This window comes from Manacus candei, unplaced genomic scaffold (assembly GCF_025592945.1).
Source record: "Manacus candei isolate 608988 ecotype Guabito, Panama unplaced genomic scaffold, ASM2559294v1 h1tg000018l, whole genome shotgun sequence".
In the NCBI taxonomy this organism is placed as follows: domain Eukaryota; kingdom Metazoa; phylum Chordata; class Aves; order Passeriformes; family Pipridae; genus Manacus; species Manacus candei.
The window spans coordinates 5,503,097-5,764,255 of NW_026138066.1; the positions used below are offsets into that span (position 1 = coordinate 5,503,097).

A 261,159-nucleotide genomic window follows, 5' to 3' on the forward strand; every position below is an offset into this window, starting at 1 on the left:
GCTCAGCGAGAAGTTTCCCAGGGGTGTAAGGAGAGGGGACAGCCCAAAACCACCTGAAGGGCTGTGGTGAGCAGGCAGCAGCTCTCCTGGCAGAAAGGGCTGGCCTAGGGACAGCCCCACACTCTCCCTGTCACTGTGGAGCAAAGCCACTACACTGGCTGTTCCAGGGAGTACCCAAAACTGGACCTTGGGGACTAAAGTGGTTGGACAGGGACTGCAATGTGCTCAGCTTCACCTTGTTGGAGAAACCCCACCTGCAGAAAAACCCCTCCAAACCCTTTTCCAAAACCCCTTCTCCATACCCTGGGGTGATGCCACTTGCCTCCAGAGCTACCTGCTAGGCTGCGAATGCACCCTGGGCTTGGGGAGGACATGGGGGGGTGAGGGAAGCCCCTTTCCTGCCCCAGCAGCTGCCCCAAATGCTCTCAGGGTGCCCAGACCATTGTTACCCATCGCACTGTGGGGAAGCAGGGACAGGGACGTGCTGGGTGAGGAGGATGCTCAGCCGCATGTAGGAGGATGCTCAGCCCTGTGTTATGGCATCAGCCTGGCCCTGCTCCAAGGTAGGCATAGGGTAAACCCTAGACTTTGGGGAATAATTTCCCCCTCTCCCATAACAAGTTGGGTCATTTTAAGCCCACTCTTCTTCCTGGTTACAGGAGGCAAGGCGAGTAGAGCCTTGCCAAGTGACACAAACCTCATCTGACACCTGAAATGATCAGTGGCGACAGGCAGATTGTGCAGGGAGAGCCTCTGCGCTCCTTTTGAAGCTCCACAGTGACAGGGACTGACCCCCCGCTACTCCTGGGGACACCTCCAAGAGATGCAGGGCTCTCCTCCTCTGGAAAGTTGGCATTCCCAAAGGGCTGTGGAAGTGGACATGGGATGTGGAAGACCCTAAAAGTAAGGGTCCACTTTTGGACCCCCCCAAAAGGGATCAGCGAGGTGGGTGGTACCAAAGCTAGAGCACATGGCACAGCCCCCCCTGCTCCAAGCCCGCATTGTGTCCTCCCCTCTCTCTTCTCTCCTTCTTTATGTTATTTCCTCTATTCTCCCCCTTTTTCTGAGCGTGGGGCTGTGCTGAGAGCCCAGGGTGCAGCCAGAGAGGTGCAGGGGGAGGGGGTCACCAGCAGTGGGTTGTTATCAGGATGAAATCCCACCTCCTTCATCTACTGTCTCCAGTGTCGGCTGGCCACAGTGCACTGGTGCTGCCAGTGCTATTCTGAGCCTGGACAAACGGGCAAGCGTGGGGGTTTGGGTGACAGCCACAGGAGGCATGTTGGGAGGAGGGCTGCAGGCAGGGGACAGCAGGTGGGATTTTTCAGGAGATTCCCCCATCTCCCCCCCACACTCTGCTGTCCTGTAAGGTTTCAGTGATGCAGATGTCTTTCTCATTTCCTTCCCTATGGGGGTTGCAGTCTGACTGGGTCCCGCTACTCAGATGTTGCTTCCTGATTTGAGAAGTGCCGGCATTTTGTGGAGTGGCAAAACTCCAGGATGAAGGCACCTGCAGCCAAAAAACTGTGGCCAAGACTGAACTCAGGATGTCAGTTTAAATAGAGGGTTATGGTGGGGATGACACACAAAAGATCATCTTCCTCCTCTGCCAAAAGTAATTGCCATCCTTAGTCTGTGGCAATAACAATATTTTTGGTAAGGCTGTTAATTCTTTGTGAAGTTAGGATAATTTCAAAGATAGTGCTTTAAATGCAGCACTGTCCTTCCCTGAAGGAGATCAGGGGTAAAGGATGGATGCAAGAGGGACGGCTGCAGCTAGTCACCCTTGTTGGCCCCTTGTGGCCACCATCGCCCTCCCTTGACAGCGATCCTGGCTTATTTGCAGTGTGAGATGATAAAAGCACGTCCTGCTCCAAATAAGAGAGACCATCATTTTGACACTGGACAATCGCACTGTGGAGGGTCAGAAAGGGCTGGAGCAGTGGGTTGGGATGAGGGGGAAGGAGAGACTCATTAATCCCCTCCCAAGCATCCCTCAGAGCCACAACCCCAGCCCGCTGCTTCCCCAGGCCTACCCTTCTTAATACCCTCCTGAAAAATTCCCTCTTGTCTCTGTTCTGCCCCCTCCATCACTAATATTAAAATTAAATCTATAAATGCTGCTGGGGTGACACATTTCTCAGTGTATTCCCAGTTGTGGTCTCTCTGGGTTTCTGGTTTGCTATTCAGCTCCTCAATTATTTATCCCTGCAAGGGAACAGGCGAACAAACTCAGCGAAGCAAACTTCATGCCCTGTAGTGACACCGTGAGTTATTAAAAAATATAATAAAAATTCCCCAGTGAGTCATTTAAGATGCATTTAAGCATCTCTAACCACAGAGACAATAGTCATGACTAACTGCTTACAGCCAGCATTGGCCAGGGAGGACCAGTGGCAGGAAAGAATCCGGATCCCCTCACAGCATTTCCCAACAGGGGTGTTTGAGGGGAATCGAGCCGGTGGACGGTTAACTCTAAATGTCCTCATTAACAGTTTAGGGTGGCTGGGGGGTAATTGTAAGCTCACTGTAAGCTGCATATGTTCTGGGGTGGCGGAATGAGGTGATGCAGGGGATGTGGGAGTTACAGAAACTGTGGTGGGATGCACGGGATAAAAGGATGCAGGAGGATCTGGGGGATGCATAGGGATGCAGAGGCATGTGGGGGATATAGTAGGAAGTGCAGGATATAGTAGGAGGTGTGGGATGCAGAGCATGCAGGGGAATGCAGTAGATGCAGGGATGAAGGAGATGGAGGGGACTGGGAAGATGCAGGGGGTGTAGAGGGATGTCCAAGTGCATGGGTGCATTGTGCCAGAGGGCTGCTGAGAGCCCTTCACAGGGATTTGGAGGGTAGCAGGGTGTGTGCCAGGCCAGTTCCTCAGGAGCCCTGCTGAACCATCCCCAGCACTCCCCTGCCCACCTGAGCCCCATTCCAACTCTGATATCAAATGGCCATGGGAGCAGCACTGAAAGGGCCCCCTAAACACCACCTGCTTGTGATACTGCAACCAACTGAGCACTGACCCCATGCTCAGAAGAGACCTCCTTGGCCCCAGGGGTCATTTTATGTGGGAAACCCCCTCCACCTGCTGCCTCTCACATCATGGCCAGTCCCCTCTGCTCCTTCAGCCACAGGGACCTCATGGGGCATGTCCAGTTTTCCTGCCACTCTCCTGGCCCAGAGTGGCAGTGGCAATTCAGGAGATGGTTAAAGGCTGTGCAGGGAGTGTGCACAGCCCAGCGTGGATGGGCTCCAGTAGAGAGAAACCGGGGGAGGGGGGGGGGGGGGGGGGAGGCGGAACTGCTGGCCTGGGAAGTGTTAAGAAGAGCTTCTCTTTAGCTCATCCCTTGCTTTCAGCCCAAACCCAGAGCCATCCGCAGCTAAAATGCTTGTGCCCAAATTGTGACGTACTTTGAACTCAGGTTTATGCTCACTGTCACAGAGGAAGTGTTGAAGCCTATCTTGCTTGAAGGGATCCTCTGATCCATCCTCCTCTCCCCACTTAGGGCACCTACCAAGCCCAAGCAACAGGAGGAGTCCACGGGGACCCCTGCTGTCCCCCCTCTGCCCTGGAGCCGCCATCCAGCAAATGCTCACTTGGGCAGCACTTAACCCCTCGCTCCCCTGCCCCCGAAGACAGGCACAGCCGACAAGCTGCTCTCCTTGCATGCCGCTGGCACACCGGGCTCTGCTTCAGCTTGAACGCCGGGAAAAGCAAAGGGCATAATTTTAGGAGAAGCGTGTGAAATGTGTTCTGGCAGATCAGCCGAAGAGCTCTCCAGCGCAAGGAAAGCATTAACATTTGCAAAAGGTCCTTGCAACAAAGCAAAAAATTCCCAGCAGGCAAATCCAGATGTGGGGATGTACAAGCCCTGGGATGCACACAGGAATGGGACAGGCCCACTAGTTTGGGAATGGTTCAGGAGTGTCCTGGGAAAGAAACATCCTGGGCAGGAGTGTTACATTGCTGGGATGAAATGGTGAAGGTAATCAGAGTGGAACGGACTGCTTGCTCCTGGCTGGGATTGACAGCATGCAGAGGCCCAAGGGGGTGGGTTTAGACTTGGTTGGGACAGGATCTCCCCTGGGTCTGAGCTCCTTTTCTCCATATGCCCCTCTCCCCCACATGATGGATTTGCAGAGAAAGGAGGGAAAAAAACCCTGAAGCCTTGCAGCCTGTGATTCATCCTTACTATATTTGCACATATTATTAGAAAGATGAAAATATAGCCAGAGCTGGAATTACAGATTTAGTAAGCAGGACTGCCTATTTCAGCATATACTGCTTCTTCCAATAACTCTAATTCTCCAGGAGACCAATTTACACCCTCACTAGCACTAAGGCATTGCCCTGGACAATCTGCTTATATATCTGGGTGGATATATCAAGGAAGCAAGTCCTTCAGGGACAGTAATGTTTGGGTTCTTGGTGCTGCCCACTCAGCATGCTGTGCAACCAGCTGGTGCCTGTAAACCTCTGCCTGAGTCTCCTGCTAATGCTCACCCAGATTTTAGAGATACATCATGAAAGCCATAGGCAAGAGAGTCTTGCTTGCCCTCTGCTTTGTAAGCCTTCTCCATTCCTGGTAGGGAGCTTGGGACGATGGAAGAGGGGGAGACCTGGAGCTTGCCAGATCCTTGCTGTAACTCACCCCCAGGCCCAGGCTTTTTATGGACAAATTATTAACAAACTCCACAAGGTCTGAGTGCCTTCTCCTTGAACCCACAGGTCTCGGTAACCATGCCTGGCCTCGCACCAGCCCTTTCCCTATGCCCAGTCAGCGGGCTTTGCACCCACCAGGGAGGGAAAGTGGTTGATGTCTCCCCATGACACCTCTCTGTGCTACCCTCTGTGAGGAGAACTGCTGCCCTCAGTGAGCCTGGGAACAGCACCCTCCTACACGGGTTCTTCTTCCCTCCTGAACTGCTAGATGCAGTCAAGCAGATGGGGTATCTGCTGCAGCCTGGTTGCTTGGTTTAAGACCTTTTGGTTTGCTAAGAAACCAGGTTCATTCAATATTTTTCTGCCTGCAAAAGATGTTTTCCAAGGTTTAATAAAGCAGCACCCAGCTGCGTGATCTGAAGAAGAGCAAATAAACTGCCAGGTACCAGGTGTGGTTGCTGGTCTCTAGTATCTTGCTTGCAAAGCAACAATGTGCTGAGCCTACTCCAAGTGCAAAAGCTCTCAGGTATGCCAATGTGAAGGGGCCAGGAAGACAGAACCAGACTCGTGCTACCAACTCAGAAAATCCTGTGTGTTTTCCCATGAGATAGCAATGCGGTGCCTGGAGCAGCTCAGGCCAGGGAAGTGAGGAGGACCCCAGGATCTGTCCTCTCCAGCAGTAGTGGGACATATCCCCACAGGGATTGACCCCAAGGGGGTGAGCAGTGCAGAGACACAGACATTTCAGCAGCAGTGTGGTGACGTGTGTGGCTGAGGTCTGCAGGGAAAACATCCTTGTGTGATGGTTTCCTCCTTTTGCTGGAAGTAAGGGAGAGCCACTGCTTTGCGTTTTTTTTTTTCTGATTGCTCTGGCCCCAAAGAAGGAAAGGGAGGTTACAAGGGAGCTGACTTTTGGGAGGGTGCATGTCAGGAGGCTCTTAGCAGAGGAGACCCCGTTGTAATTGTGTTTGCTGTGAGAGACACTGGGGGACTCTACTTTTAGAATTGCAAAACACTGAGTGACCCCAACCACTCACCAGAGAGGTGATGGCACCCCTATTTCTGTCCTTGGCTTCATAGTGAACATGTGGGAGGTATTTTTATCCTCCTGACAGCTCCCTTAGTCACCGGTGCTTGCTTTAAATGGGTCAAGAGGGAATAAAGATGCAGCAGCCCTTGCTCCCTCACTGCCTGTCTTGGAGCACATGTACTAGCAGCACTGACTCTCTCTCCTCTTGCACTCCATCCTGGACAAATGCTGTTGGAGACCCAGGAGGGAACTTCTTGGCTCAGGCAGTGTCATCTGCAATTAATTCCTCATTAAAGCCTGGTGGGGAGGCAGCCCCACTGCAGAGTTGCTGCATGTCAGGACCACAAGGGCTCTCTCCTGGGACAGTGGGGAGGAAGGTGACTTCCCTGATGGTGGCAGAGGCAGTGTGTTGTAGTGGATGGATGCTCAGCGGAAAGAGGCAGAAGGAAAACTGCATTCATCTCACATGCCCTGGACACATGGGTACAGGGTGGCAGGGTTGGCTCTGGGACATTGGGGGTCCCTATGAGCCACTTTGGAAACGAGATGAGATACACTAGGAGAGCCCATGAGATTTGCATCTGCTGCCAGCGAGGTCATGCAGCAGATGTAACACACTACATCATTTGACATCAGTGACCCCAAAATGGCAGTGATCTTCCTGGGACACAGTGCCACTCACTGCTGTTACTCCCACTGTCAGTGCCACACACACCTGTGCACCTTGTGATCATGGTGCCAGCACCATGTTTCATAGACTCACATTTGGTAACCACCCTGAGAACTGCAGGAAACCTTGGAGGGTTTGGAGACAGGGCTCTGCCTGAGCATCTCCCCCTGCCCTGGCTCCAGCCCCACTGCCCTGGTGCAGCCTGGCTGACTCTGTGAGCAGCAATCCTTCTTCCAGCAGCAATGCTAGCTGGTCACCAGGCCAGGACATTTTACAGGGTTTGTTTATGAAGGGTGACAACACAGCTCCGCATCTGCTTGTGCCTAGCATTTCAAGGGTGCGATTTCCACTGCGGGCGCCTCTGTGGCCGACACCCAGTTTGGAGGGGACAACACTCGCCTCCAAGGTGACCTCAAGAGACAAGCAGGGGGCGAGCGCAGCACCCAGGGGAGATCTGGGCTTAATCCTTGTGACATCTTATACCCAGAGAGAGAGAAAAACAGCAGGAGACAAGTTGGGTGTGGAGGGAGGGGGCAGAGGGGGCAATGGCTGACAGAACCAGGCAGTTGCCTCTATCACATTTAAGGGAGTTCGTTTGCCTCCTGTCTCCTCAGATCTGTCCTCCTGCTGCTCTTGCATGGAGCCACGCGGCTTGGCTGCCCTGGGGAAGAGGCGAAGGGAGGGGGACCAGCTCATCGGGAGATGTCCCAGAGAGGACCTGCGGCTTCAGGCACACTGTGCAGATGGGAATGCACACGCTGGTGTGAACCAGATGGAGAGTGGGGGGCTGGAAGCCTGGCCAGGACCCCCACCATATGCAGGGGGAGAGGGATGGGTGTCACAGCCCAGCTCTTCCACTCCTGTGGGAAAGCATCTTTGCTGCAGGAGGAGACTGCAAATCCTCCTAGGACACCAGCAGCTCTCCCAGGGGGTCCTGGCACAGTGCTACCCTCAGCACCTCGGGGCAGGATCCAGGCCTGTGGAAAGCCAAAAACTGGCACAAAGATGATGAGAGTAAAACAAAAAGAAGGAAAAAAGTAAAGTTTTGGGACTTTTCTTATTTCATCTTCAGCTCCTGAGCCTCCAGGCTACACCTGTTTTACCTTTTCAAGTATTTTCTCTGTGAGCAGGATGACTAGAAATCCATGTCTTGCTGATGAAGGCAGAGCCCCATGGGCACTTGTGTGGCTGGGGAACCAGCCAGGGCTTTCAGAGTTCCAGTCCCTTCGATTTCTAAAGCTACCAAGCCTGCCTTGCACGGTCAGAGGGGGAAGTGGCATGAGAGTGGCAGTGAGGGCAGCATGGCTTACCATCCCCTGAGGTAAAGCTGGTGCAACAGGGAAATGTCTCTGGCGATGATGTGGAAGACAGCAGAAGGGCCACTCAGGTGTTGCTAATTTTTAAGACCGAGCTTTTTTGTCTTTGCAATTCAGCTGCTCAGCAAGGCATGACATTTCCCTGCCGCCGCTGTCCCAGCCACCCCTTCGCCCGCTGCTCCTGCTGCCTGATGAGGGCAGGCTGGTGGTGGCCACTGTCATCATGCAGCCAGCAAGCTCCTGTTCAGTGCTGAAGGACAATCTGGAAATGCGACCTAAACATCTAAATGTGAGATCAATACTAAAACATCCCATGCCCCTTCAAAGAGCCCTTTGGTATCTCTGATGCAGCTACCACCTTCCTGCTGCACAATAGTGCAAGTGTCTGGGCGTCTCTCCTTCTTTCCTTTAGCTAGAGCAGCCTTGAGTTGTCAGCCATCCCCATGATATAAGGACCCCAGCCTTCACTCAAGAGGGGCAAACCAGTGCAAAAGAGCTCCTACATTTGCAAACCTTTAGCACTCTGTATCCTGCACACCTCCCAGAATCAGAGGCCCAAGGTCTGGTGTCAGTCTCCTAAATACCAAGGGAGCAGAAATGAGGAGATGCTTCTGGCTTTACTGATGATCTGGATGAGGAGACTGAGTGTACCATTAGCAAATTTGCAGATGAAACCAAGCTGGGAGGGGAGTGTTGATCTGCTGGAAGGCAGGAGGGCTCTTTGGAGGGACTCGGACAAGCTGGAGAGATGGTCTGATTCCAGCAGGATGAGGTTCAACGAGGCCAAGAGCTGGGTCCTGCAGTTTGGCCACAACAACCTCCTGCAGCGCTACAGGCTAGGGACAAAGTGGCTGGAGAGCAGCCAGGCAGAAAGGGACCTGGGAGTTTGGATTGATAGGAAGCTGAACACGAGCCAGCAGTGTGCCCAGGTGGCCAAGAAGGCCAGTGGCATCCTGGCCTGTATCAGGAACAGTGTGGCCAACAGGACCAGGGAAGTGATTCTTCCCCTGTACTCAGCACTGGTGAGGCCACACCTGGAGTACTGTGTCCAGTTCTGGGCCCCTCAGTTCAGGAAGGACATTGAGGTCCTGGAGCAGGTCCAGAGAAAAGCAACAAGGTTGGCGAAGAGACTCAAGTACAAGTCCTATGAGGAGAGGCAGAGGGAGCTGGGGTTGTTTAGTCTGGAGAAGAGGAGGCTCAGGGGAGACCTCATCACTCTCTACAACTCCCTGAAAGGAGGTTGTAGCCAGGTGGGTGTCGATCTCTTCTTCCAGGCAATCAGCAGTAGGACAAGAGGGTCTGGTCTTAAGCTCTGCTAGGAGAGGTTTAGGTTAGATATTTAGGTTAGATATTAGGAAGAAATTCTTTACAGAGAGGGTAATCAGACATTGGAATGGGTTGCTCAGTGAGGTGGTGGATTCGCCGTCCCTGGAGGATTTTAAGATGAGACTGGATGTGGCACTTAGCGCCATGGTCTAGTAACCACAGTGATGTTGGATCAAGGGTTGGACTTGATGATCTTGGAGGTCTTTTCCAACCCAGTTGATTCTATGATTCTATGCTGTGCTCAGTGACACATCTGTGATAACGTGGCAGCTCTGGGGCAGGCTGAGAAGCAGCTTCCTGAGCCAGCTTGGTTCTGCCCAGGGTGTGGTTCCCTCTTCCCATGCCCCAAACAGGACTCTGGTGAAAGGACCCTCTGACAAGCTCTTCTAAGCATCCAGCTCAATGTGCAGCTTCCCCTTCTCCAGCGCCACCCCAGGGCCAGCTGCCCCATCCCTGCCAGCTGCTCCATCCTTAAAAAGGATGGCAGCTGGGAGTTTTTACACCTAATTCAGACCTGGCCCAAGCCTGCTGGGCATCCCATGCTGCTGTTGGTGGAGGGAAAACCCATTGCTGGGGGATGACAAGAGTTATTTTTCTCCTCATATTTGCAACTACCTCCATTGGCTGTGACAAATATTGGCAAGCTTTAAAAACTAGTAGGGCAGCCACATCCCTGCATTTACACCCCTTTCTCCAGCCCATTGCCAGTCAGGGCATGGCCATCATCATTCTCTGTCGGCAAAAGGCTGATGGTGCATCCTGAAACAGAGCATGAGGGGCAGAAAGCAAAGGACGAGACCAAGGGCAGCACCAGAGGGCAACCACACAGCGTGTCCAGGGGCTTTTGTGACAAGATGAATGTCCAGCAGTGAGAGCCCCATTTGGAGAACATCAGGGACATCTCTCTCTGCAACAACCATAAGACTGAACCAGTCCTCCAAGAGGAGTGATGAGTGATGAGTGAGGATTAATACCTGGGATGCCTGAACACAGCTCTCCTCGCTGGGTCACACACCTTCCCTGCCCATGGTATCAGCCAACACACAGGAGTTTTCACAGTCCCTTCCACCTGCATGCTGCTGCCATGATCAGGGAGTTGCAGAAGTCAGAGCAGATCTGTCACATCCCACACTCTGATCCCACTCTGCTGGTTTTGGTACTTTTTAGTGCTGCTTCTTTTGCTCCAGCCTGAGACGTTTCTATAGCCACATACATCTCACTGTCTGGATTTTCAGGTTTTCTCCTGTTCTTCTTAATTTAGTCCTATTCCTCCCATTGCATATCAACCCTCTTACCCTGTCCTTCGTGGGTCTGCAGGTAGTTACTGAACCCCTCATCTGGCTTGGGCACTCTGTGAACTTCACATAGATCTTCAGAAATTATTTGCTGGGAGTCAGTATCTCTCCTTTTTTCTTTTCCCTTCTTTCCCCCAACATTTTCCACTCTTCTTCCTACATCTTTGGTCACAGGAATTTTCACTGTCCCCTGGTCCCTTGTTTCCCTGGGGTGGGTGCACCCACCAGATGTCGTCCTGCTAGTCTCAAAGCTGCTCACTAATTTGCTTTTCCTAGGTGACAAACACAGGACATGTTTCACCTAAAGCTCTGCTGCTGGTGGCATCTGTCCTGTCCTTGGGTTGGGATTTGGGAGGCAGAAGGAAAATGACATACCTGGTAGGAGCACCAAGGTGACTCCTGGTTGCCACAGCGAGGCTGCTGCTTGCATGGCACAGGGACAATTCCTACAGGGGAAAGCAGCGTGCTGGATTTTTAGTCTCCCAAAAGACAGAGGCTTATTGCAGAGTGAAATATCATCAGGGTAATGGTAGGAGACCTGAAGCAAATCCCTGCCATTAATAGGATTGGGCCATCTTCAGCAGGTCTTACTTGCAAAGGCGGATCGTGCCAAAACGAAGCTGGCTCGAGAGCCCACAGGCTCCCAGCGGGCAAGCCCACAGTCAGCCCTCTGATAGCAAAGCCCTCTCCTTCCTCTGTAATCCAAGGAAAAGAGACATCAAAGGGAAAGCACATACATCCTGGGACCACTCGGGAAGCCAAGGGCAAACAGAGCCTGCAGTCCACTGCTAGAAAGGGGAAGAGGCAGCCTGGCATGTACCAGTGCCTGTGGAAGGGCACCTGGAGGAAAGTGATGGTCCCAAAGGCAACACACTGCTCTTTGCGGAGGTGATGCATGGAGGTTGCATAGCCATACCTCTGTGTTCTCTTTACCTTCTTGTTCACTCTTGTTCTCTGCCATGTGAAAAGCAAGCCTCATACTCTGGGCCTCCCCTCCCTTTCCCTGGTTTTAATTAAGGACCTTTCCTGCCCCATTCTGGTCACAAGCTTTCTCTGATGTCTGCCCAAAGGCCCTCCTTCTCAGGACACTTCCCTGATGGCTTTTTCACCCCTTTGCATCTCAAGAAATTGAAGGAGTAGGAAGTCTGGAGTCAGCCTGTGCTGGAAAAGGGGTTATCGTGAGAGGAGGAGGATGCTGAGCGCCTCCACATCTCTGATGGAGTAGCCTGTCTCCCAGCACAGGGCAGAGCAGGTAGAAGAGGAGGTGGATATGCTCCTGCTGCCAGTGTCCCACTAGAAACATCCTGTTTCCATGTTGAAATGTCCTTGTAGAAGAAAAGATTTCATCAACACTTACACCCTGCTACAACCACACACAGAGTTACATCCACCTGGCCCAGACCTGTGCTGGGTAGGGGTCACAAACCCCTACACGTCTCCTGGTTCCAGGGGATGAGGAGGGACAGCTGGTTTGCACGGAAGCATCCCGTCATGCCATGCCGCCCTGCAGGCTCCAAGCCACCCGCAGCACCTGAGTGTACCTGGCAGCCAGCCGGCACCTGTGCCAGAGCCTGTGCTTGGCACGGCTGCCCTTCCCTAGGAAAGGCTCTGCCCGCTGCTGCTGGTCTGACGCCGGGACAGCACGCAGCACGCTGCTCCTGGCCATATGGCCTCCTCCTGCAGACCCTGCCTCAGCCGCCGGAACAGGCGCCCTAAATCCCCCATCCCAGCAAACACCAACAGTTCACTGCCACCATCACCATCTCAGGTAATCAAGCAGGGGGGGTTGGGTTCCTTTTGCTGCCACAGTCTGGCTTTTAATGCTCCACAGCAGGCAAAAGCAGCCCAGGGCTGGCCCCGCTGCCTCCCATTAGCTCTGGCAGACCTCCCCTTCACACACAGCTGTTTGCCCCAGTCCTGGAGACTCCCCCCATGGGGATGGCTGTTCTCATCCCTTCTCCGTTTCAGTGTGTTTCGCCCTAAATGATTGCAGTTTGAATCAGCGCCTTGCATGAGGGGTGGTCAGGGTTGAGAGCAGAGGGGGTGGGGAGGGGGAACGTAACCAGGGAAGCCACCACAGTGCTGGGTAAGCTGGGCTGTGCATCACTGCCTCCAAGTGCTTATAGGGCCTTTTAATTCTTGAAAAACTGGTGGAAACTTGCTTTAAACAAGAAAGCAGAGGATGCTCAGGCTCTACCCAGGATAGTGGCAAGGACGAGCTGCACAAGCCCATTGTGGAAGGGAGATCTGAGGCTGGGCTGCTCCCACTCTGCCTGCAGGCACTGGTGAGGGGATAGTTTTGGATCCAACATCCTCCCGGATGCCCTGAAACTCAGATTTTTGTAAAGAGGGCTGCAAAGACCCCACACCCATCCACAAAACAGTCTCCAGACTGTGCTGGCAAAACTCCTGGGACAGTGATATGATGGGTAGTGAGTGTGTCTGCACAGGTGGAGCATTTACCAGTACTGTCTCCAGTTTTAATCCTAGATGCAAAGTCCGTATGCAGCCAGCCTCGGGGTCACAGCTGATGCTTGTGGGCCCCTACGGCTGTATCTGGGGGCATGGCTGCCCTCTAAGAATGGCAGCTGAGGGAGTTCAGGCTGCCAGCCCAGATCCTGCTTGCCCATACTGCGGCATAAATTAAAAATAAGCCCTTGCTTTGAGCTGATTTCCTCACGATTCCTCTGGATGTCATTTGGATTCGAATCCATCCGCCTTTGGGAAGCTGGAAGCTTGCAAATCTCAACTTTTGAATGTTTGCAATTATGATGGTAATGGTAAAGGGACATATGCTTCTGTGTTCTCTATAAGCTGTTATGAGGCACAGTTGTTCTTTTACAGCCGTTTTACAGCCAGACCATCAAGCACAGGCAGGGGAATAAAACCCTTGTGCACATTGGGCTGGAAATAGGTTGGATGGGAACTGCTCTGGGCTCAGCCACCACATCCCTGTGCCTCCCCCAGTGCATTCAACTTCCCCCTGCTTTAGTTTTCTGACACCAGTAGCCCAAGATCTCCTTTGGGTTCTCCAATCTGTTGAGCCCATGAATATACGTGGAGGGGAACAGCATGTTAGCCCATGTTAGCCCAGCACTTGACCCCAGAGATTCCTTATCCCAGTCCTAGACAATGGGTCCGAGAAAACTCAGAACTTCCCAGCGGGATGCTGATGGCCAAAGAAATTTCCCTGACAAATGCAAGGAGAGACTCTTCCGAAGCTCTAGCCGTGGCTGGAACATAACCAGCTTCAGTAGCTGAAGTTTTGGAGGGGAACAGGTTTCTCTGGTGTATCCTGGAGGATGGTGAGAGGTGCAGGGGATACCAGCACCCCATATACCCCCGGGGACAGTGGAAGAAGGTCTGCCTCTCCTTTGCCGTCAGGCAGGGGACAGCATCACAGTGCGTGCTGAAAGCTTTTCCTGACAGCCTTCTTTCGCTTTCAGCTCTTCCCAGCTGATGTCGGGTGTTAGCTGCTGATTTACAAGCAGCAAAACCCACTGTGGCAGCACTCCTCAGCATACGAGCAGGAGGTGCCAGGGCCCTTCTATCCCAGCACAGCCCTTCTGTGTGGAGCATCCACCCCACAGCAGCATCCTTTCCTCTGTTCACCCCTCAGCCCAGGGACCAGCTCACGACAATATGTCATGGTAAAAATCACTTTTTGGGGAAAATGTCTGTGGTTCCCTAGGAAGGACTCCCTGGGTAGCTTTGGGATTCCAAACACCCTCTGCTGGCTTTCCTCAGAAGCTGACTGCACCCCAAAATCTCTCACATTCAGGGAGGTTCCCATGGCTTTGCTTCACATTGCTGATGGCTCCCTCCTCCTCCTCAGGCAAGAGCCTGGCAGCTCTGCCAGGCTTGCACCCCCATGATCAGCAGGGATCTGGGTCTGTCGGGCTCTCTGGCTGTGACAGAGAAGATCTTCTCCAGATCACCGTGCCCTGCCAGAAACAATCTGTTTACAGTGTCAGCGCTCGGTGTATCCCTCCCCACTCGGTGTTGAACCGCCCGTATCCTATTTCTGCAAGCACAGAGACACCCTTCTGTAGTCCGGGTGGCATTGTCACTACAGGGAATATTTCCGTGACATCGTCCAGGGCTGGTGGGCAAAGCCTAACGAAGCTCTTCTCCCAAATTGCCGCTCCTAGAAGTGCCCGCGGATGTTGCAAGCACGTCCTTCGCTTTTTCTCCGGAGGTCCCTGCTGACCTGAATTTTCCTGCGGGTCCTGCCGCTGTTCCCCAGGGACGCGAGAGTGTAGGTGCCGGGCTATAGGATTTCCCTCGCACAGCCCCCTCCCTTTGGGGATGCAGCTAGTGGCTGGGTCACTTATTTGACAAAGATGAGCTGACGGCTCAGCAGAGCTGCAGGCTGCAGCCCCTGGTGCCAGCACTGCACGGAGCCAGCCCCTGCCGGCCCTGCGCGCCGGGGACGTGCCGGGAGGGTGCTCCTCCGCACCATGCCCTTGGGTTTGGTTTCCTTCTGGGTTGGTGCACGCAGCTAACGCCTGCGAGCGCTCTTCCTCTCTCCTTCTCGCTCACAGAGACCCTTTAAATCGGCTGCTTCACACTCAGTAAGCATCCCCCCCCCCCCCCCCTTAAAACCGTACCGTTTCTCCCAGGTCACGCCAGGCAATCACTTCCCAGCAAACTCACCGATTTTGGCCAGTTTTTCGCTCTGCTTGTTAACAGCCTGTTAAACCCTCGGAGCCCCCGGGGCGGCTCTGCTCGCACACACGTCGGGAGCAATCACCCGGTGCCTGGGAAACGATTGCTGGCATTACCTGGGCAGCAGCAAACTTTGCTTGCGCAGCTTCTCTCAAGGCCGATGCTGATGTTGGCTATTAGTGCTAACGACCCCCATGTCTGCAACTTCCAGGCGATGGGGCCTTTCATCAGGGAGCCCCTCCGAGATCCAGGGAAAGTTTGGCTTTTGGAGGAGCGCAGTTTTCTTCCGCCTCACTGGCTTTTTATCTCTTTCAGGAAGCTCTGGAGGCTACGAGCTACCTTACCTAATGGATCTCTATTAGATTGCGGCACTGGGGGCTGATCGGACATGCCCCGGGCTCCAGCTGCTCTCCCCATCCATGTTTTCAATGTCTTTGACTTTTGCCAGCCTCCAGATGGGAAGCGGCCGGGGGTCTGTAGGACTCAGTCTTGATGACTGGGGAAGGAATTTTTTATCCCCTAAATCCGTCTCCGAGCAAAGCACAGCAGTGTTTCAACAGTGCTGTGGGGGGAAGCTGTTTGTGCAAAACTCCCGCCCGAAACATTGCACTGCCATGATGCACAGGCAGGATGATATCGGAGTGTTTCATCCCGTGAGAGACTCTCAGCCTGCCACTTGTGGTGTGGCAGGTAAGGCATGGGTCCTGGGGACAGGCTGGTCTGTGGGGCTTCAGTGTTGTCCTGGAGGTACCCGTCAGACGGAGCTGAGCCTCCCTGACCTGTTTAATCCCACCTCCATCATTACAATGTCTTTTTGTATCACTCCTTGCCTGGGGTCTGGGATCTCCTGTGCTGGCACTGTGCAGCACAAAGGCAGCCCCATTCTTCAGGTTAGAGCTCCAACAGGGCAAGAAAGAACAAGGCAGTATTCAGCTTCTCTCTCATTAAGCATGGAGGGAATTATATGCCCGAGAAGGCAGTGGTGATGCTGGATTTGCTGCCCTTCCCTGGTGCAGGATTCAGGACTGTCCAGAGACAATGAGGCTGCAGCCACAGCTCCCACGTGTCACATTGCCCCTTGCCCCAGCCACCCTTGTTCAGGCTGTACAACATGTTAGTGCTGGGCAAGGGGCCCGAAGGCACCTCAGTTTCCCCCACTGTGCTCCTGCTGGAATGGTCCCAGAGCAGGAAAAACAAATCCTGCCCTTCCGGGGAGGGGAGCTCGGGCAGTGAGGATGAATACCACCTTTATGTAGTGGTGGCTGCACATCACCCAGAGAGGTCTGGACTTTGAAGCCCAAACACGGGGCCAGCTAGTGACTGGCTAAAAATCGTCGCAGCTCTGGGGAGGATGAGTTCCTAAGAGTGCCCCAGTAGCCCCCCACATCGCTCATCCGGCAGCCCCCAGTGCACAACTCCCCTTGGGAGATGCTCTGATGTTCACGAGGGACTGGGACCGTTGCTTTCCCCCCTTCCCTGCGTGTCCCCTAGCTGTGGGGCTGCAGGAGAGCACCCCACCACCCCGGGGGCTCTGTCACCCCAGCATACACCCCTCCTGCACCCTGAAGTGCCAGCCTGCGGCCTCGCAGCCCCCGCCCAGGCGAGTGGGGATCCCGCGGCAGAGGTGGGGCGTGCTCGGGGGCAGATGGGCAGCGTGGGACGGGTGCCACGCGTGCCCGGCCACCCGCGGTGGCTGCCCGACGGGGAGGGCGGGTGTCCTGCCGCCCCGTGGCGGCGGGGAGCCTGGCAGAGGACTCAGTGAAGGACCTTCTCCGGTTTCCTCGGGAGGCTGTCAGGCGGCGGGGGAGCCGAGCCCCCCGCGCCTCGCTGGCCGCGCCGGCTCCCTCCCTCTCTCCCCCGCACTCCTCCTCCTCCTTCTCCTCCTCCTCCCGCTCCTCCCGCCCTGGTGCGAAGGGCTTTCGCTGCTTCTCTCTTCCCTCTCCTTCCTGTCTCCTCGGCGGACCGCGGTGCCGGGAAGCGCGGGCAGAGGCGCGGGGATGGAGCGGTCGCCGGCTCCCGGCCCGCCCGCCCGCTCCCGCCGCCCGCCGCCGCGTCCCCTCCCCGGCCGGCGGGAGGCGGCGGCTCTCCCATGCCGCCCGCCTCGCCCCTTGCTCTGAATTTCTGCCCGTCGGCCGATCTGGGGAGAGACGGGGAGGGGGTACGTCCCCTCGCACTTTCCTCCCCCTCCACTTCTTTTTTTCCACCCTTTTTTGCCTTCCCTCCATTACGCTCCCCCTCTTCCCCAGCCCGCTTCTCCTCCACCGGGACTGTTCGGCGGCCATGCGGCCGGTCCTGGGCGAGCGGCTCTAACTCGCCACCTCGCCCGGATGGCCCCCCGGAGCCGCGGGCGGATGGAGCCGAGCTACGTCGTGGGTATCTGCTGCCTGGTGCTGCTGGAGCCGGGCCGGGTGTGGAGCGGCGAGCCCAGCACCGGGGGGCCCGGGGAGAGCGGGAACAGCAGCCAGGCACCGCCGCCGGAGACCACGGCCCCCGCGCCCACCGGAGCGGCACCACCGGGGGGGGACCGCTGCCGTGGGTACTACGACGTGATGGGGCAGTGGGACCCGCCGTTCAACTGCAACGCCGGCATCTACCAGTACTGCTGCGGGACCTGCGGGTACCGCTTCTGCTGTCAGTTCAAGCCCAGGCGGCTGGACCAGAGTGGCTGCTCCAACTACGACACCCCCAACTGGGTCAACACGGGCCAGCCACCTGCCCGGGTGGACGAGACCCCCGAGGACCCCACTCGTGACAAGACCAACATGATCGTCTACATCATCTGTGGCGTGGTGGCCATCATGGTGCTGGTGGGCATCTTCACCAAGCTGGGCCTGGAGAAGGCACAGGGTCCCCAGACAGAGATGACCGTCTCCAGGTAAAGGGGTCCGATACCCCCACCCGCCCCACTCGGTTTCCCCATGAGTGCCAGCTCATGTTCCCAGCCCACTGCGTAGGATGAGCCCTGGCTTCACCTTAGGACTGCCAAGACAGTGAGGTGATCCCCAAACCCCCTGTCCTGGCATGCTGAGACACCAGGGGGTGGGTTGACTGCAGCTCCCCAACCTGTCCTGGCAGGGGGGGCTGCCAGCCAGGACAGCCTCCACAAGTAGGGGTGGTCGTACACCCATCCCCTCCCAAAATGATCTGCTCCATCTCTTGTGGAGGCATGTCCCTGACTCAGGAGTGCCAACCCACCAGCCAGTGGGGTGGGTGACATGAGAACTACAGGATGCGGCTTTCCCCCCCAAAGCAAATCTGTGGTTTCCAATGTCCGTGGAAGGTGAGACTGTGGTCTGACTATGTTTGGGATGACTCTGGACTGCAGTCCCCTTGGTCTCAGCCTCGCTGGCAGTGCAGGGGGAGAGGAGGTGGCAAAGATAGCTCCTCTGTGGCTGCTGCGCCAGCTTGTGTGTGTATGCATGGGTGTGCCCTGCTGTCTGCTTCTGTGCACCAGAGTGGGACATCACCCTTGTGGGGGGGAGTCCACACTCCTTGGAGCTCACTCTCCAGCAGAAAGTTGGGCAGTCTCTTCCTGGACCCCATATCCTGTGGCTCCAGCCCCTGGTTTTTCAGCCCACTCCTGGGGCTGAGCACAGGACTGGCAGGGGGAAGGTCAAGGTGTCAGGCACATTTTGGCATTGGGGACCCCCTGTGTCTCTCCCAACTCCTGTCCTGCTGCTGTGGCTGTCGGTACATCTTCCTCTCTTCCTACTTGATACACGCTTCTCTCCCCGTTTTGGGGCTCTACTTTGCACCTTCCCAGTGAGGACATAGAGTCTGGAGAGAAACCCATTTTCATGCCATTTTGTTTAGGGATTTTAGCTTTTAAAAAAAGAAAAAGCAGGGCTGGAGGAAATGATGATCACTGGGATCATTAGGGAGCCACCCTGATCGCAACCCCCAGCATGGACACTCTCTCTCCTTCCCCTGGAGCACCCTTTTTTCCCTGCCTGTTTAGGACTTGGGCAGCCACCAGGTGCTGCGCCCCACATCCGAACCCACTGCACTCTATCCCCAGATCCACCCTAATTCTTCTGCCCACCCAGGGAGGCAGAGGCTGGCCACCCTTGCTTGGAGGAGGGTCACATTGAGGAATGGAGGAGGGTCACAGGACCCTCCTGAGACATGCGAGGCAGTTTTGGGGGGATCCGTGCTGTGCCCCCTCCTTGGCAGGGAGCCTGGCTGTGTGCTGCTGCGTGCCCGCGCCTCCCCCCGCGTTGCCTGAGGAAGCGCTGGCACCTTGACAGGATCAATACGGCCTCCGCCAGCCTCCTGACTCCCCTTCCACTCGCCTGCCTCCGCATCTTTTTTTGGTCGTTCCCCCCCCACCTCCCGGGAATGAGATACTGTGCTTAGGGAGGGGTCAGACCCTGGGACACCCAGACCTGGGTCCTCATGCCCTGCCATGGGGTCTTGCCTTCTCCCATCACCAGACACACTGGTGCAACTGCTGCCACTCACTGTGGGCTGTTTTTCTGTGTGTAGCCTCAATTCTGTGCTGTCAGAGCACAGAATCTCCTTCTTGCTCATACAAGCCTGAATTTTCCCGATAGGTGCCTGTTTTCCCTGAAGCTGCAGATCTTTTGGGCACTAGCATATAGATTGGGAGAAGGCGAGTTTTCCTCACGCACCTTTGTGGGACAAAATCAGAAGGGCACATTCATCACCAGAGTCAGGAGAGGTCTTGCCATCTTCCATGAAGGCGAGTTTTTCTCGTGCACCTTTGTGGGACAAAATCAGAAGGGCACCTTCATCACCGGAGTCAGGAGAGGTCTTGCCATCTTCCATGACCTGTGTCCTTCTGTGTAAGCCATAAGCGCCTTCGGTTCCACAGGGTTGGTGACTGGCAAGCCCTGGCAGGGCAGGAGTGGTGCATCAGGTGCAGAGCCCCAGGAACCAGGCAAGGCACCAGGCTGACATGACCTCCCTGGTGCTGGGCTGATGGAGACAGTGCCAGAGGCTGGGTACATGGCATAGGCATCCAAAAAAGGGGACACTGTCACCTCCATTCCATTGTGAGCCTGGGGATCTGGCACAATACATTTTGTCTTGGTGTCTCTGAGAGAGCAGGGCTATTTCTACCTGCCTTGTCCCTGTACCCACGCATGGCCCAAGGGGTGGGCAGTACCACCACGCCTCTCTCCCGGCGCCTCAGGTAGGAGCTTCTCATTTGCTCCTTGGGCACCGCATCATGGCCTTGGGCCAGCTCCCTGTTGCACGGTCGTCTTGGTTTCCATTCCTATCCCTCCCTCCCTCCCACCAGGGTTTTTTCCGTTCCTGGGGAGCACTGTGTGCTGCCCTGGGTGGCTCCCACCGCTGCTGGCTCCCACCCCAAGGTTTCTCTCTTGGGGGGAAAGGTCAACTACTTCTGCACCTCCAGATGTTGTTTGTCATGGTTCTGGTCCTGGTCCAAATCCAGGAAGAGTGACCAGGTGCAGGAAGTCCACTAGCTCCTCCCTCATGGAGACACCTGAGTCTGTATCCAGCTTGTCCTGAGACCCTCACGCCTTGGCCACCTCCAACATCTCCTCACAGACTTGGGTACTGGTCTACCCAGGGAAGTGGGTGCTCTAGTGACTGCAGCTACCTGATTTGTCCTCCCCTCCTCATCCGCCTTCCTCCTGCAGGGCCTTATGGCAGCTCCTGCACTCCCCTCTCCTTCCTGCTCAGCTCACGTTTGGCATCCATCCCCAGCACTCGCTTAGCCTGGCCAAACCCTGTGTTGAGTCAAGAACACCTGCCTGTGTTTTTCTTCAGTCCCCGGATCTCCGGGGACGTTGGGTCCTTGGGGGCTACAAGGATTTGTTTGTGCCCATTGCACGAGAGCAGGCACGTGCCCCAGACCTCTCCCAAAAACCTCCTGGGAGGGGATTGCAAGATTATAGCTGGGGCGGACATCCCTACGGCAAGAGTTGGGCAAAGAGTAGGCCCCTGGGGAGTAGTGAGGATTCTGGAGAGGGGCAAAACAGCCATCAGGAGCAGGTGCCCTGACAGCTGCAGTAGGTGAGTGTGCAGTGCTGGCTTTTCACTCTTTAGGTCTCCCCATGCTATTTGGGGTTCCCCAAACTTGGCCCCAGTGTACATCCAACTGCACTGGGTATTTCTCTGACAATGCTTAAGTCCATGGCCATGCCTGCAGTCAATCAGTCAATGCCAATGGTAGCATGTGGTGGCGAAGACCTACAAAAAGTGTTTGCAGGCGGCATGGTGTGCTGCCCTGGCTCTTTGGGGGATGAGAGGGGATCCAGCTCAGCAGGGAGGGAGACCTGGAGCCCTGTTCCTAGACTGAACTCTAGGGAGGCTCACTTCCACCACTCAATTCTTTGCCCAAGCTCCATTACTCCACGCTGCAACTCCAGTTTTGCAAAGACACCTTGCTACACCCTACGCCTTCCTGAGCATCCCTAAGAGTCCCAGCCCCACTGCGCAGGTGTCCCACGGTGTCCATTCTGCTCAGTTGCATAGATGGGCACCTCTTGCCCTGAGCAGACACACCATAAGCCGTGGGAAATGTCCCCACCTCAGGAGGTGAGGATTACTCTCTCACTGGGCATGGAGGTGGTGTGGCCGGCTGGGATGCCAGCCCGCCTGCAGCTGTGATGTGCTGTGTGTCTCCTGCAATGCTGCACCTCTGCTCCAAACCTTATCACCCTGCTCGTCCAGTGGCTGCCACCTTCTGCGTCCCTTCCAGGGGTTCACTCCAGCTCAGGGCAACATCACTTCATCCATCACTCCATCATCTGTCCTCTCTTCTGCAGGCTGCGCTCGTCTCCTCACTTCGCTCCCTGTCCCCTTGCAGGGACTTGCAGCCTCTCTCCTGTTGGGCTTGCCAGGTGTGGGGCTTGGGCCTCCCAAAAGTGGGTCAGCCCCTGGACTGGGGTGTTCTGCCAGATCCTGGGTCCTGCTCCCACACGGGAACCTCCCCTGGGGATGGCTCAGGAGCACTGAGTGCTGCATGCATGGCTCCTGCCATGGAGCTCTCTTGGCCTCCGTCTTCACTGCTCCTGGCTCTGCCTCTGTGGTTGGTCTCAGGGCTCGCAACAAGATGGTTTGGGGCATCTTTGTTGTACCCATTGGCAGAACTAGGCTTGCCATGGAGGTGGCTGCATGCCCACCAAGTTGACGCTGTGCTCAGGCAAGCTGGGTGGCCGGCGACCCTCACACATGGCCTCACGTACTCCACATCTGTGGCTATGGTGGTGGATGGAGGCCTCAGTGGTGCTGTTCGTTTGTGCTTTTTGCAGACAAGCAGTGTAGTTCTAAAGCCACATCTGCTCTCCGCTCCCTTCCTCCACCTGCACCCCAGAGCCATTTTGGTGCCACAGACCACCAGGTGACCTAGGGAGATGTGGCCTGAGCTTCCCCAAGCTCTCCAGCCACAGGACCAGACTGAGGCTCATAAAACCCCCAAAACCCTGTTGGGTAAGACAGCAGCTCCTCAGGATGGTGTCACCCTCTGTGTCCACCTCCCCTGCACTGCACCACCTGGGGATGAGCCAGGGAGGGCGTGCAGCCCCAGAGAGACCTGCTGGCACCCATAGCCTATGGCACCGCTTCTGGTGCAAGGGCAGGGTGAATCTGGGTGTTGCTGGTGCTGAGGGCTCATGAACGTTTGTCACCATGGCAGAGTAGCTCATTAAGAGCTGCTCGTGCTGTTGTTAATTGTTATTATCTGCATGCCCTGGGTGGTCAGCACAGAGGGCAGGTTTATGAGAAAGAGCATTGACGGATTTATCTGGAGAGGAAGTCAGAGATAAAGGATTGCTCAAGCTTCATAAATAGACCCGAGGAAAAGAAAAAATAATTTAAAAAATAGGTCAAATCGCATTGAACTTCCCATTGAAACAATCCTGTTTGAGCGCTGGCCCTGGGGACAGGCAAGAGCAGGCAGCATCCAGTGGGGAGGGGGCCAGCGTGCAGTGCACCCCGGGGAAGGTGGGAGCTGACAGGGCAGCAGCTCCCTGTGTTGACAGCCTACACCCATGGCCTTGGGGGACCTGCCTCCCCCCTGCCCTGCCTGGGCATAGCCCACTGCCCACCCATGCATGTGCCCAGAGTTTCTTTGGGCCTGGCCTGGACCCTAGTTGAGTCAGTCCACTGCAGGAGGGGACCTGGGGAGGTGCAGGATTTGAATAGCTGCAGGATGGAGGTGGCACAGCCTCCTCAGGCAGCCTGGTCAAGCGCTTAACTACTCTTGCAGGAAAAAAGGTTGTTTCCTCTGTTTAAACAGCATTTCCTGTGTTTCTTTTGCCCCTGTCATCTCTTGTCAGCCTGGCACTGTCCTTGTTGCACCCTCCCTTCAGATACTCACCTACATTGATAAGATCCCCCAGAGCCTTCTCTTCTCTGGGTTGAACAGTCCCAGCTCTCCCATCCTCTCCTCATATAAAAAATGCTCCAATCCCATGGCCCTTCCCTGGACTCTCTCCCTTATGTCCATGTCTAGCTTGCACTTAGGAGCCCAGAGCTGGAGCCAGTACTTCAGGTGTGGCCTCACCAGTGCGGGGTAGAGGGGAAGGATCACCCTCCTCAGACCTACTGGCAACACTTTGCCTAATGCAGCGCCTTTGTCCCAAGGGCACGCTGCTGGCTCATAGTCAACTTGGTGTCCACCAGGATCCCCTAATCCTTTTCCACCAAGCTGCCTTCCAGCTGTCAGCTGCCAGGGTTTGTTCCTCCCTCATTTCAATTTGTTCTGCTCCATGACTGTCCTCTTGGCCCATTTGGAGATGAAGTGATCCCAGAGGGGTTGCTACCCCAAGCTTCCCAAGAATGATGTGAAATTAACCCAAAGGGCAAGTGACCTTCCCTTGTAGCTTTGCTCTTGCCATCGCCCTGTGATACTGACTGGAGCCAAACTGGGAGGGAAAATGAGGGGCCCCACAAGCATACACACCCCTGGGCACAACACGTTGATTTCCCCCTTGTTCTCACTGCCTTTCCTGGAAATTCCCTGTACCACATTCTCTAGGTTTTTGAGCACTCTGGTGCCATGAGCTGACACATCTACCAAGTCAGGATTATTCCCCGCTTCCTCTCCCATTTGCATTTATGCATGTTGAGTTTAATCTGCTGTTTTATCATCCAACCACTTGCTAACCGTCAGCTCCTGCCACAGCTCCCAGTGTGCGTCTATGAGCCAGCCAGAGCCTTCGAGGCGCGAGGCACACTGACAGTGAGCTGGGGATTAGGGAGCCAAAAAAAGCCCCAAGTGGACACCCCTGCACTCTTGCAGTCACCCAGGGATGGTCAAGGCAGGGGCAATGACATGTCTTCTCATTACAAAGTCCCACACCAGCAGGAACATCCCAACCTGTCCTGGGACTTGCTGCCAAAGGCTGCAGTGGCAGGTGGGTATGCCCTGCTCTGGCACTGCTGCTGTGCTCCCTCTATCACTGCTGGTGTATTTTTCTCTGGTATCACTGGTGTGCCCCACTCTGGCACCACTGCTGTACCCCACTCTGGCATGGCCAGCATGCCTCGCTCTCACATTGCCGGCACACTGTGGTGGGACTGCAGCATCTCCGTCCATGAATGTTAAACGAAATAGGGCTCTATCTTATGTAATGGTGTTTAATGTTTAATGCTGTTACTTACAAGGAGGGTGTTATGCACAGACAGTGCCTGCGCCAGAGGCTGCCGCTAGTTCATCCCCTTCCCCGAAGGGGTGCAAGTGGCCTCTCTAATCCCTTCCTCAGGGTCTTCTATGTTTCAAAGGGACTTGAGTGGAGGTGTTGCTTCCTCTCCCCATGTATACCAGGCTCTCACTCCAGAGGAGCATCCCCAAAGTGTTGCTCCAGCTGCCATCAGATCAGGTTCCTCTGTCTCAGTGCATCAGACCCTTGAACCCCACTCCAAGCCGTGCATCTCCCTCACCACCCTCACCCACTGACAACCCTGGCTCTGGGAGGGCTCAGCCCCAGTCTGATCCCAATTAACTGTTCAGGGGGGGCTCACTAGCCCACCTGAAAAAGCTGGGTTAGGACCCTGGGTGCATCCTGGCTCCCGGCAGCCATTTCCTAGCCCCAGGCTGCCCGGCTCTGCCCTCCAAAGAGCACGATTCAGGGCCGGGATGCATTAGGGGACCCAGGGAACAGCGTATTGCTCTAACAGCCCTTTCATCCCTTTCCCAGGACACTGACAGATCTGCTGAAGCAGCCAGGCCAGAGCCCCTCTGAGAACATGGACAGCCTCATGGGGGGTGTGCAGGTCCCACTGGGCGAGGGGCTGGCCCGGGGGCCCCCCAGAAACAGCACAGGTAAGGTGCTAGTGTGGTGGGGAAAAATAAGTTCCCTTGGGTGGATAAAGGCAGCAGGAGGGTACAGCCTGTGGCTGAGCCCCCACCTGCCTCTGCCCCTCCAGACAAGCCACCCTTGAACAATGCGGTGGCCATTGCTCCCTCACTGGGGCGGCCTCACAGCCACGGCAAGCGCCTGCCGCTGGCCAGCAGCCTGGCCCTATCAGCCTCAGACTACACTTCCTACACCACCCTCAAGGTTGGAGGTGAGTGCTGCTGCCGTGTGGGGTGGGATGGTGGCAGGGGGACCCAGCAAGACGAGGGGGGAGGGGTATGGGGCTCACAGGGGAGCATGGACAGGACAAGCCTCCCAGTTTCCCAGGGCTCCCGGGGTGGCTGCTCATAGCAGAAACTCTGTGGCTCCTCCACTGTAACACCAGCCTGCTGTGCTGCCCAGTCAGTCAGTGTCTAGGGTCTCCCATGGATCCAGTGCACTTCCCAGCCAGTCACCCAGGATCCCACGTAGACCTGAAGCACTGCCCACCCCATCAGACCTCAGGATTCACATGGACACACCGCACTCCCCAGCCAGTTAATTGCTGAGATGCCCCCCCAGTCCCCAGCCATTCAGTACCCAGGATACCTCCCACAGCCCCATCCCAGCCTTCCCAACCAGTGCACCCTCCCTGGTCCCCCCAAACCAGCAGAAGTGGGTGTCCCTGCAGGGGTGACACCCCACCCCTGTCCCCACAGAGAGCGCCTCCGAGGACTTCTACAGGCGATTCGGGGGGCTGGAGACACCCCCTGCCAGCACACTGCCCTTCCCACCCACCGAGACACCAGTGCTGCCCAAGGGCTGCCCCCTGCCCAAGGCCAAGGGCCCCAAGCTGCCAGGGAGCCTGGTCTTCCCAGGGGGCTGGGAGGGGGCCCCCCATCGCGGCCCCCACCGGCCGGGCCTGGCCACCCTGCGCCCCGAGGGGCCACCTGAGGCCTTCGGCCCCTCCACCCCACTGTACAGCCAGCACCCCCGGCACCTCGCCACCAACAGCAAGACTGAGGTCACCGTCTGACGACCAGCACTGCCAGGGGCTGGGGCTGCCCCCTCACCTGGGTGTTGCTGCCCCCGAGGGCAGCCCACTAGAGCAAAGCATCGTGCGTAAACTGCGACGCTGGCCAGAGGGGGAGACGCGCCGTCCTTCCTCCCCTCCAGGGATGGCGACTGCTGGCTGCACTTCACCATCGAGGAGGCATTGGGGTCTCATCCAGGCAACGAGTTTCAGCCATTCTCAGCCCGCCCCATGAAGAGGCTGAGCTGGGAGCACACTGACAGAGCAGTACCCTGCTCAAGGGACAGGGGCCAATGCTGGACAGACTGGGAACACATCCTGCTTGGGCCAGGCACCCCGAACCTAGCTGCAGTGAGCAGGTGGGGGGAAGAGCAATGGACTCAAAGCACCATCCCGGTGCTGCCAGTAAAGCCCAGCAGCCCCTTTCCCTCCCCAGCCTCCCCTTTCCCACTGCCCCAGCCTCCACCTTGTCAATAAATAATACATTAAACCATATGGCCTTGGTATGGTTTGGCTGGGGAATTCCACACTGCTCCCAAAACCCCACCACCTTCCCCAGGGGCAGCAGAGTGCAAAGCCCACTCCCACAGGGCCTGGGGAACCCCCCCAGTGGGGGACACGGTGGGAACACAGCTTCCAGGCCCAACCACAAAACCCTTTGAGCTGCTACACAAAAATGAGATCTCCTCTGTCTGAAGTTTAATGGTTCTGACAGAGTTTTACCAGGGGGAGCAGAGAAACAAAGAGAAGGAATGAAAGGACATTATTCTAAACCAAGGTCAGCTAACAGCTTTCATCCCATAGAGATGCTCCTAAAATTGCAGGTTTCTGGCATAGCTTTACCTTGCTTGGCTTCGCTCAAGCCATCAGCCTCTTGAGTTGTTTCCAAAGGAGCATGTAGACACCACACTTGCTCCACCAAGGGATCATCTTTTGTTGCAAACTGTACAGCTCTGTTCTTCAGGTTATCCAGACAAAGGACCGACAGCTTCCCAAGGTGCCTGCAAGGTTTTATGTCTCTGAAGGACATTTCAAGCTCACCTCTGCTTAAGAGCAGCTGTTGGGTGGGATGAAAAGGGCTAAGAGAAAGAGGGCAGGTGGGAGGTGGTGGTAACGTTCATCTTTATTAGGTAACAGATGCTCAGGAGCCCTGGAACAGGATTTTCAGACAGGAGATATGTTCCCTGGGGAACCTCCCCACCACCAGTTGCATCTTGTATCACAAAGCATCCCTACTCTGAACCCCATGAGGATAAATAGACTTTCTTCACATAATCCATAAAACAATTTTCTCCCACCCACAAACAAAAAAGTTACAGTATATACACACACATGTAAAAAAAGTCGTAGGGACAGATGGGCAGCAAATTTATAAACAGTGTAGAAAAAACAGGGCAAAGATCCGTCACCCTGGAGGGGGCAGAAAAGAATGAGCCATGCTAGGACCCTCCGTGGATCATGCCATTTGCTACTGGGGTTTCAGCCCAGCAGTCTGCCAGTTCCCCAGCCAGTACTTCCTGCAGCCCAGCCCCCAGGGCTCAGACCACCGTTAGTGACCAAGTGGCACCTCAGCATCACTGCTTTCCCAAGGCCTTGCTTCCCATTTTACTAAAGCACAAAACTTCCCATGTGTTGCACGCAGACCCAGAGAAATGCAAAGTAACTCAGAGGTTGCCACAGGCAAGGAGTTTCTGTATTTCAGGGAAAAAAACATGACCAGGAAGACAGCGTGAGAGCCACTGAAGAGGACGAAAATCAGGAGGAGGCAATCCACCTCCCAGAATAGGATCACTGATAAGCCGGGGAACTTGGGAATGGGCAATCAAAATGTGTACAAACCCAAGAGCTCTTATGCATACCTAGGATACCTGCTCGAAGAGGAAGTTGCTGCCACCAGAGCATCCTCTACACTCAAAGACACTCTGGAGAGCAACCTCTTCCCCTCAAACAATGAGCTCCCCTCCAACCACCAACCCTGGGAAGCAAGGAACCCCCCTGCCTGCCAGCAGGACAAGAAGCTCAGGTTGCCAGCCATTGCAGCTGGGTGTCTACCAGCTATTCCCCACATAAAGTGGGGGAGGGAGGGAAACATCTTCTGGTCCCTGCACTTTTGTCTGCAGCTACAGATCACGATCACTGGGAACAGGCTTTGCTGGGAGACAGGTTTCTCCTGGCCCCAGTTTCCATCTTCGTGAAGCCAGGCAACTCCAGGACTAGCATTACCTCTGCTCAATTCCTGTAGCACATGAAATGCTCCTCACAGATGCCAAAAGACCCTGTGCAAAGTGAGACCACAAGCCCCTATCTTTTTCCTCTCATTTTGAAGGAGCTCAAGCTCTCACCCCTCTATGCAAAAGCTGGATACATGTAAAAAGCTTCTTACAAAACAGTACAAGTTCTGATTTTGCAGGAGTTAGGCAGTACAGGCCTGATTGGGACAGGATGGGTTTGGACTGGTGCATCTAAATGTTTCTAGCTGCTAACATGGAGAACAGGCTGACCATAACACAGGGAGAAACAGCAATGCCCGCTTGTCAAAGGCTGGGTTTCACATTTGTACATGTCAGAGGGCAACCGCTTTGCTCTTCTTTGGAGAGATGCAACAGGAAAGGCAGAGAGAAAGAGGGCAAACCGTTCTCTCCCTGTCCCAAATCCACCTCCCCCTCTTGGAAAGTCACAGGCAATTCAACACCTGCAAGTCAAACTGCTCAGAATAGCAATGGTAACAAAGCTGGGAGACTTGCACCCTGAACCAGTGCTTCCCAGATTCTGCAGGAGCTGTTGAGCAGTTGGAAAAGGTAAGGAGAAACACCTGAAGACAAATTCTGGGACTGGGAGTTGAGTAAAATAAAAAACTGTTTCTAAAAATTGTTTCTGCATCAACAAAAAGGCACCAGAGAAGCATTCACCCTTCATGCCAATGCAGGGCACGGCCCATCCACCTCTGCTGCCACCCAGCATCAGATGACCAGGGATGCCAAGGCTTTCTGCCAGGCTTTGCTTGTTGTAGGCTGCTACAAACCCACCCCCTGCCAAAAACTGGAGGCAGCTATCACAGGAGAAGATGCATGAAGCAGAGAGGAAGGGAAATCTGCTGCATTGTTCCCTATGTTTTTGTAAAGCCATGAACACTCCTATAAAAAAACCTGTATAAAAACTGTAGAGAAATTTGCTGGGCAGTACTGGCCCCAAGCGATACTCCCAGAGCACCTAGGTAAGTTGGGTATAGGGGGCTTCAGTTTCCTGACACACAACTCTAGGAAAGTTGGTGCCTTCCCCTCTCTTTTGGGAACATCCTCAAGCCCCAGCAGCCCTGTGGGACAAGGCTTGAGCAGATCCTCTGCCCTCCCCAAAGACTTCTTTCTGCAGAGGTGTTTGGGAAGAGAATAAAATACCCCTGAGGACAGACACAGGATGTGCCACTTCTCTATGCCTTGGGCTTGTGAGCTTCTCCCCAAAGCAGGAATGGGAAATCAGTGTCAGGACAGAGCTTCCCAACAGCCCCAGGCAAGGTGACAAAAACCACAACTAGACAGATTCCTGCTGCAGTGCCTGAGAACAAGCAAGGAAGCTAATAAAGCTAAACCTGGGGCAAGTTTAGAAAAAAAATAAAACAAAACCAAAACCCTCCCTCCCCCTCCCACCCCATCACAATCCCACCAGCACAGCCCTAACCTAGCACTTTTTTTAAGCTCCAGAAGGGAAGTCCAGGCTGATGGTCAACCAAGCTGTCTTTGTACAAGGCGGCCCCAAGACAGCATTAGGAGGCAGCAATGGCCGTGCCCCCGCTCAGCTTGACAATCATCTGCTGGCAGTCATTGCAGGAGCGCTTGTCCCCCACTTTCTCCAGGGTGCGGGCGGCCTCAGCCAGCAGGACGGCTCGCTGGCCCGGGGAGGAGAGGAAGGAGAGGGGAAGATGGCGGCAGGCCAACAGGATGGCTGTGGCTCTCTCCCTTTGGCCCGGCAATGTGTCCAGTTCACCTGTGTGCAAACAGGAGAGAGAAAGTTCACAACAGAGCTACCACCCGCATGACAAAACCCCACCATGCAGGCCCTCAACTGGTACCAGTGAGCACAGGCATCTCTAGCTGGCAACCCATGGCTGAGCCAAGAGTGAGGGCCACTCTGAGGACCCTCAGGGAGCTCCTTTAGGCTAGCAGAATAGAATAGTCTGAGCTGGAGTCAGGTAGGGGCTGTCAGTCATGTCTTCTACAGATAGTTCCTTTCACTTCACTTCCTAGGGCTCACCCCAGCGTTGGTACACACATTTGCCCATTCCCCTTACACCCTCACAAGGGATTTAATAACCAGCACCATATCTTTTGGCTCTTCCCTTTAGGATTCCCAGCTTCTGCCTTTGCACTGCCTGCCCCAAACCCCAGACTGCCAAGTTTTGTGTATGCATAGCTGCATGAAGGCAAATGTTTTCCAGTCTGTTCACTGACACCTCCAGCCCAGGGCCGGCAGCTCACGTTAGTCGGCTTGTAGAGAGCATGGCAGAAGCATCGCCCTGAGCCACAGGCTGATGGGAGCTCGTTATCCTGACACAGAAGACACTGCAGCTTGCACCTATGCCCCCACACCTTGCCCAAGTGCTGCCCCCTCCCCACCCCACAGGCAGTGGGTCGGTGCCCAGGTCCCAGGGCTGACCTTGCTTGCTGCTCTGGGGCGTGCGTCGCCTCAGGCTGTGCTCCAGCAGCTGGTGGGTGCGGGTAGGGCTGGCACCTGCCATCAGGCGCACGGTGGCCTCGTGGAGAAAGACCTGGAAGGGAAGGTAGGATGGAGGATGAGAGGTGGGGACAATGCTGTGGTTGAACACGTGTCATTCCTCAGCCACTGCATTTTGAGAGCAGAGCACTGACACCTTGACAACAACAGAGACCCACTTCCACACTCCTCCCTCATGTTTCCACCTGTCTCTGGGGAATTTGCAGGTCAAGGAAACCATGAGGAGGGGAGGAACAAAAAAAAAAAAAAGATCTGACACCTAACTGTGAGCAGCCTGGAAAGGGGGAGGATCAAGAATAGGGAACAGGATGGAAAAATGGAAGAGCAAACCCTGGCACTATGGTCCCAGGGAGGGGTCTCACCCCAGGTTGCTAGTGCAGCACTTTGATAACAGCAGCAAACTTTGAAATCCAGAGTTTGGACAAAACCAGGACAATTCATGTGTTAAAGTATTAGACTATACATCCTCTACTGAGGCTTAATACTAGATAAACTGAACAGAAGAGGAAAAACCCCCAGAGAAGCAGCTGGGACTCTGCAGATGCAGAAGGCATCTGACCCTCCAGCTACTCAGCAGAGCCAACACAGTCAAGGAAGTCTCCTTCCACACTCCCCCAAGGGACAGAGCCAGTCTGAAGCTGCCTTAAGGGACAGGATGCCATGGTATTTGTTTGGCAATACACATGTGCTGATGGTTTTCTATGTAGAACCTAAAGCAGACACTTCCCCACACGCACTGAACACCCATGGGAACCTCCCTCATCACCTCATCAAGAGAAAGTATGGAGGCTGCTGGTGGCAGAGTATCCCACCCCAAGTGTCCAAACCCCTCAAGCCCACATATACCTATATGTTTCCATGGTTTCCCTTCAACCCTTGGGACAGGCTATAGCTAAGCCAGAGTGGGCAAGAGAGGCGTCACCTTGCGGTAGGCGGGTCTGAAGCTGTGGGCCAGCTTGCGCAGGCTGCCGAGGTCGCGCTGGAAGCCCGTCAGCTCGGGGGCTGAGGCGTGGTAGGTCTCACCCAGCGCCTGGCTGGCATTCGCCTGCTTCTGCCACAGGCTGGTACGGAGAGAGAGCAGCAAGTCACAGGCCAGCAGCTGGATCATCTGCAAGAGCCAGGGTGCCCAGGCACATACACTTAGTAACACATACCATTAGGCGAGGAACAAACTACATGGCTGCTGATACAGTCCATGGGAAGGCAGCCACAGCATCTCCTGCCCACCTGGGGGGCTCCCCAGCCCTCCCCACCACATCACCCCACCACAATGCACCACAGGGAGCAGGACTCAGCCGTTTGTTCAAGCAGCATGTCTCGATCGAGAGGTCAAGACAGTATGTGCCAAGGGGATATTGTGCCAATGTTATACGCCCTTGCCAGCACCTTCTGCTGGGATCAATGCTAACGAGTCCAAACTGATCCCATGGGAACACAGACTTCTGCAAAGGCTTTCCCGCCCAAATGGCAATGCTAACTGTGGGAAACAGCAAAGACAGCCTTGCTGCCTGCAGAGAAAAGAGCTAGTCTTGGCACATGGCAGCTGCCCAAACCCCTTTTCCCCGTCTGCTGCTGCCCCCTAGCACCGCTCACAGCTCTGGGAGGGCTCTGCCCATGCTGCCGAACAGAGAGTGCCTCTGTACTGCACTGCAGAAACATTGCACAGTCACTGCCACAACATGCAATGCAACTACAATGCACTACAGCTGCCACCCAGGAGCAACGGAGGGGACCAGAAACACGTCCCATACACCATGGAGGGAAGTTCCAGCTTTAGGTAAACCTGGAAAGAAGAGAAACAAGCCCCACACAAACTCAAGTAGCAGAGCACAGTTGCACTTTTGTGACAGAGGGTTCAAACACTTGTAAGTGCTGCCTGAAACAGAGCAGACCCAGCTTACTGAGGTCCTGCTTTACAGATGTCAGGAACTTGACCTGGAGGACAGAGATGGATACTTTCTATCTATCCTGAGCCAAATTTAAACTGGTCAAAGCACCAGAAAGGGGTGACAGCTACTGGCATGAGAGGAGCAAGAGCTGAGACCATGCCCAGGGAGATGATGTTGTACTTGCAGCTCTGCTCCCCCATACAGCAGAAACAGAACAATTTCAATACCCTTTGTGAGGAAAGAGAAGAAATCTCCCCTCTACTCCCATGATACACAGGATGGATGGATGGATGGAGAACACAGATACAAAGGGGAAGTGGCACACCTGCAGCAAGACCAATCTTACAACCACAACAGTCCTTGTGTTATCCCAGGGCTTATAGATCTTACACTGTTGAGGACTGTGCTAGAGATGCTGCCGCTCATGTTGAGGCTGTTCCATAAGTGACTGCTGGCCCTCTCACAGTGACCCAGGGAGTTCTGCTGTCCATCTGCCTTCCCAGACAGTGAGGCCTGCATGGCTTTACATACATAGAAGGTGGCTTTCACTAGGGCATTCCTGAAAGAGAAAGAGCATGTTGCTTTCAAGCAGTACCATGTCATGCTGTCACAGCATCAGCTTTCACTCTCCCATCTTCAAGAGCAGAGATATCTCATTCCTTAGACAGAAAAGATGGCGATGGTTCCTCACCTACAAAGACTGTGCAGAGAAATGCAATAAAAGAGAGGAAGTTGGCAAAGATGCTGTAGTACAAAAGAACAGAGATGGTGACACCAGCCTTTCCATCAGCATGTCAGTTTTGTGGTTTGGTTTTGGAAGGTGGGAGGCTGTGCAATTAGAACAAATCCACAAGACATGCCTAAAGAAGCACTTCTGACACTTCCAGTCCACAGCTCTAATATCAGTCTGCAAGCCTTGACCTACACACGAACTGCTGAGCACATTGGCACTTGCAGAGCACAAGAGACGTGCAGCTCCAGAGTACAGGTAAGTGTAATCCTACAGAACAGCATGAGGAGAAGGAGTCATCCCTGTTTAGAAGGAGCAGTGGTTTGGAAAGCACACAAGGCCTACGCACTCTGACATCTCCAGGGATTTCGGCATGCGTTCCACTTCCGTAAAATGTGACCTCACAGCTGCATCATCCCCTCGGAGCCAACCGATTGCCATCGCCACCGCTGCTGACCACCATCGGCACACCACGTCGGGACCTGCAAAACAGAGTCACGAGCTGCAGCCTAGGAGAGGACACCTGGCTCCCTCCCTCTTGGAGAAGCAGGCAGGTGTCACGTGCCCTTGCCAGTGCCTTCCACTGGGATTGATGCTAAAGAGCCCAAACTAATCCCACAGGAATGCAGCCATCCATGTGAATGCTGAAATGTGCTGCAGGAACAAAAAGGAACTTGGCAGCAGGCAAACACCCTACATCTGACCACAAGCAGAGTTTGGGATGGCCTGTTTGTATCTTGTCAACAAGAACTTCGCTCGTCAGCTTGTCTAGAAACCAGTTGACTTCCTTCCTGACAATGATCTCCACTCACCACCCCAAATTAACAACAGCTCCACTCATATATACCAAGCTTTGGCACTAATCACCATCAAGACAGTAAATCAAGTTCCCTATATACTTTCCTACATTATTTAACATGCCTTCAAAAAGTTCCCAAAGCCTAACCAGGGCAAAAGGGTATATGCTCTGCTACTCTGACCTGCTGTTCAATTCCATGACAGTATTGATCCAAATATAGACTTCCCTTTATACTAAAAAATAATCCCTAAAAAAAAGAATTATCTAGTTTTCCTTCTATTTTTGCTCTACACATTTCAGGTACAGCATAATTAGTCTGTGTCTAAAGCTGCACCAGTATCCCGGTGAGCTGCCAGGTGTTGTCTGTACCAACACCAAGCATGACAAATGCTCCAGCAGCCTGCTACCAGCTCAGTCCAGATGAGCACACGTCTCAGAGGAATTCTACAGCCCTTGTTGTCCCATTAAATATAATGGGACCAAGGGACCAAACCAAGCACCTCCCAGTATATGCCCAGAGCTTGCCTACAGCAGAGGCTGCAGGTCTCTGGAGATTGAGGAATACACCTGACAGCCACTGTGAAAGTAAGGGCAACCTGGTTCAATAGGTAATTAAGTAGAAAAAAACCCTTCCTGTACCTCAACTGCAATGTTGCTATGTTTGTTTATATGCTCCACCCTTCCTCTCGCTTTGCATTGCCAGGAGTGAGCTCTCAGGTGAGGGCACAAGGTTCAGCTTGGAAATAAAATATTGCCCAACAATACAAATAACAGCAGTCCCACCTGGGCACTCAGCATTACAACACACAGCCAAATTTACAAGCCTTCTTAATCATACTCTTCTAGTCTGAGTGTACCACGCTGGTATGCAATCAAGCCTCACTCCACGGACTGCATTTCTCCTTGCCTGGGGTTTTTGAGGGATGGTAGGGAGAGGGAATTGATATCAGCAGTAGATTCTGCAGTGGGGAGAACTTCAGTTCTGCCAGACTTACCCAGGGCAGACTTGAGTACAGAATTGCTGGCAAAGGGTGGGGCTCCACTTCCCATGGAGTCCAAGAAAGAGTTGAGCAATTTCAGGTACTCCATGGCACCCGAGAACTCACTGAAACAAGAAGCAAGGCAGACCTTAGCTATGCTGTCAAACAAGAGATGCCAAGGCATTACTCATTGGTCACAAGGCATATTTAAACAATGCAGCCCCATTAAGCCCACAGAAAGTTCAAGCTCTACAAGTAACATAACACTGCTGGACTGAAGAGACCACCCCGTAAAGTGGAAGTGCATAGCACAGTGCTCTGCAAAGGGCAGCCTCACACCTCCTCTTGCAAGGAGACCAGCACAGAACTAGATTCAACCCCAAGAGTCTCACCTCAAATACAGAGTTATGCTACGAGTTGATTACAAGTTGATTTCAACCACTGCCTCCAAAAGAGGCCAAACTACACTTCTGTGATTGCATATTTGCATATAGGTATGACTGCAAATGACAACATGTTCATAGCAATGGTCAGAGAAAGTACCATATGCAGCAACAACCTAATTTCCTGGGACAGGCTAGAGATGAAGATCTTGAGCTCCCACCCCTAGAGGGGGACAAAAAGGCTTGCTGTATTACTAAAGCTAGTCATTCCCATGAGGAGACAGGACTCCCACAAGTATAGTGACAATCCACACCCCTTATACAAATCTGCTACCTTCTCTCATCAACAGCAGCACTGGATCACAAGCATTTGCACTGTGCAAGCAATTACACCGAACTGCGTTCTCTACTAGGAAACAGACATGAGATTGAAAAAAAACCCAAAGCTAAATGTACAACGTTTTCCCTACACAGGTGGGGAAACTGGGTTATCTTCCCATCTGATGTTTTTACCCACACTTTCCGGGGACAACAGGATCCTTACACAGCTTCCTATGTATTTCTGTAGCATTTGCCTGGCACCAGCATATCTGGAGAGCAGCTAGAAATAGTGCTGAATTACTAGCAAAGGGTGGGCTTCCACCTCCCATGGAGTCCAAGAAAAAGTTGGACATGGTTCAGTACAAAAAGCTGCTCTGTTTCCCACCTATTGTCCCCTTTCATTTGGTCACAGAGCTTAGAGGCAATGACAATTTCAGCCATCATCATCTTTCCTCCTCTTGCCATGCGTCTGTTTGATTCTTCACTGCTGGTAAATACAGCACTTCAGTCAGGAGAACACTCTCGGATAAGGTAGCAAGCTGGTGGGTTCACTCTCTGACATGACAGACTTTCATGTTCTAAAAGCCCTGGATGTACGTCCTGGTCTAAGAAGAGGTAGGTGCACACTAATTTTAGTGCTCCTGAACGTTAAACTTTGTCACAGCAGAGAAAAAGCCACTCATCGAGCTGAAGAATCAACCAGCACTATGCCAGCTAAGACCGAAAATCCCCACCACACCTTGGTTCCCCCTGCTTTCAGAGGTTTTGATAAAAAGAGGCAGAGTTGACTCTTGTAATAAGCTGCGGTGGCCAGACTTATGTTGTCATTCCAAGCCTTTAACAAGGACTAACCACCAGCGCTCAGTCATTGGTCACGAGCTCTGCCCCAGAGCCTGCTGCTGCAGCCAGCAGTCCCCAGTGTGCCACATATACTCACCACGACTCCTCCTCCTCTTGTCCCGCTGTTTCTTTCCTAGTCTGAGGCTTCACGAGGGAATCCACCGCTCGCTCTAGCAGGTTCTCACAGAACGCCTGATGGACTTGTGCAATAGGATCCGCTACAGAAGGATCAAACCAAACCATTTCACTAGCATACAGCCATAGACACCTCTCAATACAACCAAAAAGAAGAATCAAATGCAGGAGCAAGAGAAAAAGCAGTAGAGGGAAATTCTTGAGTAATTAATGCAGTGATTTCTAAAGACTAAGTGGATTAAAGGGATAAAAAGGCTCTGAAAACTTATAAAGTTGCAGCCTTTGGTCAAACATCACTCTGACACTTCAGCCACTCAGCAAAACAGTGAGGACACTGCTCTGTGGAGGATAAACCTTGGTCACTCCAAAGTCACCCCCCGGACATCTGGGGTCACATCCAGGTTGTGTTCCAGCATATAAAGAGGACAATGCAGTGCAGCATACATAGGGAAGCAAGTCAGCTCCTGTAGGCTGAGGAGAGATCTCTCAGCTCCACACCCTCTCTGGCCCATCAAAACTATAAGCAGGGCAGACATATAAAGGTGCTCTCTCAAATACAACACCCACTTTTGTCCCAGATAAAGAGTGGAGAGATTGCCAGGCTCAAAGCGCTGGGAAGGCCACACACTCAGGACAAGCAGCTCTCACCAGGGTTCCTTTGGGTGCAGTACAGGCTCTCCTTCGCAGCTGACTTCACCGTCCAGCTTCGCTCCACAAAAAATTTCTGTCCCAGGGGGTGGCACAGCCAACGCAACGAGTCAGGAATGGCACTACGCTCTGAGCTGCACAGGCTTTGAGCCTGGCTTAGAAAGTAGCTCTGGGGAAAGGAGAGGCTGATTGAGAACAGCATCCAGGGAAGAGTTGCACCACCAAGGACAAAGATCATATTATAATTACAGCTCATATCATAACTGCAAGTCATATTATAATTGTACTGATAGCAGATGTCCCGAGCTACAGCAATGCCAGTTTCCTGGCTTTCCTAGAGCTCTTCTTGGAGGTGTGATAGGAGAGGAGAAGACAACTCACCGCTAGGAAGCCAAGCTTGCCTCCACAGCGCGTTTTCAAGCCAACTGCAGCAGTCAGGTGGATTTCTGCCATTGTGCTGGGTGGGATCTTTTCTTCTGCACACTCAGCCAGATTCACAGCACACAAGGCCATGTGCAAGCCTGAGTAAGCTGAGCTGGAGGGAAGTTTACCTGCACCAGAAAGAGGAGGAAAAAGTGTTAACTTTTAATCAGTAGTACCAGCTACTAAATACTACCATAATTTGTAGGGCTACTATCCTAAAGAAAAAACAAGAACCTGTTGATATGAGAAGCTTGCAACATCGTATGTCAGCTTTGTATTCAGACAACAGAACAACCCTAACCAAGTCTTCCCTCCAAAGATATTAAAGACTGGCATCCACAGCCTCACTTCCACAAGAAAGCTCTGTATAGCTAAGCCAGTTAGGATAAAATGATCAGCAAACTTTATCTCACTGTATTCATCACTATCTTAAAACCCTTTGCAGTCCACACCTGTACCTACACAGATAATATTTAAGGACAAGTACACCATGCCCTGGTGTCATGGTGACAATTCACTAAGAATGATTATGCAGAAGGAAGTTTAGCTTGGATTTCTGATCTGCTAGAAGCTTACTGACATTACAAACTGCTTTGCCAAGGAAATGGCAAAAACAACCATTTGCAAGGAACATTCAAGCACTTCCTCAGTCCATGTGCACACACCCAGGATTTCAAAGCACATCAACACCAAATGGCAACCTAAACTGTACACAGCTTCAGAAATTTCAGTTCTTCCAGCAATTAACCCCAGCCCCTGCTTCCACCTCATGTTCCCAAGTGACAGTGATAAAACAAGCCTTTAACAGCAGCAAAAAGTGACTGGACTCAATCAACTGCTGCTTGGGAAAGACTCTCAGCCACCTCTGCAAACTCAGGAAAACATAATTTGAGACACTGCTGTTGCTTCAGCTGTTCTTACAGAGTTTTTTGATTGCATGAATCTGTCCTGTTTCAGCAAGTGGCTCCTGAAATTTGTCAGGCTAATTTCCAACAGCAGCCATCCCAGAAGAGAGGCTGTAGCGCTCTCCCTGTATCCCCCAGGATCAGCTCAGTCTCGTCATTCAGCAAAACAGCATATCTGCCACCTCTGCTCCTACCTGTTATGTGGAGCTGATGGAGCTTGTGATATGCTAGAGCCGCATCCCGAGCGCTGGTCTTGGCCTCGTCCTCGAAGCCTGCAGTGGCCTCCCTTGCCCGCCACTGATGAGAAGTCCTCTTCAGCAGCCACCGCACCAGCGCCAGCTTCTGCAGGCTGTAGCGGATCACGTTCCAGGACAGGCTACAGGCCAAGTCCAGGCGGGAAGCTGGCAGTGCTCGACCAAGTACTGACAGGCAAGTCTGCAGGTTTGATGCAGCTGCAGCAAAATCGCCCTGCAAATAACACAGCAAAAAGTTCAACAACAAAAATCACCATTACAGAGACACTTTGGGACCTCCTCAGCATTGGGAGCAAGACAAACTGACGTGCAAGCTAGGATAAGATCTTTAGCAGAGGGACGTCATCATAGAGCCAGAAAACATAATGGCAGTTTACACCATCTTGAAATCTGGCCCTGAACATATCCTTCCACACATGGTTCTGGTCCTGCACTGCCTGTGAGACACACTAGTACTAAGTGAAAGAAGGTTCTTGCCTTCTCAAACAACATGGAAGTTTTGGGGTCCCCATATCAAAAGCCAAATGTTGCCCCAACAATGGTGAGGACTTCCAAGAGGTTGGAGGACAGCACACAGACCAGCACAGCAGAGGCCAGACTCTGGACAAAACCCAAGATATTGCTGCCAAAAACCGATACAAGATGCAGTAGCTAGGAACAAGGACAGAAGTTCAGAGCCTCTTCCAATGCTGGCATCTATGCCTCACTAACTTAGGTTGAGTGAGGACAGCAATCTGCTCAGGACAACCTAGCAACAGCTTCTCTGAAATCAGACAGGATAGTCCACTCAAGGAATACCATGCTCTTGCAAGTGCCAAGCCACTGCCTCACTAGGCAACATTTACCCAAAATCCCATCTAAAAGATGCATTTGATGCAAAACAATGAGTCAACTTTACCCGTGCCAGATCCAGGTCCGCTTGCTTGCGATGCCTCCAGAAGGTGACCGACGACCTTGAGTGCAGCCGGGTCACTGGCTCTCCATGCACGAGTAGCTTTATGAACACACTCAGTACAATCACTCCATTCACAAGCCACAGGATTAGCGTGGGCATCATCCAGCCAAACCAACCAGCTGCATCTACAATGGACATCCAAAAGGAAAGTTAAAAGCTAATCTGGACACCAAAAGCTTGGCAACGTAATGAGCACAGACCAAGGAGGATGTCTTGCTATGCTTGCCACATGTTTAATCAGCTTTTGCAAAGACTGCATTTCAAATCAGGAAGCACCTGTATCAACAGCTCTTCATCCGAACTCCAAGCCACAACATTTCCAACTAAATGGTTATTTTTAGAAGACTGATGTATAAAAAACCAAATCAGCACTTAGTTTCCCCAGAGTATGTCTTCTGATTTTTCTGTAAGATACACCCACAGGTACTCAATACTTTAGTGTCATTTTTTGATCTTAATAAAATTTACAAAGCGACACTGAGGAAGCATATTTACCAGTCAGGAAAATGACCCCACACCTACAGCATCCCCTGCCCTCCCCTATGAATTTTATGGAATAAGTGTATCAAACAAACCAGTTGCAAGAGCCCATAGCAACAGCGTAATAACACTTCATTATTAAGTTACAAAATCAGTTACCTTAAAAACAAATACAAAGGGAACATGCCTCAAAGACTGGTGAGGACAGGAGGATGCTCCTTACCCTGAACTACTTTAAAGGGTCTATCCTGAAAGCCCAGACTGCTGGGCTACAAATGGGTGCTACCTCAACCTCACCACACTGAGCCATGGCTGGTTTTATGCAAGAAGAACGCTGGATACGGATGGGAACTGGAACCAGATCCAAGTTGGCTCTCCTCCCACACCCAGCCCAGCAGTTACTACTTTCCCCACCCACTAAGCAAAGGTCATACAACTCCCTGAACACACAAACCCATCCACTGAACCACAGCAACCATCCACCTTGTGACCTGCAGCGGTCACAGCTGGAGGTGACCTTTAGGGAGACCACATAAGGCTGGACACTTTCTGTGGTCCAAACTATTCTAGTTCGTTACCTGACTCAATAGTCAGCACATTTCTGCCAGAGCTGTGGCGCACCAAACTGTCAGACTCCGGGGTTCCTCGGATGTCCAGGAGGGATGTCAGCGGATTGAAGGAAAGGCAAAGGAATGTGAGAGCACAGAGGAGTATTCGAGAGCGATCCACCATACCAAGCGCCACAGGAGGAGAGTCGGGCTCATCTTTAACCTTCAAATGAATAGGAATGGAGAAAAAAGAGGAGAAAACAAACTGCTTACCATTCTGTACCACAAGAAGCATTTATGTCAAGGGCGAGGTAGGGAAGAAGGAGAAGCAGAACACGTTTTAAAATTTGCTTTTGAGCTCAAGATCAGCAAGAACTCCAGTAAAGCTTTTCATAGCTTAGTAATATAAGGCTAAAATATTTGAATGCCTTCAACTTCCTCCTGCTACCAGTCATTTCAGTTATTAACTGGATCCTTGGTTTAGGCTAAGATTAACCTTTGCTGCCCTTACTTTTTTGTGGATCCCCCAGAAGACCCACTTCCTCTGTGATATCCACAAAACAAACTTGTAAGCCAAAGACAGCTAACAGCTTTCTGTTACTGTGATTACTTATGGTCTCATTAACCACAGCTGATGTCATCATCTATTTCCAAGTTCTCCTGCTTTACGCACTGGACATTCATATCCTGGAAAGTCATGGGCAACTTGAGTCATGAAAAAGCACTGTAAGTCCACAAAGACTGTACAGGGGCTGAAGGATAAGTACAGTTCTTCTTGTAGCTAAGGTAAGGTTCAGGTAATACAGCTCAGGAAGCAGTTGCAATCATTTAAGAAAAGATAAAACACACATGCACCTTCCTCATCCTTACAAAGGATCTCTGAGCCCTACAGATCTGCTTGCCAGATGTCTGCTGGTTCCACTCTTGAGAATAAGGAGATTTTAAATTCTGGCCCTTATGTATCCCTGAAGCAGATGCCTTAAATTTGACAACTGAAGTCATAAATACCTTTGCATAATCAAGAAGAGGGCTTCCTGGCTCTGAATCAATGGAATAGGGAGAGAAGCCAGCCTGGGATCCCGAATCAGAGGCTGGAGGAGACATCAGCAGCAAATTCTGGTTGAAGTCATCTGTCTTCAGATCTACATCGGTGTCAACCAGACTGCTTAGGTCAATGCCCTTCAAGAGCTCTGCAAAAATCAGAGTGCATTATGTATGTGCTTTTCCATCCTGAATTCTGTCAGTATCTCTCAGATTTGCTCTGTCACCTGGAGTAACACTGGCCACTATCAATGCAACCTCTGTCAAGGATAAGAGACTGCAAGATACATTCTACATTCATGCTGACTGCCTCCCCCCTCCTGCACAGCCTCCACAACTTACTGTTCTTTTGGTTAGCCAGCTTCAGAACCATGTTCTCCTGTCGCAGCTTATGGTTGGCCTGCTGTAGGTATTTAATGTAGTCAATGGCTTTTCTCAGGACTCCAGACTTGTGCATCTGCAAGGAATTAAGACATATAAAAAGCAGTTTATATAAAGAGAATCAAAGGGTCACTCCTGCTTGTAAGGATACCACAACCCTTTGTATCGTGTGGTGATAGAAAAGGGAGTAAAGGACCTCTCAGCAGCTGCAAAGGAACTAATAGCAGGGCATGCTCTGTGGGCAAGGTATCAAACATACACAAGGACTGAGGTTTCTCAAAGATCTTATAAAATAGTACAATGGAAACAGATTAACATCCAAATTATAAGAGTTCACATCTATGTTTCAGCCAGAAATAGTCCTTTGAAAGTACCATAGTTTGTAAATGACGTGGCTGTCTTCTGGGATAGAACAAGCTGCTGTCTGTTGACCATTGTTCACTGCCTAATTCTGAGAATATTTCCCTCCTTGCCTCACTGCCTTGGCCATCCCCATGAAAACACTTGCTTCCAGAAGCAGTGGACAAGTTTATCTTGTAAACACAAGCTGAAAGTACTATGAAGTCACTGCACATGACCCATGTTTTTAAAAATATTAAGCTTCCAATTCCACCCAGCAATAGGAGGTGACTTCACTAGTGCACTTATTTGTAGAGAGATCACAGAAGTATCAGGAATACCACTGCCCGCTATGCCAGCATGAGGTAAAGCAAATAGGACAACCCTGAGCACGTGGCATAAGAAAGCTTCCAGTAATTGAGCAAGTAGGAGTTTTTACTGCTTAATATCTAAAGGAAATAAATCGGAAAGCTCTGTAAACCCTCATCCCTACTGGGATGAGGAAACTTACATTAAGCAAGATCTGGTCTGGCAGAGTTACCAAAACATCCATTTGGATATTCTACCTATTTTAAGTTAGACCTAACATAAGAACAAATGCATAAGGTATAGCTTATTTTCAAGAAACAGTACCACTAGCACAGTACAATTAGTATTTTACAGGTGACCTTTCCTGAATACAATTATCAAGCTTTCCATCACACAAGTGTTTCTCATCAGTGTTATCCCAATACAAGTGTGCACACTACTTACAGCTGCATGTACCCAAATACTTCATTTGGTAGAGCAATGAGCACCTTCGAAGATAAAGTATTTATTATACCAGATTTGCTCTTATCCCCCATCTTTACCTTGGCATCTGTGCCCATGACAAGGTCCTTCAGCTCAATGATTTTGTCATTTATGGATGACCGGTAACGCTTTTCAATGATGTTGTGAGTTGTTCTCCTCTCTCCTTCTTTAGGTGGTTCAGGTTGCTTGACACCCCCGGGAACTTGTTTGATAGGCACCTTTTCTTGTCCCACCATCACCGGCATTGTGGTCAAAATGGTCCCATTGCTCCCAACGAGGGTCTACAAAGACCACGTGTAACAAGTGTCAAGAGCAATCAGCCAATTTAGATAAGGTTTATGATGGCAAAAGAAAAAGGAGTAAACAAAAGACAAATCAGGAAACGTTTCTACAGCTCAGAAAAGATGTGAGATGCCAATTTCCTTCTGTCTTTCTTAGGCGGCACGAGCACTGGCACAGCATCACAGGAAAAATCTGTCACTCTGGCTCCCACACTAGTCACTGTGGAATAAGAATATCTTTTATTCTCCAGGAATATCAGTACTTCTGCCAATACTGTGCTCTGTTCATCCACTTAAATAGAGAAATGGACCGAAACTCCTCTTTGTTTCTACAATCCTTACAATCCAAGTGTCCAAATCCACCTTTTCTGTGGACAAATTAAGTCAGTAAAACAGCAACAGGCTACACTACTTCCAAACTAGTAATGACAATGTTAGAAAGGATTCTATTATGGAAAAACAACCTTGGCTTGACCAATGCAGTTGGATTTGAATTTGATTAAATGAAGAAAAAAAAATCCATAAGCTATAAAAATGCCTTAAGATGAGGAACTAAGACAATGAGTGATATATAGCAGCACGAAAAGCTCAGACTTGGACACCCATCTACAGACTATCTACACCAAACTAAAGCAGTGTGTACTCAGAGATGAAGTATGATGAATCCCACCAGAACAGTTGCACAGACAGGATTCTAGGACAGTTGGAGTAAAAGAAAGTTTAGACTACTTAATCCAGCAAAGTAAGATTGAGAAAGATACATGTATTCTCTGAAGTACACCAAGGATCAAGGAAGTGGCTATGGAGAAGAAGAGTTTTTTCTGTCAAAAGACAAACATAATAATAACTAGCCATGAGCAACTTCAGGAACAATTTCGACTCTGAAATAGTCTTCTAATTGGGATATCAGAAAAATAATTTCGTTTCAAGTAGGAACTTGACAAATAAGTGAATTAAAGTCTTAAACCTCTCCTTGGCTTATTTCCACCAAATTTCAATGTGTTCAAACATGTCTCAGGTAGACAGAACCACGTAAGCCTCACCTTTGTGTGAAAACATCATCTAAAAGCAAGCAGGTTAATTGAAGGTTTTAGCCTGGCTGCTAACAAGTATGTAAGAAGCCTACCATGCTATTGCAAAAGAAATCAAAATCTAAGCCCAAGTTTATCTCTTCCAGTAAATATTTGTAGAGAGAGATCTGTTCAAAATGTACAAGATTGTAACAAATGTTTCTTTGGGGGCATAAGTTTCTCAAAGTGGAGGCCATGAGGCACAGAGGCCATGAAGCACAGTTGCCATCTCCAATGATTATAACGAATCCTCACCACAAACGCCCTCTGAAAAGTAGCTTAATTAGTTGTCACATTCAATATACTACTAGTAGACACTACTGAGAGGCAAAAGAAAGTTCCACAGGTATCTCTGAGCAAGTTAGCTTTCAGTTTCAAGTTAAAAACCAGACAGAGCTTTTAGGTCATATTTTTCTCCTTGTAATACCAGAAAAAGGTAAACAGAAATGTGCCCTTGGTCTTTGCTTACTGGCCATGGGAGGCTGCCAAGCAGTATAATCTGTGTGTTTAGCCTTGGCAGAAACAGGGTATTACTTGCTCTGGATGTGTCTAGAACAGCCCTCAAAACCCCTTCTGTCTGCACTACTGCAGAATGCTAAAGCTCAAATCTCTTACTTAACAAGAAAGGACATCGGTGAGGAGAAGGAGGGAAGAACATCCATATAGTACCTGCAGAGCTGTGGTCTGAATGGGAGCAGTGAGTGCTGTCAGTGCTGGGTTCTGTACTGCAGCCATAACAGGATTACCATCTGCTTTCAGGGTCGTCAGGACAAGGGAATCCGTTTTTATGATCTGAGGTTGGACCAGAACCTAGGTTGAAAAGGGTTACAGGTGAAGGGGTGAGCATGCATTTCCCTGCTGATCTCAGCAGCCAGAGGTAAAGCACTAGCAGAGTTGCAGTCACTTTACAACTCAGTGAATGGCAAAAGAGCAGGGTGAGTATTTCTTTCCTTGCAGCCTGCACCACCTAAATGCTTTTGGTCACCCCTAATGCAAACTCTGACCATGAGACAGTCTGGACAGCACTGGAGGGAGAGGAGCAGAGGAACCACCAGGACATCGGTTTGCAAATCAGTCACCAGAAGTAAACAAGTATGTAAAAACACAAAAGAGCTGACGGAAAAGTTGCCTTCCCCTCTCCAATTACACCTATAATTAGCTCCCTATATTAACTGGCTGAGTACTCAGAGTCTAACACAGCTAGGGCAGTCTGCTTTGGGAAATACTCATAGTAGCTTCCCCCCTAGAGTTTCACCAAAAGGATCTGTACCATAAACATCAAGCAGATCAAAATCAACTGTAAGTTATTTTGCCATAACACAGCTTGCTCTTATTTCTTCCAAATACCTTGCTAACTCTCAGAAAACAGGACAGATGGCAGAGTACAACTGAATCAGAGCAACTTTGTCATACCAAGTCCCCTAGACAAACATTTTTAATACAAAGATGCACTAAGTCAAAAAAATCTTGTGTATGTTTTAATACAAAATCACATGACTGTAGCAGTAAAAAGATAAAAAAAGTGACAGAAGAATTGGAAGAACACATTCCAGTATTGAGCAGTCCTTATAAGTGTGGTAGAGGTGATGGACTTGCAAAGAAGTAGGCAAAAGTCAAAGAAAGCTTGTTCAAGTAAGGTTTCCAATCCGGTTTGGCAGTACCAAGTTCCAAAAATTACTTTAGACCACATGTAGTTAAGCCAGTGTTTTAGTGAAAACAGTTTCTGAACACTGCTCACTACCCGAAGTCACATCACAGCTTGCAGCAGGGACTCTCACGCATGACCTGCATGAAGTAAAATGCTTCTGGGACACAGGCTGGCTAGAAATACCTCTCACATTTAAAAAATATTGCACAAAGGCAAACCTAGACAGGATTGCCAGCACTACAAGTTTCACCTCCTCTCCCCCTGGCAAGCTAGGAAACCAGACCTGCAAAAGCACTTTCTTCTTCTGCTGTATCCCTGTACCATTCCACACTTATACTCACCGGAACTTGCTGGACCTGTGGAGCAGCAACCGTCTGGACCGTGGCCGGTGCTAATGTCTGGATGGTGCCGTTGGCAGCCTGTGTCAGCACTCGCTGGGCCTGCACGGTCTGCACTTGCTGCTGGATGGTAACTGGCTGAACCTGGGAGGATGTCACCAGGCTCTGGACTTGAGGCTGGAGAACTGAAAAACAGAAGAGGTGTCAGAAACAGCCCAGAGATAGGTCTCCCTTTCGGAGCCTGCAAATGCTTCTAGCATCACTCCTTCCCAGAGCTTCTTAGTAGGCAGCATTCATCAAACTCATTCCACATGTTGAGAAGCTCCTTTGTTGCCTCCTGCAAGAGGACACTGCACCTAGAAGAGCAGCTTTCCAGGAGGTACAGAGGATCAGCTAAGAGAAAATAAAGCCAAAGCTCTTTGGTCTGACAGCACAGTGGCATTATGCTGTACATCCAACCTACGCTTTCCCACTCCCTGATCTTGGTGGACCAAAGGATCCTATTTGTCACGTAAAGAATCAACACTTACTAAAGAGGATCAAGTCAACTGGCATTCACAAATGAAGATCCAGTCATCAGTAAATATCCCTACAGGTGTCTCTGCTCAATGCAAGTACTGCACTCAAGAGTTTGCTAGATAAAATGTGCCTTCAATCCAGATTGCCATGTGGGACAGACTGGATCTGCCCAGTGCACCCATCAGTGGGAGGACAGGGTTGCCAACAACTATGTTTTAAGACATAATTTTCTCAAGCCTCCCAAGAGAGACAGGGGAGAGGCCATAACAGAGGAGAACAGCAAGATAACTATGGCAAGAGGCCACACAAAAACACTTCAGATCTCATTTATGACAATTTTCCATGCTCCCCAACTCCAAAGCCACACAGGCAGAAGGGACACCTCACAGGCAGCATCACAAGAAAAAGATCGTCAGGCTTGTCGTGGCTGAGGACCTGTTTGGAGTTTGAACACTAATGCATTTATTGCAAGTGCACCAGGCACACCCATAGCCTGAGCATCCCAAAATCCTGAGTGCACCAGGCACACCTGTAGCCTGAGCACCACAAGCGCTACCTTGGAAACTTGTGGCCGCGTTCTGGTAGATGACTGGCTGTTGGATAATCCTGGTCTGGGGAGCAGAGCTGAACGTTGGTGTAATCATGACGGCCTGCTGCTGGAGCTGAGGCTGGAGCGAGGGCCGGGGCTGAAGGAGAGGGGCTGAGCGTGAAGGCGCTGGAGGTGTCGTCTGTGCTGCTTTGACTGGCAGGCTCTGGAGTTGGGGGGACGCAGGAGGCTGAGGAAAGGTTTGGAGCTGCGCCTGGCTGTATGACCGCTGCAACTGCGGCTCCAGGGTCCCACTGCTACTGCCACTGCTGCTGCTGCCGCCCTGGAAGGTGCTGCACAAGGGATCCGAAAACAGATCTGGAAAGTCTCCTGCTTGGTTACTGACAAACTGCAGCATCTCTGTGAAACAGAAGAAAATTTGTTCAAGATTATTTTATTGCCCACATACTTTGACACTTGCCATTGTATCAGGACTGGAATGATGGGCTGTGTGCATAGAAAGGAGCTCTGGGTCCTTCAAAACTTTCAGAGAACACATCGCACTAACCTAACACATCCAGAGAGAGACCAGGAGGTGGCCAGTAGCATACCACTGCTGCTGCTGTTCAGGGGGGAGAAGTAGGACTCTCCTACACCACTTTCCCAGACAACAAGATGCAAGCACAGACTAGAACTTAAAACCATCTTCAACATATAAATAAAATACTGCTCTTACTCCTTCAGTCTAAATCTTACAGAAGGAAGAAACTAAGCACCTGAACAATTCCACCACTAACCACTCTCCCACACAACTTTTAAGGAGCTTTCATCCCTCCTGCCCCACTAAGAATCTGCAAAATGAAGAAACAGGATAAGAATTCATTGCAAGGATACAAGAAACAGGGGAAAAAACACTAAAGGAAACAACACTTTATAAAACTGTAGCAGAAATGCATGTATGTGTTTAAAATACCAGAATAACTTTTTCCTCTTGGTTTTCTGCCTGCACTCACTGCACAGCAGCTTCTCTCCATCCCACCTTCTCCGGGATTTTATCAGCCCACATCAAAAGGCTCCTACTTCAATGCTATAGCTCTTACCCACAGAGGAGAAAATTTCACAACCAAGAGCTCATTGTTCATAAGCAGAGCTTCCTCTTCCACACTAATCCAATTATGCACCTTAAGCTACCTGAATGCTTTCCCTGATCTGTGTGCAGGCAGCGGCAGGAGGAGCCAGACATCCTACTCCACCCCAGCATCTGCCCCTGCTGCATTGGTTTTTCCACAGTTTTCTAAAAGTCCTATTTATTTTTTTCTGGAAGTAGGAAAAAAAGGAGGGAACCCACAAACCTAAGAGAGAGTTTATAAGAAAATAATAAATAAGAGTTTAGGAAGCAGAAAACAGATCTCTGATTTATAGGAAAAAATGTGGTAAAGTGCTCCTTACACCAGGACCTTTCTCATCCACAAACCCAAAGGACATTGCTGCTGTGGTTTATGAAGCGGATTTGAAGCAGTAAACTTTTCACAAGAAGTTCCTATGGAGGCTGTCCCAGCAATAAGATGGTTATTAATTTGCCTCTCCAAAATGCCACCCACACATTATCCAATTAATTTGTCTGACACTCCTTCAGCTGAAACAGAGCAAAGGGATGGATCCTCCTCCAAGCTTCTTGCTCCCTCAACACAGGTTTCAACATATTTCTATGACACTATTACTCTTTCCTTCCAATCGCAAGCCCTCCACACCCTGACAAACATTTAAGCACTCACCATGACACTTCTCGTAAGAACTCAGGTCTGTGGGATGGAGGAGCCCGAGAGGCAAAGCATCCTCCTGACCTATTCATAACCTGACACTGAAGTGGGGACGCACAGTTCCCCCAGCATGAGGCAGCAGCCACCCTCAGGGACCAGCTGGACCAAGCCCTTGTCTCTACTTTTCACTATATCAACAAAAGATTTATTTTTTTTTATGCATTCCCTCAGCTGGCTTTAATAAAACATTACCAGAGCAAGGAGGGCTGTTTCAAGATTAACACTTGTGCATAACATTTAGATGGATATGAAATAGCTCTTCACCCTCCAACCGACTGCAGCTAAGACTATCCCAAATAAACCTCAACATGATAAAAAACTACTTCTCAAACTCTTGATTTGATGGTACTGCTATTTCACTATCAGACAGCACTACTGCAAGTGGGGGATAAACATAAATCGGATGAGATTTTAGTAAATTCCAGCATAAGAACCAAATTTCAACCATTGAGTTTTAAAGAATGTTGTGTTCAGTGCAGTAGATTTAATATCTTATTAAAAAAACTACTCCTGCTCTCACAAGCTAAACTACATCTTTATTACAGAGTTAACTTGGGCTAAATGCAAAAAGTCCAAAGATTAATTTTAAAGAATTAAGACTATGAGGGAATCAAAGCCACCTCTTTTAAAGGGCCCAAGAACTTTCCTAGTAACAACACACAAAAAATATAATGCAGAAGAAACAGCCAACATCCAAAATCTAAACCTTTGCCTTTTAAAACGCCTTTAGTGTCTACACTCACTGTGAGAAACCTCGGCTGCTTCTGAAGGACCAGCCATCAGTGATAAACACAGTGTCACCAGAGCACCGGCACCCTTTGTGCTGGAGAGGTCTTGGCCCCTAAAGCAGAGTGACATGTTACTGCAGAAACTATCCTGGCCCAGCCCAAGGCTAAAAAATGTCAACAAGGTATTACAAAACCAAGCCCACCAAGGGCTTCTGTTGCTTTCATTAATCCAGGGACTGAATACCTGGCAGAAAGGCAAGGGCTGGGCTTCAGCTGCCTCTTCCGGGCAGTGGCTCAGCTCTTCAGCACACAGGCTGCTCTTCCTCACACTCCTGGAGACGCTGTGCTTTGAGAAATGAAAAGTGGCGGAGATTCCAACCTCAACAGAAATAACCCCTCTGCCCTGAACCCTGACATGCTTCACACCCAAGACCAACTCAAACCTCGTGCTCCGGTGTTACCCAGCAGTGTCCTGCCAACAAGAAGGCACCCATGGGTGGTGGAGGAGTTTGTGCTGGGGTAGGAGGCAGAGCCTTCAGGCTCAGCACTGGGACCCTCTGACCACCCTTGCTATGACCCCCGTGTGTGGGACAGATCCCACAGCAGTCGGCGCATCTACCACAGAAAATCAAAATCCACACAAGACGCAGTGAGGGGGTCCCTCAGCCTGAATGGGAGAGGTACACCAACAAGACAACTTAAAAACCAAATGAAAATCTTTGCAAAATTTCAAACCCTGAGACAAATCCATGTTGGAGTACAAAAAAAAAAGCAGGATTGTCATATACCTTCCCCCCACCTTCCCCCAGGAAAATCCACCCCTGGAGCTGGGGAGGAAAGTGAAGCTCGTTTTCCTAAGTTACTCATCGCTCTGAATCACACCTCCCCGGGCACACCTCAGTTCAGAGCCATCTCTGGGTTCATCAATTCGCCTCTGTTTCTGTATGCAACCTGAGAACTCATTACATGGTGCTTAAACAACGGCAAACACTACCTTGGATGAGCACCATCAAACTTTATGACCAATAACTAAGCCCCTTGCACTTTCATAAGGTATATTCTTCTTTTATATATGACAAAGAAAAATGGAGTATAAATTTTGCCCCAAGCTACACTGCAAATCGATGTCAATTAGAAATCTAGAAGCACTGGTATTATTTTATCTCCCAGTGGCTAAACAAGGATGCTTTGGACACTCCAGCCCCCAAAGCTGAGCTCAGTTTGGGATTACAGCCCAGCAGAGCAGTGAACTGAGCCAGGACCCTGTCTCTAGCCTATAGCAGAGACCGCACAGAGAAATGACATTTTAAATAGCTTTTCAGGAGCTGCTTGGTGTCACCAAAAATACATATAAAATAGCGTCACACGCAGGCGCTTTGTTTTGCTGCACTTCGGCAGAAAACAGCGATTTTCTCACGGGTCTGAGCTGTGCCAGCGACGCGGTGAAGTTTTAAGATGACAGTGAAAAAAGGGAAATTTAAGCAGTTAGAGCTGTTTCGGTGCCGGAGGGCTTGGAGGCTCGGCCTCCCACAGCCACTAGTCGCGACACAGCTCCGGCCATCGTTTAGCACCTACTTTGAGAGAGCGAGGAAACACGAGTGGAACGTGGACTGCGCCGTTTGCCCCGCGGGTCTGCGGCAGGAGCAGAGGGACATGCCAAGTACTTTCTGCCGACCCCTTCCCGGGCCGGCCACGGGTGGGAAGACCCCCACGTCCACACTGGCTCCTTGCGGCTACCACATCTTTCTCGCCTGCCTCAGGCGTGGCTCAGCTCCACGGGAGTTTCCCAGAAGCGCTCCCCAGGCAAGGCCGGCCGTGGGCTGCCCGCGCCACGCGGGGACACACGCAGGGACACACGCGTGGCCGCTCGATAGGCGAGCGCTGCCCGGCGGGACGCGCCCCGCACCCCCGCCTGCCCCACCCAGGACGGGGGATTCCCGCTCGCATGGGAAGCCCGTCCCGCGTGGGAAGCGCACCCCACGCCAAGCCAGGGCGGCCACCCTGTGCTCCCACTCCGTGCTCGGGAGGGGGGGGACACCCCCCGCAGCATGATCCAAGAACCACCCCACCCACGCGTCCTGCCCCCTCGGGCGGCACCAGCAGCCCCGGGCCCGCGGGGAGACACAAGCGCTCCCCCCACCACGCATGGGGAGCCCACGGGCGCAGCCCCCACCACCCCCGCCCGTTCCCACGGCGCCCACCGTCGATGTCGCCCAGGGTGAGCTCGTCGCCCAGCTCGGTCAGGGTCTCCATGCTCTCGGCGGCCAGCTCGCCGCCCTCCATGGCGCAGGGCCCGCCGCCGCCGCCCCGGGCGCTCAGGCGGACGCTGCTGCTGCTGCTGTCGCTACCGGCGGGCGCCGCCGACCCCGCGCCATCTTGGGCAGCCCCGGCGGCCCCGCCCCCGCGGCCCCGGCGCGCGCGCCCCCCGCGGTTTGTTGTCAATGAGACCAGGTCGCCCCCGGCCAATCGGCGGCCGCGGCGGCGCGTGGTGTGATGGCGCGTCAGCGATCAGCAGCTGCGATTAGCATGGGCGGGCCCGCCCCCTCATTAGAATATTCATGAGGTGGGCGGTGTCGGGCCACGCACGGCGGACACGCGTGGGAGCGACGCCATCACCCGCTCCTCCTCCTCTGCCCACGGGGAACACCGCTGGGGCAGGGCCCGCACCCCGGGCTGCCCGCCAGGCTCAAGGCGCGAAGGCCAGGTGGGAGGCGCCGCTGGGGAAAGGATGGGGTTTGTCCTTCCCTGCGCAGCTCCCGCGGACCCTCACCTCCTGGGGGGCCCAGCCTCGACGCCCTCTGGCGCGCACCCGCTCCCCCCAGGAATGGGAGCAAAAGCCACGCTTCTTTTACTTAAAAAAAAAAATAAAATAAAATAAAATAAAGTCAATTTTATTTAAAAAAAAATCAAACTCGCGCCCACTGCCACCCCCCCACTGGAGAGACTTGGCTCTGCTGTTAAAAATTCAGGACGTTTCCCCTTTCCCAAAGGCTGCGATGCTTCCAGCCCGGCACAGAGCACCCGCTTCTTGGGGATGGTCCCTCTGCAAGAGCCTCCTCTGGTGCGAGGTCATCAACGATGGTGGGAAACAGCAGGGGGGTTGTGCCGGGGCCCGGGGCCAGCCCCTCACCTCTGCTCCCCAGCTGGCTCGCTCCCTGCTTCGGCCCTGCCATGCCCACATGCCCTTATCTGGCAGTCCCTCTGCCAAAGAGGCTTTGGAGTCTAACTTAGAGAGGATGAGCGCTGCAGAGGAGGGATGGGGGCAGGATGGCAGGGGCAGGGCATGAGGTGCAGCACAGGCTCACAGCGGCTGGGGGCTGGTTCCCTAGTACCTTCAGCATCAGCAGGGCTTGCACTACAGCCACCCATTGGCTGCAAAGAGGCCAAGTACTGAAATTCCTTCAAAAAATTCACCGTGTGTTTGCCTCCCTGTGGGAACGCCCAGTGGTGGCTGCATAGGAGAACAAGATGCCATCAGGCCAGGAACAGATGCCGTTGGCCTTTTAAACTACATCTGAACAATGAAATGCATGTTCCCCGGTAAGAGAGCCACTGGGAAGAGGGGAGAGCTGATCTGGCAGAGGTAGCAGCTGTGCAGAGACCAGGTAGAGCCGGGTGGGGGGTGCCAATGAGATCACCAGTTTAACAAAACGAAAACCAAAACTGAGAGAAGCAGCATTGCTCATGAGGCTGTTTGGTGTGATGCACTCCCCAGCCCACCCATGTTGGAGAAGGCAGGTTCAGTGTAGAGTGTGCTGCGGAGTGGAGGGATTCCTGGGCTCCTCAGGCACAGCATGTCCCCCACACCCTACATCCCCACAGGCAGCAGCACCCCAACCAGCCCAGGGGATGGCCCCACTGCTTTTCCTTTAGTCTGTGCTTTAGCTGTGGGGAAGGCATACCCCACTCCAGCTGCACTGGGGCAACCCACCAGCACTGCCACCCAATCTCCACTGAACAAAAGGGAAAGGCAACAAAACAAAACCCACGGCACAAACGGAAAGGGGACCGCCAGGCACTGGCCAAAGGCTGCCGAGAGAGAGTGAGCCACTCTGTGTCCCAGTGGTGTCGCCCCCACTGCAAGGCGCAAGCCCCCGCACGCTACAGCTCCGACTGCGAGCGGGAGATGCGCGGGCCCTTGCGGATCTCCTTCCGCTTCTCCTCCTTCTTCCTCCTCTTCTCCTCGTCCCTCAGCGCCTTCTGAAAGGTGTCAGCGCTGGGGAAAAACTGTGGATTGACAGCAAGGGGTCAGGATGGGGGAGCCCCAAAGCCTCCCAGAGGCACAACCCCCTGCCAAAGCCAACGCACAAGCCTCATGGTGCCAGGGGGCTTGAGGACGGATGTGGCATGAGGCAAATAGGATCTCGACCATGGGGCAGGTGGCCACAAGAGAGAGGAGATGGTACCAGGTGCCTAAAGTCAACTGCACCCCAGCCAGTGAATTCAGTGTGTTTCAGCCATGCTTCCTCAGTGGGGTTTTGGCTATTCCCAACGAGATGCCTGTTCCATTCCCCAGCCAGCTGCCTGGAGCTGCGATGGGGAAAGCCCACAAGGTGAGCTGGCAGCATTGCTGTCTTACCTCTGAGTGGTCCGTTTTAAAGGGATTGCGGTAATCGGGCGATTTCTCGCTGATTCCCAGCTCCTGAGCCATCTGCAGAGCAAAGCGGAGACCACATCGGGCACTGGTGCCTCCCACTCACACTCTCCCCTTACTGTGACCAGGATCCCCTCCTCCCCACCAGCCCCATCTATGTTCTATGCTCTTCTCCCATCACTCAGCCCAAGGACAGCCCTCAGACATGGAGTACACTCCTCCTGCCCTCCTTTTACCCCAAAAACCTCACCCCCCCAGCCTAAGCAGCAGAGTAGGGACACGGCAGGGGGGACCAGGAGCCATACCAGCCGCAGGACCTGGGAGTGGGGTCCCTGCTCGAACACACCCGTCAGGTTGCAGAAGCCGATGCCCCAGCGGATGAGGCTGTTCCAGTTGGAGTTGTGGTCGAAATAGTGGTGCACAATCTTGGGGAAGCGCAGGACAACATCCCCGAAGAAAGCAGTATTCTCCACTACGTGGGAGTATGCTGTGGGGACAGCCACCAACCCCATCGTCACACATGCCCCATCCCACTGGCATTTATGTCCCCACCAGGAGGTGGGGAGGCTGAGTTAAAATGGGTAGGTTCCCCAGTACGAGCTAGTCAGAGGCAACAATAAGGTCCCTGACAGACAGGGTCAAGCCCAGGTCTGGTCTGGATACACAGGGGTTTTGTACCTACCCTGATGCCAGTCCCAGAAGGAATGTCTGTGATGCACCAGAGCACTCAAAAAAGGACGGGGGGGTAAAGACTGGAGAGGACCTACCATCTTTTATCTTCTCATCCTGAGGGAAAGGCCCGTCGGGAGGCACATCAGCAGCAATGAGCACAGCACGAGAGTCTTCCAGCACCTGCCAGAACCCTCAGTTACTGCCCTGTTTCGCCAGCTCTTCCCTGTACCCTCGAGGTGCTGCCCCAGCTGCCCCACTTTGAAGCCCCATAGCATCCTCCCTTCAGGTCCTAAAGCTCACCTGCCACACAATTCTTCTCTTTGACCCCATGGAGGCCCCCCAGCCCTCCCCACTTTGGCCCACCCTTCCCAGCCCCACCAAGCGCGGCCTGTGCTGTGGCTCACTTTGAAGAGTCCCTTGAGCATGATGTCAATGATTTTGTACTGCTGGTTGACGTCATTGAGCTCAATCAGATTCTTCAGCGCGTTCATCTGGTCCTTGCGCTTAACCTCAAACAGCTTCTTATCTGCAACAGTGTCAAGGGCACTGCTGGCACTCTGCCACCTCTGGCTCCCTTGCCCCTCTGCACCATCCCAGTCCCCTCAGTTCTCCACGGCGTGCCTGAGGGCTGGGGGGCAGCATCTGAGCCAGGATGAAACAAAGATTTCCAGTGAGCCCCCTTGCCCAGACACCCCAGCAGGACCCTTAACAATGCTGAGAGCAAGTGGGGTGCTTTCTGCTTGCCAGTCCATGCTCTGGCTGAGGGGCTGGAGGAGGAACATGAACTCCCACTTTCCCCATATGTATCTCCACATAATATCTTTTCTTACTTTGCCTGTTCACCAGGGGATGCTGCTGCATGCTAAGAAGGGCTTGCATTAGCCCACCTTCTCATGGGCAATAAATGCCTGTGGCACAGAGAAGTCCAAGTGCCACAAGCCCAAAAGTCATCTCCCACCACTCCAGTTGGTGACCCCAAAGCACTGAGACCCCAGGCGTGCTCTGCCACCCAGCTGGCCATGCCACTTCCAAGTGCAGACTGGGAAACATGCTCAGTGCCCGGCATGATGGAGCAGAAAGAAAAAGCAGAACACCAGGCACCACCACCATTTCTGCTCCTGCACCAAGCCAGGCACTTGGCTAGCAAACCCAGGAGCTTGGCTAAAACCCTTCTACAGAAGAGCAAAGCAGCAATTTCCCAGTGCTTCTGGATTCTCTCTTTTCCACTTCCCCGTGCCTTTTCTGTGGTCTCTGACCCTTTCCCTGCACATGAGCTCCCTCCAGCCTCAGTAGGCATGAGCGTGTATTTGAGTCACAAGGAGCAGGCTGCAGAGGATACAGATTTCCAAGCCAGAGTCCACCCTCTGTTTTTCCAGGTCTGCGAAGCTGCCTCGAGATAGCAGCAGCGCCAGCAGAAAAGGGTAGATGAAGAAAAAATCCATGTTGGCCACTGCAACCTGGAAAAAAACAGACCAACAAAACCAACAACCAGTGAGGAGACTTACGAAAAGGAAAAGTCACACAAACCACTTGAGACCAACAGCACATTGCACTTGGCATCAGGGTCCTTGCCTGCCTCTCCCTTGTCCTCATGAGGGTTTGAGGGAGACAGTCGCCAGAGCAGAGCCACGGGGTGATGCTGCAGCCAGCCTGCTCTCCTCTGTGAGGTCTCTCTCCTCCTCCTCTCTACCTGCCTCCATTGTTGGCTGGGCCCCCAGGGATCTGACTCAGCATTGACCCAGAAGAAAAATTAAGTCCTACCTATTATCCCAAAAATAACAGCTAGCTTTTTGCTGGGTTTGTGAGTTAGAGCCACCCAGCAACTGAAAAAGCAGGGCTGGATGGTGAGGATTGCCAAGGGGCTGAGCGACACGCTCAGCCATCTCCCTTCACCCCTTGGAGTGCTGTTACCTGGACCCTTTCCCTCACTATCAGCCAGGTGCCAGTTGCAGGCCCCACGCCGAAAAGCAACAGTTAGGTGACCTGGTGGTACCTTCCCCCTTGCCCCAAACAAGTCTCTCCCCAGGCGGTGGTGTCTGAGGCTCTGCAGAGATGCTGTTGGGCAGAGCTGCTCCTGACTACAAGGGTCCCTCATCCACAGCCAACATGCAGAGGAGAGGCTGGGGGAGATGGTCCTTGAGAATGAGGCTCAGCCTCCAGGCAGCAGAACTCGAGGTGGCGGCCCATCCGCAGGGACAAGGTTTCCACTGAGTCAAGCAGCGGCCACTGGCAATCACAGAGGCAGCAGCTCCTTCAGAGGCATTGCCCATGCCGCCCCCTGTTCCTGACGTAAAGGCAGATGTGTAAAGCCACCAGAGCTGCCCTCATCCTCTGACACACTGACCTCCTGAGCCCACGCTCGCCTGCCTGGGCAAACTTCTCTCTGCAATGCCCTAATAGTGGAACAGAAACAAATCGCTTCTTGTTTTTTTCTTATTGTTTTTCTTTATCAAAACGAATACAATTTGTTCAACCCTGGGTCCATGAGAGAGGCAAAGCAGGCAGCACCAGCAGCTCTCCCAGCCTTGCAAAGATCAGCAGCAGCTACCACCATACACCTCCTGCTGAGGCTGAGCCAAGCACCTTCACAACCCCAATGGGGGAAGGAGAACAGCGTAGGGCAAACATGAGAAACCCTCTGAATTATTTTGCTGTTGTGCTTTGTAAAAGGCAGCCCTGGAAGGGAACAGATCAGAGTAAATACAACCAACTTTACCGAGGAAGACACAGCTGGCCATGGTGTGGGCTCAACAACACAGCCCATGTTTCAGACACAGTGCAGAGCCAGAACGGCAGCACAAGTCCCCCACACCAGGTCTGAGTCTGTCCCCTCTGCCTACTGTGGTGCTAGGATTAAGCCATATTCCAGCAATCCTGAATCCACAAAGCACACTGACAAGCCAAGGCTGTAAGGAAAAATTCTTCAGCCCAGGCAAACAGATACTCTGCTGAACCCACCAGCCTGGTTGGCTCCCAGAAGACTGCTTCACCCTGCCAAAAAACATGACCCAAGGACCCAAGGCCTGGCTCAGCAAGGTAGTGTGGGTCTCTCCTCTGTAGAGCCCCCCACAGCAGCTTACTCCCTCCCAGGCTCTCAGGGAGGAGGAAGTGCAGCAACTCAAAAGCACTAAGTGCGACTGCCCTGGGACATGGGCTACTGTTTGCCCCTTGGATCGGACATGCGACCGTAAGGACCAGGCTAGTTATTTGCCATGGTCATGGAGAATTGGAAAGAGATGTTGGAGGCAGCCAGTGGCCTCCAGACCAGGCTGGAAGGCAAACAGCAGAAATGCTGCCCACAACAGCTCTGCCACGCTGCCGGTGGCAGTCCCAGCATGCCTGGTAAGGGCAGGGGCTACCACATCCTCTGCTTCCAACATGGGAGCTGGGTGGCCGCAGGATATTAAATGGTCGCTCCAAGGGGGAAGAAGTTCAGCTGCAAGAAACTCTGTTCAAGGCAGCAGCAGAGCAAAGTGAAGCTCTCGGCCAAAGCAGTTGCCAAACAGCTGGTTGCTGCAGTAGAAGGTCCACCAGCCTGCCTGGGTGCTTCCAAGTCTCAGAACAGTGATGGGCTTTTCCAGAGATATGATCTACAGATGCTGCAGTATATATGGTCAGTGTTTTCGATGAAAATGTTTTCAATTACTTTACAAATCCTCCTGCACCAGCCCTAACGACTGTGCCACGGGACAAGGTTGGAAGCAGAGGACTGGAGAACCATGCCATACCAGAAGCCCATCACCTTTTGGTCTGACCCCTTTCCTGCTGGCACTCATTCTCACATCGAAGCTAATTACTGCCATTGTCCATCAGGGCTGAAACACCCCAGCAAAAATGAAGCAGGACCCAGGTTGTTTCCCTCTCCCACAGGGAATGTGAGGCTGCTGATGCCATGTGGGACCATCTCAAATTTATTTCCCTTCACTGCCCTGCCCATTTCATCACATTTTAACAGCAGAGGACATTCCCTCCTCTCCAGGCCAGACTGTGTAAGTGCAGAGATGCCAAAGCTCCTTGCAGATGTTCCTCCACACTTTCCCCACGAACTCTCTGTCTTCACACCTGCTGAGGGATGAGATGGAAACACCACAGAGCTGCTCCTCCCTACTCCTTGCTGAACTGATTCCTGCCAAAGACAGCTCTGCCTCATGCTCCCAGAGCAGTCCAGGGAGCCAAGGCCTGGCCTGATGCTACAGATGGGAAGGAGTTTCCACCAATATTCCCTCACAGCCCTGGCCAGCTGTCTGTTTCAGCAGAAAGCCCACCAGTCTGTCTTGCTGTCTCCCATCCTCTTAATTTAGATGTGTTTTTCCAAAGACATGACAACAGATGCCGTGTTATAGATGGTTAGTACTTTCCATTAAAATGTTTTTAATTACTTTATAAATTTTCCTGCAAGAGCCCTGTCTGAACCAAGCATCCCTGAGATTTATTCACTTAATGAGCTTGCAAGGCAGAGCCACGCTGCCATGCTTTGGTTCTCAAGAGGGACTTTTGCAGTACCTCCCATCTCTCCTCTGCAGGGCACTGAATTGCAGGGGGGAAAGCATCATCAGCCTGCCCGTGCCAGGAGCACACTGTGGCAAAACAAGAAATGAAAACTCCCCGCCCCATGAATCCATTCCCGAGCCGCTTCTCCAACAACCATATGAGGATTAATCTCTTGTCACAACTGAACGAAAAGCTTTGGAAGTGAAACACTGCTGCTCAGACTTCTGCTCGGACAGTTCCCCACGGGGCTTACAGGACCAGCTGCTTCAGTTGAAACACCGGCCATTTACACCTGCTTGTCTCCAAAGTCCCCCAGCCGCCAAGCCCAGAGCTCACTCACCACACAGTTTGTCATCCCCGGCAGAAGCCAGCGAGGTGCTGTGATTTCCATCAGGAACGGGTCCATCCCAGCCCACCCCTTGCCTCCCGTCCTGCCGGAGGGGGTCAACAGCACCCCGAGGGTCTCGGGCGGCCGCGGGCACAGGGAGATGGAGATTCTCCCGCAAGCATCGCTGAAACTAACTGCAGTCACACAGGGACAGTGGAGTGGAAACGGGATTAGCCGACAGTACCCCGGCCGCGCTGCGGGTAACCCAGCCGGAGCCGTGTCAAGTGGACGCAGCAGGCGGCACATGAGGGATGCGAACCCTCGGGGCAGGACGGCAGCTCCCCGGGCTGCGGAGGTCCGCTCCCCCCGCCGCTCCAGCGCGGGGCCAGGGCGGCGATGGCAGGCAGAGCCCGTCGGGCACAGCCCTTTAACCCAGGGTCCAGCGAAGTGCCTCGGGGCCGCACTGCCCGCGCCGCTCCACGGCCACCCCGGCCGCCCAGGAGGGCCCTTCCCTGGGACCGCTCCCGGCCACCCCCGCCCCGCCGTGTCCCCGGAGCGGTGCCTGGGCTGCTCTCGCCCTTCCCTCCTGCCCTGCCGCGGCCGGGCAGTGCCCTCCGGCCCCGCTGTGACTCCCGGGACGGGGAAGGCTCCCCGCCGCCCCCGCAGGCTGTCCCTCACCTGCGGGCCGGGAGCCGGGTGCCGGGTGCCGAGGCCGGCGCTCACGCCCGCCGCGCTGCCATGCCGCTGCCGCCGCCGCCGCCGCTTCCCCGCTCCGCCCCGCCGTGTCACTTCCTGAGTCCCCGCCCCGCCCCGGCACCGGCCCCACACCGGCGGGGCTGCCCGGGTTTGGACCTCCGGCGCTGCGAGGTTTCCCCCCGTCGGGGCCGCTCTCGTTGTGGGAGGGTTTCTCCCGGCTCCGCGAGGGAAGGAACTCCGTTAATTAGAGCCTCGACGGGAACGGGACACTTAAAGGGTGTGGAGGCAACAGGACAGTGGGGGCTGGAGCTGTAGTCGAAGGAGTCACTCGTGAGCTGGAAGAAGTCTACTCAGCACCATGGCACACGAGGCATATCCTGCTTCCCCGGGGTCCTCGCTGAGCCCCCGCCGCCCCTGCCAGCCCAGAGCTAAGGGGCCATCTCGGAGAGCCATGAGCCAAGGCGGGTGAGCAGAGCACCTCTTCCATGGCATCCCTCTACGCCATCGTTTCCCCCGGCAGGTCTGTAGTTTGATAGCTGAAGGGCATCAACCAAGCCTCACCCTGCACAGAAAAGGAAACTGAGCCGTTTCAGCAACAGAACTTTATAAATGAGTTTCAGCAAACCTTTTTCTCAAAATGAGCAACGAATTATTTCCTTTGTCCATCTTCTCTCTCTACTACTCACTGGGAATAAATGGCAGGATGGGGTCTTTGCTCCATTCTTGCCTTTTTCCTCTGCTCTGCACACTGCATCTTCTCATTTCAGTTGCCAATGTGTGAGAGGGACACTGCCACACTTCCCAGACATCTGTCATTGGCATCATGAGTGGAAACCAAAGGAAAGGCATGGCTGAACTCCAGCATGCTATGGGAATTCCCACATTTGACATACCACTGACAGGAGGTTTTCATTACTAAACCAAGCCTCCCCAAGCCATGGAGCCCCACTCCCAACATATGCGAAAAACATCAGTGTAGGTAAACCTGAAGAAAAATTCTTTCTCAACAAAACTGATGTCAAAGCTTGAGTTTGACCAGAGGATTTTGTCTTCCCTGTTCATGACTATCTGGATGGTTTCCACCAGGACAACTTGCCCTCTCGGTGTCCCACAACAGAGAAGTAGTATCACATTGGGGGTAAGCACAAAGACAAGCTACTCCTCACGGAACAAATACCTCACCCACTGCACATCCTGCATATGGCTGATGATGGTGTTCCACAGTGAAGGAAGACCCCCTACCAACAGGAAATCAGTGCCCTGGCCACTTCCATCATGCTATATGTCTGAGGCAAGGCAATGCAGCACGATGAAAACAGGAAGGCAAAGAAAAGTTTGGGAAATAACCAAATATTGCACCAGGCCCCTTCTTTCTCCACAAGGAATCTGGGAGTGGCCCCGACTCCATCCCCAGAGAAAAGGAGGATTCAGTTCTCAGCAGGCAACTCTAAGGCCAAGTAGAATAAAATTTGCTAACTCCCCTCACTGGTTCCCAAATGCTCCCTGCACTTTGAAAGTGCCTGAGTCATCTTTGGGTTTTCACTACTTCATGGGCATACCAGCAGTAGCCAGCATGCAGACAGAGGTTAACTCATTGCTCATACTCCAGGAAAATCAATACAGAGATCATTACTGCTTTGAAGTCAGACTCCCCAACCTGCTCCCCTTTCATCAGACCACCTCTGCCTTACAGATGAATGCAAGCCCCGCACAGAGACCCATCATTCATCCCAAATGTCTCTGTATTTCCCAAACATCTTCTCAGATTAGGAGATGATGAAGTCTTTCATCCCAAAGTTAGTCAAGTGTAGCAACCACTCAGTTTTTCAATTTTGTTTGCCTTCAGCTGGAACAAGAGAAGGAACAGCAGCTTAAGTATCCCTTCCAACCTTTGTTACACCTACCACTCACATCACCTATCAAAGGCATTTGCCCAGCAAAGGATACACAATGTCCTGATGTTTTATACACGTGGTCCTCTGTCCCAGGAGACGATCCAGCAAGGTCTGAATGGTCCCTGACTGCACTGGCTCCACCTGGTAATGACTGCTCTGAATCTGAGCAGTCAGAAGAAAGAATGACCAACTGTTCCAGAAAACTGTTGGGTTTGTTCCTTCATACTCCCTCCCTCATCTCCACACAGAGCAATGAAATCTTCAGACTTTGATCTGGGGGGTAATCAAGGGGCCGCCCAATCTGATGACATAGTTTAGGCAGTGGCTGGCATCACTCCCTTTCTGATTCCACTGTACACCCCTCGGGGCAGGATTCCTCTTCATCTTACTATAGCCTCCTCAAAAGGAAGTTTATGGCTCCCCATCAAAGGCTAAAGCAAACACCCAGGGATTCTCTTCCAATTTTCCTTGGCAGTCACTGCTTTCTTACCTGACAAAGGAAGTGGTGAAGAGCACAAGATGTGGCCTCAGGCAGTTCTGCTAAGTTGGCTTCTGCTGCCTCCTGAAGAATCTGGCTAATTTCTTTTTGAGAAATAATATTGCTGCTCTGATATCTCACAAACTTGAACAAAGGAAAAAATAGAGGCATTAAATAGTGAAAGACCCGCAGACTGCAACAGTGACTCATCGCCTGCAAAGACCTCTTCTATGTGATGGGATGCTGCAACACCCTAACCACAGGCCTGATTTTTATACCACCTCTAATAGAACCAGTGCAAGTATCTGTGTTTACAGTGCTCTGATTTATAGCCATATTTATTTTGGTTTGGGTCGGGAAGTAACTAAAATAAATCAGGTAACCTTTTAAAACTGAAATAAAGCAGCAAATACTCACAGACCCATCTTGTATTTGGAGGGGGAAGGTTCGCATTAATAGCCCCCTCCTCTCATCCACTGCCAAGAGGGCTTTATCTGCAGTATTTCTGCTGGGTAGGACCACATTCCCCCTCTAGCCCACAGGCCCCACATACAGCAAGGTAGTATATTGTGCTAACTCCCTGCCCTGAAAAGTCATGTCTGTAAGGCTGAAGATGGGGAGACAAGCTGTGATGCCAAGCAGTCAGCTTGCTCCCTGACTGGTAACAGCAGTTGTATGTTCTCTGCAGGTTTCCTCTCTCCCCCCAGGGGTCCTAGATGTTATAAATAAATGCTACAAACACCAGAAGAACAGGAAGTACTCACTAACAGCAGTCAGTTTCTGCAGGGTGTGGAAGGGAAGTTCACTCGAAAGTATCATTATTAATATAGGTCACTAATATAGTGCCAGACAAAGCCACAGCAGTATGTGAGATTGGGTGTGTGTAGCAGGTTAAGTTCCAATAACTGATCCACATGCATTGTACCAACATACTGGGAAAAATGGAGAACAGCTTGCCCTTCTCCTGCTCACCAAAGTCATCAGCCTCAGAACTTCTGGCTGCAGAAAGGACTTCTGGCCCCCATTGAGTAGTGTGAAGAGCAGGAATCGGTGCCATGGCTGTGAAGCAACATGTAGAGCTGGGACAGAAGGAGAAGCCAATGAAAGACAGCTGTAAAACTGCCCAAGTGACAGGCTGAACCCAGCTAAGGACAATCTTCAATACTGACCCCAAGTTTTCTCTTCTAGACCCCATGCTGTGAAACACTAAGGGGATAGTTTGCTGTGTTCTTACTTGCCTTTTAATCTGTCACTCTTAGGGCAAGTTTAGTCAAAAGGACAAAAGCTTAATAGCTTTTCAAAGCAGAAAATATATTTTGTCCATCTTTGTGCTGGTACAAGAAGAGAAACCTTCTCCTGGAGTGCATGTCATAAAATAGCAAGGGAATATCTTTATTTTGGGGTTTCAAAAATAATAACCTCTGGTTTTAATATGAGAACAACTCTCCTGACCTCAGTTTTTATTTAGCTGCAGAATACCCTTTGGGGAATGAAGAAAGCCCTACAACAGAAGCTGCACAAACTGAGCTTGGATCTGCATCAGACAGCATACTGTGGGGACCAGCCAGGCTGATGGCAGCAATGCAGTCAGTTTACTAAGGAACATACATGATAAACATGTATGAGGTAAGGCTCATAAGTCTGTGGTGGCATGAAGCCTCTCATTAAATGCTAAAATTAAAATTTTATTACCTTGTATTTACTGCAGGTTAGAAGTATGGGATAAACAACTACAACAGGTCAGCTGATATAACTTGTTATACCATGGCAACTCACGAGAGTGTTAGAAAGGCCTCTTTTCCACTGGCAGTCACATAACCTCCCTATTGCCACTACAAGAATCTTTTCTATAGGAAAACAACACTAAAAATAATGTAAAATATTTTTGGAGGTATTTTTTAGAAATAAGAAAGTACCAGCACTGAGCCTGCTCTGCACTTCTGGAAAAATCTCTGGACTGAGAGAGGGTTTTAAAAAGCCTCAGATGAATCAACTCCTAGAGGCAGAGTCCAGGAAACACTCTTTCCAGTGTTCTTGCATTTTTCAGCCAAACCCAGCTATGACCCTCATTCGGCTTGGAATAAGGAGACTCCTCTTATTGCTGTTGTGAACTTCAGCACCACAGCAGCCAAAGTGACAGGTTCAGCTGTTGCTGAAGCAGCACTCCATTAGCTTAATCCCAAATCAGCAGAACCTCCCCATAACATGCCACTTTTTTTTTTTTTTAACCCAGCCTTTTGATAGCCTCCTGTCAGCTACTGGCTGTCATTCATCTGCAGTATTACATCTTCATCCAACCGCTTCATCTCTCCCACCAGTGTCCCTTTTGTCTGGTGTCCATTCACTCCATCCCCTTCTCTCTTAATGTTTAAATGACTGAAGTGAGCAGAGAACTTTCTAGTTTAAGAACAGAGCCAGCACCTGGACTTTGTGGCTTGAGGCTGACAACAAGAAGGGTCTATCCTTCCCCCTCAACTGTACAGTGGTGTCATATTATGTTATATTGCAAGCATGGTATTTATCAGGTCTGACATGGACTCTGGAAACCAAGGTTAGCACTCACCCCTGGAAATCTAGAATTTCTGTCTTCCATTCCCTAAGGCTGCCTAGTACCCTGTTCTCCCTTCCCTCGGGGCCAAACTGTGACCAACATTATCCTTGTAAGACACATCACGTTCAGATCCTCCCCCACTATATTTATGGTCTAAAGGTTTGATACAATTGGCCTGGAAGTAAAAGCCTATTCCTATACTCCTTCCATTCCCAAACCTTTTACTCTTATGGGGGTGGAGAATGCCTTTTTACCTTCTGGAAAGCATCTCAGTGTCCAAAGCCAAAGTGAGGGCCCATGCTTCCAGGGGAGGCAGGCACTGTGATTTCACCCCACAAAGCACATGATTAACTTTAGGCATACAAATAATTTTTCATATTTGGCATAAACTCATTAAGCATCTGTTCCAGAGTGCTACTGGATAGAGATCAAAGAGCTCAAAATCACTGCAGGAGGGAAACCAGAAGAAAAAAGAGCAGGAAGACTTTACCAACATCTTGGTTCTTCACATACAGGTATTCCACTAAGGTTTCCAGGCAGGCAACCACAGCCTGAGAGAGAAGCAAGTCTTTCTGGAATACCAAAAAAAGAAAAAAAGAAGGAAAGAAAAAAAAAACCAAACCCAGTCAACAGCAATTGCAAGAGGAAAATTCATAAAGGGCAGGATCTGAAGATTATTCAGCACAGGAAACTAACACCTTTCATCTCCTTCACGGGATGCAACGTGCTCCAAATTATCTGTCACATCAAGGAGCCAGACAAAGGCATGACTACTTATTCTGAGACTAAAAAAATATTAAGTAACAGCCTCCAAAAAGTAAAGATAGGAGCCCAACATCGCTTAAGAGAGCTAAATGTAAACTGATGTATTACCCCAGGAGCACAGCATCACTTGAGCAAGTTAAATGTACGCTGATGCATTTACTACCCACAAAAGCACCTTGCTTTTGGTGGGTAGTGGAGAGACTGGGATTTGTTACACTTTTCCCATGTCTGTCCCTATGGACCTCTGCATCCCTGCAGAGCTGGAGATGGGAAAACAGAGACCATCATTAGTACACAGAATTTCAGCTACCCAGTTCAGCAGCAGGGAGCACCGCATAGCTTGATTTACCTTCTTTCTCACTGCACTACACTGCAGCAAGAGCATTTTCCCTCCTCCTCATCACATGTCTGTAAGGGGTGGAAAATGCAGGCAGAAGGAAAAAAAAACAGGCAGCCCCTTTGATTCTGCAATAGGGTGGTTTCTGCTCCGGTTAATGTTCCTGCTTGAAGCCCAACACTTGTGTTGTTCCAAAAGTCATATTTTATATACCTGCAACTGGACTTGCACCAAAAGGTTCTGCAGACTGACAACAAGTGAGAAGACCTGCTGTGTGGCAAGGGGGTGCAAGGCAGCATCCTGCAATGATGATGGCTGTGGTTGAGTAGCACCTTGGGCCGTGTTTTGGCCAGCGATCACCAGCAGAGAGGAGGAGAAGTTCTGGCGCAGAGCAGCTCTCAGGAACTGCATGATGCTCACTAGACAGGGAGACGCTTATTAGTGTGTGTCAGTGTTTTCCTCTGCCCTGCCCTGTGTGTTGGTGCCTGTGCAATAGCATGGAAGAGGCTGAGGAGAGAAAATTTGAGCTTAAGAGCCCACCAGAGTTGTTTGGCAGCTGCTAACAGCTGCAAACAGGAATGGCAACATGAGTTCCCATGTTCATCTCCTCCCTTGAGACACTATCACAGTTCCAGATGTCACTACCAACCTCCAAGGAAGATTTGTCCAAACACAGCAGAACTCCAGGCAGTTCCCTTTTGCTCTTTCTTACCACCAGTTACACACTTATGGATCAGTTATGCCAAATGGACCAAAGATTCCAGATTCCCTCCAGCATCTCCACCACCATCCCATTCCATAGTCACCAGTTCTCCCTTGTTGCTTGTAGCATGGTACTAGTGGCTGCTTCCAGCCAAATCCCTGTAACAGATGCAAAATACCTAAGAGCAGGACTGGCTTCTTATTCCTGAAGATGACTGCATTGAGGACTTCTGTTAGGTCTAGAGAGAGTGTTTGGTGAACCTAGAGGAGAATTAAATAGAAGAGAAAAAAGGGTGCTGGTTTGGACCAGATAAAAATCTCCCTTACATATTTCCAGTCATTAGATGCTACCCCATGATGACCATTGAAAAACAAGGGAACAGCAACAGGATTTCAGGAGACTGACCCAGAAGGGAGAGTTACATCATCAGGCCCTCAAGTTTCACTCACCACCAGTTGCCAGTCCTGCACAGCTTCCAAACTGCAGTGTAACTTACTTGTCTGTCTCACTCTCATTACTCCCTGCAGGCCTTCTGGCATGTGGCTGTCAGACTGCTGAGCACATGAAGTATCAGCCAGTCAGCAAGACTGACAAGCCAGGCAGACAAAAGTCATCAGTGGCAAGAAGCTGTCCCTGCCTGCTGGAGCTGGGAAGCCTGCAGAGAGCCCAGGGATAGGAACTATGGCATGGGTGAAGGGAGGAGAGCAGGTTAGGGACATGGGAACTAGGGGAAACAGGAAAGGTCAGCTTGAGAGGACAGTCTGCAACATGCTGTTTCCCTCACAGAGCAGCCATTGAGCAGCAGTGCCATGAAGCCTCAGAGAGAGCCCCAGAAGGGTTCAAACTCTTCAGTAAGGCTGAGAGTTGGTATGGGAAGGCAGGCATAAGGGCTGCTGGGTTCACTCCTTCAATAGGAGAGCTAGGAGTAGCTGCTGCAATGTAGGGGCAGTGGTTACTCATCTGAGAACTGACAGGCCAAAGCCTTTGACAGCCTGCCATCCATGAGCCATGTTTATCCTCAGGCTTCTGCTAAAGCCAGTAGCAAGAGAGGCTTGGGTAGTTACTTCAAAAGGAAATATTTTCCCTTGTGTTGGCATTCGAAAGTGCTTCCCTCAAAGTTGTAATTCTATTATTAGCTGACAGCTCCAGCTTAGCTCTCTTGTCGGACTGCAAAGCATCAGATACAATGACAGCTGCCCACATTCATAAGAGCTTGCTAATATTGAACACTTACTTACCAATAGTAGGTTTGGATTGTGACTGTTTCACTATTGATCATTTTAGTATCAAAAAAGCAGTTTACAACATGGGACATGTGTCTTCCACCCCCAGTCTTTCCTTGAGAAAGGCCTTAAAGTACATTTTGCTCTGTCCCAAAGAAGAAAGTGATTTGGATCAGGAGGGCTGGGTATGCACTTTCACCCCCAGGATTTGTGCCCTTCTCTAACTCTTACATGATTCCTGTCTCAGCCTTCGGCAACATGCTAGCTTCCAGTCCTGCTGGAGAATAACTTGCAGCAGGAAATAACTTGTGGACAATAACAAAAGAGGAATCAAGGCAATCAGATTCCAGGCCAAAGCAAATGACTTTCCTGTGCTAATGAAGATATAATATATATATATATATATTATATACGCACACACACACATATTTATTTTTAAGGTTTAGCCATGTGCTGACTCTGAACACTAGAGTGGTACTAACCTCAGTATTGTAGCGATGCTGATAAAGCAAAAGGGATGCAACCAACAGCCATCCAGAGCACAGCAAGGCATCTTCAGATGACAGGTAAGCAGATCCAGAGGGCGGGGACCGCAACCAGGTGCATTCCAAAACCTTCTTCAGGAGTTCTAGCAAGGACACATTGGAGAGCAGCACAGCCACTGCTGCATAGGAGAAACATAATAAGAGAAGGTGATGGCATAGGTTAAACCAGCTTGACAAGCAGAAGAGAAGTGCAGAGCACACCCATGCTGCAGTGAGGCAGCCCCAGCTGCCACAGCTCATCAGAGTAAGGCTGTCCAGCTATGCTGGTATTCATCTCCCACAGCACCAGCAACTGCTTGGCCAGCTAATAAAATGATCAGCCTTCAGCTAACACAGCAGGAAGGCCAGTTAGAGCTGTTCTCTATTTTTGTCTAATTTTTTGAACTATGACAATACCAGAATATTTCAAACTAGGCACCAATGCCCCACTGCTGTGTTCTTTGAACAAGAAAAATACAGTGCTTCTGTCTTTCAGCAGCCAATTCTTGAATCATCAGAAGGCAGCAAAACCAAACTAAAACCCTCAACCTAAAAAAATGCATCCCAAATACAAAATGGTCTTTGTTAATTATAATGTTGCATCTGGATGGAGAAACATCCACCTTACCTGCTGAGACAGTTAGAATACAGTCTCTGATGGCCAAGTTACAACCTCACTGAGATTAATTTAGCAGTCAATACAATCTTGCCTCACCTCTCTGTTGACTACAAGGTGTTGTCTGATGAAGGTTCCAGTACAGAAAATTCAAGGATGGCTGCAGGAGGCCAGTGTCCCTTGGCCTGCATTTCCCACAGAGATTACTGACTGGAAACAAAAGAACAGGAATAACAAGGACACCAGCTTAACAGAGCACCTTCGAGCAAGAAGAAGTCAGATACTGGGGGGAGAATTCAGATGAGAAGTGAAAATAAAACAGAGCATGGTACAGACAAAGCAACGGACGACTGCCCTACAGTGTTTGCTTTAGATTGGACCATGCAGTGGAAGATGATAACAGAGAGTGGGGGAATAGAAAAAGGTATATTAAAGGGCATAAATCACATTAGGCAGGAATGAATCCAAGAGCAATGGACTTCAAGTTATCTGTTTCCAGTGTGAGCTTGATCCTAGTACTAGAACAAGCATAAACAGCCATGTGACTGTCTCTCATGGTGACCAGACTGGGGAATGGCATGGAGAACTGTGCTCCTCCACTCTCTCTAACTCTGCTTACGCTAGGAGTAAAGTGTCATGTTTGTTGTAAACACCAAACACTTAGGAACTTAGGAACAATGTTTAGTAAAAGTTAGGGAGAGAAATCCAGGACTACAGGTCTCAGCAAAACTGTCATAGGAGATCTTTTGAAGGGCATACAGTCTGAGTAAGCAATTCTCAAAAAACACACATCAACACACCTCTTCCATCTATGAGCTGGCTTCATATAGGCCTCATTAGAGGATAGCATCTTGCACACTCACCCCTGAAGTCAACATATCCTGGGGAGCCAAGGAGGGAATAAATGGGGTGGTTGGGGTAGGGAGAGAGTTGTGCTGCAAAATACAGAGCAGAAAGCAAGAGCAAAAGGAGCTTGTGACTACTGGCAGCATCTGAGCTCTGCTCTGAAATCACAGCAGCTAAAAATGGTTCTTCCACACCCCTCAGTTCCCCTGGCTAATGAACGTCTGAGAAACACTGCTTCCTTACAAGGCCAATGCAGGCAGCCTCAAGATATGAAACATTTAAAATCGAAGGGGATAGTCCTTCAAAGTCTGCTGGAGAGATCAGTTTGTCAGAGCAGGGAAGAGATAAAAGGATGGATCAGCTGAATTTCCTTCTAGTATCTTTTTTTCATAGGCTGCATGAACCTCCAATAGCCAAGTAAGAAATCACCAAGTAAGGATCACCAGACAAGGCAGCAGGTCACACTATGGTTAACAAATACAGCCTTCTGTGTCTTTGGGGTGGACTGGGCAAGCTCTGCAGTTGGTAGGGAACTATATACTCTGCATTCACACTTCAAGGAAAGCCTAGTTTCACTAAGCTGCTGTTTCCTGATAGCCGATTAACAGGACATGACTGTGACCTGAACCCCACAAGACTGTTATAGCAAGTGTGGACAGGGAAGGATGATTCAGGAAGCACATCAGCTATACTGTCATGAGCCAAATCAACAACAGTCACTGCCCCTGAAATCATGTCATGGTCAGGGGAATACTTTGGCCACCTTGTGAGATTTCAGACAACAAATGTATTGTAAAAGTAAGAAGTGAACCTGGGTTTTGTTGACTGAACTAGTAACCAGGGGTCTTTACAATGCCCTGGCTATGAAAGTAACTCAAAGCAGCCATAACCATAATGCAAGGTACATCTCACAAAGGACAAAGAGCCAGCTCCTAATCATCTTAAGGCAAGGAGAAGATGGGTGCATATACTCACCCTGGTGAAGTAGCTTGAAGTCTGTGCTGTCCAGCTCCCTCATGCCCTTGCTCCGCAGTTGCACCAGGAAAAGGAGGCTCAGCAAAACAGGCAGGTTACTGTTAGCTAAGAAGGGCACAGACAGCTTAGGTTTTCAGTTAACTCTGAACTATTGTGCCTTAAAATGGGCCAGGAATCGTTAATTTTCTGGCTCAGGACTGAGGATGGGTTAGGGGAGGAAGTATTGCCCTTTTACACACACACACACACACACACAGAGCCCCAACTTCATTCTCATCTCTATGGTCCCCTCTGGATCAGGCCCCCTTTCTACCACTGTGGGTTGGCCTGAGTTACACCTGGATCCTGCCAACGTCATTCTAGGAACAACTAGAAAAGAAGGGGTAAAAGGACGCTAGGATCATATACACCCGTTGTGAACCATGTAGGGAACATGGTCATCACACTTTCAAACTGATACCACTAATATGCTAGAAGTCATTAGCCCCTGTCTATCTGACCACCACTGGCAGCCCATGCTTTGACAGCAGCCCAGCTGTGCAGCATTTGTTCTCCTTCATCTTATGAGACCAGAAAAATGCTGTCCATCCCATCCCACAGGGCAGAGCAGAGACAATAATAAGTGAGAGCTCCACAGGTCTGTATGTGAGAACGGGGCTGCTTAGACCACCAACTCCCCAGGGCAACTCCCTCCCTATTATTCACTCTTTCTCAGTGCTGTAAAGAGATAAAGATTTTATACTGTATGCAGCCATACCTACAGCAAACAACTATCATCTCCAGAAAACACTTTTACAAAAGCTTGGGAGTTTTCAGTTTTGAGGAGGAAACATTTATGGGTGTCTTTAATGTTCACATATTCTTGATGGAGTCCCACTGTTGGACCACTTTCTTGTCTAAGGGCAGGCTACTGTTTGAATAGGGATGCAGATCCCCTGGACTTAACTACCTCAGACCTCACAGAGAGCTGCCTGTGTGCTGCGAGACAAGGAAGTCTGTCTCCAGAGTACATCTGGTGTTTGACTTCCTGGATGGACCTGCCAGGAACTCAGTTAACAAGCTTAAAATGCAGTATGAAGAGAAGCTGGGGATATTAGTGGCAGCAAAAGGGCTCAAAGCCTGCAAAAGCTTCTCTAGCCCAGTGTCCTATCTCCATCGCCAGTAGTTTGGAGAATTAGGTCTGACTCCCACAATAGTAAATGGACAATCTCCCTCCCCGCAGCCCCTGGCATCCCTAGATCAGCAACAGAGGGACACCACAAGTCCAAATGTGCACAATTTCAAACACAATCAGATCTAGCAGATGCCAACATTGCTTTCTTTATCCGTAATCTTGTAGCCTTAAGCTTTCAACCCCTCCCTCTTCTCCAGTTTACTGACTTGGCCTGAGGTAAAGCAAAAACACTTCCCCTCTTATTGTCTCCATCCCAAATGCTGCACAGCAAAACACCTGAAACAGAGCAGGGCAGTTAAAAGTGTCGGCAGCCCCCTCAGGAACAAAAGAAAAGCTGTGCTGGGTCCCTAACTTAAGGGGTCAAGGACATCCTAGCACTGCTCCCTCCCTCAGTTCAAGCTCACAGGCTGCTTTGCACAGCACCTTTCATAGTGGGATAACAATTCCAACGCCACAGCCAGGGCTAGTAAGAAAACAGGGATTTCCCCCAGTCGCAGCCTTGCTCTCGTTGAGAGGTTTAACAGAATTATGAGATTTGGTGATACCACAGTCCCCGTTTGGGGATCAACATCATGAATGAGTCAAACAACCCCTGCTCCTGGTCTTTCTGTCCTGAGAACTGTGTACACTCAGGCACAACAAGCTGTTTTGCACAGTGAAGAGGCAAAAAAGAGAATGTCTTTCAGTCACCAGCTGAGCCCCTATTCAAGCCGGAAGATTTACCAGCACAGCTCTCCATTTGAACACTGATGGCAGTATATAAGAACCCTGCCTTGGTTTAACAATCACAGTTTGAAGCCAGAACAACATAAATTAGAAAAAAAGACTCTCACTTCAAAACTAATCTCTGAAAGAGGAAAGTAAATCAGTACAGTTCTGTTTGTAAATTTCCTCATGCAGATAAGTACTGAAGCTACATCAGCACTTCAAAACCACTTTATCCCAGACTGTGTCCCTTCAGCCACCTACTCTGCTAGTTGATCTTACAGCAAGACCAAGTCACAGAGGTGGGGTCACCTTGTAGGGTGGCTGAGCTGCTCTCTACCAACAGCTGCTGCAGAATCTGTAGGAATCGGCTCCGGAGGAGGTCACAGACAAGGACATCCTCATTTCTTTCCAGGAAGGTTCTTAGAGTCATCAACATCTTCCAAGCCACTTTCACAGAGCTTGAGCAGACCAGGTCCTGCGAGGAAATACACACATTACCTTTCTACCCTGATTAGGCAAAAGTCACTGCTATTTAATACCATTATGCTAATCCCATGCCTTGGGAAACAGCCTAATAAAGCACCATTCAGATTAAGTATGTCCTGATTAAATAGAAAACTGAATATGAGAAGGACTTATGTCTGTTAGGTACCTCTGAGTAATATCCCATTTAAAGAATGTATTTAGCTATGTAATTATAGGGGTAATATGCATTTAAGGTGAAGGTTTTAGACAGTGAGATCCTAAACAAGAGAACAGAGCCTCTAGCACTTCTGCTCATCTAGTTGTTTTGAAAAATCAGGTTGCATATTAAAGATGCTTATTTAAAATCAAGTTTACGAGTCAGTCCATAGTTACTAACTTTCAGAAGGCTGTCAGCTTTGTATGTGCAGTAGTAACATAACAGCTAACTGCATGAAACCTACATAAACCAGGCAAGCAATCACTCAATCACAGGAAAGGGAAGAGTCACGTACACAGCACTTATCCCACAAGCCTGCTTTTTGACTACAGAGCTCTGTCTGCAGTTTCTGAACCGAATCTCAGAGCCAGTAGCCTTAATTTGGGCATACTCTTGATGTTAAGGTATTTAACATTAAATTCACTTGCATAGCATGTACAGAGGCAGTTCCATAAATATCAGGCAGAAAATGCCTGGTAGCGCTGACATAATATGACCCTCTCAACACGTACTATGTCAGCACCACCTTTCCTCTCTTCCTGCAGTAGTCCTGGCTACTGCACTGCAAATGGTACAGCTGAAGAGGTAAACAGGAAACTGGTCTCAGCAACTGAGCCTGCAGCCTGACTGGACAGTCTGCTGCCTTTTCCAGCTGCCTTCCCCTATCACACAGTAGTAATGCAGTAGACTGGGATGACACAGTCAAAATGGCTGTGGGACTCCATACACAAGGAAAGCAGTTAAAGTAAGAACAGGCTGCCTGTGACAGAAAAATCTCTCTAGTTCTGAGCCTAAATCCTGCCTGTATCAGAGACCTTTAGGGGTAAAGGGCAGGGAGCTGACTGCACAATCGGCTCTGCTGACATAGATCTGCTTCATCTGACATTCAGGAATCCAATGTCTCTATTCTCTGAGAGAGTACCTCAGACCTGGAGCACAGAGAAGACAAGTGGGACAGTGTGTCATCACAATCATATTCACCCCCAGATAAACACACTGAGCACAGAATGGCATGAACCAAGGGCCACAGCCTTCCTGGTCCTGGTAAATGCACCATTGTGTTAACATCTTCCTTCCTACTCAGGAGCTCAAGGTCTCAGATGATGTCACTAACCATCAATTACATCTAATCCAGACAATTATTAAAAGTAGATAAGCAAATAAATCATCCTTGGAATGATATACATTTTTGTTTCACGGTACCATGCAGAGGCCTTTTCACTTCACTTGTGCATTCTGAGGCTTAAGTTATTCACCTTGTAAGTTTTCCTTACATCTGACAGTATATTTATCCCAGTATATTGCTCTGTATTATTAGTCCATCTAAATTCAGATTGAATATGAGCTTCCACAACTGAAAGGTGAGTTGTCAAAGCCTGTGATTTATTACAATTCGCTTTAAAGACTGGGATAGAGCCAAATGAATGTATTTCTGCAAAAGCACATGGCAAGACAGAAAGGGAAAGCAGGAATGTTGTACCATTAAGGGAAGGAGACACTGTTTATGTTTTGCTTATTGACAGACCTGTGATGTATACATATGCTTCAGTTTATGGAGTGATCAGCTCCAGAACTACTGCCAAATATAACAGTGTGGGCAAGTCTCATGGGACACTTCTTAATTTGTACTGATATGAAAACTCACTGATCACTTTTACTAATGCTCTGCAACTGAATCAAATGCCTGGATGTTGCTACCTACTCTGCAATATCACTCTGTGAAAGAACTGCCCTACAGGAGAGCCCTCCTGTCAGCCATTTCAGTAACTCCAGATATTAAAATTTACTTCATAGCCTCTTAGATCAGAACAAATACATGCCAGTCTGTAATGCCCAATGGATGCCCACTCAGAATCAAACCTTGCTTCCTCTCGCTTCTTCACCATTTGTTGATATGGGTTTGTCTTCTCAATGATATTTAGTTTTAATTTCTCTAACAGACTGGAGAAGAAACATCACAACTCTTAGCTTTTGCCCTTACAGGTAAATCTCATGTTCTTGTGTGGAAAAGAATGTTTTCCACATGTTCATATGTGACTGGCTGAACAGTTGTGGGACAAGTGGCCACTGATGGGGAGGGGTGACAGGGCAGGTGAGAGTGGTGGCAGTGAGAGACAGCCTCTAAGCAGCCATCAGGACATGGATTCTGTTACGATTACATACATTAACAGAGCTCATTACACCAGCTAAAGGCAAACACTAGTCTGTTACTTTAAGGCCCCTTTCTCTCCTGCATTGATTAATTTTCCCTGTCTCAAGATTTTTATTTTTTAAGAGTAACAAAACATGTCATTTTTGCAGTCCTGAAAACTCAAGAGTACTACAAAAATCTCTGACAAGACTCTCCGGTAAAAACAAAACAAAATTAAACCCCCAAACAAGCAGAAAGGTGTGCTTTCAAGACCTTCTCTCTGCACACTGCTTTTTCAAAGTTCTTGTTCCTCATACCCTTCTCATCTATCAATAACAAAGCATTGCTCCCAAATTAGCAAAACAGCTTCTTGAAAGGCTGGCACAGAAGAATCTGGAGCACCCAGCTGTGTATCTGGATAGAGAATGGAACAGGGTTTATCATGGCATACCTCAGCAGGACCCTTCAGATCCCTCCCAGCCAACTCTTAGAAGATCCCTTCCTATCACAGTGGATGGATGACATAGAACAAGATAACACACGTGCAGTCCCATTTTCCTTATCAGGCTTCCTTGGCAAGCAGAAGTCAATGTATACACACATGGCCCCTTCTATCAACATCTTTGGCTTCATAACATCACTGAGGGCTTTAAGAATCAAAACCCCCATAAAACACGGCCAGGATAGCAGCCTATCCTTGTGAAAGTCACATACCAGTAAAATAAGCAAAATGCTGGAATTGCTCTTCAGAATGGGAAGTAATGGGCTAGCACTGTTCAGCTGATCAGATGTGTCAAAATCAGGTTCTTCAGCCTCAGTTTGCTTGCAGTCTCCCCAGGAAAACCAGAGTTGGAGGACTTGGTGTCCAAATCTCCCCATAAGTTCAGGGTAGTGCAGGAAGAATTTCAGCAGGAGAGGACAATGGACATAGACCAAGCTCAGATCCGGAAGATTATCCAGGATCCTTCTTATGGTACACAATGACCTCTGGTAAGTGTGTGAGAGGGAAAGGAGGAGAGGGAGAGAGAACAAAATAATCACTAGATACTGAATATCAAACAGTTGAAATGATGAGAATTTACTGCGAGAAACAGTCACACGGCCTTTTAAGTAGACAATCAAATATATCAGTTAAACATCATTTTGTGAAGCCCATTTGCATCACAAAGGCTAAGAAACTTGTAGGCTTTATACAGAGCTCAAAGCTGTGCAGCAGCAAAGAGTCATATGGGAACACTAGAAAGCCTGCTGCAGAGGCTGGAGATGTGTTCAGGAGATCGAAGCTATGAAATTTATTATATTCTGTCTGTGAATTCACAGCCTATCCAACGCATTTACACTTCCCACACATACGCAAGTTTATTCCATCAAATCTATATTCCCCTGTGGGTTTTCATGGTTAACTTTCCAGAGTGCAGATGCACTGCACGCTCTTCACTCATTCACCACTCATCACCTATTGCAAAATACTTTCTGCAAGAGGGTTGATGGGAGTGGGGAGAAACCTTAGTTTCAAAAAACGGTTCCAAGAGGTAGGAATGAAATCTTCTTTTACCAAGTCCAGGGCTTTGCCTTTATCCTGACAGACAGCAAGAAGGTAAAGTGCAGCTCTGAGTATGTGTGGAGGAGGACAGTCTCCACGGTCCTGTGCTGAGAGGAGGAAATTTCTTATGGCTAGAAATAATTCTGCATCTGGAACAAACCTGCATTCAAGGAGATTGGAGTGGAAACAACAACATCAGATATGCTTTGCCCACCAATACACGGTATGTAATGGCCACAAAACCACTTGCCTTGTATACTCTTGGCTCACCTGTCCCCAAGGGTGTAGGCAAAGTATAAGAGTAGTATGAAGCAGTGTTGGTGGCTGCAAAGAGATTGATCCAAAGAGAAAGGCTCAGGAGTTTCAGACAGGAGGAGAAGGCTTTCAGCAATGGTGTAGTTTAACTGAGGCAGACCCTTCTGCAGGAGCGCAGACATCTCTTGCTCTAGAAATCAAACCAGTATGAGCAGGCAGGCAGTGATGAGGAATGTCTATGACAAAGAAGAGTGGAACAACCTACTACTCCACAGTCTGCATACAGTAAGCACACCTCTATGATTTGGCATCGATAGTGGCGTGAGACCTGATTTAATGGAGGAAATGGAAAATTTAAGGATGAAAAGACACTTCTGTTTGAGGGTCCCAGTTCTTTGCTGATGCTGCCTGTATGGTGACCAACCACTGCCAGTGGGAAAAGTTGCTTTTGTGATGTGGAAACTTTCATCTCATTCATTTTGGACTTAACTATTGTGGAAAGTTGCAGTGTAGACAGGAAAGCTTTACAGAGTATACCAGAGGGGAAAAAATTACCTTAATCTGCAGATATGGGTGACTGTGTGGCAAGTAATTTCGTTTCAATTAAGCCATGCACAGCTGTGCTAATAAATGTCACCATGTAAACAAAATCATAGGCAGATGAAACGCATTCTTTCAGGCAGGGTTCCAAACTCTTCAAAAGGCATTCTGACTGTTACCTCCTTGCTGCACCAGCTTAAAAACAAGCTAGGGAAAAATTTCTCTAAATTGAGCTATGTGTGTTCTGCCTTCCCTCTTCCCTTGTCCTTTTCTAAATTTTTTTTGCACCTATTGCCTAAACAGAAGGTGGCAGGGCCTTAAACTACATAAAGCAATTTTACTCTTTCCCCAAACTTGCCCTCCTGAGATGTTCTCCTTTTCTCTGTGGCAGAGTAAAGGTTCAGGCACAAGTTGCAGAGGAAGCTGGAACAGGTCTGATTCAGGACAGGATTACTGTGAAGAAGAGCAGAAAGATACAGAGAAGGAGGCTAGAAACATCCTCTTCCTACTTCTAATATCACACACTGTCTGCCAGACCTCATTTTACTGAATTATCACACACAAGCACCTGCCCCATCACAAGAAGACTCAAGGAGGCAGCCTAGGCTTCCAGGAAAATGATGAGTTCCCAAAGGACAGTCAGGTCACCAACGTGGCAGGTGCGTGCAGTGACATCAGTGAAGGAGTTCACGGATCTTAGGCCAATATGAATGCAGCAGGGTACTCTCACAATCACCCTGCCTGGTATACATGGGGAGTCCTGTAAGGGCAGGACCCCTAACACTGCAGAGAATGGGAGGTGTTTCAGGGCAGCTCCCAATACATGATTCCACTGGCAAATACCAGTTAGATTTTGTAGCAATGGTGTTTCCAGGGAAGAACACTGAAGAATGATAAAATATTAACTAAAAGGGTGAGAACAGCTCTACTTCCAGGTGTTTCTCTCTCTCCAAAGATTTCCTTGTAGAACACGACATAACCAAACAACACCCGTAACACACCATCCTTGGCACCCCCCACTACTGTATTCAGAGGCCTAGATCACTTCCACCACACAGGCACAAATGTCCCCACTCTAAGTTCCACAGTAGTAACCTGGCCTAGGAGTGCTGTGTGTTTTGTTTACTTTTTAGTGAGATACAGTCACAGGAAAGAGGAGGTAAAACATCTCTGCAGACCTACAGAGCGTCTCCCCAAGTACTCCTCAACTTAGAAATCATAGCCTCCACTACAGGAGATGCTTTGCAATGCCTGCTGTTGAAGTCTTCCTCCTCCCTCCCATTTCTTATACATTATCATACCATGAGGAACACACCAATAGTGGTAGTATGTGCCTAGGAAGCCAGAGCTCAGATGGAACTGGTGCTACTGATACTTCTTTTCAAAACACCCACTGATCTGACTACTCCAAAGTCAGGTTGCTTTATCTCTGTCTGTGCAACTCACGACGGAGCACAGAATTCTCACAGCGCCATGTAAATCCATCCGCCCCCTACCCAACTGCTTCTCCCTTCTCCCACATCCAGCTTTTCCACTGGCAGTTACCATTTACATTTTGCAGTAAGATACAACCACTCTTGAGTCTTTCAGCCTCCTGTCTTGCCTATTCAGGTGCATTAGATAAGGCATGATCTGCTTTCCCATCTGGAAATTTTGGACTCCCTCACAATACACACAATACCTTTGTACAGAGCAAAATCTGGCCTTCAGCTCCAGTGTCAGTCGGATGAAGGAGGAGGATGCTAGACAGAAAGCAAGACAGAAATGTCAAAGGAGCACAGAACATGTAGGATAAGGGAAAAGAGTAGGCAGGTCCCATAACCAACCCCACACAAGCCTGGTAAACAGGGCAGGCCATCTCAATAAGAATATGTATGTTAGGCTTTCTCTCAGAAAGCAAACTACTCCGAGGTTGGGCTGGAGGGAAATATCTGAGATTCATTTGTTTTCTCAGGAGAAGTGAAGATTTGCCAACTTCACATGTTTAGAACAGAGGAATTGTCTACATCAGCTCTCTGATGTGTGAAGAATAAGGAATACACAGAGTAAATAGGATTTCTACATAGTAAAATTCTACCAACAATTCCAACATAATCCCTGTCTAAAGGAACAGCGAATTCTGAATATTCCAGAGGGAAGGGTAAAGCTGACACAACACACTTATCCAAAATAAAACCTGTCCCATCATCATTGCTAGACCAAATAACATTTTCATCCTGCTGAACATGACTGTGCACTCTATTCTTACTCATATAAACATGTAATATAATCCTCCACATAAAATCTTGTTAAGATCGTTGCCCCAGTAATATGCAGTAGCAGCAAGTTCCATCAGTTAAGTTGAGAGCACAGAGAACATGATCCCACACTACCCTCATACCCAGCTTTTTGGAGAACTTATTCCGCATGTTTGGCACCACTGTAAAGAGGATATTAAGTGTTGAGATGAAAACCTCCACCACCGACAGACTGACAGCCCTTTGCAGGTAGCTCTGTGGAGAGATGAAAAGATTGGGTGCATAAACAGTGAAAGCAGCAGCTTCCTTCTGGCCTCCTGCCTGCCCAGAAAGTTAGATTTCTAAATCCAAACAAATGGAGTAACAGTTCTTTTACCAAAATGTCTGGCAGCAAGTACACAGGCTCATAGACCACTTCGAATGCAACTGACACTCCCCTCTGCCAATGATATGAGCTGCACTAACACTGCAAGACATTACACCAGACAAGAAACTTCTTCCAGATTCCAGCTGGCAACCAGTTAGGCCTTAATCCACAGTGACTAACATTACTGCCCACATTGCCCTGGAAGTAACTGCTCTTACGGGTCAGATGGCTAATTCTCCAGCATGGCATACAACACAGGACATATATTCAAGTTCAGCTGACTTCAGTAACACTTAACACTTGTGCTTCAGTGTTTCATTGAGCAGTGGCAAACATAGGCATTTCAGCTTTCTACAAAGGTCACTCCTACACTGTTTAGAACAGAATGACTCAACTCACTCTTGTAGCAGGTCACTGGACAATTTTCTCACAGTCCATTAATTTTTATGCAAGTTTAACGAGCAAGAAACAGCTTACTGACTCCAGCTTTGCCAAACTGGACATGCACCGCACCCTCACATCGGGGAGGAGAACAGCAATGCCACTGCATTTGTCTTGTTTGGTTAAGAAAACACCAATCAAAACATTCCCAACAACTGCAAGGATCCATACACCTGAATCTGTAGCAAAGCACAAGCAAAATTTACTAAACATTAGGAACCCCAACCATAGTTCCACTGTTTTGACAATTCTGCTTGAAGTGTCTTAGGGACAGGCCTGTATGGAGCACTAAAGCACACATTACTCTCCACTGCTATTTTCTAAATCATGTTCCTGGCCTTAGTGAAGCACAGTGCTTAGTACTGCCCTTGCTGTGCAGACTGGGCAGCCTCATCAGTACCTTCCGGAAAGAAGCATGAAAATGAAATTGCAGATGCAAAACACAGTTGCTCTCTGGGACACAGGCAAGTTTTGGAAAAGTGGCAGAATGGGAAACAACAGTTCAGGCACTCTTCATTTTCTGCAACATCCAGAGCTGCCATGGATCAGATAGCATGGTAGGTAGGTAATGGGGATTGCACAGCCTGAAGAAAGACAGTGCCATCTACATGGAAGCTTCATGAAATTTTCCACCCTCTGAGACCAAACATTTCCTTTTTGCATGAACTCTATATTTCCACATTTGGCTCTAGAGAGGTGGTAAATGCCACAGCTGTTCTTGGTTTACTCTACATTTTCTCTTCCCAAAAAACCATTTGCCCAACCCATTCTTGGGGCTTGAAAGCACCTTTCCAGGTACACAAGGAACACACTGAGTTCAAAAGAAACCCTACCATGACCATGGGGATGCAGAGACTGTCACAAATCCTCAACAGGAACTCAGAGAATTTGCTCAGCGTGTCCTTGCTCTCAGAGTTGGGGGCAGTGAAAGCGTTCTCCTGGGCCATGAAGTCACCCTGGAATTCCACTGCTAATCTACAAACACAAAGTGGACAACAGAGGAGAGAGGAATTTTCCTCACTCTGCAAAGGAAGTCAGGAGATACTAAATTTCCATCACAACTTTCACCATCAAGGACTCACAAACACTCAATAGGTTGGAAACACAGGAATCTGGCAATCACATAGAGTTGCCTCTTGAGTGAAGCTATTAAAAGTCATCAAGGTTGCACAACAGTACAAGCTGGGAAAGGAAGACAGTTTCTGTGAAGAAAGCATCTGCTGTGGGAAGCCCTAGTGTGGCAAGACTGGTTTTCAGCCAGGTGCACAATACAGCAAACCTTGTGAAAATCAGCCAAGGGACCATTCAGCTGATCTAAAATCCATGACAGAATCCAAGTGCCCTCAAAAACCACCACAAAACTCTGGGTCAGTGCAGAAAGGCATACCTGCTTCTGACTGAATTATCTCAGCCAAGCCAAACACAAGTGATGCAAGGCAAAAATGAAGTTGGCTGGACCACAACAACTGATCCTGATTCATACACAAACTCATCTACCGCTGTCTGCTGTGCAGCCAAGGGTGACAAATAACTCTCATCCAGCAAAACAGGAAAAGTTGGTGCCTACAGACCCATTTGTGGTAACAGGTCACAGCCACAAGCAAATCCAAGGCCAGCATCTGTTAAATGGTTAATCCCTTCTGGCAGCGAGACCACATACTCCAGGGTACAGGAATCTGTTTTCATACATACCTTCCAACAGTTCTTACACTGTCAGTAGTTTTGGCTAATTTTCAAGCAGTCCCTCAGAGCCCAAAGACATGAAATAAACTGATAGGTCCCAGGCAAATTTCATGGGAGACACATCCATGGCTCACAAAATTATCACTATTACTACTTCTCCCTCACTCTGCTGTTTCACTGACAATTGCCATGCATTTAATGCATCTGTGATACTTCCTTGGTGGGGCTGGGTGGAGGAACTCAGTTGCAAGGGCAAAAGAATGGACAGATGTGGACACACACCAGTCACCTGCCCACCTTCCTGACTTGTCCTCACCTGCAAGCATTTCTGAAACTTTCCAGGGTGTTGAGCAAGAACTGACACTGCCTCTGAGGGACTCTGCCGAGATTTCTGTTTGCTGGTTGACTCTGAGACACCGAGAATAGAAGATCACCCTGTTAAAGGAAAAAAGTCTTTAAAATCTTATGTTCACTTTCAGAAAAAATAGCAGCAGGAGGAACAACAGATTTCACTTCACTCACTTCTTTCACACAACTGTTTTTTCACTATTGTGCTTTGCCCAGGGAGGGCAGAGTTGGAGAGCTTGTGTGCTCTTCCTACGGAAGACAGTTACAGAGTTACTATTTCTGTACAGCCCTGTCTTTACAGCCTGTATTGCCATGATTTGATTTCATCTGAGTTTTAAACATCTCACCTAATGGACCTTAAAGCCCTTATGGGAAAACTTAGTATTTTTTTAAATTTTCTTTCTTCCAATTACTCTTCAGACAACACTGAACGGTTCTCCTTGCTTAGCCCTGAAATCTTAGAAGTTCCCTACTTTGGCTCAGATTTTTAAGCAACGATTCACGTACTAGCTCTTGTTCCCACAGCATCCTACCAAGTTCAGCCAGAAGCCAACTGAAGCATCAGAGTTAATAATTTCTCCAAAGTGGGAACAACTTGGTACTCAAAATCTGCTTTTAAGCCTTAACTTGTTGTGGTGGTCTTCTCCAAATACTACCAGAGGAGGGCACAGCTACACACTGATGCCTGGCAGTTCAGAACTCCTTTTCCATTTCATGCTGAGATACCTTAGCAGAGGTACAATCATTGACCCTTTTCTCCCTTTAAAGACAGTCTGGATATCCTCACTATCTGCCTAATTTCCTTCCTGTGAAGCTTCTAATTCTGAAAGGGACATCAAGCTCTGCATGTGTGCAAACAAAATGACCACATCTGCCTATGGGGCAGAAAGCAGTTCTGCCTTCTCCGGGCAGACAAGGCAAATATCTGGTACCACAGAACTTAGGTTTAAAGATAGTTCATCAAGAATTTGGAGCTCTGGTACTCCAACAATTTGTTCTTGTCACTACAGATGTGATCTAAACCTACATAGCTCTAAGCCTATCGCAAGAAGGCTCAGCCCTTGTCTTTCACTAGCTATCTGCAACTGGGGCTCTCCTCAGAAATGCAGAGGTCCCAGTACCACATCACACTAACTACAAATTCCAGGAACAGGAAAGAATTTACAGTTCAAACAATAGCTAACACCTCCCTTGCTGAGGGATCACAGTGCATATATGATGACACTCTTGATCTGAATGCAAAACAAGAGATGTTCATTGACAAAAAAATACATTGACCAATGCAGCCTACAAGGCAGAGTCCTGAAGAAGGGGAAGTTCCAATGACTTTGGAGTACTGGACACATAAGGAGAACAGCATACTCAAGCACTGCCCCACAAATCTTCATTGATTTAGAGGTAACATTTACCAGCATCTATCTTCATCTACTTCAAAGACAAAGTTTGGTACCATTTTGAGGCAAGAGGATCAAAAGAAGTATCAGAGAACCAAAGAGGTAAGAGGATAGAACACATACATAACATCCACATAGCGTGCTAGGAGGATCAACCCTGTCCTGCTTGGTCCTACCAACAAGCAACGGCCACTTTTAACTTACTGCATGCCTCTTGCTGCTCTGTGGTGGGGAAAGGTCAGCACATCGCTTCAGTGCTGCCTCCAGCAACTTCTGCAGCTCTTCATATGGGATTGGAGGGGAGCTCAGATGGTCCTTCCTGAACAAGCCAAGAGAAAGACAGTATGCACAGCCCCTGCTGGGGACTTCCCTGCTGGGAAGGTAACACCATCAGAAATAATTGCTCTTCTAATGTCAGTATGCCATTGCCACACCTCTCCAGCACAGCACAGTAAGGTCACAATATCTGAACTGTGCCTTCATCCACATGTGCACCCAAACATACTCTCACTGCACTCACTGTCTGTTCCCACTACAGTCAGGAAGCATATGACTATCCAGAGTCTTATGCTTGCTCTTATCAATCTGGATGGGGCACAGAGTGACAAAGCCATTGTACAAGCCTGCCTGGGACACCAGGTCCTTGCTGCAGTGAATTGCTGCCTATTGCAGTTTCATTGCCCTGGAAGCCTTCTGAGGTGGGTGGGAAGCTGGCTCTGCTGTACCCACGCCTGCCTCAGCCACAAGTCCCACTGCAGAGCATGCTCACCCACACAGCCACAGGGGAGCTGTAGAACCCAACATGGTATCAAAGTATCTATCTGAAAAAAAGCCTGTAAATACTTTCCTGCCTACCTCAGGAAAGCTGCCACAGCTCTCACAGCCTCCACTGCCACCTCCAGCACTGGGCAGTTCACTGTCTCCATCAAAACATCAATGGCTTCTATACATACACCTCGGTTTGTGAATAATTTGATTTCCATGGGTTGCCTGCGAAGAGGAAAACAGAGTAAGCAAGGAGAACGTTGTCAGATTTAGGTAACTGTGGTGCCCTTTTCTCATTTCACCAAATGGACAGCTGGGCTGTGTGGTTCCAGCCATGCCTTTCATTATTCAGAGCCAGCTGCTCTCAAGGAGGCACTCTCAGACTTGAGCAGGTAGAGGGTTTGCCACAAAGAGTGAACTTCAGCCAATCTGAAGCCCTACTATGATGAAAAAACCCACAGACAGGATAACTGTGACTACTCCAGTGAAGACTGACATGAAATGCACAAGAAAAACAAGCTTTGCAAAATCCAGTGATCTCTGTGCCTAGGACTTTATGCTCAGGCCATCTGCTCTGGCATTTGTGGGTTCATCTGGCAACTTATATTCTTGAGTGAACAAGCAAACATCACCATCCTAGAACAGGGACGATGCCATGAGAATAGCTTCTCTCACAGTCCTGTAGCACTTCTAATGCCAGATGGTGTCAGAAGGACAGGAACCTTAATGAACTTGAAAAGTAATCAGGAAAATAAACACACTCCAACTATTTTGACAATTCTTCTTCATAGTGAGCATTTTGGTCATCTGATCACCTTGTGCCCCAACAACTTTAAGCTTTCAGCACGAGAGCATAGAGGGATGGTAGGCCATTAACCCCATTACTGGACAGAGCTGTGTAAATGGCAGACTATGCTCATTTGGCTCCTGGCAAGTCAGGTACAGTTGGGAGGGCGGGGGAAGACAGGCAGCTACATGCACTAACAGCCTTGCCAAAGAGCCTCTCCAAAGTGTAGTAAGAAAAGCAGCACAGCATGACGGGAGCCAGACTTGGGAGCCAAAAGTATTCCAGTATTCCCTGGTATTCATTTTTCACAGTCATGCCTGACTAAAGCAAGCCATGAACACATGCTCGCACGCACAAATGGAAAAGTGAACTTCAGTAGAAATTACACTAGTAGCCCAGTTACATGGCAAAAAGGAAACAGAGGAAAAAATACTCTTTTTAGTCACTCAGTGGGATGGAAACCCAACTTGGCAGTAGCCTCATGTTCTGCTGTGAGAAAAAGCTCTGAGGTGGGCAAGGCAAGGAAAAGGCCTTGTGGAACTCGGGCATCAGGAGCCAAGCCATAAGTGATGCGCTGAACTTCCAACTTGTTCCTACTTATACTGTAATTCTGTTAATCCTCTGTATTTCCTTTCTTTAATCACTGACCTTCTGAAGTAAAACACATCAGGAAGAAAAAAGCCTTCACTGACTCATTCAGGGAGGAAAGGATGGAGGAGTACTGGTGACTCACTCAAGATGCACAAACCCACTTTCAGTATGGTGCACTGTGATGTCTTTGGGGCCCGGGAGGAAAGTGTGAAGGACGGCACTCTTGCAGCTTCCTGCAACCTCTCGTCTTTGGGCCCCACACTGTGCCTGCCACTCTGGTTATGATGGGAGAGACAAGAAGCACACCAGGGAGAGCTACCCACCATTCCTGACATACTGCCAAAGGGAACAGAATGTCCTGCTTGGACCTCATCAGAATGTGGGGCTCACTTACACAAGAGAATCCAGCTGCAAGCAAAAACCAAGAGGAGAGGTTCCAGCATAAGATCCCTTTCCCCACTATGAGAGTGTTTTAAATAAAACATAATTTCTAAGGCAAAGCTCAGAAATAGAATGGGTGTGCGAGAACATAAGAGTAACTGCACAGAGTGTTCTCTTTGTTTTACAAGCATAAACGCTGTAATTAGTGTTTCCCACATCCTGGCTTCTCTTTTTGACAGATCCCACACTGGTATCATCACACTGTTCTAGCACTGCTGCTTTTTCTTCTCCTTTTTACCCTGCCACTTGCTACAAAATTGACTATGACATTTCCAAAATTCAGCTTAAGGGCTCTCTTGGGGGAACTAAGTGGCAAAAACAAGACTCTGTCACTAGCATGACAGGACAGGAACAAGATCACAGAGGCAAGAACAGGAAGCACAGAAGAAAAACAAGCCAGTGTATATTATTTCTTAGCAGAAAACAAGAGGAAAAAATGACAGAAGACATTAATATTTCAGCTTAGAATTTGTTTTTGCAGTTTGAATTTAGCTCAGATGATGACAGAAGACTAGAGGCCATGGAATTTGCATACTTTGTTTTGTCACAGAAGTGCACTTAGCAGGATCTGGCCTGCTCACATATGCCTGGACCTTCCTGACCTTCCCTCCTGCTCTGTCTACAGCTGAAAAGAGATTTCACCTCCCAGATAGACGGGGAAGCAGGAAGATGCAGATATACTGACGGATGCAGGCACAAAGAGGACAAGCTGGAAGGTTCAGAAACAACCATCAGGCCCTTCTTTGCAAGAATAAGGGAGGTGCAATTGTTCAGCATCATCTTTCAAACACAAAGGCTCCAGAAGTGTGTAGATATTTGGCCTCAGAAGAAAACCTTAAAAAGCAGAAGCACCACAGCCCCCATTTTAGGGGGGCAGGCACTCTGCCTGTGCAAGCCTGTCAGGGTACTCCCTTACCGTTTTAGTATTTCAGTGAAGAGCAGGAGCCCTTGTTTGTGCAACTCCACATTGTTCATCTGCAGGACATCTTGGAGACTCCGCACCAGAGATTCAATGCCTACACATGTTCAAGAGAAGTCACAGAGAGGCTTTTAACATCCCAGATTCCAGGATGGACAAAACTAGTTTTTAAAAGGAAGGAAGATTTGAACAATTATTATTCACTGACAGAAACAACTGTCCAAAACTCTTGAATGTTCACTCAGCTCCCTGACAATATGCCTTAATCTCCACTGATAGAAGTAAATCTAAAAGAACAGAAGGAATTTAACCATTCTTCCTAAATCTACTCTTGGCATGTCCACAGAAATACACCTAATGGTAACTCAGCTAGTGTCAGTCATGATAACTGGTTATTATAATGAATTAATGCTCATCAGGAACTCACTAGGACAATGGCACTGTAAATTCAAGCTATGCTGGACATCACAAACACATCTGATAGATATTAATTTCCAGTCCTTTATCCATCCTGACTGGAAATTGTGACTGTGTGTAGAGCGTTGAAATTCAGCTAGAGGCACAAGCATTACTGTAGTCACTCTGTCAGAAAAGCTGATGACTCACCATAGACAGTGTGACACTTTGAGAAGAAAAGGCGCTCTTCAGTCAGGAGGAGCAGGCAGCAATACACTGACCAGATGAGGACTTCACTTTTGCACAAGAGACATTCAAACAGGAACTCTGTAAACACATACACACACAAATGAGGTCACCCCGGTAAGAGGCAGGCTGCTCTCAGCATGCATGGCACAGCTGCTCCTAGAACAGAGCAGAGGCAGGAGGAGGAAAGGAGGCAGCATAGCAACAGCCGCAGGGAGAACGGCTGTATTATGAAATGGCGGGAATGGAGAATGGAGTAGATGCTCAGGGTTATGCTAGTCTTCAAAACAAGGTGACTGGAGAGCAGAGACCCATGGGCAGGCTCCTTCCTAGCACAAACTCAGCAGGCAGGAAGGAGCTGAATTGTGGATCTAGACTTTGGTTCAAATGAAAAGCCACTAAGCAAGCTTTAGCACAGATGTAGTGATCTTTTTTTCCTCAGAACTTTTACATCTCCCAAAGAATTTGTATAATGAAAGTATTTCTGTCTTCTGGGATTACAGAAAAATAATAAACCATCTCTCACAGCTGCAATCGAAGCTAAATCCTAGAACAAATTCTGTGCAAACTTACAATATTTAGTGGAATGAGATAAAACTGAAGTCTGTTTACGCTTGTATCTAAGGTCCTGCAAGAAGCACCTTGACCTCAAGGATTTGTCCAAATTCTCACTGTGGAAACTACATTCTGCCTGTTGACAGCTGCTTCTATACTTTCAGATGAAAACTTACTCTCCCCTTCTACTCTTAAAATCACATCAGCCATTTCTATTGGTATAAAATGGTCACCACGCAGATTGTGCCACCAGTGGATATCATGGAACCAGACTGATTCCTAAAACAAACAGCCAGGGAGGGCTTTGATACTTGGAGACGAACAATAAGATGCTACTGCATCTCTTCACCTGGAACATCCGCATGGATAAAAGCAGGAGCATATCTGCTGGGAGAGTGAACCAGCACTGCAGCCATACAGTGAGAACTTGCTGCCTGCAACATCTCATCTCTGGTCAACAAAAGCTGTTGGGAAATGAAAGTCAAAAGGAGAGAGGAGGTCAACTATGCAGCTATGAGTAGGAAAGTTTCCTCTTCATTTTAAAATTTTAAACATAAATTCTCTCTTTTGGCATATACTTCACAGATTAAACCCGCTAAGGCAAGATAAAACACTGAAACAAAGACACTCAAAAAAGTACAAAATGAGAACCACAACAGAAGATATCATGAGTAAGAACAGCTCTGCCCCCATGCTTAGTCATGCGGGCATTGCAAGTGCTGTATCAGACCTCAAGTGTGAATGAGTAAAATCATCTGAGGCCAGGAGTAAAATTTTCCCCACTCCAGGATGCAGGAATGAACAGGAGGTGATCTAAAGAGGTGTCCCCATTTCTCACTGCAGCCTCTGTTGCTGGTGTTATCAACAGAACACCCTGCCTTATATATATATAATGACTTAGAAAAAGATTCAATACAGGCCATCAAGTTATTTATGTCTACCAACAATTCACTACTACTTCAGCAATCACCTTTTTGAGAACAAGTGGCAGTGGATTTTCCCCTTCTAAAAAGTCTGGGTTCTCAGTCTCCTCCTCTGTCTTTGAATTATTCATAAGAATAGATACAAAATGGTCAGATTTCAGCAGCTCCTTTAGCAAACCTGCAAAAGGGGGAGCAAGAGTGAGCACCATACTGGGCAAAGTAAGGATTATACTAACACAGGAGTATTTACAGGCTAGGACTTGTTGCCAACTTCCTCCCCTTTCCAGCACTCCTAACAAAGGTACTCACCTCCAGTTTAGGGAGCTTGTTTTCACTACGTCCCCAGATTCTGCCATGAACCACAGTTCTTGCAACCCCTTGTTGCTGATGCTTTTTGCTGGCTCTGATCTGCTCTCTGTTCCTTCTCAGAGACATGTATGTACAGGGGTACATGATCTCAGGAGCCCTCTACTTGCATTATCTTCCATTAGTACCCACACCTTAAACTGTTTCTTGGGAGAGCTCTTGACCTTCATTCTTCCCTAGCAGTCAGTGACCCTAGTGACTCGACATTTTTCCTGAAACACTTTCTAGAGAACTGGCATTTATCTTCCCCTACTATTTTCACAGGCTCTTACTGAAACAACTGCATTTAGCTAAAGGATATACAGACACACACAAAAATCCTCAGAAGAATAGTATAGATCACTGCTACAGGTATTGATGCAAATCATCAGTACATGTCAGTACAAATTCAAAGGGGTATCATCTGAGCTATAGAATTCTACTCTCAAAGGAATCATCATCCATTTCTAGTAGCTGAACAGATGATCTGAGGAGCAATCCAGTTCCTGCTTGCCTCCTACAAGAAAAATTAATTCCCTGGATGGTTTACAAACAAGGAATGTCAGAAGGGCTGAAATTGTGCTCCCCAGCAACAGTTGATATGTGTAGTTGGAAGCATAACTGCAAGAATATGCCACATTATCTTTGTAACCAAAATAATATGATGCTCCACATCTGAAGACTGTTGTTTGTTAGACTCCATCCCTCTGCTCTATAAAACCCACCTGCCCATGCACAGCGTTTGCACTCAAACACTTTGAGGGATGGTCAGGCCACAGCACAAGATCTGAAGAGACTCTGAAGATTAGTCAGTGCTGGGCAAATGTGGGGCTCAAGAGACAACAGGGGGCTGGGGGTGCTCAGCAGCAGGTCTGGTCCATGTGATTGCCATGGAATAACAGAAAGGACAGACTGCTTCGGACAAGCAGCAAAAAGATCCTCTAGAGAGAACAACCCACATTAGAGCGTCTAAACCAGCCAAGGATTTCTTCCTCATTTTAAGCCTTCCCTTGCACCTTGCAGGTTTCTCTCAGCAATGCCTTACCCAAACAATTAACCTGCAGCTCCTTTGTCTGCGCACACCCCAGGGTATTCAGGAAGAGACTACACAGCCTTTCTTCGAAGTGTGCTGAGAGCCGTTCTGTGCCAACAGGAGAAGAGTACAGCTTGCCATACAAGTAGCAGACAGCAGCCTTTATACCCTCATTTGGGTACATCAAGCCCGTCAGCAGATGATCCACTAAATTACCTAGGATGAGGAACAGAAACAGCAAACATTCGCTGGCATTTTAAAAGCACCAACCTATTTCCCTTGAAAACTTGCAAAAGCCCCCGGGACAGACCGGTGTATGCAGATGAATGAATGCCACAATCAAGTGATGTGCTCAGCACCTTTTGACCCTCAGAGCAGAGGCACAGTAATAAAGGCTAGTGGAGCTCACTGTTCACCACATGAGGATCCATCATCTCAGCTACCTCCACAAACAGCTAAGTTTGCTCACCAGACCACTAGGGGCTGGATCAAGCTAAAAAAAATAAATGTATGTTGCCTGTGAAGCAGACCCACAACCCCAGTTCAGAGAGGCTGCTTTTGCCTGGCTGGCTAAGAGCACGATGACGAGCTTGCTATAAAGGTTCTGACCTGCAACCCAGGAGGCCTGAATGCCACTCTTGACTTCTGGACAGGCTTCTTGTGTGACCTTCATGAATTCACCCAGGGGAATGGGGAGTGAATGCACGCGTGTGCATATTAGGGCTGTGAAAACCACCCTTCAGTGGGACATGACATATTACTCACTGTGCTCTACCACCAGTAGATCAGCAAAGCCTGGAATGGCATCTGCCAACTTGCCCAAGAGAGCGAATGTGGGCAGGCTGCTTCTCATGGTAGTTGCTTTGCACAGCTGTAGAGGAGACAGAGAAAGAAAATGTTTCACTGATGAGGATACATCCAAAGGCAGAAATGCACCTAAACCAGCAAGCTCTCAGTGATGCATAATCCCCCAGCACAGGATCTTTTCCTAAGATGGGTCCTCTTCACCACTTAAAATAAAACACAGGAAAACCCTGAACACAGCATTAACTCTCAAAAATGTCTTTAAATTAATTCAAGGGATCTCTTGCTTCTTGCTCCTCTTCCTCTCTCTCCCCTCCATGGGACCATCTTAAACTTAGGAACGAAGAGAGCAAGAGCCCATGGCACAGGCTCCTCACATAACTGAAACTGATAGGAAAAGAAAAACCTGAGTAAGGCATATAGCTTCATAAGTGTATCATGAGCCATATGGCTGCAATACATCGTGGGAACAATAGAAAAACTCCAGGGTAGACACCAACAGTGCCAACATCACAGCAGGGGAGCTGGCACTAGGACATCCAAGGCCAGGTTGGATGGGGCTTTGAGCAACCTGCTCTAGTGGAAGGTGTCCCTGCCCATGGCAGTGGGGTTGGAACTGGATGATCTTTAAGGTCCCTTCCAACCCAAACCATTCTATGATTCTGTGATCCCACTGCAGCAGATGCTACATCCCAGTGCAGCAGCTGCAGTCTTGCAGGGTCACTCATTTCTCACTCCCTGAAGGACTGAGAGGAAGAGCAGGAGAATTCATCTTCACTGACCTCCTTTTGGCTTTCATTCAAAATGCAGCATAAGTACTGTTCTGACTTCAGCTCCACCACAAGCCGCACCAGAACTAGGCAGAAGAAACAGGATCAGTAATACACACACAAGAGCACTCACAATCCATCTTCCACGGGGCTTAAGCAGACCAGTGAGCAAAGAGCTTAGAAATTAAATGAGCGCAGAGGTGCTGCGAGAACAGGGTATCATTGGCATTCCCAGCTCTATTACTTCTGATAGCCCAGCTCAAGCTCTCTGCGGCACCATTACAGCAGTCCCATTCTGGCTGCACTACAAACCATGCATGGAAATGAACTGCAAGCAATAAACTGAACATCAGGACAGCAAGGAACCTGGAAGGGAACAAAGCTCTAACTTTAAAAAAGCATTGAAATTTCTGGTCATTGAAGAGAGCAGGCTTCCTACAGTATTAAAATTGGCCTTTAAAAAATTTATCTTTCCAGACAAGATATCAGAACTGAAATTTCTGAGGATCCTTAGAGTCAGAGTCAGAGCTCCTCCTCCAGCTACTACTGTCCCTGAGATTAAGTGAAGTCTATCAGCCATTCCACCCCACTGCAGTTATCCTATATACCTCACCAGAAAGCAAGGCCCCAGTCACCTTTGTGGTGTTGTTCACCTCCTCAGCCCCAAGTGCTGTTATTCTTGGTTCACTGAAACTTTTAAGAACTCTGTCAGCTCTGTCCTAATAAGAGGAATCAACAAGAAACTGTGTTTGCCAGGCACTGGCTGCATATCACCTGGGATGTGCAAACCACAAGGGAGTTGCCTGATGCTGGCAGGCTGCCTCTGCCTCCACACATATACCAGCAGACTAGTTTCAGGAAGCAAGTTCCTCTTCCAGTACTTCTACAACTGGGCACCTGAATGTTCAGCAGATAAATTTTTTCAATAGCGCCTTTAGTGAGACACTGCAGAACATTGTTCCACAGGATTTGGTAAGGCTGTCTTGGATGTATCTTGCTGTCGTGGCATGACTCGTTTGGAAAACATACACTTTTGATTTGTATCCTAGAAAAGCATCATAAAAAAAAAAGTACCAGAGACTTTGGGGTTCACCATTTCTTGGTATATCCAGGGCAATACTGGAGGTTTATCTAGGAGAACTACTTCAGCTAATGAGCTGTGCATCTCAGCAGAATCATATCTTGAGACATGTGATTTATAGAGAGTTTAATGGCCATTTCTTGCCCAAAACTCTCGGAATCTCTAAAAGCTTTCAAGAGTTAAGTAACACTAATTTAAAATTTCTCTGTTTGAGAACATCCATCTCTCAACACACTGCTAACATGACAGAAAGACTTCTCACCTTTTCAACATCATTTTAAGCAAGTATCTGAAAACTAAAACCCCTCTGGATAAAGCTTGTCACACCTCCTTTCACCTTTCATGGCTGGACATGAAATGCATCACTGCATTGCTAATATCACTAGACTCATCAGAGATGTCCAAGGTCAACTGGACTGCAGAGATTTCTTTGTCAGCCCTGCAGATGTTTCCTTCAGATTTCAAATTAGGGACTCCTCACAAAGAGGAATCTGCAGCCTGTGCAGCTAAATCCCAAATACCCTCTTGTCCTGAGGAGAAAGCAGTAGATCCCATGGACTTCCATTTTTTTGAGACTTTGGTCATTGTTTACCACTGCTACCCATCTGACACTAAATTCATGGCACACACAGAACCTGTAAGAGAAATGTTAAATGTTTGATTCTGCATGCACTCCTCTGCCCCCAAAAATGGGAACAGATTGCTTGTTACTGTTGCACAGATAGGCAGTAGATGGTCTTCCCCATTCAAGCTGTGTAGAAGCCAAGCATCTCACTGTAGTTATCAGACAAGACAGATCCTCTGTTCAGAAACTGCCAATACTTGAGATGTGCCATCTGTCTCTTACCTTCTACTAACAGGTCCAGGGCACCACTGTCTTCCACAGTATGCAACATCCCTAAAAAATAAACCACAATAGGTCATGGAGCTCATTCCTGCTTGTATCACCAGTGCTGTAATTCCTTCTTGTAAGAAAGAGCTGTAAATTTTTTTCAGAACTGTTTCATATTCCCTGCTTCTCATGACACCAGCCTGACTTTGTCAGGGGAAGGTGGATACTCTCAAGGAGTATCGCAAAAGGTGCCTCCATAAGCAGGACACAGGGACGTGAGGCATTTGGTTCTCTTGCAAATCTTTTATGTACTTTATAGTTGAAGTCAATGGCTCCACCTATGTCAGGGAACATGCAACTACTGCCATCGTCACATCTCACTGTGTGTATCCGATATTACACATCTGAAACAACACTCTGGAATGACGGAAGTTAAAACCCAGCTGTGAGTTTCTGTCCTTTCTATCCTCCATTTATACTAATTACTATGAACAGTTCTCTCCCTCCACAGTACTGAAAAACCTGAAACCAAATCTGAACACCAGGTTTAAAGTATATGGAAACTATTCCAACATTAAATTGACCTTGAAGACACCGTAAGTTATTTGTACGATGAGAGCATAAAATTGGATATATTAAAATAAACCCCTGCTTCACCCCAGGAGACAAGAAACTCTACCTCCCAGCTCCTTCCAACTTCAGGTGCCTACAGCATCAAGTTCAGACTCCCTCTTCTAACACACCAAACCACTTGTTTCAACATATCCAATCAAACTGAACGACCTCTCCTCTGAAGACTCCGTGATCTCTTGGAAATTTGACCAACTAAAGCAATGTTATGACAGGCAAATAAATTACTTATTTCCTTCCTCATCTGCCCAATCCTTAGTAATTCTAGAAATTATTTACATATGGCATTAGGAACTGTTGCATTATTAGCTTCATGAAATTCGCCACTTTCTCATATGTAAGACTCCACACTACACCTCCCTTCTCTTAACCCTCTTTCTTCTGCCTGTGCTTATCCCAATATTCTCTCTCAAAAAAAAAAAAAAGAATGTATTTTCTTGAATTCACTATTAATACTTCCTCCACATCACTGCTCAAACTTTTGGGGGGACCCTCTTATACTCTTGCACCAAATGATCCTTTGTTCATCCAAGTACTACACAAAAGGTACATGCCATTGTTTGTAGCCCCAAGCTTAGACTGGGATTCCAATTGCTCTAGGAGTTACACCAAGTACAGTAAAATCCCAAAGCTGTACTCAAACCACCCAATTACAAAGCTTCTTAGAGAGAGAATTATTTAAAAGCAGACGAGCACTGAAATGCAAGCACAGTTCCCCTGTCTTCTGGGGTATTTTGTGTTAGGGCCATACAATGTAGAGCTGAACTGGCTATAAGCACAACTTTCTTCACTTCTCTATAGGATTATGTGTGCAGACAGCACTCAATAAAATTTGTGCAGTGGGGAGAACTAAACCTGCACAAAGTTCTGTTTCTAACAAAGATGCTTCCAAAACATGCAAAACACAATTTGTGGGAAAACAACCAGGAAAACACTATTTGAATTATTCAGTGTTTCAAGGCAGGGAAAGGGTTTTGTAAGTCACTTTCCCCCAAAGAAAAAGAATTATCTGTGATATGCAAATGAGATAGTGGAATTAAAGGAATCTGGTATATTTGCTCTTTGAAGGCACTCATATTCATATCCTCCACCTTTCTCTTCCTGCCTTACTGTTCCCTCATTTAGACCATTATTTCTTCTCCATCCAAGATTTTAGATGAAATTTCAAAATGTTTTCCATACCACTGCTATGCAAACAGAAACCAGTAAGAGATGTTCAAGATCACAGACACTGTTACTGGAAGGGCATTTTCTGACACTATTCTGCTGTAAGGTTGACCCACCAGAAAGAAGCAGGTATTACAGTTGTATGGCTACAGGATTTGTAGAGATTTAAAGTGATGGTGTGAAAACCCACTATGAAGATTTGTATTTTGCAGAGTCAATATTAAATCCTGCAGCACCTTTTTAACCTCACACTTTCATTTCTATATGAATCTTCAAAGAACTCCACAGTTCAGCACGATGAGAAAACCCTGAGGCATGAGACCCGAATGGAGGGCATTCAGGGAAGAGTCATAGGCCAGCTACCCCCTGTTCTCTAGAAAGAAACTTTACAGATATGTCTGGATACTTTGGAAAGCTGCAAGAGCTTTATGAACATGCCAATCCTACTCCTCGGGGAATGAAGAAACTAATTAATCTATTCTAAATCAGTGACAGGCAGCTTTCCCCAAGGAGTAATGACATACCTAACAGAATGGTGGAAGAGGTAGGCACCTCGGTATTCTTTTGCTTGGGTTTTTTTTGGTTTTTTTGTTTTTTTTTTTTTGCTTCAAATGTGGAGAAGTTTTACACCTCTAACAAAACGTAACTGCCTCCTCCCTGCTGCTGCACTAGGGCTCAGCAGAGCTCTTACCAAAGAGAGTTCCTATCAAATGCATGCAGACCCTCTCGTCCGGTGCCAGCAGCTGGACGACTGGCAGTGCCTGCCAGGCCAGGGCATCCTGGAGACGGGACAGGACATGCTTCTTGCGCACCAGCTGCAGATCAAAGACAGCAGCCTGTCAGCCCTTGGGCCCGAGCCCTGCGCTGCTCCCACCACCCCGGGGGGGGGGAAAAGGGCCACCAGGGCCCGGTGCTGAGGTGACAGGCCTGGCCCAGGGCCGCGCCCCAGCCGCAAGCGCAGCGCAGGAGAGCGGCAGCCCCGGCGGCGGGGCGGGGGCCGCTGAGGGGGCGCTCCGCGGCCCGGCCGCGCAAGGGAAGGGGCGGCGGGGCAGGCGCTGCCCACCGAGGCGCTGCCGTCGCCCAGGGTCTCCACGGCGCAGGCGAGGCAGAGCGGCGGGCGGAGCGGCAGCGCCCAGCGCACCCCGTGCCCACCGCAGGGAACCGCGCCCGCCGCCGCCATCCCAGCTGCCGGGCAGGCCACCCGGCCCCGCCCCGCCCCGCCGGGGGTGGGTGGAGGCTCCGCGCCGGGGCCGCCCCGGGCCCGCCTCCCTTCCGGCGGCGGCGGGATCGCTCCCGCCTCTTCCCCCGCAGCGCGCTCGGGCACACGGCAGCGAACGCGCCGCGGCCATGGTGAGTGGCGTCGGGGCCTGGCCTCCGCCTTCGCCTCCTCCTCTTCCTCCTTCTCTTCTCCTTGTCTTTCCTTCTCCTTGTCCTCCCCCTCCTCCTCCGGGGAGCCGGGGGCGGAGGGTCGCCACCTCCCCGGCCGCGCGGCGGGCAGCACGTGGAGGCCGGGCGGGGTGCGGCTGGTGGCGGGGGAGGGAACCCGCGGTGCTGGCGGTGCTGGGGGCACCTGGTGACGGGACACTCGGCGTCTGGGTCACCCCCGCGCCGTGCCTGGGGCCGGGCTGGCCGCGGTTCTGCCAGCGCCGGCCGCGAACACCGCCTGTGACCTCGCTGCTGTTCCGTCCCACCACTGATGGTCACGTTTAGAAGCTACTTCTGATTTGCGGAAATAAACTTGATACGTGCTCTCCTGGGAGTTTCTTTAAAATCTATATCAGATTGTTAATTTATGCGCTGAAACGCTTCGTTTTATGTAGTCTTTGTGGTAGCGAACGCCTGAAGACTCCCCTGTGAGTTCACTGTTGCTGGTTTGTAGGGTGTGAATGTGTGAGTAGAGATGCTCTTTACTTGGATGTGAGGGATGTTTCTTATTTATCCCCTTTAGTTTGATACAGGAACCCTTCTTGTAGAAGTAAAATGCAGTGGAATTTCTGCTATATGTGCAGAGCAGTGATATGACTCCACTAATCAGTATATGTGATGGATATGATGCCTGTGCAGTGTTGCTCAGAATAAAGCCCCCTTTGCTCCTGTTGTAATACTTACTACTTCTTTCTTTCTCTAGAGTGAGGCAGAAGTGAATCCCAAAGCTTACCCGCTGGCTGATGCACAGCTCACCAAAACACTGCTGGATCTTGTGCAGCAATCCTGCAACTATAAGCAGCTACGCAAAGGAGCCAATGAAGGTGAGACCTGTGTGTTGTGAAGTGTGCTAGAAGTCATTGCAAGGATTGTGTGAGATGCTGTGGCTAGAGGTTGTCTTTTCTCTGTAGCTGTGAACCACTCATTCTGTATTGATCTGGCTATTGCAAGTGTGTGTCTTCCTCCTCCTTCAAGCTTGCTTAAGTAATATTCAGGGACAGAATTAAGTTGTAATCTTTTCAACATTTATATATGGTTCTGGTAGATTCCCAAGTTGTGTTCCTGGTGCATGTCCTGTATCGTGCATACTTCAGTGGTGTGGCACTGGGATTACCCAGATGTCTAGCCACTTCAGAATCATAAAATGATTTGCATTTAAAGGGTACCTCTAGTGCAACCTGCTCAGAGACTGGCTCCCTTCACAGCTGCTTGGGGCTTTGCTTAGTCAAACTTTTAAAAAAACCATAATCCCTAAGGATAGAAACTCAGTATTCTCTTAGGACCCATGTCCCATGGCTTAAACACCTCTCATGGCATGGGGGATATAAAATTACGCTATGCCCTTGGAATTTCACTGAGGCAACAGTCACTATCTGCAACTTGTGCTTGTTCCTGTGTACTCACAAGGACAGTGTGGCCTCGTCTTGTCTGCAATCCCCCTGAAGTAGAAGACAGCAGCCATGCTGCCCCCACTCCCACCTCAGCTCTCTCTTCTCCAGGCTAAACCAACTCCCTCAATCTCCCTCAATCTCCCCTCATGGTGGGTTCCAGCCCCGTACCCATCAGCAGCCTTGGGCTGGCCTTGCTCCTTTGTCAGTCTCTCGACTGCACTTGAGGGCAGTGCTGGGCACAGCACCCCAGCAGCCCTGCAAATAACCCCTTCCCTGGCCCTACAGCTGCCACTTTCCTTTGGCTGTCCTCGTGCTACCTTGAGCTCTCCTTCCCACTGATACCAATTTCAGCATCTTCTAAAGTTGTTTTTCATTAGATGTGCTTCCCAGAAGGACTTAGACTGACTCTTCAGTTTCTTTTACAGCCACCAAAACACTGAACAGAGGGATTGCGGAGTTCATTGTGATGGCAGCAGATGCAGAGCCCTTGGAGATCATCCTGCACCTCCCTCTTCTCTGTGAGGACAAGAACGTACCTTATGTGTTTGTGCGGTCCAAGCAAGCCCTGGGCCGGGCGTGTGGCGTTTCCCGGCCTGTCATCGCCTGCTCCATCACCATCAAGGAGGGATCACAGCTAAAGCCTCAGATCCAGTCTGTCCAGCAAGCTATAGAAAGACTGTTGGTCTAAGTGCCCATGAGTTTAAATGTGTGTGGAACAGGAAAGTGGAAATTAGGGGTCATTAATGTTTAGCTTTGGTTGAGATGATAGTTTTGATATCAGTGTTTCAAAATGCCACATTTTTGTTTAATAATGGCTTAATTCTTAGTGATTCTGCCCCATCTCCCCACTTTTCTATTATTCTACTCCAACACATTCATTCTCCTTGTATTACTTCTTGAAAAGTGATTGTACAACTGTATCTTCTTTTATGTTTAAAAGAAAGAAAAAGTCCCCCGCCCCCCTTATTTCCCCGTCTGCCTGCTCAGGGCTTCTTTAACCCACCCGTCAGCTTTCTCTGTGTTGAAGTATTTCTGCTAAGCTTCAGCCTCTAACAGGTGTGAGTAACTGTGTTTCCGAACAGTTTTGGCTGCTGAGGAAAAGGGCTGTGGGTTCCCCACCTTAAGTGACAGGGCACTGTAGGCCGTGTATAAGGCGGGCAGCAGCTACTGTGTAGCAGCAGATGGAGCCAAGATCGGTACTTATGGCACAGCCCTTGTTCTTGAAACCAGACGCAAGACTTCTCTAAGAGATGTATGGGGAACAGAAATCTTATGGCAGTACACAAGGCGAAATGTTTTATCTCAATTATTTTTAAGTACTGACTTTTTAAGAAAAAAATAAAAATGCTGGCAAAGCTAAATATAATTGTCATTCCCTTGGTGAAGCATTTGCAGCTAACTGGAATGTTTCTACTTGTACAGCTGAACTACTCAGAGGTTGCCTAAAGGCTGTTGCAGTGGAGTAATTCATACTCCTTCACTTTTCTTTGCATGGACTGTTATAATTGAGCTTGGGCTTCCTAGAGAAGTACAAAACCCATGGTAGAGGGCAGCCTGTTGTGTCTGACGAGTACCCTACATCTGGCTGATAAGAAGTATGTCATGCTTTTTAGCTACTGCACTGTGGTCACCTGACTGAAGATGAACCCTGTAAGTCACAGCCAAGGAAGCAGACAGCAAGTAATTTTTCAAATAAATCAACTTGTGTCTCAAGAAGAGAATGCTAGATCATTTGTTCTGGAAAAGCATGGAGCACCACCAGCATTCTGGATTAGTGGTGGTTTTATTGAACTAGCTTTAGTTAAATGCATATTGTATAATCCACTTACTGCTCTGAACAGAAGTTTCTAAAGCCCTGTGTTGGAATGGGCCATATCAAACCTGGTTCCTATTGCAGGATGCCAAAGCAAAGTAGTGTGGAAACAACAACAGGTAACACCAATAGGTGCAACAGCAGAAGGCAAAAATAAATTTACCTGTAGTGTTTCCACAGAGGCACTAACTTCATACCTTTAGTAAGTACATCCCAAGCAGCTGAAATCAGCTCATGAAATACTGAAGACATCGTGTCTGTATGTTTTTGTAAATGGCTGATAACAGTAATCCTTGTGAACTTATTACAAGTATTTTTAGAGTCCTTTCAATTGTATGAGGTTTAGAAAGGCTGCTGTTCCCTTCTACTGATGCTTACTGTTGAGCTAGTTGTGTTTAGAACCACAGCTTTGCCAAGGATTTGCCCTATTGTACCAAGACAGCTGATGTAAGACAAAGCACAAAAGGAGCAGAAATAAAGGATTCTTGAGCAAGCAAAACTGTTTCTTTTTCTGCTCTGAAGCCTTCCATCATTATCCCGTTTAAACTTCTGCTTAATGTGATAGCCTGCTGTTAAAAAAAAAAGGCCAAGAAGAAGATCTAATAACCTAGAACAAACATGCCACAATTATCCAAAGCCTGGGACGTGCTGTGCCAGGGGGTTAGCAAGCCAGAAGAGAAATTTATAAGGGTATTTGCAGAATTAAATTCACAGAATTATGGACAGAATAGTCTCACTATTTCACTGCGTTCAATTCAAGCCTTGCTAAAAAAAGCATTTACAGTAGCTTTTTTGCCGAAGGGCAAAATAAAGTGATTGCTTAGACAAATCTTTATTAAAAATAACTACTATAATGCAGGCTGGTTGTAATTATAACAGATTACATAGCTTCTGCACTGCAGAGCTCAACATGGGCTAGCTGCTCTCTCCAGGAGCTGAGGAGGTAGGAGTGAGCAGTGTGCTGGCACAGCTAGGACAGTCACAGTGTCAGAAGGGGGGGGGGGTCACAGCTGGCTCCAAGACATGTGCCACACTACAGCACCAGCATGACCTTAATATATGATTTAACTCTTCAGTAAGTGGCCCAATAGTTCGTGTGCCAAACACAAGAATCTCTGAACACTAAAAACACTATGAAGACCAAAATGGACACCTCAGGTATCCTGTTTGCATCCTGTATAAGGTTAAGACTTTCACTAAATAATTAGTAGTTTCTCAGAGCAAGGGCAGCAACAGTTCATTGGTTTTAGTCATCTTGCACTGCAAAACAGGTGGGGTGTGCCAGAGGTAGAAAACCAAAACATAGCCCCAGTTGCTGTCTCCACAAGTATGATTAAAAAAGTAAAAATATTGTACCTAACAGCTACTTTCCACAACTATTTTTTCTATTTTTAAAGCACAGACTCAAGTACAGAAGCCTGCACAAGTCTGACTCATACTCACTACAAGTGGAAAAGCTCTATGCCATCTCAGTAATTTAACTGGGATAAGTGCTTGCAGCCTTCTAGGGAACACAATTTTTTTCCTTTTTTAAACCAGCTTCTGCTATTACAATTTAAAAATGGAGGACCTGGCTGTGCAGCTTTGTAAAGTGCTAGCTTTTTGCCCAAAGGATTGGCTACTGTTTCCCAGTAATTACTTTCTTTTCCTTTATGATCTGCTGGTAATCTTTGTAACACAAATTTGATTACTAGTACTGATACTGACCAGCTGTTTTGGAGAGTCGAAGAGTAATACACCACATTTACACCCTCTGTTAGCACACAGACTCGACCTGCTGGCTTGAATTCACGTGATGCCATTAAGACAGACCATTCTGTTTTCTTACGCTGAAGTGAGTTTTGCTGTCTTTATGATTCAAACATGGCATAGTCAGTGTTTCAAAGTAAGAAGTCCAAAATAACTTTTATTAAGAAATGAGGAAGGCACAACTCTCTGTTCATGTACGGTGGGTGACCTGAGTTCACAGGGAATTTAATTCTGCCTTTGGCTACTGTCAACAGAATCCAACTTTGCAGAGAAGTTTCACAACTATGAGTGAAAAGTTTCTCCACTGCTAGATACAGCAACATTTAGTTGCCTTCTCTTTCGTAGCAGGATTAAACAGACACAGCATTCACATAAGATAACCAACATTCCAAGCAGACAGAAGTCAACCAGGGCCTTCCATTCCTGCTTAACGCTCCTTAAAGTATTCAATTAAAGCATCCATGAGTTCCTGCTTCTTGCCTCCACCCTTCAGCCCCAAAAGCCTGCATGCCTCCTTCAGAATAGGTACAGTGAGCTTGCCCAGAGTGCCCTTCTGCACATGACTCTGCAGCTCATCCTTTGAGACTTCTACCTTGGGCCTCTTCTCAGTTTGGTCATCAGAAGCTAGAAAGGCAATTTTAGATCACAAAGATTCTTAAAACTTTCTTCATAGAAAGACATCAACATTTCTTATACATACCACAGTTAATGGCCATTAGCACATGGTACTTGACAGCTACACGTTCACAGGTTTCCATGTTTTGTTTTAAGGAACAGATATCACTAGATAAGTCATGTAGTAAGTATTTCATTGATAGCAGTGATCTTAACTGAAGTGTGAAACTCTGTATTCTGATGGAAAGATCACCCTCCAAATGAAACTTTTAAGGGATTCTCATGGAGACAGCAGAATGCAATGATTCCACCGGGAACTCAGCTAACTGACACTCCCACTTCATGCAGAATTTCATAGACTCCTAAACTACACACGTACTTCAGCATTACTCACACATTTAGCCCTAAAGATGCCCACCTTGGACTTGCTGAACTGCCTATGCATAAAAGTCTGCTCCCTCACCAACACAAACTGAAAGTATGAATGATTTTACTATATTATCATAAAGTACAAAGTTACTAAAATTATATATACATATTTTGCAGTCATTTACCCACATTACTTCCTATACTTCACTCTGCAGTTTCTCATTCCAGTAGTTCTCCAATTGGATACCACAATATCCTCTACTCTCTAAGAATCAACACTGGATATAAATTCACTTCATTGCGGAGATCAATAAAGAGAATTCTTGCACAATTCTTGCACATACAGACACTATGTTTTGTGTCTGCACCACCATTACTTACCTTGTTTTCGCTTTACAGCCTTCCCTTCAGGATTGTAGTCAGGGGGATAAACCAGCTGCTTAAACTCCTCTACCAGGTTGCCCAGCCTGTGGTTCATCTGTTCATACTTTGGCACTGGCAAAAGATAAAAGATTTGGTCTCTCAAACCCAGGAAAGTCTAAACAAGGCCATGACCAGATACAGTTGTGCTTCTGTAATAACTTGTCTGCAAGCATCTTGCAAGCATGCAAAATGCAAATACCTGTGTTACGATATTCCCAAATGAGAAGTTTACAGCTCTTGGTAATATGAAGAGTTTGGACAACTGGAGTGCTGTGTCCAGTTCTTGGCTCCCCACTACAAGAGAGGCATAGAGCTCCTGGAGCAGGTCTAGCAGAAGGCAACAAAGATGATGAAGGGACTGGAGCATCTCTCTTATGAGAAAAGGCTGAGAGAGTTGGGCCTGTTAGGCCTCAAGAAGAGATGACTGAGAGGGGACATTATCAATGTCTGTAAGTATTTGAAGAGAGGGTGTCAAGAGGATGGAGCCAGGCTCTTCTCAGCAGTGTCAAGCAACAAGACAAGAGGCAAGGGGCAAGAATTGATACACAGGAAGTTCCACCTGAACATGAGGAAGAACTTCTTTACTGTGCGAGTGACCATGCACTGGAACAGGTTGTCCAGAGAGGGTGTGGAGTCTCCTCACTTGAGAAATTCAAGAACTGTTTGGACATAATCCTGTGCCATGTGCTCTAGGATGACTCTGCTTGAGTAGGGAGGTTGGACCACATGACCCACTGTGGTCCCTTCCAACCTGACCTATTCTGTGATTATACATATGTAACGGATTCACACACTTCCCTGCAAGAGATATATATATATATATATATATATATACACGCAGAACAAAACTTACACGGTAAAAGTGACATAGAAGATCTTCTCCCTGATTACACTGCTACCAGGTCTAGTTTCAGAATTTTAAAATACAACAGGTTACTATCAAAGGTTGCAAGTAGTTTGAGGCAGAACAGCTTGTTTCTGTCATGTATTTCTAAGACAGCTAGCAGAGGGACCTAGATTGTTTGTTAAGACCATTTCAGGAAAACAACATAATTTAAAAAAATAATTCCCCTTCAGGAGCAGATATTCTTACATAATAAACTCTCACAGCCACATGGTGGCACAATGGCCCCCAGCAGAATAATTCTCTTAATTCTGCCCATTTATCAGACTGAAGTATTAATGAGAATCTTGAAGACAGGAATTTCAGAGAAAACATTTGTCACCACAGAAAAAAGGTGATTCAATTTTCATTTTGGATGGTAAAGTAAGCAATTTTTTCTCTACCTTAGAAGTGACAGCATTAGAAAGTACAGTTTCAGTATTTCAGAATTCTACATCATGGAACCACACATTCGAAAATATTTTTTAAAAGACATTTGGGGCTGTAGTAGCACATATTTGACTTAGAACAAAGTCAACAGTCTCCCACTTCCCTTTGCATCCACCAATAATTCTCACTTGTAAGATCCTCAGCTTGTTCTGGTTCCAGCATATCCAGTGCTAAAGCCTCCAGATTCCTGAAGTGCTGCTGCAAAACCGGGTTCTCAAAGCTGTCAGTCCTGTCAAAAATCCCCCAAAATGTCAATGCATGCTGCCAAGACAGACAAAACACTTAAGATCTACCACCAACTTACTGCAAAATAAAACTGCCCTCTTTCCCACAGAACAATCCATCGCATCAGAACTGCTTTTCCTCTTTTCAATTTACCTGCTGAATCACTATCCTGTCATGAATCAACCACATTAGAATGCTGTGTGAGACTTAGAAATGTGGATAAGGCAAAAGGAGACAGTGGCATTTAATAACAGTTATGGTAGTTTCCACATATCTAGGAAAAATTCTCCCATAAAGTACTTCATAGCATTTATCCTAGCTATAATGAAAAAATGGCCTAGCTATTCTTTCTAAAGTGCTCTAATGGAAACGACCCACATCTGATCTGCAATAGAGTTTCAGAACCACAATAAAATGTGATACCTCTGCAACAAATGACAACAGCCCAGAGAACAAGAGAAATTCTATAAAGAACTCCAGAATGTGCTACATAAACATTATGGTGCCTGGGTATCCAGACTGATTAAGAATAAAGTTTGGACAAAGCTACTGCAATGAGAAGCAATTTCTCTCAAAATATATCAAAATCTCATCTTCAAATTCAGCACACCACAGCTGAACAATGTGTGCAATAGAGCAAGCAATAGTTGTGCTTTCTTCCCCATACCACTCCCCTCCACATTATTTATCTCCATGCACCTGTATTTGAACCGGAGTTTTTGAATTATTTCCTTCATTTTGTCCACCTGCTCTTGACTGGCTGGCACATTTTCTGTAAAATCAACATTCCTCTTGTCATCTGCATATGGCAGAAAAATTATGTGGAAACCTATACAGAAGAGAAGGAGCAAGAGAACAGTTATACAGAAGGCCAGCCTCAAAACAATAATTTATGGGAAAGACCAAGATGTTTATTATCTAAGTCTGATGACTCTGAACTAGTTAGCTGTTTTGTTGTAAACAACAGCAATCTATAATACTTCCCAGTACCTACAGCATGACACTCAATCCCAATCTCAATGTATATAACCAACATCACACTAATGGCTTTGTAAAAGAGATTTGAACCAAATGCATAGCTAAGAGTTGGATACTGGTGAGTTGCTTTTTATGTGTTGGATACTGGGGAGTTGCTTTTTGCCCACCTTATGAGATATGAGTTTGAAAAAGACTTGTTTGAAAATTATGTATTGTCCACATGTTATTCTGAAATGCTTCATTTTGTACACAAGCAGATTTATTTCCCTACTTTACATTCTCCCAAAAGATGATTTTCCACTTAAAGAAATGAGAAAATGCAAAAAAGCAGGAGTCTGCCTTTGCTCCCTAATCATTCCCCACTTGGCTGATGAGGTGTGAGGCTCAATATGCAAGATTATTTATTTAATACTTCAAAATCTATTCAAGGATAAAATAAAATTCAAGGAAAGAGACACTGCCAAGTCACTAAACAGAAAAAAAGGCTTTTAATTTTTATGTCAGTTCCTTGAATTTGCTAAAAAGAGATAGGAGGCAGGGAAAACACTGTAGCCAGGTCATACCTGAGCAAGCACTGATGCAACTGGGGTTTTAAAAATAGATTCAACATCAGATGCTTACAACGACAAAACTGAAGAAAACGGATGTTGGAAAGCGCTTTCCCCAGTTTTAAGGGGAGTGGTGCTAAGATTATTTTTGCTCAATACAGGACGCTATTATGCTGACTGCTGAGGCATCCCTTCCCATACCTGGAGGGGCTATCTGCACTTTCTGCTCATCCACCTCTTCCTCCTGAGGAAGCAGGGCCACAAAGCGAGGAGGAGTGTTCCGGCGAACAGTGTATCTGCACAGCATCATCATCTCCCTCTCCAAGCATTTCATCAACAAGGCATTAAATAGTGTTGTACTCCCTGCAAAGTAAAGAGCGGATTGGTCAGACTGACAGCTTTCCTCCTCTGTTCAGGAATATAACCCCAGATATTACAGTTTCAAAACCTGGGACTTCTTTGGAATGCTTGCAATACTTCAGAAGTAAAAATCGAATTTTGGAAGGGAGAGCCCTCGAAGTGGACAATATCAGTGTGTCAGTGTGTCTGTCCTGATGGAGCAGAGAGAGCTCCGAAAGAAATGAAATCACCAGCATCTGAGCAATGAAATACAGTGACATTTGGAAACAGCAATCTACAAAGTCTTTTTCTGTTTCATGGGATATCAGAGCAGCAACACATCATAGGACCTTTTTGCAGAAGTAACACACTAAGAATTCAGACTTCAGTACTCCTCCTGAGGCACACGTTTGCTTTGCATTTTACCAGATATGGTGGTCAGGAAAAGACTGACGTATAAGTAATGTGTTTGAGTCAGGAAACTGCGAAGCTGGAGAAGCTAGCAAAAAGGTTCTTCTTTAGTCAGACACTGTAAAGCATCTGGTCATAACTCAGCCCACTTTATCCACTGGTAGGTTGAGGAGCTAGAGATTTTTTCTTCATAGTTGCAGCCTGGGATTTTTAGATAAGTAGACTTATGTATACACATAAAAAGGGGAAAACAAGCAGTCCTAAACATCCTCTCCTTCTCTCTTTACAAGACCATAAAGTGCTGTTAATTCAACTATACTTCCTGAGTATCATGTTTCCAGTCTTAGCATATATGGACTTAAAAACAGCAATTATTTTAACTGTTCTGAGGTTTGTTTTTCATTTGTGTTTTTTTAAACCATCTTTGCCTTCTTTTCAGGTACTAGGATCCTCCACTTTCATGAATGACAAAATCAAGTGTTTTGGAACTACATCTTTAGCTGCTTGTCATGACGGATGAAACATGAAGCCAAATTGGCTCTTCTGCTACTGGAGAGAACAACAAATAACTGCAGCTGAGAGAGGCAGTAACAGTTAATTCAGTTCTTCTTAACAATAGCAAGTTTTTAAGTTAGTCAAAGCTTTTACACTCAGTGATCCCCACTCAAACACACAATGAATCAGCCTAATGCAAGGTGGTGAATCTTCTCTTACCATCTTTACTTACCCCTCACCAAGGACTCCTCAGGATAAATGAACTGCGAGGGCCTGATGTGGTGGTGCTGTTTTAGCACTGAAAGTGGTTTGAAGCCAATCAGAAACAAACCCGGAGAATCAAACCGTTTTAATTCTTCTGTTTCCTCTTTCTCCAGCACAATCTGTCGGTTTCCGTATGTCTACACCAGGGAAGAGCAGATGATAGTGCTGCCAGTATAAAGAAAACTGGGGGAGAAGGGGACGGGATTGGAAGAGGATGCAAGTGCTGTCTTCCACTACTGAAAAGAGGGTTATAGAACAAGACAGAGTAAACTTGTCATTAGTGCACACCAAAACGGCAAGTCCCAGACTGTGCCCATTATCCCAAGGGAAATTCTATCTGAACATTAGCAAAATGCACTTTACTAAGACAATGGGTAAGCCCTGGTACAGAGAGGCTGTCACATCTCATCTCTGATGTTCTTCAGAGCTGTCCCAAACAAACTCTGAGCAACCTGACCTGGTTTTGTGAGTCTTGCTCTGGGCTGGGTTAGACCTTTTCAGAGGTCCTGCCCAATTCTAAACTTGCTTCAGCAGATGCACATCAGCTGCCTACTCCTGGCAGAAATAGTGACTAAGAAACAACACTTCTAAAGCATTGCTCAAGCATCCAAAATCAAAACCATGTTATAGTCCAGCTGCTGAAGTTAGACATCAGGGCTTAATGCAAAGCTTTCTGTTTATCTCCTGTACTTTATTTCAAGAAACTAACGTCCAGTATAAATAAACTTAATATTTCATGTTAAGACAAAAACTTTAAGAGCCTTTAGCAAGGAAGGACACAAAAAATGCGCTTGTGACAGTATACCTAGCAACTGCATAACCTGCTTTGAAATAAGGCTGTGCCTGAACGGAATGCAACATTCAATTTACATCAGCCAAACTATCAAGCAGGAAGGCAAAGTAAAGAAAAATGTAACAAAAAACTCCAAAGGTAACATGCCTTTCGTTTGGAAAACCACTCCAACTCCCCCTGTGATTCACACCTCAATGTTTAACAAAACGGACAAAATCTGTTCCTAATGAATCAACAGGTAACAGCAGCAATGATCACACAGGGTCACATAAGGTCAGGCTCTGACAACCTGGTTCTGCCTCAAAGAAAGAAAATACCCGAGTTCCTGAGTGCACTTTCACCAGCAGCTATGCTTTTCCCCTGACAGTCAGGCCAGAGACACAACCCACTCTTACTCTACAGAGCTCGCAATGTGACCAGGCTGTCCCCAGGGTCATACAGATGCAAGTATTTCTGCATCTCATCTTGAAAGTGGAATACAAACAAAAGCAGCAAGAAAATAGGCACCTCCCACACACATCACAGAGACGGGAAAAAACAGGGATATAATCAATACGTTACCTGAGCCCTTTTTGTGTCACTAGGCAGGAGCAAACTGCCTGTTTTTCCATTAAACGTTCTTGTTTTCGTTTTAACTGGTTCATTAGTTTCTCGATAAAGCTTCACTGGATGTGGCTTATAAGCTTTTTGAATAAGGTTGTAAACACCAACAGAAAGCGCCAGATCATTGCTCAGATACAGATTTAACCTGTGTAAAAAGCAGATACAGACTTGAGACACTACTGCAAAAGAAAGTCACCTCCACAGATAACTTATTTTCTCTGACTTCCTCGGGTTCTCCTCCCCGAAAATCACAGGTATCCTTGGAAACATACTATCACTTGGGTCATAATCTCACTTGTATAAAGATATTCTTGCAATGTCATCCTTTCTGGTCATAAAAATCATCTAAACACAAAAAATTTACCATATTTCTTTTACCTTTTTTTCACTTGGAAGGGCAGCTATGCACAAGCGGAGCACAGGGTAAGTTCACATTTGGGTACCCCACCTGTGCTTAACGTAACATGAACTCTGAATTCTCACAGCTGTTCATGCAAAATGAAGAAGCCCCCAAAAGAACCCCATCAAGACAATATCATGATTCAAGAAAAAATTAAATCAGAAGTCAGAGAAAAATTCAGAAGTAAAGGCTTAAAATTAGAAACATCTTCAAGTTCCGAGAGCAGAAAAGTGAATTACTATGAATATTACTTTCTCTCTTCCAAAAGGTATCACAGGTACAAGATTTTTCCTCATTCTCAGAAAAGCAAAATAAAGCTGTCAGCAGGAGAAGAATGGCAATGGCAGCAATTCAGTTTAGGATACTTTTAAAATATTTATTAAAAAAATAAACACTAGGCCTTGAAGTTCATTCCCTTTCATTCTGCTATGAAATCACTCATTTAAAAAAACAACTGTTACGAAGTACGTGGTTACAAAAATACTTTCTATCTACTTTGTCAAGATCCCTTTAATCCTCTGTAAGTATCTCTAATCTTTCAGTAGATCAGAAATGTCAAGGCTGTATGAATCCACAGTGCCTAGACAGAACGGCCACATATAACTATTTAATAATGGGCCAAAAAACCTACTAGTCACATTCAGATAAATTTCTTAAAGTTAACATTAGCAAAAAAAGCCTCATTTCAATCAGGTTTCACTATAAACTATTTCCCACGTTGCAGATTTTCAGGTAAGTATTTGGCAATGATATAAATTTTTGACAAATGATCATTTCAAGCTCAATACAGGAAATGCTACACAGAACAAAAAAGGAGACCTAGCTGCACTCTCTGCTCTTCTCATCCACCAAGGACAAATATCCTTGCAAGCTATGGAAGAAACACCAATCTTGAACTAAGGAATTAAGACTGAGGAATGTAAGCACTGATGCTGTTAAGGACCAATCATTCCAGAAGAGGAAGGTGAGACGCAGTCTAAAAATGACATCAGGTGCCTCCACTGAATGATGTATCATAACTAGGCACAAACCTCACTAAAGCCCGTTTCTTTGTCTCCTTTGCTCGTACTTTCTTCATGAGATGTTCCAGTTTCTCTGACTCCTTGGGCTGGATCCCAAGGTCCTCATCCTCTGCTACATTTATAATATCCCTGTAGAACAAAGAGATATCGAACCCTCCAGGTTTCTTCAAATGCATCAAGTCCAGGATGATACCTAGAAGCAATGTGAGAGATAAGAGGAGGATCAGAAACTGCTTTTTTTTCTTACATTATCATGTTTCTCAGCACTCCCAGATTTCTTCATCCACCCAAATAATTTAAGCAAGAATGAGCTCCAAATTGTCATCTGCAACAGATGCGAAATTTTCTAGGGAAAAAGGCAAAAGGCATTCTTTAATTTCAGTGAAAATACTGCAGCATAGAAAATCATTCCTCCCTAATTAAGAATCTGGATAGTATTGTGTATGAAACAGCTCTGATGAGCTCTTATAAAACATAATCGTACCTCAAGCATAGAAGTAAGTAATGAGTTCAGAAAATCCCCTTTCCTTTAGTTATAGGGTCTCAGGATTAAGGAAGCCTCACAGCTACTAGATCCAGGACATCTGCTGAACTCCAAAAACACTGATTATCTCAGCTACATAGTTGAACTAACTAAGCACTTGATGTCTAATCTCTGAGCTCAGGTTGATGTCCTTCAGCTGATTCAAAATGAAGCTATTAATGTAGTTTTTCTTTTGTGTTAACTTTGTGTTATTATTCCCTTCCTGGAAAATGGTACAACAAAAAGTTTGCTTTTCTTGGCCCTCTCATGTCCCAATTTATGCTATCAATGCAGAAGAAGAGATCCTAGAAAATAACTGCTAGTTATTGGATTGCAGATCAGATAACAGACTTTCTAACTTTTAAAAAACTTCAGAAAGGTTACCCAGTTCTGATGATTTTACATTCTTTTTCCATCACAAAATTGCAATGCAGTTAACATCTGCCGCGAGGATACAACATGTTTTACTGCCTGAAATTAAAGGGGAAAATAATGACCTGTGTCTCTCAGATCACCAGCTCTGGTCCTGGCCAGCTTGGCTTTAGCACTGTCATTGGCATGAGGGTCATCCTCGTTGGTGAAGAGCATGATCCTTTTGTGGCTCAGCCTGACTCGGACATCACTGAAGAGATTAGAGCAGGCCCAGAGCGCTTCCCCCAGGGAATAGTCAGCATTGTGGCCAAAGCTCTCACGGAAAAGTGCTCGTCCTTCATCTCCCCTGTATTGGTCCAACTCTAGAACACGCTTTGCACCTAAGGAGGTAACAGCATTCACATACATTAGAAATACTGAAAGATGTACCATGAGCTCTTCTAAACATGCACCTGGGGTCCCTTGCTGCTGATGTCCCAGTACTGTCCCTGGCACCTCTGTGGCAGTGCCCTTGCAACACCTGGCTGAGAAAACTGTTTAGCATCACCTCACGTTTGCAGTATCACAAAGCACCTACGAGGGCCAAGAGGACACAAACTGCCCTGATACCACTGTGGACTCTTCCTTTTGGGAAGGGAAACAGGCAGGGATCAAAGTATCGCAAACCCTTCACACTGAAAGGACAAGGAAAGGCAGCAATGGCACCAGCTGCGGAGGCACGGCAGACTGCTGCACCACCAGAGAAAGGAGAAGAGCCTGAAATACACCCGGCATCTCCACAGCATGCTGGGAAGGTGGAGCCCTTCTCCTCCTTCCTTGCCTCTCATGTCAGAGAGAATCCACGCACAGGTCAGACACAGCCCTATAGATCACCACAGGGAGCACAGCGACATTTAGGCCTTGTTACAGCTCTGACAATTACTCCGGCCCAACAACGACTCCTTTTCCCACCTGCCTAACAGCCCATTCTCTGTCTTCTCCAACTACGCTACAAAGGGAGCTACTGCATTCTGCAGAGCTGCTTCCTTTTCCTTCACTTAAACTCTATAGCACTTTTGAAATCTCATCTGAAAATGTCTTCCCCTCCCTTTACTATTTTATTTTCATCTCCTTAGCTGCCCTTTAATTAATAGCATAAGTGTTCATAATTATGTACTCCATAACAACTAGTATTTCCTCCTTCTCTAGAGCACGTTGCTCTCCAGGGGCAGAAAATATACAATTCTCCTCCTTTTTAACAACACCCACCTTTCACCTGTGCTGTTTTTATCAGCATGGTGAGGCTACTGCTTCTGAAAGGGGGAAAAGAGCAAGCAGGGAAGGAGGAGGAAAAAGGATGAACAAGAAGCATATGGCAGTTTGCTGCCCCTGTGTCATTAAACCTGCACCCTCTAGTGAAGAAAATTAAACCAAACCTCCTCAGAGATAAAGGCTGCTATTAAAAATTGTAGCCAAAATCCCCCCACAAGACTCCACCATGAAAAGACTTCATTAGCATGCAATTCTTTGCACTCTCCCTACTGCCTTTTCCAATTCAGCAATTGGCATTTGTTATCAAGCATATGCTACGTCATTCTAAGAAAATGAAAGAGTGAAATTCAAGAATTGCAGAACTTATGAAAACAAGAAATGGAACACCCCAAACAGGCTAGCATGTTGGACCACCTGTTCTAGCTGACCCTGCTTGAGCAGGAGGGTTGGAAATCCCATCCAATCTCAGCCATTCTGTGATATTCATCATCATCTGGAATCCCTGTGCCTTAGCATAGACATGCACTTTTCTGAAGTGCAGCAGACACGTGATGGGCTTTCATGAGTTCTCTTGAGATCCTCCTAGGTTTAGCAGACAGCAGGTGAACCACCACGTTAAAACAGAAGACACAGAAAAAAGATCTGAACCAACTACAAGAGAAAAAGCTAAGCTCTCACAAAGTTTCTAAGGTTTCCATAAATTTCTAAATCTATCCCCACTGCTACCAACAGATTTCAGTAACAAGAACTTATTTATCCAATAACTCTGATTTTAAAGAGATCAGTTACCGACAATGCTACTACTACACAAGTTTCCTCACACCATCTTTACACAATCTTCATATCACTTTACCTGGATTGTCCAGCTCCTGAAGAACATAGATGTGCTTGAAATCTGCTGAGTTCTTGTTGTTTTCTGTCCCATAGAACACGACACTTAACAGGTCCCTGTCACTACTGATAATTTTGCTGGTATACACATTCCGGATGCACTAAAAAAAACGCACACAGGGCAAAATATGAAAAAAGTAACTCGTAGTAAAAGGTGTGAAAGTTTTGTCTTTGGCAAGTAGCAGTTCATCGAACCTTACCTGCATGGTCATGTCGAAGGGAGTTTCTGCGTCCCCGTCGGACTCAAACATGGCCTTGGAGGCATCCACCAAAAAGATGAGGCTGTCCCGGCCCCCGAACCTGTGGTCCGCTATAGAGCGGGAGTAAACAGTTTTAGCAGCGACCCCTCCGCCCGCGCACCCCCGCGGGCAGGCACCGGGCCCCGGACTGCCCTCTGTGAGCGGGTGAGGGGCCCTTACCGACCGCCTCAGCCCCGTCCTCCTCCTGCTGCTGCTCCTCCTCCTCCTCGTCCTCGGGCCCCTCACCCCGATAGAACGACCCCCACCCCGCCATGGCTCCCGTGGCACCGCCGCCCGAGGGGCGCGCCCAAGTCACGACAGACACAGTGCCCGCGACAGCCGGCCCCGCCCACCCCAAACAACCGCCACTCACCGGGAGACCCCGCCCACCATAGCCACACTGACCAATGGCGAGAGCGGAAAAGCACCGCACCCCGCCTCTCCCGCAGGAGGCCACGCCTCCACCCCGCGAGGATTGGTTGCAGCGGGGACGCCAAGGGTGGAGCTCCGCCCACGCTGCGCTCGGCCCCGAGCCTTAGCCAATGACGGGAGGCCTTGTCCGGCCCCGCCCCCCGGCCGTAGCTCCGCCCCCCGCAGAGTCGCGAGTGACGGAGCGGCCCGGCCGGCGCGCGGTGGCCGCGCATGCGCACAGACAGGGTCGCCCCTTCCGCCCCGTCTGTCACCTCCCGGCTGGTGCCGCCGCACCCGCGACCGGCACCGGCACCACCTGTTCCCCCCGCTCCCCTCCGCTTCCCAGAGGGAAGGGCCGTTCCACCTTGTCTGCAGGGGCTCCGGTTGCCGCCCGGCGGCCGCGCCCGCGCCCCCATGGAGGAGCCGCTGGCGCTGCACCCCGTGAAGCTCTATGTGTACGACCTGTCCAAGGGCATGGCCCGGCGCCTCAGCCCCCTCATGCTGGGTAAGAGCACGGCGGGGCACCGGCGCCGCCCCGTCCCGGCCGCCGCCTCCCAGCCGCTCGCGTCCCCCACCGGCCGCTGCGGCCCGGCCTCGCCGTGCCCGCAAACGGCGCCGAACTCGCCGCCTCCAGCGCCGGGAGTGGCGATCTCCGCCCGGCATCGCGCTCCCGAGGGAGCGGCCCGCCGGGAAAGGGCTCCCTGAGGGCGCACCGGGTGCGGCGGGAGCCAGCGGGCGCAGCACTGCTCAGGATGTGCGAGGCTGGCCCGGGGGCCGGGGCGGGGGGGCTCGGCGGGGTTTGGCTGCAGCCCCTGTCCCCACTGTCAGCGGGACCAGCTCGGCCGGTGCGGCAGCTCCAGCCGCGCTGGGTCCGGTCGCTTCTCCCGCATCTGCCCACTGCCGCTGCGCTGGTGGTATTTACTAAAGGCGAACTGTTCCTTAGCTCCTGAAGGGAGGGACAGCTCAGCTCCCGATAGCCCGGTCTGCCGTGGCGCCTCGGCAGGAAGGCTGAGCTGGAGGAAAGGCGGCCGCTGTTTACAAGGTTACAGAGTCCAAGCGGCTCCATGTTGTGGCGAGGCCGGGCTGGGCTGGCGATGTGCAGCCATCCGCTCTCTCCTTCGGAAAGTTTGTAGGAGTGTGCTCTGTGTCTTGTTAAAAATGTGTGCGTTTCCAGCTGAACCTTGGACTTGGGACACGACCCAAACTTAGGTTTTTCTTGAAGTTTTGGAAGCGTGAATTAGGAATGCAACAACAGAGTGTTTTATACCTGTTACATGTAGACTCTGGCCCATGTCAGACCAGCAGTCTGTGTGGGATAAGACTTCTCAACAGGCTCACTGTCTGAACAGATGGTTCTGTGTAATCTTGGTTTACAGTTTGCTGGCACTTTGCTCATCTGCACTACGAAGAGATTCTGTGCTTTCCCACAAGCTTAAAATGAAAGTCCAGATAACTCTTGGCATGAAGTTTCATGCACGTCAACAATAGGCCTGCAAAGTTGAGAAGAAAAGATTATAGAAATCATATGTGATGTTCTCTGCTAGCCAGACAGCAGCAGCAGCTTTGGGAGATGCCTATTTCCTGCACTGGATAACCTCTAAACTTTTCGTGTGGTCAGAGTGGCTTCTACTGTAGCCCTTAGGGAAGTAACTTTTCACCTGTTAGGTCATAATAGCCGTGTTTTATCTTGTGCTTAGAGTTAGAAATCTTAAGATGCAGATTACATACATGCAGGATTTACTTGTGTTTGAATTGAGCAGAATTTAACTAGTCTTATTTCAAAGTGTTGGTCCAAGCAAAGACTTCACCAGAAATAGGTTGTCACTGTATTTATCTCCATGCCAATATTCACACAAATCAAACAAAGGCTTTTTAGCTGTCTTCTTACCCACAAAGTAAATTTTGAGTTCTTGTAGCTTTCTGAACTTCTACATAAAAACACTTAGTGCATTACTTCATTTTTGGTACTTTCTATGCTACCCAAACAACAACTTGAAAGCTTTGCACTTGTGATACAGTTTGCTATGAAATTTCTAGGAATCTAAGCACTGAAAAGGGAAAGTTAAAAACCTGAGCACTTCTCTGGGTAACCAGGGAAGTGCTGCTCACTAGTATTGCCTGGTGACTAGCTGAGTTCAGACGTGATCATGGAACAGGGCCAACTAGGCCTGCGTGGTCACAGTGACAATGCAGACTGCAGAATATTTGAGATTATGTGGATCCAGTGATGGGGTTTCCCATAAAACAAATTGCTGTTTCTTTCTGACTTCCTTCAAGTGTCTTCTGTGCATTTACACTCAGCTCTGTCATATCTCCAGGTGATTTTGGAAACCTCCCCAAGAGCAAAGTGATGGAGAGAATACTACTCTTGCCTCATGTGTAGACCTTTTTTATTCTTGAAGAACAACAAGAATTGTTGTTATTTCTCTGTATATCAACTTTGAGATGGTCAATAGCTATTTTTTCCATTTTTTTCCCCCAGCGATGTTTTTAAACTGTAGATCATCAGAGAAAGTCAATGAAATTGAAGAGAAAGGCATTTCTTAAGGGATTTAATGCTAAATGTTTGTCATCTTTACTTATGGTACTCTTTCCATTGGTGCCAAGTTTGAAACAATACTTTTGCTTTGAGTGATAATTCTGTAACATTGCCTGTATTGAAATACATGTGTTTTAGAGAGAAAAAACAAATACTGTAATTGATTGTGCTAAAATCAATTTTTACCAGGCTCAAAACCAGCAGCTCAGGTCCCTTGCCAGAGGGGGATAAATCCTGTCTTACGGGACTGACCACTGCAAGAGCATCACTGGATAGTGTCTTCAGTTGTGCTGATAGGATCCAAGGGTATTGTGGATTATGTCAGCACAGCATTCAAGGATCAGTTCTCACTACTAAATGTTATACTGACTCTTTCAGTGTCAGTTCTCTCTGTTGCCTTCGAGTGATGAACCTGGAAGGCAGAGCTGTACAGCCCTGTTCACAGCAGACTTTGGAGTGACTTAGTCCCGTCTTTTGGACACATCTTCATTTTTCTTGGCAAGTTTACTTTTTTTGTACTCAAGACTCCTTTTATTCTTTTTAATTTTCTGTAAGTTTCCTGTAATTTTTTCAGTGAATATTTCTATTCTGAAGTATATATGACCAAATATTGCCTTGGGTATCAGAAGCAGCACTTTTAATTTTTATGTTGCTCTACATGCAACTTCTCTACAGGTACTATTTCCCCTTTTCCCCCCCACGTTCAGTGTGTGACTACATTTGTCTGTCCAACTATATGATCTAATTATAAGAAATGCTAACCTGAATGCAATAAGATTTCTGTTTTCAAGACAGAAAACATAATCCACCCTGATTCTGTGGAGAGAAAACAGGAAAAGAAAACAGTTCAACTTGCAGTGCTGATATTGAAGTAGATGTCCGAAGGCAGAGAAGTCTCTAAGGAAGATTAAAATCCTGTTGCATCATGAGCTTAAAGAAAAATGTCTTGCATTTCTCAAAGTTCTCCTCTCCTGTAATTGAGTGTATTGGTCATGTGACTCACAGAATGAGCCAGGAGCTTTGTTAACCACGGCAGCTTTGGCTCAGTGTAGTATGAATTAATGTGGAGTTGACTGGGAATATGTATTGGTTGAAATCTTTAAGTGGTGCATTCAGCTATAGGGGCTTAACAGCCCAGAGAGAATTGGAGTAAAAGGTAACTGCTGAAAGGAGGTACCTTCTCCTTTGTTCCTTTTTTCCAGGCCCAGCACATTTCTCTGCCTCTCTTCCATCTGTTCTGATCAGTTTTGAATTGCTTCAGCGTGAGATTCCATCAGCTTTGCTCCAAGCATTTGCTAGGGATTTCATGAAAATCAAGTGCATTACCCTCCCCCAGTCTAGCCTATTTCTTGGTCTCTCTAGACATCTCAAGGAGAAGGGAGCTGGAGCAGGCTCCTCCCTCTCCATTAGGTTTTGGTGGTATTTTTTTTTGCTTTGGTTGAGCACCCTGGGTAGCACATAGGAGAAAGTGCTTCACTAATTAGGGTAATTTTCAATTCAAAAAAAGGCAGGAATCTTAATGAATTGTCTAAGAAAATTACAACAATATGCAAAGCACTGCTAGAAATACCCGTGCTGGTTGACCATACTGTGTTGCTTTCGATTCCACAGGAGACCAGTTCACTGCTTTTTTTAGAGTCTTTTATGGTCTTCTTGGGCTTGCATATCCATTGCAGAGCATAGATAAAAATACTGAGCTTCCTATTATTTCTTTACTTTACAGCTCAAAAGGCATTGTTCTTGCACTGAGGGTTGGATGGCCTAAACTCTGAATGGTTAAACTAGATACTCATCTGCATATACAATTCCTTCCTTCATGTCTTGGAACTCTTCTGCCCTTCAGTCTAATAATTTGGGTTAATGTACAAATGCCACTTTCATTCAGTATTTAAAATGCACAGGAATAATCTACATTATTTGGCCCTCAAGATTAACAAATTACTGTAAAGGTAAAAGAGATTGATGAGCATCTAATCTCACTTGTGCTTGGCCTTCCAGATAAATTCAAGCATGGAAGTAATCCCGTTTGATTGTATTCTAAAATTATATGGGCTCGCTTGCTTCTATCAAAATACCCCTGTACCCAAACAGTTATACTCTCCTGAATCAGTTGTACAACAAACAAATCTAAATACTTTATTCTCCACATTCCTCTGACTAAGCTGAGGGTCCTGGAATTGTTTAATGCATTTGAATGTTATATTTTTCTCATAGGTTTCTGGCTCACGTAAGCACCGTGAAAGTATTTGAGCTATGAATGTTATAAAGGAAAAAAATAACAAATATAAAAACTTGTTATCTTGCCAGATCATACTGTGCCTTATTGAAACAAGTTGAGTGTTTGAGATGCTTAAGCACACATCTAAGCTGAGTTGGCATCCCCTCCGAGGTTCTAGTGAGTATTTTCAGGAAAGAGCCGTGAAGCACATCAGCAAGTTAAAAAAAAAAAAAGTAAATAAACAAAACCATACCCAAACAAAACAAACAAAAAGTCCCCACAAACAAAAAAAAAAAAAACAACCAAAAGATTTAATTATCAAGTTTCCAAAGACTTGCAATCTATCACCCATAACTGTCACAGATATAACATGGTAACTTTTCATGTCCATGTTTGTGGTCTATGACAAAAACAAGGTAGCTTGACTTGCATTTCCCTGGAATGGAGGCAGATCAAACTAAGTTGATTTGCTTCACGTTTATCTCAGGCTGAGCTTGCACACAGGCAATTTCTGTGGGAGAGCTGATACCTGATAACTTGGCCATGTGCACTAAGTGTTGTGTGATTAAGTGTGTACATTTAAATTTGCAATAACCTTTCCTATTCAACAGCCATTTGTCCCTTGAAATATTCAAACTCTTGATCATCTTACTGTTTCCCTATTTTACCTGGATGAACAGAATTACAAAATGGGTCAGGTTGGACGGAACCACAGCGGGTCGTGTGGTCCAACCTCCCTGCTCTAGGGCTATCCTAGAACACATAGCACAGGATTGTGTCCAGGCGGTTCTTGAATATCTCCAGTGAGAGAGACTCCACACCCTCTCTGGACAACTTGTTCCAGTGCACAGTAACCAGCACAGTAAAATTCTTCCTCGTGTTCAGGTGGAACTTTCTGTATGTTTCAGGTTTCTGCCTGTTGCTTCTTGTCCTATTGTTTGGCGTCACTGAGAAGAGCCTGGCTCCATCCTCTTGACACCCCCCCTTCAGATATAGTAGGTGCCCAGAAGAGTATCATCCCATCAGGGCATTCCTGTTCTGCATTATGAGCATGTGCATCCTTTGGATTAGTTTTACTGTTGGCATTGAGTGAAGGGTAACACCTGCAGTTTAAGGCTGCAAAGGCTTTTGCAGCTCCAATGTAAATTACTGGAGAATCAGGTTTTTCTATATAGTTACAGATAGCCTCAGGTTATGAGTAAATGTGTTGGTGTTGGTGGCAGTACCAACATATGGTTCTGCCCACACTGCAGTGCACAACAGGAGTTTGGAGTGTTGTGGCAAGGAGTGGAAGAGCATGAAATGTGATAATGTCTCCCAGTATCCTAGATGGTATTTTCAGTCCCTTCTTCTAGACCACTCAATTGACTACGAGATGGAAGCCCTATTGCACTGTAGGATTCTTTGGGGAGGTTCATGGCAAGCTTGAACTTAATTGGGAAGTGTCGCTGGAAGGCCTGGATACAACTTGTGCCTTAGCACTTAGAACAATACTGTATCCTTCCTTAGTCGCACTGTTGGAGCTGTTGTGTGTATGAAGCCTTCAGAGGCAGTGGGCAACATGTTTTGTATATAGTGGGCAACGTCCAGCAGAAAGCAAGACATAATTCCTTAGTGCAGACTGCCCTGATCGCTTTACCTGAGCTTGTCAGGAGGGGCAGTAGTGGTGAGCTGTCACCTGTTCTGTGCGGTGTCTGAGTCTGGGAGAAGGGCAAGAAGAGTCATAGAGGAGGATCCCCATCAGAGGCAAAACTTCAGGAGGAAGACGATTGTGTCCATGAAGGTTTGTACATAATCTCTTATATGATGCAGCAGACAAACAACATTGAGAGTTTTGCTGAACAGTAGGAAAGATTGCTGCCCAAGTACTCCAGAAGCTGGTAGCCATTGACTTATTCTTCTGTGGGTCAGTTTGGAGTTGAGATGACAACAGCCACCTCTGAAGCCTGGGATACTGCAGCAGCATACCAAAAGTTCTTGTTCTCAGATGTCTCTGGGTGATGCATATGTGGCAAATAATGGCAGGTTTCTTGGGCATGGGATTCTCCAACACTGTTGTCGTTGGAGAGACTTGCATGGTGTTTGATCAAGCACAGTCTGCCCATGACAGAAAGGGATTTTATTTTATCTGCAGCAAAATGGAGAGCTACCACGAATGCCTTATTGTCATCAGTGCTGCAGATCTGTCATGTGTTTTCCACAGTGCCAGCTTGGTTAATGACTTCCAGGAGCCAAGCAGAAATAGCAGGTCTGCAGCTTCATTAAGATATTCAAACCAACGCTTGGCACAAACTGACCTAGCTGAGCAGCCTCAGACAGACCTGCCTTGTGAAGACAGGCAGCTTCACTTGCCAAAAGCTGTTCTGTTATTGCCCTGGCCGTTGCTGCCTGTGGACTGCTACAGATTTCACATGTAGCAGTAAGGATTGGATTGTAGTCCAATGCCAAGTCTATTTCTTAAATTCTGTTTGCGGGTTTTTTCATACAATCAGAGAGTTGCTTCGTTGAAAAGGGACCTCTGGAGGTTGTGCTCAAGGTAGAGCTGACGAGCAAACTGTTCAGGGCCCTGAGCGGCTGAGTTCTGAGTATCTTCAAGGATTGAAATCCCATATGCTTTCTGGACCCCTGTCCCCGTGTTTGACCACCTTCATGATAATTTTTTTCCCTGCTTCTTACTGAATTGGGAATTTCCCGTTTTCCAACTGGCATCTGTCGTCTTTTCACTGTGCATCTCTGAGTAGAACAAGGGTCTCTTTCATCCGTACACATTAGGGACTTGTAGACAGGAATAAGGACTCTTGGCCTTCTCTTCGTGAGGATGAACAGACCAATTTTCTCCGCTCCTCTTCAATACAGTAGGTGTTCCAACCCGGTATGTCAGTGTCTTTTGTACTGTTGGGATCCAAAAGTGGACACAGCACTCCAGATGTGGTCTCATAAGTGTCAAATAGGGAGACAGTCACCTCCCTTGAGCTGCTGTCTGCAATTTCGCTAGAGCAGCCCAATGTGTACCCTTTGCTGCAATTATCTTTTCAAGTGGGAGTTGCAATTGCATGAGCAGGTCCTGGCAGCACCTATGACATTGTCAGATCTGATGTAACTCTTTCACCTGCACACAGAATCTAGCTACAAAGCGGCAACTCTATGGAAAGCCTTTCATCATTGTTTGCTGCAAATGTGTGTGAAAGTAAATATTAAGATGTTCTCTTTCAATTTAGCATGCAAAAGAGCAGGTACAACTCTAGTATGTACTGCCTTTGAAACAGTTTGCTTCTCTACTCTGAAGGATAAAGTTCAAGTTTCTAGCGGAAAAGTTATTTATTGTGAACAAATGTATAATAATTTGTTTATAGATGCACAGAACAATAACTATGCAAAACCAAGCAGTAGAACCTATCATAGGCCAGTTGCTAAAGTTAGGGCAGGTGCTGCTGAAGTTGAATCCTGCCTTGTATTGCTGATAAGCCTGCAGTGTCACTGGGTTCTGGCAGCTCTAGAGTGCAAGGTGAAAGCTGATGGGGAAAGTATGGAACAAGGGCCAAAGGATCGAGGAGCACAATGGTGGGACATGCTAAAGGGCCAGCAAGTGCTCCTAAGATACTGCAACACACTGCTCTGCTTCTCTCATCATTGCTCCTCTCTTTTGGCCTTCATCCTACTCCATACCTACGTTTCTGTGTGACGGGGAATATGCTTGCTATCTGACCATGATCCATGGGAGTGACAGATCAGTCCACCTACTTCAAAACTACGTGCACTCGCTTTACCTGATGTCTCTGTTGTCACAACAGCCTTTTCCCTGCCTCCGCTCTTACATGACCCTAGTCTGAAGCAGGTACCTATTTTGCTTCAGACTTGAGTGGAAAAAAATGTGTTAGTGATTGTTTTCCTGTGGCAGAGGAGCACTCAGCTTGGGTTCAAGAGAATACCAAATGTTGGTATGCACACAGTTGTTATGTTCTAAATCTGCTTTTCTGGGTGTTGTGCACCTTGCTGACAAAATAAAGTTATAGTATCTGTGATATGTGTCACAGCATGCAGTGGCTGCCTACAAGCTCCCAAAGGGGCACAGTACCAGGGACCAAGCTTTTAGGTTATGATAAATAATTGAGCCTAGAGCAGTAACAGCTGGTGACCTTTTGGAAAGAGGTTTAATCTTGAGCATAGAGAGATTTAGGTCTCCCACTCCTAAGGAACTGGAAACACATTTTGGAAGGGACTTTTTCTCTCAGACATAATTAGTTTAGTGGTGCCTGAAGTTCAGGCACCACAGTTTAGTGGTGCCTGAAGCAAGTCTTTCTTCTGTGTTCTACAAAACACAGAGTTTTATAACTTGTATAAATTTCAACTCTGCACTTTTCTACCCCAGTTCCCACTTAAACTGCTAATTTTTAAGGGCAGGGGGAGGGAGGGAAAGGAGGAAACCATGGAATAGATTATAGAGGTTATCACCACTGATCATATGTTCAAGTCAGATCTCTCATCAGTTACTGAAAAAGAGAGCTGAATGCATTCTGCTGGCCAACTGTCTGCAGTTACGAAATCAGCATCAAATTCAGCTCTTCTGGTCCTAACTGAAGACTCTATTTTAGGAAAGGGTTTCCTTTCTTGGTCCGTAGAAAAGCACCCAAGGAAGGTAAGCACTGGCAGGATAGGATGGCATTGCCACCTGTGCATGCCAGGAGGGAAAAAGTACAACAGTAATGTGGATAGAGTAGTTCATTTGAAAGGCATTATGTTTTTTTTAGAAACATCTCTCCGATGAAATCTTTGGTGTTGCTGTCATGGTGAAATATTAAGCATGGTTCTTAACTGATTGACAGAAAGTAGGCTGAAATGTGGAAAGTACATTGCTAATAACTCTTCTTTTCTCTGCATACAGGGAAACAGCTGGATGGCATCTGGTAAGTGACTAGATTTAAATTGCATAACGTGTGTAAAACACTGTGGTGTAGGAAGCATTTTCAATATGAGGTTATATATGCTTCAGATCTTAAGAACATTTTATTGTGGAAGAGAGACCAAGGCACTTTTTGTTCCTGAATGCAGATTGATGGTAAGATGGTGTACAATCAGGTGCTAGTTAAACCTCTCTGTTCAAAGCTCAGTGGACCCCATGGAAAAAGGTGGTGTTAGTGCACCTGTACACTTTTACAAGGGTAGGATGTTATCTTTGTCCCAAGTACTTTGTCATGTAATTCCAGGCATGACCAAACATGAGAGTAAAAGAGTAGGTGGGAAGAAGGTATTACAGAAACAGGCCTTCTGGCATGTAAGAGCACTGTCTCCATTTGGTTACAAAACAGCCCCCAGCTTGCTATAATTCATATCAAGAATTTTTATATCATATCAGGAGGGGTTTGGGTTTCTTTTAAAGGCAAGAAAAACACCAAACCCTTGTCCATCCATTTTTGCCTCTGTTGATCCATCTCCAGTGGTTGTCTGACCAACTTCTCAGCCGAAGTCTTTCCAACATACACCTCTGTCAGTGTGGTAGCAAAGTAGCTCTGTCTGTCTGTCTCTGTGACTTCACCCTCAGCTGAGGGAGGCTCATGCCTGGGCTCCTAGCTAAGACTGTTCTTTCGCAACCGCTTACAGAGTTACAGTAGGCTTGATAATAGTTGCTTCCATATCCATTCATGTCCCAGCAGATCTTGTTCCTACTCACAGAAACACATTGACCTTTTCTTTCAGTTATTCCCTTCGTGATGTCCTTGAGCTGATAAATTTACTGGTGATTTCTGTGCTAGGCTATTTCCTTTTATCCTTTGTTTCACCTGTTTTTTGTTCTCTATGGCAGGCACACCTCCATAATAGTCCATAAGGATGAATTCTTCTATGGCAGTGGAGGAATCTCCAGCTGTGCACCTGTAAGTTAAACTTAAATTTTCTGATAATTTTTTATAGGATTACCTGCTCAGAATTGCTTTTGTTACTGTCTTTTAGAAAAGCAGCAAGAGACTTATAAATTAAGACAGAGAATGAAGCCAGCTGCTTGCCATGGTTTTCCAGGGCACCTAAGGAAAAGGGAGCATGAACAGTGGGTTTAAACCCAAATAAATACAGGTTGGGGATTGCTTCTTCTGGTAGAATCTGTCTATCTAGAACACCTTCTGCATTGCCAGAGTGACACTTTGTCCAATTCTGTATTGTTAAGTTTTACATGCAGACTTTTTAAGATTAAATAAAACCAAGGCAAAACAAAAACATGATGCTTTCTCAGACCTTCTGTTCTTGGAGAGGTAAAATGGATAGGCTGTTGTTCTAAAGCAGAATTTTGCCACAGCTTAGAGCTTTCAGCCCAAAGAGCCAAATGTAACAGCTGAAAAAAAAGTTGCATGTTATTCTCTTGAGAGGGGAGGCCAGCAGATCTTCTTGCTCGACAAACACACTAGTAGAAGGCCCTCCTTTTGTGCCTGGACAAGTCACAATAGCTCTATTCAGCAGAGTCCTCCAAAAGAATTCAGTCTGATCATTTAACATTGTCTTCTGGCTATTAATTTTTACAGGGAGGGACACTTCTTGGCCCCCCAGACACAGTTGTTGACCTGGGGAACACTGAAGTCACTGAAGAAATTTTTCTGGAGTATCTTTCCTCTCTGGGGGAGTCTATGTTCCGGTAAGTAACAGCTTGTACTAGAAAATCTGTATATCAAAAAAGTGCAGAATGGAGGAAGGTACTGTGAAACCAGTCCAGCTCACAAAGCTTTTGTCTGCTTAGTGTATTATTTGGTACTCTTCAAATATGAGACTGGAAGTGATGTACCAATACACAAGGAGCTACCAGCTAGGCAGCCCTGCGGTGTGCCAGCCTTGAGCTAGGCTGAGAAAGCATTTTTGTGGGAAGTGTTTCACACTTATAAAATCGAATAATGCCTGAAATGCCTTTGAGAGAATCACCAGGGAAAATGAAATCTCTCAGTAAATAGCGCTTTGCCCCAGGAGTCATAGGTGAAGTGGTGCAGTAAAGCCGCCAACTTTCATGTGAGTAAAATCAAGGTCTTGAGTGAGTCTACTTCTCACAAGAATAGAAAATTGTAGCGTTTGGTGTTCTGGCTATCTTTCAATGTCAATAATTCCTGTGATTTCTCATTACTATTCTGTGGTTTTAAGTGACAAAACATGACCTCACTTATCCTCCCAAAACCCATTGTATTAAAGTCAGTGATGCAGAGAGATGTTATTTTCCACCCTGATTCAATTGAATTTGAGAGTGAGTTGATGTCTGTATTTTACCTATTTGCCTTAGAATTCTTTGGGGAGGGGGGTGCTAATGTAAGGAGATGTTCTTCATTAGCTTGTAAGATTTATTGCTGAGTCTGTCTTTATGTTTCAATTTCTTTTCTGTGGCACAGAGGAGAGTCTTATAACCTCTTTGAACATAACTGCAACACCTTCAGTAATGAAGTGGCACAGTTTCTGACAGGAAGAAAAATCCCTTCCTACATCACTGACCTTCCATCTGAAGTTCTTGCCACGTGAGTATGGATGGTCCTCCTCTCTGTAGCTGATTCATGCTAGTGCTTAAACATATGACAGAGTGAGCAGTACCAGTTTCTGCTGGCTCTGCCTAAGAACCAGGATAGGATTAAGGAGAAGATGCTATTTACTTGAACACTTACAACACCGTGTCACAAGTGCTAACTGGCACTGGCGTTGACAAAGAAGACAAGAGAAGGTTGTTCTTCTGCCTTTACTTAAACTAGTTATTTTGTGATGGTCTCTTATATGTGACCAGACAAGCATAGAAAGTTTCAGAAAACAGTGCAAGTTTGTTTTTTTCTTTTAGGAAACAAACATCTGTTAAAGATCGCTTCTCTAAGCACCATAATTGCAGTGGAGGTGTCAGCTTTGCTTGTGACGAGGCAGGGGAGATGTAATTTTTAAATTAATGCTGCAGTTTTAAAGCTAGGACTGGGTGGAAAAAGAGGATATGAAAAAGAAGAAATTAATTCCTGCTTGATAATTCAGATCAACTTATTTTTTTAAAACTCTCAGCTAGTGAGGATCCCAGTGGGATGATTTGAGCTCCATCATGTAGATCTTAATTTTTCATAACAATGGTATAGCACATTATTTGGGAGACTTGTCTGCTGCCCTGGGCTCTCAACATATCAGATCTCTCAAAACCTATAACAGAGTGAGTCATATGGAAAGATAACCAGGTGCTACAGATTGCAACAGGATTTATTCTGTGAGTGTTGATCCATTGTCTTTAAGGAAGCTAGAGGCTATTCTTCTGGCAGATCTCAGTATTGATGTACTTAATGGAACACTGCAGTTGCATAACAGGGATTTTGTTTGCACACTTAAGTAGAATGAATTACTGAAAGCTAGTTTCAGACACAGTATTACCACATTAGCAGTCTAGGCATGTTAGGACTCAGAACTAGCTTATATTAAATAAATTTTAAGTTCCTTAGTTATTGAACAGTAAACTCTCTTTATTATGTTAAATTAGTTTGCTTAAGTTTGCAGTGGAGGTTCTTCAAATTTGCTTCTACGATGGTGGTTTGCTTGCACTCTCTAGGAAGTGAGTGAGCTTCAGTAGTAAAGGGGAACAGTTGTTAATCAAGTAAACTATTTGAGATGTTTATTTCTTTACCTTCTCAGACCTTTTGGACAAGCTTTAAGGCCCCTCCTGGACTCCATCCAGATCCAGCCACCCGGAGGAAATACCTTCAGCAGACATAATGGACAGAGCTAACAGGAGTGACCGAGCGTGCCCAGCTTCAGCAGGCCTCTTCCTTTTTAAACACGAATCTACCAGATTTCTATTTTATAATTTCCCATCAGAATTAACTCTGAAGAAGTTACAAGACAAGTTTTAAAATTTCCTAGGGAGAGGATTTATCAGGGTGCATGTAAGACAATGCTACCAGAAAGGTTGCCATAATTTCTAATAGCATTATACTAATTTATAAAGGCTGTCTTGTCGAGTAGGCTGAGACTTTCTACGTAACTCCTGTGCTGGTAAGTGGGAACTCATTCTGTGAGCATTCAAGGGCCCATCACACAATTTGAAGTAAATAAGGGGGTGTCCTAACCATCCCTTGCAGACTTGCATTTCTTTCTCCTGTCACTGCCTGTATTATGGGGGTATTTGCTGAAGTCTGTAGCCAAAAAGGCAAAGGAAGTATTGGTAGCCTAGGAAGTGAAGGTGTCCAAGGATTAGTCTTCTGCATATTTCACTGACATTGTTATTTGCTCACGGGAAAAGCTGAACTCGTCTGACTAGAATATTTGCAGTGGCACAGCTGTGTGGGAAAGGTGATGAAGCTGAACCATGTGTCAGTGTCGCACTCAAAAGCTGGAACTCAGTGGAACTTGCTGTGGTGGGAGGGAGGCTAGAACTGAAGGTTACCAAGAAGCTTGTAATGCCAGATCCAAGAGTTATGGGAAAGAACCAGCTGAAAGAACAGAATCTCATGAGCAGAAGTGGTAGAAACAAATTTCAGGTGAAAGTAAATTGAAGTGAAATGTTTCCTTTTCTCGCATGTAAGCTTATCAACAGATAGACAGAACCTTGTTAACTATTTACCTTTGCATAAGAACTGTGTTTTCTTGGGTTTTTCTCCTTACTAAACCAGACTTACAGTACAGTAAGACAGGAATAGCATGGCAACTGCATGATAATATAAGTTGGACCAATTCTGCCTTCAATATCGAGTTGCAGACGCAGTAAGAGTTCTAACTGTCATTGATATTGCTGGCCTTTCCAAAGCAGTCAGCGACATCAGAGAGGGCTCTGCTTAAGAGAAATAAGTGCTAGGTCTCCCCAAATGTAAAGAAAATGAGGAGGAGTAAAATTAAGCTTTCCAGGGAGCAACTGAGTTTTTTGGGAAACATGCAGAAGCAGTCCTGTCCTTAGATTGTATCAATACTGCATCTACTAGTTTAAGATTTTTATAGCTTTGCAATTATTTGCAGTGGGAGAAGAACAGGGGAATGAAAGAATAGGCACACTGTTTTGTTTTCATGCATGTATATACACTATTTTCCTGAACAATTTTGTAGCAGTTACATTTAGGAAGGAACACAAGAAAGACATCGGACGAACCCCAAAATATTGCTGATGCTCCGTAAATGGGGATTGCACGTCCCAGATGCTGCTGAAAAAGCATCTATGCAAATGTACAGCCCTTTGTCCAGTGCTTTGTTGTGAAAAGTATTGCTGCAAGTTCAGTCCTGCATCTCAAACTTCCTGCACTGGAAACTTTCTGCATATCTAAAGGGAGTATCTTTCCTCTGCTGGGTTCTTTCTCCCAGAATAATGCAGTTTGATAAGTTTGTCGCATTATTTCTCTGTTTGGACTGTAATGGTTTGTATTTCTGAGGGATTGGAATAGAGGAAAACTGCAGTTTCATCACTGTCAAATACTCTGCTGCCCTGCAACTTGTGGAGCCACTGCACAGATGGAAATAGGGTAGTGTCAGTCCATTTTTTTGTGTACCTGCTTTCAGTGCACAGCAGGGGCCCCTGCAGCCCAGATGCTTCTTTCCTTGTCATTCTCTGCTTGTGCCATCAACTTCTCCTTAAGCATTTCATTTGATGGACTGGACTTGGAGATAATGGTAGCAGTTAGTACAGATTGCTTTATACGAAAGCTTTCAATCTTTCCCCCTCAAAGTGTCCTGTTTGCAGAAAGCATTCTATAATAAGTCATTTATTAATGCCTTTTGATGCTGCTGGAGGAAGGATTGGTGTATGTTTTCTGCTAAGCAATAGCTTAGATTTCCTGTTTACTATGTGTATCCTCTCCAGTCTTTTTTCATACCTATTCTGTGAAGAGTAACCAGCCTAGCCTTTCATCTTAATGCACACGACTGTGCCACAAAACATTGTACATCGTGTTAGAGATCTTGGAGCTTCCTTAGTTGAGCAGGTATACTCAAGCTGATACAGTGCAGCCCAACATCTAGGTATGCTAGTTTGGTACCTGCAAGCAGCACAGCTGTGCTTGCTTGTCTTTCAGCAAACTATCACTTCAGGTGCAGCTGCCTGTGGAAGCACTGGTGCCATGGTTTCTGCCCACTTCAGGACTTTTTACATCCTCTCAGGGGGCAGGAAAGAAAAGGAAGACATTCACCCCATGCATTTTGCAATCTGCCTTTTCCCCTCCTGAGCAGCCCCTTTGCAGAGATAATGCTCCTACTTTAAGGTCACTGGGTAAAATTTCACTCAGCCACACACTGTTTGCAATAGCTAGGGAGCTCCTGAGGGGGCCTTCTGGGCTTGGGACCTACACTTGTGTTTTGTGGCAAAAGAGCTGTAGGGGGGAATCCTGTTTGCTTGGTCTTACTGGGTAATAAGACCCCTGTACCCTGTAGGACTCTTAGGAAACCCATTTTCTCCAAAGATAGTTATGTATAAATTGCAGGACTGTGCCCTCAATGTTCCACCCCGCCAAATATAAACTAGACTGAGAAGTGTATGTAAGTGTATGTTGGTGATGAACTTCAGCCAGCTGATTGACAAAGGGGCAGGGAAACTGAACCCCCGAACGGGAACAGAACTCTTTTGCCCACACTTACTATTCTGTCTTGTATTGCTGGGGTTCCCCCGTGCCATTTTAAAAATGTTAATAATGTCTTTAGGCAGAAAGTGATGTTTTGATTTATTTGTGGGTTTTTTCTATTACAATAAAAAGAAATACAGCAAATTTCCTGTTTGAATGCATGTGCCCACGCAGCTGCCCAGCGAATGCAGCTGACCAGAAGTCATCATCTTTATTCTGATCCAAACTGGGAAGTGCAGGATGAGAAATTGTTCAAGCCGTTTGTGCCAAGTACTGCTACTGGAAGTAGTGGTGGCTACTGCCCTTTCCTGAACTGGCCACAGGCAATATTCTTATTTAAGTTCGGAAAAATTTTTCTTCTGTAAGTACTGTGGTATCTAAAATCATACTCCTGAGGCTTGACACAGCTCGGATGCGTTCAAAGATGATGTTCTGTCAGCACAGGTTTTGTACAGCCCTTGCTCATTTAAGTGTGCAAGAAGGAAATGTCTAATGTCTGCTGCTGAAGAAGAGGCCCAGCAGAGTTTAAACATGGGAAAAGGCTGTAAGCTTGATGCTGCTACTTCAAAATGGAAAAAAAAAAAAGCTAAGAAGTAGACTTCATGCCTGGGTTCCTCTGAAGCTGCACAGGAGATATTGGTGAGGATTATGTAGCACTGCCCCAAATATCTGGCTCTGGGGAAGACATTAATTCTGCTTGGTTTGGCCTTCTGCATGCTTATTGATGGCATCCAAATGATAAACCACACAGGCTGTTTCTGTAACAGTCTGTATCAGTGTAATACAGAGGAGGTCTTGTAACAGAAGGAGGTTGTAACAAAGATGCATGATTGTGGTTATTTTGGGCTGTGTTACTCAGATGTGGTGCTGGTTTGCTATCAAGTACTAGCACTGGCCCCACACAAAATACCTGCAGTTGGGTATTTTAAAATTAAATTAAATTTTAATTTATTTATTTTTTTTAATTTAAAGGAAAACCTTGACTTTACTGGCAGCCCTAGACAGAGTGTAAGACAGTTGCTCACAGCAGCTTACCTTCTAAACTTCTAACAAAATACATGCCTTTGCTACTAGTAGCAGAGATTTTATTCCTGATGACAGCTGCTGCCTATCTGAGCGGCAGTCAAGCGAATGTATCCAGTGGTTGAAGTGCAAAGTATTAAATAACCGCAACAGCCACAGTGGCCCTGCTCAGAGCTAACCTGGATGAAGGAACAAGCTGTACACAGCTGTGCACTTCACCAAAAGGCATGCTTATGCTCTCAGGGAAACCAAGATGTCCCAAGTCCTCACTGGGTGATACCAAATGGCCATGGAGGTGCTGGGAGAGGTGTTTTGACTCGAAGAGAGTTTCTAAAGCAGTGTGACAAATAAGCTGTAGAAAGCACAGCAGGTAGTTCCAAGTTTTGGAAAGCTCTGCTGGTAGCATAAACCTGATGGCACTGCAGGAGTGTGAAAATGTGAATGCTGACTGAATTTTAACAGTCTTCCCAATTCAGGAAAGTGCCCCGAGGTGGCACTGCTGCCTCGAAGCACAGGGATGCACCTGAGCCTGGGGAGAGTGGCTGAGATGTCCATAGTAATGTCAGTGCAACAGGCATGGAGCGAGGTCTCTCCCAGACAAAAAAGCTGCAGGTAGGACTAGGCAGGAGACAAGACCATGGGGCAGCTTGGACTACAGCAAGAACCTGGTAGCAAGGACACTACAATGCCAGGGTTGCAATAGGTGTGAGCTGGCAGGTTTTCCTAAATCTGTGCTTATTTCATCCAGACTGGGAAGTCTCGTCCTCATACCATACCATGGTTTATGGAAAATAAAGGCTTGCATTCCTGAAACCCTTGGAGTTCACTCTGTATCTGACCCCACGGCTGTCTTTTGAGAGCCCTGGGCATTAACTCGCAGTTCTGCTACATGGGAGAGCAGTTTTTTGGCTTTTGGTACTCGAGTACCCCAAACACATGAAAGCATTTCTGCTTACTCGTCAGCATGCCGTGGTAGGCACACTTTGAAGTATTCATATTCTGGAGTAAGCATCCACACATTGACTGATGATATGTGTAACCACACCTAGACAAGTCCTATAAATGAGCATAACCCTAAACTGAACTAAAAACTCAGTGTTCAATTGCATACAAAGCAGCTGGGTGCTGAGAAACCATTCTGGGAGCTTCAGTGCATCTGAGTAAAGAGTCCCACTTTCCAGAGGCAGGAGCCCGTAACTGGGTCTAATCCAGAAGGCCCCAGCAGCTGTGATTCTGCAAGAAAATCAATGCTGGGGCAAATAACACTTGGAATACCCATCCAAGACTGCCTGACTCACTATGTTGGGAAGGCAACTCGCAGAAACAGTGTGGAAACAGCTGTCCTGGTGGCATTAGCCAGTGGACAATGAATGTCTCCCCCAGAAAGTAGCTGAGGATGTTTTGGTAAACCAAAATTATTAACGTTGTTTCTGTACACCCTCCTTTCACTGACTGGGAGCAGGAAAATCATAAACCAAAAACAAAAAAACAATCTGTGAAGCCACCCAGATGCTTAATTTTGAGAGGAATCTGGTGGAGAACTGGGAACAGGGATTGCACAATATCCTGCAACAAATAATACTGAGGAAAAAACAATCAGTAAAAAAACGTCTTCCCCCAGTTCCAGCCTAGCTCAGCACTGAGCACCATTGGGGAAGGGAATGCAAGCTAACTGTTGAGCAGAAAGTATTGAATGTTCCACATAGGTTGTTTTTGATTTCGGAAAATAATTCAGGAATTATTTGAGGCGATGGCAGTGGGGAGGGGGCTGTCCACTGTCACATATCAGGCCAGCATGATATGGAGCCATATGAATATGATCTGACCAGATGGTCTAATTAAATCCTAAATGACTTTTGAACAGGTCAAAGCAAAAGTTACTAGCTTTGCGCAGAGGGTATTTTCACTTCTCCAGTGAAAGCATTAGCTATGAATAGCTAATCCTATTGGAAAAGCAAGATGAGGCACAGGGACTGAATGGGTGAGCGTGTGCTGCTAGGACAGTGTGAAGTGTCCTTCGCTAGGACACAGAAACACGCAGAGGAGCTGAGCTTACCGGGCAGCTCAATCCAGACCCACAGCCCCTCCGTTCCGGGGGGCACTGCAGTAATAACAGCAAATGTGAAAACACGCACCCCCACACCCTCCCTCCTCGAAACTCCCGGGTGCCTCGTTAGGGATCCATAGCAAAGGATTTAAGGAGAGAGCTGAAGCGGGGACGCCGTTCACGCCCGGCACATTAAGGCTGCGCTGGCGGGGCGATGGAGCCGCGGGGGCACATGAGCGGGGCCGAGACAGCGGCCGCACGTCCCGCCCGTGGGCGCGGGGAGGGCGGGCGGCCGCCATCGCCTCCCCGGCGCGGTCCCGCCTCCCGCCCGCAGAGCCCGGGCCGGCGGCGGGCATGGCGGCGGCGCGGGGCCGGGTGCTGTGTCTCTTCGACGTGGACGGGACCCTGACGCCGCCTCGGCAGGTAGCGAGGCGCGGGGGCGGCGAGCTTTTCTTGCGGGGGCAAGGTCAGCGTGGCGGAGCTCGTCCCGCTGGCTGCGGCCTCACCCGCTGCTTCCCCTCCAGAAAATCGAGCCGGAGGTGGATGCGTTCCTGCGGGAGCTGCGGGAGAGGGTGCTCATCGGCGTGGTGGGAGGCTCCGACTATGCCAAGATAGCCGAGCAGCTGGGGGACGGGGACGAAGGTGAGACGCGGCCGAGGAGGTCTCCCGGGGGTCACCTGTGCCCTAAATCCAACCCCAAGGCTGCCGCTGGGGAGGCTGGCGGCGCCCAGGCGGAGCTGCTGCTTGGCTCCCCCGCCCTCTTTGGAGAGCCGGCAGGGATGCTCCGATCCACGCTGCCGACTCCAGCGTCAGTTTTGTACGAGCTTCATCAAGGCTTTTACAGCTGCACCCCTCGATACAGCAGGCAGGAGCCTCCGGCAATTTTTGCCTCCCTGCTGCTCCATGTGGGGTCTCCGGCAGGTTCCACTAGGGACACGGGGTAGAATAGGGTAGAAGCCTCTGCTCCCTCCGTTTTTTCCTTCTCCTGCATGGATAACAAGCGCCACTGGGCTCCAAGCTCTGCTCCCGCTTCATTAGGGAGGCCGAGAAATTCCCGGCTGAGGCTGATTGCTGAGTCGCCAGTGCTGCGTGTCTGGGTTGCAGGAGGGGCTGGAGTTAGATAACCAGTAACCACATCACCCCGACAGCCTGGCAATGGGGAGGGCAGAGGAGAGAGCAGAGTAACACGCATGTATTTGAAAGCCTAACATTTTGGAGCCCTTATCTTCGTTTTGCAACTGATTCAGTCCGTGACCTCGGTCAGGTCGTTTCCCCCTGCGTGCGTCAGCTCTCCACCCGGGAACAGAAGATAATCTCCTCATCCACCTTGTGGAAAACAAGGAGAGTAGGAGGGTCAGTGGCCCTTTGCAGAGCACAGAAGCTGTGGAAAGTGTGGTACTAAGAAAGCAGGAGGATGCTCACTCAGCCCTGAGGCCAGTCCTTTTCACTGCTTTTCCCAGGCAATACTCATGTTTCCTCTTTTGCTTCCTTCCCCCTCAGTCATTGAAAAGTTTGACTACGTCTTTGCAGAGAACGGCACAGTGCAATACAAGAATGGGCAGCTGGTCTCCAAGCAGGTAGGTCCAGCTCCCTTTGTAGCCATGGCTTTCCTGCCCTGTGCCCTGCACGCTGTGAGGACCAGCGCCTGCCCCACCCAGCCTCTTCTCCCCAGTTGCCAGATCTAAATGTCCCACTCTTCTAGGTGGGCTTCCTAGGAAGTCAGGCATCTTCTTCACTTCCCCTTTTCTTCATGCAGGCCATTCAGGATCACCTGGGGGAAGAGCTGCTGCAGGATCTGATCAACTTTTGTCTCAACTACATGGCATTGCTGAAGCTGCCCAAGAAACGGTAACGGCCCAAGCGCTTGCAAATGGTAGTCATAACACTGAATTCTAGGGAGCCCTGGGCTCCAGAGCTCTCATAAACAGCTGAGCTACAGAGCTTGTCTTGCTTCAAGTTTTATCTTAGCATCTAGAGGCACTGTGTAGGATCACTGTCCTACTGGGCTAGGCAGCCTGGGCAAATAACGGAGGAGGGTCTTTGTTCTGAAGAGTCTGCGTTGTTTTAGCGTAATGCCAGTTCTTTGGCCCCTCAGATTTTCCTCCTGGGGAAGCAAGGTACAGCCACTGCACATATCCCATTTAGGACAATGGTGCCAGCTCGTTACTGGTCAGGGCATCAGGCACTATTGGTCCTATGAGTTTCCAAACAGGCAAACAATGGATCTTAAGGTGGGAAGTCCAGTGTCTGAGCACAGGGTTTCACACTGTTTCTAATCCAGTGTCACTGGCTGGCCCTGCCCTGCTCCCAGCCATGTGTTCCTGTCTGCTCTTCCCCTTGATATCCAGCAGCCAGAGGGGGAGCTGAGTTGGTACACCTCCTCTGAAGGAAGACCAGACCACTACCAGGACAGAAAAGGGTAGTTTTCCATTGGATCAGCTCATCCTGTTAGTACAGAAAGGAGAGGGAACAGATGGCATGAAGGTGGAAGGGTTGAGCAGGAGGACCTCTTTCAGAGGCAGCCTGCAGTCAAGCCAGGCTGGATGCAGAGTCAAACCCCACCTCAGACCACAGTTTCACAAATGCATGAGCCACCGAGTGCTGTTGGGAGCAGCAGCTCTGCCCTCCCCTCACCCTGGCTGGTTTTTTCCTGCTCTGCCCATGTGTTTGTACAGTGAACCTGAGCAGGTGAGCTGTTGGGTTGAGATTAAGCTGGTAAAAGTTGCTACACTGTGATCCAAGTTATTTGCTTGATATGAGTCACTATGTGACAATAAAAGGACTGGTGAGAGGGGCTAGGGTGGCTCCTTGCAACAGGACTGCTGGCTGAACAGGCCCCTGAAAGCACATGCTGGGACCCAGAACCCTCAAGGCTGTTTGGTTGCCTCACTGCTGTCTAGTTACCCAACAGCCTGGCAAAGTTTCAGCTCCCAAGTAGCTCTGTGGATTTAGGTTTATAGGATTTCTAGCAAACCAAGGACTTTAACCCACATCTCCCAAGTCTTGGCTTGGGGTTTGATCCACCAAACCCTGGGTGCTGCAGAGATGCTACTCCCAGGCTGCAGGCGTGGCTGCCTGTGTGTCTTTCCCCATGGTGTTCTTCACTGTGTAACGAGACAGGAGGGGGAGAGTTTTTCCTCGAGACTCACTTTATCACAGAGAAACAGTAGGCAGGGCTGGTAGGGACATCAGAGGGTTAAATGTGATCAGGAATCCTCAGCTGGACAGGGAAGGGGATCTCTCTGCTCCAGCTAGGTTTCCACAAGAGTTTCAGTCTATTTTCAAATTAGCAGTGCTGCCATCCCCTGTTGTTTCTGTCCCACCAGTGCTGGTACCTGTCTGGCCCCTTGACAAGCAAACAAAACTAGCTGGGTTTATAGCAGAGAGAAAAGAAGGTAGCAATTTTCTGCCAGCTCAGTGCTTTCAACCAGCCCACCGAGGAAGCAGCAGAGCAGTGATCCCAGCGCAAGGTGAGGGTGGCAAGCAGGAACTGGATGCTGTCTGTGCAAGCTTAGATACGAGCTGCAATCAGAGGTTCAGGGGTTAAATGGGAGATACGAAGGCCCTGATTTGTGGCCTATGAGGACACGAATTGCCTGATCGCTCCTCAGCCTGTTAGTGGACATCAGCAGTTGGTGGAGTTACACTGACCTGTGCTATTCCACTGCCCTAAGGTACTGCCACCTTCACAGCCCACACAATATTTCTTAAAAGCCTCATGGGGTGGAGAGGCCACAGTCTCATCAGGCAGTTGGTCCAGGCCAGGCAATAGCTGTCCTTGCAGTTATCACAACATTGGAAAACGTTACCTATCACCTCACTTAAGCTCCTTGCATCCAGCCTGTCCCCAGGGCACACAGGAACTGTTTATTCCTCTTCTCTTACAGTCTCTTTTTATAAAACTAGGCGCCCCAGGGGGATCTTAAGCAGCTGTTGTTGCCTAGTCCCTGCCTGGTGTGAAGCACCCATGAGCGGGCATGGCTTCTCTCCTCCTGCACATCCTTGCAGAGCCTTGCTAAGCAGTCATTCCCCTGTAAAGGTTGTTTTTCTCTCCCTGCCCCAGTAACCTTCTTCCTTTGCCCACCCACAGAGGAACCTTCATTGAGTTTCGCAACGGGATGCTGAACATCTCCCCCATCGGACGAAGCTGCACCCCAGAAGAGCGAATTGAGTTCTCTGAGCTGGACAAGGTACACGGGCCAGACTTGGGCTCACCCTCCCATTTGCTGGTTTTGCACAACCACAGATCTCAGGTCTTATGTGCTTCCCCCCTTCCCAAGGAGAATGGAGCCCAGCTCCAAGCTGCGCATATGCAGCAAAGTGGACACAGGACTGAGAGTCAGAAAACCCAAAGGGAAACACAGATGACTGGAAGAATTGGATTTCCTTGGGGACCACCAATATGAAGGGGTGGCCAGCAGGATTCCCTGTGCTGTGGGAGAGCCACAGGGAATAAGGCAGTTATTTAACAGCATGTTTCCTCATTTACAGTACCCAAAGACAGCCCAGCAGCTGTCTTCTCTCTCCCACTCTGCCAGCCCCAACAGAGCTGGAATTAATGGGCTTTCCAGACTCAGAGAGCCACAGCAGATCTGCTGGGCAGGTCTCTGGAGCGTTTGGCCCATGCTTATACCAGTTTCTGCCTGGGGGAGCTTTCTTGGGGTTGAGGGATCAATTGGTCCTTGCAAGACTTTTTAAGCAAAACTGGAGACTTTGGATTATGAACTGGCCTTCTGGGAAACTGAAACAGTTGCATTTCATTGCCAAGGAATGGCTGGGATCTGCTCTTCCCCATGGACTGAGCTGGTGGCCTTTTACTTGGACACTGGGCAGGACGGGTGGAAGTTGGCTAAATGGCCTAGGACAGGTGGGAAGGGAGCAGAACAATAAGGCAGAGTTGCCCAGCAGACAGGTTACAGTGGATTCTGAGAGACTGTCAGCATCTAATTTTTCAAACTCTCTTTCCTTCTCTTCCTCCTTATCGTCCACAGAAAGAGCGGATCCGGGAGAAGTTTGTGGCAGCCTTGCAGAGGGAGTTTGCTGGCAAGGGCCTGCGTTTCTCCCGAGGTGAGCTGGGGGGGCTTCCTTGGCTCTGTCTTTATCATGTTTTCCTTAAATTTTTGGGAAGGGGAGCGAGAATCCCAACTGTTCCCTCTGAGAGCCTGGAGACCTTGGGAAGAGCAGAAGGAGCTTCTAGTCCTGGAGAGGACTGCCACAGGGGCATCACATTTGCATTCATGACAGGGACACAGCAGAGAATAAACCGTGCTGCGGATTTGCCTCCCAGGGAATTGACCGGACAGGCAGATTTCCATGACATTATCCCTGCCTTAATTTCAGTTCATGGAGCCTACTGCTGCCCAAAGAGTCTGTTCTGGCTGAAGCATCAGCAACAGGGCAGCTAGCAGACCTCCAACAAATGCACTCCTCTCTAGGAATGAGACAGGATCCTTATATGTGTCTTGGCTCTGGGGTTTTCTTGGGAAGGTGGGCTGCAAGGGAAACATCTTTCTTCCTGGAAAAAGAGCTGACCAGGGGTAAGGAGTTTACAGCTCCATGCCATGGGCTTTTGCAGGGCCACTTCTTGGTGTGGCTCTTACAGCCAGTTTACTGAAGGTGAGGAACCAGAGGAGGGGCTTGAGCAATCCTGAGGGTCTGGCCAGGACAGGGAGAAAAATGAGGGTGTGTAAGTGGTGGGGATGATGCTGGAAGAAGACACTCTGCAGGGCAGGTGGGTAAGTGTGAGATAAGAAGGTGTTGTGTGTCAGCCCAGCCAAAGGGCAATGGGGTGGTGAGGCTGAGAGGCAGGGGGTGACACCCACTCCTGCATCCAACGTGGGCCAGTACCAAGGATCTGGTCCTCCAAGGGCTTTCCTCCGAGAGCCTCTGCTTGCCTTCAGCATCCTGCCAGGGGCATCCTGTGCTGCCCACAGCACTGACACACACTGTTTGTTACAGGAGACAAAGACAAGGTCCCTGCCACTGTGTCCCTGCAGGCACGGGGTGTGAGAGCAAAACAGTGGGCCTTTCTCCTCTGACTTTGGAAAGCTGCCATGAAGAGCCCAGGCCTGTTGTGTAAAAGCATGAAGGCAAGGGGAGCTGCAGGCCCCTTGCTCCTCCACAAAGAAAATGTGGGGGGCAAAACAGGGATCCAAAAACAGGAAACACAGAAAAGGGACCCTTCTGCCAAGCTGGCTTCATGTGCCTTCTCCCTGGCTGTGGAGGATGCAAGGCCCAGAGGTGGTGGGAGATCTCCCTGCAGCCCCTCCAGACCCCTGGTCTACTTAGGTGAGGGACAGTGCTGGCTGTCCTCCACACCACCTCTTCTTCCTTTGATTTTCTACCTGCTCCAGCTGGCATCAGGAGCCCCTTCTTGTTGCCCAGCTCTGTTTGAAAGGCAGGAATGCAGTGAAAGGCAGTACTTTTCACAGGTCAATGGCTTTGGATGCAAAACCAGGAAGGATTTTAATAATCAACCAAGTTTAGCTCCTGCTCAGATGCTGGATCCTGCTGCAAGCTTGGGGACATCCCCATTCCTGAGCTCATAGGGCACTTGCTCCCATTTATATCACAGTGCTCTGTCCAGGGCATCCTGTCTGGTTCCTCTGCTCCAAGCTGGACACACAGGCTCGAACTCAAGCTCCCTCAGGCTCCAAGGAGGCTTGGTTTGGGATCCCCAAACCAGTGGGGACACTCAAAACAGCCAGGGAGGGGAGGACCATGGCATCAGGACTTGCATGGTTGAGCAACCCTGGGAATTGGTGCCTGTCTACTCACCACCTTTCTTAGAGAGGTAGGATTATCATTTATGAAGGAGAGTGTGAAACGCCAGGGTTTCTGAGGGATACTCCAGTAGATTGCCTGGATAAGATGAGCAGAGACCTGGACTAGCTCAAATCCCCATTTCTCTGGCTCTGAGCGAGACCTAAACCTATATGTGCCCTAAGTCACAGGCTTTATTTTGGGAGGAACACGTCACCTGTCTTGGTGTTGGGACAAGCCTGTGCATGCAGTGGGGCACCTTGAGAGGACAGAGAAGGTACTGCCTCCAAGCACCCCCAAAAGGCAGCCCAGTGCTGGAGTAAACTCTACCTGGTCTAAGAGCAAGGGCTGGGAAGTTTGTTAACCCTTGGCTGTGGGTGTCCATGTCCATATGCAGACTCTCTGAGAAAACTCCCTGACCACTGTATGTTTGCCACATCTGACTCGGTGCCTCTCCAGATGCTGGCCACCCTCACTTAGGTCTTGTGTCAAGAGGTGATGGGCCAGGGTTGTGCCCCAGTTATGTTGATGGGCTCGTGGTACCTCTGTGGCAAGGTCCTTATCAGTGTGCAGAGACAGTGTATGGGAGCTCCCAGTCCCTGCACGGTTAAGGAGCATCAGAACAGTGGTTTTTGAAGGGCCAGTGATGTCCAGGCAGGAGCCTAGGAGAGAGCTTGGTGCCAGTCTCCAAGGTCATTGTCCCCTGTCGGGACATAGAACATGCTGGTGCTGTCCACAAGGCATGACCCCACATCTCCCCCAAAGATGCCTCTCTTGGGAGGAACCTGCTGGTTCCTGCTTGCCTGCAGGGAAGCTGTGCTAATGTCACCCCAGCCATACTGATGTCACTCCAGCCTGTTGTCATAGGAACAGCCTCTGCCACTATCCTAGCCACATGCCAAGAGAAACACCCAGGCAGAGCTGGTGGTGTTCGTGGCTGCTCTCTGGAGTGGTGGGTCCACACAGACATCCAGCTCCCTCCCATCCTCCTGCCCATCCCAGGGTGGGACACCCTGCCAGCTCCCAGTGACATTTCCCGATGCCCTCTCTTCTGCTGGCAGGTGGCATGATCAGCTTTGATGTGTTCCCAGAGGGCTGGGACAAGCGCTACTGCCTCAATGTGCTCGACGACGAGAGATTTGACACTATCCACTTCTTCGGGAATGAGACGACCCCTGTGAGTATTCCCCACTCGCCCCACACATGGCCACTTTCTCTCCTGCGTGGAGCTGCTCTATCACGGGTCCAATGGCTCGGGCATCGGCACCGATACAGACCTTTAGCATGAGGGAGGAAGATGCTGTCCTGTGGTGTGGTTTGTCATGGTCTCCATGATGGCAGCAGGCCTACTGGGTCACGGGGAAATCACCTTGGATTCACTGTGCTGGCAAGCAGGTCCACCTCAGCCTTGCTTTCCTTATCCCAGCATCCTTGGTAGGGTGGCAGCCACTCCTGCAGCCTGAATGACCCCAAACGCAAGCCCCCAGCACTTAGGAGAGAATTTCTCAACAGCAGGAACAGCTTCACCTTCCCTTTAGAGCAGTGGAGGATGATGCTTCCTTGCCGCTGGAGACTAGATTAATCATCCACTCAGCTCTTTCCAGATGCCAGCAACCTCTGCTCCCTAAATGTTCCCGCCCCTCCACAGGGGTAACCTATTAACCCCTCCACAAACAGAGCAGGGGTTAACCCCAGGCTCCTGGACAAGCTTTGCTGGTCTGGGACCTTCCCCATCTTATGCTCCTCCCCTGGCATTGAAGAGGGGAGGCAAAAGGGAGGGAGCACAATTCCCAGCCCCTGGGGCCAGCAAAATCCTGACTGCCCCTTTCCACCAGGTCCCTGCCTGCCCAGCTGCTGGCTCCCACCCCAGTTCCCCATGGGACAGAGCAAAATGCAGATTCACGGATGAGGTTGTTCTGGCAAGACCCTGCTAATGCTGTCCCTGTTTTCTATTCCCCTGCAGGGAGGGAACGACTATGAAATCTATGATGATCCCCGCACTGTGGGACACAGTGTCCAGTCCCCCCAAGACACGGTCCAGCGATGCCGCGAAATCTTCTTTCCAGAAAGAGCCAATGAGTGCTGACTGCCAGGTCCTTGCAGCCCTGCCCCAGTCCCACCCTCTCCCCCCACCAGGAAAAGCACCTTGATTTGAGGAATCTGCTCAGGGTAGACCAAAACAACACCACAGAGCTGGTGAGGATGTAACACGAGTGCGGGTGGGTGGCAGGAGGGAGCCTTTAGCTGAGCAGCCCTTTGGCACTCCCCATCTGTGGCTGGGGGTTGTAGTACCAGACCCTCCTCGCCTTCAGAGAAACTTCTCTTGACAGTTCAGCTGTGGTGGGCGGTGATGCAGATGCTTTTGTGGTTGGAAAGCATTCGAAAGGGCCAGTCGAGAGCGTGTGTGTGTCTGCTCCATGCTCCCTCTCCTCTCCTTTTCCACTCTGTTTCTCTTAACAGTTCTGCATGAGGGAATATGCTTCTCACCTTTCTCTCTCCCTTGCACCTTGGCCTGGGAGGCCAGGACTACTGAGGCTGCTGAGGCTCCAGACATTCACGGGAGCTGCTCCAAGGCAAGAGGCCAGGGAGGCTGTTTGCTCCAAGCCTGTGGTACGAAGGAATAGTTGCTATCCCAGCTTTTTGCACCATTGTGCATTCTAATGGAGACGTCACCATTAGAATGCCCTCAATGCCACACTGTGCCAGTCCTTCCCTACATGTGACCTGGGAACGATAGCTTTGAAATGTCTGGGCTGCTGCTCTGAGCTTTGCTCAGGTACATGAAGAAACCAGTTCTTCTCTTTAGCTTACAAAACCCCCTAGGGTTTATTTTCTATATTATTATTCTATATTTTCAAGTCAGACCTTGCCTGGCATGGCTGGAGGATGCTGACACCTGGTGTGTGCAGAGCATGCTGTGGAGCAGTTTGGGGCAGAAGGCTTTCCAATGGTCTTCCCAATCCCATGTCCATTAGGTGTCAGAGATCACAGAATCACAGAATTGTTAGGGTTGGAAGGGACCTCTAGAAATAATCTAGTCCAACCCCCCTGCCAAGGCAGGGTCACCTAGAGTGGGTTACACAGCAATGCATCCAGGTAGGTTTTAAATGTCTCCAGAGAGAGAGACTTCATGACCTCCCTGGGCAGCCTGTTCCACTGCTCTGCCACCCTCTACATAAAGATGTTCTTCCTCATGTTGAGGTGGAACTTCTTCTGTTTATGGCCATTGCTCATTGTCCTGTCACTGGGCACCACTGATAAGAGTTTGGCACCATCCTCTTGGCACCTGCCTTTGAGGTATTTTTGTGCATTAATGAGATCCCCTCTCAGTCTTCTCTAGACTAAACAGGCCCAGCTCCTGCAGTCTGTCCTCATTAGAGAGATGTGTCTGTGTAAAACCTTAACCCAGGGCATTCATAACAGACCAAGTCCCCTTGCTTCCCAGTGCTCAGCTTTCCATCCTGCTCCCAAAGATATTTTCAGAGAGGGCCAACACAGGCCAGACATGGTTCATAGTGCCAATGGAAGTACCCCCCAAGCAGTGCCCTCCAGGCTTGCTTTTCCACCCTGTCTCATCCCACACACTCGGTTTACATGGTTATCTTTAGGGAGACAGGATGTCTAGTGCAGCCATTGCCTGTCCTGTTCCTCTCCTTGGATCTTCGTGGATTGCAAACTCACATCTCTCCCTTGACCTTCTCCCTCCTTTTATTCCCGGCAGTTATGTTGGGATGTGTGGCCACACTGGTAACACTAGTCACAATTTAGTGCTCAAAAGGAGCTGAAGGATCCATCCCCTCCAGGGAGGTGTCCTGCTTGTAGCTCTTCAGGGCACGCATTTGTGGACCTGCAGAGTGCTGGAGGTTCATGCAAACTCCCCACCATTGCTCCTCAGGAGCCTTTCTCACCCCATCCCTGCTGGTATGGCACCGCCCTGTCTCTTAGTCCTGTTTTTTCTCCCCTTTTTCTCCTCTTCCTGCTCTCCTTGCCATTGCTCTTCATCTCCCACTAGCAGCTGGACTGCAGAGAGAAGTTTCACAGCTGCCTACTGCCACCTAAGCAAGGCACCACCATCTTCCTCAGGTGAGATACACTGGTGCTTTTAGACACAGGGCAGGGCTCCCCCATTGCCATGGACAGAGTCCCAAGTGGCTGCCTGGCCACAGGAGCAAGGATACTGTATGACCAGCGCTGGTGGGGTACTGTCTCCTCCACTTGATTGCACATCTTAACTACAACACATCAGATCTCTGATGCATCACATTTGCATGAGTGCAGCTGTCTGCCTGGCATCTGGAAATCCCCAACAAATGCACAAATTCCTCTTTCTACCCAGAGAAGATTTCTGTGTGGGAGAAGAGGACCTGTTGGAGAAGCCTGAATGCAGGGTACCCATTTCACAGGTCACAGGTTTTGGCCCTCCACTGCAACCTTCATGGAGGAGTTGTGTTTTGTGGTTCCTCCTTCTGTGTTTCACTGTGGATCAGTTATGTGTGAGTCTTGGGGAGTTTATTTTTCCTGTAAGTCTATTCAAAGCCAGCTGGACCTCTAGTGAGTTTAGTTGTTAGTGAAGAGCAGGGCCTAGCCCTGACAGTGTGGGGCACTGTGGTGGCCATGGGGACTGAAATGAAGGGAAAGGCAGGCTCTGTCCAAGGCTGCTCCTGGTGGGAGTATGTCCCTTGCTCAGGGTAGGGGGAGTTGCAGGTTGAGCAGAGCAGAGACAGACATGACCTTTGAGGCACCAGGCATCGCTTTCTCAGCTCAGGAGCTCACTTGTGCATGTGTGGGATCAAGTTCAGGAATCTTCCCCATTCCGCTCTCTTATACCAAGCTTGGGCTAGTTGAGGGCATCTCCCACCTGGAGACCCAAGAGGCCAAGAGGGATGAGGAGGATGGTGGCATCAGAATTAGCTGGGGCAGCCCCAGGGTCTCAGAGCCACAGAATGGTTGAGATCGAAGGGACCTCTGGAGATTCCTGGTCCCACGCCCCTGCTCAAGCAGGGCCACTGAGAACCCTGGCTGCCTGTGCTGTGCTTTTGCAGGCAGGGATGATACAGGGATGGGAGCCCCATGCCTAGGGGACGGTTCACGCCTGTCCTTGGGACCCCTTTGATGCTCCTGTCATGGTGAGTGCCCACAGGAAGCGGGGGTTTCTCCCTGTGCATGACAGTGATCAGGTGTGGCAGGCCCCACGCCCGGGACTGTCTTGCTATGTGGCTCCATATCCATGCAAGATGGGCAGCTCCTGTCTGGCTGATACCAACTGTTAAATATATTTAAATACATAGATACATATATTAAAAAAATTAAAATCAATCCTATTAAAGCCACAACACACAGCAGTTGGAGGCAGCATGTGTTTTGTGCTGGGCTGTGGGGGTGAAAGGCAGCCAGATGGCCGGCAGCCACACTTCAAAATGCCCACAGGAGCGAGGGACCAGCCTCGGTCCTGGTCACCCCTCATGGTGAGCAGCAGCCTCCCGTCCCAGGCTCACAGTGTGCTCCCCGTGAGCAAAGGCTGGAGCACTCCCAGCCACCCAGGACATACTGTGCGGAGGTGGATGAATCTGTTCTGACGTCTGGAATAATCCCTGGGTGCTCCAGGTCCTCTGCCTGAGAGAATCACCAGCATCCCCGCTGTGACACACACGCAGAGGACAAAAAGCCAGGAGGGGCAGGGCTCATGGGAAACTCACTTTTAATGGTTTATTGCCAATGTTACAAAGGTTGACACATGGTCAGACAGGCGGGAACCACACTGGAGTTGTAAAACCAACAACAACGAGTCTAGGGTTTTAGTTTATTTCAAAAAAAAAAAAAAGAAAGAAAAAATCAGTTTGCCTTGGCCAAGCTGACTGCATGTCCTGGGTATGCCTGGAGCCTGAGCCAGGGTTGCCACAGCCCCTGGAAGAGCCAGGCTTTGAGTTGGCAGTGAGATGGGTCAGAGGGTCCCAGGGCAGTTCCCACACTAGCCTGGTCTAGGGCAGCATGTGGTGGTCCTCCTAAATCCACAAGGCCCAGCTGTCCTGCACAGCACCAGCCCTGCCCCACTCCTCTCCCCGCTTATCCCTCTCAACAACAGCGGTGGCAAGAAAGGTGGCAAACACCCCTCTCTGTCCATGCTGAGGACCAGCAGTGCTGGCACCTCCCGCTGAGCACTTGCCCCAGGAGTTGGCTATCACCTCCTGCCCTGCTCAGGGGGGCTGCTGGCACCCCACTGTTCCCAACCCTGCTTTGAAATAAATCCTTTAAGATGCTGATAATTCCCAGAGCATCAGCACAGGTGCTGTTCCCCTGGAATCAGCTCAGGACCAGCCCAGTGCACATTATCCTTGTCCCTCCCTGGAGCTGTGCGAGCCCACCTGGCCAGGGTATGGCGGAGAAGACCAAAAACTAAGTTTGTGCTTTGTATACGAGACCCTGCCTACACTGAGGGGCTGGGGAGGAGGTGGCTGTGTTCACCCCACAGCTGAGGCTACTCAGACCCCTCAGCCCCTCACCACCCCAGCAAGCTACAGACATGCACACACACACACACACACATGCGCGCGCGCACGCATGGGAAGAGGGGTCCCCAGGGGGCTGGGGAGGCAAGGGGAGGAGGAGAAAGTGGCCATCTCCCCAAAACCATGTCAGCACCGAGCCAAGAAAAGCGCACTACTGGCCCAGCAGTGGTGGGGAGCACAGAGGTGCCAAGTGCCCCCTGCCTCATGCCCAGGTGCAGCCCCCCAGGCACAGCAACAAGTGCCCCCAGAGCCCTGCCAGCAGCTGTTAGTCTTGTAAAACTAAATCTTTGCTTCCTATAAGTCACTCACCTCCTCGTGGTACCGGTGACCTGAGATCTTATGATGGAGGGATGTGGCTCAGGTGGGTGCTGTGAGCTGCCAGCGATGGGGATGGGTCTCAGACACCCAGATCCTGCACAGTGATCTGTCATCCCACACTGCCCTGTTTTGCCTCTGCCCCAGGGCATGTCCCAGTGTAGACCAAGTGGGATGCCCATCTTGCCAGAGTGGGATTCAGGAGGATGAGCCTCCCCGTGCCCCCTCCTGCTCTCAGCACCTGCTTCAGCCCAGGGCAGCTGGAGGACTCTGTTCCCCATGGCCTCAGGGGGCAAGGAATAGGGGACATGGGGCTCGGTGCTGCCCCCAGAGCTGGGGGTGGCCAGGGAGGGCTCTGCTTCCCCTGTCCCCCTCGACAGACACTTACAAACACACACAGAGAAAGGAAACCGTAACCTTATAAAAGACACTGAACGCAAATGCCTGCAAGTTTGGGGGCAGCCCCGGCCCCATCACCGCCTCGGCTCCCCCCACGCCCCCTGTGAGCGGCCGGGCAGGCTTGCTCCATGGGGCTGAGTGGCTGGCGGCCCTCCGGGCGCCTAGGAGCCGATGATCTGGCCAGACCATGTCTCGTGCTTCGTGTGCGGCGCCAGGTTAGTGAGGACCACCTCCACCGCCTGGAACTTCTGGTTCTTGGGAGGGATAGGGCAGACCTTGTACGTCACCTCATCCCCCTCCACCGGGACGTACTCCCCCTCGATGCTGTGGGAGAGGAAAGGAGAGATGGTGGGGCTGTGGCCAAGAGACAGACCCCTGCCCCAGACCACCCAGAACCAAGGAAGGCACCCGACCCACCAGCTGTGCCTTGGGAAAGAAAACCCACAGGTGATGAGGGATAGAGGACAGGAAGAGCCCCATTCCCACCCAATGGAGACATCCATGCCCCAGCCCACAAGTCTCCAGCCCCATGCTGGCATGGCTCCCCCGGGGTGTTCTGGCACCACACAACCCCGGGACTTACTCAGACACATGCACGAAAATGTCCTCTGTGCCGTTCTCAGGGGTGATAAATCCATGTCCCTGGGAGCGAGAGAACTGCTTGCAGACGCCTTTGAAGACGGGACCGGCAGAGGCACGCGCCGTCCTGCGGGAGGAAAGGGAAGGAGATTTTTCACTGGTGGCACTCACCCGGGGGGCAGCACAGGGAGAGGTTTGCTATGAACACATGATGCCCCCTGGGAGAGCGCACGGCACCCACCCGCAGCACCCTTGGCAGGTGTGTGCAGCAATGCCGGGTGCTGCATTGGCAAAGTGCACCGGTGTAAAGGGCTCTGCAGGTACTGCAGGTGACCACAGCCCCTGCTTAGCTCAACTGGACGGTCCCAAACCCGAAGCCAGGTACTTACGCCGAGTAGGTCCTGGTCCTCTTGGTGGGGAGGGGACTGGGCAGGTCCCGCAGCAGGAGGTTGCCTCGCTCCCAGATGCGGCTGCCCTCCCGCTGGAAGGGGAAGGTGGGCCACACTGGTGACTTGGGGGAGTGCAGCGGTGGCACCGCTGGCGGGGCGCTGGGGTCCGAAGACATGGTGGGACCAGCGGGCTCCTCCGTTTTGGGGGCAGGTGGGCGGGTGGCAGGAGAAAGGACACCCGGGCGTGCGGGTCTACTGCTGGTGACCTGGGGAGCAAAAGGAGGCGGAGGTTACAGGCCCTTCTCTGGGGCTTTTGGCAGGGACAATTTGCTGTCAGGAATTGCCCCTCTGCTCCCAGCCATCTGTGGGAGCAGGCAGCATGCTGCCAGACTTCTGTATTGGACACCAACCCCCAACACTAGGAATTGCCCCTGGAAGTCTGAGATGTTCCAGCAAATCAATCCCAAGGGAAGAGCCTGGTTTGTGGCTCATTTACCAGGATAATCCCATATATTTGAGATGAAGTCACTAAAAAGCACAGCCTGGGAAAAGAAGCAGTGGAACATGAGCTGCCACCAGCAGGGACCATTTTGGGAAGGATGCCCATGCAGTGCCAGCATGCCTGGGTCTCCAGTCTCAGACTCTGAGAACTTGTCCCAGCCTGAGATTTCTAATAAAAGAGTGAAGGAGAAAAGCTGAGACAATAGGTAGGTCAAGGCCAGGGGTCTGGGGTCTCCCTAGCAGAGGAGGTTGCCTCAGCCCTATAGGATTTAGGACCAAACTCCAGCCCCAGCCAGCGGCACATTTGTACAGGAAGGGACACCAGCAGGCTGTGATGGGGCTGCCAGCAGCCCTCACACCCCTTCAGCACCTCAGTGAGCCACAACACAAGCATAGCCTCCTGTTGCTGCCATCATTAGGCTCCAGTTTTTGGCTGGCATCATGCAGTTTGCAAGGAGTTAAAGGGGAAGAAACCCCACAAAGGTGTCCTGTCAGAGCAATTGTGGGCACTGTTGTCCTTGCTGAAGCACTCCAGCATGAAATTGGAGGGGTTGTGCACTTCTAAGCCTCCCAGTGAGATGCGTGATCAGCACTGCAGCCACTTGCTCAGAAAGCCTTTGCTCTGATGATTTCCAATCAGTCACTGCATCTGACACTGGTGCCTCTGTCCTGGGGTACCCCACACCAGTGGCTGCTTGGGGGCACCTCTCTTTGGGTGTGCTAGGTGAGGGGGCTCACCCATCTCCATCACTCCTCAGCCTTGGGGGTTTTCCCATCACTCAGAGCCTGTGGAGCCTGTGGAGCCTGACATCCTATAGACTTACCATCCCCTTCTCCACCACCCACTTCAGCCCTTTCCCACCCCACTGGGGCGTGCAGCATCTTTTGGGATGACACCTGCACACACCAGGAAACCCAGAGAATATTTAATTTGTTTTCTGACTCACTGTGGCCCCTTGAGACACGAAGGCCCTGGGGGGATGTGCAAAAGGGGGTCACCTCCACTCTGAAATTAGCAGGCACCAAGGACATGGAAAAAGATTTCTAGAGCAGCTGAAGTTTCAAGGAGGGACTAGGCAATTTCTGCTCCCCTCACCCACCTCTGCTTGCTTCCCCTGCCAGGGGGTCTGCCTGCCACTGGATCCCCACTGCTACCAGTCCAGCTTGGATGCTGCCATGGGATGCTGCCCATCTGGGACTCAGCTGCCCCCTCTCAGCCTTGCAGAGCTTCACCTTCAGATCCAGGTGGCACAGCCCACACTGGAGTCCTACCCCAAGACAGAAGCCACCATGTTCCTCTGCCCTCCAAGATGACTTCCAGTCACAGCCACAAACCCCTCCAAAATGTCTCTCCCCTCGCTGGCTCCCCACCTACCCCCACACCAAACCCTTCCTGTGCTTCAGTGGCTCCCCTCTGCCACGAAGCAACTGGAGTATGCATGTTTGTCTTCTGCTCCACATCCCACTCCACAGAGGAGCTCCTTGGCTCCTGGCCCAACAGGCTCAGCATCTCCTGCCCCCATGCCCAGGTTCAGCATCTCTCTCCCCTACACCCAGGCTCAGCAACCCCTTCTCCCGTTCCCAGGCTCACCTCTCCTTCCCTGACATCTGTGGAGCTTGGAGAGGCTCAGGGAACACCCAAATGCGACACCCCAAAGCCAGGCCAGACATCAAGCAGCTTCATGGCTCCCGTCTGTGCCCCCATCTGTGTCCCCATCCAACCTCCCTGCCTGTGCTAGCGAGCAGTCTGGCCACTTAAGGCCAGCAAAATGCAGGATCCATCGCCTTCCCAGTAGGTGTCAGGGCTGTAGGAGTAGGATTATTTGGGGGAAGCAGGGCTGTAGGAGTGGGATGGTTTGGGGGGAGTGGCCCTCAGTTCTCTGCCACATCATGAAGCCGCCACTATGAAAATGGCCTCACCATGACGTACCTCCTCTGTGTGCGCTTTCACTGACAAGGCCTTTCCATTCCCCCACCAGATTAGGGACAATGGAGGGTATTTAACCTGAATAACGATGCTTGGAGCAAACTATTAGTATGCTGAGGGAGCTGGTTGGCATCCATAAGGGGCTGGAAAAATGGAAGTTTCCCAGAGGCTAAAGAAAAGTAAGAGGCAAAGGGGAAGGGGTGTGCAGGAGTGGGAGCCTTGCAGGAAAAAAATGCTGTGGGCTGGTGAAGTGGCAACCAAGAGTGGGTTTGCTCCAGGTTCACCTGTGGGAGCAGCCCAGGCTCAGGTGCCCTGGAAGGCTCCCTGGTTTGGAGGACGAGGAGTGGTCAAGAACAGTAGCATGCTGGGCATCACTGAGGAGGCAGACAATCTGATCCCGAGGGCCAAGGACAGAAGCAGAGGGTGCCCTCCTGGGCTGCTGTTTGCCCCCAGGAGCTGAGCTTGCTCCATGTGGGAGAACGAGCTGGACACAATCACTCACAGGCACTCTGGGGGGGGCTCTGGCTGGCCCATGGGGATGTGGGAGGGAACCCTGATGTGGGATGGCTTCTTACTGGGATAAGCACAGGGATAGGGCACAGCAAGGCTGTGGGATCCCCATCCTTAGGGGTATGCATCCCCCGGACACGTCCCTGAGCTGCCTGCTCTAACTTCTGCTTGGAGCAGGGGCTGGAGCAGGTTCCCCTGTCCTGCAGCCATGCCAAAGTTGTCTCCTGCAACCAGCATGCACACTCTGCCCCTCTTCAGCAGATGCTGAACAAGCATCCCAATTCTGTGGGTCAGCCTTGGTGCCCAGTGGCTGAATGCCTGGTTTTGCTGGTGCTGGTGAAGCTGAGGACTTGGCACCACGTGAGACTCCAGAGCAGTATCCTACCTCCTACCTCACTGAAATCCCCACAGCAAACAAAGGGACTGAGGAAATTAAACTCAGGGCAAAAGTGGGCTGAGAGAAGACAGGGGACACAAGCATATCCTTGCCAGTATCTCCTCCCCTCCCAGCCCAGCCAGAGGTCAGGGAAAACCTTCCTGTTCTCTCCTTTCCTTTCTGTGCTCCATCCCACCATCTCCCCAACCCTTTCTCCACATCGAAGCCCCAGCAGGTGACAAGGAGGAAGCACCTGGGCACAGGAGGCATTTTTACCCTCTCCTCCATCTCCCGTGGTCATGAGAACCCCTGTTGGGGATGAGAGCATCTCTCTCCACCCCAGGATTCTCCTAGCCTGGCTAACACCACCCACGACACTGTGTCCACTCCACACATATATACAGTGCAGGGATGAAATCCGGGTCACTTTGAAGAAGAGGAGAGTCTGCAGCAGCCCAGCTCTGCCGTGGGGCATGGGAAGCCTTTCCAGCATAACCCCTCTCCACCATCACTGCTGGACCTCCACCTTGCTCCTCCCTGTCTCCCCTTGGTGGCTTTGCTCCGAGGGTCTCCCAGGGTGACCATCCTTCAAGTCAAAGAGGTGTGTGAGCAGCACCAAGCCCAGGGCTCCCTGGAAGGACACTCTTCATAAGAAACACCTATCACCCTGTCTGCCTTCCCCCCTCCCCAAAGAAACCATCTCAGAGCCAAACTCCAGAGCCCTCTGGTGACAGGGTCTCCTTTGGCAGCAGCAGCCAGCTTTGCTTTTATATTTTTCGGAGGGCAGGCTCCTGAGCTGGCAGAGCTGACAGTCGGGAGCGCTCGCAGGCTAAGGCAGGAAACCCAGGCCAATTAAGGCAGACAGGCAGTAGACACATCAGCTTTTATCTCAAGATCCAAGTACCCCATTCATCAACAGTGACTGAAAGGTCTGCGGTTTATCAAATAAAATCACTGTCTCTCTCCCCTTCTTTAAAGCCAAACACATTGACTTGGGTGCTGGCTGTGACCTTGTTTAACTAAACAGCCTTTCAAGGTCTCCTAGAAGGGGGGAAAGAGCCTTTTGAAGAGGCACCAGCCTCCGTCTGCTACTCCCCGTTCATTAGCAGCAGCGAAGAAAAACCCCTCACACGTCCCTCACCCAGGCGGGGGAATACGTATTTAATTAGCTTAATCGCCCTCGGTGAGTCGGCCCTCCCGTGCGGCTTCTTTGTGCTCCTTCCCATTCGCTGGAATCCCCGGGATGCCCAGGATGGATGGGAGGATGGGTGGCCGCTCTGCTGGCGGCCGTCACGCTCCGGCTGTGGACGTGACCCTTCAGCTGGCCTGTCGTCGCCTTTATGGGCTGTTCCCTTTCACGCCGCTGCTTCTCTTTGTAAATCCCCAGCTCAGATGCTGTCTGCCACAACACTCCCGAGTGCCACTGCTCCCCCCACCCCAGCCAAGGAGCTGAATATTTTCCCTCAGCTGCCTTTTCCAGCAATCTTCTGCCCGGGCTCTTCCATGCCACTCGCCATCATGTTTTCTCCACCCCTTGCAACTACCAGTGGCCTCAGTTTAGGAGTCAGGTTTACCACCCCTCTCAATCCACCCCAATAGAAAAAAAGGTCTCTGTATGTCAAAAAGACACCCCATCTCCACAGCCAGCTGCCAGTAGCCATCTTCTCACCCCACAAAGCAGGGAAAGCAATGCTCTGGCCCGCTGCCATCCTTGGGGAGGCTGATGCCCCCCCAGACCCAGCTTGTCTAGACACAGGCTGAAACAGAGAAGAGCTACACCCCTCCAGACGCACGAGTGTGTCCCCAGGGCTCGATGCAAAAACAAAAATCCCATTTTTCAGCTGCTTGGCATATTCACCTGCCGAGGGACCCAACAAAAACATGGTGGCCAGCAGAAATCCCAGGGGGGCTGCCATGAAGGTCAGGAACAAGCTGGGGAACAAGGATGGCTCCAGGCAGTGGCTACCATGAAGAGGGCCATCACAGCACTTGCTGGACTGTGGTTCTCCATCCTCCCTTCCTTGGAGGAAGGCTCACAGCCTCGATGTCTGGCAGGTTTTTATAAATGCTGTCTCTGTCCGATGCTAATGAAAGCCTCTCAGCTCCCCCCGTTCCCTTTTTTGGTTACCAGATCATGCTGTTAAGAGTTAAATACCAAGCAAAGCAATTTTCTCATCTACCCTGAGTGTTACAAACCCCTTTGCTGAGACAAATTACTATAGGAAAAATAAAACTAGGCGGTTTTTGGGGAATGCACACTGACAGCGTCCCCTCCCCAGCTAAGCCAATCACGCTCCCAACTTCAGAGATCTTTGCTGAGATAGTCTCGCCTACGATACAGCCTGCTTAGCGCTAAAATATGAATGTCACCTTTATGGATTGATTATAAAAAGCTCCCCTAGTCAGTGCTGGGCTGCCCAGTTCTCAGGGAGGCCATGGGGGAGAGCAAGCAGGCTGAGAGATGCAGAGGAGAAGCAAGGAGAGAAACCATCATGGAGGCTTGATTTACCTTTTAAGCATATATGCAAAATCATCACAAATACCGAGTTTGTGGGATCTGTTTGTTTTCTTGTGTAGGTTTTTATTTTTTAATTAGCAGAGTGTTCAAAGACGTGGTACAAACATCTTCCTCTGTGTCCTTCCTTCCTCCTTTGTGGATCTAACTTGCCATCAGCAGGAATAGCGCAGCCAGTCCCAAAGAAACACCAATTCAAGCCACATCATTATTAGTCTGCTTTAATAAGACGGATTTTTCACAAATTGCCTTCCCCTCACCCGGCAATCAGAGAGCTGGGTCCCAGCTGAGCTCAGACCTCCGTGGCAAAGCCCTGGATTATTTGCCCCCCAGCCAAAGCAGACGTGCAACATTGCCGCCGCCACCCCCAGGGGAGTTATTGTTCCTGAGGCTGGTAGGGAATAACCAAACCGCAGGGAAGTCACGCTTCACCCTCGCACCTCTCCATCGTCAAAAGGAAAAAGCAGGTTTGAAAGAAAAAGGTGGTGCGTGAAGTTTAACCTCCAGCTACAATAGCCCGGGCACGCTAGATGGCCATTGTGCCTCCCCTCACTCACCTCCTTAGCAGCGACGGGCTCCTTGGAGCTGCGCTCTGCAGAGCATCGGTGCTCGGCGGGGCCGGACACTGCCCCGCTACCTTGCGAGGAGCAGCGGTGTCGCCCGCAGCCCGGCTCCGGGGGGCTTCCTCCGGCTGCCTGCTGATGGATCTGCGGTATCTGATGTGTGTATGATGTGCGCTTCGAACACACACGCATCCGCACGCCTTCCCCTGACGTCAGGGCCGGGCCAGGGGGAGCGGGCAGGTGGGAGGGATCAGCATGGTCATTTCTGAGCTAGGCTTAAAGGAGAAGGTCTGTATGGGGGGCCGGAGGTGACGAAGGTCGGCCCCGGGGGGCCGCGTCGCTCCGGTTGTGCAAGGTGACGCATATCAGTGGCACGGCCAGACGCAATGGGGCAGCCCCACAGGCTGCAGGGACAGAGGATGGGGTGTGGGAAGGCACCCGAGGCAGGGATGGGGACAGGAGGCCAAGTCTGGATGGGGAGGGGTCCCTCGCAATGGGTCAAACCTCTCCCCTGTCACCTCAAGTCTCACTGGTGCAGCTGCAACTGCTCTCCCCGCCTGCCCCAGCCTCTCTGCCCCCTGCAGCCCCCAAGCCCCCATGCCACAGACACCCCCGGTGCAGCAGGAGAGCACGGGGGCACATGCTGCAAATCCATCCTACTGCCTCGCTCCCCTGCTTTGGGCTCATAGCCAGCTGTCGCAAGCCCAGGTGCTTCTTAGGGGTCTCACTTCTATCAGTGCTCTGTGCCAATCCCCAGCCCCAAAAGATCCTTGTTTTCTGTTTTCCCCTGTGCTGATGTGACCGTGCTCAGGAGAGCCATCTCTGTGGGCAGAGGCAATGTCATAAATTGGCCCAAGACTTTCCCTCATAGGGGCACAGGGTGATGCAACGAGGACAGGAATCAATCGTTTGCTGATTCCACTGGGAAATAGGGCGAGGAGTAATGGGGTTTAAATTGCAAGAAGCAAGATTGATGTTAGACATTATGAAACGCTTTCTAACAGAACAGACAGTTAATTACTCAAGTAGATTGCCTGGGGAAGCACCAGAGTCTCCATCACTGGAGGTTTGTAAGAATAGGCTGGGTAGGCATACTTTGTGGGGAATTTAGGTGATAGCAGCCTCATTTTGGAGTAGAAGGGTGGATCACACCAGCACCTTATCACGCAGGTCCCTGTGATCCTGGGAAAAAATATACAACAACCTCAAACAACTATGGTGCAGTGTCAGTGCTGCTGGGAGCTGTTACAGCCATCTTGTGACATGGGGTGGTTGTGTGTTGCTTTTGTTTTCTTTAACTCATTCCTTGATACATTTTAAGTAGCTGAACACCATGGTGCCAAGTGGACCTGTTCCAACCCTGGGGGCTGCAGGGTGGTGTACAAGTTGTGTGGGAAGCCACAAGGCATAACACACAGTCAGGAGTCAGGCTGTATCCATCCATCCACCATCCATCCATCTATCCATCCAGGTACTGGGTGTTGATCTATGGCTGCCCCAGGGGCTTTGGCAGAGGGTTTGGATCACAAAGCACTTGTCTTTCTCCGGTCAATGAACTATAGTGCAGAAAAAGGCTCCATAGACAGAAAACACCAGGCCATGGCAAGGCCAATAAGAAGCACTGAAACCCCAAGTGCAGGTGGGTTCTGGCATTGCCCATCATGCTCTGCTTGTGGCTTTTCAAGTAGTTTTCTATGACAAAACAGGAGCCCTATTCCTACCATACAGACACCACAAAGCTCATCTCCCCAGTCTACCCTTCAAAACCTTGCAAAAGAAGGGGAGGAGACCCCAGCCAGCTCTCAGACTCTACTCTGAGTTTCTCCTGAGATGGCCTCTCCTCTCTTGTGGGACAGCTCTACACATCCAGACCAGGAGGGTCCTGAGCTGGAAACAGCTGGAGGCCAGTGCTGGGGATGTGTGGTATGGGCATGCCCTCTTCTTCCCCAGGCATTCATTTAACATTTGTACATTGAATATCAGAAATACCTGTACTTTCCCATTTGCTTTGTGGTATGCCAGGTTTACCTGTGTGCCCAATTGCATGTATTAAACAGTGTGAACTGAACAGAGGAGATGAGCGTCAGAGCCTGGCTCTCCCATTTAAAGGCTCTTGGTGGAAAAGGCACAGGGAACTCAAAGTATGTTTGGCTGGAAGGTGGCTCTGGGCATGCGCTGCAGCAGAGGAGGCAGAGAGTCTAAACAGGCAAAAATGATAAAAGGAGAAGAAGGGAAGCTTTGATCAAACAGAGAGTGGGAGTGGGGGTGCCAGAGATGCCTACAGAGACAGAAGAAAAGGCAGGAGTGTGGAGGACTTTGTACGTGAGAAGATACATAATTCCTTTGGAGTCAATCAAAGGAGGGCCAGAACTGTCTAGATGCAAATTACCACTCACCTCCCCTAGCATCCCTCAGCCAATTTTGCTCAAGAGCCATGGGGATGCAGGGACGGAGAAGATCTTAAACAAAGTAATTTGGGGGTTCCTTTCATTTTCCTCACAGGTTCCAATCCTTCAGGTAGCTTCAAATAGTATTTTCCAGTTTTCCTGTACAATCAAGAGAATGAGAAATGTCTGGAATTTTCTCTGAGGGACAGAAAAACTCTTGTGCAACCCCTGGATTCCAGCAGCTGAAGCTTCAAAAACACCAACCAACCAAAAAAAAAAACAAACCACGAACAAAAAAAAACCCAACCAGCAATGGAGAACCATGCTCCCAAATATTGGAAAAGCCCCAATACTGCTGAGAGAGACTCTGGAGACTTTATGGTTATGTGTGAAAAGGTGTGTACAGGCACTGCAGATTTGTGGATATTCACCATGTCAGTACTCCTGGAACAAAAAGAGACACTCAGCAAAACGAGGCTGGTTCCCACCATCTCCAACAGCAAGACACTTTAGCAACAGCATTAAAGATAGTGTAACTCTGAGCACTACCAATAGCTGAGACAACACCCATGTGGGGCATAGTTTGGCTTTTGTATATGTTTTTACATTGGAGACAGTACTTGTGAAATACAGAATTCCTTCAGGGAGAAAACCCAGATGGGACCAGAGCAACATCTGTGACGTGTACAACGGCCCAGGCACATGCCACTTGGGATTGAGGGGAGTTACCTGCAGAGGGTGAGACTGGAAATCATTTCCCACAACCTGGGATGTTACTGGTGGAGGCTGAGAAACTGGCAGGCAGGCTCAGTGCTGGTGGGGACTGTAGCCCAGTACTTGAGGCACTGAAGCTCATCCAACACTGCCATAGCTAACTTTCCACACATTTCAATTCAGTTTCCCCAGAGTAATAGCAAAGTACCTGCAAGTTTCACCAAAATACATTGTTGCATAGAGAAGAGGAATCCTGTCCTCCGTACTGAGGAGTGGCCTGCAGCATTCAGCCCTTGCTGGCAATCACAGAGCTGATACAGGAGAGAGAGATTCTGCAGGTCTTGCTTGGTGCCTGCACTTCACAAGACAGCAGACATAACCTGTTAAGACCCAAACCAATATGAAATGAGACCTTGCAGGCCTGCTGCTCACACAGCTGGTTTTGGGGGACTGCAGATCAGTCTGAAGGGAGATGTATCTGCTTTGTATTTGGCACCCAAAAGCCCCTGATGGGGCATAGCTATTGGAAGCATGAAAAATGTTAACCCAAGGACGGGCTAGAATGGAAGCATAATATAACTCTGTCCAAATCCACTTCTCTTAATCTCTCATGTTCTCCCAGGTATTCCAGTCTGCTCTTCCTCTGAACCCATGCCCCTATTTAACCTTACAGTTCTTATATACAAAAGCATCCAGAGTGATCACTGTGCCAAAATCAACAGTGTCTAAGTTCTGCCTCCTTGTGTGATACCAAGGCTATTTCTTCCCCTGCCATCAGAAGAAGGACAGGGTCGGGAACTATTCTCTCTTCTGAAAAAGTAGCTACAGACACCTGCGAAACCTGCAGTCCAGCTAAAGGTCAAACCTGGCACTGCCAAACCTGCATGAGGCCAGGACAGAACAGCAAGGGATGAGGCACGTGTGCCAGCAGAACTGTGCTGTGCCCAGATTAGCGCAGCAGTGACTGTAGTGTAGGAGAAAGGAGCCTTTGTAAGGTTCCCTGAAGTAGGACAAGAAGAGCAAGAAACACTGGGGATTTGGGTTGAGGTGTTCTGTTAGAGTGGTGTCTGCTGTGCTGGCAGCAGAGCATATTGCTGAGGCAGTAGATGCTGCTCCAAGAAAAATGCTGCTTTTCTCAGGTGACAGGGTAAATCTTGTTCCTGGGCCCCTCATTTAATACAAACACATCAAATATGTGCAGACCAGCCATGTTTATTTAAACAAAAAAACCCCCACAACCCAAAGATCCTGGTGAAACGGGAGTAATTGTGAAGAGATCAAAAACTCCTTGGCCAAGACAGGTATCTTTTTAACGAGGCCTAACCATGATATTTTCAACCTCATTCCCCCTCCGCCCCCCTCACCGTTGCAAGACAGCTCAACATTTAATGATTTCTTATCTAAAAGCTACGTTACTGTCCCACCACGCGCTGCTGGGGGGTGTGGGGGATGACACACTTAGCCTTTGCATCAAAGACATTATGCTGAGAGTGCAGTTTTGACTGTCAGCCAGGGATGTTTGGTTTTCCTGGCAGATCTTTTTTTAAACACACTTCAAACAACCTCCTTTCATTTTCCCCAATAAATCTCAGATGTTAGCACACCCCCTTGTTTTCTGCCATCCCTCACGCTGCTTCCCTCGCTGCAGAATGCACCAAGGCCTGAAAAAACTACCATGGGGGTTGGTTTCTTTTTGGCAATTAATACTCTGAAGTTATTGCAGCGCTGTGTGATGACAGTTTGCCCCTGACAATAACCTTGACCTAAGCACTGGACAGTCGGTGCTGTGAAGAACTTCCAGCTGCCAAGGGCACTATAAACCCACCCGGGTTTGTTGGAGAGGTGGGTAAACAGCTGAAGAATCGGCTTTCAGAGAGGCGCAGACTTTGATCTCTGCGACCCTGTCGGGGACTGAAGCTTATGCAAATGATAAATTAAATCACAATAACCCCGGTTGTGGATTGCTTCAACCGCGGCACGGGAGCCTCTGCCCGGGGCTGGGCGGGGGGAGCGGGGTGGACAGAGAACAACCGTGCACAGGGCGCCCGGTTGCTGAGCACATTTCCACGTTTATAATGACCAAAATCATGTCCCTCACGGGGGTGACCGGACACGGCCACGGACACCGCTGCGGTTATACCGGGCCAGGGCCCGGCCCCGCCCCCGCCCCGCCCGAGAAGGAACAAAATGGCCGCCGCTTCCCCCGCCGCTTCCCTCAGTGCGCGGGGCCCGCCCGCCGAGCACGATTGGCTGAGGCGGCGCCGGAAGTGGCGCGCGGCCGTGGCGCGCGACGGGCTCCGCGTGCGGCAGGCGGGTGAGGGGTGATCCCGCCGTCCCGCCCGCTCCCGGCCCCTTCCCGCTGGGACAGCCGGGATACCGCCCCGCCGGGCTCCGTGCGACACGGGGGGGTGGCTTCCCGGGCCCGCCTCGGTTGTCCTCGCAGCGCTCCGGTTCCCGAGGCTGTTGGTGTCTCCTCGCCCCCTCCTCCGCCACCATGTTTGTCCTGGTGGAGATGACTGACACTGTCAGAATTCCTCCCTGGCAGTTTGAAAGGAAACTGAACGAATCTATTGCTGAAGAGCTAAACAAGAAATTGGCCAATAAGGTAAAGCGTGGGTCACGTATTGGTTGATGGAGGCATTGTAACATCCCCGAGCGTTTCTTCCTTTCACTTGTGCCCAGTGAGACGGCGGCTGAGGTGTCAGAGTAGTTCAGGTGGGAAGGCCATGCCCAGCGACTGTAAACAAAGAGACAGCCACGTGCCATCTCAAAGGGGACATTTTTCTAATGGCTGATGCTGTGATGGGAAGGTACTGAGTTGCCAGATGGGGCAGAGAAACATGGAAAAGAAGTGAGAGCAACTGCTGGGTTGTGTATAGCGGAGCAATCTGAAATGCAGCCTGAAAACCAGGTGCAAACTAATCCAGCCAGTGAGGAATCAGAAAAAAAAACAAACAAACAAGCGGACTATATAAATAGTAGCCGATTTGGTCTGTGGTTAGTAATTGAAATACAGTGTGGTAGTAAGAAGCTGGTCTTCAGAATATAACAAGTGTTCTGTGGTAGACCAGGAGGTCAGTTTGCCTGTGCAGCCTTGGGACTGATTAGCACATGGCTTTCAACACAAAGCAGGGACAAAACTCAAAATGTACTTGTGAATGTGAAAGTAGCTCAAAAGAGCAATCTGAAGGGATGGGGTGTTGTGAAAGCAAAAACCTTCCCTCATCCATTGATGGCTGGGTAGGTGCCTCAAATTTTGTAGGAGTGAAGCTGTCTCAGAAGTAGTAGAGAAACCAAGAATTTGCCTTGTGTCTCCTCATAGCTAATATAATTTAAGACAAAGTCAAACCTAGAGACTTTTGACAGTGTAACTCCAACAAAAAGTATGTTAAGCCTTTGGACAAGCTGTGGGGCTGGTGAATGATGTCTGTAGGGAGCTGTTTACTGTCTTGGCAGATCAAGTTCTTCTCACCACTGACAAGTTCCCCAAGGGTCTCTGTAGCAGTGCTCTTTCCAGTGCCAGTGAAAACACGTGCTCCCATAATACTTGAACTGGAGTTCCAGTGAAAACACGTGCTCCCATAATACTTGAACTGGAGTTCCCCTGCAATGCTGGGGCTGTTGAAGGCAGTGCACCAAAACACCCTCCTTCCCATCTCGCCACCCTTCTGTTGCTACCTTTTGAAAAGGTGTGCATAATGTATAAATTTGATAGTTTGCTTGATTTAACCTGGTGGGTTGATTTACTGCTTTCAAATTGTTTTTTTCTTTGAGCAGGTCGTGTACAATGTGGGGCTCTGCATCTGTCTGTATGATATCACAAAGCTGGAAGATTCATACATATTTCCTGGGGATGGTGCATCACATACCAAAGGTCTGTGCTTGTTCTCAGTTATATAGTGTTGCAGAAGGTTAAGTAATGATCTGGAAATGTATGCTGAGTTCAGTTGTTAGGGAGAGTAACAACCTTGAGTTCACAGCCTTAACTCCATTCCTGTTAGGAGGGCAAGACGAACATGATGAAAGTATTTTCTTTTCTTTGCAGTTTTTGGGTACAAATATGGCTTTGAAAAGCCACTCCTTGCTTGCCTTCTGCAGTTCATCTCTGTTCTACAATCAGAGCCATAGGTGTGGGGTTAGGAAGGAGGTAATTTAATTGAAAATTATTGAAAATCTTCACGTAGAAATAAGTTGCAATAATTGTTTTCCGTTCCTCTAGTATTTTTTCTTTTTGAAGCTTATTTTCCCTAGCTAGAATGTTGAAACCTGTTTCTACATATAATATTTGCACAGCATTTGATGCTCGTGTCCTAGCTGGAAGTTCTGTGACATTTTTGTTGAAACTTAGACAGTTCTGGTTCAGCATACATTTCTAGTGTTTTTTTTTTTTTTTAAAAATTAGTAATTTCTTTACTTCGACTCTTGGTAAATCTGACTAAAATCTGGAAGTAAATGCATAAAAGCAAATTTCTTTTTTTTTTTAAGTTAAAATTAGGGTTTTTTTTAAACTGGTAAGAGATGCATTTTTCTATTTTCAGTTTACAGTGTGGAAGCATAGGTTGAGTACATGAAATGTTTCCTGTTGGAAGGAAACTGGACTGACTGTATGTGGCTCCCCTTGTCTCAATTTCAGCAAATAAAAACTTCTCTAATACAGGCTTTCCTGATTGCTTTAATCTCCATTCAGCTTCCTAACTTTGAATCACTCCTTGAACTGAAAGAAGATAAAAGGCAGAAGTATTGCAAGAAGGTATAATTTCAACTGATACTTTTGGCCTTGAAGCACTGTGCAGGAATGCTCCTGTCATGACTTAAGCAGAGGCCCTGCTCCATGCTTTTGAGCTTACACTTTCATTCTGTGAACTTTGACTCTTGCAAGACTGAAGAGCTCAGAACAGGACACTGCTGCTCAGCTGCTGTCAGAACTCAAACAAACCAGTTAGGAATCAGAACTCTTATTCCCATTTTTCTATCTAATTTCTGTAAAGAAATTGTGAAAGAAACTGGCTAAGTGTCTTAGGGGCCATATAGGATGTGGGATTTTGTTTTAATGGCTGCCATCCTGTGGAAGGAGCGCAGTTCACTCACATGGAAATAATAGTAATGATGTGTTTTCTTTTAAGTGCATTTCCGCTATGTGGTCTTCCATCCCTTCCTGGATGAGATCCTGATTGGACAGATTAAAAGTTGCAGCCAGGACGGCGTCCACGGTAAGCCACAACTTCTGACATTAGGGACACGTGAGCTGCAGGGCTTTTGGGTCTACTGAAACACTGATTTCAGGTGGAATGATGCTGTCTGTAGGCTGGGTAAAGGCTATCGCTGGCCCCTCGCACTGCTCTGAGCTGAGTGTGGTTGGTAGTTTGAGCCTGGCAGCTTTCCCCGCCCTTGATGCTTTTGTCTGCACTCCCCTTTCCTTTTGTCAGTCACATGCGTGCCCAAGAAGAACAGGCAAGCCCATCTGGAGCATAGACTGGATTAATTTTCGCGCTTCAGTTAACAGAACTTGTGTTTTTCAAAGTGGAAGTATCGGCTTGTGTTGGTCTGATGTATTTTTCCCGTATTTCTGTGCAAATTCACAATCATTTCCTATACCTGAAAACATGGAAGGGAAATGTCTTTGTGAGCACAAAGTGCTGCCAGAGTCATGGAATACATAATTGATGAGTTGCTTTCCTTTCTTGAAGAAGTCTTCCATGCAAACAAGCTCCTCTGCTCAGTTGTTAAATTAGGGCAATGAGATTACCTTGGCTGCATTTGTTGCTGAATTTGAGCATGGTCCATTCTCTGCTAAAATTCAACATCATGAAATCTTAAGGGGAGATGGAGACTGTTCTGAGTTTATATTGGTCTTTATTTAATGTGTTACATCTGTGATTTCTGAGCTCTTTTCTGTCACAGACCTCTATAGCATCTGACTCATTTCTTGGAACGCTTTCATTTCCATTCCTGCTCCAAACAACCTTTTCCTTTCCCAGCAGGCACAAAGACTGTGCCCTCTGTTGCTGTATGTACTTTCAGCCGGGTGGTTTCTTTGCTGCCAATGGAAATTGAGTGTTGTGGCTCAAAGAATAATTCCTGCATAATCTCAATGTCCTTCCTGAGAGAGGAAGGGAATGAGTCTAGAAATGCATTTTAGGAATCACTGTGGAACATCATTTGCAAAGAATTGTTTCAGTCTTAATCGAATTCTTTTCTCCGCAGTTTCTATTGGATTCTTTGATGATATTGTCATCCCACCAGAATCCCTGCAGCAGCCAGCTAAGTTGTATCCTTTGATCACCTTTGATAACTTTACTACTTCATTTCAAAAGATTGTGCAGTGCTGGCCCAACAGGCATTCACCACTGCAACAATGAAGGTGCTCAGTGGCAGAAGCTAAGCCCTTGTGTCGGGCAAGTCCCGCAGACTGTTATCACAGCTAGACAGGCCCTCACGCTCATTAGGTTTTGCAGGATCATTATGCCTGCTGATAGAAATGAATGGCAGTGTCCCCTGAACAGCCAAGTTGTAATCCCTGCCTCCAGTCTTGGCTGCTGCTGAAGATAGAATGCAGGTTTTACCACACCATGTGATGTCTACATACATGTGTGTCTGATGTACTTCAGTGTGACAGGCAAGGTCATCTTGGGTTTGAGGGAGTTTGCTTGTTTGGGGGTCTTTTCTGTTGGGTTTTTTTGGGGGTGGGTACCCCAGCAGTGTACACCTTGAAGCAGAAAAATCAGAAGGAAGACGGGTCCTGGACTGTGCAGACGATGACCCAGGACAGTACATGGTGGTTTGATAAATAACTGTGAAAAGGCTTTGAATCAAGTCTGTTCTCAGCACTGTGAGAAGGTGGTCTGTCAAGCAGAATACTGATTGTTTCCATCCTTAATCCTTGGCATGGCCAGTGATGAAGCAGAGCAGGTGTGGGTGTGGGAATACGAGACAGAAGAAGGGGCCCATGACCTTTACATGGACATTGGGGAGGAGATCCGCTTCCGAGTCGTGGATGAAACATTTGTCGATACATCACCGACAGGTCCAAGCTCTGCAGAGGCTTCCACCTCAACTGCCACAGAAGAAGTCCAGAAGAAAGAGGCACCGTACACTCTTGTGGTAACTATGTGCATTGATTCATAGAGCCTTGTGAGCGTTGTGGTTTGTTCAGTGTCTAAAATAGCATCCCTTTCCCAAGGAACTGATTGCTTTGAGATGACTGTGAAGCAGTCTCACAAAATGAAAGGAGTGGAAAAAGGAAGAAACGAGATTGTTCTTGCGGTTGCTCTGAGTGTTTTCATTGGAACACTTTGTGGTTGTTGGTGGATTTTCCCCTGGGAGGCTGATTTAAAGCAGACTGCAGATGCAGGATCTGTAAGTAGGAGTGAGCGTATGAGGAATACAGAGCTGGGAGCAACACATCAAGGTTTATGCAGCAGCTGAACAGTGTTTCCTTGCAGTGTGCTGGCATAAGACCCACTTGAGTACAATGCATGAGAAAGGTAGATCTGAAGCAGTGACAGCTCTGTTCCATAACTCAGGGGAGAGATGTTACATTTTTAGGCGTTTATTCTGTATGCAGTTTACAGTTACACCCTCTCGTCTTCTCTCTGTGAACAGGGATCAATCAGCGAGCCCGGCCTGGGCCTCCTGTCGTGGTGGACAAACAGTTAGCTGCCATCAGAGCCTGCTCCACAGAAGGTCTTTCCGGTGGATGTTTGGGGTATAATGGGATCCTGCTGGTGCTCATTGCTCCTCTGAAGCTTAATGAGAAATTAGATCTGCCATTCTCTGTTTCCCCTTCAGCTTCCAACCTGCCAGAGAGAGACAGTTGCTTTCAAGACATGTCTTCACTGATCTGCAGAAGGGAATTTATAGGCACAAAAAGCCTTGAGCACAGCAGCAACAAACTCAGCTGGAGCTTTGGTCTCCTGCCCTGGAGGAAAAACTGGGGAGGTCTTTACTTGCCTGAATTAAGGAGGGAGGTGACTTCCGTGAGTGAAAGCAGAAGAGAAAGCTTGTCAAAAAGTACAGCTTCCTTGGGCTGAGAGCTTGATCTCAGAGGGTAGAAACCTGCCCTTCTTTTGACGGGAAATTAAGAAGAAGCAGCAAAAGACTAACTAGTTAGTAGCAGTGTGGTACTCCAGAGACCTGGAAAATGCTGCTGCTGGGAGAGCAGGAGAGATGGGGGCAATGTTCTGCTAAGAATGGGAACTTCACCCATGGATGGATGAAGTCAGCCAAAAAGAATGGCAATGACAGTTGTTTACCCAGAAGTAACTCCGGCTTGGTGAAGATGACCACTGTGGAAAGCTACGGGCTGCTTAATGTGCTGAATGGAATTACTTTACTGAGTGGGCTGTACTTATGTAGAATGAGCTAAACTTTGCAGTTTGACTGAAATATGTAATTATGAACTAAATGGACCAAGGCTGCTTTGAGCAAGCTGCTCCAAACTCTCGTTTGTGAGGGTGTCTTAATACCATAAGTGGAATAAATAGTAAAAACCACACAGCCTGCCTTCCTGTACAATTTGTGGGGAAACTATTAGCTTCCTGCCTAGGAGGAAGAAAACAGTTGCCTCCTGCAGTTTAGCTACTTGGATTTCAAGGCAGATAGTGTTGAGACCAATGTTTTGCTCTGTGCTAGCAGCCAATGACAAACAATTGCCATCACCCTCCCTGACAGCAGTACAAGGAGAGGGGGAACAAAACTGAGTAAAATCTATGCAGGGCCCATTGCCAAGAGAGTGATGTTGCACGTAATTACAAAGCCAGCCACGTTTGGCAGGAAGGGGCTGTAATTCACTGGGATAGTGGGTATGCTTAACCTCCAACTGCAAAAACAAAGCCTGAGTCACCAGCGCCCTCCCTGCAGCATCGTTAGAACCCCTTAATTCTAAACTGTTATTCCTGGTGCATTGCCCTAATTAAAAGGGAGCTTAGAATTCTTTAGGTTCACATAGTAACTGAGGTCCATCTGCACAGACAGTAAGTTTATTGAATACCACCTACAGAGCAGCAGTGCTGACATGCAACCATCTAGCTGTAGTGGAAACAAACTGCAGAAAACCCCCAGCTGTTTGTGTAGGTGGAAATTTGGGTGAAACAAGTGAGGAGCTTCCACACAGGCTGTTCTGGGGTAGTGCCAGAACAGGGGAAGAAAACAGTTCCAGTACCTCCAAGAAGCTGTTTAGCTCAGCTCCCATTTCACAGGGTCAGAGGTCCCAGGAGTGCAGTGAGATGGGAGCTACATGGCTTTGTGTGCAGTTCTCCTGAAGAGACTCCTCAACATCTGTCTCCTGTTACAAGCTGTGCTTGAGGAAACTAATTTAGTGCCCAGTGGTGGGAGGGCAGATACATCAGGTGCTCTTGCAAGTTTGTCATTGCTGCAGTAGTGGTACTGATTTGCAATGCACAGGAAGGTAGTGGGGAAGGTGGTGATGGCCACGAGTGGAGCCTGCAGTAGGCTAAACAGTGCAAGACAGCTGTGAGGGCTCTTTTTTTTACCCTGTGGAGTTAGTGTTTGTTGTGGTTTGTTGTTTTGTTGTTGTTTTTTTTCCCCTCCATATAGCCATAATTTACAAGAAATTCTTTCCCACCCTCACAGCAACAGTGACAGGGATGAGGATGATGAATACAATAACACATGGCAGAAGAGATGGTCACATTCTTTATTTTCATTTTAAGTCTTTAGCCATCAGTAAAGTGAATGGGCAGAAAACAACCAACTGAGCAGACAAACCCACCCTAGCTGGTTATTTCCAAATATAAATAACTGTGGGACAACTGAAACTGAGCCAAAATAGAAAAAGGGAGCCGGGGAACTTAAAAGATGAAAGTAAGCCTAGCTGCACTCCCTTTTCATAGTGTCAGTGAAGAGGAAGTACCATAACAAAAAGGAAGCTATGGTTACATTTGATCAGACATTTATTCCAACAGTAGGCATGGAATTGCACTTTCATGAAAATGCCAAAGCTGAATCGAGTCCAGTGCACCGGGGCCTTGTGCGCACTTAGCTTGATTTCTGCTGCAGCTCCTTCATTCTGTTCAGGGCACTGCCAGCCTGAAACCACTCGATCTGCGACTCATTGAAGGTGTGGTTCAGCATGATTGTTTCTTGGCTCCCATTGGGATGTTTGATGATGCATTTCAGAGGCTAAAGGAAGAAGACAGTTTTTATTTAACCCTCCCTTCTCTTTCAAGGGAGCAAGTTATCTGAAGTTTCTCACAGGAAAATTCCTACATGTTTTTAAAGGGCTGAAAAGGGAAAATTGTAGCTCACGGCAGGTCTTAACATAAAAAGTGAGGGTGCAGTTCCTTGTAGGGAACACTCATGCTTAAGCCAACAAGTCCAGAAATTCATAGTATCATACAAGGGTATCTCATCACCATTCAGAACAACAGTCTGATTCTGACCTGCCCTGTAGCCCCCCAGGCCACTGTGTCTTGCCTGGCTGGGAGCTTGCACTGCCCACCAGTGCCAGTGCTGCCTCACAAGCACGCAGCTCACCACTGTTCCCATCAGTGGCACATCCCTGCCCACAAGTGCATGACAAGACATTGGACGGTTACCTTTCCAGGTGCAAAGTCTTTCAGCCCCACAATGCTTAGCTTGTCCACAGGATGGATCTTGTTGTAGTCTGCTGGATCAGCGAAAGTGAGAGGCAACAGACCTTGCTTCTTCAGGTTGGTTTCTGCAGAGAACAAACCACCAACCACTCGTCACACCCCACTGCAGGGAAGCAGGATTACCTTCTGGCTGCACAGCGCTTCTCAGAGTAGCATTCCAGCAAAATTATCTTTGTAGCAAGATCAGCATATCCTCTGTTTGTGGCATATCTAACTAGATATGTAACAGGACTCCTGACAGGAGGGACCCTGCCATCTGTCAGCAGGTAAGGTTCATGCCTGTAGGTGTTGAGCCCTAGGACAAGGTAAACTGCTTCCACTCAAACCAAACACATCCTGTTTACACACACCACAGGGGAAGTGTGACTCACCGTGGATCCTGGCAAAGCTCTTGGTGATGATGACCCTGCCTCCCAAGTGACGTGGCTCCAATGCTGCATGCTCCCGGCTTGATCCTTCACCATAGTTTTCATCCCCAATAACTGCCCATTTGACACCCATTTTCTGTGACAAAAGGCACAGATTTACATTTTTGCTGCCACACAAATGAGGAATTAACAATAAATATCCACCCACACATCTAATTGGAACATTACACTGACATTGCTGTGCTATGACACCTTCTCCCAGAAGGCTCCCTTCAATTCTAAGAAAGGAGAGAAATAAAGGAATTAAGTGCTTCACAGTAGTTAGGCACTGCCATCCAAGGAGGATTGCCCTTGGGATCCAGAGCAAATACTTTCTTTCCTTTTCCTGCCACCTCTCCTTCCATGGTGCTGTGCCAGACCAATATTCGCACCAGCCAAGATCTCTGCTCTACTTCTGGAAGGGATATGGAAAATTTTAACTTCTCTCTCCGGGAAGAGCCAATCTGAGACAACTGCCAAGTTGTCCAGAGGGCAAAAGGACATTTCTTGAGATTCAAAGCCAAGTGTTAAAGAATAAAGGGGATAAGATTATAACTTGTTTAAACATTAGACTAGTCACAGATGAAACATTCCAGGAGGCAAGATTTAGTTACAGCCTAATAACACCCATGCCTTGTGAGGTGTGCAGAGCCTAAAGGAGTTCTTCCTCTTTTGTTTATGATTTCTGGTCACCTCAGAGTCATGGGATCCTCCTCCCTCTTCCCCCTATCAGGTAGGGACTGAATCTCCTACAGGAACTGCAATCATCAGAGTAAGTACCAAGAAAAAGCCTCAGTGCTAAGGGAATTCACAGCTGCTGTTACTTGAGAGCAGGAGGGAGAGATCCTCATTCTTGGCACACACTGCCCAAAGTGTAAACGTCCTCTTAAAATAGATGTGTCAGGGGAACGTCTCACCTTGTAGTAACGGGCTGTGTCTGGGACTGGGCCAAACTCCTGGGTTAATGCATTCCTCACAGAGTTGGCTTTGCCATTTTCAATGTTGATGGCACCAATGAGCAGGTTGTTGGAGATGTTGTCCAGGTGGCCACGGAATTTAAGCCACGGGCCGGCTGCAGAAATATGATCAGTGGTGCATTTCCCTTTTACCTAAAGGGTAGTACAAGAGAAGAACATCTTAGGATGGAGCAGCGTACTTGACCCTTCCTCAGCACTTTTAATTGTGAAGCATTAATTGGGGGGAGTGGTCGATACTCCAGAGGGCTGTGCAGCCCTTCAGAAGGACCTCAACGGGTCAGAGAAGTGAGCAGAGAAGAACTGTCTGAAGTTCACTAAAGGCAAATGCAGGGTCCTGCACCTGGGGCAAGAATAATCCCATGCACCAGCATAGGCTGGGGGCCAACCTGCTGGAAAGCAGCTCTGCAAAGAAGGGCCTGAGGATCCTGTGGACAAAAAGTTATCCCTGAGCCTGCAGTGTGCCCCTGTGGCAGCAGTATCCTGAGGTGCACTAGGAAGAGCACTGCCAGCAGGTCAAGGGAGGTGATCCTGCTCCTCCACTCAGCCTAGTGAGGCCACATCTGGAGTGCTGTGTCCAGTTCTGGGCTCCTCAGTACAAGTGACATGGAACTCCTGGAGTGGGTCCAATGGAGGGCAACAGAGATGATTAAAGGGACTAGAGCATCTCCTGTTCAGCCTCGAGAAGAGACAACTGAGGGGGACCTCATCAATGCCCATCAGTATCTGAAGGGAGGGTGTCCAGAGGATGGGGCCAGGCTCTTCTCACTGGTGCCAAGCAATAGGACAAGAGGCAATGGGCAGAAACTGGCGCACAGGAAGTTCCACCTGAACATGAGGAAGAACTTCTTTACTGCACAGGTGACCATGCACTGGAACAGATTGCCCAGAGAGGTTCTGGAGTCTCTCTCACTGGAGATATTCAAGAACTGTCTGGACACAATCCTGTGCAATATGTTCTAGGATGGCCCTGCATGAGCAGGGAGGTTGGACAGATGACCCACTGTGGTCCCATCCAATCTTACCCACTCTGTGATCATCACCTCTCTTTTAAAAGGCACAAACCCAAGACAAGCGCATTTGTTAAAGAATCAAGGCACTCCTGAGGCAGAAAACAGTGGTCATTCTGCCTGTGTTGGGTAGGAAGAACAGCCTTGTTCCAAAGGATAAATTACAAAAATTAGCTTAGCCATGACATCTGCCATGTCCTCACTTCACTCAGCAGCAGGTTTTTCAAGTACAAAAAGCAACTAAGCTCTTCCTCCTACAGCTCAGCCTCCCTGTTGGGGGACTTCAGCAAGATGCCAAGTGTTATCCTCTAAGTTTCTAAACTGCACATAAGCCTTCTCAGCTTGTAAGAACAGAATTTCTAACCAGAGATAATGGCCTTCCAATTGGTAGGTCTCAAAGTGCTTGCAAAGGAGTTGCCTTGTCCAAAACTTAAGCACAGCTCAGTATGGCCCTTGGGAGTACCTGCAACTCTGCCAAATCAGTGTTCCCAAAGGTCAGTTCCTAAGGGACTGCATTTCACAACCCATCACTGTATTAACTGAAGTTTTCATCCTCCTAACTCACCTCAGGCAGAGAGGAGAAACCCATCTCCATTAAAAGACCAAATTGCAATATTTTATTATGAAGTAATTTCTATAAAGTGGGAAGACAACATGCATAGTGATGGACGAGAAGTTCCCAGTGACCCCATTTCAGACAAAATACATCTTAGAACAGTCAGTTATTAAAGATGCTAATTAAAGAACCCATCCACCTTTCTGCTGCAGGTTATAACTGGGACAAATTCTGTAGACTGCATGGTATGGACAGGATCGTATTACATGCTATAACAAGCTTCATTTTTCATGGTATTAGCTAACCACCAGCCCAAAGGAGAGGAGTCTTAGTTATAACAGAAAGAAGTATCAAAAGGAAACACCTCTCAAGCAGGAAGACCCTTGGTTCACTTTCCATAACAATGTGATTGTAGGGGAGGGAATCAGAGACAGCTCAAAGGCACATCCAAAGCTTTTAGCAGCTTCTGTGCAAACCTCTGTTCGAGCAGACCTGTCACAGCTGGCATCCCCCCACTTGGTTCCTGACCTTGATGAGGATCAGCATGTCTTCTAGATCCTTGCCATCCCACTTATCAAAGGGCTCAAGAAGCTGGAGGCGCTGGCTGGTGGGGCTCACATCCACGTGCTGCCCACTGCCATCCTTGGGAGGGTACTGATAGGTGTCCTGGCCTGGGTCAAACTCCTTCCAAAGAAAAAAGGAAAATCATCAGCCTCAGCCATCCCCAACAGCACATAAGAGAACAAGTCAATACAGGCAACTGCCCCCATTCTAGCTGTAACACTGCACATCAAGGAAGAGGTCAGTGCATGAAAGTTCTCTCAGTACACATAAAACGCTGCTACTGTCAGGCCTTTCCTCCCTCCGCCTCCAGACCGAGCAGTTACCAGCTTGGGCAGCTCATCTGCATCAGGTGCCTCTAGTTTAAACTTCTTCCCATCTGCTCCTGTCAGGTAATCTGTCTCAGGGTTAAATTTTAGAGTGCCAGCAATGGACAGGGCTGTGACGATCTGAAAGAAAAAGTGACAAATTTAAAGGTGTATTCTACCCCCATCTCTTCATTTGAAAGTCCTAAGTCTAATAGTCTCAAAGCCAGCAGCCAAGCTACTAATCAAGCCACACTGGGCCTCTCCTGTAGGCACAAGAATTGATTCCCAAGGCACCCTACCTATTCCATGGCCCCTCATCTGGCTGTTTCTTACCTCTGGAGAGGTCACAAATGCATGAGTCTCTGGATTGGCATCATTGCGACCCGTGAAATTCCGGTTGTAGGACGTAACTATTGTGTTTTTCTCTCCTTTCTTGATGTCCTTCCTGTGAAAGAAGCAAACATGCTCATCAGATCTAAATGGGATACTGCTTCTAGATGTCTCACTGCTAAAATCCCCCAGCCTGCTTTTGGCAGGAACATGAACTGGTGCCTGGACACGTTTTCTTCCTTAAGCAAAGATTCAAAACAAAGTACAGTGCAAACCCAAGTCACTGATTCTTGGAGTAGTTTTCACAGCACTGTTGAACTGTCTAAACAACTAACTAAGTACATTGCCTTTGGATAGCCCACCATCAGCAGTGACAAAGCCACATGAGAATGTGTCTCCCATCCCTTCTATTGGGAATTTTTCTTCTGGCTACTGCAATGATTGAAGTTGGACCAATTTATTTTTCCTATTTTAAAAGGACCATACAACCTCTAGTCCACCCTCTCAGAGACAACGAATCTCTTTTCCCATTTTTTGCCTACTATAAAATGCCTCCAGAACGTGTGTCCATTGTGCAGCTTCATTCATTTAAAGGCTCAATATAAATCTGCAGTCTTTCTTTTCTCCTCCTCCAGTGCATATCAGACAGCTATGGACAATGGGTTTTTAAACATTTCATTCCCAGTGTGCTGTATTTACAGTCACATTTGGCTTCACAGAGCACTTTAAGAGCTAAAAGACACAAAGCTAGGATGAAGTCTGTCTTTCACTTTACCTGTCCCACTGGCCAATGCATGGGCCACAAGCGTTGGCAAGAACCAGCCCTCCAACTTCTCGCAGGATTTTCGCCTGGGGGCAGAGAACAACTTTGTTACTGGTTAGAAAATCTGGAATAAGTTTCTGGGGTTGCTCTTTCAGGGGAAGCAGACACTAACAAAAAGCACCAAGCATGAAAAAATTCTCCTTGTTTGTTTTGAGTCACTTTTATAAATATATGGTGTTTGACCTCAGTAAGGGTATAAGTTAACAGTAGGGAAGAGCATAGGATGACTTGCCACGATGTTCCCATTCTCTACCTGCTTCAACTTGAGCAATCCAGCTACTTGCAGATATTTGACTGAAGGGCAGTGTCTGGTCTGATTAATATCCTACAGACTTCCTGTCCATGTAAGGACAGAACTGGCCACAGCGCAGGCAAATGCGTGTGCCTGCTCAGTCCACTCAGCAAATGACCCAGTTAAGGGGGGAGCTGTTAAAGAAAGGCATGATTGTGGACTTGGTTGGAGGAGGCATTAAGTATTGGCTGGGCATATCCACATGTGAAGACTTGGTCCCCATGCTGTGACAGCATCTAACATTTACTAAATAGAAAAATAATTAAAACATCATTTTCTGCCAGAAAAGGGAAGAAAGTAGGTAATGGTTCCTCTACAAAAACATTTCTTTCAAATCAAATATGAGTTTTGCCATAAGTTTTGTCCAAATTGGGAATCACCCTCCAACAAAATAGCTTGCTCACTTCCTAAACTGTTCTTAAATGAGAAAACTGGATTGCAGGCCTTTGTCAGCCATGGCCACCTACAGAATCCCAGGAGCATGAGGCATCCCTTGCTGTGCATACTGTTTTCTCCTCAGGGCCTCAGTCTTAGCTGTCTTAGCTCTGTTCAGTTCTAATCCTGTTACGCTCAGGTAGTAAAAATATCAGATCAAAACACTGTCAAGGTGATGGCGGGACCCACAAGCACAGTAGCACAAGGCTAGTCACTACATCAGTAATTGTGCCTCCAGCAATAAGTGAAGACAAAGTTTGAGAGGTTTCCATTATCACCTCAGGACCCTTGAGTGCTGTCTTGAAGAATTTAACCCTTACTGTTTGGAAGCGTAAAGAGCAGGCATACTCACATAACCATCTCTTTCAATGGTGGCACGGATCTGCTCTGAACCTGGTGTGATTGTGAACTTTGATTTGCACTTCAATCCATGCGCTAGTGCCTGTTTTGCCACAGCTGCAGAGCGTCCCATGTCCTCATAGCTGGAGTTGGTGCAGCTGCCAATCAAGCCTGTGGTGTTTGACAGAAAAGAGAGGTGGTTACTGTAGCCCCGGTATTAGGAAGCTTCTCCCTGACCTGTCTCTCTGCAGAAAAAACAAGGAACAACCACCTTTTCTGCTGACAAGGTATCTGAAAGGGTTTCAGGTACTAACACTGCCAAGCCATCCAGCAATATACTGTGGTCACAAGCGATCCCTTGTCCAGCTTTGGAGGTTGCACAAACACACTACCTTGTCACTATTCTGGTTATTGTTTTACAAGATCTGAGTGTTACTTACTTGCACTTTGGTTATGCAAATTACCAGAGAGAGGTATTGTTCCACAGACAGAAAAGATTTCAAACCAAAATGGCAAGAAATGGAGGAAATGATGAAAAGCAAGCATGCTTTGTTACAGTATGAATACCACATATGAATACCACATATGAATACTGTACAATCCTGACAGGTGCTAACCAGCAAAATATAAATTCTCTTTCAGTTACAGCTGCTGTAACTGTATCCCATTTGTAACACCGTTGAATAATACATTTCTCACCCAGGATGTGGCTTTACAATGTATTTCCATTCCTTTCATTCCCCCAGTGAGCAAAAGTTGAGAAGCCAACCCACAGGTTACCATCCCAAAAGTGAGTATTCCAAGTGAATTTCCAAGCCTGCTCTTTAGGACAGAAAGTACTAACTTCACTATGTCCTGAGAGCTCAACAGCCAACAGCTGGGAGAGCTGACAATCATGCTCCTGACAGATCTCTGCAACAGACAAATCCATGGTGCAGACTTTTAACTGAAGTGCTCTTCAACAGGTATCATTCCTGTCAACCCAAACATTCAAAAGTTTTGAAAATGGAAAAAAACCTGGTCTGCTTCTCGAGATTAAAATCTCTCCTACTATCCCTGATCTCATCCTAAACACCTGGTCTAGGCAGTCACTAGTCTTTCCAGCAAATATGGCCGTGAAGACATGACACTGCACCGAAGTCAAAGGACATACAGCAGCAATGAAAAGACTGGATCCCAAGACAGCAACATTTATGCCACAAGTATGAAGGCAGAGGAAAGAGCAAATGCTACCCACCAACTCTGATATCAACAGGCCAGCCCTCCTTTTCTGCCACAGCACCAATATCTGACACAGGGTGCGCCAGGTCTGGTGTGAAAGGTCCATTGATATGTGGTTTCAGCTTTAAGAAACAGTGACAAAGTCAGAAATTAGAGTAGCAAAGAATAACCCCAAAACACAGCAGCAAATCAATTCCTTTCATAGCTCTATCTGGAAGCTGTTTAAAAAGGATTCTCCTACACGAACACTGGAGCACAAGCTGTCAGTGAAGCAGACCTGAGTGTATTTTACATGTTCTAGTACAGTGCCAGGGGTATTACATCCAACTCCCAGCTTGGTCCTCATTCACACAAAGCAGAGTCATGTCACAACATCCAAGATGGCAAGAAGAAAGAAGGCCTTACCTCACTGAGGTTGATTTCTATCACCTGGTCATAATGACAACCAGAATCTGGTACCAAGTGTTGCTTGAATTCTTCTGCAAGTGCAGCTATATCTGGAATAACAAAGAAGGGGAATCTGAAAAGTGCAGCAAATGTGAGAGAAAAGAAAAAGTTTGGAAAAGCTAAACATGGGGGGTCCACCATTTACTTCCCCAGCCACTTTATCTACAGGCTCTCTACTTGTAGCAGATGACCTACAGGACCACATGAGGTCAGAAGTCACATCAGACACCACTATAGGAAGATACTGCTCCCAGAACACACCTTCACTTGAACCCATACTTCTACCCACTTCAACCCCCAACCCCTCTTACCAGCTCGCCCAGTCTTGCCCAAGTATTTCTTCATGCGTGCATTGTACGGGAAGATTGATGTGGTAGCTCCAATTTCAGCCCCCATGTTACAGATTGTTGCCATTCCTAGAGAAGTGGGAGAAGCGACCATGGGGTCAGTAAGAAAGTCCAAGGCCATCCAATTGTCCAGAAGTCAGTACATGGAAAAGACAGCAAAGCCAAGAGGGATCACGGCATTTCCCACGTAAATCCACAGTTGAGAGGACATGCTGGCAATGTAATGGCTGGCTCAGCCTCTAATAATTCTGATTGATACAGTGCCTGCAACCAGATTTTTCTGCAAGGAAGGAGCTGAAAGTCATACTGATTCTTGCAGATACTGGAAGGGATGACAGGGAACCCCCATCTGCACTGAGCACTAAATACATTTACAGCAGTGAGCAGTGTCTCTGCTACCTGTAATGGGTGCCCTGTCCCTCCCTACCATCTAATTTATCTTTACTGGATGGAGGAGCCAGACATTTGTGAGAAATGTAATGGGTTGAATAAAATGCTTCCAGTGACAGAACACAGTAAAATAACCCCAAATGTTTGCTCACTGCACTGGGATCACCCATGCCTTTCAAGGACACAGCAATGAAATCGTAGAAGCTGCTGCCTTACAACTAACAAGCTAGGAACAGATACCACAGGTCAAGGTCCTCTGATTTCACAGAGGAAAAATCCCTAATTGCTCTGAGTTTGTAAAACCAAATATTCCAAGTTGTAGCCAAGTCAGGCAAATTAAGAGAAGTCCAGCTTGAAGGCTGTGCTTCAAGCCAAAGGAAGAGGTATTTCTTGTAATTTGATCTTAGCTAGCACATTACAGAGAACTGCAATTTTTGCTGGTTCAGATTCGGCACCCAAGACCCACAATTAGCTAGTATATGACTGCATGTTATAAACTGCTTCTTTCTGGTCTATCCTCTGCCCACCTCCCTTTTCTAAAAAGCTTTTTGTTTAGCAGCTGTCACACATATACTCCCTTTAACCTGTTTCTTTTTTCTATTCACAGCATATTTTAGGCTGAAATGAAAATGTCATCCTTTATCTCTGGCATCTCCATCTTCTTAAGTATATACTGGAATACCTCCACCCTTACTCTTATCCTGATGTACCATCTTACAGGATTCTTCGCAATTAACTATCCCATGTTCTTAAAGTCACAAGAAGATTTAATGGAGAGAAGCCACTTTTTCACTGAGAGGGAGTGCTGTTGTGTTACACCATGCTCACCCAACTCTCCCAGTTAGCAGCGTATGAATCACCGGGCCAGGCTAAGGGAGAACATTTAGTCCTTCTTGCCTGATTCCCTTCTCAGCCTCCAACACTCAGCACTCAGCTCCAACACCACTCCTCTCAGGTAAGAGATTTGTGTTGTCTTACCTGTGCAAGAGATTGAATCCACACCCGGCCCGTGGTATTCAATGATGGCGCCTGTTCCACCCTTGACAGTGAGGATGCCAGCCACTTTCAGGATCACATCTTTAGGAGAAGTCCAACCTGAGAGCTTGCCAGTCAGTTTTACACCAATAACCTGAGCAACATTAATGGGGGGGAAAAAAATACTGACGTCACTTCCTTTCAGAAAGGTAATGGTATATAGTTCTCCTGTGGGGTATATTCCTTTCAGATTGCAATGGTATATTGTGCCTTATATATACAGTGGTTGAAAATCAATGTTCCTTACACATCCCACCCTTCACATCGAAGATTGGTATTCTTTGTGCTCCTACCTTTGGGCATTTGAGCTCCCAAGGGATTCCTGCCATGACATCCACGGCATCAGCTCCACCCACACCAATGCAGATTCCTCCCAAGCCACCTCCGTTTGGGGTGTGTGAATCTGTGCCAATCAGCATAACTCCAGGGTAGGAGTAGTTCTCCAGAATGATCTGAAAATAAAAATGGATTGTTTGCTTGCTTGTTTGTTGGGAAAGGAGGGGGAAGACAATCGGAAAGAAGACAAGAACAAGAGATAAGATCAGTTTGTATTTGTAGATTTCAGTAAAAGAAAGTAATTGAATTTGGTTTGGATTGGAAATTCTCTTCTGTTTCAAACTCCTTGTGGAGAATGTAAGGACAGCACAAGGTACCAAGTCTCAGCCTCAGGATTCTTGCTTGTCCCAGGATAATAAAAAAAAAATTAGAAAACAATCTCTTATTTTTTTCATTAGAAGAATACTTCCCTCCAGTTTAGGCTTTTGCTAAGGTGCCACCTTAGTTAGCCTTTGTTAAGGCTCAGGAGTCTATTCCATAGTCTCCACACCCTTAATAAACTGCTGAGCAAGTCAGTTCACTTATCCGATGCTAGGCTGGATATATAAAGACCTTCCATCACCTTTATGCTCCCATAGCAGTAGAATACCAATAGGCTCCTCCAGTTCATGATGCCAGGCAAAACCCAATCACACAGAAGAATCCCTCACCAAGAGGCTGCCCTTCCCTTATTGCTGTTAGTGATTCCGTGCAAGACTTTTCAACTACCAACAAACCCACAAAATGGTTACTTAATGAAAAAAAAAAAAAAAAAATCTTTTCTGTGGTAGCAACATAGTGGAGAACTCAAGCTGATGAACTTCTCATTGCATATGTGCCACACCAATGCTAAGGACAGCCTCTCTGAGTACCACAGAACTCACAGCACACACATCACAGAAGAGCTTGAACAGAACTAAGGTGATCCTTAATTAAAAAGACCATGGCTTTGCTTTTACAACTTTCAGCTTCACTGGTTTGTGGCTCACATTAATACATTTGTGGGAGAAAGGTCACTTTCAAGGCCTCGCTTTGCCAGAGTTGGACTCTGAAGTTATGCAACATGACCAATTTTCTCCATCCAAAGTCAGCCACAAGAAAGCTGGTAGCCACTGCACAGAGCTATGTTGCCGTGTGACAGATGTCACAAGTGGTTCCACAGCACAAATGACCTGAGATGTTCCCATAACCTTTTGAAGAGTTCACCTGTTGCATCGCATTAAGCTAAGGTAACCTTAGTAACTCATTTTGTAGCTAAGAAAACATAGGAGAGAGTTCTTGACTCTTGTCACAAGTTGCCTGCTGACAGGATGCTTACCAGTCATCCATTCTCCTCTCCACTTTTGCTTCATTCTGCTCTTCAACTTTTACTGCCTGAGACTCAGAGGAACAATGAAAAATGACTACTGGACCCACAAAGTAAATCAATCACAAGCAAGTTAGGGAAATCCTGACAGAGGTGTTTGTTTTTTAAAAAAAAAAAAAGCCTCGTTAAGTGGTAAGTTATCTTAGGACAGTCACACTCATTTTAGATCCAAGTGCAATAACAAGAGAATCTCAGACTTGGAAACTGTTCTGCATTTTATTCAAATTCACATAGCAACTGGTTATGTGTTGCCATGCTTAAGTACTTAAAAGTTAGGTGTCCTCATATACTCTCCTGGGTTTTATGGAAGCAAATGCATACATAATAACCCTAAAAAAAAGTATGTTACCGGGGCTGCTCTCCTTAGCACCGAAAGCAATTCACATTAACCCCATGGAACCAGCTTGATGGCATCACCTTACTGTTCCAATTGTACTAAGAGGAGCCAGCCCACAAGCAGTTAAGGTATTTCAAGCTTCTGTGATTCACGTGGCATGCTGTTGGCACTACCTAATCACACATCAGGTTACAGTTTGACCAAAATAACCTTTAAAAAAACACCACTGTTGTCAAGCTAACAGAGAGAGCAAGTAAGAAACCTCGCCTGCCTTGAGGAAAGCAAGTTGTTTCCCTCAGCTGGTGAAATTCTTTAAGGGTTTGCACTTAAGTTCTCTCTTCACCATAAAAAGAGCCACTGCATGTTCAAAGATTGCAAACACACACACACTTTACCTGGTGAATGATTCCCGACCCAGGTTTCCAGAATCCTACTCCGTACTTGGCACCAGCCGTTGCTAGAAAGTTGTACACCTCCTGGTTTATGTCCTGTTCACACAGGGAAACACAGAGCATTAGTAACACATTTTGTTCTTCCATACATCAAAAGCTCATTCAAACACATTCCCTTCCCTCACACGCCTGTCTGTAGTTTGCTCCAGAGTTTTGCTACAGCTGGAGGGAGGTGCACAACACTTTTAAAAGCAAAAGGAACTAAGACCATTTGACACACCGTTGTAACAGGCCATTTAATTCCATCCCACCTGTAGCTCTACTAAAAGCATCTTTTTTAGTTTCTAATTCTGAACAGCAACAGCCAATAAAGAATACCCTGCCAAAAGGTATTTAAAAATGCTCTGCTAATTTTTTCTATCTTAGGGGTTTCTTTTAACTTGTCTCCCTCACTTATTCTAGCCCCTACTTCCTTCTCTACCAGGTGTTCCTTTTCCTTTACAGATGCTTTGGAGACATTTCAAACCTCTTAGATAAGTATTTTGGCTTTATTTTTACAGATTAAGAAATGCAACTGGAAGTTGCTTGCTACCAGGGGAGTTGGTGAGTGTCATTTCTCATTCTACCAAGTCCCCTGTTTAAGACTTACACAATGCTGCCTTTCTTGCTGCACTATCACCATTATTGGTGGAGGTCACACCGTGAAAATTGCTTGTGAGAAAAACCACGGTTGCCAAGGAAGCATGACACTATTATGTCCTGATATTTCTTGGCAGAGGAGTGGCAGAGGAGATAAGATAAGCACTAGGAGGAGTTTCTTAAGGACTGTTCTCATGCAGCTAAGCTTCAGAATAAAGGGAAAGGGGAAACAAGATAATGGAAGAATTGTCTCAGCACACATTTGCTGAAGTTTCCCATGAGGCAGCAGCAGTTCTTTAAGCCTCATTTTCCACTGGGAGTCGGGTCACTTCACTGTTTGTGCATCCTTCCCCCAGTAAAGCATGCTGATGTGCCAGGAGCAAATCCAAACCACCCTCTGGCCTGCCAGCATTCATTGTGTGCCAACTGGCAGCAGCAGAACCCAGTCAGAAGGCAGCAGGACCTTTACTTGCTCTGCTCAGAGTGGATGGCAAAGGAGGGACACAGCTCGGGGTTGCAGTGAATAAAATTGCACTGTGGAGAACAAATGCAGGAATAGGGGAAAGGGGAAGACAGGAGGTGAATGGGAGAAAAGAAACTGTCTGATTTAGTAAGTCTCAAATTCTTAATGGCACAACTTAGGACTAAGAGAAGCAGAGCAAGAACTCCCCAAATTCACTCAGAGTGGTATAAGTTGCCTTACTGTGGCCTGAAGGAGAAAGTCAGAAGCAGTTACTTCAACACCATGAGTTTCTGAGAATAGATATGGACTAAAATCTTAAAATGCAGCTGACCCCTGTTCACTGTTTGTAAATTCTGGTATCAATATTCAAGGTGCAATTCCTCCTGGCTCTGACAAGATTTCCTTGGCAGATGCATCATGGTATGTAGGACAGAGATGAACGTGTCTGTATATTACAGAAGCCCCTTTGGGGACGAATAAGCAGTAAAACAGTGAGTGAGAAATTTAAAAAAGGGAGTGAATCACTATTTGAACAAACAAGACTTTGAAATTCCCAAATAAAAACCAACATCCTCGGTGCTTTTACACACACGAGCCCTGAAAGCCGCACATGCTTCAGTTACTGCTCTTCAGAGAATCACTAGCAAATGCTTTGGGAAACTAACTACTTGCCTCCCCCTCACAGGATACACCAGTGCAATGCAGGCATGTTCAGTAAGTTTTTCACACTGCCATACTGCAACACAGAGTAATCTGTCTTCCTTTTTTTTTTTCCCCTTTGAAATAGATCGTTTCTCTTCCTTTAGCTGAAACATCTTCTCTCTCCAGAACACATACATGATCTGGCCTTCCATCATTAACAGCTTAAGACTAGCTTTTCCTACATTCATGGTCCTTTAAATCATGTAATGGATGAATCTCAGCTGAGAAATTCCCAAAGATCCACTTTCTCTGTTTATTTGGTGCATCTCACCTATCTACAGAGCTGACCACCACAATCTGTTACCATATCTGACTCATGGCTGTCCTCCGGGAAAAAAAATTAAAATAAGCTCTTCCTTCAACTGTAAGGAGGTTTTCAAGCAGACAGAAGTTAAGTTTCTGCAACAGTGACCTTAGCTCTTCGAAGATCCTTTTCACCACCTGACTGGGCTTCGATGAGGTGATCACAGTGGATTGTGGAAGGCACAGCCACTTTTGGCAGCCCACTGCTGATGAACTGTAGCATTGCCATCTGAGCTGTGGCATCCTGCATGGCCACACGGTCTGGCCGTAAGCGCAGATAGGTCTTGCCCCGCTCAATCTCCTGTTTTGCTGGGTCATCCAGGTGTCCATATACAATCTTCTCTGACAAGGTCAGGGGGCGGTCAAGCCTGGGGAGAATAATTTTAGTATCTGTATCTTGTGTACTTCAACATTTGCCCTTTTAAGCATGTAACAGAACACTTCCTTATATTGCTCAGACTGTTAAGACCTTCTAACATACAGAAACCTGTATGCTTTTCTTACAGCACTAAAATATCAACTGGTACATGGCTAAATGGTTCAGTTCAGAAAGTTCAAAAGTATATCAATTTGTGTCATTTTATGCTTTCTTTTCTAATCTTCCTATACTATAAAAGAAGCATTGACTCTGCTAATTTCTTGAGTTATACTTCAGGACTGCAAATGTGGAGGTGATCCAGAGGTCAGACTCAATTCACAAATACCAGATCCCACAGCAAGCAAGTACAACTAAGTGGAATTTTGTGACCTCAGACCTTTCATCCTGCAGCTGTATCAGCTGAGGAATCTATTTATGTCAGTAGTATGATCTTCTGGGTAGTAGCTAAGTTGAGACAACAACCTGAAATGAGAACTACCACATTTAACAAAGGATGCAAAAACCAAAGGACATGTCATACAAACCACTGCCAAGGTAAGTGGAGCAGGAATGAACTTAACAGGCACACAAGCCTCTATCAGCAGATTAAGGTCACTACATTTACATATGCTACAAATTCCTAGTCCTCTTTTCCATGCTTAACAGCAGAACATAGGAGAACATTAACTGTTGAGAATATTCACAGTGCACAGAAGCATTATCCTATAATGACCACTGCCCACATGCTGCTGCCCAAGAAAGGGGCAAGGGCCAATGTGAAGACTCCCCAATGAGGGCATTAAACAAAGAGGACAGAGTCCTTTCTAGAACCTCCTCTGCATTGGCCTGGTTCTCTGCATGTTGCAATGCTTCATCATAACCTTCAACCCTTGCGCAGTGCCCCGCTACTACGTGGAGACATTACAACTCATGCTTCAATACACTGACAACTGCCATTGCTCAAAGCTGTTCTCCCTAGTAAACATTACCTATGCCAGGGCCCCATGACTTTTTTTTCTCCTCTCCTGTCACTGCAGAGCTAAATTCAACACATTGACCCCTCCCTTCTTCCCTTCTCCACTCTTACCTTTTACGGACAATGTTGATGTTTTTCTCCAGCTTTTCATAATTTATGTATTCATTAGGTTCAAAGTGGCTCATGGCCACCTTGGCCCGCTGGCACAGGGCAGGAGAAACATGGTAGCGTCGTATCCCACTATTCAAGGCATGCTGAAAAAAAGGAGAGTATTAGCACTGGAACCTTACAGAATTCCTGTAACATATCAATAAACCAAGTGTTTTTCAGTTTTTGTTACTGGGATTTTGCAGCCTGAGGAACAGAAAAATTGCAAAGGTTTTAAAGACACCTGATGAACATTTGATCATACAATACCGTGTATTATGTTAAACAGTGAGACACCAGGTTACCCAGAACAGGTAGCATTTACTACATTATTTTACATTTCTGTTTAAGGCACCAGATGCCTTATGCTTTCAAGAGAGAAATCTGCTTTCAGGCAATGCTGAAACAATTCTTAAACACCAGTTTGCTACACTCCTGACATATCAGAGCCACGGTGGAGAAGAACCGACGTCATTTCCAAAGCAAGCTAACCCTAGGTTGGTATTTGCTCACTGGCATTGACCTGACATTCAAGGTGACACTGCATGGGTCTGAGTAGACACCCCTCTGTTCCACCATCACATACTAAGTTTCCTAGGCAGGGTCCCTGCATACTGTTATAAAGTTTACTGTATTTCCACACAAGGGGAACTATGTTTCAACCCTAGCTAGAGAGACTTGGATGTACAAGCCTGACCTACAATGTAACACAGAGGAGGAGAGAGGTAAGATGGAGAAAAAAAAACGCATCAGCTTCACCAACCTGGCTGCACAGATCAAGGTGCTGTTTACCTCACTCTCACAGCAGCACCCTCACCTTTCCACTGAGAAAAGCCTTGCACTTACCCTACAGGTGAGTTAACTGCACAACAGGTGAACCATACTGCGACCTGAACACATAAACAGAAAACACCATGAAAAAAAAGCCCCAATTTCACTTGGCAGCCTCCACAGTGAGACAGTTTCCTGGAACACAGGAGAAGGGCAGGCTATGGTGAGGTACCTGACCTGAAACAGACAGGTCAGTGCCCAGGGCTAAAAGCTCTCAGGCAGCTTTGAAAACTGAGTCAGAGGGCAGCCTCCATGAAAACTTCCAAGGATTTGGCACATGCATTTCTTACATCCTTTGAAAGTCTCAGTCATCAGCATTAGAAGTCTGGAAACAGACTGCAGACAAGAGTTCAGAGTTCTTCCTCCTCCAGAATTAAACACTAATCTAAATCCCATTTTTTCTGTTCATCCTCTACTCCAGCGTTACAAGGTTTTGATAAGTGCAGGTTAATAAACACAGTGGTATTGCACTAAACACCCCTTTTGTGTGTATGATTGTAAATCAGCAAATATTCTTTGTGCAGAACACAATCATCATACCTACCACTGGTTTTGTGTTATCAAAAATACCAGACAATTCTTTAGATCTGTTCAAGCACTTTAATGTTTCCTTGTCAATATTTTTTCCAATTTTCTTGTTGAAAACAAGAAAACAGCATTGAGAACATTGCCCAAAATAATCACAATCAATGAGATATCACCAATTTTTAGCCAAGTCTCTTGTTTTATTGTCCTTTCGATAACGTTTGTTCGCATATTTCACAATAAGAAGTTCAGGAAAGCTAGGTGAGATCACACTAGCCAGCACACCAGCAGTAAGGGTGCCGTTTGCATTTTTACCAAACGATCCTAAGTCATTACACACACAGCTTTTGGTAGGAGCAGTACACACCTACAGCAGCTGCACACCACTTTCATGAAAGAATATCTGAAGAATGTGAACCTGGTGGTACAAAGAGGGCACTGCTCCTCCAGGAGTGCAAGGGAAACCCATTTCACTGTACTGCACTTTAAGCTTAGAGCTTCCAGAACTTGTCACAGGTGTCAGACTTGAGACGTTTTGTTCTTCCACCAGGAAAAAAAAACCCAACACCAAACCAAATCAAACACCATCCAGCTTTTCATTGTTTAACATACCTACTAGGTAAAGCTGAACTTTACCTACTAGCCATGTAACTTTTATGTTTGCTTTGTTCTGCCTTTTTTCCCCCCAACTTAAGCATTTACCCAGCACGATCAATGCTGTGAAAATGTCTTTACCTCACAAGATATCCACTGTCTCGTGAAAGTCTCCAACTGCTGAAGTGGCTGGAAAAAACACTGAGGGATTTAATCACTGTTCACGGAAAAATAATTTCTTGCCCAGACCAGGAAATGTATTTTGGTTTAATGCAGTAATTTATTTTTACTTCATCATACAGAATAACAGATATGTAAATTAAAGTAATTTAATGCTTCATAGCATCCTAGTCTTGCCTGAGACCAAAGCTGATTATAATAAGAATCTGAAGCAAGGTCTCCAAAAAGAGGTACAAAGAAAGTTTTCAAACAAAATTGAGATAAAATCCTTTCAGTTGAACATACATGCCTATGTATCTTTTTACTTCACGAAACAGCACAATGAAATGTAGTATTTATTCAAATACTAAATAAATACTCAGCTGGTACTCACAGAATTAGCACTACAAAGTAATGGACTTCTGCTTGACCATAACTGCAGGCTACCAGAAGCAGGAAGGGAGCGTGTTTAAGGTGAGGGATTCTGTCTGGACATGGAAATTGGCAAGAGAAGTCTGGAAAACCAAAGGTGTGTTTCTGTAATGGCCAGTAAGACTGGGGGAAAATCATCACCCAGGTCAATCAGTTTCAGGAGACTAGAGAATCACTTTTGTCTACATAAGACTTTTAAAAGGCACCTATTAAAAAAGTGTTATCTTCATTTTACTGGGATGTAAATCTAATCCCATATCTCTACTCTGTTGGGAGTTAATTTGATTCAATATGGTTGTTCTCATGTTGACATCCAGCAAGCCTGAGGCTCCACCACCACGACCAAGTAACAGCATACACTGGCTGGTTCAAAAGTCTGATCTCTCCTCAGAAAGAATCCACAGTATATCACTCATCACACTTGTCTATTCTCTCTGCCTGGCTTTTTATCCATTGCATCCTCAGAAATAGAACTTGGCAGAACTTAAATCTTGGCAGAACTGCAAGATAAGGGAAAAGTCACAAGCCTAACAGTTCCCAGCTTCATTCCCCCTCCCTCTTCCCAGAGGGAGAGGCAATGTAGTAATGCATTGAGGGGCTTCCATGGTGCTTTTTTACTTAGTGAGAAGCACCTTGCAACCAACAGCCAAGGGAAGCAGGCAGCCAGTAATCTATACATTTTCCCTTTTATCCAGGAATTTCCAGGCTGACCAAACAGCTGCCAAGTGATCTCCTCTTACGTGGCATTGAATCCATCATCCCAGCATGAATGTCTGTGTTCAGATTTCAGTAAAAGAAATGGCAATAATCATTACAGGGCTCCTAAGTCTACTGGTATTTTACCAGGTGAAAAGCTTCCTTAAAAGACACAAGAAAGCCAGCCTATGAAATGGGTCATTATTTTTGAAGTCTCTGTCAGGAAGCCAACATTTCTCTTTACAGATTTTAACCTAGCTATCTCACATTTAGCTCAATACAGTGAATGGTCCAGATGCAAAAGGAGTCTGAATTCAGAAACTAACTTGCACTTTCGCAGTCAATAAGGCAGACAAGTCCAGTAAGCAAAAGTTTACGTTCAAAAGAGTAGCAACCACATTATGTACACTCCTGTCTGGGAAACTGGTCCTAGAAATCCCAGCTGAAACCCAAAATACCATTTTTTCTCATCCTCCCTGATCTACGAACTCTGGCCAAGTTTCCAACATTCACCATGATTCAGCCTAAAAAGAAAAGCAGAGTGGTATAATCAAATTGTAAATGCAGTCTAATTTTCTAGACCCACCTCCAAAGAGCAACCAAAATTATGGTTCTGAAGACCAGTTTAGCCCAGGCCAACACTGATTTCTGCCAGCATACACAAAGCTACTCATACATAATTTCAGTACTTACCTATGATGCCTTCAATAAACGACTGATATTTCAGGCAATTTAGAGTTTTACACTCCTCTCTTTAAGTGAATCCTCAGCCAACGTGGCTCGAAAAATGGAATGCTACTAAAAGCATCACCTCACATAGGCAGGAGAAAGATCTTGACCCTTTCAGGCTATTAGAACTGTGCTTTAAATAGGACATTCAGACCAAATCAGGCTAATTCCGATTTATTTCCCTCAGATGGAAGCTTTCTGTGCAGCCCCAGTTCCAAAACAGTTCCAGGACAGGAGGTGGGTAGAACCAATGTTAATAACATGTGCCATGGTCAACGCTGGCACTATCACAGTGATTGGCAAGATGATGCTCATATTCATTAACCTCTAGACAGCTACACAGGGGCAAAAAAATATTGCCTCCTAAAGAGATCACCTAAAAGCATATCTGATTACCATCACAGATTTAGTCCTTCACCAGGGGGAGGGGGAAGAAAACATGCATCCTGAGCCTGGTAATAGAAGACAATCTCCCAGAATACTAAATTCCTCATCCTGACTGTGCCAGCACAGCCTTTGTTTTACATTATACCACTTTATTTTTAGCAAATGACTGCTCGTTCTCATGCAATGTCACACCACAAAATGAGAACCAATTAATTACCCTAATAAAAGACTTGCCTTTATTTTATGAGTAGTCATTTCTGTTCAAAGTACAAACTAGAAGCTACTTAACAATTAAGAACAAATATACCAAGTTATATTTGAAATGGTGCTATTCTGTGACTTTTTCTTAAATAAAAAAAAAAAAAAAGCTATACTTTCCTAAAATATCTACCACTAAAGTAAGAAAGTAATAAAAAAACAGAATTAAGATTCACAAAGTACTTTCAGAATACTAAGAGCCAAACAAGCTCTTACTTTGGCTCCCTAAGAAAAGGGAACACATTGGTCAAGGTCAAAAGTGGCAAACTGAGAAGTTACACTGCCTGCCCTTATCACATGCTCTACACTAAGGGGGGCAACCATATCCCTGTTAGCAGCCCTAAAAAAAATTACTGCACGTGATATTTGCCTTCCAGGTTTTAAAAAATTATGAAAACTTCATTATTGACTACATATTAAACACAGCAATCTCTCAAGGAAGGGAATCTCTGTGGCAAGTTCATATTACAGGCAAATGTGAGTTTTAGAGGTCATGACAGAGAAGACCTATGAGACACGTTATTACCACCCTGGAAAATAAGAGCAGTTTGTACGCCTGTCCCATCTGCTTTTCCAGCCTTCCTAGGTCCCGTTGATATAGAGACCCTGGTACCTTTGTCACCCGGAAGTCCCCGTTCATATTAAAAATAGGATTTTTGAAGCCAAGTAGCCAAAACAAGAAGTCACCTTGTGCTGCCCCACACTGATAAGGGGAAGCAATTGAAGATGAGGAAAGAAAAATGCATGCCCCGGGAAAAGGCTTTTTATTTCACCGCTAGGCCCCGCGCCCACGGGTTCTCCGCCCCGCTGGGCCCGGGGCTCTGACCACGGTCCCGGCCCAGCGCCGCGGGGTCTGTGCGAGCGAGGAGGCGGCGGCGGCGCCAAGGCCGCGTCCCCGCCACTCCGGTCACCTTGCGCTCACCTTGACGGACGGCCGGGCCCAGCGGCGGGAGACGCCCTGCCCCAGGGCCCGGGCAGCGGCCGCGCCACCGCCAACGCAGCCTCCCCGCCATCGCCATAGAAACGGGGCGCGGGGCCGCGCAGGGGACACGCTGACCTACACGCGGAGACGGGGACGGCCCAGCCCAGCCCGGAGGCTGCGGGGGGCCGCACTCCCGGCTGCCTGGCGTGCAGTACCCTTGTCTCTGCCGCGGCGCCCGCCGCCCGCCCGGCCCGGTGCCCCTCCCGCCCGGCGCCGCCGCTCACCCTAAGCCGAGCCGCCAGCACGCAGTACGGCGCCATTTTGTTCACTGACAAAGATGGAGTCGCGCCGCGATGGCGTCACGCGGTCCCTTTTACTGCTCCGGCGCGCGCGCGGGGGCGGGATCGCACGGGTCCTGGCAGGGGCACACCCGTCACAAAGGAGGGGGTCCAGGGCTGCAATGCGGGGCTTTCCCGGGCGGAAAGAGTCGGGTGACGGAGCAGCTCCGTGGGAAGGGTTTATCTAGGCAACCCTCCCGCGTTTTTCAGCTCGGCGGCGGCGATCTCTCAGACTCAGGACTCACCCCGGCCAGGACCCAGGGGCGGTGCGGCGGTGAGCGCTTGGCGGGGCCGCAGCAGTAGCAGCGCCGGTGTGGTGTCGCCTCGCCATGGCCAAGCATCACCCGGACCTCATCTTCTGCCGCAAGCAGGCGGGCGTCGGTGGGTCCCGGGGCATGGGCACGGGATGGAGGGGTCCTCTGGCCCCTTTTCCCCCAGCGGGGCGAGTAGGAGGCGCGCGCGCGCGGGGCCCGTCAGCGGCCGTTGGGGGCGCGCGCGGCTGTTAGGCCTGAGCGGTGGGGGAGGGGAGAGGGGGCTCCTTCCCTCCTTCCTTCTTTTATTTTCCTTTTATTTCGCTGCCCTGCCGTGCGTTATGGGTCCACAGCATTTGGAGCATCCTTCTGGCTGCGAGATAAGTTATCTTCCAGGCTGTATCTGAAATACAGGGAAGGAGATTTATCCATGTCGCATCTCGGTCAGAATTTGCCCAATTGAGTCTTAAAGAACTCTTAAACAAGGTTAGAAGTTGAGGCATCCCTTCCAGGTTTTTTGTCGCTCCTTGGAGAAGCACATTTAAGAAGCAGCTTTCTGCGAGATCTGTAAACACAAGATATTCAGCTGCACTGTCCAGAGGAAACCTCCTTTTAGAACATGCAGTCTTTCTAACCTAATCTGTCTAAATTGAAAATTATTCTGACAAATCCCTTGTCTCTCAAACCTCAACTGAATCACTGTTTAGTCTTTGTGAATGTGGACATCTGGTCTTTGGAACTTGATATTTATGGCATTTATCCAAGCTCCTAACACCATGGCTGTGAGTTTCCTAGACAAGTGACAAAACTGCTAAGATACATTTAACTACTTTCATGTTCTGAAGTGAACAAGGCCATTTTGGCTGCCTTAAGTAAACACTTGATTCTATTTTTTTTCTCTCATTTAAACCAGTGTAAAAGCTATACCAAGACTGCTGTACAGGATTTCCTTCAGTCAGGCACATTGGCTGTGTTTGAAATGGAATAGTGAATGTAGGTTTTCATACTGCCAATGGGTGTCATTGTGTGTTCACAGTGCATTGAAACTTTGATCTTGGTAAATGTCTCTAGGAGGATATATATTGCTTATTGTAAATATGTTTGTATTTATGCTCAAACTGTTTCTGTGGTTTACCTGATCACTGCAGAAGATAATTATTTGACATTCAAGCTTTGGAGTTACTTAGATTTTTCTCCTGCTTCTGCCTCAAATAATTTTTTTCTTATTTTTCTTTTTTTTTTTTAACAGCAATTGGAAGACTTTGTGAAAAATGTAAGTATAGCTTCAACATGTAGTTGTTTGGGAGCGTGGTGTCGTGGTTAGAATATGCAGTTTGGATCCAGAGGTTTTTGCTTTGACCACAAACTTGATGTCACTCTTTGAGGTGGGAACAATGCCTGTGTGTTGCAAGTGAAACTCAAGGAATACTTAAAAAGATATGAGCTCAAAACACAAATGCAGTTCTGGAGTACGCACTGCCAGCATTTCCAGCGTCTGAGGCTGTGGTGACTACTTGAATGGGTCCTTGTAATCTGTAATGCAAAAATATCAGCCTAATCATTTCAAAGCATGGGGGAAAAATGTCTTCATCATACCTCGAGAAAGGTTCTTCCTTCTGTCTGTAAAAGAAAAAATGGAGAGAGAGCCCCTAGAGTCAGAGCAGGGAAAAAAAACCCCACAGAATCAAATGCCAGTGTTCAGCTGTAAAAGGGAAGAAAGAACTGTCGTTAGATCCTTGCAGGGGAACAAAAGAAATAAGGTCAGTAGCTTGTGACTCAAAAATAGTATGAAAATAAGTAAAGTGGGAGAAGGATGGTCTGAAGCAAAAGATCATTTTCAAGAGTACCTGGCAGTGAAACAGATTCCCATTGGTAATAGCTGAGGGCTGTCACGCTGGAGACTTAAGAGCAGGTTAGGTGAGCTGTTTGCGAGAGTCAGGATTAGATACCTTGGGAACTGGTAATAGGATATGAAGCCTTTCATCCCTAGGTCAGTGTTTTGGATAAGACCCAGCACAGCAGAAACTGGCAGTGGCATGTGATGGCTCCTTGCCTGTATGATCTGAGTACTTGAATTTCACCCAGTTCCTTGTGAGAGAGCAAGAGTAACTTTGTGAAATGGCTGTTTATGCCAGGTTGCCCTTTCTTTGGCCTTCTCATGGATGTAGGATTAAAGGGAGCATGAGTACAGTCTCTTATCTCTTTGAGGACAATAACTCCATACTTTTGTTGATGTGGCACTGTGGGAGTAGTTTATGCTGCTGCTTCTGTGTACGTAAGAATAGCAGTCCTGCCGGTACAGCATTTTTTTCGCAAGTGAAAAATTCAGGAAAAGTAGTAGCACGATCTAAGCAAGTGTTGGCTAATCACAAAGAAGTAACTTTGGGTTTCTTCTCTGATTGTGAATGTATGAATAAATTTAAAAAAGCCTCAAATGTGGCAGGCTACTGGCCCTCGTTCCTCTCAAGTCTTAGTGCAAATACAAGGTTGTGCCCTGTGCAAGATAAATTTCTGCAGTTCATTTGTATTATCTTTGAGTGTACAGGCAAGTTCTTTCACTAGGAAGCTTTTTCTCTTTGATGTGGGGATGGAGCAAAGGACGTTCTGTAACCAAGGGCTCTGCTGTGCTTGCAGGTGATGGCAAGTGTGTGATCTGTGACTCCTACGTGCGGCCCTGCACCCTGGTGCGCATCTGTGACGAGTGTAACTACGGCTCGTACCAAGGGCGCTGTGTGATCTGCGGGGGCCCAGGAGTGTCCGACGCCTACTACTGCAAGGAGTGCACCATCCAGGAAAAAGATGTACGTCCCAATTTTACTTAGTAGCCATGCTTACCTTTAAGGGGCTTAGAGCTGCTGAAATTAGCGCTGGGACATGGGATGCTTGGCACCGATTTGCAGTACCTCATACCTTTCTTCCTGTGTTGATAGTTCCCCATGTTTGCAAAGCATTTTGAGATATTGTAGCATTTTGAGGTATCATAACTCTCTTTGTCCCTAAGGATCTCTGATTATTTTGCACACTCACAGTTGTTTCCTCCACACACTGCTTGTTACCACTTCAGGTACCTTACATCTCCAGCCTAGGTTTCACTAGGGTCAGAAATATTCCAGACGCTGCACAGGCAGTGGCAAAAGCAGCTTCTCACTGCAAGTCCATTATCATCCACTGACCAAGAGGACATATGGTACTGGAATCAAAACCTTTGTTTTCCTTTGGATAGCAACATGAAGTTAGTCTCAAGTGTCCAGTGACTGCACTAGTAATTGTGTTTTACAAGTTTAATGCCTCTTGTATAATTTCAGTGGCATACAAATTATATTTTCTTAATTTTTTTTGTAATGGTCTGTACTGTAGACATCTCTCTGCTAACACTTTTTGATGTAATGTTCCCTTATGTCTAAAGTCATTGCTATAATCTTTTTATAATCTTGTGCTGAAAGACAGGCACTGCACAGGTGAAATGAGGCAGCTGTTCACCTCTTCTAAGGCTTTTGTTAATAATTCAACACAAGGAGTGCAGGACATGAAGAACTGCAATGAAGTGTTAGAAAGACCTCAGGGAAGAGCAAGAACATGACGTTTGCAGTTCCAATATTCCCAAAATATGGGCCTGATAGCTGTTAAAGTGTGTTAAAGGTTGCTTGGATTTTGGTGCTTTGCAAATGTCATTTCATACACACCCTAATGACAGATCTGCTGAGAGAATGGTTCAGATTGATTTACAGGAGTGTCCTCAGCTGACTAAGTTGCTGGTTTAATTCTCTGCAGTGGCTATGTATTCTCTAGAGGCCTTCAGCTAAATCCAGGACAGGGGCAGGTCTTCATTTGAATTTAGTCATTAGATCTAACAGGAACGTAATCTTTTTCCATACCTAAATATGGCTATAAGTGCTGGGATGGTGGTGCTGCCTCCTACTTTAGAAATGCAGTGAGAACTAGTAGTTTTCTTCACTTACCTTTGGAACAAAGACACCTGGCTTCATAAGTCATGAGTAAAATAGGCTTGGTTTTATTTTTATCAATTCATATGGATTTCCAACAAGTGTTTTTCATAACCTAAGCTCACTTTTAGCTTATCATGTCTGGTTCAGGTGTGAAATAGCCAGCTGCTCTTCAAGGGAGGACTGTGGAAAACAGAGCTAGAGGAGAATTACAGGTCTGGGGTATTTTGACACCTGGGTGAAGGTTGCTGTGAGCGAAGACAGTTGATCTGTAGCAGCAAACTCAAATGTTAGGTATTGCTGCAGATCTGAAACAGACACGATCGAGTCGCAGGATTGAAAAGTGTTGGCACAAGTGTAGGGTGCCCAGAAGGGGAAAAATTAAGTGTGCTGCTGCCTGTCACAGTTATGGTATCTGGTGCTGATGTGAATAAGGAAAACAGGGAAAGAGCTCTCTACTTGAAGCTTTTACAGTCCAAGCACTTCCATCATTCTCAGAGGAAGACTGAAAAAGATAGTGAAGCAAGAAAGCAAATACTAAAATGAAGGGAGGAGGTGGAGTGCTACTGGGCACCAGGCAAAGGGCCTGGTTACTCTCAGGTCGTTGGTTCTGGTGGAGGGAGGAGTGAAGAACTGCTTCAGTCTGTGGGTAAGGGCCAGAATCCCACCTTGTCATCCAGTACACCTGTGAGTTGCAAAAAGTAATCTTTTCTTGGGGACAGGAGCATGCTCATGTGCTGCCTCCTTAGGAGGAGGTGGAAGAATGAACAGAGCCCTGCAATAACGCTGTCAAGATTATCACAGACTCCCTGGATCATGGGAGACAAGGCTTGGAAGAGTCCTACTATTGAGGTTCAAAATCAAATAAGGAGACAGTAGCTAGAAATGGGTTGTGGCAGGTGTATGGGGGAAGGATGATTTCTATTCATCACCTCTCCTGTTATTTCTACCATGCAGACCTTCCCCAGCAGATTATATCTCTGGCACAGGAGCTGGACAGCTTGGGTGCAGATTCTATAGCATTTGACATCTGCCCAGAGGCTTTCTAAATCTAATGCGCTCAGGCTTACACATCAGCCAAGGATACATGTTCCTCTCCCCGCTGGGCCCCTCACAGCTGCTGTGTCCAGCCACAACATTTTGCTTTTAAGAATTATGCAGATGCTGGGCTCAGGTGGCCCGTGGACAAATGGTCCCTAGTACACCAAGAGGTGCATCTCTGATTTGTTTTCTCAACCACACCTCTGAGGTGGGTCTCCTCCACTCCCCTTGCTTTTCTTGTGGCATTTTTTCTCACAATCTACTGGAATTCAGGTACGAAAACTTATCTGTGTAGCTGCTGTGGGCAGCTGTCCTCTTCCAAGATGACCATACAGCCTCTGCAGTAATTGATTCAGGAAATCTGAGATTCAGTTCTGCTGTCACAGCTGAGAGGGGCTCCTATACACAAGAATGGCTTGGTGACATCTAAAGCAGCAAGATTCTTTTTGACTAAGGAGGGGAAAGGTTATTCCTCTGGGCCCTATAAATCCTGTGTATCCTAATTTAGAAAGAAATTAGTCTTGAGGCACTGAGCATCCTTTTCATTAAACGGCTGATGTTATATGAGCTGTTTTCCGTCTCAGCCCTGAGGAAGAGAAAGTCCTAGAGTAATCCTGAAAAGGCATCCATACTCTTCTCTGTTCCACTGTCTTACTGGTAACCAGCACTGGAGGGCAGTTTATCTGCCCAGGTGTTCGAAATATGTGTTGAGGACAGGGCGAGGAGCGTGGGAACCGAGAACCTACTAGAACTGTGCGAATGATGACATTGTTCTGTGTTTGCCCATCTCCTAACCTACATCTTCTCTTCTTACAGAGAGATGGTTGCCCTAAGATCGTCAACCTGGGCAGTTCCAAGACAGATCTTTTCTACGAAAGGAAAAAATATGGCTTCAAGAAGAGGTGATCCTATCTGTACATGCCTATACCTCCTGCCAGGTTGGCAAGAGGGTCTTGGAACATCGCTGGACATTACTATTATTGAAAACCGGTTATGTTTTTCTAAAGCAGTACAGATTCAGTAATATACTTGGGGCTGGAGAAGTAACAGACTGAATGACGACTGAAACCTGATCAGAACCAACGATAAGCTAGAGCAGATGAGGATTACTGTCTCTTGCCTTTGCAGAAGCTCTGCAAGTAGTCGCCTCAGCTTTCTATACAAAGCCTGGTGGGCAAGCACTTACGCATGGAGGAGACTAGCTCAGTAAAAAGCAAGTGTCGTTTCAGGTGTGGAGAAAGACTTTGTGGTTGTTCTTACTAGGTTATTTGAAATTGCCCCATGCATCAGTGTTGAAGAACAGAGCACCAATCCCATGTGTCTGCTCCCCTCCTCCATTCCTTCAGTATATTTCCATGCTGCCCTGTTTTGTAAGGAACTGCTCATGGCTGGTGCCTTCCTAGAGGGAGCACAGCTGTTCCATGTTTTCTTTGTCAGATTAATCCAAGGCCCCTTCTTGCAACCATTTCTGTAGGATGCATACCAATAAAGCTTTTCGTTTGGGTTTTTATTTTTTGTACAACAAAGATTTCTCTCTGGTTCATTCTGTGCCTAGCCTCTCTGGAGCTTTCTGGGGACATGCAGGATTAGCCCAGCTAGCCCTGCACAATGGGTTATCTGGTTTCTGACAGTGTCTGCTTATGGCCACGTGACCTTGCTGCAAGGAGCTTCAGGGAACGGCTATCACTTTTGTCTGCCTGTGATCCCGGCCACTGATCATTTTGTCCCGTAGCGTGAGGATCGCTGAGCTTGTAACCCTTATCCTAGCTAATACGGCTGTGGATGTTGTTTCACCATGCAAGCATCCAATCCTTTCTAAAACCTACTAAGCTATTTGACTCGCTCTCCTGTTCTTGTGAATAAGTTAAAGCCTTCCCTGCTGTAATGGGAAACCAACTATTGTGTTCTGGGCTATTGGCCGTGTGCGTGCTGGAAACCAGAGGCTGCTTGTTTGTCAAATACCAGTACAGGCTAAAAGCAGTCTGTTGGCTCAGCAGAGATCTGGAAATGGGCGCCTTTGTGCAGAAGCGGAACTGAGCTCCCTATGGGTGCGTACACTCCTCAGATGGTTAAATTAGGGTCATAGCTCCGTGTACCCTGTAGTCTTTAAAGTCCTCCTAGTCTGAGCAGAGTGTGTGCTACAGTAACAGGGTTGTCTTTGCATGGTCTTGGGGTACAGAGCTTGTTCTGTGCCTCTTCCAGGATTTCAGCTGTTCCCCTGGGGCTAGTAGCAATTCCTTTAACTCCTCTCTGGCTTAAATACCTCTTCTCCTGCTCTAACTATTTAGGTGTTTCGTGTAAGAGTGAAAACAAGCAGATAAGTTGTGATCATCCTTCCCTTAAAAGTCATTTTTCCCTGCTGCAGCCGGCTTTAGCTATGACTGGCCCTGCAGCTCTCTCAGCCACTCCTCCCTCTCCTGCCCCCAGCTATTAATTCTGTCAGGTTTCTCTTCCAAGCTTTTTGCAGTCCTGAGAGTATCTGTATGTCTTCTTCCCTGCACCATGGTTCCCCTACACAGCTTCTTGGTAATTTTTTACTAATGTGGATGCCATTTACCAAGAGATTCAGAGAAATCTGGCTCTTTGGTTACAGCAAATCCACTCTCTCAAAGTAGTTCTACCTGAATAAGCAACTGACTCTTGCTCCAGACTGGGAAGTCCATGTCAGAGCCATTATCAGCCATGTTAAATTCTGTATTTCTTTAAAAGCAGGGCATGACATGCAGATTTTTTGTACCTGGAACTTTATCACTTCAACCAGAATTTATCACTTGCCCTCAGTCAGGCCACCCAAGTTATCACACTAGGAATGTGGGGTTTTTTTCTTCCCTGGAAGTTTCAGATGACAAAAGTTTTTTGGTGAAGGTAGAGAGAAATGAAGTTAGGAATTATTTTTTTGTCTCAGAAGTATCGTCCCCTGGTGCGGGGACCCCTAGAAGAGCTAATTTTACAACAGTCCTTGTTCCTAATCATTTAGCAGGATCAGCCAGGCAGGGGTTGCTATAGAGATACAAGTTTCCCCATCCCTTCCCCCATCCCCCAAAACGGCTAAGCATACTTACTTTCTTGGCACTCCTGATGCCCTCACGCTGACTGCTGGATATATCGGTCTGCGTTCTGAGAGTTAAGCTGCCATTTCTAGTTGTTCTGAGTCACTGGGCAGGTGGAGAGAGGGAGGGACAGGCTTTTTCCCCTCTGCCTTGTTTGCTCAGACAGCTCTGGGGAGAATGCCAAGTGCTGCTGGTGTTCAGATCAGTTCAGCACCGTTGCTTTTCTGGTACTTTCAGAGCATGGATGGGACCTTGCACTGTAGCTGCTCATTCAGACAATGGTAATGGATACATTTCAGTAGCCCTGAAAAACAGCCTTGCTTGCTTGGTAATGGTTTATGTTCACCAGTAAATGATACCCAGGCAGGGCACCTAGAAAAGTGCAATATTTTTTTACCTAAATAGATTTTAAAGTACTTGTCCAGGAGAAAGAGATTGCCTTGCAGTACTGGAGACCAGAGTACATGCTAAAAGGGTGAGCTTCCCCTCAGGGTGGATATGAGACAAGACACATCCTGCTGTGTGCGGACCAAGCTCTGGAAGGACTTTATCAGACCATGGAGTCTTAAGCTGCCAGATTCAAGGGCTCCCTGGCTGCCAGCTGCGAAGCACTTGCATGGCAACTGCAGGGAAGGGTGGGAGGAAGAGGGACCACTCCGTCAATGTGGCAGCTGAACTCCTGCGGTGCTGCTGCCTGCAAATCCTAATGAGGCTAAATGTATCTCCTTGCTGTTACTTTTCTAGGTAGGGTGGTTTTTTTTTTTTCAATCAAAAGGATGTTGTGTAATAAGTAAAAAAAAAATCCCTTCATTTCAAATATTTACATTGAAGGAGAGAACATGGGACCTCTTGGCCTATTAGGTAACTGGCCTCTGTTGCCAGTACTAACAAGTGCGTTCTGAAATGTAGGTGTTCCCTGTTACGCACCCCTTCAGACCAACTGCCAGCCACAGCTACCGCTGAGCTCAGCAAATAGCTTCCAGTCCTTTGAATCACCTAGACCTTGCCTTGACAAAGCCCTTGAGCCCCAAGCATTACTTTTCTTTAAAAAAACCAAACCAAACTAAAAAAAAAGGTAGGTGAAGGCCTGAAGTCTGCCTGTGAGCTTTCCCTGCAGGAGCTGTGTGGACAAAATCTCGCTTCTGAAACCTTGTCTGCACAGGAGCTGTTATTTTCTCATTATGGGCATCAGCTGGAGATGTTCGCCTTTTCCAACAGCAGGAAAGAATTTTCCATTTCCTTGAGGCTGTCATGTGAATTGAATGTACAGAGGATTCAGGGTACGGCAGTGTTAATTACGCCCGATTATAACCTGACTGCCCTTCCTTGACATTAAATAACCCAGCCAAACGGGCTCTGTCTGGCAGCTTGGCAATTCCTCCCCTCCCCGTGCGCATGTGACGCTCTAGCTTTGCTTTGACGTAATAGCCAAATGGCTGGGAATGCAGGAGCAGATACCATGACAGAATTCCTCTGCCTGCATGTGTACCAGGGCAATGCCATAATTAAAGGAGCATGGTCAAGGCACAGGTATTTTAAAGAGTTCTAATGTGTGACACCCTCTTAGTAACATATTATTAAAACAGTAATAGAATTTTAGAAATGTAATTGCCTTTTTTTTTTTGCTTAATGATGCTAAAAATAGCTCAGTCATTTTGATTTCCTGGTCTCTGGCTGACAGCATGATTTTGTTTTCAGCAAAGCAAAGGAATAATAGAAAAAAAAAGATGTGTTCTTTTGTAACTAAGTTCCTTCTAAAGCAAGAGTGATGAAAAATAAGACTGTTCATAATAGCTCTCATAAATCTTCCCCTTCTCCCTTCCCCTGTAGAAAAAAACAAAACAAAACCACGCAGAAGTTGTTGGGTTTTTTCCTTTAATCAGTGGGAAAATGAGCAAAGCTGACTGCTGTAATGCTGTAGCTGGGAAGGAGCTTTAACAGATTTCTTAATGCATGGCATTGGCTGGCCTCAAAAGAAGTACTCTTCTGTGGCAAAGGTAAAGGGTTCCTGAGTGAAAGAGGACAAACAAAACCCAGAAGGATGCTGAGGCCCATTGTGGAAAGGGGACAAGAGAAATACTTTGCATTTTTGCACTTGGGAGATGGTTGCCAGGCCAGCAACCCCTGTTGCAACAGGGACCATAGTAATGCTTGGGTCACTGAGACCGGTTCTCCCTCCCTCTCTGCTTGTGTCAGCACTGAGGAAGATGCCGGACACATGGCTGGGAGAGCCTGGAAACGCTGTTCTTGGTGTCCTTTCCACTAGTTTGGAGTTTTACTCTGACCAAATGCTGCCTTGCGTGTGGACAGCCAGAGCCCTTTTCAAGTGGTGTGCGTGCAAGGTGGTATGACCTTGGACTGTAAAATACACGTTCTAGGAGTGCCCTTAGGCATTTTCTTCATTTTCCTGGAACTAGTAATGGGTCTGGTTTAAAATACAGCGTGTGGAGCTGTGTGTGGGAGCGAGTGCCTTCAGCCTGCCAGCGGGTGGATGCAGCTCAGCCTCTGGGGGTGCAGTTGCCCACCATTGGCCCCTGGCCCCAGGGCTGTCCGTCGCCACGGCCGTCCTCCCCTAGGGCACCACGTAACCCTGAGCCTGAGAACGCCCCGCAGTGCGGGACGGAGACAGCCGGCACGGCACAGGCCGCGGCCGCCCCGGCCACTACATCTCCCGGCGGCCCCCGCGCCGCGCCGGCACCGCCTCCCGCGCACACCCCCCCAGGCTCACTGGCTGAGGCAGCGCTCCAATCCGGAGGCGCCGCCGGGCCCGGCCAGCCAATGGGGAGGCTGTTGCTAACACGCCGCAGTTATTTTTAGCACGACCGGCGCTCGCGCATCTTGCGGGTCTCCCGTCTCCGCCGCGGCCGGGCCGGTCCTCCTCCGCTGAGGGCGGAGGCACACGGGCGTGCGGTGACAAAGTAGTCCGTATGCCGGGGGGCGGGGAGCGCCGGGCCGGGGGGCGGGGCCGCGGAGGTGGCCGTGCTGCCCCTGCCTTTCCCGGGGTAACACCACCGGCGCGCCGGGCTTGGCCTTGTCCCGTTGTCCCCGGCGGAGATGGGCCCGCAGCCCCCCGGGCTCCCCGTCGGTGTCGGGGTCCGGGGGTCCCGAGGGATTTGCAGCGACGGAGAGAGCCGGGGTTGCCCGTGGGCACCTCTTCCCGAACTCTCCCGCTATAGCGGGGCTGGGGCTCCGCCACGGGGGGTTTTGCACGTGGGGCTGGGGGCTGTGCTGGGAATTGTCCCCGCGCAGGGAGTTGTCCCCTGGGGAGCCCCGGGGCCGGCCCTGCTACTGAGCCGGGGCCTGACAGCGCCCGTAGTGCGCGAAGGCGGAGAAGACGCCGGACGGTCCCGTCCCTCCCCGCTCCGTTCGATGGCCCAGTCGACCCCCCCCCCCCGCCTCGGGCTAAGCCGCTTGGGGAAATCCTCAGGTCAATCCCCGCTAAGCTGCCTTCCGCCCTCTCCCTTCCTTCTCCCGCGCTCGGAGCCGGGACACCCCCGGTGCCGGGGGCAGCACAGGCGAGCCCGGCGCCCCCGCCCGTCCTGGGGCGCTGCGGGAGGCGGCGGGAGGGGGAAGTAGTCCCGGCCCGCCCCCCGCGGCCGCATCACACGGGGCGGGAGCGGATCCGTGCGCCGAGGGGTTGCTAAGGGTGAAAGTTTGCCGTGAGTTGGCTCACTCGGGGCCAGGGCGCGGGCGGCGGCGGGGACAGCGCACCGCCAGCACTACCGCAGCACCGGGCCCGCCCCGCGCCGCCGGGGACAAGGCAGGGAGGGGACGGACGGGACGGGGCAGAGCAGAGACCCGACGGCAGCGCCCACGGCCCCCGCGACAGCCGCCAGCAGTCGTCGGCCCTGGAGCCGCGGACGAAGTAAGTGGGGCCAGGGGTGCGTCCCTTCCCCACACCCCTTCTCGGACCGGGGCTCCCAGCGTCCCCTCTGAGGGCTCGGCCTGAGGGGGCTCATCGCCCCCTCTCCCCGCCCGGGGCAGGCGATTTGCCCGTCCATGGAGTTACCGCTGCGGCCCCTGGGGGGATTAATGGGGCTTCAAGGGAGGGGGGTGAGGATGAAAGTCATTGGGTAGGGGACGCTTGGAAGTGCCCCAGTTGACCATTTTGTTCCCTTCACCCCAGTTTGAGGGGGGGGGGGATGCGGCTCAGCCCCAGCGGCCCCGAAAAGAGCAGGCTGGGCCCGGGGCAGCGGCAGCACCCTGGGCTGCCGGGGGATGTCGCCGGGGTGTCCTTCTTCCCGCACGGCGGATGCAGCTCCCGCGAGCTCCGGGGAAAAAGAAGCCCGGAGACAACAAAGACGCTGCCGGGGCTGGGCTGGGCCGCCCCCCCCCCCCAATCCCCATCCCCCTGGACACCCCGATCCACGGTGCCCCGCCGGGTGTGCGCGGCCAGGAGCTTGCCCTTGGGGACATGTCCCCTTCCATCCGAACGCTCTGTTGGGGACCGTGTTTGCGACCCCGCGTGCCCCACAGGGGGGACGGGGACAGGCAGCAGGGAGGGGAACGAAGGACACGGGGCTTGTGGCCTCCCAGGCTCCGTTCCACAGCCGTGAAGGGGGGTCGCAGCTGCGGGGTGGGGACGCGCCCGCCCGTCCCTGCCGAGAGGGAGGGAGGGGAAGGGAAGGGGAGAAGGGGGCGGTTGCCCGGCGGTCCCGGGCCGCGGGGCGTGTTCCCGGCCGTGGGCAGCGCCGGGAAGGGCGGGCGGGACCCAGTGCGCATGTGCCCTGGAAAATTTTGTGCCCTGCCCCGCCGAGGGACGCGCCGGGCCGGGCGCGGGGCGCGCCGGGAGCCGCAGTCCGGGAGAAGTAGGTCGCGGGGCGGGGAGGGGCGGCGAGGAACTACAGCTCCCGGCGAGCCGGGGCACCGGGGATGGCCGCGATACCGGGGACGGAGGGGGCGGCCGGGCTGGTCCCCGAGGCGCGACTCATCCGGCGGGGGGGGGGGGAGCGGGCTCGGAAGGGGGCCCGCATTCCAGACGGGCGTGTCCGGCCGTGGGGCCGCAGGGCCCCCGGGACAGTCTGCTCAAGTCCTGAGGTGGCGGCCAGCCCGTTCCCGGGACCGGAGCTCCCTCGGGAGCTCGGAGGGATACCCGCAAGGTCACCCGCCGTGCTGGCATAGCCACAAGGAGAGGGCGTCGTTCCCATGCTCGCTCTCCCCTGATGCAAGCGGTGGTTTGGCTGCTCTCCTTCAGCACACAGATAAACCGAGGGGTCTGAAGGGGGTCCTGCGTTCCCTCCGCAGAGCAGAGGAACAGCTCTTTGTTCCCTGCCGGCACCTCGATGTTCTACCCGTGTACAGTGAGCCTTTAGTTTGGAAATGCTGGCCTTTATGGAAGACTGCTCAGAATACCTCTGACAATTGTTTTTTAGTAGTTTTTTATCTCTGAGCCATGCTGCTTCAGCTGGTTTTTGTTGTTGTTTTAATTTTATTTTATTATTATTTTATCACATTTCAGTGCAGTAGAAAGAGATTGAGGGAATCCTGCTGGAGCACATCTTACTCTGTCAAAAACCTGAAGAGCCACTGACTTTTTGTGCCTTCAGCAGGTATCAGTCGTATGCCACTACCTTGGCAGCTTTTGGTGTTATTAGGCTAATTAAGTTATTCTTTTCATAATAATCAAGCTACAGAGTATTCCCCTTTTAAGAAGGGGGAGTACTTCATAAAGAAAAGGAAAAAGGAGGTAGTGATTTATAATTGTACCTCCTCGCTGCTTTCTGCAGAAACTTGATGAAGATCTGGGCTCACCAGTGTATATTGAAACATTTGTGTTGCAAATAGAGTGGTAACAAATTTTGGCTATTGCTGCTTTCCTAGTCTGTAATTTCTGATTTCTTAATAGATCTTGGATCTGGATTAGAATTTATCATGAGATTAAAAGATTTACAAACTGGCTGTTCTCTCCCTGCTTAATTTTCTGAGATCTCAAGCTGTACTTTCTTTTGAATGTCTGAAAGCTAAAGACGTGAGAGGGCTCCATGTAATTCCCCCTTGAGATAGTATGGACTGTATAAGCTCTTGTTAGGGTTTAGGTGTGCTCTTTCAGAGGGTTGCTTTACTGTTTTTTGTAGAAAAGGCTCCACCTCTGTGCTGAGGCTCTTGCCTTCTGAAAATGGCTTCTGCTCACTGTTTTCCAAAAAACTCTGTTTGCTTGTTTCTCTGGTGTTCATCTCTTTTTACTCAATCAGGTCTTAGTGACCTACCACAATTTGTTACATTACAGTAATTCCTTAAAGCAGGTTTTAAAGGTGAGACTTGTTTCCCACTCCCTCATTTGTGTTTTTTCTTGTTGCTGAGTCAAACCCAGAGGGGATTCCTTCCAGAACTGTTCTTCTTATTGGTGGACTTGAAGTGTGGGATCTGTTTCTGGTTACCATCATCCTAAAGCCAAGCCTCTGTGAACTCAGACAGTAAAGAAAAAGTATAGAATTCACACCCTTTGTTTTGCAATAAAGCCTCAAAATACTTGAGGGTTTCTTTAAAATTTATTTAACCCTTCTGTCCGCTAAACTAGACCAAGCAAACGAGTCTGGTCAGGCTTTTTTTTCCTTTCTTCTGACCTAGGCCAGGGTGGATACCTGGCCGTGCTGCTGTGATTCCCAGTTTTTCAGGGGAATGCTGACAACGTATGTTTGTACTCCATCCCCACCCCCAAATAATTAGCACATGTTGTAAACATTGGCTTTAGTGCTGCGTGAGAGCATCCCTGAAGCCCATTTTAGGAAGACAGTTGAACACGGTGCGTCTGTTTGAGCAAGGTGAGGGTAGCTGAAGACAGAGTGGCCTCTGACTAAGCTGCCAATTAAAAACTGGATATTCTTCCCTCTAGAGAGGTGTGGAGGCTACTGGAAGTGTGCTTCCTCTTAAAATATCTGCGGGATTCATCTTCTTTGGATGAGTGACAGAGCGTAATGCTGACCTACCTTGTTTTTTTTTTATACTCAGACAAACATTGTTTGCAAATCCGTGTATAGTGGGAGAGTTGAGTGTTGTGGTTTTGCGTTGTGCTCTTCTGGGTTCTCTCCTTTTCAGAGACTTCCTCACGAGGGAGGGAGAGAGGGAGGATTACTTCAATCTTTGGCAAGCAATTTCAGTTTTTATTAAGTAGGTACCTGATCCTGGCAGAGCTGCTCATCTTCCCGCTGTGCAGGGATAAGCGATGTGAACTGTATAGACAGGCTGTTGGCACGTGTGTATTCTGTGACCCCACACACATTCCCCGTCCCACTCTCCCCCCCAGCTGAATTAAACTGAGATTTTAGGTTTGTAGCTAGGCAGAGTCTTATCTGGGTACACTTAATAAGATACCTGCCTGCTGGTCAAAGAGATAGTAAACACAGGCCAGCAGCTGGTGCCTCAGCACCCTCCCTCGCTCCTTCTCGTCCCTTCTGTGCTTGTGCCAGCAGGACGTGGCACCTGGCACAACCACCCGGCCTCCCGGAGGAGAGGCTGGCCCTGCCGTCCTGAGCACAAGCAAGTCTCTGCACAGGCTGCTGAGTGAGTCACGAGGCCGTTCAGGTGCTGTGCTTGTGTTCTGGAGAGGCTGGGGCAGGTGAGCCGTGCTGGAAGCAGCTGAGTGCCAGGGCACAGAGAGGTGCGTTAGATGTGCTGAAATAGCTCTGCCAGAGCAGACAGTTGCCTGCTGGGTTTCAGCAGCAGTGCTTGGCAGTGAGATGAGTGCAATGTATGTACCTGAGTGCGCGTAGTAGCTATGCCCTTATTTCTTCTGAAAGAGGAGCAGGGAGACTCCTCCCTACAAGCATCCCTCTGTTTTGAGGACCAGCAGATTTGTGGTGACTCTCCTAAAGAGCTTTACTTCATGTTAGTATTTGTGCAAAGTGCTCATTCTGCTTTTGTTTATGGAAAAGGTTCACAGTTTGTTCACAGTTATTTATCTCAACAGGTGGAGAGCTGTTGTGTTCTCTAGTCTTCATCCAGTCTTTTCTCTCTTTCCTTAGGTCTATTTGGAGCCAAATCTCGTCTATGTTCCTGTCACTTTGTCACTTTTAATACACTGCCCTGACTTGCTTGCTGCGAAGAGAGTATGCATCTAGAGATCAAAGTTGCTCTTAACTTCATCATCTCATACCTGTACAACAAGCTTCCTCGGAGGCGGGCAGACCTGTTTGGTGAGGAGCTAGAACGCCTGCTGAAGAAGAAGTATGAGGGCCACTGGTACCCAGAGAAGCCTCTGAAGGGATCTGGCTATCGCTGTGTTCATATAGGGGAGACGGTGGATCCGGTGGTGGAGCTGGCGGCCAAGCGCAGCGGGCTGGCTGTGGAGGATGTGCGTGCCAACGTGCCAGAAGAGCTGAGTGTCTGGATTGATCCTTTTGAGGTTTCCTACCAGATCGGCGAGAAGGGCACTGTTAAGGTCCTCTACCTGGATGACAGTGAGGGCTGCAGCACCGCAGAGCTGGACAAAGAAATCAAGAGCAGCTTCAACCCCGATGCCCAGGTATTTGTTCCCATCGGCAGCCAGGACAACTCGCTGTCAAACTCTCCATCCCCCTCCTTCGGCCAGTCACCCAGCCCCACCTTTATCCCTCGCTCTGCGCAGCCCATCACTTTCACCACTGCCACCTTTGCTGCCACCAAGTTTGGCTCTACCAAGATGAAGAAAGGTGGAGGAGCCGGAGGAGGGGGCGGCGGAGCAGGGGCTGTGCAGCAGCCAAGAATGGTCAGGTCTCCCACCACCAACCTGCTGAAGCACAAGGGCCTCTCCCTGTCTATGCACTCTCTGAACTTCATCGGGAGCGCTGGGAGCCAAGCCTCGCAGTCACAGCTTTCCCCCAATGCCAAGGAGTTCGTTTACAGCGGCGGGTCACCGGGAGCCAGCAGCCTCTTCTTCGATGGTGTTGCCAGTGAGAGCCAGGCCAGCAGCATCCCGCCAGCATCGCAGTTCAACACCAGCACAGGTGGTACCTTTGATATGGCTCAGGTCTTCGGTGGCAGCACCAATAGCCTCTTTTTGGAGAAGTCTCCCTTTGTGGAAGGACTCAGCTACAACCTGAATGCCATGCAGTATCCCAGCCAGTCGTTCCAGCCTGTCGTCTTGGCCAACTGAACACAAAGGAAGGAGAGTATTTTGGGGCAGGGAGGGAGGGGGGAAACAAGAACAAAGCAAACAAAAAAGAGGGAGAGAAAAGAAAAATAGAAATATACAGAAAATATTAAAATCTTATAAATATAGGTTCTTGGGAAAAGAGAGAGCTCAGTGTTGTTGCGCTGTGCTGGCAACGCTCCTGAAGCACTGAATTGTTTTTTAACTCAGTCCCTGTGCTTTTTTCCTACTCACTTTTTTACTCCTTAAAATGAGTCTTGGGATTTTTTTGGTTTGTGTTCCCCCTTCCCCTACCCCAGCCCAGGATCTGGTGCAACTGTAGACCACAGTGCTTCTGATTCCCTGCACCACCCCCTGCCCCGCGCTGGACACAGGGTCCTTCCACCTGGGTGTGGGGATGTCATCTTCATACCATGGTGCTGGAAGGAGGGACGGGGAGAGGATGAGTCAGTGTTGGTGGAGATGCACACTCTTGTTGCGTGCCAGCCAGAATGGGTGGGTGAGCTTGCTTCTTCTGTTACGGCTCTGCATGTAGACGGAGAGCATCTACTCGCTGTGCCCACGGGCGCAGACCGTTGTGCTGTTGTGGCTCCAGCCCGAGCTGGCATCAGCTGTTCTGTCTGTGTGCTGAAAAGCACTAACTCTTCTCCTTGACCGTCTCCCAGCACATCGCAGGCAGAGCAGAGTATTACTGTGAAATGGCTTCTCCCTGCTCCCTTCGTCATCTGCGCTTCCAGCTGCAGCTACAAGGGTACAGTGCTTTGAGCTGAGTGGCTCTGCTTATTGTCCCCTTCTGCACCCTGAGCAAGGGGGCTTTTCTGTGCTCTCTCAGGGCTGCCTGGTCAGTCCGGGTGACAACCCTGTGGTGTGGAAACACCACCCACCTGTCCCTGTGGCTTGGGGGAGGTGGCACTGAACCAGCTAGATCCCACTTGGATCCTGCCCCCACTTCCCAGATGTTCTCCCCAGCAGCAGGGGCCAGCATCCACCTGGAGTGGCCTCTGAGGTCAGAGTTCTCATTCTCTGCTGTGAATTCATCTTCTTGGCTCTGAGAGGGAATTCCTTCGTTTTTGGTTAGTGAGGCAGCACAACTTCTGAGGAAGAGAAAGGGTGACGTTGTTGAAGCTGCTGTCTTGAGTGGTAGCATAAAGGGTTTGTACTTTCAGCCAGACAGGCACCAGACTAAATCCCTTCACCTGCCCTTCTAGAGGAGCATGAGGAGGTGGCTGATCTGGTGAGAAAAGGAAGCTCTTAGCATTAATTTCTCATTCCAGCTAGATCACATAGCACAGACAGCCGCAGGCTTAGAGCAGAGCTGGGACAGGCACTCCGAAGAGCAGCCATCCCAGCATGTGAATGTATGGTGCCTCCTCACAGCAGGGCTGGGATCTGGGAATGCCCCTGCAGCTTTCCCCAGGATGATGTGCTGCAGTCAGGCAGTAGTGGCTTTTCAGATTGGTCACTTCTGTGTCAAGGACTCCAAAAGCCACCTTCACAGGAAGCCAAAGAGGGCTGCTTCATGCCCAGGAAGGGTGGAGGCTCTAGATGGGAAGGGAGGTCTCCTTGGAGCCTGTTGTGTGAGTGTGGAAGTGTGCAGAGGAGAGAGATGGAGATGATGAAACTCCAGTCTTTGAAGTTCTCAGTTTAAAAGAAAAATAAGCTTTTTGCTGCCTCCCAGACTTGGGGTTTGGTTTTCTTTTAATGATGTTTTGGAGCACATTCTGAAACCCGCTCCTCTTGCACTTGTGGAACCAGTGTGCTCTTTCGTGAAATCCCTGTTTCAGGTGAGATGAGCTTGACCTCATGCTTTTCCTGCTCCCTTCCCTTGAGCTGAGATGGAGGCACTCCAGCCTTTTTGTAGTTGTGTTGACAATGAGCCTTTGCAGGATGTAACGGGCTGTCCCAGGGAGGCTGCCACTGCCCGGAGCTCTTCAAGGAGAGTTTCCAGCGCACCCTTCCCTTCAATGGGTGATGGGGCTCACAGCCCTGACCTTGTGCCCAGCATGGATTCCCAAACAAGCTGCTTGCCATTGAGCTGTGGCCAACACAGCAGGTGGGCAAGGAGAGCGAAGACCAACCAGCTTCCCCAGAGCCAGTGCCCACAGCCTCAACCCTGCAGGTTTCCAGACTAGGACAAGTTGCTGAGGAATGGCCCAGCTGTTGGGTTTCCTTTTTCTTTTTTGAACCCTTCACTTACAGATGTTACCACTGCCACCCAGTCCTTCTCCCTGGCACGGTACTGCTGGGTGCACCCCGCTCGCTGCACTGGACTCTGAGGGGTGCTCAGCCCCTGATGGCAGGACCTGGTCCAGTTGCCCCCCCACTGTCCCCACATCTGGCAAAGCCTCCTGAGAACCACTGCCGTGGGACAGCGTGCTGTCCTCCAGCACAAGGAGGGAGAAGAGAGGTGGGGACCCCCCCGGCCACCTGCTTATGTGTGTGAAGCTTTGATGCCGCTTTGCCCTGCCACACGTATAATACCTGCTTTAAAAATAGTGGTGTGAGTGGAAGGAGGAAAAGAGGAGGGACCAACCTCTTTGTATCTTAAAAGGAAAAAAGCGTGCTTCAGAAATGTTCCTCCAGCGTCAGGCAGCAATGGAAACTAACGGCCTTTTCAGGTCTTTTCTAGTCTTGGATGTAGGCGTTAAGCTTCAATTTTATTTTTTAAAAACCTGCACTAATTTACCTGGTTTCTTAGGGAGAGAAGAGAGAAGATTTTTTTTTTTAACTTTTATTTTTTATGGGTTTGTGTTCTTTTTGTTGATGTCCGTTTGTATTGAATAATTTGCTACATTTGTAAAATGTAAGAGGTATATATAATATATGTATATTTCTAACGTAAAAAAACTGTAATTTTTTTCTTTTCAAGATTTTTTCTTAAAAAGAGGAGAGAAAAAAATATTTTTTCAGGAAAAAAACTTTAAAAAAAAAAAGAAGTGGTGAAGAGTCCTTTCTCCCCACTCAGCTTCCCTCCTTTTCCTCCCACCCCTCTCCAAGGAGTGAATCGTCAGTTGCCTTGTGGGAGAGGAGTGAAAGAGGACAGAAGTCTGTATGTCTCCAAGTGGAGGGTTTCTGTGTGTGCTCTGCTTGGGTTTCTTTTGGAGAAGGGGGCTACTGAGAGGGGGAGCCAGGGGATTGCTGTCTTTCTTTTTTTTTCTTCTTTTTTTTTTTTTTCTTTAGCGAAGGAGGAATACAATCAGAGTTTTGTATTCAGAATGTTGTGCAATATTTTGGAACGGGACATTGGTGTGTCTAGAGATTTAGTTAAAAACAAACAAAAAAACCCACAAAAAGGTTGATCAAATCTGTACAGTTTCTATTGTTCCAGATTTTTTTAAGTTTGTATTAAAAGCATGATATAATAACTGGTTGTTGTGTGGTGTGTGCTCAGTGGGAAGAGAACACCTGTGCTGTGTCTGGTTTTGGGTGAGGAGGGATGCGGCAGCCTTTGGATGAACTGGTGCTTGGTGTTGGCCTGTGCAGGCAAGGTCACTGGTTTGGGGTGTGCTCAGCAGAGGTTTTGTAGCGTTAGGAACAACTCAGTGATGCCCAGGCTTGAGCAACATGGCCAGGGCAGCTGTCTCAGTGACCTCTCCCACAGCCAAGAATAGCAGCATATAGGAAAAAGTGGTGATGTGCCTGGCCATCCCTGGTCCTGCCATGATTCAGCTCCCTGGGGCGGGGCGGGGGGAGCTGGCTCTTCTCCCGGGGGAGTAGAGGAGGGAGTGGGATGCATTTGGTGCATGGTGCTTCAGAGGCCTTCAGTCAATTAGCAGAGTTCCTAAAATACCCTGATTCTGTGGCATCTCACCAGGGCCATCACCTGTGGGGCCAGGCTGGGAGCCCTCTGGAGTCACTGCACAGGGTAGATGAAGCTCCGCTAGGCACTGCTTCCTGCAGAGAGGGGTGCTGGTTTTGATTCCTTTCCCCTCTGTGCAAACCAATTTGAGTTTACTCTGGGACGTCTGGGGTACTTGCTAAGCTAAGTAAACATCAAGGTGCACATTCAGGCTCTGTCCTCCCTGCTGTGGATGTTCATCCAAGGTGACTTCCCATAGCGGGGGGAGCTTAAGGCTGGATATGAGAACATGCAGCAATGAAGATCTGATTTTCTCTTTCTAACCTCTCACTGCTCAGCTTTAATAAGAATTTATATTGGAGGGAGCAGCTCCTTTTTAGCAAAAGATGAGATGGCCCCTCTGCTGAGGAAGGTGCTGAAATACCTGTCATGCCCCTCGTATGCCAATGGCTGTGTGACCCAGCTTCCCCAGGTCCGCCACACTCCTGCTGCCTCATGCTTGAGGGGTGGCTTGCAGTTCCTCACACTGCCTCCTTAAAAAGCTGTTGAAAGGAGCTGCTCTGAATGTCCTTGAGGAAATCAAACATGGAGCTAGAGCTGACTCCCACTAGTGTCCTTACCCATTCCCCCTCAGCCCTTCTAGCCTAAATTTCTTCCTGGAAGAGCTCGCTGTGCCCTTGGCTTTGTGAGCCCCGGGAGCTGGGCTGCTGCTTGTGCCTGCTGTGCACCATGTGACTGTCACACTCCACTAAGCAACAAAACTATTTTTTCCCCTTTGTGTCTCAAACCCCTTGTAATCATTTATCTAAAGCACACACAAATGCTTACCCTTAGACATGTTTTTGGAAATGGAAAATTGAGGGCGGCTATGTGCCTTCCTGATCCTTGCCCTGCATTTGCTTGGCTGTGACGCAGGGAGGCATGGAGCCTTTCCCTTTTTGGGCACAGGTAGGGCCTGGAGTTAGTTTACAGCTGATAGCTGCACAGCCTAGGCAGGGATTAGGGAAGAGGTTTAGTATAGCCTTGTTCCTCCTGAGGTATTTGCCACTGTGCTGTGTTGGGGAGCCTGAAGGGCGGGGGAGCTGAAACCCCTGCCTGGAAGCCGTGTGCAGGGACAGGCTCTGCCTTCCATCAGCCTTCAGAGAGGAGAAAGAGGTGCTGAAGCTCCGCATTGGGCCAGTGCAGGGTAGTGCCTGGGTGTGGGAGTGTTTGCCGGGTGTTTGGACAGTGAATGAGTCGATCCTCCGGTAGCGTGCTCCTGGGGCACGGCAACAAGATGGGACTTGTCTCCCGAAACCTCCAAAGCGAGGGGCGTGGGGGTGTTGTTTAGACACTCGTCACAGGGGACTCCGTTATTAAGAGGGAAACTTGCAACTTGAGTCATCGAGCAGGCGGGCTCCTACCTGAAAGGAGGAGACAGCTTGGGCAGAAAATGCCATGCTTGAGCCTTGGGCTTCTCAGTCTGTGACAGCAGTAGTTTCTGACTTGAATCAGGCAGTTCAAGGAGACGGAAGGGGCTTGGTCGCAGAGGAAAGCCTTATGCAAGCATGAAAGGCCATTCCCTGGACTGTATTTAAATTACAGGCCTAGCAAAACAGCTCAAGTTTGGCTCAACAGGAGAGCATCTCCCACTACCCCAGAGCCTCCTGGAGACTTGGGATTATTGGGATTGAATAACACGTGGCACAGGCACCGCCAACAGCAGGTGCCTCCCTGTGTCCCAGCACTTGCTGACATGCCAGGATCAAGAGGTGGAAAAATACCACTGGTGGGGGGGCCAGGACCTGCTGAGTCTTTGGCATCCCTGAGGAGTTTTCCTGCCAATGCCACCTGCTCCCTGCTCACATGGCTGCAGCCCCGGCACTGCCCATGGCCCCAGCAGGTGTGAGGGGCAAGGCTGACACCATGGTCACAGAGGGACAGATAGGTCTTTCCACCCCACATGTTCCTCTGCCAGAGCACAAGGCACCAGCCCAGCAGCAGGCTGTCGCCAAGGTTAGCCGCCTCCAAAATCTTACGCTTTTTCCTTTGGTTTCTGTGGAGAGGCTCCAATTCAAACAGAGCCGGGAACATGTTCACCCCAGCCCTTGCAGAGCTGTTCTTCCGCTGTCCCCCCACTGCTGCCTGCGTCGTCACCTCCAGAAACCTGATCTTTTTAGAAAGCTGCTGAAGAATGAAGCTTTCACCCGGCCCCAAGACACGCCAGTGAAAGATAAGCCCCAGCCGGCACATGGTGCTTTTGAGTTGTACCGGTCAGTGAAGGGCACATTTTGTGTGTGGCCATCGCCAGTGTCAAAAGTGACTCCAGTGTGGTACATGCGTGTGCTGGGAAGGAATGTGATCTTTTTTTTCCCCAAGAAGCACTCAGAGGCACAGGAGTGAAGTAGGAAAAGAGGATCTCTGCAAAGAAGATTCAGAGTTAAATTTTGCCTCTTTGCCTTGAGGAGTGGCAAGGAATGGCGCAGGTGGAGGAATGGGGGGAACGTGCTCCCTCTTCACTGAATGCTGAGGGAGACAAGAGTGGTCCCCATGTTATTCTGCAGTTGCTGAGACCTAGCGGAGGGCAGGGTTGTGCTTATTTTTTTTGGCCTTGCACTGCCAGCACAGCTAGATTGCTGAAGGAAGCAGATCCTCAGGAGGGAGTGTGTCCCTCCCACTTGTCAGGGTGTTTCCACCAAGGACAAAGTTTTCCTTCGAGTGAATGAGCCAGAAACTGCTTGCAGAAGGTGCAGCTGGGGCTTTCATCAGAAAAAAATAAACCCGAAATGACCCACAAAGGTGATGCATAGGGAGGGCAATGGGCAATGTTGCTGCAGCAGGAAATGCTTCTTTCACGGGCCTCGGTTGCACAGCTCAGCGAATTTGTGCAAAGGCCAAGTCCAGCTTCCCTCAACAACAGGCATTCTTGCATTTCCTGATCTTCCTGTGGTCGGGTTCAGTGTCAACACGTGCTGCTGCAGGCTCCCACAGAAGCATGAGCGACGTCACAGCAGGCCTCGGGCACCTTTCCAAAACCTACCGAGGTCATCCTCTGTCTCTGTCTGTGTGATGCCCAGCTGCAGCCAGGAGGACACACTGGACATCATGCAAAGTGGCAGCACTCACACAATCCACTGGGCCTGTGAGGGGCACACGGAAAAAACAGGGAGAACTGAAGAGACATCATCTGCCTGGGGAGCACTGGGGTTTGCATCCTTGAAGGGAACGGACAGGCAGAGCAGTAGAGAAGACGGGGGAAAAGACCAGCTAAGGTGTCTGGAAGACCATAAACATGAGCCAAGGAAGGACTGAGGAGCAGAGAGAAGGAGGACAGCATTCTAGGGACATCAGAAGTGTTTACACACAGGTGCGAATGTCATGAGGAGGCAAGGCTGGAACTCCCTTCTTCCTATCCCCACCTGATGAAATGGTGCATGTTCCTAGTGACCCAACATGGGTAGCAGCTGTGTAGGCCTCCTTCCCAGCCAGCACAGCCCAGCCGAGCCTGCCTGTCCCCACCTGGCTCCCTGCTTGCCACACTCTCATGCACAAGCCTTCTCCAATTCTCCCTCTGGGCTGGTCCTGACATGGTGGTTCCCTTCTGGGGACATGGCCAGATCTCAGAAGGGGCCCAAGAGTCACAGTGCTGTCATTGCCTCCAGCACTGGAGACACCGAGGCCTGGGGAGGCCATGGCTTCACCGCACTCATGGTGCGTGAGCACTAGGGCTGGTACCCATCGGTCACTTCTGCTGCCTCACGCTGATCCTGCCACCACTGGGAGCTGCTCTGAATGGGAAAGGAGATGATGCAAAGGGATGGGATGGAGACATGCTGGGGAAGGACAGCTTATCCCTCTCAGCCACACCACTGCCAGCCGTCCACTGAGGAAGGGCAAGGGCTTGACAAACCCAGACGAAACAAGCCCAGGAAGAGCACATGGGCTGTGATGCTCCGAGGCAGAGCCGAAGGTGCCCAACATTGCTGAGGAGAGCAGTGTAAGCTGTCAGTGTTGAACAAGGCCTTGAATGCTGTAACCTACAGCCTAAGTGCTAACACATCAGCATGGGGAACCACAAATTGCTGATTTTTATAAACATAAACAAAGAAACTTTCTTATGTTCCAGATTATAAGTCACAGCACAGATCAAGTGTATAAAATCGTGCAAGAGAGACCTCACTTGGTTATTCAAATGAGAAGTTTGGCCATTGAGACTGCCCAATCGATACAAAGCCAGATAAGAAAGATTATTTTATTCTGATAAAACTTAATTTTTAATCTTGGAGTTATTGTCTTCTCCACAGGCACAGTGCTCTTTGAAAACTATTATTTTCCTTCATAGAGATACTTGTTATGGGAATATTTTGACCAGTCACTAAACATAAGTTGAAACCTTTCCAAAGTCAATGGTTACAGAGGTGAGAGTGGGGACTACAACAGCTCCATAGCAAGCAGAGAATAATACAGCATCTAACCAGCAGGCACTCCATCAGTCATATTGCACCAGTATGTATTGCAGGAGAAAGCCACTGACCACATCTCTTTGTGAACACACAGACAACATCACTGCTGAGAAGATTTTTCTGCTTTATATTTTTAAGAAAAAAACTCCAGGTTTCCCACCACCTTAAAATGGTTATGAAAGGACCCAAATCCATCCAAACTTGGCCCCAGTGTTTTATATCATGAGATACCTGAGGCTGCTGAATCCTTAACTCCTCTGAGTGCATGGAGTAACTGCTAAGAGCTGCTCTGGGGATCTGTGGGTCTTCCAGCAACACCTGGATTGATCTCTACGTGTGATGGAGCTTTCCTGGAAGGTGGGGTGAGCTGGTTGAATGAGGTTGTCTTAGGACCACAACATTAATCTGTAAAGCATCACTACACTAGGAAGTGGAGGTCTGTGTTAGTAATTGTGTGCTGACCCTTCCCTGGCCTGCCCAGTAGAGCTTCATAGTCCAGAACTGGTTGGAGCTGGACATCTTCCTTTAACATACCTGGAGTGTGCTGCAAAGTTGCACAAGTGTCTTCTCCAAAGCTGCTCTGCCCTCATAGGGTTGCGAGAGCCGGTAGGAGGGGCCCATTACCATGAAGAAGCCACAAAAGCCAGACCACTGGAGAAGGCCAGTGTCACCTCAGTGGTGTGGCAAAGCTTCCCACAAATGGCTGGAGGTGTCTTTTGGCTTCCACAGCCCAGGAGGTAAAAGGGTGGGGGGAAGAGGTGTCACTGTGTTTGCCTGGTTGACAAAAACCCACTGATTTTATCTAGTGAGTCTTGCTGACCTTGACAGAATTGGGTGAGGTTGTGAACAAAAAAAATCCCAAACCCTTCCCAAGTGTTTTTCTGTGATACAACTCTGTTGAGGAAGGTACAATTAGCAAGAGGACCTCCATTTATTTCACTGTCTTTAATGTTGTCCCCTCTCCCTGCAAGGTCTGCATACAGAAAAGGGTGTCCACCGCAAGCTGTGGATCCTGTGCCCGTTTCCTCTGCTCCTGTGCCTGGTGAGGCAGTTGGCCACCCTCTTCACCTGGAGATACTAGTGGAGGAAGTGGTAATTGCTGCTCCTGGAGCGAGCCACATTTCCTCCTTGAGGTAATTGTCACTTGGCAGGATCTTACTCATCTTGTGGTGGCAAGGGCTGGCTTTCCAGGCTCTTCCACCAGCAAAGCAGGCTGCGCTGCTGTGGCTCTCCACCTCGCAGACACTTAAAAGCCTCTTACCCAGGGGCACAGCTGTCTTCACTCCTGCCTGGAGCCTGCCCTGCCAAAGCCATCGCTCCTGCTGGGTGAATGCTGGCCTCTTCAAGACCAAGCAAAGCAGGCTTGACCTTGGGGAGTTAAACACTCAAAAGTGGCCCACAAATGAGTTTGTCTGCTCTGCCTTGTGGATGCTGTTCACCAAGTAGATTAGAAAGGCAGGTGAACGGATGCACCTGCACCTCTGTAATGTTTATTGTTATGTGCATCTGCTGACAGAGGCTATAAGAAGACCCCAAGAGTATGGAAGGGTTTCCCAGATATCTGGTTATGATACCAGCTAATGCCACCATCGGTACTGCATTCCCCACAATGAGAGCTCAACCACCTGGGGAATTTGGGAAGCATCCTTCTCCAGGGACCCATCCTTCTTCTCTCCCTCATCTCTCTATCTTCCTTGCTCCAGTGGATTATTTTCCCTAATGCTGTGGCCTAATCCTGGGAGCAAACAGCAGCCAGCAGTAGGGTGCAAGGGAGAGTTCTGCCACCAGTGAGCAGTGATATCTCTCCCTGTAGTACCTTTGCCTCGTGCTGGACCCATTCATCCCTGTGCCATTCATCTGTGATCATCTGATTCCCTTTTTTCCTCCTCCACAGCTCTGCCTGGTCTTCTCCACTTCCCACACATGCCTTGCCTGGCTGGCAGTGACTGCCCTCCATGCAGTGAAACAGCACTTACAAAAATGTCGGCATGGGCACGTGGCTGCGGGAGCTCGTCACTGCATGGTAGCGCGGGGGGCTTCAAGCTCAGTGGGAGCGCTGGCTGCACACTGCTGGGCCCATCTCGGAGCAGTTGGCTTGGCTGGCAGAGGTGTCCCTGCTCTATTAGTGCTGCTGCAATAGCCCAATTAGTAGCTCAGGTGTTGCCACAGTCTTTGGCTCCAGCCCAGGAGCTAATGACGGAGCAGGTGGCAGATGCGAGGATGGCAGAAGCATGGCTCGAGATGAGGGGAGTGTGTTCAGAACAGCTTGTTGAGACCAGTCTTTGCAGACCAGCTGGGGTGATGGGTATTGCAAGGTGTGTTCTTAATTTGCAAAAGACTCAAAAAAACCCCTTCAACCTTTGAAGGATGTTGCAGCTGCATTTGGCTCTGCCACCCCTCCCAGGATGTCCAAAATTATCTTGGGATTACAGCAGTGACCACAGCCAGTGACCTCCTCACAGGAGGAAAACTCATTAAACCCCAGAGGCATTTAATCAGAAGCAATGTGGCAATGGGGCACTGACATGCCATGAATGTTGATGCAATATGATGATGGGGGAATAAATGTCATTGCCTGATGAAAGTACCTCTGTCTTACCAAATTCCTGCACTGTGTGTCTACCATAAATAGCCTGAGGCACTTGGGAACTACTGATCCCAAAGCAAAGCTATGGAGGGAATATAGGAGGGAGGAGAAGAGAGGCTGAAGAGTGGTGGTGGGAACTCTCTAGAAGTGTACAGGCAATGCAGCGAAGAACGTGCAACTTGACACACAGCAAGAGCTTGAGGAGCCTTCTCCAAGTAGGTTGAAGAACTGGTTAAAAGAGGCTTAGAGCTATGACCAAAGAAGCTGTTGATGCAGTTTGACTCCTGCTGTGCTTACAGAAGCAGGAGTTTGTACTTTCTTTGTAGGCAAACAGGATTATGTCAAACTACCTAATGCCATCATTCAGTTAGCTTACTAATGGAAACGCTGAGTACAGGCTAATTGCTGGAGCCAAAAAGGGAGGCAGGTTTTTTTGATCACCATTCTGTGTTATCTACAAGTACAAACTGCTCCTGTGGTGCTCTGTATACAGCAGGAGTATAGGTGCAGCTCTGCTTGCTTACACTCATGGAGGAGTCAGTGTGCATGGGCCCTCTGAATCTTTTCCATCCCAAGCTCCTGTCCTTGCCATCCTCAGGTCCTGTTTCTGCTTCTGCTGCACTCAGTATCAGAGTTGACTTCCATGGGAGCTTACAGCCCTTGGGTGTCAGTCCCTCAGTGGACTGCAAAGAAAAGGAGTCAGGAGGTCTGCCCTTGGTTTTGTGTCCGTTATATTGATGCTTTTCCCCTCCAATGGCTCCAAAAGCACCTTCAAGACCACCCATTGCTGCTGAAATACAGCCCCATCTTCAAAAGAGCTGTGTGACAGTGGGTGTCAGGGCAGCCATTTTGTACTAATAACAGTAATTTTGTACTATTACCATGTTGTGGTAGGGAAGACAGAAATGACTAATTAAAATGTTGTGGAGATAGTCAAGTCATGAGAGCATTACTCAAGTGCAATTTAGCTGGGAAGCTGCAATTTACAGCTCTGCTATTACAAAAATACCACAGGACCTAATTCAGCAGACATTGTCACCAAGGGTATCAGGTTAGCATCCCACCTGAAAGCAGCTCCAGGCTACCCACCATCCAGAACTATCCACTGCTGGCTCCCAAGTGGTTCGTGCCAGTTCCAGCAACCATATTTTTTTTCTGGCCTAATATCAGGCCGGCCCAAGGTGTTTCAGCTTGCAAACAGGCTCACAGCTCCGTGTGGCCTTGCTCCAGATCAGGGTAGCACTATCATCAGTGGGAAGCAGAATCCCAAAGCCCTACTGTTCCTCACGTAGATACTTCTTCATGCCTTACATAATTTTGCAACTGTTGCTCTCTCTGCTGAGCCATTTCCACATTCTCTAAGGAAAAAAATGATGAAGAAACTACTTCATAGTGAAGGGAAAGACCTGAGAGAACAACTTGGTTCTTGTTAGCTGGGGGTCAAAGCGGACTTTACATAGCCCTTAAGTGTGCCCCATCACTGCAGTGAAAGCCTCAAGGCGTGCAGGGGCCTGTGGCATTTGGACTTCAGGCGCAGAGGGAAGACAGGCAATTAAACATCAGCCTCTACAGCCTGATGTAGACTGGCGAGAGAGCTGGTGTCTGAAGCACGTGTTGTAGCAGCCACAATCCCTCCCCTGCTGTGTCAGTCCTTGCTTTTACAGCTGTAGCAACAAGTAGTGTAGGTCTAGTGTAGTGGAGCTGCGTGGGAGGAGGGTTCAGCTGAGAGGTGTAAGCTGCAGATGGGCTTGGAGCCCACGGTCTGGGGTAGAAATGGAGTTTGGGGCTGTACTACAGCTTGTAGGAGTTGGAGGGCTCTTTTATTGACAGCTCCAGCACCACTTTGGCTAATGGAAACCAGTGACTAGTAAATGAAGGGGGAGAGAAATGAGGCCGTGAGAAGGAAAACAACAAGAAAGAGGACAAAGAAAAAGAAATCCGAAGATGAAAGTCTAGCCAAGCAAAGGAGATGGAGGGAGGGGAAATCAAAGAGTAACACCAAGGGAGAGATGGAAGAGAGACAGTAATCTTCCAATAGGCCAGGAAAGGGAGGACAGAAAGGAGCTGGGCATGGAGAGGACAATGGGTCCCATACACGGCACAAATCTCTCCTGCTGTTGCTGTCTTGGGAAAGATGAGCCTGTCTTTTTCTGGAAGTGCTTAGTGGGCAATTAGCACAAATACCTTCTCTGATACATTCTGTGACACTGTGAAGCTAAATGATGTATTTTACAGGAGAGAAAAAGTGATCTTTGTGGGCTCAAGGGGGCATCTCACCCCTGTGAAAAGACCCTCCCTGAGAAGTTAATGTGGGGCCAGGCATGTGCAAGAAGCAGCAAAAGTAGCCAGGCTCTAGGGAAGGGCTGTTTTGGTTCTGAGTGGGCTGGTCTAAAGGAAGAGAAAATTGTGGACGTATTCTGGCAGCTGAGTCCCCCGCAACCCATGAAAGCAGCTCTGTGCTTTTGCTGCCTGACTGGGAGACTGCAGGCACTGCCTCTGCTCTGGGCCAGAAAAAATTACTTTTGCAAGGAAACACAGACGAGATCTTCCATCTAGCTGGCCTGCATGTGGTCCCATGCAAAACTGTGCTCTGCTCTCTCACCTCCTCATGCTGACTGCCAGTGCAGACGTCATGCTCACCAGTGAGATCTCCTTTTCCATACACTAGAAATACCCGGTCTTGCCTCAACTTGGCCAGCGGCAGCTTCTCAAACCTCTTGCCAAGGTTGGCTGTTGTTACCACCTCTCCTCAGTGGGACAGGATGGCGAGGCTCAGCCTAAGCACATAGTGTGCCCAAGACCTCAGCTGGTGCCAGCAGGAGGCAGGGGGAGAACAAGCTTCCCCAAGCCTGGACTCATTCATAGGCCAGCAGCTTTGCAGCGGGTCTGGCTGAATGATGCAGAACCAGGAAGGACATACACTGGGACTTACTCATTGCTCTGGGATGTCAGTCCTAATGGAAAACAGCAGGGAGTAGTTAGAATATGCCAGAAATATTTACTAGCTAAGGCATCCATTATGCCAGCAGTTGTTAGAAGTCCATAGCTGCCTGAAATTTCAGGATTGGACTCTGGTTCCTGCTCCAGCACCAGGAGAACCCAAGCACAATCCCAGCACCATCCTGGTGGCTCCAGGTCATGCCTCCTGTAAAGTGGGTGACTGCATGGCTGCCAAACCAGCCCCAGGCCTGCCCAGCCCCCGGGCAACAACAGTCACGTCCTCTGAAGCACTTTTGGTTTGTGGACATGGAAATAGCCTGTTGTGGTTTGGGACTGGGATGAGCTGTATTGTTCTCCCCACTGACAGGGGGCTGCCGTGAAATGCCAAGCTTTCCCTTTGCTCTGGGAGAAGCTAACTGGGTCTCAGCCTTTCTTTCGGCAGCTGGCCCTCCTGGTGTTAATTCTGGGGTCCGGCTGCGCGTTCCCTCTCAGCCCGCGCAGCGCAGGCACGTGGCTGGCGCTTAGGAGACACACTTTAAATAACCGCACCACAGTGACTCATGCCTTACCCAAGGCAGTCTGGCTGCTGGCATATAAAGCATGAAAGCCGGTGATCCTTGGAAGAAGAGAGGATCCTACAGTGAACAGACATATGGTTCAGTTCCTGGCCAGAAGGTGGGAGGGGTGGAAGTGTTCCTAGATGAGATAGGCTGGGAGGCTGAGGCTCGCAGGTGCAGAGCAGTGGCCTCCCCACCACTGTCCAACTCTGTCCTCCTGACCTGCTGCCACATGCACAGCCCCTGTCTCTGGAATTTCCCTGAGTTAGCAGTTTTCAGAGTTGAGGAGGCTGAGGGAGGTAGGGAAAAAGCATGTGGGAGCAGTGCCTGAGCCCAGCGTGGCTGACATGAGGGGACGTGGAGTGCTCTTTTGCCCTTTGCAATGTTTGTCCTGTAGCACTGAGGTGGCAGAAAAGGGCAGGCAGTTCTGGTGGTTCCAGTGGACCTTCACCTTTTCCTCCAGCACTTGAACCATCCTCCATTTCTCCAGCACTGCTCTTCTCACCCTGTCTTCCTCTCAAAACTCTCCCCATCCACTCGGTCTCCTCCTCACACCACTTCCTCTCAGCACTGTCCTTCCTGCATTGCCTGTCCCTCTCCTCCTCCCCAGACCTGTACTCCCACACCTCCTGCTCTCCCCTTCCCAGCTCCCCTCCCTGGGGAGCTGCTCTGCAATCCGTGTTTTTTGCTTCCCTGTGCCATCTCTGCACTGCTCCCTCCTCCTTCACTCCTGGTGGCCACATCTTCCCCTCTGGCAAACAGTCACCCCTTGGGACCTACTATGGTATTTCCCACAGCCCTCCCCACAGCCCCCAACCCCTTCCCACAGCCATTTGCCCCAGAAGCACCACAGCGGCCCAGAAGCCCGGGCCAGCTTTCTGCCATAGTGAGGCCAGCCTTCACCTTTGGGTTGCATCCCACTCTCCTTCACCTCCTTCCCAGCCCATGGCTGTGGCTGGGTTGCCCTTGACAGCCACACGAGCTGCCTTCCTCAACCCACAGGTTTTTTTCAGGACCTGGACACCCTGGAGCTGCTCATCGGCTTTGACAGGGTAGCGTAAATGTCATGTCCCTGCCTGTTCCCAGCCTGATGCCTGTTCCCGGCCTGGAGCGATGCCCGCGTGTCTCCCATTATGTAAGGAGTAATGTGTATGGGAGCTGGGAGGCCTTGGGCTTGCTTAAGCACCATGAATGACAGCTGCAAAAATGAGAAGGGGACTATTTTTAAATCTTCCCCCTCCCTCCTTCTCCAGCTCTTCCCCACAGCCCCGGCCAGGCTGCGCAGATGTCCAGCCCATGGGGGCAACTGTTACTGCTGGGCTCGGCTAAACCAGTCCGGAGCAATGCTTTGTACTGCCACAGAGGGACACGCAGCACCTCGGCACAGGGCTGGTGGTACCTGGAGGACATGTTCTCTTCCAGATCTCCTTGCCCATCAACAGTCCCGACATCCTCTCCTTCACCTCTCACAGCCCTGTGTGCCGGCAGGACCCGCAGTGACCCTTTCTTTCCCCAGGCCTCACTCTGTAACTTTAGAAAGGTCATTCCCTCTTCCTTGAACCACAGGGTTATCACAATTCCTTGGAGCAAAGCAGAAGGGATCTTGAGAGGGGGAAAAAACTACCTTCTCCTGAAGAAACATGATACTCCAGCACCACCCTATCCCTCAGAGCAAGGGCAAGAGACAGGCGGTCCAGAGCGGGGGGACCACATAACGTCCCATCTCCCACTGAATGCTGCTGGCACAAGGACTGGCAGGGAAGAGGCAAGGTGTGTAAGGAGCTGGCTAAGGAAGGGGCTCTGTCAGTCACAGGGAGAGTTGTCAAAACCAGCAGTGTTATGCCTCAGAATGCTGTAAAAAAGACATCCCTCAAGCTGAAGCATTGGAAGAAGTCAGGCAGTGGGTGGACACTGTCCATGTGCTGCCAGTTTGGCTCTGAATAAAGACTCTCAGTTCAAGGATATTCCCAACAAAGAATTGTCTGGAGGGACCAACAAGTACAAGGTACTGCTTCACCTGTATTGCAGATGCTGCTCTAGACATCCCTCCTCTGGAAGGATGGAACTGACCTGTAGCAGGTACAGAGCAGGCTTGTAAGCAGCCATTCTGAGTGTGCAGCTTGTTTGATCTAAAACAGGAGAGTTTGAGGGTGAACAGAATCCATGCATCATAAATATATGCTAGGGCAAAAGTCTAATTTATTCTCCTAGAAGCTCATCTGGATCACAGATACATTTAGAAAAATTAGAAAGAAGTTCCTAGCCAGCCATGGTATAAACTTCTGCGACAGCCTGTCAGGCTGGAAGGTGGGCAGAAGAAGCCTAATTTGGTAAGAGACTCAGCAAGCTGGTAGTCATTGCACGGCAGGAGATGAGGGAGCCTAGAGTGAGCCATACACACGTCTGAAACGAAGCTTGAAATCCCATCCTCAAGCTGGTCCTCAAGAGGGATTGGTACAGAGCTGAAACCTCAGTGTCCTGCGTCCTCCATAGGTTACATGTTATTAATGTCATGCTTCAGGGTCCTCCCAGATCTTTGAAGAGGCAAGAAAGAGGTCACCTCTTTTCCTTCTGCGTTTTTAGACATTAATTTGCTTTGTGTCTGTAACCTTTCCAGCCAAGGTTGGAGTGAGGCAGGGAAGGAGGAACAGGGCCACTCCTGCTGCTCTTAGTCATGCTTTGGGTGTGCTGGTTTGCCTTGCTCACAGGCTCAGGACAACGCCAGCTCTAGGGCCAGGGAAGCTTTTCCCTCAGATTAGTGTGCTGGGGCAATACCTGGGGAGCTTGAGCTGTTGTTCACTGTGGCAGCCAGTGCCCTTCTGGGACCTTGGTGATATTTTCCCTATTGCAGGAGCTCGGGGGACACTTGAGACACTTTTGCTCTCTCCCACTCACTCCTGCTACTGTTCGTATCATTAAGCTTCTGTGGACCTTCACCACAGGAAGCCAGAGGGTACCCTTAGGCCGAAGCGGTCAGGACGTTCCCTGGATAGTCCCTAAATGTCCTGACGCGGGTAGATCAGAAGGACAGGAGTCAAAAAATTCTGTTTCAGCGTGGCACGGAGCCCGCATTGCCACGACGTGACCCTCAGCCTTGTGATCAGCTATTCTTGCCTGCCCCTTGTCCCCCTCAGTGCTGGGTCAGCCGGGCACAGCCGTTCTGGCGCGGGATCCTCGGTGAGGGCTGCGGGGGGGGGTCAGCTAGGGGGGTGCGGAGAGCTGTCAGAGCCCAGCAGGTGCCGCAGCAGGAGGCTGAGGCTGCTCCTTCCCTGCTCGCCCCAACAGAGGGTGGCCGGCCCCGACGGCCCCGGTCCCCCAGAGGCGCAGGACCCCCAACCCCGCGGGCCCTGTGGCGGGCGCGGCCCGAGCGGGGCGGTGCGCGCGGCCGCAGCGCCATCTCGCGGCGCGCGCGGGGCGGTGCGCGGTCCGGCCGCCATTTGGGGCTGCGGGCCCGGGCGGGGCGGGGACGGGGGCGGCGGGCGGGAGGTGCTCCCTGCCTTGCCGAGGGCTGCCCGTCCCCCCAGACCGTGTCACACCACGAGATGCGTCCTGCGGTAGGGGCAGGACAGCTAGCCTTGCCCTCAGGATAAAGGCTTGGAAACGACCCCTTTTTCTGGGCTGCGAGCTGCGTGCCAAACAGGAGCAGGACACCGCAGCACCCATCGCTCGATGGATTGCGGCAATACGTGAATCTGGTAGAACGTGAGGAGGCTACTTCTCCTCAAATTATGTATTTTACATTTTACGCCACATAAAGCCCTAGGAGTAAATAAGCAGCCAGCAGGACGAAATGAATGCATTGGCTGACAACAAAGGCTGAGGCAGCTGCTCCTTGGGAGCCACCCGCACCCTTCCCAAGCACAAACAGGTCAAGCAGTGCTGGGGCACGGGGTGCACCCACAGCACAAAGCCCGGGGTGGAGCAGTGCAAGTGTGTGGCCCTGTTGCCGTCACACTGCCACCACGGAACAGGCACAGGGATCTGGTTCAAAGCCTTGCCTGCTCCAGGGTTCGACCAGGGGTGGGGTGCTGAGCCTGCTCTTGTTAAGCTGGAAGCATATTTCGAGAATAAAATGTTTCAAGAGCCACTTTTGATCATAAACCTGTGATCAAGCACAGAGGGATAAGGTACATGAACTCCGTTCTTACAGCCTCTGGAATACTGCCAGCAACTTTCCACTCTACGCCCAGCTACCTCAGCACGTTGGTACCTAGCTACCTTTGCACCTAGCTACCAAGCCAGCCTCTTCTGACTCCTCTTCTTTCCTGAGGGGAGGAAGGCTGGTCCCATATTGCCCTTTTGCGATTATTGCCCTTTTGCAATTATTTCCCAGGGACACCCCATCCACCCAACCACAAGCCTATCATACCTATACCATCAGCTTCTGGCTTTACTCCCTGTTAGTTTGCTCCCCAACTTCCTCAGAAGCCTAAGACACATGTTTTCTCAACAGCCATGTCCAGTCAACAACCACAACCAAAAGCAAGCAAAAATCCAGAAGAGTGTGGTGGATGCAGCTCTTGCACATTTCTCAACCAAGACATTCCAGTTACTACTACAGAATGCTACAGACCCAACCAGAGACAGAACCTTTCCACACTCTTGTGGATCTGGTGTAGCCAGGAGGAGCAAAACTGAGTACATTTGAAGTCCTAAGATCAGCAGATCTCCCCCAACACACAACAGGAGGAAGGCTGAATAAGAGGTTGCCATTTTCCCCATTGCCATCCTTCAGATCACTAATAGCTGCAACATTTCCCTAAGGGAACTAGTAATATAATGTGCAGAGTTAGCACATTTATAAATTCGCTCCCCACCCACCGAAGAGAACGCTCAAGCTCCCTGAAAAGAAGGCACTGTATACCAAACATCAGTGCTGCTGCCAGCTGCCATCACAAGGAAAAGACGCCAAATATCCTCCACTGTGGTAAGGCCATGTAACACCAGAAGGATACTTCCAACACAACCTTGTATCTACTCAGTTTCTAGTGCAATTCCTTGGTTTGGCCATGTCAAGTCCTTGGCCTTTGGTATGTGGTAGAGGTCAAGCACAACCCTCTAAAGAGGCTTTATGAAACTTATGAAAGTTTGCTTTCATAAACAAATTGCCTGGGTCACTAATCCCACCATAGCTGTGGAAGACAGCCAGGGATAAACAACTCACTGACACTTCATTTCTTCCTTGCTAACACCCTCCATCAGTAATCATACAAGATACCTTTTACAAAAGCAAGGATCCAACGAAGGCTGCCTAAGTGCAGTTTCTAGAGATTAAACTGAAGCACTGGTGATCTTGTCTACCTTGAAAGCATGTGTCTCAGATAGAAATATCATGGACTGTAAGAAGCAAAAGAAAGTGAACACAGCCTTCTCTGGAAGCTCTCCTTTTCAATCAGATGCAGTGAATATATAGATTCCTTACCAAGTTGATCTTCAAGTACCAGCTTTTGAAAAAAACCCCAAAACCCCACTGATGAAAAAACAACCAACCAACCAACCAACCAACCAAAACCCTCAACAAAGCAACCAAACAAGTAACCAAGATTTAGGTAAAAAATGAAAAGGCACGGAGAAAGCTGTACTCATGGTCAAAACTTATTTATTCTGAACTTTACTTCCCATGAAAGAAAGTAAATTCTAAATATTTTGTCATGTGGATGTTGTCAGCTCCAACAGAACAGACAAAGCAAGGTCCAAGTGTCTGTGGCTGACTTTTGTCAGATTTCTCCTCCTACCTGAGAGAGTTCAACTAAGAGTTACTGCAGGACAAACGCAAAACCCTGCAAAGTTTTTGAAATCAATTAATCCAGAAAATAAAATCAGGGAATTGTATACCTCTTACCAGCACACTTAACACATGGGAAATGCACAGCAAGAACCTACTCCCAAAAGGTGATCAGCTGCTTTAGTATCTACCAGCTTCAGTGCAAATTGCAGCTGTAGTGCTGGCAGCAGAGGTGTACAGCACACAATATGCTATCTAGAGAACAAAATTACTGGATCTCAGCATAGTGGAATATACATTTTATTTCTTAAAAAGGAAGGGTACTAACAGAATTTAATACAGTCAAAATTTTACATTTTAAACAAAAGCTTTTCTTTTTCTTAAAAACCAGTTACGAGCAGAGAGGTGAGAGGATTTAAACTACTCACAAAATCGAAGCTGAAGACTTTGAGAATTCAAATCTGTGGTTTATACATTTAAAAAAGTGTAATAAATGGAAATATAAAATAATACCAACTCTGTAATAGTGAAATGCCCTTTCCTCATTAGATTGCTGTTTAAGCACCTTTATTTTCACCCATCAGCTGCCAGGAGTGTTTAGGTTTATGTACAAAATAAGCAGTTTGGGACAGAAGATTCATATATAAATTAAAACCATTTATGGCAATACAGTTTTACCCAGCTGCTTTACAAGCTTTATTATCTCTTTCACTTCTATAGAATCTTTCAGTCATGATGATCTCAAATGCACTTGATGGACTGCTTCAAAAAGCAGCTACAAGAATTTTATAGACAACCTCAAGGAGTAGACATCCAAGAGATTAAACAACTTAACACGCAGTAAAACTATGATCAGACTTATATCTTATATAAATACTGTGCAGATTTATCATCCATCCCACTGAATGAATGGGACAGATCAGTGTCACATCTGAAGACAAAAAAATACTTTTATCCAAGAGGCAACAGAATTTCAGGCCAAATATAGCAGATAGGAGTTCCCTCAAACTATTTAGTTAAAAAATGTATGTCTGAAAAAGCTTTACAGGAACAGAGTTTTCAGAATAACTTGCACATATGATTAGCTATTTCATAGCTATTTTACAGCCTAGAGACATTGAGAGGGGAGGGAAAAAAATAGAAGAAATTAAAAAGACCTACCATTGTCTCTGTCCACTACAAAAGATGTAGCTTTGTCTTTTATGGAACACTGCAGACACAGCTGTTACCAGAGAGGAGACTGCCCCAGTACAGCATTAAAGACCAAGAGGTTATATTATGACTGGAGAAAGTGTCATCACAGGCTAATCTCTTTACATGAAGGCTGATGGATCAATCTCACCTACACCTCAAAACCCAAGTGTTCATATTTCCTAGCTGACTGCTCATGATTCTCACTCCACTGTTTTGGTTTTTTTTTCCTTTTAACACAAGATAGAAAAGGTCATGAAAGCTGATTAAAGTTCCAGCTGTGCAGCATCCAGTGAACATGTACTCAGCAAAACCACAAGTCATTAATCACCTTCTCTCTCTCTCCACACCACAGGAAACCTGTGTCATCTATGTACACAATGGAAGTAATAAAGATGTAGACTATCTAGGTCACAAATGAGCTTCAGTAACAGTCACTCACTGTTTCACTGCTACTTGCTGCAGTCTGGCTGAAGGGTGGAGACAGATCTCTTTGAGTCAAAACAGAGAATAGTTAAAAAAAACACACCCAACAAAAAACACCCAGCTTTAGTTTTCCTCAATCACTAAGCTTTACAAATAATTTAATATTGCCACTTTCCAAATGCTACTCACGAACAAATCAACTGTCCAGCTAACAGGATGGGAAGAGTACAATTATGAATGTAATCCGTGACTACTGTTAAAGAAAGACTGGAAGAGAATCAATTCCCTCAAAAATCTCAGTTTCTCTGCTTAAGTAGCTCATTGCTGTTATTATTATTAAAACATTTTTTTTTTGCTGATAGAAAGCATCACAACTAGACTAGAATTCCACAACATCAATCTTTGTTTTGATTTCTGTAGTTCTCTAGGAAAAAAATAATCCCAAATCAAGCTACATAAAGCATTAACAATATTCAGATATTACAATGGAAGCACTTATTTATTACTTCAGAGAACAGATTAGTTTTAAAAGTGTATTTACATGTTCTAAGTTATACAAAATACAGTATTCCAATAATCATGTTAATCACCATATTTCAGACAACTTCACATAAAAGTGCGGAGGATGCATCCATCCATGATCCTGGCCAGTAGCAAGTGGTCACCCGCAGCATGACAGATGACACCCGCTATTGTGCCCCCTTGGGAAAACAAATCCCACCATGCCTTCTCACTGAGACATAGCTGCAGGTCTAAGAAAACATTCAGGCAGGTACACGAGCAAAGTTTGTTGAGACCCACAGACCAAAATCACATGCCTTAATTTACTAGACGTATGTGAAGTACATTTTTAATTTTTTTACAGATGTTGTACAGCAAAGGGCTTCTGCTCATGCCTTAGTTAGGAAAATGAAGTAACAAGGGTTTTGGCTATGTAACAGGCACCCAAGTAACACTTAATATCAACAGCCCTATAACTACAACTGACAGTGTGTTAAGGACACAATTCTGCAGCTGACTGCCTGGGCAGAGCTTCACATTCAGGAACAGATCCTGTGAAGTCCACATGGTTCTCTACAGATACAGGGCTCATCCCGTGCAGAAATGGTAGCAGAATTGAGGCCTTAAAAGATCGGGGCCTCAGATAGTTATTTCCTCATGACACAGCACTACCAGTTCGCATTCGCAGGTCAAGTCCCAGTGCAGCAGCGCACTCAGTTGAAGCAACAGCTATTTTTTCCATGCCTTTCTGCAGTAACTCTCCTCCCTATCTGTACATTCCCTTCACTTTCTTCTGGACTGTGGAAGTGAGACCAAGAAAAGGAGATTCCCAAGACCTAAACAAGTACTTATCTTCAGTATCATGCTAAACTGATGGGATCCAAATTGGCCTAAAATTGTAAACAGCAAGGTGTCAGTTTTAGCAATCTCACTCAGGTCAGACTCTTGCATTACTCTCCTCTTCCCTCCTTGCCAAGTATCTGTAACTCTCTCTACATGTATTTTCCTCAAAGGATTCCTTTTTCCCTGTAGGTGTCTGAACTTTAAGAAGTTTGCATTCCAAAAGTGACTCACTAGGGTGAGTCTATCAAACTAACTGCAGACTATCAAACTAACAAATTACATCTGTATGACAAATCTGTATCATCATGAATTAAATAACTGTAATTTCTCAATTAGCATTATGTTAGCATCTCCACAGAAGTTTCGATAAGCCTATTCTTTCTACCTTTCTCCCAGTCTTTAACTGTGAGTTTACCTATCTTCACCATGTTACAGTGGCAGATAAAAAGAGCAGAGTAATTATCAGAACATCTAGAAAGCCAGTCAAGAGTATTGTAGTGCTGCAAAGGCAAAACACTAGCACTAATAAATGATTTTGCTCTTTATGGATTAGATGTATGTTGCCAAAAATATAAGATTTATGCACTAAGACAAATCTGCATTTCTCATCTTGTGCTTAGCAGCTAAAACTGTACAGGAGAACAAAAGCCTGTCTGGATTTTACAAAGGTCCGAGATACCTCCTCTCTCACTAAAAATGAAAACTCCTGATCAGAAGGAACAGAGCCTTTTTATGCTCGGGGGCTTACAAGACTGAAGCAGCAATACTCTCTCCTGTGCAGGTCCATTATTTCAGCTATCTACAAAAAATAGTTTTTTCCACACAAGTGGTTTTATTACAGTATTCCCAAAGCTGCTGACCTTCCACTGTACATCCCAACTTGAAATTAATTTGGTAGAATTTAGTAGCAGTCCTGCAAATAATGCTGAAAGTGATTTATACAGTTAGAACACCTTGGGCTTTCAAACAGCACAGCAAGGAAACGGAGAATTGCCAGAAAAGACATAAAATGTTACTAGAAGAATTGCAAAAAAGCCTCTTAAAAAAAAACCAAACCAAAACCACTTTTTCTCCCAACACAAGTTTATAGTACACTATCAAAACTATGACTAACTATGTAGATGAACAAGTGACAGGACCAGTTTACCAACATTACATCTGCAATCTGAGATACATCCACCTGATCCCAGCACAGAATGCTCCACAGTAAAGCAAAGACACTCATGACTCCAGCACTTGCTAAAACTTCACAATAACCACGTGAGAGTAAAGACTTTTTCCTGTGGGAGTTAATGAGATCTTTGTTACTAGCTTCAGTGGGAGCAGATCTTGGCAACAGGTGAAAGATTAAGCTTCTAGGGAATTTTTAGATATAAAACCACATTATTATAAGGAGATATAACTATGTGGAGATTAGAAAATCATTTATGAAAGCAATACTGTATTAAATGTTGTGCATCATTTATTCATAGCCTGTTTCTTCTGTAGAGTAAGATAACACTCATTGTCGACTAATCTAATCACAGTTTATATATTTTCAAAGTTAGTACTGTGAAATGGCCATGTGATGTCAATCCACATCCCAATGAAAGTCAAAAACTGCTCTTTCCTGGCAATCCCCGCAGTGATGCTGAAAGGTACACACTCCCTTTATTTTCTCCCCTTGGAGATGGTCCCTTTATGGCTGGAATAGGGTAGGCTGACATCAGGCACACTTATGGTCTCTACAGAGCATATTCCAAGGCTAGAGAACTTCAGACTCTAACAGTGTCAATTCAGCACTTTTTAATGTTCAAATTGAGCCAAAAGAGTATTGGTCTTCTTATGACCACTATGAAAACATACCCAAGTTATCACACACAGATAGGATTGTCATCAGAGTCAAAGAAACAAGATGATATAGGTAATTGTTCTGAGAGGAGCAGAGAGCTCTGAAGCAGTAAACTTCCTGAGACTGCAAAAACAGAGGAAGGAATTCAGCATTGCACAGTATCTTTTGTCTGGCAATATCTGCACTCCTTTAAATAGTTACTACCTTCTCATCTACCTTTAAAGATGCTGCTTCTCAACACAAAAATAAAATTAAAAAAAAATAAATTCTCCAGCTATAGAAGTTGAGCCGCACTCACTCTAAAGTGCGATTTTCCAGTTTTGCAACCCATAGACACATGAATCACAGGTTGTGCAAATCTGCACTGTCCTACAGGGAAGCACAAGAGTTTGCTAACAGTCTTCTCTGAGACAAAGATCTAATGAACATTCACTGTTGGTTTCCATTGTGTAAGCTTTTAATATAACAGAAATAAAACAATAGAATTGCACATACTAATCTCACTGACTGAATATTTTGCTGTTAAAATGCCATGACATACTGCAAAATCAGATCCTGTACACAATATGTAAGTATTTAAAAGATATTCCTAAGCACAGTAAGATCCAAATGAAGGACTAGCAACTCCTTGCCCAGTTACAATACCCTTTAGCTTTACAATTTAAACAGGAAGCATGACTTTCAAGAACAGCCAAAACTAACTGAAAATTTAGAAATTATGAATGCAAAAAGTTGCTACATTTACGTGCTGTCAGGGTTGTTTGTTTTGTTGCTGGTTTGTTTGTTTGTTTTTGATCCATGGTTTGGCCTTTATCACCAAAATAAAACAAAAACCAGTACATACCAAAAATATCAGTCCAAACCAGCAATACTTGATACAGGTAGAGATATATGCTGACACTTCAGCAATATGGAACTAGGCTATTAATTTATTTCGTAAGAATATCCCAAGGTTATCTCAGATCTTTAGAATCCAAAAATTATAATAAAATCACTTACTAAGTATACTTTGGTAAAAACATTTGCTTGACTTCAGAACATGGTCCATTAAAAATGATAGGTCAATAACTATATATGCTCTTTACAAAGGTTATGCTGTCAAAAACTGGTTATGAATCCTGGCTTTTGAAATTTTTATCTTTTTTTTTTTTAAATTAAGTTTACAACAGCTGCTTCTTCTCACATTTTTCTCTTTGCCTTTCTGCTCTGAAATTAGTGGTGGAATCTCTTAACATAAAGTCAAAACAATTGTTCGACATGATAGTGCTGAGCTATGCTGGTAACTAGTCATGCCTCATAATTTTGGCACTTGTGCTTCTGAAAGCTTTCAAAATTATTTTTCTTGAGGTGTGTGCTATTTATCAATCCCCAAGCATCAATACTCTCCTGTCTTACAAGCCTCATTTTGGCTAAAGCATGGTCCTGTACTTCTTTCCTAGAAATTAAGAACTCTTTTTCTTACCACACACTTTTCTTCCCACTTCTTTAGATTTTAAGTTTCCTCAATATAAGAGCAGATTCTTGTTATGCTGATGAAACTCTTACAACGGAACTTCCACCTACTTCCTCCATCTTCTACACACAATAAACATCCCCACAATCTGTCCAAGCTTTCATCTACCCTCCCACACCAGCACACGGGTTGATACTTAAGATGCCTGTTGTAACTCTGGGAGATCACTGGCTGTCTTACTTTTATAAAACAGATGAAGAAAGTACTCTTTCACCGCCGCAGTTCTCCTGCAGTCAAGAGACAGAAAACTGTAATTTGGCAGCTAACAGCCATTGTTTTGCTGGAGCTAATGCTCCTTTGGTAGTCTAAACTGCCAAAAGTCTCGGGGATCAGCAGCTCAGAATAGCACCTTTTCCATGATTGCTAAATCGTTAACAGAAGAATAGATCCTGTTTCAGCAAGATACCATAAAAGGAAGTGATCCTCATAAACAAAATAAAGGAAAAGGCAGGTTACAGCAGTGTAGCTGTGGAGCAGAAGAGCAACCACATTTACTATTACATGGGCCATCTCAGTGTGGCACACTGTGCCTTGTTTCAATACATCTGCTGTACTTTTCTGCACTGAAGTCTCACATCACAGGCTGCTGTTTTCCTGGTGTCTTTAGTTCTACACTCACAGTACTCCACAATATGCTACACTGTACCCACTGTACCAGAAGTGAGCTGCAGTATTAAATAAAATTCATTCTACTGCAGGGAAAAGAGTCTTAAAACATAGCAGTTCTTTATATATAACAGACATTTTCATTTAAAACTCCCTCTTTTCTTCCACTCGAGTGCTGAAGTGAAGAGTCACTATTCACACAGGCTGTCACGGACTTTGAGATGTGAACTTTGAGTGTCTTGACAAAACCCCAATAGGTAAGCTTATTGTAGTTCATAGTTACAGTGAGAAAGACAGATAAGAAAGTCATATACAGAATTAAGGAGACTTTGCACTTTTCATCATGCCCAGCCCTGGGTAGTCAGATGGGGTACTTGCAGGCAAGGAGGCAGGCAGGGTCATCGTCAGTTGTTTGTGTTGGGACACCTCACAGATTTCACTGCTCACTCTGAAGACTGGCGATTCATGTGTGCTTTTTAGTTTCTTTGTTTTTAAAAGTCTTTAAAGTTGCATCACTCGGAATCAGATAAGTCACTTTAAACAAAGCAAAGCATTAAGTGTGACAATTTATTTATAACATACTTCCCACCATCACCACCACAAACCACCCTGTGAAAGAAAAACCCCTGCTGAAAGGGTGACAATTTTTAGTATGTTTGAAAGAAATTAGACCAACAAACACTGCATCGAGAGCCACTCTAGTCAAATTAAGAGCATAACAGGGGGAGATAGTTCAAAGCATACATTAAGTGTTCTCAATTAGCCTGCTTCTCCACTTCCTTAAGAAGTCAACACACAGTTGGTCTAAACTCATACCAATTTCCACATGATGTTTAAAAGACAAGCTGGGCAAGAAGTCTTTAGTATAGAAAATAAACCCCAATGCTTTTTAAATATACTTTTCAGATTTCAATAGAGGAACTGCAAACTAGCCTCAACATTATCTATCCCACATTTATTCCTTAATATAAATATCCCAGGAAGTATAGCCTAAGAGTTCTGACACAGCCACTATCTTAAGACAGCTTCTCTTGTTAAGAGGACTTCTAGAGATATACTTCTGGTAAAGCTTCTGGTTCTTGCAGTTGTAGGTCATGTAGAAGGTCCCAACATCACACACAACATATTTTTTTTTTCTTCTAACACCACATACTGTTGAAGCAGTGCTTGGTGCTGAGAATGGATTACTTCCAAGAGGGCAAGCCTTGTGTGCTAATTTTCTATCAGGAAACATGCTGGAGAGAGAACCAGCAAGCATGGAAAGACCAGATATGCTGCTACACAGGAGAGATAGGGAGGCAAACTGTTCGTGTTTACAGTGGGTGTAGCTTATCCCATAGAGTGTTCAGGAGGCAAAGGACCAAAACTCTTTCTCAATCTCTTGCACAACAGGTAAGGTGCAGTAAAGTAACAGTGGCTCGTTTGCTTCTTAAAAAAAGCCTCTTCTTCCAAAGCATAAGGTACTGGCCTTTTTTTAACAGATGGGACTCAAGGTTCAGCCTAATGAGCCAGACCTCTCTTTCTAAATCTCCCTTACTTCTCAGTTAAGTGCAACATGCTGTTTTATCAGCAATTCAAGAGGGAAGTTCCTCTAAGGAAAAAAGGAGGAGTAGTGGTAGAAATACAGCCCAAAACCCACAGCAAATTATTTTGTCCATATTTGTAAAGCAAGTGATTCACTACTGTTCTTTCTCCTTGGTTTCTGCAAGTTATCTAGGATTAGAACCTACCAAGACATTTGAACAGTATTTTAGTCAGAACTGCACTGACTCTGTTCTGCATAACACTCATGAATTAACCTTGCAATACTTCTGTTTTTACAAGAGATTGAATATTTTTCTGTCTCCCTGTCCTAAAGGTCTCCCTATTCCTCTTCAACAGGAACAGAGTTCTATACAACAGGTGCTTTCTAGTGCCTCTGAATGGGAGAGGAAACGATTTCATGATGCTGCCCTGCAACATCTACTTATACCCTAAAATTGTGTTTTACACTTTTGGGGGGGGGTGGAATGGAGAAGAGAAAAGAATAAGAGTTTGAAAATTAAAAAAAAAAAAAAAAAAAGAAGTGAGAAGAGTCTCCCAAGCTCTTTCTCCACTTAAAATGAAGATTAGAACAGATAGCAAAAACCCTGTCCAGTCAGGAGGGATCCACATTTATTCCTCCAGACAGGTGAATCTGTTCTATTGTATGACATCAGAAAATGCTCTGTTGTTGTTAAAAACAAAGTTGTAAATATGGACACACAGATTTTGGGCAACGCAATGATCAGGAAAGGTCCTGAACAAGTTGTGCCAACAGAAACAGGGGTTTTTTGTGTTTTGTTGGGGTTTTTTAATAGATGTAAAATGGCAAAGCCTCCATAAACTTTATTTCTGGGAGTCTCTACGGAAGGCAGAGAAGTTTAAGAGGCTAAAACAAGGAGCCCTAACAAGGAAAAGGGGTGTGCTTACAAGGGTCCGTATCTGGTCTCGTATTTAGAAACAATGTTCTTGCATCGTCCCACTTCCTTGCGCAGCTCTGCAACCTCCGTCCTCAGGGCTGTGTTTTCTTTCTCAAGAAAGGCTGCCCGAATGGTGATCTGATTCTCCTTTAATCGCCGAGCATCACGGGAGCGCTTGGCTGCCACGTTGTTCTTCTTTCGTCTTGTCCAATATTTTTCATCCTGTAATTAAAAAAAAGATGCCAAACTGACAACTGTATCAGAGACACCTCTTTATTGTATAATGACAATCATACTGATTGCTATACTGAGGAATCTCCTTCATAGGTTTGCAGGACTCTGACATCAAAATGGAAGCAATGCAGTACTGTAAGATTTAATCCTTACACGAGTCTTGTTTTAGGATAAACCAAGTGCACTGCTAGAACTAAGGAGACTAGGAGACTTGGGTACTAAAAAGTTGTCCAACTGAAATGCTCCCTTTACTTAGTTTCAATTCAGGAATGAACTTCCACAGAAAACAACCTGTTCTGTTGTCTAGGTTGCTTAAATCCTGATCAGACATAATGCTAGGCAAATACAGACAATGGCCTTCAAAAGTGCAAGTGATGAGGATTTGACTTGATAGTTCTTCTAATTTCTGTTTATAGCATGATCAGTTGTTCCTGGCCGGTAATTATCTCATGATACCAAAACCTGCAAAACAGCAAGCACAGCAGTTGGCTTGCCAATTCTATTCTTGGCAGTGCTTCTGCCCAATCATATAGGTATACTGCATTAGCTGTGTACATCAAAGTGTTTGCACAGAAAGTTGGAAACTTTTATCAAGGCCTAGAGAAGTCTGCAGCAATAAATCTGTTACCTTTTGCTCATCTGGGACAAAAACTTTCTTGGCTTTTTTAATCATAGGTTGTGGTTTCAGGTCCTCTTCAGTAAACTTGTGTTTGCGAGGATTGAAGAGCTCACCACCAGGCACACTGGACAGCACTAAATCAGCAGGGTCAGGGTTAAAATTCACCTCAACTTCTACGCAGTCAGGATCGATGGGGCTGGGAGTATTTCTCTCATTTTGTGGTGGGGACTCTGGCAACAACAGGAGAAGTTACAATACATTCAGCAGGTTGAAAAGAATCAACTAAGAAGCCAACTTATGTGTCTATTTATTGTCCTGTTGTGAGCAACTATAATTAATAGTATCATTTGGTACTTCCCTGAGGTGTGCTTGGTGCTGTACTGCTGCTGGTACAGAGGAAGGGTTCACAGTCCAGTCTGTAACATAACTCTAGGAACATATGCCAGACTAACAGACATGAGTAGACAGATGCAGTACAGGAGTTAATACTTCCTTGGCAAAAATTACATGCTTTTTTGCACAGTTAAGAAGCACCTCCAATGGCAGTAAGAAGGGAGAAACTTGTACCAGCCTGAATTTTGTACCACAGAAATCCCTACAGAAACAAGCCTGGTCAGAGACTCCAGTCCCTGGGACCTTGGAAGGTCAGACAACTATATTTCCAAAGAAATGACTAAATAAAGGAGGGTTTGTTACAAATGTAACAGTATTCTGCTTCTTTACCATATAGCAACAAATGTACCAATAGACTGTCTGACACTGATAATGTTTGTATGAACTTTACCATATTAGTCTATTGTTTAGAAACTTCATATACATGAATTGTAAATGTCAGTGCAATTTGCAGGAGTGATCAATAAATAAGTTTTTTCATATACCACCTAGAAAAAAGCCACACTCTATGACTTATGGAAGGAGCTCCACATTGTATCTCTCACAGATTTACAGAAGAGGCCCAGAGCAAAATGCTTTCTGTAAAGCCTGCTCATAAAATAGTATCATGAAAATTTAGAGGCTATCATGTTTAAACTCCAAATCTAGGGCAAACTGAGCTGCTGAATTCCTTAATAGACAAGATCTCCATATTACAAATGTAGAGTGAAAGTTTCCTAGTACCATTTAAGTACAATTCTGTTTCTGTGTTCCCCCATTCCCACTTCAAAGCACCACAGCACATCAAATTGCATCATTAAAACATCTTTTCCAAGTGTCTGTTCTCACACTTCACAGGCTACCACAAAAAAATTGCTTCACTGTTTTTCTACTTAATATCGTTATTTGAGGTACATTAAGTTCGTGTAAGTTCACCCAGGCAGACCAAGGCAGCACACATGACTTGTGACAAGCTGTCAAATCTGTTGTAAAATAACCTGAGAAAATATTTTCTCATCATGTCCGGCTTCTCACTAGATTAGCAACACCAAGAAATCAAATACTTTATGTTGCTGTTTCAGTTCTTCTAATTTCAAAAGAGAAACAAGAGTGCACACTGACAGACACTCATTTTTCACAGGAGCAGGAGAGAGAAGAAGAGAAGAGGCAGCATCTTCATGAATTGACACAGGGACTAAGGCTCTACATTGAACATGTTTGTGCTACTTAACCTGCCCCACCTAACACTGACAGGCTGGCATGTCTCCTCTTTGATCTGAAGAGGCACCTTTTAGTATGAGAACAACAGAAGTCCCTCGGAGCCCCGTACTGTTCCATCTACCTGTGCTGGAGGCTGCTTCAGATTGCTGGTAAACTGCAGTGGAGGAGGATGATGCAGGAGAACCAGTGGAAGCACTGGCAGACTCCTTTCCTTCCAGCTCAGCCACAGGCAAGAGTGGATTCTGGTTCAAATCCAGGTGAGTAGGGCTGGAAGGAATTCCATTCTCCAGCAGGAACTCATCCAGATCCATGTACTCCAGGTGGAAAGACTCGCCATCGTAAGGAATAGTTTTGTCCCAAATAGGTGGCATAAGGGAAGCCGAGACTGCCATAGTGCTGGCAGCTGCTGCCTCATCTTCTTCAAGCTTTATTTTCTCCTTCTCTTTATCTGAAAGATACAAGTAGGTCACTGTACAAGCTGAAACACAGGAGAGACTCAAGGTTTAAGAGTCTAACAAAATCTACATGAAAGGAAATTCAGAAAGCTAATAGTTCTGGCTCATGACATTATCTGGAAAAATCAGCCGTTGAAAAGCAACATTGATGCATTCACATGTAACTCCGTATGGAAGGCTCTAACCCCCTGTGATGGCTGGACCACAGACATTTGGGCAACCTTGAAAACCAGCATCTTTGCTGTGATGTAGTACTGCATGGAGCTTATTAACCAGTCGCTGCAAAATAGACGGTTTTTCACATACCCATCTCAGAAGACAACAAAAAAGGATTATATGGGAAGCCATTAAGAAAATTCCGAGGAAGCAGAGTAGCTTATTCTAGGCAAAAAGAAGGAAGGTACAGAACAATAATTTAAATACAAATATGAAAGGAATATGGGTTTTCAGATTACATTTTAAAATCAGTCAAAAGGTCCACAGGACACCAGAGACCTGGATGTCTATTGTTTAGCATTTTAGAAGCATTTCTCTCTGAAATGACTCAGCATGTCCACACAAAGCAATAGCTCCAAGTGCTGCTCACTATAGATAGCTCAGAGTACCTACATACAATTTTCACTCTTTGGGGAGCTGTCTAATAAGGAATACTCCCACATCCCACCCCCAAGTCACAAGAGACTGATGAATTTTTCTCCATTTACTCTGCAACAGTGCACATATTACAGAAAAAAGGCTGTTTCTATGTTCCCCATAGCTACTGAATCTTAACAATTGTCTGGGACAGAATCCAAGCAGAAAACTCAAGTTATGGAATAATTACATAATTTAAGAGATAAAAATAAGCTGGCAGAAAAAAAATAATTTAAAAATCCAAGTCATTTTCCTGATCCAGTTCTCCATGCAGTCATGCAGTTCTATCAGCACTGAAGAAGGCATTGCAGAAGCAGTGCTAGTGCTGCCAGCACTGAGCCAGCGCTGCCGTCAAAAGGAACGGTCACCAGTCGTGCCCTAACCAACTGCAAATTGGGTATTACCATGGAAGCCGACAAATATTCAGTTCAATGAAACGGGGACTCCAAGGACTTGCCCTGGACTAGTCTGGATCTCCAGCATTCACAGAGGTTATCCCAATAAAATGCACCAATTTTTGGCATTAGGGTTTTCTAGACAACATGCTAAAGGAGTATTTTTCTGTATCGGGGGTGGAAGTGGGGGTGAAACTCTGCTATAAATCAGAAAAGCCTATTTATATAAAACCTATTCTGATAGAAGTGGCATTCCTTCCGCTGTTGCCTTAGCTGGTGTGGAACTGAGACTGAAAGAGCTTTTTATGGCTTAAAGAACAGCGCTGCCATACAAAGTAAATTATCCACCATACTCTGAATATTTTATACAAAAGAAGATACTGATTTTAAACTAAGCAGTTCAGAAAGTATTCAACAGCCACCGACTTGAGTCTAAGAGCAAGTACTTAAAGGACATGTTAAATTCAGACCAGTGGCTCCTGGACCTAAGCTTTGTTAACATCACCTTGCAGCTTTTGGCCTTCCCCTTGCTACTTCACACTGCTGCCTCTGAACTGCGATCTCTCAGCTCCTATTCCTGCTATAAAGTCTTTTTTTGCAGGGAGTTTTGCGACTTTCCTACCTTTTGCTTGGGCGAAGCAAACATGCAGGTTAACAGTCATAATGCAAATAACCATAATGTTTCTAAACAGCTCCTACTTGAAGCTAGCAAAGAAATAGCACCTAATCCACATATAAGGATGATTTCACTTACTAATGAAGCACACCCCACCAAATTGGAACCAGCATTTTACCAGTGAATCAGAGGTTGTGTATTTCTCCAAGGTTTGCATAGTGCCCAGCACAACCAAACTCAGATTTACACTGGAGGTTGTGGATGATATCATAGTAAACATATCACCAAAACAAATGCAAATGACAATAATTTATTCTTTGCAAGTAACTATTTTTTAATTAACATGATTAAAAACTTGCAAATGTCTGTCAAAATGTCAACCAAAAAAAAAAAATTCTTCACTCTTGAAAACAGTAATATACCATTACAAGTTTTAAGATAAGCCAGGAGTGCTTTTGTTTTGCAACATCTAATACAACACCTCCAAGCGAGGAGAAAAGAAACATTAAATGATTAGTAGACCGAATATAAGGCTAATTATTAATATTTTTCAGAAGGAAGATGCTAAAGGACTACACTAGTGAAATATGTGGCTCTTCTCAGATCTTTAAATGCCTTTTAGATGTGCACGATCATCCTGCTGTCCTTCAGTAACCTGGAAAAATTGTGGTTCCTCCAACTTCCTCTTGTGATTGTCTCTGGCTCCCACCAAATTAGAGTTTTCCTTCCCATGAGAAAATTTTGTGTCCTTTTGCTGAGTTGACAACCGGCAAATACTGGGTCCCCAGTGCCGTCTTTGTTTATCTGTGCTGTTTCTCTCTCTCTCCTCCCTCACTTCTAACAATATCGGAAGCAAAACATCAGAAGGAAACACACATATTGGGTGCCCACCTATTTCAAACATTATACATCAAATGATAAAACCTTCATATGATCAGTTTTGCATTGGCGTTTTCCCACTGGCTTTCTTTCAATTCATTTAATTTTTATTTCTGCCGCACAACATCTTGTTTGGGTGCACAGTATCTAATGAAATGCTAATTAACTTCTTGCATCTTGAGGGGGACATTTCTGCCTGCCTCAGCACAGGGGCCTGAAACATTAATTCTCTTAAGATATTTATAGTGTAAACAGGTATTACCTGACAGTAGAGCTGCAGTATCCTAAGAGGCTCCATTTGCAGCGATTCAAGGTCACCCTGATAAATCTGGACTGTACTTCTGCAGCCGATGGCTCATGTCTGATTTAGCCCCCTCATTCTGCTACTGTGACCTATTAACTGGGCTGTACATCTGCTGTTAATAGGGAGCACACCAGTTTATGCTCAGTAATTTAAGTAGACCATTCCAGTTACTGAACTGTTGGAAATACTGCTGTTTTAGCCAAAAGCAGCAGCCTGAAAAGAGCTTTATTCCGCATCCTAGTTTTTCCTCAAAAACAAAAAACTAACCAAACCGAAAACCAACCAAAAGATTTTGGCCACAGCTGTCAAGAGCTACAGCCACAAATAGAATAAACACTTATTTGATAAACTTCACCTTGCTCATCAAAAAATACTGTCAAATTATACAGAAAACACTATACAGACTATGGCTGATTGCTCCATAAATCTTTAGTCCCACTTGTGAGGATGGAACAAGACAGGTTGTGGGGTTCCAAATCCCTGATGCCCATTACTGTGATGTTTGTTGAGGCATTACTCCTGCCACAGCAGTGCAACTGGTGATTAAGGCATCCTTTGGAGAGTATGCAGCAGCTCGTTATTAATATAAGAGACCTACGCTCCTGCTCCAGAATATTAATTCTCTTCCCTTAACCCACAGGACTTTTTTTTAAAATAAAAATATTATTTTTATTTAATTAATTCCTACGACATACATGACAACAGCCCCCAGCAAGGCTGGTCAGCTATACCGGGTATATGGCAGGGCATTCAAGGGGATGGCATTCTGCTAGAACTGGCTGACCTCCCTCCTCTGTTGCTCAGGATTAGAAAGCCTGCTTGCTTACTGGGTAGTCAAATTACCCAGGGCAGTTGGAAAACCCACAGGTAGCTTGTGGAGACCATAAATGGACACCGCAGCTAGTTGATACTATTTCTCACAGAGTAACACAGAAAACTGTATTTTTGTCAACAGGCATTCCAGACGAAAGGCACAAGGTCTTTTCTCAGAAAGCTTGCTGAAACTGCAACACTGGATTAAGTGAATTAAGTGAACATTTTGACTGTGTCTCTATACTGTTAATGGAACAGAAAATAAACAAGAATCCTCTGAAGTCAGTTGAATCACAAGTCTACTGACAAGCCTTTTGTAAAATTAGGAGTAACTACCTGCTGACAGCAAAGGTATTCTTTCTTTTGTCTTGCAAATATGCAAACAAGAAAAGCATCAGAGACAAAAATAAACAGAAAGCAACAAGTTCCAAAGTGTGAAGTGAAACAGAACAAGGTGAACTAAGGAAATCTATGGAGAATTTAAAAGAATGAGAACCTGAACTTTATCACACCATGAATGGAGAGGGGTAATCAAAATGCAATGGACTCTCTAGTAAGGTTTAGAGGCTCAAGCTGAACACCTTCCCGAGCTGGAATGGGGTCATCTAGTGAAAGTATCAAATGTTTCTAATTTTAGAAAAAGGCACTACCTCAAAATCATATTCATTTCAGAATTTCACATCTCCATAGGCCAGATCATGTGATTCTGGGCGCAAAAAGCACTCCAAGACAAAGTCACCATATCCCTGTCAGCCACCATCACTGTTTCTATTCGTGAACTTAAATTGTTCCTGCTGGCACTATTGCCTTTAAAAAGGACTGGGTGCAGAAATATCCTAAGAAATCCTGTAATTTTGTAGATTCAAGATTCTGGGTACTGCAGCATCCTGCACCAAAGCAACATAACTAAAACCTTTACCACAAGTAGACCTTTTTTTAACAGAAAGAAGAAAAAAAATACTCACCAGAATCACAAAATGGATACATTTACAGGGTACCACGCAATAATAGATATATAACATAACTAGGATCCTCACTGGGAACAATCTTGCCAACCTACGCTGTGGTCTACCCTGGATATTCTCTGCAGTTCCAAAAAATGATTCTCAACATCAAAATTCTTAAGTGTAAGGACTTACTTTATTATACACCAGTACAGTAGGCACTATAGCAGTGCAGATAATCCTGAGCCTTTCCTCGAAATGAAACTGATACTCAGAAAGGCAAAAATACTGTCGGGTGAAGAAAAAAATCCCGAAGTGTGCCATCGGCAGCGAAGACTACAAGCACCAGCCCTGCTATTTACACAGCTGCCGCCTGCACATCCAGTGGGAGAGCGGCAGCTCCAGCCACGCAGGGCTGCATGTGAGGCAGCCAGTCATACCCTCCTGGATTATCACCCAACCTAATCTGAGGGGATCTGCTGTTTACGCGTCTCATCGGGCAACTTCTCAGCAATTAAGGTCAAGCAAGACTCGAAACCTTCCCACCGCTGCTCCCAACTGCGCGTCTACCGGCGAAGGAGGCTCCAGGCAGCCCAGAGACCGAGCCCAGCATGTCACGTCCCGGCCCCTGCCCACTCCCCCCTCCCGCAGCGCCCGACTTTGCCCAGCGCAGGCACCCACACGCTCCCGAGGGCCGCCGGCCCGGGAGGCGGGAGCGATCCCGTGCTGCCGGCACTTGGCACGGCCGCGCGGGGGGCGGGGGAGGGAGGGACGGGGCGGAGGGAAGGGGCCCGGCGTGCGGCCTCTCCCGCGGGTACTCCCCCCGCGGCCAGTCCCGCCGTGACCCGGCGGGTCCCGCCCTCCGGGCCGCGGGGCGGGAAGGTGGCGGTGGGGAAAGGGAATGGGGGGGGTGGGGGTTGGTGTACGATGGGGGGCGCCGCGCGCCCCCGCGGCCCCCGCGCGCGGCCCCGCGCTCACCCAGGCGCGCCTCCCGCGGTGGGTTCTCCATCAGCTTCTTCAGCACCAGCGGGAACGCGCCCGCCAGGCCCCGCCGCTCCTGCTGCGCGGCGGCCCCCGCGCTCCCCCCGGCTGCAGTGGGCTCCGGTCCTCCCGCCGTCGCCGCCGCCTCCTGGTGCGCGGCGCGGCCGGGCATACTCCCCGCGGGCGAGCGGGCGGGCGGGCTGTCAGTGGTCACCGGCGGTGCGGAGCTGCGGCAGCGGCTCCCGGGACGCGGCGGCGGCGGCGGCGGCGGGGAGCGCGAACCAAACGACGCAGGCGCGGCCGACTGACGCCCGGCGCGTGCTTCAGTATTCATGAGCGCCGGGGCCCCGCCCCGCCCCGGCCCCTTCGCGCGCGCCGATTGGCCCGTGTATGCCGAAGGGGGCGGCCCCGCGCGCGCAGGCCCCGCCCTCTCTGCTCCGCCTCCCCCGCAGCCGGCGCGGGCACGCGCCCCCCGCCCGACGGGGCACGTGCAGGGGCGTGGCCTCCGGAGGGCTCATTAGCATGCGGAGCCCCGCCCCCCTCACCTCCTCCCGCGGGCGTTGCGTCACCGCCAGGAGGGCGGGAGGGGGAGGGAGCGCGCGTGTGGGCGGTAGAGGAGGAGTGGCGCCCTCCTGCAGCGAGCGCGCGCCCGCCGCGCGCCTCCTGCGGCTGCGCGCGCGTGCCCACCCCCGCCCGTGCCCCGTGCCGGGCGGCAGCTGAGGGGGCCGTGGCCGCGCGGGGGCCCGTGAGGGCGGCACCGGCTGCAACACCCTTCCTCGTCCTGCCCCGGCCCCAGCGCTCCAGCCGGACCTTGAATATCCTCGCTTAGGATCCCGAGATCACCTTTCCCGCGTGCCCTGGATTTAATCTCCCTCCGTCCCGCACGGTGCTCACAGCGGCGTGCCCTGTATAACATGGGCAGGGAGAAGGGCTTCGCTGCGGTGCTGTCACGGCCGGGCTTCTGGGGAAAGGGCCGTCCCTCCCAAGCTGTCATGATGGCAAGCAATCCTTGCTCCATCAGCACGGATGCCGTGCTGAGATTTAAGCCTCTGAGCACACAAAGGGAGCGAATGATGCCAAGTCCGTTCCCGAGAGCACAGACGGGCACCCAGGAACGTCTCCCACAGAATGAATTCGCTCGCAGAGTGGCAGATGCCTGAGCCTCCTGTCAGCAGGCGCTGCCTCTCGCCTCGGCAGGACGGGCCGCAGCGAACCCGCCGCCCAGCGCCGTGAGCCGGGAAAGGGGAGGGTGCCCTCCCCCGGGATCGGCCCCTCTGCACCCAGCAGAGCCGAGGGAGCCAGAGCGGAGGGATCCGCACAAGTGCCAACAGAAAAGAGATACCCTCCTGTCAGGTAGTCGCTTGGACATCGGCTTGGCTCAGCTTCCCATTCACAAGCCTCAGACATTTCGTTTTGGTGGCAGGGCACGATTTGCCCTGACCCTCGCTAATAAACGATGGTCTTTGTGACAAAGAAAAAAAAATCAGGTCTGAACTCCTCCCCACACGCCCCAGGGAAAGGAATGGATTTGAAATCACATGGGCTACGTGTTTTCCTCCATTCTCTTCCTGCAATCACGACCAGGAGACATCTCCATCCAACCTGGGCAGACAGGGAGCTGCCCTGCCCTCCGGGTGCTTCTCTAGCTTAGACTGGGAGGCTGAATCTGCTGCCTCCAACTCCCGACGCAACTCCTGCACACAGGCTGCCCGATGGTAAGCTTGGATAGGGCCATCTTGTTAATATAGGCTGGAACAGCACAGGTTAATGCATCGTTTATCAAGGCTGATAAATCCAGCTGCAAGAAGCAGGCAGAGCAGGTCATGCTCTGCTGCTCAGCGTGCTCCAGGGCTGCTGCATGCCCTCCACGGACTCCCTCTGCCTTGCCAAGCTCAGCTGGCAGGAGAAAAAGGCACATGTGTGAAAGGGAGATACCACTTCACGCAGGGCAATGAGACACAGATGTTGGAAGACCACACACAGCAGAGGCAGCACACACAGCTCGGCAAGGGGCAGTGAGCTAACAGCGATGCTTTTGCCTGGGAGACATCTACCGACAGGTGGTAGATAAAGAACACAGCATAGTGAGGCCAGGAAGGAGCAGCTTCTAGGAACAAGGCAAGGGGATACAGCCAAAGCAGGGAAGGCTGCAGGCTTCCCATTCAGTTATGGCTCTCGTGGTCACTTTGTTCCATTGTCAACACTGGTGGCCCCCGGGGGTGATGCCTCGGTACTGTACAACACTCCTTCAAGGAACAGGGTCTGCACATCCTCCCTGCAGAGCTCAATGGAAACTGCTTTGCTGGGTAATGTCCGTAAGAATGGAGGTTATTAAAACCACTCAGCAGCTTTTACTCCAGGGCTTTTCTGTTTAGATCAACCATATTCTTCTTCCAGCACATTTCCACCCGCACTCCACTGTGCTAAGGTTTGCTCTGCACCACCACTGAGCTGTGACTCTGCTTTGAGAGGGTTTAGCCTGGACAGTGTTAGCTGCTCGGCCTGAAGACGGGAGGGAGGGAGTATCTGGGGAGCATTCCTGTGGGTTCCCTCTCACATCACTCTGTTCCAGCATTAGCTCTGCCCTGCCAGCTAGGAGAGAGACTGCCTTGAGAGCTTTTCCTCGCCTCTGGGGATTAGGGGTTCTAGCAATTGCCAGCAGAAAGTGGGCATTGCACCATGAGCTGTACCTTCTTGGTTAAGGTGGGATCTGCCTGGGATTTTTACATTTGCTTTCACTCTGCGGCTGAGAAGGAAGAGAAGAGGACAATGAGGTGTGAGGAGAGGAATGCAGCAGCCTTGGCTGTTACTGCTGGGAGTCTTGTCAGGGCCAGATGATGCAGAACAGCCCAGTTCCGGTGCAGCAGGGAGGCAAGCAACAAGCAGCCCAGTGCTAGGGTGGGGTGGGGGGCATAGGGTGGGGGGACCTGCCCCACTGGGAGGTTTGAATAGCAGAACACATTTCAGACAGAGGCCTGAGAGCCAGCAAATTCAGATGAGTGGTGTGTAAGTGTGGAGATACAGGAGAATCTGAACTGAGCTCTGTGGGAAGAGGGCCAGGATGGGAATGCTGGCCTGCAGAGGGAGGCAGCATAATAAGGACAATTCTGAGGATTACAGGAGGTGATGCTGAGAGGCAGGGTGGTCCCAGGGTGGAGGAAGAATGCTGCCACAAAACAGCATCCTCAGCTGTCAAATAAGTCACACTGATTTAAGACTAAATTATTCTCCCTCCAAATCATTGATCTCCCTTCTACTCCCTACTCCAAACAGATAGGTCTTGCCAGCGCTCCTCCCTTGGATTAATTCAATCCACTTGGCGGTGGAGAGCAGAGATCTCAAAAAAGCAGCCAAACTTAGCTTAGCCACAGCAAGGCTCGGCACCACGTGAGCCTCCCTTGGCCCTTCTGCCTCCTCCCAGCCAGGTTTGCTTTCTGCCTGATTATCAGTGAGCTTGGAAAAACATGCTCTGGTCCCCACAAACAGTGGGACTTCATACGGTGTGATATATAAATACACCTCTTATCAGGCAGTCTCAGCAAAGGAGAGAGACTGCTCACAGGTGACAGCAGCAGAGGAATGTGACAAAGTGAGCCCCTTAGGGGGTATGGCAGCTCCCCTTGCCCTACTTCCCTTTCCCACAGGGAGCTGTATGTGTGCCACAGAGATTGCTGTATTACCACAGGTGTAGGCAGCTGCTCTTCCTGCCGTGAACACTTTACTGTTGCAGCAGCTGCCTTTTCTCCCATTGACTCTGGAGCAAAAGCAGGGTCCCTCTCCACACTGTGTGTCTGGCTTTTCTGCTCCTGGGTCATGCTGTGCTTCAAGACTGCAGAGCTACTTGTGTGTTCTGGTAGCAACTCCCTACAGAAGAGTGAGCTCTGTGCATGTTTGTTTCTGTGAGTTCAACTCACTCATGCCTAGACATAAGCTTGTTGAGCCGAGGTGTTCCCACACACCTCCCCAGCGCTCAGCAGTGAACATGAAAACACAACAACCAAAAAGCAGCTTGCCAAGGGCATGTGGCATCCTATCCCAAACCAGAGAGTACTCAAGTTGCGTGATGGGCTCTTGGAGCATGCCCAGCAATTGAGAAGTGGTCAGTCCAGCACAAGCAAAGTGTTCAGCACAGCAGAAGCCCAAACTAAATAATCTCCTGGGTCTTTTCCAGTTGTTTTCTGGGATGCTGCAGAAAGAGTGGGAAAGCCTAGGAGTACAGAAATGCTCTTGCAAAGAAAATGCAAGATTTACGGTGTTCCCTACGTCAGCTTTCCACTGATAAACAACGGCAGCATCAAAGTTTGCACAGAGTCAGCCTGCCCCACACAGCCTGGCTCTCTGGACAGTCTGCATCTGGGAAGAAGCAGTGTCTGGAGGCTCAGTGGTTATTAACTACGGGACAACATGAATGGCAATTCTGCTATATGAGCATGAAGATTTGTGCCCAAGCCTTTACTGTGCACAAATCTTTGAGGGTTTCCAAGAAATAGCTGAGCAGAGAGATTAAAAGGATCAGGAGCTCAGCACTCTTTACTGATTTTGTAATCAATCCATTGCAGCCGTTTTTTCCTCCTAGCTGCATAACATGCTCGGTGCCAGAACTCCCTGTCTGATTTGGACACTTTGGGAAACACACCCTTGAAGGGCTCGCAGCATACAAGATCTTCTGCCCCCTTCTTGCCTTGCAACTCAAAATGGGGAAGGAGAAATCAAAACAGAAATCCCAGCATATATTTCCTTAATCCTACCTGTCATCTTGTTGGTCCAGGGTAAAGAATACTCCAGTAGGGACTTCAGGACTTCCGGAAAGTCCAGGGCAGTGGGGCCCCCAGGGTTGTTGCAGCTTGACATGTCCTGTCCTGAGGCTGTGCCAGCAGGGCTAAGGGAGAGCCAGGTGCCTGGACGCCAATGCTACACTCCACTTGCCTGGGTGTTGCAAGAAGGGCTCAGAGGCACCCGGAGCAGGTTTGCCAAACTACTCCGGCTGCGAAAAAACAAGGAGGAAGGGAAGCAGCCTGGTAGAGATGCAGTTTGCCCGGCTGTCTTCACCTCCCCCTCTCCCACTCTGAAGTGGCCAATTGTGGAAATAGCTTGCAGCCTTGCAGGGCTGGGCCGGGCGGCTGGCCAGCGCGGTTTTACAGGGCCTCTCCCAGCCAATCCGGCAGCGAAGAACTGGGCCAGTTATCTAACTTTGCAAAGGCAGCACCCTTTTCCTTCGCAAGGTGTTATAACAAATATACACGTTGGAGGCAGGGGGAAAAGCAAGTGCACTCTGTCGGGGGTACACACGTCGGCTGCAAGCGCAACAGCAAAGGGATCCTCTGACGGGCTCTCGGGAGGCACTGAGGAGCTCCAAGCTGCGCAGGCTGCCACGGGGAGATACACATGCTGTCTGCATCTGCATGCTAACTTTTTAGCTCTCTGAGATACAAATAGTGACATTATTTTTATGTGATGCAACACTTAATGTGTGTCCCTCTTAAGTCAACATTTATAACAGCACAAGACATCTTTTTTATTGTGTGCATCATCCCCAAAATGCAGGATTTTTCCTCTTAAGTGGCACAGAATTTTATCAAAAAGCCAACAGCCTCCTCTCAGAGCAGTGATGTACAGCAAGAGAGTTCATGAACCATGCAAATACCCTGATAACAGCTGGTTAAGTAAGATCTTGAGCACACAAAGCCCCTCCTCTCCTGTTAGGGAAGTTTTTAGCATGGAGGGAAGGACCGGAGACAGGAGGATAAAGGTCTGATCCTCTTTATCAGAATCTGGCCTGGGAAGTAGCATCTTAGACATGCTGTGGTCTCCTCTTTTGCTGGGTGTGATTTTACAACAGAAGTGCTTTTATTTCTCAGTTTGCTCCTGTCCATTTTGCCAGGCTCAGCCTTACAGCACCAGTGTGAATCAATAGGAACCAGGTATTCCTACACTGGTCTGTGAGCCCCAGATATCAGTGACAGCCTAGCAAAACCATGCATGGCTGTCAGCATGGAAGTGGACTGAGTGAAGTCATTAGGACTTTCCTCGTGCCTAAAGTGAAGCACTTCACTGGCCCAGCATTTAGAGTGCTAAAAGGTGATGGGAGGGGATAGCATGGTGTTTGGTCCCAAAAGGAAATGCATTTTATTTAACTTAATAGAAACCAAAAAGAAAGAATTACCTAACAAGGTTCGGTGGTTGAAAATGTCAGTGAAGCTGAAAGGGAAAGGAGAAACCTTGTGATCTAGATCCCAATATAATCAGTCTCAGAAATCACACAATAGATGCTTTAGTAGACTTTGTAATTGCGGAACTATCTCTTGTGATTTCCCTTGTGGTTTGCTCCCTCCATTTCCCAGAGAGAACGTAAGAAAGCAGCCAGTCATAACCATTGATGGTGAAGCCATTCAGGGAAAACAGTCCCATACTAACCCTAGGCTGTTTGGTGTTCATTCAGCCAAGCCAGCAGACAGACCCTGCAGATGGTCAGTGCATTCTGGCTTCTGCATCTCTCCTTCCTGGAGCACAGCCTACCAGTCAGGAGGTCCATGTCCTTTCCTGCAAACTTCCAGTCCAAACTTGCTGGTCAAAGCAAGTGGAGTGCAGTCATCCAATCCTGCCAAGCATCACTAATGTTTGGGACAGCTACTAGTTGTGCTTCTCATCACAGGATGACAGGGGAAAATGACTAAGAACACGGTAGCTATCCAATGCCAGGTGCAGCTGGACCTTCTGGTTTTGTCCCAGGCTCAGACTTGTTCTGAAAGCTGAACAAACATCTGACCATGTGTCTGGAGGGACCAAAGGACTTCACAGCAGCTGCTGCAGCAATTGACTTGCATTTGTGGCTTCAGAAAATGAAGAAGTTAATTCAGACAAAATTCATAGAATCATAGAATAGTTTGGGTTGGAATGGACCTTAAAAATCATCTAAATTGTCACTTAGCATTTTGAATTATTAGCCTGCAATGGAGATCTCTAAGTTTTTGTCTGGAGATCTGAGACTGTATATTTCATCTCATGTTTGACATGTCCACAAAGTCTGCTACCAACACTGTATGTCCTTCTTGATTCAGAATCCTTGAACGATGAGCTCCTGTCCACAAGAAGAGCTTGGGTAACATCATTAGCCAGACACATCAACACTACCCTGTCTTGAACCCCCAGGGATTCATAAACCATGTTATGGAGTAGAGCCATATCAGTGGGGAATGTCTGTCTGCCTCTGCATCCCCACCACAGAGAGCAGAGCACTTGAGCTGCTTTAGCAAATAAAATTGAAATGTTGGCTCCGGAAAGCTGCAGGCATGGCCACAGATTGCATCTCTTGTGCTGGCTGCACTGTTATCAGATCATATGGTTATTTATTGGTATTGTGGTTTGATGTTAGTGGAGGTGTTGGCAGCTCTGCTCTGTCACTCAGAAGCCCAGTCGGCCCAAAGCAGCACATTTCCCCACAGACTCAACCAGCCATAGTCACCTTATACTGGCCCTAAGTGGGTAGCACGCAGAAGGGGACACCTAACATGATGGAAAAGGCCCAACGCCAGGAACACCAATTTAAATGGCAGAAGCCAATGTCCTCTTCTTCAATGTCTTTTCTGTAGGTCTCCTGGTGCACTACCCACACCGTCCAGCAGTGTGAGCCGCTAGGTTTTCCTGAGGAGTGTGTTCAGCAGTCCTGAGGGGAGGAGTGTGGGTCCTTCAACATTTGCCTTGGTCCATGCTCTCCTCCTTCTCGCTCCAAAGAGTTATGCTTTTTTAAGCAACAAATTCTTCTACCTTGCTTCCCCCTGATCCCTTTGCCTTTCTGTAGTGCTCAGATACTTCTGTTGACACCAGAGTATGTAAACACCTCTTTTAAAACCTCTAATTCTACTCCTGTCTCCAGTGGGGTCTCTCTACAGAGGCTTTCTATCAGGCCCAAAGAGCACAGGGAACCACAGAGCACCACTGCTTAGGTGTTATGAGTAGGTACAGCCTTCCTTGCAGTTTGAGACCCTGGAGAATCATTTCAGACATTCAGACCTCTGATACAGCCCTGTTCATTACAAAGATCTGGCTGAGGGGGTTCTCTGTGCATCTCTCCAGGTTGCCATCTTTCCCTCAGCCCCAGGAGTACTCCCTCAACTCCTTCACCGGACCACTTCCACAGTGCTTCTGTAGCTGCCTTTCCACTGTTTCCCTTCCTGCCAGAGGCTTGCAGCCATCCTCAGAAGCAAAACAAGAGCCCGTGGCACACCTGGGTGCCTCCTCAGTCAGAAACTCCAGCAGATTGATGCTGTGGGTCTTGGCCATGTTGGTGGCACCTTACTGTACATCAGTTTCTGAGGCCACCATTACCAAAGGGAACTTAGTTGTTTCTCACGCATATGTGAAAGCACAGCTGGTGGGGAACTCACCAGCAGCACTGACATTTGACCAAAGAAAGGCATTATTGGTCATTATTACTAATTGCTGTTATCTCAGCTTCCTCCATAAGGTGAAAGCTTGGCTAGATAATCTAGTGGTATGTGTCCTCTTAGAAAATAAAAATAATTTCTGTCTGATTTTCTAAGGACACAAATCTTACACAACAGTATTATGTGTCCATCCATCCATCCATCCATCCATCCATCCATCCATCCACCCCTCCCTCCACAGAGCAAAGGGATTCTATTTGAAAAATAAGCCAGTTGAATTAATGCCTCCCCAGAGAGAAAACCTGCTGTTATGTGTTCTGTTTGATCTGGGGCACATACCTTGGCAGTGAAACCCCAAAGCACATGCTGCTCCTGGCAGGTAATAGTGAAGGGACAGGCAGAAGGTAGCAGTACTGGGGGGACTTTGTGGTGACAGACAAGGTGACAGACACTCCTTTCCAGTGAATCTGGAAATAAGGACAAAACCATGTAGAAATTCATAGAAGCTTTGCAAATTCTGCTGTTCTTGAAGCAAGACTCTTTTCCTTTTTTTCTTATTTTTCTTCAGTCACCCAAGACCACTCACCTTGGCAGCACAGCCACTCTTTGGAAATTTCCATATCTCTTCACATGAGACATCTTCTGTTGCACATCCCACAATGTCTGTGTGGAGGCTCCAGGCCCACCCATGGGGTTTGATTCTTGCACCAAACCCAGCTGGGTAAGTGGTTTCCTCCTTCTTCTTTTACCCAAGCAAACCCTTTGCCAGAGGTCAGTCACTGCCTCTTTACAGACATCCACACATTTTTTTTTTCTTGTACTAGTTCCTAGAACAATTGCAGACTCCACTGACAGCTTCCAGATTTAGCTATTTATTTGCATAGTTTATCGGGCTTGATAGGGAATTTTTCTCACTGTGGCAGGAGCCTACAGGCTGAGTTTCACCCTGGCCATTCTGAAGGGATGCTTGCACTGCATCCTAGAAACTTGTCTTCTTCAGGGTCGGGATACTGCTGCTAGTGCCAACAGACGTCTATGGAGCTTCATGGATACCCAGAATGGCAGCATCAGGGAAGGCTGTGGCCAGACCACAGAGGTGTCTGCATCCACAGCAGATTACTTTGAGAGAAAAAGAGGTGAGAGAAGGAGTGATGAAGCCTGCGTGGGACGGCGGACAGCTGAGGGTGAGAAAAGTGGAACTGGGGCTCTGCACTGGCTAAAGACCCTGCCTGGTGCCTGCAACACAGGCATGCAACCCTTTGGGTGCTTTTGATGGTAGCAACGTGCAACACAGACACACAGGCTTGATGAGGCCTCGCTCTTAACCCCCTTCCTACCTCTGAAAGGGCTGCCCCTTCCCCTGCAGGGTACTACATGCACACGTGTGCCTATGTATGTGCACATGTGTGCCTGTATGTCTCCCCGTGTGGAGGAACAGCGTCAGGATCTCCCAAGTAAGCAGTGAACTTCAGTGGAAGGAACAGCCTCACTTCCTGCCTGAGGCGAAAGGATTTCTAAAATATAATTCCCCAAAACGTGTGCCAAAAAGTTAATGAGCTTTGCTTCCCCACCACCCCTGCCAAGACACCTCCACCTCCTTGGTGTGCTTACATGGCAGCTGGTCTCACCACATCTCTGCTTGTCTGCACGTGGCCTTCCCTTGTGAGGTGCCCTTTGCCAGAGAACTAGGTGCTAGGCAGAGAGAAAATGTGAGAAAGGGCCTTGGGTTCACCAGAAGTTGTGCTGCCCTGGGCAGGAAGGACACCTAGAGCTGCTTTTGCTGCATTTCCCTGGTCTGGAAACACTCTGGGAGCCTGGGCAGAGCCAGTTTTGGGAGCTCCCTGAACAAGCCTTGGCAGGAGGCAGAGCCCAGGAGGTGTCAAGAGCAGTAATAAACCAAGGGGTTTAAAGCAGCATGGGTAAATCCAAGGACAGTGATATTAGGCCTCTGCCAGGGTCTGTGGGAGACTATTGGGTGGGACAGCAAGATACACATTCCTCTGTCTGCTTCCTTCTCAAAATGAAGAGCCTGGCTGTAAGGACCTGGACTGTCCCTCAGCCATCCCTTCCCCTCAGACCCCCTGGGAACAATGTGGTCCCCAGCAGGAGCAGGAAACCTGCAGTGTCATAGCCCAAGAGGTCAGAGCTTGATGGACAGATACAGGAGTCATCTGAGCCTGGGGAAGGCATGTGGACTCAAAGAAAACAACTAATCCTTCAAAAGGCTTGGGCAGTTTGGCTGCTGCTTATCCCCCAGAGGCGAGACATGAAAGGTCTCAAACAGGAGAAGATCCAAACTGCCTAGAGCTTCTTTTGAAAACACTGCTGCTGTATTGAATCCCCACCAGAGCTCCCAGGGGCAATGTCCAGCCATGTTGCAGTTATTCTCAACTCATTTGGCTGAGGAAAACTGAGGCCATCTTACTCCCATGGAAACAGGACTTTTCCTCTCTGCCTCAGGGCTTTGCTGGGATACAGACAGGGGAGCAGTGCCTTGGTATTCAATTAGAGAAACTATGCAGCTCTTCCTCCATCTGACCATCTGCCTGGAGGGCCCCAGAACTATTGGAAGCCCACAGCTAAGGCAAACATAGGAAATCCACTGAGAACAAAAGAAATACACCAAAGAGCACCTCCAGAGCTGAGTGTTTTTCCAGTTCCAAGCAAGCCAAATCTACTCTGGCATCTGGGTTTAGAGATTTCCATCCCAGCCCTGTTTAAATGTCATTTTTGGGAGAATTAATGTAGTTAGTTATGGATAACCCTATTTCCTGGTACTCTGCTATGTTTGTGCCTCCTGAGGCTCTCCCTGAAAGGAGTAATCTTGGGAGCTGCCAGGGACAGGACTGTTGTGGTGGGAAAGGAGTCATCTGGAGCTGTCATTTGGTCTGATCCCTGCTCTTGTCCTTGCTGCACCTGGATCTAATGTTTTTAGAAAACACCGCTCCTGTCCTGGGGGCACCAGGACCTGCTGCTCCAGCCTGGAGGGGGAACTGCAGAAAAACAGGAGGTGACAATCCATCTGGGAAGGGAGAGAGATTATTTGGAATGGATAAGCCCTGTCCTGTCTCCTTCCATCCTGGGGAGAAAGGGCAAGGCTGGATGAGACATGGCTCAGAGCTCCTGGCCAGAGCTTTCTAGGAAGCCACAAGAGCTAAGTGTCCACAGGACCTCTGCCCAGAGCCACCAATAGCACCCAACTAAATCTGTTCAGCACCTTCTGCCCCACACCAAATATCTGTGTGCTACAGCCAGGCGTGTCTGCAGCCTTTCCTCCTCCACTTCCTCCCATTGGTCACTTCTATCCAGCTGTCTTTTACTATTTAGCATGTTGTTTTCTGCCCCATGTTTTTCCCCCCAAGTGCCCTACATGGTCCTCCTCTGGGCCATCCACCCCAGCCAGTGACCAGCACACGTCCCCAGGTTACAGCTCCTGCATGACAGGAACTCTCTGCTACTCTCTGTGCACAGAACACAACACAACACTGCCCTGTTCTTGGTTGCAATGGCAGCAGCAAACACAGCGAAGAGGATGACAGCATTTGGATCACCTGCTGTCACTGCCTAGAAATGTTTCTCTATAGTGTGGGCAGGCAGACTCAGTCACAGGATTGCTTAGGAATCTCATCTGCAGCAAACTCCCTCTGCCAAGCTGCTGTGTGATGGCATTAATGATCTTGAGCACAAAGACCTCCTCCCACCTCTCAGGGGTCTCTATCCCTGCTCCTCTCAATGTTCCATCAGATCTGGATCCTTCCTGGCTGACTTGGGTCTCTCCCCCTTGTCTTTGTAACTGCTGAAGTTCCTAGGAGGATCTGAATACTGAAATCACCACTCCTTTCCCTGCCTCTCCCAAATACAAGTTTATTTCAGTGAAGAAACACTGATTTACAGCTGAGGCTCAAACCTGCAAGGAAAACACTGTCTTTTTTTTTCTTCTCATGCTTTGTCTGCCTTGCAATTCGACAATTTTGGTTTCCATGGTACTGGAAAGGCTACCATGGCTCTTGCCAGCATGGCCTCAATAATCTCTGGAATGTAAAACTAATGTCTCTCACGTTGTACATAATCAATGCCCCTTGGAAGTGTACTGGTCTCCTCATTCCCCCTGCACTACAAGCTAGTGTTCAGGTGTCTCCTTTGACCAGAAGTCCCTATATTTGTATGGAGGCACATCAGGGAGATGTGTGACAAATCTCCTCTCCTCAGGCCTCACTGGATATGGCCTTCTGGTCACTCTACCAGTTTATACAGCAGTAACAAGGCGTATCCATGGGACTCCCCTGTCTTCACTGCATCTCCACTTCTGGCTTCATGAAGAATCCAGTTTTATTAATAAATGTTTTCACACTGACCTCTTCCCCCAGGTGCAGTGTTCCTCACACAGCATCCTCTCCAGGGGCAAAGTGCACAGATGCTTCCCATGGCCCAAGCTGTCTGTGACTTGGTGGGTAGGGCTAAGGGCATTTTCCCTGGCAGGGTGCACACTGGCAGGCAAAAGAACTGTCTGACTCAGTTGAACAGAGTGGTCTACACAGCAGAACAGCCTCTAGATGAAGGTAGTTACAAGACCTGATTACTGGAGGTTTCAAAACACAGGTTACCCAAACACCTGAAACTATGTGTTAATGCAGAGCACAGATTCTTGGCACTGGGGGGAAAGAAAAAA

General features: G+C 48.3%; 13 protein-coding genes and 1 long non-coding RNA gene across 23 annotated transcripts; 7 read left to right on the forward strand and 7 right to left on the reverse strand.

The window, feature by feature from the left end:
• Positions 1 to 16,817: 16,817 nt before the first annotated feature.
• On the forward strand, positions 16,818 to 27,103 carry SHISA8 (shisa family member 8). Of its 2 annotated transcripts, none has more exons than XM_051784844.1 (4): positions 16,818 to 17,844; positions 25,103 to 25,227; positions 25,332 to 25,472; positions 25,960 to 26,372. In XM_051784844.1, exons 1-4 carry the CDS (start codon positions 17,297 to 17,299, stop codon positions 26,274 to 26,276), a joined length of 1,131 nt encoding a protein of 376 aa, XP_051640804.1. In that variant the 5' UTR covers positions 16,818 to 17,296; the 3' UTR covers positions 26,277 to 26,372. The 2 variants fall into 2 exon arrangements, with proteins under 2 accessions (XP_051640804.1, XP_051640805.1); XM_051784845.1 differs by having other exon boundaries at positions 16,819 to 17,844; positions 26,225 to 27,103.
• A 275-nt stretch (positions 27,104 to 27,378) lies between these two features.
• Positions 27,379 to 53,170, reverse strand: SREBF2 (sterol regulatory element binding transcription factor 2). The gene is made up of 19 exons (XM_051784842.1): positions 52,976 to 53,170; positions 48,257 to 48,646; positions 47,185 to 47,366; positions 45,865 to 46,005; positions 43,904 to 44,125; positions 42,675 to 42,789; positions 42,300 to 42,481; positions 41,322 to 41,514; positions 40,207 to 40,388; positions 39,249 to 39,522; positions 38,108 to 38,277; positions 37,727 to 37,895; positions 37,041 to 37,161; positions 35,415 to 35,524; positions 33,970 to 34,102; positions 33,281 to 33,449; positions 31,924 to 32,109; positions 30,924 to 31,035; positions 27,379 to 30,254 (listed from the first exon to the last, which is right to left on the reverse strand). The coding sequence occupies exons 1-19, from the start codon at positions 53,055 to 53,057 to the stop codon at positions 30,034 to 30,036; spliced, it is 3,354 nt and encodes a 1,117-aa protein (XP_051640802.1). The 5' UTR covers positions 53,058 to 53,170; the 3' UTR covers positions 27,379 to 30,033.
• A 1,269-nt stretch (positions 53,171 to 54,439) lies between these two features.
• On the reverse strand, positions 54,440 to 99,559 carry LOC127469932 (coiled-coil domain-containing protein 134-like). 5 transcript variants are annotated; one of them, XM_051784841.1, is made up of 35 exons: positions 99,320 to 99,559; positions 98,948 to 99,071; positions 96,475 to 96,525; positions 94,559 to 94,632; positions 93,738 to 93,843; positions 92,985 to 93,188; positions 91,642 to 91,772; positions 91,021 to 91,135; positions 90,081 to 90,197; positions 89,472 to 89,571; positions 86,827 to 86,961; positions 86,176 to 86,290; positions 84,546 to 84,664; positions 83,380 to 83,521; positions 81,882 to 81,993; positions 81,183 to 81,243; positions 79,860 to 79,954; positions 78,977 to 79,151; positions 78,719 to 78,866; positions 77,878 to 78,150; positions 74,660 to 74,825; positions 72,469 to 72,573; positions 70,747 to 70,857; positions 69,990 to 70,171; positions 68,463 to 68,544; positions 67,795 to 68,000; positions 66,970 to 67,051; positions 64,901 to 65,007; positions 63,941 to 64,072; positions 57,380 to 57,497; positions 56,445 to 56,566; positions 56,136 to 56,220; positions 55,674 to 55,855; positions 55,354 to 55,425; positions 54,440 to 55,001 (listed from the first exon to the last, which is right to left on the reverse strand). In XM_051784841.1, exons 1-35 carry the CDS (start codon positions 99,434 to 99,436, stop codon positions 54,876 to 54,878), a joined length of 4,392 nt encoding a protein of 1,463 aa, XP_051640801.1. In that variant the 5' UTR covers positions 99,437 to 99,559; the 3' UTR covers positions 54,440 to 54,875. The 5 variants fall into 5 exon arrangements, with proteins under 5 accessions (XP_051640801.1, XP_051640799.1, XP_051640798.1 ...); XM_051784837.1 differs by lacking the exons at positions 54,440 to 55,001; positions 55,354 to 55,425; positions 55,674 to 55,855; ... (1 more) ...; positions 56,445 to 56,566; positions 57,380 to 57,497 and adding exons at positions 62,143 to 62,364; positions 63,503 to 63,612; XM_051784836.1 differs by lacking the exons at positions 54,440 to 55,001; positions 55,354 to 55,425; positions 55,674 to 55,855; ... (1 more) ...; positions 56,445 to 56,566; positions 57,380 to 57,497 and adding exons at positions 62,143 to 62,364; positions 63,503 to 63,612 and having other exon boundaries at positions 86,176 to 86,341.
• On the forward strand, positions 99,517 to 103,384 carry SNU13 (small nuclear ribonucleoprotein 13). The gene is made up of 3 exons (XM_051784850.1): positions 99,517 to 99,606; positions 100,385 to 100,505; positions 101,498 to 103,384. The coding sequence occupies exons 1-3, from the start codon at positions 99,604 to 99,606 to the stop codon at positions 101,758 to 101,760; spliced, it is 387 nt and encodes a 128-aa protein (XP_051640810.1). The 5' UTR covers positions 99,517 to 99,603; the 3' UTR covers positions 101,761 to 103,384.
• Positions 103,385 to 104,763: 1,379 nt separating this feature from the next.
• Positions 104,764 to 117,047, reverse strand: XRCC6 (X-ray repair cross complementing 6). Its single transcript, XM_051784843.1, has 12 exons — positions 116,909 to 117,047; positions 116,690 to 116,799; positions 116,452 to 116,590; positions 114,473 to 114,727; positions 113,462 to 113,645; positions 111,989 to 112,175; positions 110,603 to 110,771; positions 109,327 to 109,488; positions 108,299 to 108,428; positions 107,503 to 107,603; positions 106,000 to 106,113; positions 104,764 to 105,258 (listed from the first exon to the last, which is right to left on the reverse strand). The coding sequence occupies exons 1-12, from the start codon at positions 117,000 to 117,002 to the stop codon at positions 105,062 to 105,064; spliced, it is 1,842 nt and encodes a 613-aa protein (XP_051640803.1). The 5' UTR covers positions 117,003 to 117,047; the 3' UTR covers positions 104,764 to 105,061.
• A 290-nt stretch (positions 117,048 to 117,337) lies between these two features.
• Positions 117,338 to 135,251, forward strand: DESI1 (desumoylating isopeptidase 1). Its single transcript, XM_051784847.1, has 6 exons — positions 117,338 to 117,644; positions 126,779 to 126,800; positions 127,697 to 127,766; positions 128,406 to 128,515; positions 129,252 to 129,374; positions 130,510 to 135,251. The coding sequence occupies exons 1-6, from the start codon at positions 117,371 to 117,373 to the stop codon at positions 130,601 to 130,603; spliced, it is 693 nt and encodes a 230-aa protein (XP_051640807.1). The 5' UTR covers positions 117,338 to 117,370; the 3' UTR covers positions 130,604 to 135,251.
• Positions 135,252 to 136,783: 1,532 nt separating this feature from the next.
• Positions 136,784 to 149,099, forward strand: PMM1 (phosphomannomutase 1). The gene is made up of 8 exons (XM_051784849.1): positions 136,784 to 136,908; positions 137,010 to 137,127; positions 137,986 to 138,062; positions 138,242 to 138,333; positions 140,576 to 140,675; positions 141,477 to 141,552; positions 144,309 to 144,424; positions 145,211 to 149,099. Exons 1-8 carry the CDS (start codon positions 136,840 to 136,842, stop codon positions 145,331 to 145,333), a joined length of 771 nt encoding a protein of 256 aa, XP_051640809.1. The 5' UTR covers positions 136,784 to 136,839; the 3' UTR covers positions 145,334 to 149,099.
• Positions 149,034 to 158,082, reverse strand: CSDC2 (cold shock domain containing C2). The gene is made up of 4 exons (XM_051784846.1): positions 157,822 to 158,082; positions 151,436 to 151,701; positions 151,051 to 151,173; positions 149,034 to 150,791 (listed from the first exon to the last, which is right to left on the reverse strand). Exons 1-4 carry the CDS (start codon positions 158,017 to 158,019, stop codon positions 150,629 to 150,631), a joined length of 750 nt encoding a protein of 249 aa, XP_051640806.1. The 5' UTR covers positions 158,020 to 158,082; the 3' UTR covers positions 149,034 to 150,628.
• A 5,116-nt stretch (positions 158,083 to 163,198) lies between these two features.
• On the forward strand, positions 163,199 to 169,422 carry POLR3H (RNA polymerase III subunit H). Its single transcript, XM_051784263.1, has 6 exons — positions 163,199 to 163,533; positions 164,706 to 164,802; positions 166,052 to 166,138; positions 167,133 to 167,196; positions 167,822 to 168,029; positions 168,531 to 169,422. The coding sequence occupies exons 1-6, from the start codon at positions 163,423 to 163,425 to the stop codon at positions 168,582 to 168,584; spliced, it is 621 nt and encodes a 206-aa protein (XP_051640223.1). The 5' UTR covers positions 163,199 to 163,422; the 3' UTR covers positions 168,585 to 169,422.
• Positions 169,423 to 170,564: 1,142 nt separating this feature from the next.
• ACO2 (aconitase 2) lies at positions 170,565 to 192,971 on the reverse strand. The gene is made up of 18 exons (XM_051784213.1): positions 192,832 to 192,971; positions 186,979 to 187,121; positions 185,643 to 185,901; positions 183,430 to 183,522; positions 181,310 to 181,468; positions 180,960 to 181,110; positions 179,556 to 179,660; positions 179,203 to 179,294; positions 178,814 to 178,919; positions 177,590 to 177,747; positions 176,463 to 176,536; positions 175,691 to 175,802; positions 175,376 to 175,498; positions 175,017 to 175,172; positions 172,866 to 173,057; positions 171,913 to 172,045; positions 171,485 to 171,606; positions 170,565 to 171,068 (listed from the first exon to the last, which is right to left on the reverse strand). Exons 1-18 carry the CDS (start codon positions 192,865 to 192,867, stop codon positions 170,925 to 170,927), a joined length of 2,358 nt encoding a protein of 785 aa, XP_051640173.1. The 5' UTR covers positions 192,868 to 192,971; the 3' UTR covers positions 170,565 to 170,924.
• A 199-nt stretch (positions 192,972 to 193,170) lies between these two features.
• Positions 193,171 to 199,647, forward strand: PHF5A (PHD finger protein 5A). The gene is made up of 4 exons (XM_051784264.1): positions 193,171 to 193,266; positions 194,386 to 194,409; positions 195,771 to 195,937; positions 198,938 to 199,647. Exons 1-4 carry the CDS (start codon positions 193,215 to 193,217, stop codon positions 199,025 to 199,027), a joined length of 333 nt encoding a protein of 110 aa, XP_051640224.1. The 5' UTR covers positions 193,171 to 193,214; the 3' UTR covers positions 199,028 to 199,647.
• Positions 193,260 to 203,856, reverse strand: LOC127469643 (uncharacterized). Of its 2 annotated transcripts, none has more exons than XR_007904028.1 (3): positions 201,184 to 203,856; positions 194,614 to 194,756; positions 193,260 to 193,539 (listed from the first exon to the last, which is right to left on the reverse strand). It is a non-coding gene; the product is annotated as an uncharacterized LOC127469643 (long non-coding RNA). The 2 variants fall into 2 exon arrangements; XR_007904027.1 differs by having other exon boundaries at positions 193,260 to 193,701.
• A 940-nt stretch (positions 203,857 to 204,796) lies between these two features.
• TOB2 (transducer of ERBB2, 2) lies at positions 204,797 to 213,603 on the forward strand. 3 transcript variants are annotated; one of them, XM_051784245.1, is made up of 3 exons: positions 204,797 to 205,036; positions 206,630 to 206,720; positions 209,133 to 213,603. In XM_051784245.1, the coding sequence occupies exon 3, from the start codon at positions 209,219 to 209,221 to the stop codon at positions 210,239 to 210,241; it is 1,023 nt and encodes a 340-aa protein (XP_051640205.1). In that variant the 5' UTR covers positions 204,797 to 205,036; positions 206,630 to 206,720; positions 209,133 to 209,218; the 3' UTR covers positions 210,242 to 213,603. The 3 variants fall into 3 exon arrangements, with proteins under 3 accessions (XP_051640205.1, XP_051640204.1, XP_051640206.1); XM_051784244.1 differs by lacking the exon at positions 206,630 to 206,720 and having other exon boundaries at positions 204,798 to 205,036; XM_051784246.1 differs by lacking the exon at positions 204,797 to 205,036 and having other exon boundaries at positions 206,129 to 206,720.
• A 16,969-nt stretch (positions 213,604 to 230,572) lies between these two features.
• TEF (TEF transcription factor, PAR bZIP family member) lies at positions 230,573 to 253,179 on the reverse strand. Of its 2 annotated transcripts, none has more exons than XM_051784255.1 (5): positions 252,855 to 253,179; positions 242,208 to 242,534; positions 240,503 to 240,723; positions 239,651 to 239,862; positions 230,573 to 237,733 (listed from the first exon to the last, which is right to left on the reverse strand). In XM_051784255.1, exons 1-5 carry the CDS (start codon positions 252,955 to 252,957, stop codon positions 237,712 to 237,714), a joined length of 885 nt encoding a protein of 294 aa, XP_051640215.1. In that variant the 5' UTR covers positions 252,958 to 253,179; the 3' UTR covers positions 230,573 to 237,711. The 2 variants fall into 2 exon arrangements, with proteins under 2 accessions (XP_051640215.1, XP_051640216.1); XM_051784256.1 differs by lacking the exon at positions 252,855 to 253,179 and adding an exon at positions 248,104 to 248,403.
• Positions 253,180 to 261,159: the final 7,980 nt, after the last annotated feature.

Bases quoted from the DNA above. Each gene is read 5' to 3' on its own strand.
- PMM1 (XM_051784849.1), top strand. From the start codon at position 136,840: ATGGCGGCGGCGCGGGGCCGGGTGCTGTGTCTCTTCGACGTGGACGGG. The intron at 141,553-144,308 runs GTGAGCTGGGGG...TTCTGCTGGCAG, and splicing joins GGGCCTGCGTTTCTCCCGAG to GTGGCATGATCAGCTTTGAT. The intron at 144,425-145,210 runs GTGAGTATTCCC...ATTCCCCTGCAG, and splicing joins TCGGGAATGAGACGACCCCT to GGAGGGAACGACTATGAAAT.
- SNU13 (XM_051784850.1), top strand. The intron at 100,506-101,497 runs GTGAGACCTGTG...TTTCTTTTACAG, and splicing joins ACGCAAAGGAGCCAATGAAG to CCACCAAAACACTGAACAGA.
- ACO2 (XM_051784213.1), bottom strand. From the start codon at position 192,867: ATGGCGCCGTACTGCGTGCTGGCGGCTCGGCTTAGG. The intron at 187,122-192,831 runs GTGAGCGGCGGC...CCTTTTTTTCAG, and splicing joins TGCTGGCGGCTCGGCTTAGG to CATGCCTTGAATAGTGGGAT. The intron at 181,111-181,309 runs GTAGGAGCACAA...AATGTTGCTCAG, and splicing joins GGGAGCTCAAATGCCCAAAG to GTTATTGGTGTAAAACTGAC.
- SREBF2 (XM_051784842.1), bottom strand. From the start codon at position 53,057: ATGGAGGGCGGCGAGCTGGCCGCCGAGAGCATGGAGACCCTGACCGAG. The intron at 47,367-48,256 runs GTAGCGCTTGTG...TCTGTTTTTCAG, and splicing joins CGCGGCCACAAGTTTCCAAG to TTCTCCAGCCTCAAGTCCAG. The intron at 37,162-37,726 runs GTGAGAGCTGCT...ATCCTTCTGTAG, and splicing joins CTGCACCCAAAGGAACCCTG to CGGATCCTATTGCACAAGTC.
- TEF (XM_051784256.1), bottom strand. From the start codon at position 248,278: ATGCCCGGCCGCGCCGCGCACCAGGAGGCGGCGGCGACGGCGGGAGGA. The intron at 242,535-248,103 runs GTGAGCGCGGGG...TGTATCTTTCAG, and splicing joins ACCGCGGGAGGCGCGCCTGG to ATAAAGAGAAGGAGAAAATA. The intron at 240,724-242,207 runs GTAGATGGAACA...TGTTGTTGCCAG, and splicing joins TGAAGCAGCCTCCAGCACAG to AGTCCCCACCACAAAATGAG.
- SHISA8 (XM_051784844.1), top strand. From the start codon at position 17,297: ATGGCCCCCCGGAGCCGCGGGCGGATGGAGCCGAGCTACGTCGTGGGT. The intron at 17,845-25,102 runs GTAAAGGGGTCC...TCCCTTTCCCAG, and splicing joins ACAGAGATGACCGTCTCCAG to GACACTGACAGATCTGCTGA. The intron at 25,473-25,959 runs GTGAGTGCTGCT...CTGTCCCCACAG, and splicing joins CACCACCCTCAAGGTTGGAG to AGAGCGCCTCCGAGGACTTC.
- CSDC2 (XM_051784846.1), bottom strand. From the start codon at position 158,019: ATGCGTGTGTGTTCGAAGCGCACATCATACACACATCAGATACCGCAG. The intron at 151,702-157,821 runs GTGAGTGAGGGG...TTTGCTCCCCAG, and splicing joins AGCCCGTCGCTGCTAAGGAG to GTCACCAGCAGTAGACCCGC. The intron at 151,174-151,435 runs GTAAGTACCTGG...TTCCTCCCGCAG, and splicing joins AGGACCAGGACCTACTCGGC to GACGGCGCGTGCCTCTGCCG.
- XRCC6 (XM_051784843.1), bottom strand. From the start codon at position 117,002: ATGGCGGGGTGGGGGTCGTTCTATCGGGGTGAGGGGCCCGAGGACGAG. The intron at 109,489-110,602 runs GTAAGTAAAGAT...TTTACTTTGCAG, and splicing joins TGAGGAGTCCTTGGTGAGGG to GGAGTACAACACTATTTAAT. The intron at 107,604-108,298 runs GTGCATGGAGAT...GATTTTTGACAG, and splicing joins AAACTCCGGTTCAAATACAG to GACTGACAGCTTTGAGAACC.
- PHF5A (XM_051784264.1), top strand. From the start codon at position 193,215: ATGGCCAAGCATCACCCGGACCTCATCTTCTGCCGCAAGCAGGCGGGC. The intron at 193,267-194,385 runs GTGGGTCCCGGG...TTTTTTTAACAG, and splicing joins CCGCAAGCAGGCGGGCGTCG to CAATTGGAAGACTTTGTGAA. The intron at 194,410-195,770 runs GTAAGTATAGCT...CTGTGCTTGCAG, and splicing joins TGGAAGACTTTGTGAAAAAT to GTGATGGCAAGTGTGTGATC.
- POLR3H (XM_051784263.1), top strand. From the start codon at position 163,423: ATGTTTGTCCTGGTGGAGATGACTGACACTGTCAGAATTCCTCCCTGG. The intron at 166,139-167,132 runs GTAAGCCACAAC...TTTTCTCCGCAG, and splicing joins CAGCCAGGACGGCGTCCACG to TTTCTATTGGATTCTTTGAT. The intron at 167,197-167,821 runs GTATCCTTTGAT...TGGCATGGCCAG, and splicing joins CTGCAGCAGCCAGCTAAGTT to TGATGAAGCAGAGCAGGTGT.
- DESI1 (XM_051784847.1), top strand. From the start codon at position 117,371: ATGCGCACAGACAGGGTCGCCCCTTCCGCCCCGTCTGTCACCTCCCGG. The intron at 128,516-129,251 runs GTAAGTAACAGC...TCTGTGGCACAG, and splicing joins CTGGGGGAGTCTATGTTCCG to AGGAGAGTCTTATAACCTCT. The intron at 129,375-130,509 runs GTGAGTATGGAT...TTACCTTCTCAG, and splicing joins CCATCTGAAGTTCTTGCCAC to ACCTTTTGGACAAGCTTTAA.
- TOB2 (XM_051784245.1), top strand. From the start codon at position 209,219: ATGCATCTAGAGATCAAAGTTGCTCTTAACTTCATCATCTCATACCTG.
- LOC127469932 (XM_051784841.1), bottom strand. From the start codon at position 99,436: ATGGCGGCGGCGGGCGCGGTTCCCTGCGGTGGGCACGGGGTGCGCTGG. The intron at 67,052-67,794 runs GTATATAAAATA...TTGGTATTCCAG, and splicing joins TGGTGCAAGTCCAGTTGCAG to AAAGACTTGCTTCTCTCTCA. The intron at 64,073-64,900 runs GTGAGCAGGAGA...CCTTTGTTCAAG, and splicing joins TTCTGAGGCTGATGACTTTG to TTTGTGAGATATCAGAGCAG.